General features: G+C 40.2%; 17 protein-coding genes, 2 long non-coding RNA genes, 1 other non-coding gene and 1 pseudogene across 39 annotated transcripts; 10 read left to right on the top strand and 11 right to left on the bottom strand.

Annotated features, from left to right (window-relative positions):
• The first annotated feature begins 747 nt into the window (after window positions 1–747).
• Window positions 748–32,326, top strand: LOC113164662 (neuronal membrane glycoprotein M6-b-like). 2 transcript variants are annotated; one of them, XM_026364056.1, is made up of 7 exons: window positions 748–809; window positions 25,094–25,280; window positions 26,144–26,303; window positions 26,796–26,964; window positions 28,983–29,056; window positions 29,144–29,209; window positions 30,146–32,326. In XM_026364056.1, the coding sequence occupies exons 1-7, from the start codon at window positions 806–808 to the stop codon at window positions 30,296–30,298; spliced, it is 813 nt and encodes a 270-aa protein (XP_026219841.1). In that variant the 5' UTR covers window positions 748–805; the 3' UTR covers window positions 30,299–32,326. The 2 variants fall into 2 exon arrangements, with proteins under 2 accessions (XP_026219841.1, XP_026219840.1); XM_026364055.1 differs by lacking the exon at window positions 748–809 and adding an exon at window positions 10,217–11,036.
• A 1,745-nt stretch (window positions 32,327–34,071) lies between these two features.
• Window positions 34,072–38,082, bottom strand: LOC113164695 (ras-related protein Rab-9A-like). 6 transcript variants are annotated; one of them, XM_026364097.1, is made up of 3 exons: window positions 37,928–38,082; window positions 36,232–36,266; window positions 34,072–35,677 (listed from the first exon to the last, which is right to left on the bottom strand). In XM_026364097.1, exon 3 carries the CDS (start codon window positions 35,627–35,629, stop codon window positions 35,027–35,029), a length of 603 nt encoding a protein of 200 aa, XP_026219882.1. In that variant the 5' UTR covers window positions 35,630–35,677; window positions 36,232–36,266; window positions 37,928–38,082; the 3' UTR covers window positions 34,072–35,026. The 6 variants fall into 6 exon arrangements, with proteins under 6 accessions (XP_026219882.1, XP_026219883.1, XP_026219885.1 ...); XM_026364098.1 differs by having other exon boundaries at window positions 36,128–36,266; XM_026364100.1 differs by having other exon boundaries at window positions 37,924–38,082.
• A 351-nt stretch (window positions 38,083–38,433) lies between these two features.
• trnag-ucc lies at window positions 38,434–38,505 on the bottom strand. The gene has a single exon. It is a non-coding gene; the product is annotated as a tRNA-Gly (tRNA).
• A 1,592-nt stretch (window positions 38,506–40,097) lies between these two features.
• LOC113164109 (transcription elongation factor A N-terminal and central domain-containing protein) lies at window positions 40,098–41,608 on the bottom strand. The gene is made up of 2 exons (XM_026363240.1): window positions 41,505–41,608; window positions 40,098–41,288 (listed from the first exon to the last, which is right to left on the bottom strand). Exon 2 carries the CDS (start codon window positions 41,284–41,286, stop codon window positions 40,276–40,278), a length of 1,011 nt encoding a protein of 336 aa, XP_026219025.1. The 5' UTR covers window positions 41,287–41,288; window positions 41,505–41,608; the 3' UTR covers window positions 40,098–40,275.
• A 30,929-nt stretch (window positions 41,609–72,537) lies between these two features.
• On the bottom strand, window positions 72,538–75,087 carry LOC113164733 (thymosin beta-12). The gene is made up of 3 exons (XM_026364173.1): window positions 74,948–75,087; window positions 73,642–73,754; window positions 72,538–73,459 (listed from the first exon to the last, which is right to left on the bottom strand). The coding sequence occupies exons 2-3, from the start codon at window positions 73,739–73,741 to the stop codon at window positions 73,425–73,427; spliced, it is 135 nt and encodes a 44-aa protein (XP_026219958.1). The 5' UTR covers window positions 73,742–73,754; window positions 74,948–75,087; the 3' UTR covers window positions 72,538–73,424.
• A 925-nt stretch (window positions 75,088–76,012) lies between these two features.
• LOC113164314 (ribose-phosphate pyrophosphokinase 2) lies at window positions 76,013–83,386 on the bottom strand. Its single transcript, XM_026363563.1, has 7 exons — window positions 83,079–83,386; window positions 80,236–80,419; window positions 78,572–78,670; window positions 78,114–78,238; window positions 77,596–77,769; window positions 77,333–77,492; window positions 76,013–77,072 (listed from the first exon to the last, which is right to left on the bottom strand). The coding sequence occupies exons 1-7, from the start codon at window positions 83,198–83,200 to the stop codon at window positions 76,980–76,982; spliced, it is 957 nt and encodes a 318-aa protein (XP_026219348.1). The 5' UTR covers window positions 83,201–83,386; the 3' UTR covers window positions 76,013–76,979.
• A 1,734-nt stretch (window positions 83,387–85,120) lies between these two features.
• Window positions 85,121–138,468, bottom strand: LOC113163766 (histone deacetylase 4-like). Of its 7 annotated transcripts, none has more exons than XM_026362708.1 (27): window positions 138,450–138,468; window positions 133,683–134,036; window positions 121,674–121,742; window positions 113,584–113,906; window positions 110,177–110,327; window positions 108,479–108,602; window positions 106,836–106,954; window positions 100,466–100,594; window positions 100,251–100,360; window positions 99,363–99,497; window positions 99,055–99,247; window positions 97,065–97,288; window positions 94,283–94,507; window positions 93,660–93,855; window positions 92,834–92,967; window positions 92,625–92,727; window positions 92,473–92,519; window positions 91,871–91,978; window positions 91,659–91,714; window positions 91,295–91,382; window positions 91,049–91,168; window positions 90,300–90,397; window positions 89,787–89,905; window positions 89,473–89,606; window positions 88,946–89,030; window positions 88,480–88,624; window positions 85,121–87,938 (listed from the first exon to the last, which is right to left on the bottom strand). In XM_026362708.1, exons 2-27 carry the CDS (start codon window positions 133,705–133,707, stop codon window positions 87,899–87,901), a joined length of 3,300 nt encoding a protein of 1,099 aa, XP_026218493.1. In that variant the 5' UTR covers window positions 133,708–134,036; window positions 138,450–138,468; the 3' UTR covers window positions 85,121–87,898. The 7 variants fall into 7 exon arrangements, with proteins under 7 accessions (XP_026218493.1, XP_026218491.1, XP_026218489.1 ...); XM_026362706.1 differs by lacking the exon at window positions 138,450–138,468 and adding an exon at window positions 136,618–137,210; XM_026362704.1 differs by lacking the exon at window positions 138,450–138,468 and adding an exon at window positions 136,614–137,210.
• A 2,447-nt stretch (window positions 138,469–140,915) lies between these two features.
• Window positions 140,916–145,247, bottom strand: LOC113163768. Its single transcript, XR_003298932.1, has 3 exons — window positions 145,187–145,247; window positions 144,258–144,352; window positions 140,916–141,582 (listed from the first exon to the last, which is right to left on the bottom strand). It is a non-coding gene; the product is annotated as an uncharacterized LOC113163768 (long non-coding RNA).
• A 41-nt stretch (window positions 145,248–145,288) lies between these two features.
• aamp (angio-associated, migratory cell protein) lies at window positions 145,289–150,170 on the top strand. Its single transcript, XM_026364461.1, has 11 exons — window positions 145,289–145,603; window positions 145,790–145,933; window positions 146,022–146,141; window positions 146,876–147,015; window positions 147,368–147,512; window positions 147,796–147,879; window positions 148,528–148,643; window positions 148,762–148,856; window positions 149,030–149,120; window positions 149,308–149,462; window positions 149,617–150,170. The coding sequence occupies exons 1-11, from the start codon at window positions 145,513–145,515 to the stop codon at window positions 149,690–149,692; spliced, it is 1,257 nt and encodes a 418-aa protein (XP_026220246.1). The 5' UTR covers window positions 145,289–145,512; the 3' UTR covers window positions 149,693–150,170.
• Window positions 150,171–156,219: 6,049 nt separating this feature from the next.
• On the top strand, window positions 156,220–159,379 carry LOC113164378 (G-protein coupled bile acid receptor 1). The gene is made up of 2 exons (XM_026363659.1): window positions 156,220–156,314; window positions 158,107–159,379. Exon 2 carries the CDS (start codon window positions 158,145–158,147, stop codon window positions 159,180–159,182), a length of 1,038 nt encoding a protein of 345 aa, XP_026219444.1. The 5' UTR covers window positions 156,220–156,314; window positions 158,107–158,144; the 3' UTR covers window positions 159,183–159,379.
• Window positions 159,380–161,149: 1,770 nt separating this feature from the next.
• Window positions 161,150–165,485, bottom strand: LOC113164570 (annotated as a pseudogene).
• Window positions 165,486–165,680: 195 nt separating this feature from the next.
• On the top strand, window positions 165,681–168,534 carry LOC113164571 (keratin, type I cytoskeletal 18-like). 2 transcript variants are annotated; one of them, XM_026363923.1, is made up of 8 exons: window positions 165,681–166,151; window positions 166,255–166,337; window positions 166,425–166,581; window positions 166,669–166,830; window positions 166,965–167,090; window positions 167,553–167,779; window positions 168,048–168,073; window positions 168,185–168,534. In XM_026363923.1, exons 1-8 carry the CDS (start codon window positions 165,774–165,776, stop codon window positions 168,235–168,237), a joined length of 1,212 nt encoding a protein of 403 aa, XP_026219708.1. In that variant the 5' UTR covers window positions 165,681–165,773; the 3' UTR covers window positions 168,238–168,534. The 2 variants fall into 2 exon arrangements, with proteins under 2 accessions (XP_026219708.1, XP_026219709.1); XM_026363924.1 differs by lacking the exon at window positions 168,048–168,073 and having other exon boundaries at window positions 168,185–168,272.
• A 589-nt stretch (window positions 168,535–169,123) lies between these two features.
• On the bottom strand, window positions 169,124–177,278 carry arpc2 (actin related protein 2/3 complex, subunit 2). The gene is made up of 10 exons (XM_026364217.1): window positions 177,061–177,278; window positions 175,520–175,554; window positions 174,644–174,756; window positions 173,152–173,197; window positions 172,702–172,888; window positions 172,512–172,605; window positions 171,431–171,557; window positions 171,211–171,311; window positions 170,447–170,547; window positions 169,124–169,611 (listed from the first exon to the last, which is right to left on the bottom strand). The coding sequence occupies exons 1-10, from the start codon at window positions 177,132–177,134 to the stop codon at window positions 169,590–169,592; spliced, it is 900 nt and encodes a 299-aa protein (XP_026220002.1). The 5' UTR covers window positions 177,135–177,278; the 3' UTR covers window positions 169,124–169,589.
• Window positions 177,279–178,300: 1,022 nt separating this feature from the next.
• On the top strand, window positions 178,301–191,073 carry LOC113164760 (C-X-C chemokine receptor type 1-like). Of its 3 annotated transcripts, XR_003299031.1 has the most exons (4): window positions 178,413–178,484; window positions 181,430–183,176; window positions 183,365–184,719; window positions 190,908–191,073. XR_003299031.1 is itself a non-coding variant. In XM_026364216.1 (3 exons), the coding sequence occupies exons 2-3, from the start codon at window positions 183,083–183,085 to the stop codon at window positions 184,435–184,437; spliced, it is 1,167 nt and encodes a 388-aa protein (XP_026220001.1). In that variant the 5' UTR covers window positions 178,301–178,357; window positions 181,430–183,082; the 3' UTR covers window positions 184,438–184,908. The 3 variants fall into 3 exon arrangements, 2 of the variants coding, with proteins under 2 accessions (XP_026220001.1, XP_026220000.1); XM_026364216.1 differs by lacking the exons at window positions 178,413–178,484; window positions 190,908–191,073 and adding an exon at window positions 178,301–178,357 and having other exon boundaries at window positions 183,365–184,908; XM_026364215.1 differs by lacking the exon at window positions 190,908–191,073 and having other exon boundaries at window positions 183,365–184,908.
• A 31-nt stretch (window positions 191,074–191,104) lies between these two features.
• LOC113164758 (C-X-C chemokine receptor type 1-like) lies at window positions 191,105–193,170 on the top strand. Its single transcript, XM_026364214.1, has 2 exons — window positions 191,105–191,436; window positions 191,813–193,170. Exons 1-2 carry the CDS (start codon window positions 191,187–191,189, stop codon window positions 192,883–192,885), a joined length of 1,323 nt encoding a protein of 440 aa, XP_026219999.1. The 5' UTR covers window positions 191,105–191,186; the 3' UTR covers window positions 192,886–193,170.
• A 2,832-nt stretch (window positions 193,171–196,002) lies between these two features.
• Window positions 196,003–198,126, top strand: LOC113162931 (C-X-C chemokine receptor type 1-like). Its single transcript, XM_026361194.1, has 2 exons — window positions 196,003–196,339; window positions 196,716–198,126. The coding sequence occupies exons 1-2, from the start codon at window positions 196,102–196,104 to the stop codon at window positions 197,786–197,788; spliced, it is 1,311 nt and encodes a 436-aa protein (XP_026216979.1). The 5' UTR covers window positions 196,003–196,101; the 3' UTR covers window positions 197,789–198,126.
• Window positions 198,127–199,426: 1,300 nt separating this feature from the next.
• Window positions 199,427–207,009, top strand: slc19a1 (solute carrier family 19 member 1). 2 transcript variants are annotated; one of them, XM_026363904.1, is made up of 6 exons: window positions 199,427–199,530; window positions 200,395–201,005; window positions 202,292–203,078; window positions 203,905–204,097; window positions 204,428–204,569; window positions 205,088–207,009. In XM_026363904.1, the coding sequence occupies exons 2-6, from the start codon at window positions 200,721–200,723 to the stop codon at window positions 205,286–205,288; spliced, it is 1,608 nt and encodes a 535-aa protein (XP_026219689.1). In that variant the 5' UTR covers window positions 199,427–199,530; window positions 200,395–200,720; the 3' UTR covers window positions 205,289–207,009. The 2 variants fall into 2 exon arrangements, with proteins under 2 accessions (XP_026219689.1, XP_026219690.1); XM_026363905.1 differs by lacking the exon at window positions 199,427–199,530 and adding an exon at window positions 199,563–199,776.
• A 446-nt stretch (window positions 207,010–207,455) lies between these two features.
• LOC113163990 lies at window positions 207,456–212,556 on the bottom strand. 3 transcript variants are annotated; one of them, XM_026363064.1, is made up of 12 exons: window positions 212,304–212,556; window positions 210,942–211,091; window positions 210,721–210,846; window positions 210,462–210,625; window positions 210,163–210,265; window positions 209,943–210,053; window positions 209,825–209,845; window positions 209,225–209,245; window positions 209,105–209,131; window positions 208,967–209,008; window positions 208,797–208,830; window positions 207,456–208,232 (listed from the first exon to the last, which is right to left on the bottom strand). In XM_026363064.1, exons 1-11 carry the CDS (start codon window positions 212,365–212,367, stop codon window positions 208,811–208,813), a joined length of 849 nt encoding a protein of 282 aa, XP_026218849.1. In that variant the 5' UTR covers window positions 212,368–212,556; the 3' UTR covers window positions 207,456–208,232; window positions 208,797–208,810. The 3 variants fall into 3 exon arrangements, with proteins under 3 accessions (XP_026218849.1, XP_026218848.1, XP_026218847.1); XM_026363063.1 differs by having other exon boundaries at window positions 207,456–208,309; XM_026363062.1 differs by having other exon boundaries at window positions 207,456–208,830.
• Window positions 212,557–213,423: 867 nt separating this feature from the next.
• Window positions 213,424–217,308, bottom strand: LOC113163988 (cytochrome P450 4F3). 2 transcript variants are annotated; one of them, XM_026363060.1, is made up of 13 exons: window positions 217,011–217,308; window positions 216,373–216,517; window positions 216,213–216,266; window positions 215,922–216,049; window positions 215,575–215,696; window positions 215,338–215,484; window positions 214,943–215,069; window positions 214,798–214,864; window positions 214,502–214,631; window positions 214,242–214,375; window positions 213,973–214,037; window positions 213,816–213,898; window positions 213,424–213,736 (listed from the first exon to the last, which is right to left on the bottom strand). In XM_026363060.1, exons 1-13 carry the CDS (start codon window positions 217,212–217,214, stop codon window positions 213,520–213,522), a joined length of 1,623 nt encoding a protein of 540 aa, XP_026218845.1. In that variant the 5' UTR covers window positions 217,215–217,308; the 3' UTR covers window positions 213,424–213,519. The 2 variants fall into 2 exon arrangements, with proteins under 2 accessions (XP_026218845.1, XP_026218846.1); XM_026363061.1 differs by lacking the exon at window positions 213,816–213,898 and having other exon boundaries at window positions 213,501–213,736.
• Window positions 217,309–219,023: 1,715 nt separating this feature from the next.
• On the top strand, window positions 219,024–221,618 carry LOC113164159 (insulin receptor substrate 2-B-like). Its single transcript, XM_026363319.1, has 4 exons — window positions 219,024–219,506; window positions 219,830–220,079; window positions 220,643–220,892; window positions 220,979–221,618. The coding sequence occupies exons 1-4, from the start codon at window positions 219,031–219,033 to the stop codon at window positions 221,542–221,544; spliced, it is 1,542 nt and encodes a 513-aa protein (XP_026219104.1). The 5' UTR covers window positions 219,024–219,030; the 3' UTR covers window positions 221,545–221,618.
• A 24,677-nt stretch (window positions 221,619–246,295) lies between these two features.
• Window positions 246,296–247,702, top strand: LOC113162871. The gene is made up of 3 exons (XR_003298849.1): window positions 246,296–246,395; window positions 246,519–246,592; window positions 247,601–247,702. It is a non-coding gene; the product is annotated as an uncharacterized LOC113162871 (long non-coding RNA).
• Window positions 247,703–262,668: the final 14,966 nt, after the last annotated feature.

Below are 262,668 nucleotides of genomic sequence, written 5' to 3' on the forward strand. Positions count from 1 at the left end.
TGTTTTGTCCAAGGACAGTTCGACACGTGGCCAGGAAGTCGGGGGGGGGGGGGAAACGAGACCACCAACGATGGGGTTCATAGACAACTGCCCTGCTCAGTCTAATGATTTATTAACCACCAGTCAGTCTGTAAAGTGTTTAGATTTAGCTCCACCTTCACCAGCTGTACAATTTATTCTTTGCCACATTTTTTAACTCTGACTCTTTGTCGACTTCCACATTCATGTTATTCAGAGCATCAAGTTCAAAAGTGTTTAATGGTGTACTTTGGCATTCTAAATACATTATATAGAATATACCTGGTATTTTAACTAAAGTAAATGTGAAGTAGTGCCTCTACTTTTGCTTGTACATTTATTTATTAGTATTTTCTAATATGAATGTCTGCTAATCAGTTTACAAGCTTAATGTATAGATCTGTTGTTATTATAGTAGTAATGTAAGTTTATTTTAAGGTGTCAAAGTGTGTTTAATAATTATGCTTAATAACGTTTATTATAGTCAACATACAACAGGCCTAACATGACACTAATTAGTAAGTTATCGAGTCATATAATTATTAAACAAACACAAACACAGCTTCTTTCTAAATGATAAATAAATAAATCCTAATCTTAATCTTTTGTAACGCACGAGCAGCCGAGAAAGACACGTGCAGCTGTTTGGATTAATGAAGCCGTGACGTCACCCCCGCCCGTCCCGAAACGGGACGTCCCCCCCCCCACCCCTTCAGACAACCTGTGGACCACATCTGGGACTCAGCTCTCCGTTCGTCTCAGGGTCGGTGTCCAGAGCAGCTGAATCATGGGTAGGTGACTTGTTCTGCTCGCTTCTCTTTCACCTGATCAGGTCTCTGGTCGTGTGCTGCAGGCTGCTTCTCTGTCGCTCTGCTCAACTCTCAGCTGCATTTCTGCTTTTCACTTAAAAACATGTCACTGCTGTGCACTAGCGTTTTTAAAGCCCTGCACCGCTTTAATTATGTTTTGTCCTGTTGTGAAACTGCGGAGTAAAGCAGCTTTAGTGGTCAAACACTGGGGGATATGTTGTGTTAAAATGGAAAAGGTGAGATTACCTGACTGTTACAACCAGGACTCTTCCTCTGCTCGTCAACTCCTCATGTGACAGTTGATGTTGATTGGATTAAGGCGGAATGATCCATTTCCTCACTGTGGATTATTGATGCAGGACCAGCTGGAAACACAGAAAACAACTGCTGCTGTGTAGAAATGGATGCATGTTGCAGGGAGCGCAGGGTTTGCACATTTTTATTGGTGTTGTTGGTTTTTTTTAAGCGTCCGTGACTTATCTCACTAAGATTCAGATCTATTTTGCACGACAGGCGTGAGCTGGGGAAATTAAAAGATAAAAAAACACGCTCAATATATTATGCATGCAAACATCAGCAGAAACAACCAGATTAGGAGACACTAACTTAAATGTTGGGTTCAGACCAGCCTGTGTTTGACATCTGCTCTGTTTAATAGGAGTTTTAAATGCAGGAAGAGATGTGATATCATACATTTAAAACAAACATTGTCTGTGTGAGGACCTGTCTCCTGTTTTAAGGTGGAATGAGCAGCGTGGCAGAGTTTTGTAGCTGATACCTGTATTTATTTAAAAACACAGATAAATCACCTACACCTACAAATACAGGCCTCTATCATCTTTTCTTATCAGATCACTTCTTCTTTCCAGCCCAACTAATTGACGTTTATTTGTTTACTTGAAATTGAGCCCTAATCTCACTAAGCACTGTACCAAACATGTTTCTTCCGTGGCTGAGACAATAGAAAACAGATTGTGGATGTGATCCCGCCGTTGGTTTCCAATTTGTTCGGGAAGCTGGAGCCAGACCAGAATGCCTTGGCCAAAGTTCAGCATTGTGCCTCTGGTTTTACTGGAGGCTGGACTGAAACCAGAAGCATTCAGTTTGATCTCATTAACCACTGATCCAAAGCTACCAACTTTTTCAAGCACTTCTGTCCCCATGGGTTACTCTCCTCTGTACCTCTCTGTTTCTTTGTCTTGGTCTCTCTCTCTCTCTCTCTTCCATTCACAACATCTGTTTCCAATAAGGCAGCAGGCCTGTTTATCGCCTTTAGGCCAGTGAGAAGTTGAGAACAGAGAGGATGTAACCGAGTGACATGATTTACTGCGACGGGGAGCTGGAGCCATTTCTCTGCAGGAAGCCATCGTAAACCAGCCTTCTTTCAGGGCCCCTGTTTTTGCCTGTTATTTCCCCAAACTGCTGCTTTCGTCTCATCATTGTCAGCATCATCGTCCCATCTTTCATCTGCATCTGCTCCGCTCATCATCTCCCCGCTCATTGTCTTTATCATTATTCTTTCCATTACCCCTCCTCCACCCACGCGTCCTCCTTCGTGAAATCTCTCTCTGTGCTCTCTTTTTGCTGCAGTTCGTCTCTGCTCGACTCTCTTTGTGGAAGCTCATATCCTCTCGCATCCTCTCCTGTGGATTTGCTATGTGCTGATATGCAGAAAGTAACAGCCATCAAGCAGACAGACTTCAAAGGCTGCAGATTGTTTAATTCTGAAGGAAAAAGTGATCGCTCATCTGGAAAAAAGGAGAAAGTGGAGCAATCCACTGACCTGATTAGAGTAAAGCTACGCCAACACTTAAACTCCAGCAGTATGTTAGAATGATGGTCTGGGGAAAGCTGAACACAAAGCAGAATGACTGTTGTTTGAAAAAAAGTTTATCAAATTTGTATTTTTAGACACAAGCAACTTAATTTTGCATCAATAGGGCATTTGAACATTTAATGCTCTGATAACTGAGAGCTTGTGTATTTAGTGTGTGTTCCTATATAGTACTGATCTACTATAAAATACATGCAGTAATTCTGATATTTCATGTCTCTATGGCTAAAATTACTCCTGAACGATGTGCAGGTCTGATCTCTCCACTAGCATTATGAGGTTTTTATTGTTGTTCTCAGTAAAGACATGAAAGATCAGAATGTTTTTGTGTTATTATTTTAGGCACATCATATCTGTTAATCCTCTTGACTTAGATGAAGATAAGATTTTATGACAAATTCATTAATCTAAATTTTTTAATTTTTTGCCAATGTTATTAGAAATTAAAATTCATATGTTAATGTAAATTAGTTACTTCAGTAGCTTTAAACTGTCAGTTTGGTACAGGAGACTTCAGTCAAGTTCTTGACACATATCAAGAGCAATTACAGTAGACAGGACACACCAGACAATAATTTAGAGCGGCACATCAAAGGGTATGAAGACTTTTAAAGAGGAGAGATTTGAGTTTTTCATTTTTAATACATTTCCAAACATTTCTTTGAAAATCTCATTTTCTCATTAATGACTTACGGCATCAGTCCACACACACCTGTTACTTATAGTGTGTGCACATCAATGTTTTTAAAAATCTTTCTGAGGCGGCTGTAGACCGAGAGTTTTGTGAGGGTATGGGAGCAGATGTGCAGGCGAAACGAGAGACGAGTAAAACTGAGTACACGTGTAGGACGAAGAGCGGGTTGATTGGCCTGGAATGGCAACGAAGTTTGGGCTGACAGACAAATAGCCGAAGCTAAAATGGCAGAAAATAATGAACTGATGTTGCTTATTCAAGTTCATCAGTTTTAAAACATGTCAATCATGAATCCTCACTTTTAAATTTTGTCATCGTTGCCTGGTTTGTTTTGCTTTTGTTTCTTTCATCTTCAACTTCTCCAGCATCTGATCTTCTCTCCAGATTGATTTGTGGTTTTATTGATCTGACACCTTGAGGTTCAGCCAGTTCCCTTTTGGCAATTTTGCCTTCAGCAGACTGTAACAAATAATCTTTTATTATGTGTGTTTCATACTGCTGTCTTATCTCTATATATCTTATTGATTTTATATGTTTTATGGTGCTTTTGTAATATTTTTAAGACGCTCCTTGCCCTGAGTAAAGGTTGCAGAAGAGACAAGACATTCTTCTTTTTGAATATTTCAAACGTGTGTTTTATACACCCACCTCTCAAACCTCCTTTTAGCTTTCATATTAGGCTACGCTTGTCATTTTTAACTCAACCCAGCGGCTACTCTGATGTGTTGAAATCGGTTGTCGTCAAGAGGGCCTGTTGCCATAGCGACGCAGCGATGCACAGAGCTCCGAGGCAGGGGCGTCATTTCAAATCTCAGCACATGCGAACCATCATATATCTGATCACACCAGCCCACACAGGCAATAAATAGACCAAACCTGAATATATATATTTACACATGACCCACAGACAGCAGGGGACTGCCAGTCTCTCTCACCGCCTCCTGCTGCACTCCCACCTCTGCAGTGATGATGATGATGATGAAGATGATGAGCCCACCCTGCTTTGCATTTTCTCCACACAGTGACTCATGCTGTGCTTGTGTACTGTAGATGGAAGCGGCTCTTATCCCACGTCGCTGCTGGCGTGTGCAGCGGTCCAGTACAGTAGGTCACAGGTGCAGCAACTCCTGAGTCATGTGACTCAGGAAGCTTTGGAGTGTCGGGGGGGTGGGAGGGGGGTGTATATGTGTGTGTGTGTTTTAGTGTTAGGTTAGGTAGAGTGTGCAGTTGTTGGAATGACTATGTCAACATAACATCATGTGGAGCAGACTGTGGACCAAATCTGGGCCAGAGGGATTAGCAGCTCATTGGATAAATTGCGGGTGGGGGGGATGGGTGTGTAGGCGTCTGTGTGTGTGTGTGTGTGTGTGTGTGGAGGTGTGTATAGGTTAAGCCATCTTGACAGAAGTCAGATATTGTAAATAAAGCAAGATCTGTTGAGATGTTCTCTCAGTTTGATTTGATTTCTGTTCCAGTAGAAGGTGGGGGGGTGATCAGTCAGGCGTGTGTTTGTTTGTGTGTGTGTGTGTGTGTGTGTGTGTGTGTGTGTGTGTGTGTGTGTGTGTGTGTGTGTGTGTGTGTGTGTGTGAGACAGAGAGAAAGATGAAGGCCAAAACCGACCTTGTGCTGCATTGTGCCTAATGTTCAAACCATTACACATTAAAGCAAAACTGTGCGATTGCTTTCACACAGAAGTGCAGGTGCAGTGCAGAGGATGATGATGAACCATTTGGGTTATTTTGCATGAATTTGCATTAAAGTTACCCACGTACCTGCTTTCTGTTTCTGTTGGAGGACGACAAAAACGAGACAAGGTGTAGAAAACCTCTCTGCTAGTTCACAAATCCCATTGTGTATTTGTTCAGAATATTCCTTTAAAACTCACAATGCAACTTAATTTTTAAAGATGCTGTTTGTCCTTGTGGGGACAGTGTGTGTGTGTGTGTTTGAGATGGATTAACCTTTGTGAGCATCCGACGGTTTCATTCAGGGATGAGAGGGAAGCGTCTCCTTGGTGACCAGCAACAGCTGAGAGCGGAGGGCGAAACTGGGTCATCATCACCACCACAGATTAAAGGCTCCGGACACACATGATGCACATACATGAATAAACACACAAATTCACACAAACGCACAAACACAGTGTCTCTGCAGAGAAATTAGAAAAACTTCTCAGGTGAGAGACAAGACAATCAAGGTGCAGGTCTCTGCCAAAGTTTCCCTTTTAGAAGAAGCCAGAAGCCCATTAAAATGTCAAGGATTAGACTGGAGCAACAGCGGGAGGCTCACAAAGCCGTCGCTGAGACACTCATATGTGTGAGTGCATGTTTACTCTTTCCTGGGATCAGTGATGAAACATTTTTGTTTGACAGTTCGTTACAGTAGTTCGACAGACAAGCAAGTTGAGAAAAGCTTGTTTGGCATGCTGTTTTGTTTTGTTTTTTAAGTTTTACCAGAACCAAAAGAGCAAAAGACAATGCACCTGATTAGACCATGTGTTTATCTTGTCTATCATGGGCAGAGTTTGTGTTTGGCTAATAGGGTTACTGCCCACAGTTTTCTTTTAAGATAAGGGATATGTCAATAACTACCTGCTTGATGCTGGAGCATCCACCATATCAGAAATTCTAGCATATCAGAGATTACTGCAAAAGATATATTTTATAGACACGTGAAAATATCACAATCTCAGCATTATCTACTAAAACCTAGGTACAACAAACAATTGAACCAGCAGAATGCCTAATACCTAACACCACCCCTTTTTAAAATTAAGAACCCATTGTTTTTAGGTGCAAATTTAGCCATAGCCACTGCTAAACCGAGTAGCAACATTAAAACGCACCATCGTGTAGTAGTGGTGCAACAGTACAGTTACTACTGAGTCTAATTGAAAATAGCAGGACTGAATCCATCTTTAGTCCCATGATTCTGGTAAAGAATCATCTCATTCTCAATGACCTACAAGCCTGAATGAGGCAGACACTAATATCTCACAGCAGTGATTTCCCAGAGCGTGGGACAACAGATATTGTACAATAAGTCAGGATGAGGTCAACCTCTGGGATCAGAGCTCAAAGCCTGATCATCAGTGTCAGTGGTTCACAAAAGAGAAGCATAATGGTTTTGAGCAGCGTGTCAGGAAGACAGTTAAAAGGTCAGTGTGTTGCCTGCAGTGAGGCTGAGCATCACACAGGAGGCAACGGAAGCTGGAGAAAGAGTCGTGTTGATGCATTTCACTACTTGGCTCATCCGGGCTGCTGCTGTAAATGTTAACACACTCATGTTAAGTAGGTGGAATGTTTATCGTGTTCAGCATTTGCTAATGAGCTCAAAGAACAGCTGAGGGTGATGGAAATGTCAATTTTCAGGTATTTGACCATAACTCAAAGTAATGAAAACAATGAAATTATGACTGATAATGGTGCTAGATGAAAACAGTTACACCTGTGGGGGACATGAATGTGTGCACCAGATGTAGAAAAACACAAATGTCAACTTAATAGTATCACTGTAGGAACAAACTCCATCCACCTGTCTGATGTAGCCGTGCTGCTAACATGGCTAAAAATAATGCTGCTCAACCAAGTAGCAACATTAAAATGCATCATTTAAGATCCTCTCTGCCGCAGCACCGGGGTTTTGATAAAACTCAGAAGACTTAAAGCATCATGTTTGTGAATGCTCCCATTCCTGGGGGGAAACTTACTGACTTATTTACGCCACACTATAACAGTACACAAGATGATTCTGCCCCTGATGTTTTCAGGCAGCAACACAGGAAGCTTGAAACACATTGGCTGCGTGTCAACAACGATTGCCTTCAGCAGAGCAGGTTGTAGGAGTAAAATCATTGCACGGATTGTTCAGTGATAAGATTTAATTCTCAGTCAGCCCTTCTTTATAACCATCTTATTAATTTAGTTTGGGCTCTTGGCAGATTCAAGCTGTTACAAGGCCATGTGAGAAGTTTTCTAGGAACTGATAGCATCACTGAAAGATCTGAATCAGTGCGGCCTCCAGGCGGTGTTATACATCTCCATGGCAACAACAGAGTCAGTATCACTCAGATCAGACTCTCATATTGAGGATGTGACCATCACAAGAGTCTCCGCTTGTTGTGAGGAATCTTTTAAACTGAAGTTAGAAATAACTTTAAAGCCAATTAGGATGATCTTAGCAGAAGTGTCCAGACACTGTTGCGGCCTCCTTTTCTTCTTCTTCTTCTTCTTCTTCTTCTCTTCCATTAACTCCACATCTGCTGACATGAAGGAGCTGCGACGGCCTCATTACTCTGCGACGGCCCACTCCGGCTCCACTTTCTCTTCTCTGTCTCAGTCTAATGAGAGAGGACAGGCATTCGTTGGGCTTTCCCTTTAATGGAGGCGAAGAGTTGTGGAGACAGATTAGAAAGTTTCTGCAGCGGAGCAGCAGCACGCTGCTCAGTGGGCTCCATCTGAAGCCCGGCAACGGGCTGAAATTGCTCAGGATGAGACATGATTCAGCAAAGTCAGCTGGTGCATGTGTCGACTGTGAACATAAGGCTTCAAATTGTGACAGTATTTTAAACATTTACACATTCGCACACGTAAACACACAATTTAAGCTTCACACAGGCTGTGTACATGGATTTATGCTCAGTGAACTGCCTCTGTCCTTTGTCTACTCTAAACCCTGCTTCATTATTACTCATTTCTGCAGAATATAGTCTACACAGGCGTAGTCATTATGTCTGAAGGGGATTATCTATGAATCCACAAACCTACCTCCCATCCCCAAACACACACACACACACTATACATCTCTTTCATATTGGGAGCTGTACAAAGCCGAATGATTTTGTCTCATACAAATCTCTCTGTCCATACATTTAATTTAAACGATGCACTTTGCTCTGTGGATCGCAATGTCACGTGCATGTTTACTGTCTGACCAGCAGGGTGACTTTTGAGATTTTAGTTGATTGATTTCTGTAAACTGTGATAAAAACATTAACGTTTTGACTTGATGAACATTTCCCAGAATCATCAGATAACTTTGAATATATTGATTAATTCCATCTATTCGTTTTAAGATCTACTTTCCTTTTAGTGAAAATGAGCAAATGCTTGCATGCTAACACACTGAGGAGGAGGTGATGTGCTGATACTGTAGATATGTTTAGGCTCGTAACAAGACTGTTTCTCAGCCTTGTGCTGTTGTAATTCTGCACAGTTTTTCTCAAAGTTCATTTGTTATCAAACAACCAGATGATCACTTTGATTTCTTTGCATAAGTGAAATTTTTGCCATAATCTGAGGAGCTCAAACAATAATGTTAATACAACTTGAAATTCTGACTTGAAGAGTTCTTTTGTTTCATTTCTCTTGGTAGGAACGATGAGATTTCCGACGTTCTGGAATGCAACGTTAGTTAGAGGTTTGGGCCAGAGTCCAAGCACTGCTGTGTTATGTGTGTGTGTGTGTGTGTGTACAGTAAGTGTGTGTGTGTGTTTGTGATAGGGTGATAGTGAAGAGTGCCAGGAAGCACTGTATCTCATCTTCGGGACAAGACCTTAATCTGTGCGACCCAGCAAGGGATTATGGGGGTTCGGGGGGAAATATGGGACTGACCTTTTGAGCCTGACAACCGACTGTTTACAGTCAGTGTCACTGTGTTTGTGTATATTTATGTGTATATTTTGTTGTTATTGAAAAGGAAAGCCTGTGCTGTAAAGATTAATGATGTCACGTACAGTACCTGATTTATGGTTCTTTGTCTGTGGGTCTACTTTTCGGGTCACATGTGTGTCACCAGAAATGCTTTACTAATGGCCTGCACAGACAGCCTCTAGACTCATCAATTTATCCAGTGGATCAGGTTTCCTCGTGGCTCGGCATCAGAGAGGCATTCAAATGTCAGAAAGTCAGTGTGATGGGTGACCCTCTTTGATTCAGCAGCATATGGTGCAGATGGGGTGGGTGTTAATTTCAGCCCTCGAGCTAAGTGGATTCACTAAATGTCATATATGTCATGTTGGCTGTTCTGGTGTCTGATGTTTTTGTTGGACGCAGGGAGGGGTGGTGCCATCACCTCTGTCTGCGATGGCGGGGTGGGGTGGGGTTCCTCGACTGTTATGTGGGCTGAGCTTTGTCTGAAACAAGGCCACGTGGGCCTGAATTAAACCTTATTTAAGAGGATTCAGGACAGATGGCGACCCATTGTTTGAGGATGTGTTTATTATTAGAAAATGGGGTAATGATGGAACCAGCCAAGCCCTCCCCACTTCTCTGATAAACACACCACACCCACTTTTCATCGTTTCTCTGGGATTTGGGGACTCATCATGCTTGATTTCTCATTGGATTGTGGGATCCTGCACTCTGCCAATCAGCTCGCTTGGAGGAAAACAAAGGGTCCCATCGTAAATAGAGTCAGCCACATGGCTGTTTATCAGTAAAGGAGATCTGATTGGTCGAATGGGAGCAAATCAAAGATCAAATCAAGTTAAGATAAACTGTTTTTCCACACGTATTTAAGTAGGAATAGGATTACTGTATAATAGCAACAAATAGAAAGATAACTAATATGCAGGACACATACTGTAAGCAGGAAAACAAGCATTCTCCTATGTGTGTGTGTGTGTGTGTGTTTTGCCCTCTTTATTCCAATGGGAATAATATCTTGGCAGCATCACAGTGTTGGACCCTGCTGTAACATGCTCACTGGCTTGTTAGCCAGCGTTAACATCAACATCATCATACACAGCCATATTGCTCTGTTTGTTTGGAGACTAATTGCTGATTGGCTCCTTAAATTATCTGAACGTGTTCTGGTGGGTGTTCTTGTTCATTCTTAGGTTGAAATTAGTGTGGACCAGTTTGATGTGAAACAAAACCAAAAGCTGCAGCAGCCCTTTCCCGGCCTCTCGCCCACACTCTCACTTCTCACTTTTCTCTTACACACTCACACTAGATCTTCTCTCTCTCTCTTTCTCTCCCTGACTCTGTCCAGATGGAGAGGGGGCGGTGAATGTGTGTGGATGTATGTGCATGTGTGTGTTTGTGCGTGAGTGTGTGTGTGTGTGCATTCATGCATGCATGGCTACCCATGAGTTTGCATATTTACATCTCCTGCACATTTTGTCCTAATGAAAAAAATCAGTGCTTTCACCTGCAAACCTGGGGAGGACATAGGAAACACTGGTGAAACAGTGTGTTTATTTAATGTGAATAAGTAAAGGACCATGTGAGGACAACTGTACATCATAGTTCATAAGCATACACCACTATCAGCACCATTTACTCCACATTAAGAGCGATTTTAGGAGCCAGAAGCGTTATCTGACATCATTAATCCGCAACAACTAATCCGCATGTGCGAAACAAATCCAATCTGACAGCGCTTTTGCATCTAGAAACTGGATTGTTAATATACATAGAGACAGTGCTAAGCTCTAACAGGGAGAAGGAGGGAGAGGGAGGGTGTGTACGAGGGAGGCAGAGAGAGAGAGAGAGAGAGAGAGAGAGAGAGAGAGCGACAGAGAGAGCATCAAGTCACCAGAAGAGGCTCCACCATCCACACACACTGTAAGGTACAAGTGCCACAAGGAGACTATATTCCTGTAAAATAATGGATGGGACAAAGCCGGCCATGGAGTCCAACGCGGAGGAGACTCAGGACGAGGGACAGGAGAGCAAAGGTACCCTCAATCTGCCGCTGACATTTGCGTGTTTTCGTATTTCCATTCGCGTCTGCGCCAGCCTCGGCGGTTTAACCTACTTGCAATGGCTTCTTGCTTGTGCGCGACACAATAGCGATGCGTTTTCTTTGGCCTCTCACTCATCTGGGCAGCAATAACGAGCTGTGTAGTGCAGATGGTAGCGATTATTCCCACAATCCTGTGCGCAATTTGACGATTTCTGGGTTATTTTGCGCTTTCACATGGATTTGGACACTGATGGGGGAGAATAGGAGGGTGGGCGGGATGGTGTGTTGTGGAAGGTGCACGGTGTGGGTTTATGGACTGTGTGTTAATGCCAATTTGCTGTTACACTGCTGCACCATCACGATCTTATTTCTGCCTAATGAGCGGCTGATAAACGGGCTGTGGAGTCGTGCGCTGCGCTGCGCTCCGTGCACGACTGCATTGTTTTCCGTCAGGTGTGGAGCCGCCGCTCTTGTTATTATCGCATATTCCCCCGAGGAGACTTGATGTCTGATCAGTCGACGGTGCTGCTGCACATGAAGTCAGTGCTTCGTGTGGCCGCAGTGATCAGGTTCATGAGCGGAGCAGGAGGCTGCAAAAGAGACGACAAGCGGCGCACTTGACGCAGAGGGATGTCTGTGACCATCGGTTACAACCTCACCAATCACACATGTCAGTGGATCCTCAGCAGGGCGCGTCCGCTTCATTCTGGCTTTATAAAAGATGATGTATTATATATATTATATAATAAGGCGACTGAATAACAAGCAGCATTTAAATCACACAGCATCATTTTGAATGTAAAGAATGTCCAGTAAAACCAAAGGTCACAAAATAAATAAAACATAGAAATAGTAGTGTTTTATGTGAAGAATAAAGATCCTTACATTTGGTCTAATTAATCCAAATCAAATCAAACTGTTGCTGTTTCTCTGCTCATATTCAATCTGTGGTGTGTAGGCGTGTCTTTGTGCGTTGGAGGTCTCGACGCCCATACAGAGGAGAGGTGACTGATTTGTTTTCCCTGTGGCTTGGTAGTAAAATCACATCCTTCAGTTTGGAGACAGCAGCGTTGTTGGTGAAGTGGCTTTCTTGAAAGCAGGCGGTTAATCATCTGCCTATCTCGTTGATCGATCTAATTAAATATAAACGCACAATATAGCCACAGCTCCGCTTTAATGTATTAATCATAATGACGTGACCTGTGTTTAACCACAGCTCTGCCTTGTGGATGCAAAACGAAAAACGAAAAAAATATAGAGATCAATCATGCTGATAATTAAAGGTCGTGCACTTTTTTATTTACTACTAGCTGCGTTAGTCAGGGGCAGAGCTGCAGCTGATCTGGCACGGTGCCTTTGTGGCCTGTTGGCTGTTAGAGTGCAGGATAGTTGATAAGTCACAGCTCACACTCCCCTCACAGCAGCATTTCACATTCATCTCACTGATATAAAATAAAGAATTTGTGATTAAAAAGGTATTTTGGCGTAATCAGAACAAAATATCCTGAAATGTTTGGAGAAAATATAAAAATATTTAGTGCAAATGCTACAAAATGACATAAACGTTTACTCTAAGTGTAGAAAACAGTTCCAGCATTGAAAGATGGTGCAATTTTACAATTTTGTAGGAAAATAATCACATTTTTAGCTTCATTGTTACACGATGTGGTGACAAATATTCAGCCAGTGAGTTCCACGTTTATGCTGTTGCATCAGTTTAAAGGGCTGTTTCAGTTTAAAGCTATGCATGTTATGTCATGTTACTTCAACATGTCAGCACCAACGCACTCTCTTTAATATGTTGACATCATTTGTAGTCCCTGCAGCACTTCTTGGACCCTGCCACAGTAATATTGCTGGGTCACAGTCTGTTTATGACGTAAAGTGCAGAAATATGGGGTGTCCCTCTACAGTGATGTTTTAAAAAGACATTACATCACCCTCTCCTGCGGCATGCTGCTGCACACAGGCCAGTGTGCAAAGAGAACCATTATCATGCAGCATGATAGAAATAGAAAGTTGAGCAGTCAACCCCCCGAATTCTTTAATCACCTTTTTTTTTTAAGTGATTGTCTGCAGCCTGCACCGTTGTGTTCCGGGTGTGATATTGCACAACCAAATCCAACAACACCAGCAACCTTAAATGGAGTGGGTTGGACGGTGGCCTGTTTGCCGGTGTAATTATTTGCGTGTGCCTTTGACATCTGGAATGTGACCATAAGCTTATAGCTTCCGTTAAGAAGCTGCAGATTTACAGAGGGGACAAGAAGGAGAGAGCTGTCATGTAAGGAGCTTGTGTTGGTGTGTGCCAGTGCTTCAACACGTTTCCAAGTACTCCATTAAAGTACATTTTGGAGGTACTTTAATATGTCCGTCCCTCTCGCTGATAGCTGATGTTAGAATCTTATGTTACTGTCCAAGTTCAGCTTTATCACACACATCCTGCACTACTGAGCTCGCAGTTTTCTGTAAAGAGTGTGCTGATTAGCTGTGACTACATTAGCTACCTTAATTATGGTAAACAGAGTCCGTGATCTTGATTGCACCGCTGTTGTGTCTCTCTGCATGACACTGAGCTGAGAGTAATTACAAACTGCAAAATGAATGCAGCAGAACACAGGCATGGTTTATAATCCGGAGGAACGGGTGTTTCTGATGCTGCTGCTGCTCCTGTTGCTGGTGATGGGAATGGATTGATCTTTTTACTTGATTGCTTCCTATAATCTCTAATCTGTATGTCTGTGGAGCTGCACTGTGCTCAGGACTCAGACAACGAGACATGAGCATCACTCTCTGAGGTACAATTAAATCTGATTTCATTAGCATGAGATAGTTTGATTAGAGAATGCAAGCCTCCCATGTGACATTATCAGTTCTACCTTTAATGTGGTTCTTTAAAGCAGCTTTGAATGCTTCAAAGTGGCCCTGAGTGCATTTCAACGTACTCTTACTGCCCTGTCTTTTGTTGTCAATGATTGGCTCGTTCACACACGCTTGCCTTCTGTGTGTGTGTGTGTCTGTGTGTGTGTGTGTGTGTGTGTGTGTGTGTGTGCCCGCTCTTACATAACGCAGCACTGGCTCCCAGTCCTTAGTTATGATGTTCAGATCAGAACTGTAAGAGATTACATCACCGTCTGAAGGGGTGCAGGTTTTGTTGAATTTACTGCATGGAAGGGCAGAGAGCTGGTGCAGCCTCCGAAGCACAAACAAAGTTTCCCCCCAGTAAAATCTATGATGTTTGACCTCAGGAGAAGATTTTAAAAGGAAAGAGATATTACAAATACGATGAAAGGAGGTGGAAGTGGAGGAACAGTTCAACATATCTAGCTTACCACAAGGATTAAACGTCAGGTCTTTGTATCCTTGTTATTTCACCAACCCATCTATTGAAATAATTAGTCGATTAATCCAGAATTCAACCTTTTAAGACTCTCAAACAAAGTTCTGTCACATAGAAATGATTCTGATAATGACTTTATTATCATTTATTTAGCAAAAACACTCTCAAACATCTCTGGATCCAACTTCCCAAATGTCCGTACAGGCTATTATTTGTCATCTTTGATAGTAAACTGAATCTCACTGTCAAACAAAACAAAGTGGACGGTGGAGATAATGAACAGGATGACTTTCTGATAATATCAAGGGATTGAACATAGAGTGAACATACAGACACACTTGTCTGCTGGTGGACAGCTGAGCACAGGTTGAGGCCTTGAATCTAAAGGCCAACCCCCGTTTGGTAATCATCAGCAGAGCGAGGCGTTGGCAGAGGAGCCGGACTTGTTGCCCTGCTGGTGCTGACATTTGGTTTATGTTTCAGATAAATATTGAACAGGTTCCCGTGCCTGCGTTCTTGACCTTACTGTAGTGCAAGCAGGACTTGCTACATAAAACAACTGGATTACTGCTGCAGTGGTGAAAGTGGTATTTAGTCAGACCTCCAGGATAGCAGTACAGTTTGAACTGAATTCCTCCTCTAGTGTTTGTTCAATCTATCTAAATATAAAACACACTAATAAACAGTTTAAACTTGTACTAATGGTGAAAACTGTACATTTAAATGCTTGTTTAAGTTTATTCTTCCTCATAATCTTCCTCATAATCCATTTATCAGACCAAAGCAAAGCACTGCAGCGACACACACAAGTGCTAAGAAGCCTGGACTCCACATTCTTGAAGGAATGAGCGTTACCAGAAAGCCACACGTGTGTTTGTAATAACCTCAGAACATAAAATGAGCCTACAAATATTTTTCCACGAAGCTTTGATAGTGGCAGATTTGCACAGTATCCAAATCATTTACTCTTTTTCTGCCGTGCTAATACAAATATATTAAATGTAGTTAAGTGTCAGACACCAAATTGTTTAGCTAATCATCATTCGTGGTTGATGACGCTTGTATGTCAGCCCTGGACCAAAACTGCTTTCGCTCTGTCGCACACACATGCAAGCACAAACTTGCTTTTATTGGAGTCAGTTGCCTACTTGTGTATTTAAACCTGATTCAGCTCAGGTGTGGTTTTGTTTTTTACACAAAATCATGCATTAGTGCACACACAGTCTGTCTTTCTGCAGACATAAAGAGTTAAGAGGAGTAATCATAATTATGTTGACGTGCAAGCTTTAATTGGACATGATCTTTTTATAATTTTTATCATATTTTCTAGTCCCAGATGAGCTAAATATCAGAGTACTAGTCTCATCTAAAACACGAAATTTCAGCAATCTTGTGTGTTTATCACGAGCAACATTGGGCGACATGGATCTAATAAACTTTATGATATCAACTTTGATGTCTGAACCAAAACAACACCATAATACAAGAATAAAACATCTTCAGCTTGTGTGATTCATGATGATTTGTGCTGCTATACACGGACGCTGTGCATTCAAAAGATGCAAATTACCAAAAACCTAAAGGAAGTTTTTGTTCAACTTTAGTGACACATGTGCGTATATGTTTAAACTTTCTTTACACTGATGATTCTGTCTTTGCTTGCCCGAAAACCTGTTTTGCAATTATAAAACTGCACCTGCAGATTGATTGATATGTTACTCTTTTCTCGGTCTCCTCTCTTCTTCTCACTGTCCTGCCCTGATTTTCCTGCTTATCAGTCTCACCCCCCAACACACACACACACACAAACACTGATGTACACACCCTTTGCTGATCCTTCTCTCTCCCCGGAGGTGTGTGAGGTTGTGGGAGCATGTGAAAGCCGTCACACAGGGAGAGGCTCATGTGTTCCTCATTTTAAGCCATTTGCCCAAAGCATGCTGTCAGCCTCCATCTGGATATGTGTGTGTGCCCGTGTGTGTGTGTAGGGCGTCAGTGTTTGTGTTAGTATCGGCCTGTGCGCTTACATTTGTTTACGTGTCAATGACCAAGAGTGGTTCAGGGGAATGTCTGTCAGTGCTTTGCTTGCACTGAAGAAAAGCTATTTTTGTGTGCACACGTGTGGGCGAGACCTCGCGGTTAGCGCTTTGTTCAAAATCAGCTGTCTCAGTCCCCACACTGTGGTCACATTTCTATTTAAATGTGAATTTTCTGCTTACATATTCACAAAAACAAACAATATTTAGTGTGAATGTGTCTTGTTTCTATTTATTGTCTGCATTGATGCAGCAGCATTGGAAAAAAAAACTTATAATAAAAATATAAAAGCAACTGGCTAGTGAGTATTTTTGCAATGTGGCAATTTGTGTGGTTATAAGGTGAAATTAAACTTCCAATAGCAAACAAGGAAGCTATAAAAACAAAAAATGTCAGAATGTCTTAGTTTAAGTAGAAGCAGAGATATAACAATTAGTTCAACAGCAGAAAGTTAAGTTTGGTATCAAATCTCTGCCACTAATTACAAAAAAATGACAAATGCTAAAACGTTGTGTAAAAAGTAATCTTAGTAATATTAGTAAAACAACAGTAATGGTATTTAAACTTTGCAAATAAACCATTTTAAGGTCTGCTAACATTATTAACATCTGCCTCCATTTAACCCCGTCCTCTGCATCCTCTTCTCTCAGTTTGTGAACATCAGCTGTCATGTCTAGTTTTGGAACGTTTGCTGATATTAGCCACAGTGTCTGTAGTTGCTAATATTTAGTAGTTTGCTATGTTAGCGACTTTAAACATCTGTTCACCTCAAGAATATAAATTTTCTTCAGTGGAAAGTTTCACGTTTTGTATAAAGTTGTGTAAAATTTGCTGCTTTTCTCTGTTTTAAATGCAGTTCTTTCCATATGAATAACTTTGGGTTTGGACCGGTGGAATGTCAGATATATTTGAAGATGCACCTTTGACTTTGGGAAATTGTTACTATATAGAATTGTTCACTATTATCTGATATTTTGATATTTTCTAAATGATGAATCGGTCCATAAAGATACAACTGGTTAGACGTATTTGGAAACAGTTGCACGAGCTTCCACAAAGGCTAATCTGAAAGCTTCACCTTGCAACACTGCATCTATGTTTGAACCCCAGTCTGCAGTGCGCATAAGAATAGCAGCAAGTGGCAGGTTGGCGCAGCATGCCTTGTTCCTGAATAATGCCAACCTCCTCTGGCCTTTCTCCATCACCCACCGATGCCCAATCTGCTCCTTTCATGCACAGCCCATAAAATGCCTGATGCCGATTAGCACTCGTCATCATTAAACACGGATGACATCGATAAATGACTGCGCTGGAATGATGTGCACCGTGTTCAGGTCGTGGTCTGCATATTGATGCTGTCAGCTTGTTCTTTAAAAATATTAGAACTAAACAAAAATAGAACAATAAAACAATTTCTTAATAAATAGTCTTATTGTTAATGTCATTATTTTGTGATAAATATTAACAATAAAGGGCTAAAAATCTCACACACACACGTTTAATGAGCCCCTGAGGCTTCAGGAAATTGAGTCTTCATAATCACATCAGGGGGAGGAGGGTGGAGCAGAGGCGTAGGGCCAGGGGAGGGCCACCAACTTCTCTGAGATCTCAGGCAAAGTGACATTAGCCAAGTTGGTTGCATAACTGCTGAGCCATTCAGCTCCACACTAAGACACTTCTGGCCAGAGGGGCCATTTTACATTTTGGTGGAACAAGACTCCAACTAACAGTGTTCGTTCCGCTCCAGTGAGCCGGCAGACGGTCGCTCTGGACAGGTGATCCTACTTCTAAATAGAAGATTAGAGACAAGAGAGAGCTGATGGTCAGCAGGAATCATCCACTTCTGTTGAGATCCACTTTACCCTGAAGCCAGTTTAAATAGAGTCCTTCGGTGTTGTGCTCTTAATCGTACTGTCGGTCATTCTACAGAATAGACCTAAGGAAACAAATACAGCTCTGTTGCATCATACTGAATCATAAGATTGCCCTCCTCAACTTTAACAGCATCATATTTACTGTACCATAGTGTTAACGTTGGATTAACCTTTTAAAAACTCTGCAGCTAGAACACATGAAAATGTGATAGTTGCACACAGTATAAGGTTGTGTAGGTGAAATCTTTTGTAGCTGAGTGTGATGTTTTGCTGGTTAATCCTGTATTTTCTCTTTTATGTAGTTCTAATTGTAATTAAAGGTTAGAGGTGTCAGGGATAAATAGAGTGGTTCAGATGCAGAACTCTGGTGCAGTTCGCACCATATGAACAGTTTGTTTTTCTCTTCATCTGATGCAGAGTGTGTTTATACAAAACCCTCCTCTCTCATGTATGTCCCATCTGTGTATATATGCATTTCTTGCTGATTTTATTATCCTCCACATGCATGGGTATGTTTGTTGTGTGTCTTGGGAGTTGAGTCCCTCACCCAGCTGTGAGAGCTTAGCCCAGATTGGCCACTGAAAGACAGAGAGATAGATGGAACCTACAGTACATCCATCCGATCAGTGGGATAAAACTATTGATAACACAGCAGAGAACAGGATTTCAAAGCCGCACAGTCCATCACACTCAATTACGAGGCCAGATGCTAACCTTTTGGCCCTCATAATGCTGCATAAACAGCCAAGTGATTCTCCCAAACAGAAGATTAGGGTCAGTATTGTGGGATAAAACAATTTAAAAAAGGGAATGGTGATGGCTGTTGGCATCATCCTCTTACCTGGCATAGAGCATATTGTGTCCTCTTGATCAACGCTGCAAACAAGCCGATTACTGGACATGTTGTTTTTTCAAAATGTGTTGTTTGTTAGAGGAAAATAATCACAGCACTGAAGGTGATTTTCAACAGCAATATCAACAAAGTGCATATTCTACCATGTTTTCTTTGCACATCATCATCACTAAGTTGATTGGTGGAAACATGGAAACAAAACATCCACGCTATTAAATGATGATTCAGAGGTCTTTTCTCAGAGCTTAACAATAAGCTGAATAATATGTAAACACTACCATGTATGTAATGTAGTTAATCTACATGCAGGATGGTGCCTGAATGCATCACGTACAGACACTGATGATACTGAAGCTGCAGCGTAGAACAAAACAAGCTATTTATTATTTAGACTTTACACAAAAGAATTAAATCGAAATAATGACAAAAAGCATATAAGCTACAATAAATCAGAGTTATTTAAAGACATTTTTAACTCTGTGATGATCTACCCTCTTGATTTTTAAAAGCATTTCATAAAAAGCTCGCAGGAGCACTTTACCCTTCGAGCTTTATCCTGTCTTTCCACCTCAAGTGGAAAGACAGACATTTCCCCAGCTGAAGGTTACCGGTTTGTGTGTGTGTGTATGTGTGTGTGTGTGTGTGTGTGTGTGTGTGTTGTGGCTGACGACTGCTGCCATCAAACAGATGGGGCTTCTTTTTCATCTCATTCACTCCTCTCCCTTCTTTTCCTCTTTCCCTTTCTCTTTCCCACACCTTCCCTCTGTTTCTGTCTTTCTCTCTTTTTCTGAGGTCCTCCTCATCTCTTGTGGGAATCTACCCATAATGCACTGTGAGGAAATTGCCCCATAATGAATACAACACTTTTAAATTGGAATACAGCCGCAGGCAGGGAGCAGACCGGCCGCTGAAATATTCACAGAGCTTTATTAACGCTGTTATTCCTGGCAGATGCTATGCGTACTAACAGTTGGCAATAATCATGCAGTGCCACTGGGTTGTACAGTTTATGGCAAATCATTAACTATCAGGACAGTCGATGTAATCTCTCTCCTCTGCTCTGAGTTCCTATTTAAATCAGCTTTATAGGTATGATAGGAGGGAATTCAGTGTTGCCAAAGAAATACTGCACATAAATTCAGACAGGCAGGTAAAAGCTGCTAAGAGAATACTCCAGCATCTAGTTCATATTTACCTGCAATGCAGTAATGGCCATAAAAAAGCTATAAATTCAAACCAAGTGACATTTGTAAGGGATTATTTCATGGCGAACACTCAACATTTCTTGCCCTGGGTGGCAGGAGATTGACAGGAAGTGGAGCGTAAATACAAAAGATGTCAGCAATCAGTGACAAGTTCTGTCTCCAACCACGTCTCTCGGTGCCAGGCCCCATTTAACCAATCAAAGTCTGAAAATGCTTTTCTTGTATAATAAGAAGATTTGGATGAATATGATGGAAAAAAAGGGACAAAAATAAATAAAAAAAGGTTTTGTATTGACTGTGCAGATTATGACACAAAAAAGCAGAAATACTGATGAATATAATTGCATCATTTTCAGCAGATATCTCCAATCAACTCTCTACTTTCTTGCCAATAAGTGATAAAGTTAGAAATCAGCTTGTGAATATAGTGGAGCTGTTTAACAGCCGGAGAATTCCCCTTAGAAATTGGTTGTATAAATAAAGAAATGTCTTTTTTTGCAACTCCAAGTGGTTAAAATATTGACTTAGCTACAGTAGAAACTAATATTATGTATGTGTAGCACATGTATAGACACTGTCAGTAGAAGTGTGTTAGAGTTTCAGATTTGAGAATCATTAAAAATATGTTATGGCACTCTTTAATAGGTTGTAATATGAATTCATGGTGATACAGCCGGAGGAACGTGTTAAAAAATAAAGCTCTTCTATGCACAGCCTCCTCTTTCCTGAATCTTTCTCTCTCAAAGAACCCAATATGTGTTTGACCCACATCCTACAGACCTGAGCTGAGGAATATGGATCGAGCTTCTCTGCATCTCCGTCGCTCCATTTTTTAATTAAAGCCTCCGTTGCTTCTGTATCCTATTTGTCATTCTTACTTCACATTTCCGGCTGCTGTCATCATGAAGCACCAATCTTTAGGTTTTGATAGAGTTTACATCACTCTACATCAATGTGAGGAGAGTAAAGCGGCTGCGAAGGACTACGCTGCTCAACTGGGTCGTGGGTAACATGTTTCTATGGCAACTGCTATTTGCCGGCCCTGGGGCCAAGAGCTGCTTTTTCGCTTACACTTTCTCTCGTTCTTTTCACTCGCTTCACCTTCATCTCTCGTTTTCCTCTTCTCTTTGTTCCTCTGCTCGCTTTCTATCGATTTCTTGCTCAGCTCTTCCTCTCCATTCACCTCTGCTTTTCTTTTTCGCTATCTCATCCTCCTCTTATACCTTCGTTCCTTCTCTCATCCCTTCTTTTTGTCTTTGTCTTGGGAAAACAGAGAAAGAGCATGCATGTATTACCATTCTTGTGCTCCACTGTGACCCACAGCTGCAAATTGAAATCCTTAAATTAAGCAGGGGAGCATTTTTTAATTCTGTCCTCCAGGCCGCAGCAGCTCTTTTGCAAGAAGAACATGCATTAACAGCAGGGGGTGTTAATCCTTAATTGCAGCTCTTGTCAGTCAAATGATTTGTTGTTCTGTTGCTGGACAAAACAAAAACAGTCCCAGATCTTTTGTTCCTTCATAGTGGTGTTCAGCTGCCTTCACAGACAGCTTGTGAAATGTTCCCACAAACTGATTCACCGTCTCTGGTCTCAGATTGTTGAGATGATGAACGATGAAGCATCGTAATGGGAGCGTAACGTATTGTCTCAGCGATTAACTCCAGCTGGCTCACTGTAAGTAAAGTGTGAGCATGCAGTCATTTCAAAGAGGGAGCACAGAAGACAAGCAGGGCAAAGGCAGAGGCGCAGGTAGCGAGATGCAGCGAAGTATAAAATGAGAGCGATGGGCCGGCCTCAGTGTGTCACCTAAATTCTACTCTAATGAATAGTCCATTGATTTCCATTAGGGCTGGCTGGACCAGACCACTCTGGCCTGTCTGTTTCCCATTAGCGCACTTTAAAACTGAGGCTGACAAACAGTTATAGCCACAGGCGGGCCGGATGAGGGCCCCGTGATAGCCACAACCAGACCGGATGAGGGCCTGGTGCTGTGTTTAAAAGGAACCTGTGAATTCATCCATGAAGCTGCACGGAGCCAAGGAGCACAAAGAGTTAACAGCAGAAATAATAGGAGCCCTAAATACCAGTCACGCAGTCTTCAAAGTTTAAAATAGAAATAAAATAGGCTCCTTTCCCACCTTTAAAAGTTTCAACGTTAAACTGATGAATGTCACCTGGAAAAACTTGATTTACATTTGAAAAAATAGGATTATCACCACTCAGTGGCAGGTTTTACTCTGTTCCCAAAATAAAAAACAAGAAGGCTAACATACTAAATTACCTTTATAGCAGGATGTAGTGTCAGTGCAGAGCAGATTTTAAACAGCCTCCCGGTCATTACTGTATCGACCAGTGGGTTCATAGCAGCCCCCCTGAGGCCTGGCCTGTTTCTCTGCTCAGGATTTTTGTGCCATCCAGCCTTATCAGCTCCACCTCTCCATCAGTCCGCTTCCTTCATTAACATTAATAGGATTTGGATCTATTATGCAACAAGCCCTGGCTGCGTTATGCAACGCAGAATCTTCATCAGTAGCAGCACTTGTGTGTCGAGGGGAGCAGTTGCATCTTAGATTTTGAGGCTTGAGTTGTCCACTCACTCAGATATGGAGTCCACATGTAGGTCCACAAGTGGGTTTTCAATATGTGGCAGTATGTCACACCACAGGGAGGCCAGAAACCAAGTGTGTCATGAGGTGTGCCACAGAACAAAATAAGATAATTAAATAATAAATCAAGTTCAATCAAAACATTTTTTATTATGATTAATTCCATCACCATCAAAATCACTAGGATACAATGCCTAGAAACGATGACAGCTGGTAAATATATCAATACATATTCAATTATTTATATAAATATATACATAAATCATTAAATTATATGTTGAAATATTGGTGAGAAACTATAAAGCCACACTGCTAGCATGATCAACAAGACAAAATCATATGAATTTGTAGCACTCACAACATGGAAACTGGTAAAAACCTCCTCAGCTGTTTAGTTTTCACTCCCACATGACCCAACAGTGTAAAACAGGCTCTAATCATTCAGGGTTTGCAGAATCCATTCAACCAAAAATCCATCAGTTGAATTTAAAACATGAGAATCACAGTTTTTAGGTTCAGTGCACTTTTCTTCAAGCACACATGCTATTGATAATCCGTTTCCCACAGGGGTTGAAATCAATCTGCACTTTAGAGCTCATTAATAACAATAACGTTCACACACTTGAGTGATCGATTCAGAAACATTTAGAAGTACAGGAGTCTGTATGTACTTTTCCAGAATATAATCTTGTGTGTAATTGTGTTTTTATCTATTTTTGCAGTGTTCCGCAAACCAAGGTTGGAAAAAGCTTTGTGTACTTCCTCTGTGTGTGTGTGTGTGTGTGTGTGTGTGTGTGTGTGTGGTTTAATTTCTTTATGTGGAAAGATCTCACCTCATGTCATCAGCTGTCAGAGCGTATTGATCCAGTTTGAAGTTGATAAACGATGTCAGAAGGTCTTTGTGCCTGCTTGCATTGATGTTAGAGTGACTCTCATGTTCTCTCAGATCAGCTGTCATATATCGTATATATCTTGAGACGGGCACTAAATGTGTGTTATTCTTTAAAGCCTGGTATCACTTTAGAAGAAGACGCTGTCAGAACAGATCACGTCTGCAGAGCTGCACATAAAGACATGTAATGCGGCTTTAAAGATACGAATGTTTAGATTCAACAAACTTCTCTACATAAAATAATGATGCTTCAGAGATGCCAATTGGAGCAGGTTGTCATGGAAACAGCAAAGTGGCACACACAAGACAGTTCGTTTTGTCTTTTCTCTTCCCGGAGTAACTTCCTGCTTTGCTGGAGGAGCTATTTTTAACAGGCGTTATATAAGATGCAACTCTTGTGCTCAATACAATGTGTTACATTCCCTCTTTTTCATTCCTCTTTATGCGCTTGACTGTGATGGGAGCAGGATGCACTGAACCTGCACATCCCATAGCCCATAGCTCACGCAGGAAGCTTCACACGCTGCCACGGTTAATGGAAAACAGATTTACTAATTCATCCTCATCACCGTGTACACTAGAAAGCACTTGAGAACTAGAGATAATTTTTGCTCATTCATCATTTGGAGAAATGAGAAAAGTGCTAAATGCATCAAAACCCAGATGAATCAAGCATATGATGAGACTTTTATCATTATTGTTTAAACGCAATTTATGTGATGCATAGAAAATAACTAGTCTTTTATTTTGCAACATGTCTTTAGGATAAAATCATGAGTTATTCATTCGAACATGGTTGAAAAGTTTCTTTAAAGGCCAGAGAGAGAGAGAGGGAGCATTTTTTGAGTAAGGTACAATCCGAGCATATACAGTAGCACATCCCGTATGTAATATTCATCACTCCCCACTGAGCTCAAAGTGAACACACACTAACTGTGAAAGATGCTATGATTAGCCACTCAACACGCCTGACAGGAAGAAGTGCTGTTCTTCTCCTGTAGACGCTCTCACAGCATGCATGCCTGATTCATCGGCGACAGTAGGAACATGAATCGCGCAGGTCTCTGCACATGAGAAATAACCAAGTGGCCGTGGACGAAAAGCAGTCCAGTATTGCACCAGGGCCGATCATGACGCAGCAGTCTGCTCTGTTCATTTTGCAGTCAGGCCTTTTACCAACTTAGCCTCAGGGAAGATCTTGTATCACTAAACTAATCTGCTTCTCTCTGTCACCCTTTACAGGATGCTTCGAGTGCTGCATCAAGTGTCTGGGCGGGGTGCCCTACGCCTCGCTCGTGGCCACCATCCTCTGCTTCTCAGGTGTGGCTCTGTTCTGCGGCTGTGGCCACGTGGCGCTGACCGGCACCCTAACTATGGTGGAGAACCACTTCTCCAGGGTCACCAGCGACCACGCCACCTTCGCCATGGTGTAAGTCCTGAGTGGGGATTCAATATTATTCAATATATTGTCTTTCCAGTGACCATTCTGGTAACAAGACAGTATAAAGACCCACACAGTCTGAAACTAGTCTATCAGTGGCAAACTTTTACAAATGATGAATCAGTGCTGAGTTCTGCGTTCATTTACTGCTATGCTTACTATTAACACACGAGTGTGACCAGAATATACTAACCCTACATGTATTGAAGCCACCCACATTATCCTCCATGATTCAGAACCAGCTAAAGCTAATAGATGCCTCTTAACACATTGGAGTGAGCATTTACAGAAGGAGCAGTGCTGCGAACTGCATGTAATGGAAACAGGTGTAAGGTTTTATCTTCCTAAGAGCTTCTAAAAAGGTAAAGTGTAGTCCATTTATTTCAAAATGCATCCTGCTGTCAGGGGGTAAATTGATGCCTACTGGGACGCTACGCTACGACAAGCGACCAGTATGATATCAGTAATAAGAAATACTAAAATAGTTATAAAGTTAGTAAACGGACTCAGTAATCAGTTACTAGAAGTCTTGTCTTGGTTAAAAAAAGAAAAAAACGACTATGTTAAACTATTATGTAAAGTTAGTTAATGTTAGCTGCCATATGCTACTCATACAGTAATGGTTTAAAGGTAAGCAACCATAAGCTAGCAGTCAGACGTACCTCAAAACTCAAAATTAACAGTCTCACACACACACACACACACACAAAAATCATTGTTCCTAATTGTCACAAACTAGTTACTCTGCGTTTTACAGACAATTTTTTAAAATAGTTGCATCTCATCGTCTTTTGTGGTTGTAAGTTGCCTGCATCATTTGTGACACTGTTTGTCTTTGTCCTTTTTTCCAGGATTCAGATCTTTCAGTACATCATCTACGGTATTGCCTCCTTCTTCTTTGTCTACGCCATCATCCTGCTGGCTGAGGGTTTTTACACCACTAGCGCCATCAAGAAGGAGCTGCAGAGCGACTTTAAGACCACCGTCTGTGGACGCTGCATCACCGCCTTTGTATGTCGGCACGCACGCAAGCAGCTGCTGCAAATCATCACACCCACAGACCCAGCTACATTCCAAATTAAAGCCTCTAAATCGGATTTAATTACTATGATGGTTATTTTGTGATGTTTTTGCTTAAAATAGTGTTAAGAAAAATGAGCACAAGCCTGGACAAGAGTCACCATAGAAGTGTTGGGGATAAAAAATCACACACACACCTCTGCACAGTTATAAACACACATGCACATAAGGAAAACAAATATGTCCACACACACACACTAAGAAACCCACTCGAGCCTTGAGGGTAACACTGGCACAGTATGGCCTTTCTAGCCTGATTACTCTAATTCCTGCAGATGTCCAGTAACATTAGCTTAAACGTGGGCTGCGAATGTGTTTGGGGGTCTTTAAGGAATAATATTAACCTAATTTTATAAACGCAACTCAGACTTTGGGGACAAAATATTAATCTCTCCTTTCTTTTCACTTGTCTGCTCTCCTCAGTTCATGTTCCTGACCTACATCCTCGCTCTGGTCTTCCTCGGCATCTTTGGCTTCACTGCGATCCCTGTTTTCCTCTTCTTCAACATGTGGAATACCTGCGCTGCCATGAAGTCGCCTGATGCCAATATCACCTCGCCTGAGTCCATCTGTGTGGACGTCAGGCAGTATGGTAAACAGCCACCCTTATTGTTAAAGATTAGAATACACATACCTATCATAATGTAGTGTCATACTGAGATAAATGACTACTTGTGAAACCATGAGGCAGTGATGCAGGTTGATCTTCCCTCAGTACCATCAAACTGCTGCTGTGAAGCAGCTTCTAAACAATTGACGTCACCACGTTCTTAGCTCATCAAGGCCACCCTGTTCTTTAGATTTTCGCTACAGCTCTGCTTCTGCACACCTGATCTAATTAAAGGTGACATGTTTTCATTACACTTTAATTAGATGAAGTGTGCAAGAGGAGCTTCAAATTCATGTCAGCTCATGGGACAGGTGTGCCATGATAACTTTTACTAAAGATAATGACTGAATTCTACTTTTTGAAGCTCTGTATCCTGCTTTTGTCATGTCAAATTTATGTCAGCTTACACCCAACTGCTGCTGTGTTTCTTTGCCTTCAAAGCTTGTCAGGCATCAACTTTAAGCCTGAAAGAGGTTTATAGGAAACATGTAGTTTATTCCAGTAAATGCAATGTGCAAAATAGCTCCCTAAGTGCTGCTTCTTTGTCATCTGCAATAACTTCACGACTTTACATTGAAATCAAATCAAACAAAAAGCCTGAACCAGCATTTAAATTAAAAACTAACAAAAACAAAAAGTTAGCAACAAAGAAAGAAAAGACAGATCACAACTCAGGAGGAGGCAGCAAGTGAAGAAGTGCTTCCTTTATATGGGTTTTCAATCAAGCTTCATTGGGTGCACCTGCAAGGAAACCTGTGGATTAGAAAGGCAGTGGCACTTTTTAAGTGAGGGGGGATCCAAGCAGGGGGTGTTAGTGCCTTAGAAGTGTTCAACAGAAAATGCCTGAGCATTGCAAATGTAATATACAAAAAAACAGTAGGGTACCTTGACAACTTTTGAAGACATGCAATATTTAAATTACCTGTAAAAAGCGGCTATTGGCCTCAAGTAAAAGTTTTTCTTTTCACAAACAGGAGCAAAAATACTGTAAAATGAAATAACATACTCCTTCCTGTTACAACGTATTGCAAATCCACAGTGCAATCTGATTTGCAGCTGAAGTAGACGGAGCAAGATCACCCGCTGTGTTACATGTCTTCAGTGTTTAAGAGAAATTCTTCTGATCAAGGCAAGTGGGCTCAAACATGCCAACTAGCCTCAGCTATAAAAACTTTTAACTTTGCACATAAAAGAACGTCCTGGTGCTTCTCAAACTGTTTTCCAGATGTAGCAGAGGTTTACCTGCAGGATAGCAATTTAGAGAAAAAACCCAGATGTAATAAGATCTTAGAAACCAGAGAATGATGCAGAAGGTTTTTAGAATCACCCCAAATATCACATATTATATACTGTCTCCAGTTTTAAATGTCATTTTCCACACATGACACATTCAAAAATATAATTAGATTATTAAAAGCTTGATTTTAGCTCTAAAAATCCAAATTCCAATAGCATTACAGCACAGCAACACTCCTGTGATTGCATATCTGTTCAATTCTAATGTACAGAATGTGACCCACATTTGAAGGACAGCTGGGCCGCTTACAAAGTCGGATGAGGATCACATAATGCTTCTCTGGCAGTCGTACTGTACAACGCAGTTTGAAATATTAATGCCAATCACTGGCAGCGCTCAAATTATTGTCAGCATTGTACATAAGCTACTGTATATAGAGGATGTTTTGATGACTTTTCTTATTTTTTGCAAGCAAATAAATAAGAATGTATAAAAAAATCTAAATAATACACACACAGAAAAGGAAGCTACAGTTTTCTGAAGCCTATACCACCCGTCCCTAACAGTGTTTTTCACAGTCAACATGTGATTGAAAATAATGACCCAAATTTTTCATGTAGGAGAGTATCAGAGGCTCGGCCAGCAGGAGCCCTGTTTCCTTTAATCTTTGTCTAATTCATAATGCCTTCCATCACTCAGGGGAGCAAAAAGCTTCTTGTCTCAGATGAGAAGGCTGTGACGTTTCATCTCTCTGATCCTGCAGGTATTATTCCTTGGAACGCCACGCCGGGAAAAGCTTGTGGAGCCACTCTGGGAGACATCTGTAACACCAGCGAGGTGAGAGGACCTGACCTGCTTTCTTTCTTTTTCTTTTTTTTTATCTTTCCTTTCCTTTATTTACTAACCTTTCTTTTCATCTGACAGTTCTACCTGTCCTACCACCTCTACATCGTGGCGTTAGCCGGCGCTGGAGCCACCGTTATCGCATTGGTAAGCATCTCATGACCCCACTGATAAATGTGATGCTCAAAATATGCACGTTGCCATGGCGTGCTTATCTGTTGCCACGGCAACCCCGCCTCTCACGTTTGTCAGTGTGTCATCCTATGGGTTGAAATCCTACTCTGCAGCTTCCCTCAGTGTGTGAGCGTACAGAGGGTCAGTGTTTTACTCTGTTGTGGAGGCGGACTTTTTTTTTTTTTTTTTGACATACTAACAAAGCAAACCGTTCTCCACATGTCATGTTGGGTTCTCTGTGCTGTGATCTTCTAGGAGGTAAAATGAGATAGAAAATAGTACTAAGAGCACTAAAGAGTGCCCAGATTGCAAGCATACTTCAAGGACCACTGGGTGATTTCACTGACAGGTGATCATTGGAATCACCAGGCTGTAATGTTCCTCATTCAGAACAGAAAGTAGAACGAGCTGCTCACAGCTGCAAAACATTTAGTCATTGTGGATCGGGGTGAAACAACTTTGAAAAGATCTCGGAAGAGTATTAAAATTTGTTGTTTTCTTAAGCATTTACAGGGCTGTTTCACCACCATCCACAATTAGCTCTAATTTTTTCCAGCTGTGAGCTGCTCTGCCATTTCCTTTGTGCATTGCATTGTGGGGAAAAAGTGTCCATCAACAGCACAAACAAAACAAATCAATCATTTTCAGTAGGCGTATTGTTTTTGGGTACACTTTATTTTGTCATTTCTCCAGTGTGAACACACCTCACACACAAAACCTCTTTAGGATCAGTGTGTAATAAGTCATTATGTTACAGCTGTAATTTTATTAGTACATCATAATTGTATGAAGCACTTTGATTTATTATGTACGAAGTGCAACAACATCCTAAATCTAATTAGTACATAATGGAAATGTGACACAGCACCAGTCCTTAAAGTAAGTAAAGAAACGTCTGTGTTTCTCCAGATCCACTACCTGATGATTTTGGCAGCTAACTGGGCCTATCTGAAGAGCGCCGTCTCCACGCACGAGTACCAGGACATCAAGACCAAGGACGACCAGGATCTGGAGGCTGAGGCGCGCTCTAAGGAGGGCCAGAACTCTTCCTCCTACTCATAAGGACGAGAGGTCCTCTTCCGCCACCACCCATCTCCAGTCCACACCTCAGCCCCCACCCTACCACACCCAGCACCCACCCCTCCCTCTGTTAAAACAAACCTCGGTCATGTTAGCCCCCACCTCCTGATTCTCCATCCTCTTCCCCTCCGTGATGTTTGTTAAGAGTTGTGGGCGCACGCTCACACCAGAGGGGCAGAGAATAGAGGTTCAGGAGACGCGGCAGGCCCAGACGGAGGCAGATGCTTCAGAATGAGAGAGCTCGCCCGTCGGGGTCGAGCTCAGGTACGGTACATCATTTCAGAAGCGTCTCCTACCCCGTGCTTATGGGCAGCGGCTCGTGAACGTGGCCCGGCTGTGATGGCCTCGCGCCCTGAGCCAGCACAGCCTCTCAATACACAGCTCCTAACAGCCTAAAAAAACATTGTTCACTGTCTGTTTCAGCCACAGGGAAGCCAGGCAGCGACCAACTTCCTCCGTTTTTTTGGTGTTTTATATGCATATATATATGAATATGAATATATTGTGCGAATGTGTACGAATGTTGTTGTTTTTTTAATACGCTCTGAAAAGTATGCCAGGTACTATTATGATCTTTCTTCTTTATGTTTTTGCGCTCATAGGTTTTTTCTCCTTTACTTTTCTCTCCATCTTTAACTTGTTTTTGCTAATGCTCAATATGTTGCACTATTTAAGAAAGAAAAAAATAAGGGAGAGTGAAAATCCCTTAAAACACAAAGTCCCCCCTCTCATAGAAAAACCTAAAAGACTCCACTCGTGTGGTATCTCAAGGAAAATTGTGAATTTACATGATCAGAGTTTATTCATCCACCAACGTATTAACTTTTAATTTAATACCAGAAGTGTAGCAAAAGTTTTTAAAGGAAACATTTTGGGAACTTCCTTCTTGCTGAGAGTTAGCTGAAAACATTTATACCACTTTTGTGCCGTTAGCAGGAAATGGCGCTAGCCTGGCTTTGTCTAAACCTAACTAACAGCCTGCCAGCACCTTTAAATCTCACTAATTAACACAAAGTGTAAAAATAATTTATGATATTTTGTCAGGCTGTATGCTACGCTAAGTATTTTTCCGCCAGCGCTGTGTACTCTGCTAACCAACCCCCCACATAAAATCACAGCTGTTATATTTTCTCCATTTCTACCTTTGAATTAAATAAACATGATGACATGATTTATTAATACTTTCTTTGAGATAGGGCCAGGCTTTATGTTTCCCTGTTTTCAGTGTTTAAGCTAAGCTAGCTTGATATTTTCTCCTTTCTGTCTTTTCGCTTGAATCTCAGCACAAAAACAAATAAAGTTCCCAAAATGCGAACTATTCCTTTAAAAACCTTGATGGCTACTGCTACACTCATCACCAGCGGCAGCAGAATTCAAAGACAAATCTGTTTGAGTCTTTTTACATAAAAAAAGACACACACCTCAGGTATCAAACCAAATCTGATTTTTTCCAGTTGTGTTCTTTTCCAGGGTCTCACCATCTTAACACTTACTTTTACTGGATTGGTACGCTGTCCTGTGTGAATTATACACTAAAAACCTGCTCTGTCATTTTCTAAAACTCCTCCTTTTGTGAATGAAGTTCACCTGTAAATAGCTGAATCACCCTAAAACATCTTGATTTACACCTCTCCCAGAACAGGGAGAACACAATCAGTGTTTTGCTCTGCTATTATTTTTTTTCCACAAATATTTGTAATTGTACCCTTTGAGATATGTGTTTAGCACTCAAATACTAGTTCTGCATTTGATATAATAATTGTAATGTAACATCTTAAATGATATGTCGTGAGAGGGATAAAGTGATATGACATGATGGATTGAGGTGCTTGTGACGTATACATTTTAAAATATGAAAAAAAAAATATGGAAATTGATTTTTAATGTTTAATCAGTTTTAGGCAGCTGAGTTCTTCTTGTGATTCAGTAATAATGATTTTATGGAACTTGTTTGTGCTTATTTTACGATGGACGGCCAAATGAGTGACTCATCAACACACGAGTTGAGGATTATTTCTTAATTTTTACTTTAATTTTTAACGTCATGCCTCTCATATGAGCCACAGAGACTGTTTTGGATGTTTACACTCTGAATAAAACAAGTCAGGAATTTTCATACATTCATTTTATAACCAGATATTGTTTAATAATCATGAACTATATTCTATATTGATCATCACTGGTTAGTTTACCCTCAAAAAACACTGAAGAAGACACATTTTTGATGAGATGAAGCATGTCAGTATCGTCCATGTGTGCAGCTGTCTATTCTGTATAAAAAAGGACTATATTGCCACGTGTGTTATGTTTGATAAATATACGTGCTTTGCCGCCAGGTTGATGTAAAGGCGAACTTCAATTTCCTATAAGACGATGCGTGTCAGGGTGTTGTTGTTTCCTCGTTATTTGCATGAAGGAGACATGACTGTGTCTTTGCAGTTTTTCAGGTGATGTGTAGTCAATTGTACTGACAACTATGGTAGGCGGTGTTTGCCCCCACCCCTTCACACCTCCACTTCCCTTCCCTCCCCTCGCCTCCCCTCTTTTTTTTCTAAAGAAGACTCCATTGTACTTTGATGGCATTGTAGTCCCTGTAGGTGTTTCATTATGGTTTTCTTTTTTAAGTTGGAAATAGTTCTATGACTCCTATATAGTGATGATTTTTGTAACCTTCTCTAGTAAAACCGATATTTTTTATTATCGTGACACTGTTGTCTCCTGCCTCTTTTGTGAGTTTGGGTCTCAGTCATTTAGAATATTTCCTTTGTTGTGTATGAATGCAAACAATTATTATTTTAGTATTGATTAATTGGTTATATTTTCAGACAGTTGCTTAATTTAGTCTATAACACGTAAGAAAATCTCAATTTCTCTTTAATGTATTATGAGTACCATTAAAGTTTTGATGTTGTACATGTATGAACTGCTTTATATATGTACAACGTATAAACTACTAGTACTTGTATAAATTACCAGTTCAAAAAGACAAAGATGGAATTTTATACTAAAAAGATTTAAACTGAGGCTTTAGATCCTGCCTCAATACATTTTTGCACATAACAAGGACTGTAGATTTTATCACTTCCACTGTGAGGACTTCAGGAAAGATCATTTCGTGGCCCGTATAAACCAGGAGGAAGAGTTACAGGAAATTAAACCTCATTCAGTGTTCACGTGGACACCTGAGTGTCGTTTTAAGACACACATGGAAAACATGAACTCTTTCTTCAACGGAAAAGCAGACGACCATTTCTCAAAAGTGAAAATAACATTAGTGTCTTTCTGGAGGCTTTCCATGAAAAATCAGGATGTGTGACTGGACTCCTGACGAGGTTTACATACTCACCACCACCCACAGTAGATGGACACAGGTGTTTTCACTCATGTTATGTCATTAGCCTGTATTCAGTTCATCTCCTTTATTCTAATGTCAAGTTCGTTGCTACTGTTGAAAAAGCAAAAAAACATTCTTAGTACTAAATAAAATCTCTACCACAACTTTATTCCAATAAAAGCTCTGTCCCACATCAAGGTGAGAATACCCTGTGTGTGTGTGTGTGTGTGCAAACCCTAAAATCAGTATTTTAATGCTGAAATGCTGGAACAAAATCTGTTACAACAAATTATTTACTGTCAAACCACAATCTGAGAGTTTCTCTCTCCAATCCCTGACACATGGCTGCTGCCTTGTGGACAGAGGTAGTACTGCACTTACTGACACAAAATTAAACTTAAAAAAAGAAAAAGACAAAGACTGATTTGTCTCCAGTTTCATTTTGGCCACTGTTTTATTTCAGTTGTAGAAAAAATGTTGGGAGTCATTTTATAGAAGCAGTTTGATTACAGTCATGTGAATGTTTAAATTCTGTTCTATCAGTTACGGTTTACGGTAAGACTTAAATTAACTTCTGTGGTCTTGTACTGAACATGGAGATTATTTTAGCAACATTAGCAGGTGAAAATCCTGACTTTCACTCACCATTAATTCATAATACTTTTTAATATTCAGTTTCTGCTGTAGCTTTGCTTTGCACTTCAAATCCTGCATCTGTAACCAGAGGCAGAAAATAATCTTGTGACTTCTCTTTTTGTGGTTTAAAACTTCTTACCGCTCTATCTGTGATGTCTAAACTCTTTGTTCACCCTTAGCGTGTCTTAAATACGGCTAAAGAAACAGATTCGTCTTTGTTTGTCGATGAAGGCTCATTCGAGTTTACACCAACTTTGAACCATAAAACTCAGCAGTTAAACCCCCCATTAAATTTCAGATGTCAAACAGTCATGGACTCATATAATGAGATTTGTCACTAACAACAAACAAATCTAGAAAATCTGGAAATGTAATTTTATTAAATGTTAATGATTTTCATAAATTAATTACTACATACTGGAACCAAGTTTAAATATTAACAAGTTTTGGTCCAAAATATATGATGGCTGGTTTAGAAATGCTGATCCGGGTCAACAGGCGGACTGAGGGCATCATACAGGTGCTGAACAAACACCAGTTCCTGTTTTTCCACAATCGCAAACCACTGTCCAAGCCGCTTTGCAGAAGCATCATGTGTTCCTGCTGGGTCAGTGAGTTCAGCAGCAGCTGGGGTCAGGCTGACTCTTCTTCTGTAAGTTCAGCAGCAGCTGGGGTCAGGCTGACTCTTCTTCTGTAAGTTCAGCAGCAGCTGGGGTCAGGCTGACTCTTCTTCTGTAAGTTCAGCAGCAGCTGGGGTCAGGCTCACTCTTCTTCTGTAAGTTCACGGTGTTGGTGTGGATGAGATGATCAGCTCTGTTGTCCAAAGCCATGATACGACGCACCGCCTCCTCAAAGGCCGATGCTACATTTGTAGCATCCCTGGCGCTCGTCTCAAAATATGGGTGTCCGCCGTTTTCGCGGCACCACTGCCGAGCATCCTCCCCTGACACCTGCCTCTCGGGCACATCCAGTTTGTTGCCCAGGACCACAAAGGGGAAGTTGTCAGGGTCCTTTACATCAGCATAGTAAGTGAACTCCTTTTTCCAGTTGGCCAAGTTGCTGAAGCTCTGCCCATCGTCCAGGCTGAAGGTGAGCAGGCAGCAGTCGGAGCCGCGGTAGAAAGGTGTGCGCAGGCTGCGGAAGCGTTCCTGACCTGCCGTGTCCCAGATCTGCAAGGTGACGTGGTGCCCGTCCACCTCCAGCTCCTTGTTGAGGAACTCCACGCCTATGGTGTGGAAGAGGTGTGAGTCGAACTTGTTGGTGACGTAGCGGTTCATGAGCGAGGACTTGCCGACCCCGCCGTCGCCCAGCAGGATCACTTTGAGGAGAGACGACTTGGACATCACGACTGCAGTGAGTCAGGACAGAAGCAAAGAAGAAGGTAGTTTCACCTGAGGAGGACACACATTTTAATTAGAAAGCAAAGCATCAGCGCAGCTACACCTAAAGTGTAAACTTCATTAGAAAACTATTAAAATAAATAAAACACTACTTCTTTAGACGTAGTTCCTTATTTTTCACAGCCACAATCATTAAAACTTAAACTTCCACACTATGATTATTCACGTATGAGCATTTTGGAAACAACAACTGAACCTAAGCAGAAGTAAAATCTGCTTTGCTTGCACAGTTTTGAATTAATATGGTTTATTATGAGACACTATGAAAACAGTGGCAGCCGACAGCACAGCACAAAAATAACTTGACCTTAGTAAACATGGTAAGAACAAGCTGCTGCTCAATCGACCCTCACTGAGTGTTTACATTATGCCTCACACTTTGAGGACAGTTAATCCTATCACACAGCCTCCTCACTACTCTAATGAGCTTCCTACACTCACTGTGTAACGTGTAAATGCTTAAAATGATCCCTGCAGCACATCACATGGACCATCAAGTCGCCCGTCAGTGATGCAGTTCAGCAAGAAGAATTCAGATCTCTCACCATTACATCAGCGCTCTGTTCGTTTTGTCGTTGATCTGCAGGAGAGAGAGAAAGTCTTTAACTTCACGGATCACAAGGAGGCTAAAGGAGTTCACCCACTCGCCGGCTCGTGAGGATTTGAGATCAAATTTAATCCCGTATCACACACACTCGCATACTTTGCAGACTAGCTTAGGCTAATGGCAATCACTCCACCCACAGCCCAGTACGGATCTCAGTGATGAAAGTGGGAACGTTAAGCAGAGCAGGACTAAAAGGGAGCGAGGAGACATTAACACGATCAGCTCAGGCACCACAGTAATGCAGATTGTGGGATAGATACAGCGAGACTGTAGCAACTCATCCACCATGGTGATGAGATTGTCACACCTTGTTTTGCAAAAGTCAAACTAACTTTAAACCACTGCACCAGACTTCAGTGTAGCTGCAGCCTGTTTGCTCCTTTGCTAATACAAAAGTCACTTTAATACTTTCTAAATAGACTAGAATAGAAAAAAACTGTCTCTAGTGATTTTTCCTGCAAACATTTCAAATATTTGCTGGTTCCAGCTTCTTAAAAGTGAGAACTTGAACCTCACATGAGATTAAACAGAGCATCTTTGGGCATATTTTACAATTTCTGACAGTGCTCAGTCAATTAGCACAAGATGTTCTGCAGTTTTGAAAACAATTTCCAATGTTTCGTGTCTTTCACAACAATTGATTGAGTAAAAACTAGGCAATCAGCACTACAGGAAATGTTGTTGCAATAAATAGCTTTAAGAGGTCACTCCAAATGTGCCTGCTCCACTAACCTGTGTGATATCAGTTCATACATTACTGTCAGTGCAGCAGCTGACGTTAGGCTGCTCGGCATAGTTTAAAGAATTAGTGAAAAGTGAAGCGAAGGGTTAAACTCAGCTGTGGATTGAAGGCCTATAGACTGAAGTCACATGAGCCGGCAGCAAGAAGCGTTTTCAGGCAAATTATGAAAAATGTAGTAAATAAGTTCTTTGTCCTGGGACCTTTAAACACAGACTGCAGCGCTGCTCCTGTCGTTTCCTCTTTGACATTTGCCAAAGAAACTAAATGAATGAAATACAGAAGCAGGAATGAATGGACATGGACACACACACACACACACACACACACACACACACACACACACACACACACACACACACACACACACACACACTGAGCAGTCATGTGCTTCACCCAGCAGAAGGCCACTATTTAAAGAGGAGGCTGCTCCTTGGATTGTTTCCAATAAAGAAATTCACATTTCCTCAACATGACTTGATTCAAACCTGCAAAATGTTTTTGTTTTTTAAATTAAAGGTCACATAGTAATAATTTCCCATCATGCCAGAGGAGCTGATACAGGTGACACACCTCAGCCGGGGTTGATCTTATCAGTCTTAACTAGATTTATTTATGACCTGTTGTTTCTACATATTTGTCCACTTTCAGTTTTTCTTTGCAGCTGAGGACGTGAGAGCTGGAGACACAGTGCATGAGAAGACACGAAAGTTACTCCTACCATGAGGGCATATTGTCCTCCCAGTTTCACTTAGCATGCATTAACTTTTAAGAAGAAATCCAGAAAAAGAGCAAACACTGTCACCAACATGCTGGATGTAAAACTCTGTGAAGGAGCAAAGCAGCAGAGGTGTGTCCGATAATGGGCGCACAGGCAGCCGCGTACTTTACCCACTGTGATAAAGGTGTTGAATCCCTCCAGCTGCACCTGTCCGTGTGGCGGTCAGTGCCTGGTGGACTCCCCCCGTTCATGGCGGCTCGGTGCTCCGGTGTCCCCGCTCATGTCTCCACTCGGAACCGCCAGCGTCGCTCATATGACCCGGAGACAGCGTCACGTCTCCTCCCATCATGCGCTTTCCTGGAGGCGGTCGGAGCGTCCACATTTTCCTCTGTGACGAGTCTGTTGAGGAGGAAAATAGTCCCACATGTGTCCAACTTTAAGACTCCAGAAATAGTTTTAATATGGAAAATATTATTCCCAGATTAGGGAAAAGGGTTAAAGCTGGTTCCCGAGTCAGAACCAGAGCCTGTCGGTAGCAAAGTATTTAAACTAAGAAGGATTTTATTAGCTTCTTTATTTATTATTATTTATTGTAACACCAGCAGAACAAAACAAAGATCTCGTGTTGGATGGACAAAATAATTCCCAGTGGACAAAATCAAATTCCAGACCTAAAAGGCTGCGTTGGCCGGGAATCGAACCCGGGTCAACTGCTTGGAAGGCAGCTATGCTCACCACTATACCACCAACGCATCTGTGGAGGTTCTCTGCATGTGGAAAGACTGTGCTGCAGATTTATTAACTAAATGTTTATCTAAATAAATCTTCAAATCCGGAGATATAAGTGTGTTAAAGCAATTTCTCTTTAAATGTGCACACAGATGGAAGTTACTCAGTAACTCAGACTGATGCCCAGAGAAAGTGGAGTACTTGTATTTGTGCAGTTATAGTACATTTTAGAGCAACACATGCAAAGATTGTCCAGATTTATACATCTCTGAAAGTTTTCATGCAGATTAAAGTGATTCAAAATTCTCCAGAACAGCCTTAACAAATGTTTTATTTAAAATAATTATCTTATTCTACTACCTTCTTATAAAATTAAACCCTCTGTCCCTGCACCAACTTTTGCAGACACATTAAATTAGAGGAAACCCAGGACAACAAAGCAACATGGTGACAACATTACAGAAGATGAACATACTGTATATGAAGATTATGATTTACAGGGATGTCGAGCAACTTCCAGGTGTCGTCAACCAGCCGGAGCTACTGAACACGACCTCCTCTCTACTGTGTTGTGTGTTGTGTCAGTTTGTATCTGCGTCCATGAGCAAAGGAGAGTAAAAATAAATAGCTACAGGCACTGGTTTGACGGCCACCGTCACTAAAAGGGTGAAATACTTCACCCAACAAAACCTCAGCTTCAGATATGAAGCGATAATATGAAGAGATAATATTTGCAGAACTCAGTGTTACTGTGATGTATACTGCAACAGCTATAGAGCCTTCCTAATTTAATTTCTAATATATTAATTTAATATTTATACTTTAAACAACACTGTAAAACCTGAAGTAAAATACAGTATAAAATACTCTCTATGTCCTGATGATTTGTAAGTGAGTCACTGACTTTATAGAGAAGGAAAACGGTAGGATCTCCACCCTCAAGCTGCAGAGTACTGACTCACATGCTCGACAGTTTCTAAGCTCACATGACTCATCCACTGCATGCATTTGCTCCAAATGAATGGGACAGTGTAAAACGCTTTGGCATGTTGTTGTTTAAGGAATTTATCCAGCATTCATTCCCAGAATGACTTGCGAGTGCAACAACATGCACTTTTACTAAGAAGAGTGTCCATAAGTGAGGGCGGAGGTCATGTATAAGTGGCTTTACCGTAGTTTTCTTGCCAGAAAATGTTCATGTAATAGAGAGAAGCGGCTAAATCAGCTCCTGTGAGGGAAGATAAACTGATGGGCAATTAGAGAGAGCAGAGGAGACAGGAAATGATTCAGCAGCAAGAAGATGATGAAAGCTACTTCTTGAAAAGCTGTGGTTTGAAATGCAACAGGCAGTGACTTGGCTTTTCTGCCTGTAGTTGAAAAGTATCCACCATTTCTAATTTCACAGTTTCCTGTTAGTGAAGAACGAATCCAAAAGTGTTGTTTAAACTACAAAGATGGGCTTCATCCTGCAAGGAAGAAGTGTCTTTAGCTTCTGCCTGGATTCTTCTGTAGTGTTTCTTTACCTATGCAGTAAATCACACAAACCATTAAGACTAAAATAAATGATCCATTAACCGATTAGTTAAACACCAGAAAACATACATTTCAGCACAGTTAATGATTTATTAAGTCAAATGGCAAAAGATCAACTGGTTTTATTTCATTCAAATCAAAACAAGTCATTTGTTGCAGGGTGGGATTTTGTGATGGCAGCTTTTAACTATTTTTGTCATTTTATAGACCAAACAGATTCCCTGATTCTTTACCAGCACACCTGGATTTTAGATATGGGTTTAGAGGCAGACCCAGCTGCTGTGGTACCACTGTTGGCCACACCCGCTGCAAGTCACAAAAGTCATTGCATCCTGGTCAGGGCCGCCCTGCCTCACCCATGCAGGCAAGAAAAGGGTGCCCCTGGACACCTGTGTGACCTTGCAGTCCGATCCTCCACATCTTTTGCAGCGAATCTTCTGCGTCTGCATCCCTTCTACGCCTTGAGGAAGCTGTCTCTCGCTCACCCCGCGGGACGAGTATTCCTCCCTCAGCTGCCGGAGCTCGGTGCAGGCCATTTCTTCTACTGACATCCGGGCGAAGGTCTCAGGCGACAGAGAGCCGCTCAGGAGGCCCTGACGTAGGTGAGCATTTTTAGGATTCTTCAAGTTGGCCACCTTGCTCCTCACACACGCTTTGTATTTGACTTGGTTGGATCTGTGGAGCTCGTGGATGTGTTGCTCGATGTCCCCAGCCAGCTCTGCAGCCTTGTCCTGATCAGGACTCTCAGAGCGGAGAGCACCAAGGAGGAGCTGAACACATTTGGTTCTTACACATGAGAAATCAGAAGATGCACAAGTGCTACCTGCAGCAGAAGTAAGACTGTGGAGGCCAACATCTGCCACTGAGGATGGTGCTTCCTGATCTTCTTTTTCAGCTTTCACATTCTCCATAATACTGTCCCTAGAGTGGGAATCCTCCTGCTTGGAAACTCCTACATCTCCAGTCTCGTGTTGCAGAGAAAGCTCAGGATCTTTGCTCTCCTCTGTGCATTTCACACCTTGTGTAGCTTTGCTGTACTGTCTCTTCCATTTGGACAACAAGCTCTTAACTGTCTTCTTCACGCTGTCATCAGAGCAGGTCTTCAGGAGCCTGTAGAGAACCTTGACAATGTCCGTTGTTTCCAGCTGTTCTGCTGTGATGTGGGATCTCTCAAGGTCACCGAGCAGGGTCAAGATGTTCCCATAGTGTCTGTCAGCACTGGATTTCTCTATCTGCAGGGCCCAGTGGACTATTTCTTTTGCATCCATCATTACTACAGAGAAAGGTTTATGGTAACATAGTAAATATTATAATTATAAGAGGACAGGATACTTAGCCTTTAAGTAAAAACTCTTAAAAACATGTCATTTAATGAATTATCTTTTGTCAGTCATAACAAATGGAAATGCGTTTTCCTGATTTCCCACTTAGCAGTTTACAAAGTTACATGTATTGAAATATATTTTTGCACATATTTGTGGTGATTTACCTCATGGTTTGCAGCGTCTTCAGAAAACAACAATTTCAAAAGACGCCTGCATGGGAGCAGCCATGTTGAAATAGTCTTCCAAAAACGGAAATTGCCTGAATCCACCTCTAGATGGTGTTGTCGTCTCAGAACCTGGTCCCAAACATGATCATGAAGGTTTAGAGTTAGTTGGAGCTAAATGTAAATACACATGTTTAATATGTAAGACACTTCTTGTTTTGTTTTTAAGTTATTTTAAACTAGATATGGATTTTTAAAAGCTGGTGGTTTATTAAAAAAAAAAAAAAGAAAAGCCAAATATAAGCCTGAGTGAAAGGAGCGTCATCCTGAATCCTATAATCGCTTTTGTAATACCTTATGGTGTGTTTAATCTGCTACTGAATCGCAACAATAAGGCCTTGCAGTTGCAAGGTGATTCTGTGATTTGTCTGCAAACGTACTGCAGGATTAGCTCTTTAGGTAAGGATTTAGGTGTGTGCATTTGGATTTTCACTTTATTCCCAATGTGACAACAGGTATTCAGTAACCACGCTAGTTTCTGTGTTTATTTTCAAAACTCTTTCCTACGCGCTAATCAAAGCAACAATCTGGATTAATATCTGCGTCAAAGCATAATAAGGGTTGGGGATGTGACCCTGATGTCCGGGGATTAAAGTAAGTCTAAAAAGACAGTTTCCAGTATGTTCATAGATTAATCATACAGATACATGCAGCCATGGGCACGCACACAAGAAGAAGAGTGGAAGGTATCTCTAACAAGATGAGGCAAATCTTTTTTTGTTGTGCAATTATATGTTTTGAAAGAAGAAGATGAATGAGTGTTAGGAGGATAATTCATGGTTGCAGATCTGAGACAAGAAATGCTTCCATGCATCAAAACCACCACAGTGGACACACTAGTTTGCACATAGTTGTTATTATGCCCTCAGAGGCAATTAGACAGTTTAATATAATTGCAATACATACTACTGAAGAGTGACGTGTGAATGAAAATAGAAACTTTGTGTGGCCCAAAGGTTTCTTATGGGAGTTTTTTGTATTATTTGAGTGGGAATGCTCCAAGGCTGAATCAAATCTGTCCATCCGTCTCTCAGCTCAGTATAGCTAAGTGCTAACTTATTCTGTAGAGGGTGGTGGGGTGGCTGGAGGAAATTGTAGCTGATGATAGACGAAAGGCAGGATACATTCTGGACAGGCAATCGTTCACATCACATTCACACCCACCGATTATTTAGAGTCGCAAACTAATCCCACCTGCATGTCTCTGGATTAGAGCAGCAGAAGGAAACCAACACAGACATGAGGAAAACATTCAAACTCCACACAGAGTGGAGGCCTCAGCTGGTGTGAAATCTAGGGGACTGAATAACAATTATTCACTTTGTTTGTACATTTGCAAAGTCACGCTACGCCACAATGTGGTAATTATATAGTAAACACAGTTTCAAAGTGTAAAACTTCTTTAAATTTGAATAAAACCACTGATGCATCCTGCAAACATTAAATTTGCACTTCCTCATTTACAGACATAAAACAATATGTATTTTGTGCACAAAAAAGATACCACAAGCTGTTTGATTTTGATGATGATACTTTGGTAGAGAGAGAAGAATGTATTTGAACTGAAATGTGACAAACATAAATAAAAGTCACTCAAAAATTTCTCTGCAACTAAATTCCAAATAATTAAAAACATCACAGAAAACAACATAAGTTTGTCATTTGTGTTTGTGTATTGTCTTACATGAACAGTAGCTAAAAAGATTTGCTAATTAATAAATTGATCTATTGATTTATTAGCTTGACAAAAATTATAAACAGTGTTGTCCCTTCTTTGATCCCTTAAATCCATATAATGAAGAATAAAATCCAAAAAACTGTTTAGATATGTTTTTCTAAATTACATAAAGTGAACTAGAAAGTAGGTTTTATACCAAGATTACCTTTTAATTCAGTGGAGGATATTTGAAAGCAGCACTATAATCCAAAGTATGCTTCTCTCAAATTATATATGTTATTATTCACGCACAAATACCTCCATGACATGTAAATCGATGAGTAGGGTGCCATTATGTAAGCGGTGGTGTGACATCATCCTCTTATATTAAAATTTAGCTTTCAAGATTCATGCAGCTGGGTCCAGTAGCGATTGAAGCCCTGAGGGAAAACTGATACAGTGTCTCTTCGTATAATAACTCCGGGCTCTCAACTCTTCAAACAGCAGCTTTTAAAACCTCAAATGGAAGTTAAAGCTTTCAGGAGGCTTTTAGCAGCGTTAATGTTTAACTTCTTTCTGAGCATAAGTGTGCTGGCTTAAGGAGTTTTCTGACAGCGTCTCCGGTCATGTGCAACCTTAAGATTTTCAGGACGAGTCACCAGAAGTTGTTTTGTTTCTTGTCAATAAGGTTGTTGAGAAGTGGATTTTTGTGGACAGAGCCTCTGACCTTTCAGTCACAGGAGGGCCCTCACCATTTGTGTGTGTGTGTGTGTGTGTGTGTGTGTGTGTGTTGAGGTGGGTGGGGTCCAGATGGGCATTTAGTGAACATATGTAAGACACCTAAAGAAAAAACTCCTCCTTCACCAGTCAACACTTCGCAGGCCTCTGCTTCTTGTTGCTCCAGGCACACATGACTGGAATTCCTGAAAACACTCATAAGGTTCCTGGGATCTTATCAAATAAATTCACTGCGGCCTGTCTGCATTTGCACGCTCCTTATCTGTGGGAATGGAATTTTACCAGCACCACACTAACGTGACACCCGTTCACCAAGAGGTGGCGCTCTCGGTACTGTGCTGATTCCAGTGGAGCACTATGAGGAAGTGGAGTCCTGCTGTATCACATCCTGCTTTTGTTGTCTCCGCCTCTTGTGCACACCACACCACACTCGACTGCTCTGAGCTTGAGAAATACTGAAGAGGAGGTAGTCTTTCTTGTTGAAGTGATCAGTTTCCTCATGTATAAACATTTATGATTCCACGGTAAGTACCTACACGTCCTCCCCCAGCCCTGAAAACTGCCCCTGACTCTCCAAAGACATGTACAGCATGTATGAGTACATATATGCTTGGTTTAGGGTTAACTCATGTGGACTGAAGCACTCACATTATGAAGGGTCAGTGCAGGTCATTCTTGCATTCTTGTAGTGCACTATTCAACTAGGGAGTGTCAACAAATTACTGGGAGGTTTGTGTAAATTTTATTTTGCTGTCAACTGACCAAAAAGGTTGTTTAAATTCCAGCATTGCATTGCAGGATTATGCAACATAAGGTACAACATACTTATAGTCAGTCGTTTTAGTGTGTACAGTGGGCCACAGGCGCGTGATTTGCCATATCTGTACCCAACAGTTTATTAATCCATTAAAAAAAGACATAGATGAAATAATCTTGGATTTTTTGGGGGGTGCTGATAGATTTTTTACATTTGGACACAGCCAGACTATTTACTTCCTCTTGTCTCCAGTTTGTATGCTAAGCTAAGCTAATCAGCTGCTGTTTGGCACTATGTACTTGTACTAGCATGTGCATGGTGTGAACAGTTTTATCATCTAAGAATTAGTGCATTTCCCAAAATGTCCAAAAGAGTAAATGCTTATAAATGCTTTTTACAGTGACTAACACCAATAAAATGTCATCGTATATTACTTTGGGTTCTTGTGGGGGGAGGTGTTGCAGTCACAGGGGGAGGGGAAAGTAAAAATCAACCTCTTTTTTGTGTGTGTGCTTATTGCTTTTGACAGGGTGTGTGGTTGGGGTGGGAGTCGAGCTTGCCTGACTGCTTCCTACACATCCAAGCCATCCGTCATGACCTTGAGTGTGATCTCAGATGACTGAAGTGGAAGTTTTTCTTCTCTCTGTGTGTCTTATCTGCCACAGGCTTTATTCTGGTTTGACTGACACTTTGAAAGGTTTCTGTGAATTTCTATTTAGGGACGTTGAAACCACACCAAGTGTCACAGTTTAACTTGTACTTATTAAAAGTCTTGCACCACCTCAGACAGGAAATGAGACTGGCCACAGATGCAACTACAGCAACTAGTGACTGTTTTGTGTTTTTCTGATACAACTGTTGTCAAAGACAGAATCAATGAGAAAGTACGACGTATTTGAGTTAGTTTGTGATTTGTTCCACCTTAGAGGGAAGAGGTAAATGCATGTTAAATGTTAAATGTTTGTTGCAGGTTTTTTATCATTATAAAAAAACTGAATTTCATAAGACTTCTGCTCATATGATGCAACACTTGGCAATACTTCAAAGAAATCCACACTCCTAATACCTAGCTCTGTTAAGCCGTTGTACCAAAAGTGGTGACCTGAAATATAAAAGAATATATTGATTTTAATATTCTGCTCACACACATGATGTTACTCTGGAGAACATGACATAACAACTGTCTGTGTTTTTTTTTTACCATATGTTCCCTCTGGTGCACAAACAATATCCCACTTTGATTCATCATCACATTTGTTTTCCCATGAGGCATCTCTCTCTCCCACACACACACACACACACACTAACTGGACACATGCTCGGCCTTGTGGGAAATCCACCACCAGTGGGCCCCGGGTTACAAATAACCACATCTTCCCATCTTTCTAGCAGTTGTCCAGCATCAACCCGGACTAATATTTGTAATGTGATCACAGTGAAGGGGGTAGAGGCTCGACGTGCAAACTGAGCACAGGTGTGAGGGGCTTTTTAGTTTAGTCCAGCTGAGTGTGTGTTAGTTAGTGTGTGTGTGTGTGTGTGTGTGAGCGTTTAAATTAAAGGGGTATCACATAACATGAGTCTCAGTTCCTCCAAGTGAGCTTTACTGAATTACTGAGAAAATGAAAAGAAAGCAAACACGGCACTCACCGTCACTGTTACTACTAGAATCAAATACCTTTCATAACATCTTGATTAAAATTACAGGTTACCGATGTTCTCTGTCACAGAAACAAGACTTTATAAACCGAAACACACATGAGCTTCAAACCACCCAACATAACTTTAAAGCAGCGTAATAGTACAGAGTAGAAAAGTTCTTATCTTTATCTTTTTAAACTAGCTTAACATTAAAGCCTGATGCCTAAAACTGTGTAGGTCAGACCTGTTGAGTCATACACTCCACAGGACGTCTGAAATGTCTCTGGTATTTGCCACAAATACGTCAACAGCATATCCTTTAAGTCCTGTAATGGGACAGAGGGGCTCCATGGACAGATCCTCAAATGGATTGAGATCTGGGGAAGTTGGAGGCCGAAGAGACGCCTTTGCCATGTTCCTCAAACCACTCCTGAACAGTGTTTGCACTGTTGCATCATCCGTTGGCATGAAGGGCTGCACTTGGTGCTAACAATGTTCAGGTGGGGGGGTACGGGTCAAAGCAACATCTACATGAATGCCAGGACCCAAGGTTTCCCAGCAGAACACTGCCCAGGTATGACCAGCTGTTGTTGAGTACTTTGAAGATAAGAGCTGAAAGAGCAGCGTCCTGTGTGTACGACTGTGTGACCGAAGGCTTTTGTTTGATTTTACCATCATGTATATTTACAGACACAAAGAAGAAACCAGATGTAATTATTTGCTCTGAAACTAAATACCTGTGATTACTGTGCTGCTACTCAACATGAGAAAGCCTCGCTAACCTCTCTATTCAGCATTTTTAAGAATGGTGTGAGAATTAAGACAGGAATCTACAAATGTCATCTACAAAGTAGATTTTTGGTTTTCCAAAATGGAACGGAAAGAAGCAACATTTTTGGCCTGAGATCTCCCCCGTCTCTCCCCCTGCTCTGGTAATTTCCGTTGGGTGATTGAGTCTGAATTCCAGATATCCCACAGTTAACATTTATGGGCCTGTGTGTGGACAGGACACATCTAAACCCTTCAACCTTTCATTTTTTCTCGTTCCCCTTCTTTTCCTGCTCTTCACCATCTTTTCCTCTTCGTCCTCCTCATCGTTGCTCCTCTGATCATGTTATCTTTAGGTCACTTTTCAGACGTGGGCATTTTTATGCACTTTATGATCCTTTTTCACTTATTCCTCTCGTTTGTTGTAATTTTTTCTCTATTCCTGTGTATCGTCTCTCTTATTTAGCTCATTTTTCAACTTTCTATAGTCACTTTAACAACATTTATGGCCTTTTGTCTTAGGAATATTAACGCTTCCTAGTGGGACTTTGGCTCAGGGTCCTCTCAGGCCTCTGACGCCCTCTGGCCTGTTTATTAATCCATCCATAACTGACAGGTGGTTAATCCATAGTAATAGCTACATCATCAATTAGTTCATAATAACAACACCCATGATTGTTTATTTTTAAACTGAGTTCTGGGATTCACCAACTGTTCCAGACTCAAAGCTTCAGAGACTTCAGTAAACAGACATTTAGGAGACAGGCGTGCGATCTATCAGTGTAGTAGCAATGGCAAATTCAAATTCAGAAAAACAACAACAACAAACAAATACATACCTCACGTGGCAGCTCGAGAGGCTGAAGGAGGAACATGAGGAATCCTGCAAGTACTGGGAAAATCAATGTCTTTCTAAAAGCAGAAAAATCGATTCTCTGGAGGATAAAATCCTTGATCTCCAGGAACAGTTGAAACCAAGCATCAAGAAGGACGAGGAACTAAAACAAAAACTAAAAGTTATCGAAAAGGAGCTACAAGCGAATGAAGAAGAGAAGTCCATCTTGGAGGAGAGAAATAACCTGAATGAGAAACGACATCGACGAATTCAGTTAGGACTCGAACAACAGTTAAGTGACGCTCATGAAAGTTACAAACAATCTCTGGCAGAACTGACACAGCAGAAAGATAACGCGATATCACGCATGCAAGTAGAATTTGATCGAAAGCTGGCCTTGCAGAAACAAAACGCAGAATTAGCACTGAAGGAAGAGGCAGAAAAACATGAGCGGGACTTGACAAAGTTGAAGGAACAGCTCAGTCAGGTGGAGGAAGAGAACAAAAAAGTGTTGGCCAAACTTCGGAACGAGTTAGCACATAAAGAAGAGATCATTGTAGAGGAACGAAAGAAACACGAGGCGGCTAGATTTGAAAATAGACTTGAGTACAAAGCCCTGGAGATGAAGTTAGAGAAGAAGGAACAGACAATTAAAGAACTGAAGAGTCGGCCGAACCTGGCTACAACTGTGACTAAATTAAAGGTCACTCTCGCAGCGAAAAGCACAGTCGTTGAGAACAAAAGCAAGGAGATTGCTGTTTTGAAAAAAGAAAAGAAAGACATACAAGATAACTGGTGTAGAGAAAAGGACTCAAATGCTATTCTGCTTCTGAAATTGAATGACTTGATCGACAACAACGCGCGTCTAGAGAACGAATTAGCAGAGGAAGTGGCCAGGGTGAAAGAGACCATAGAAAACATGAATAGCATCAAGAGATTCAACTCTGAACTGACAGAAACTGTCAGAAATCTCAGGTATAAAGTGAAGGCCAGTGAACCACACCTTAAGAAGAAGAGTGCTCAGATAAGACACCTGGAGACACAGCAGCTGAGGCTCAAGGAGGATCTACAGGCATGTATATCTGTTATTGACGAGCCTAAGAAACTCAGGAGCAGACTCATTGTTCTCAAAAAACGCTACTTGGAAAGTGACGGCAGAGTGCAGATGGATGAAGAAACCAAGGTGGCCTTTCAGCTTCGGGTTAAGTTCTTGAAAGACAAGATTGGTTGCTGCGATCGGATCCATCAAAATAAATGCTCTGAATTGAGAATGATGCACGTGCGTCTTGAGAAATCCTTTGAGCACTTGGACGACACCAGAAGATTTTTCATCAAATTGCTGAACGAAAAGATTCAAGAGGTGCACGAGCTGAAGAAAGAACTCAAAGAGACAAATATGCAGCTTAAAAAAGCAACAAAGCCCGCCCAGAAGAAGGTCAGCTCGTGGATTAACAAAAAAGTCCTCCAGGCGGCTCCAGCCGGCCTTGAGTTGGCAGAGGAGTCGCCCTCGCTTTACCCAGACACCTGGCAGCCACTTGGACACCCAGACGACAACATCACGTCATCCGTGCACTCCTGCACAGACACCACACCATCATCTTCACATGGCTGCACCACAATACAAGTGCAGCCATTTGTGGACAACGGGGGTGTGACACCGGTCGACATCTGAACAACAACCGTCGACATCTAAAACAGCGCCGAGCCGGTGAAGACCTCCGCTTTATCTGTTTATCTGTATCAAGAAGAGCATGTCTTCACCGAAAGGCAAATTAATAAAATGAATTGGAGCATATCTAGCGATTTTCGTTCATTTCTAATTATTGTGGTGAAATATTTTACACATTTAAATTCTAAATTGTTCATTTCACATGAATAAAACCCTGAAATGTTGATACATGAACAAGGTAGATTAAACACAGTTGAAGATGATACATGTTGTTTCTGCAGAAATCAAACTGTTCAAGCTTTGCGTTTGATTCATGTACAGATTCAAGCAAAGAACTGAAATCTTATTCCTGAGAATTTAATTTAAAACCTCATCAATATGTTGGTGACTGAAATGCACCACTGAAACTTTCCACTTTCAAAGGTGAAAATATAGCACCGAAAATGTAATTAATTGAAAAATAAAGGCAAAGATCTGTTGCTATAGAGACTTGGTGTAAAACAAAAATAGTGGTTGATAAAGGTGCAGTGAATTTTAACCACTTTGTGGACTGACAGCATGGAAGAAAATGGCTCCTAGTTACAAACAGGTGAAAGCTCATAGAGCTCCCAGACACATCATCATGTTGTGTCTCCATTAGGTCATTTTACATAAACGCCTCTTGTTTGATGTCGTTTTGTGTCTCTTAGGGTTATTCTGGTGTTTTTCTCTTGTTTTGGATCCATTTTTTGTCTTTTTCCGGTTGTAATGTGTCTCTTTAAGGTCATTTTTCAACTGTTTGCGATCAGTTTGGGACCTTTATCAGACTTTCAAACAAGAAATATTAAACAGTCACTCCTGGTTCTGTTCCTGGTAGGCCCAATTGGAAATCCATCCATGCCTGCAGCAGAGTTATTAAACACATTACTCAAATCTTCTATTTCCTCTCTTGGCGCATGTCCTTCACTTGAGGAAAGGCTGACATACGGTATGAAAACAAAAAACTGTGAAAGAAACTGTGGGGTGAGGTGTGTTTTCAGGTTGCAGTTGGGCTCAGGCCAGTGTGTGCACACGCGTACATTTGCTGTAGGTATGTGCTACAGCTCATGGGTATGTTCACACACTCCCACAAATTCCTGAACGATCATGTGGCGAAGACATCAGCCAGCAGAGCGGAGGAAACACTGCCTCCTGCTTCAGTTATCAATAAAAGTGCGCACACACACACACAAATACACACTGTTTTGTTTTATTTAGAGACGACAAAAAGTGTGAGCGGTTTAGGTGTCAAAAAGGGGTGTGATCCACCTACACTTCGTTGGTCCAAACTAAAATAGCAACACTGCATCTGCATTTGTGCACTCACTTCCATTGGCTTTGAGGAGAATATGTATACAGGTAACTTCTTAAGAATACGTTTGCTAATGATAGCAACCTTCTCAGCTGACATGATGTGCTCTTAAAGGTTAATTTAATGTATCGCTGCCTTGTAAATGTCATCAAAGTGGACTCAAAGGTAGCTTATTTTTCTTTTTTATGTTTAAGTCAGTTTGTGTTTATAGGCCTATAAGAGGACATTCCTTTTATAGCAAGGCAGCTTCAGCAGAACTTCAGCTCCGAAAGATCCACAGTCATTTGCTGTAATTTAATCTCAGAATTTCAGGGTTAGTATCTGTAATTTCCATGTGGTCTTATACCATTGAATAATTGCAATGCTTGGTATGAACACACACACCCTAAACAGAGTCATCCATTCTGGACATAACACACGTTTGACAACTGGCTGCTGCAGTTAACCTCAGAACTGCTGAACATGTATGTGGTGAGATGCACAAATGTGTCGCTCTGGCAGCTAAAACTCTCTTCAGAAGATGAAAGCTGCACTTACAATAAGGTTTGTGTGATGAAACACATATGAACACACTCTAAATGGGGACATCTGAAGACCAGAGCACAGGTCATGCTCTTTTCATCCCCCCTGGCTTTGAACTGAAGCTTTTTGTTACTGGCTTGATCTGATGTAGAAAACCACAACAGTGCATCTCACTTCCTCGCTCTCAGCCAACATTCAGTACTTGTTTGATTCCAAAGGAGGAACTTTAAAGTTAAAAAACCTTCACAACTTAGAGGAAGTAACACTAAACAGGAAGATGGGGAAGAGTCATTTAGTCTAGAATGGAGGCTTGATATCTTGATGCAGTTGAATAAAGTGGAAGCAGTTCCCAGCAGAGTTGAAAATGAGGTAAATGCAAAAACAAAAGGTTTGTTTAGAGAACGTATCTTAAACTTATGGCTACTAAAATCGATTTGCATTGAAAATAGATGTTCTGCACACATAAAGTGTCTGTGTGTGTCTTCTATTACCCAATTTCCTTCTAAAATTGATCATAAACATCTTTAAAAGGCAGTAATTGCAACAGCTGCTCAGAATCTGTAAATTACCATTTTAGGCCATTTGGTTTCTTTGTGTAAACATACCAAAAGCACCACGGAGACTGTTGGGTTAATTGCGTGTACTCTAACACTGACAGTGGGTGAAACGTAGCAGCTGTGGCCAGAGGTGGAAAAGGGGAAATGTTTCCTCCGCACGGTGCAAAGGTTCACAATCGCCCTGGCAGCCTGGACAGAGTTACATAAGAGCGAACATGTGAATAAAGAAAAGGCAGGAGAGTGAAAAAATGAGGGGAAAGATAGAAGAGAGAGGACAAAAAGGGGGAGGAGGGAGAGAAACCAGATGATGTCATGCATTTCATAGTAAGAGAAGGAGATCAAGTCAGTAGAGCAAACACACAAACATCACACTTCTCTTCTTCCTTCTCTCATTCTTTCAGTCAGAGCGAGATGCCGAGACGCTGGGCGACAGTCACAGCGCAGGCCTCCAATTTCAGCAGAGCTGGCAAACTGGCCTTATTTGGCATCCCGGGAAAAAATAAAGGAAGAAAGGAGGGAGGCAGCGAGGGCCAAAATTCCACATCAGGTTTTTATCAAACCAAGACTGATGTGGAGTCAGCAGCAGCCGCTCAAGCTGAGTTTGTCTACTAGGAAAGCTGAATAGCAATATGAGGTCAGCCATTTTGAGGCCTGAAGCCTTAAGTAAGCAGAGATAAGCAAATCTAAGTTTCTGCCCTCTAATGATTCTCTCTTCAATTCCAGCCCTGTTTAATTAAAAGTAAATACAATAGTGAGGATGGAGTGAAAACACTGATCTAAACTCGTCTGAGGAGCCTGTGTAGAGGTTTCTTTGTCTGTCACTGGCTCCGTGTGGCGACCTCGGAGCACAAACAGTTCATTTTGACACATAAAGACACATTCAGCGGCTCACATCTGACAAAACAACCAAAAGGAAACAGAACAGACACCTCCTTGTCTGCTCTGCTCTCGCTGGTTTCAGAAATAGCCGCCCCTGCTGTTATCAAGCCTGGGTCACACTTCCTGTCTTTCTGCTGAGCTTAAATTCACGAAAGGTATTCTGGGTACAGACGGGAGGTACCGTAGGTCTCCTCCCCTTCCTATCACCCCTCTCCTTACTCCCCCTTGCCCACCCACCTCTGTCAGCAGCAGGAAGTGCAGCACTCCCACTTCCTCCTCTGTGAGAGCAAATGCAGAAGTAGAGATGGTTCAGGCAGGAGAAAGGTCGCTCTCAGTTCTCTATCAGAGTCGCTTCATTGTCCCGGTCATCATTGTTAGCAGTAAAGGGCAATTCCACAAAGCAAAATAATCCACTATAGACTGTTAGTCTAACTTTCTTTTGTGAACAAGAGAGTCGAAAAAAAAAAAATCAGGGGTCATAATTTATGCATTAATTTTGTTCCCAGCAAAGCATCAACACAGCAAGATGCATCTGTAAGAGTTTCATAACAAAACATGCATAAAACATAAAACATCTGCAGTAGCATTTGTGTTTTCAGGCCAGAAGAATTATTTCTATCCATGAGGAGTACCACATCCACTGAGGCACTCTGCAGCAGCACTCCTATAGTAAACTACACAAACAAAATTCATGCTGGAACGATACATGTACGTGGAAACACGGAGTCATGCTGGTGTGAGGTAAATGTTAAACACTGCACCATAGTGCCACTTTGTACCACGAGGCAATTACAACAGCTACAGTTTGGTGTCGAGCAGGTTCTTGCTGTCTGCAGCAGCAGATATCTGCACTGCTCATACGTACACACTTTCCCTTTTTTTTAAAGTGAAAAAAAAAACGTCTCTTTGCATTTTCCTCCTAAAAACCACAAATTTTGAAGCTGCTGGATGACAAATTTTCTGGCCCGAGCTGCTGTCCTCGCCTTAATAAACACTCATCCCTCCCACATTCCTGAACAATGGCCACTCTCTGTAGCAAAAACAGTGGTTCTTCAGCTCTGGGCTGAATAATAGAGAGAAAAAAGTCCCACTTGATGTGGTAACATATTGTCCTTGTAATGGGCAGGTTATCAGGCTGGTTTCAGTGTACCAGAGGAAGGGACAGCCCACATTCTTTAGTGCTGAGCTCATAGTTGAAAACCATTGCGGCTGTGCTAGAAAGCAAAAACGTAGGAATGCAAATTTAAAACCAAGCTGAGAATGACTCAGTAAAGTGTCTCTAAAATGTATGAAATCTTAATGAGGGTTTCTTCTTCCTGCAATAGATATACATGCTTTGCAAGAAGAAATGCATCATTGTTTATTTGTCACCAACTTCCTCTTCCCTAAAAAATGCATTTTTGAGAAACATCTGTTATCAGAGCCTCAATATAGAGATAAGGACCCAGTCTGAGACATTCCTGTGCAAAAACCAGGAGCATGTTCATTCGTGTCCTAATAAGGCTGCACGCTGGCACCTGGCAGCAAGTGAAAAATGAGGCAAGAGCCACATATTTGAGCTTGTGTGTGTTCTGCACGGACGTCCCGAAAGGCAAAAGCTCATTTTTTGACGCCCACGCTACGAAAACAAGCGAACAGACCCCTGACCCCAGGTGGAGTCTCGAAACAGTGGCAGTTCAAACAGTGAAAAGACGCTGATGAGTCTGTGCTCGGTGCACCTGCTGAGCACAAACAGGCAGCTTGTTTTCACTCACAAAGATGCTGTCACACATATTTTCTAAGTCTCATGCATATTTATTTTCTTCCTTTTACTTTACCTGCCACAGTCAATTCATCACCCAGCCGTGTGCACACGCATACACATGCACACAGAACGGACAACAAAGGCTGTTAATGAGCAGGAATGCCCACAGATCAGTGAAACAGCACGACAGCTGTCGCAGCAGGGGGTCCTCTTATTGGTCGGCTGTTGTTCACAGCCAACGGTGGCCTGCAATCAGACAATGGCATGCCTGGCTTTTCCCGCCACGGGTGTGTTAATACTGTACAGAGAGAGACAGGGGAGAAAAAAAACAACGGGCAGAAAGGAGCTGAAGAGAGTAAGGAGGGAGGGAGGGTGATGGAGGGACAAGGGTGAGTCACTTCAGCTGCAAGATGGTGTCCTCTCGCCTTAAACTGGCTGTCCAGTGGCTGTTACAGAGACGTCTGGGGAGCTTTATCAACTGAAGGCCAGGCTTCCTGGTGTGGTGAACGTTAGACCAGTTTCCAAAAGTGAACTTGAAACAAGATGGACACCGCTGATCTCCTGAAGTATTTTTAAATAAGTTCTTGTAGTGGACATATCCATCTTCATTCTGACCAAACCAAGTCTTAAAGCACTTAATTTCTTTACAGAGTAGAAGTCAGCTATTTATCAGGAGCTTTTCATAAGCTAGGAGATAATGCAGTTAGCTGCAATGAAATAAAGAATGAAACTTCACTTGATTACTGCTGGAAAGAAGCTTAAAAATGCTTCTTTAACTCAGTTCACAACAGAAAAGGACTTGGTGAATTTCATAAGGGCTTTTAATTTCTCTAAATGATCAGCTGAAATGATTAGACGTGGGTAAAGTCTGGCGGAAATTTGAAAAGCAAAAGATGGACTGGAGGAAGGAGGAAGTCTGATTGAAAAGAATTAATTCGTAATGTAAGAAAAACTGCAATAATCCTTTAAATGTGGGAATAACTGCACACTTTAGAACACGAGTTCAGAGAGTTCAAACTCCTCCAACGTCCTCTCCTTCAAAGACTGACAGATCCCTCTGTGAAGAGTGTGAATGTCGCATTGTGAGTTGTGGACAGATGCAAACATTGTGCAAAGCAGCTCTCTCATTTCACACGTTGGAGAGGTGTAGCAGGGGTTTCACATGTTAAGATAAGATAAGATAAGATAAGGTAAAACCCTATATATTTTGTTCAACCACAGAGTCACCTTTAGAACAGGCTCAGATAAAGGCTTGAACTTGTTTTGCGGGTCCACACTACAACAAACAACTGTTTCTACACACAGACACAGAAGCTTCACTGTAAAATCTAATCACGATCACAAGGAAACATCAAGTAAATAATGCAAAAATCCAGATAAATGTGTTACAATAAGATCACAAAAGTATTATAATAAAACTCAATGTGAGTTTAAAATGTAGGTAATTGTCATTAAGAAGTAGGAAAATAAGCCACATCGAAACTGTTCCTCTGCCAATGGCAAGTGATCATATCCAAAGCTTTAGATCAGGGAGTGAAAGCATGTGTCAGATTCCCTGTGGTCAGAAGAAGCTATCAAACCATTTCACAGCTCTAATGCCCCCACATTTTAATAAACACAAGTGTTAACTTTCCACATTCAGCGTCATACTTCACATGCCCACTGCCTCACAGCATCAGAAAAACACAATCATCAATCATACCGGCCCAAACAGCCAGAGATGGATACGTCACACACAGGACACACGTGTAACAGAGACGGTGATTCCCACCGGCTGCAGGTCTAATGATGGTCCAAACACAAAACAGGGGTTATGGCAGGAACTGAAGGTGTGTGTGTGTTTGTGTGTGTGTGTGGCTAAAGCAACATCAAACAGTGAACCCCAGATCACTTGAAAGATAGTGTGTATGTGTGTGTGTGTGTGTCTGCATCCACATACAAACCTCTCCTCTACTATTTGTCTGCCTTCACTCTGCCACGAGATGGATGAAGGGATTACATAAGACGAGGTCTGATTGGTTGCTTCTAAGCATGACAACTGGACTAGTCTGCACAGATGCAACCTGGTGGATTATGGGTAATATCAGAAAGTTGCATTAAGGGCAGACAGTCTGTCTGAGGGACTGTTTTCTCTGTCTCTCTGCTTTCTATTGATATTAATACTCATATTAATACAGTGGCAGAGCAGTGAAAGGAAAACAAAGATAAAAACAATGAGAGTCATCTTTATTTGTGCAGCATTTTTCAAAATAAAAGCCCCACAGTAAAATAATAAACAGCACAGTGAATTAGTAATGGTCAGTTGAGAGCAGATTACATAAGATTGCATAAGAGCTTGGATGTTAAAATACATTTTTAAAACGCAAAGACAGTGTTTGCTTTTCTAAATTTTAAGTAGCAGTTCACTAAAGTTCACACTGACCTGCCGAGTCAATATTTTTCATTGTTAAAAAGAATATTTTTGAACAGTTTAGCAGGAAATGGGTGGTATGATGACATGAAATGCATTATAGCCTACAAAAACTGAAATAAGCCCTCGACCCCTCACACAAATTGTAATGTGCCACAACATTCAACATTTGAGAAGGCCCGTCGTGCTGTTAAGATTAAATTTAGCTTGAATAGTCAAAGTAAATGTTGCTAAATGAGCAGTAATTTTACCACTAGTTGTTGTAGATAGTTATGTGCATTTCTTCTACAGCGTCTGTTACTTGTTACATAAAGGAGATGGTACAGATGTGTACATGTACAGACCTGTCTGTGAGTCTTAAAAACCAGGAAGGAATGTTTTCAGATTTCTGAAATTTAAGTTGGACGTGAAGCTTGACCGCGAGCCACATCCGTGGTTCACATCAGGAATTTCTGACCTGTCAGAACCAGAAGACAGAGAACAATCAACTCTCTGAATTACTGGGTGATAGTGACAGGCCTGTGCATGCTGGTCCACTGTCTTGTTTTACAAAAACACACACACACACACACACACACACACACATGGCTGGTAAAACACAAGCTGAGAGCGAGCCCAAACACTCTCCCCCTGGGTCTGAAGCAAATCAGCGGATCAGCTAGTTTGAGCCGCAGCCATCGATTTCTCAAGCCATCTGTTCGCTTTTGGCCCCGACGTGTATTTCCATGACAACACAGTGTTGATAAATGGAGGAGAGTCTTATTTAAGTCTGCAATCTGTTCATGTGGTGAAGTTAATTCTCCTCTGCTTCCTTTGTATGTTTATTAAAATGAGTGTGGGTAGCTGCTGATAGGTCCTGACAGAGAGGAGCTGTAATCCTGGATCAACATTTTCACAGCAGAGGGGAACATAAACACATGAAGCTATAATTTTCATTTGATGAAAAATAACCTGTCACACATGAATTATTTTAGAAACTATGCTCAAGGTTTTTATCTGCTTTTAAAATATCATATAATATCATAACTCTCATGATTTCAAGCTTTACATTTTCCTCAGCTGTAATTCTGTTTAAATGCAAATCAGCTCACATCTAAAAATTTGAGGAAGTGTACACAGTAGTTCTGATAATTCACTGTAGACCCAGCAAACAAAACAGAACATCCCCATCGATGATCCAGTTCCCACGATAGCAGGCTACTCGTCTTTTGTCTCTGAGGAGATCCTCTTTCCAGTGAGCTTTTTTCAAACAGTTGAACCACAAGTTTTCAATTCCTACAGGGTTTGTCTACACCCACACATACATAGGTATATAGCTGCTGATTATTCAACAATGCTGCTAAATGAGTCGTAAATGTGTCACAATGAAGGTGAGGTGTTAAATAACAGTGCAGCACATACTTTACCAAACATAACAGGAACCTTAGTTTGGATTAAGATGAAACATTTAGCTTCGAGTAGCTGTTCAAACACTGCTGTTAGCTGTAAGATGCTCTGTTTCAAGATTGCAGACAATTAATTGCAGGGTGCAGTTTGTTTCAAGAGTCAACAAGGAGCTCTAATAGTGGGGTTTCAGGACTTTAATTTACTGTTAATTACAGGCTGCATTTTTAAAGCAATGTGGAGGGGATATAAAAAAAACTACTGCAGTCCTCCAGATGAATTAACTATAAGCTTCTACTACTGTATTTTATAAAGTACTGAAGTGCAAAAGATGATGCAAAGCAGAAATAGTCCATAAGGTGAGAGGTGGTCAACTCAGAAATCATACTTTAGGTTATCATAGAGTGTTAGAAACGATGTGTTCCTGTATGTACATACATGTAACCCTGGTTTCCTGAGGGAGAAAAGCACAAGACAACGCCAGAAAGCATGGTAAACATTTCTCATACATGAGCAAATCGACTGAAAGGAAACGCCAACTCGCTCCCGGTGGATCCTTCGGAGAACTACCTGCTGTAATTTCACATGTGCTCAATCGAACATTACTCTACGTTTGTACGAGCTGCAGCTCTTCTCACTGTGGAATAAAAGTCTCACCTAATGATGCATTCCATTACAGACAGATCTGATGAGAGACTGAGTTTCGATTTCAGGATCCATTATGTCTGCTCAGTGCATCAACGCAGTCTAAGCTGTAGTGCTTATTAGCTTTACTGTATTATTTGTGTACATACAGTATTATCCAGTTTAATGGTGCAGCTTTGTTTTTTATGTGCAAAATACCACAGAAGGCATAAAGCAGGCCTATAAATGTCATTATCCTGTCTGGAGCATCTTGGTTTTCCACCTTGGCGTACTGGAATACGGACAACTCAGGTGTGGCGTCATTCCCAGCTCTGACTTCTGACCTCCATGATACAGTAAAGGGAACACATTCAATCATGCTCTTGTGGTTGTTCTCTAAATATAAAGCAGCAGCCAGCTAAGTATAAAGAGTTCTGTCTAAAGAAACTACTGAACATGGTAATTAGGGTCCCTGAGTGCTACCTGTTTCTCCCTGCTTCTCATTTTCATGTTAGGCTAACTGTCACCGTTTTCTTCAGTGTAATTTTACTTCAGTAAAACTAAAGGAGTCTTTCGTCTTTGCGTCCATGTTGAAACATCCACTTGCTAGTTCAGCTTATATTTCAGTAAGTAAATGTCAGAAAAATGCTTAAACTGTAGGTGAGACATGTCATTTTCAGCTCTGACAAAAGCAGGGAGCAGAAAAGCTGGATGGTACGGCCCCCGAGGTCCCTCAAACCTCATCTGTGGGACTGTCTGTCTCACTGTCTATCATCAGTTACATAATCTCCAGCCTGAGGAAAACACACACACACACACGCTGCATGAGCCTGACAGGACCTGCACGTCTATCTGAACAGTCTGGCAACACTGTTGTCTGTCTGATCAGCATCTTGTCACAGTGGATTAGTGTGTATGTGAGTATTTGTGTGTTTTCTTTGACAGTGTGGTGGGTGCTGGGCCAGTTGGTGCCAATTAAGACACATGCCTATTCTTCATTAGGTTCAATTAGCAGTTAACATGCGCCCAGTACCCCTGGACAATACTCGACAAACCAAAACAAAAACACTGAGTCCATAATTAAAATTAGCATTGCACAACAAATTCTGCTTTGCAGTGAGAGTTTAATGCCAGATTGAGCTGCCAATGAGTCAATCTGCATGAAAACTCTGAACATTATTCTCTTAAGCTCACAGTTCAAATCTTCTTAACCACAAAAGCATGCTAAGCTCTCGCTGCTGTCAGGAACACATACCAGCATGTCCCTTCTATTGAAAGCAATGAGGAAAAAAAAGTAAGCGGCTGCTGTGTAAAGAGCTTCCAGACATGCAGCCTCACTGTAGCTAGAAGCACCAGTTGTCCTATTTATCGGCACCGAGCCCGGCCTCGCAATCCAGCTAAACCATTTTCACCCCTCTGGCGACCGATTACTCCTGCTGCCGAGCCCGGCCGAGGCCTGATGTGACATACATGTGCAAAAGAGAGAATCCATTTAGCACCACTGTTCACCACTGTGCAAATTGATTAGCCAGTAATGGCTGTGTATGCATCTCCATATCAGAGGCTGACAGACTGATAGAGACTGAATGTAGAGAAATCTGCGGTGTGAAGTGATTACTATCTAATCATCCTGTCAGCTTAGTGGAGTGTGATATTAATGGTCAAATATGCACAATAAAGCCTGTTTTACCTTCAGTTCGAGGCTGTGGAAAACTGTTTTTGTATTCGTCTCCACTTAGGGAACTGTTTATCCTTTAGGGAGGCATATGACTTTAAAGGAAGTCACTCGGGGGTGGGAGGAAAGCACTCTGGAGCCATTTTTCCATTTCATTTCCTATGTTACATTGATAGAACCACTTTGTTTGGTTTAAGTTTTATAAATGTAAGCACTTGTAATTAAACTACTTTTGCCTACATGCTGCACCTGTTCAGGTATTTTGCCTTCCCACACTGGCCTGCACAGGCAGATCAAGACACAGATGTTGTGTATATACAGGTACAGACACAGTATCTGAACCACGCAGGTGAACACACAGACAATCAGTTACACTTATTACTTGTTACTGGATCTAATTCTAAGCTCAAATCGTCCAACAGCCACACACTCCAATCTCAGCCAAATCCAGCAGCTATATCTGGGCTCAGATTTGGTCCTCCAGAGCCAGAATGTGACTGGAAATAGCGTGAGGGTAATAAAACAGTCCCGTGTTTTGGCAAAATGCAAGAGGGTGCATGTTGTTTCAAGTACCAGAGAGGCAATAAAAAAACAATCCAAGAAGTGCAGCTCAAGTAACGCAGCAGATTATCGGGTGCCAAAGCACTGCACAGCAATTTGACCTAACATGACAGAAACCTTTCAATGCAGGTAAGCAACAGGACAAACCTCCTCACATCTTAGCCGTACAGTAAGTTTTGTTTGACATGAAAAATAGATGACAGGACCTCCCACAGACACCACAGGCACTAGACGACACATATCAGTCCTCACATGAGGCAGAAAGCTCCTGGGGCCTTGAGTGCTCTTATGTTTGGGGAAGATTTGTTACGGAAAGCCGGAGCTCGTTTCTGGGAATAACCCCACTCTGACCTCGGTGAAGGAGAAGCTGGAGGAGGGAGGACAGAAGAGGAGGAGCATTCTTTGGAACAGCCCTCCTCCTCTCTCTGCACGTCATGTTTATCCTCTGCTGTGTTGTCTCTGAATTCTCATACGAGCCGAGGGAGAAATTCAGCTTTTTGATCAAATGAAAACAAAGGGGGGGGGGGGGGGGGATTGAGCTGGGATTCACTGAGTTGGCTCTCTGTGGTGAATATTTTGGCAAGTCTCATTTTACACATTCTCATCCTTTCAGCTTTTTTTAGGCCTCATATGTTAAAATAAAATACTTATCAAAGGCTTGTTTTAAATACTGGAGAAGCTGATTCTTTGATTTGTTTTTCCCACACATGATGGGGGCACTAGAGTCCAACACTGGCCCACATGGCTGAAATTCCCGTCCTTCCCACATCTGTCATTCCCGCCTACGTCCAACGAGGACTGAACTACATCGGAATGCTAATCCATTGTGTAAGAAATGGGATGAAACCTCAGTTTTCCTGATGCCAATCTAAACATTTACATTCTGATCAGAGCAATTACACAACATGAGGTCTGGATTTGGGTTTATCACTTCTTCTCAGATGTGGTTTACCACATCTTTTATTGCACACACACATACACACTGCCCATAGTCAAACATGACGCAGTAAAGAGCAGTTTTAGCATTTTAGTGCTTTGCTTGCTTATTTATTTGTTTGTTTCATTATGTGGGACCATATTTTGTGAGCTGAAGGGTCAAACATTGGAAAAAAAGTTTCAGCGAAACCCATCACACCTGGTTTCCACTTCATTGCAGATTCCTCCTCTTGGGAACATGTCTTTTCACAGGTACTAAACAATACAAATGCCGCGTTTTAGTGCAGAACCCAACACAATAAGCAAATGTTCACTGTTGTCAAGTTATTATTATCATTTCAAATGGAAACTTGTCTTAATTCCACCATGCTGGGACAATCCAGACAACAACGCTGGGCTAAAGCGTGCCCACTGAGGCTCTCCAATGAAGCGGTTACTGTGCATTCATTACACACGAGCAGTGACGCCATCATTGTTGTTGTGCCCGTCCTGGCCGTGTGCCTACGCTGGGGAGCAGGGAGTTTTATCAGGGGCCAAAACGGGGCACAGGGAACAATAAGGACGTGGGTGGCATTTGGAGCGCGGCCCACAGTGCCCATTGCCAGAGAGGGTCATGTGCCAGATCTGCAGACAAAGAAGGCGAGTTGGTGTTCAACTGGGCAGGAGTCCAGCCGAACTCGGATTGGGTCGGTGGAGGTGGGGGGCGAGGGAATGTAGGCACACGTCTGACGAAAGCTTTTATGTGAGGAGGGGGCCTAAACAGACAAAAAGACACAAGGACGGGCTGTTTATCCCTGCAAAGACGGAGGGGCACCCTGGCATCTGGGAGTCTATTCACTCAGCAACGGCCTAGATCTTTAAAATCAGCATGTTGAATTGCTGCAGCTTGTGGGCAGTGCTGTTTATTGATTTACAGAGGAAGCAACGCAACGTTAGCATGTGTGCTCCAAATATTGGCGTCTGTGTGCAGCCACACAGACCCTCATTAGTTCGCTCTCATTTCTCATTGGTTCCTTTTTCTCCCCATCGTGTGTAACCTCTTCACATTTTGTCCTTTTGGCTTGTTTTCATGGGAAATATCTCTCGTTGTAAACAAATGTACAGTCCGCAAACCTCTATAATTCATTAATCGAGACATCACAACAACATGGTTTCACCTTTGATACTCAGAAGGAGGAAACTTGGCAGTAAGGAGCACAACTGAGCCAAAAAGTCAAAGTAAAAAACAGGAAGCACAATCAGCTTGACTTCCTTGTGCAGCAACAACAGCAGAATTACTTCACCAGGTTTTTTTAATTTTTGCATGAGCTTTGAGAGCTGGTTCCTTTACTCAAATCTCTCATATTAACTCTAAATACAAGACTTTACAGTCATGCACAAAAAGCTGTTATGATCTGCACTTGTGTTGCAAACATTAGAACATCCCCACAACAACAATCTGCTGGTGCACATACACACAAACACAGTTCTAATCTCCTGGGATAAACAGCCTCAACAATAGTCACTGGCTGTTCTTTTACAATTGAGATTACTATGCACACTGTAAGTAAATCAGGTCTCGTTATCTTTATTGATTAGGTGCTGCTCACTCAGTGAGTCACAGTCTAGGAAGTCTTTTTTACAAACTTTGACCGTCTCTTTTATGATTTGGTAAATTAGTACCTGGGTAGTTGACCTAAAATACACACAATGCATATGTAACATGATGACTGCAGGTTAAGACGGAGTTGTAGACTCAGCCAACAGCAGGTTGCACATTTCCCCTGTTTCAAACTGTATTAATTTTCACTACAGCGCTCAGTGAGGGAGCAAAAGCATTAGGGTGGATACACATATTGTTTAGCAGCGAATATCAAGACGGGCTGCACATCACTACAGCGTCGCATCCACAGAGAACCTGTGCGTCTGTTGCCATGGACACAGCATAAAGACCACCAACGCATGATGGAGGCAGAAAACTTGCAGCCTATAGATGTGTTGATATTACTTCTCACTCATTTTACTGATTTCAGTTTTACATGACTTCACAGTTGTTACAGGGCAAGTGACACCAAATCAATATATTCACAACCATCATGAATCATGGTGTTCTTATGCAACTGGCTTCATTTTGTTTTAATAGGAATCCCATACAGATGCTACACACTATTTTCGGAGATGTGACATTTTAAAACAGAGGTGAAACTGTCCTTTTTAAATATCATCAAACTAATTCTGAAACTTTGATACTAAAAACAGTAAACACAGTACTTACTGACACAATGTGAGAGGAAGTAAAGTGCACTCACACTTCCCTCTTTTAGACAGAGCGAGCACACTGAAGACAGACACAGGCCTTGTTTATTTTAAAGCACAGCATGTAGGGGCATGCTGGGACATTCAGAAGGACGAGGAAGCAGAACTACAATTGGGGTTCATGCCTTCACATGAGAAGAAATCCACCAGAGGATCCTGAAGTCTACAAAGACATGAAAAGATGAATTTACTTTTAATGTTGTGGGTTTGGTCTCGGCTCACGATCTTTGGCAGCAAAGTCGGAGCCACTATCGGGATTCGGTGCAGATTTGGTTGCTGAAACATCGAAAAATGAATCTAATTCTCAGTTCAGCAACGCTTAGTGCCAACCACAGCAAGGTCAAAGATCAGGCTCACTGATCCAGGAGATTTGAGAGATTCGACAACTTCCTCAGTGACAAACAGGACATGGACACAAGCACAGCAGCTTAGTCGCAACATCAACATTTTCTCACAAAACTCAGCTCAGATCAAAGCTGCAACTTCCAGATTAATCCCTCAAAGTACGAAAACTACTTTTTAAAGCTTGAATGCTAAAGCATGTTGATGTATCAGTAATATCCGCATTCATTGCAGGGTGACTGTTAGTAACATCCCTCTTTGCTGCGATAACATGAGCCAAAATGAACTCAATGAAATTATTCACTTCCTTTAGACAAAACAACATGTGGCCCCAAATTCTTCGAATGCCAGAAGAGACTGGGAAATAAAACTTCTGTGTTTCCATCCTTGCAGTTGCATGGGTGACAGTAAAAGTGCAGCTGACCTCGAGACCAACAATGGGAATTGAAGCTCTGCTACAGTTTTACAGAAATCTGTAAAATGTAAATAAAAACTATTGAATTTAACATTAAGCTTTTTACTTGTTCTCTCATCTTGTTTCCTCTTCCCACTCTTTAAAGCTGTTAAGGACTTGTTTACTTTATTCTGATGAGGACAGAAATGTGTCTGTACTCAGCTGCTCCTGGCCTTATAATGTCTGTTATGTTTATAATAATGATATTATGCAGAAGCAGACTGTGCCTTAAGTCAAAGGATTTGGTTGTAAAAACAAGCAAATACTTAAATAAACGCCCAACTTGCAGACGTAGCCAAAAGTAAATGAGCCGTGAGATCAATGACATCATTAAATTTTTATGCACACAACCCCGGCGTCTTGTTCTCAGATGTAAAAACTACAATAAATCTCAGGATGAGGCACAATTTTCTGCTAACGAGAGGAAAAATCATCAAATTCCTGCTTTAAAATCTCCTGGAATTAATGAGAGAGTGTTGTTTGGGTCTGTGGGCGAGCATGCAGGTGTGTGTGTGTGTGTGTCAAAGTATGTATAGCTAGTTGTATAAAGCATAACCTGTGTCTTCACTTTAATCCTCAACACGGCAGTGTTTGTAATCCATCCAGCTCAGATATGTACATACCACAAACAACAATGTTAGAGGATGGATCTGGTGAAATTCTGGTGAAATTCTGCATTTTTGTTCAAAGCGTTATGATAAAACATCAAATACAATAATGTGTTAGTCTGATGCTGAAAATTGTACAATTTCCTCAATCTTTCTGCAGCACTAAGCTCATGTTTTTATTTTATTAAAAAAAGGTTGAGTAATTTCCTAAAAGAACTGGGTTCTTTAGCTCAAAGCACGTTATTGGGAATCATTTCCAATAATGAATCAGTAATTTAACAGACGAGATTGTGCTCATAAATATTCACTTTTATGGCTGTCGATAACAATATTACGACTAATGATTTTATGTGTTTGCACTCCAGCTTCCTTGTTGTCCCACCTCGCACTTTAAGTGTGCCGCTCTGCTGTTGTTGACACAGCCTCGAGCCTACCTTGACCCAGTGTGACTCACCGCCGTACCAGCAGGCGTTGTCGCCACTAGACTGACCTTGTCAACGGAAAATAAAAAAACAAACACTGTGTCAAACATCTGCAAGATACGAGGTTAAGTGGAATTCGGGTGTGGCGCCTGTTCAATCAAAGCTGTGAGTGTGTGTCTGTGTGTGAGAGAGACACTTATTGTATTCAAGTGATTATGTGCATCTGCAGCCACTTAACACGACTGAATAAAGTCGGTGGTGATTGTGTCTTGAGAGCATTTCAGACCTCAGTGAGGAGTTGCACAATGAAGCCTTTGAGCAACAATGTTTGAGCAACACTACAAGTCCCATGTCACATACTCAAAATGATGCAACACAGCGAGAAATATATGAGACATCTTTAGCAGCAAGTGTGCCATTAACCTCGGGGCCCCAAAACAAAGATAATGAGCTTTAAGACGGGTAAAGAGTGTGCTTCACTCGTATTTATGTTTGCAATAATAATCCTTCCTTTAGGTTATAAACAGACATTCACAGAGGTGCTGTTGGAAAACTACCACAGACACACACAGGCACAGACAGATTAAATTATCAGCGCAGCTCCACCCTGATAACACACACACTAAGGTTTGAACCTTCACTGAGAGACACGATTCATTCCTAGTTTAATCTGTAAGCAGCAGTACGAGGCAAAATGGCAAGAAACTTCTCTTAATTACAGCAGGTTAAGTGAAACTTTATCAAACGCGTTCAATCGCCCACAGCTCAAGACGGGAAAGTGTGAAAAGCTCCGGCACATTTCCAGAACTGAATCATCAATCAGAGTTAGTGCAACACAAACACTGCGGGTTGAAAAGGTGTCCTTGGGCATTTCACCTGCATAGGCAGACATGAGGCATCAAAAACATTACAGAGAGAAAGATAGTGATAAATCAGTTTGATGTAAAGGCACTGCAACCTGAGGCACATTATCTGGAAATTGGAAATTTATCTGTCCATACGTGAAGTTGGCAACAGGCAAAACAAAGTTACGCCCACATTAGTTACCCTCAGCTTCTTCCAACACAAAGGAGCAGCAGATCTCTTTAAAGCTCCTTTCAAATGGAGAAGTATGAAGGAAAACCTGGTTGCAGACAAAGATGGCAGACTGCCGGAAGGAGATGATATTAGTCAGAAGCTGTTGATGTTGAGAGAAGATGAATCTTAAGACAAAGATGGTTAGGGTTAGGGAAAGACACTGGTCAAGGTTATAAAAAAATAAGTCAAAAATAAAAAATAAAACAAAGAAAACTTACATCCAGCATCTGTGATCTTTGTCTGCAGGCAGGTCTCTTTCGAGCCATGTCCCAGTCTTAAATCTGCCGATATTGTGGTACTTAGTAGGTGGTCAGTGAACATGCGAAAACCTTTCCTCCCAAGTATGTCCAAACCAGACAATTCATCAACCCAGCACCCTGACTTCACGTGGTGGTTAGCAAGGTGTGAAAACAGCTCTCAACCCCACCCAAGTCCTTCTGTATTTTTTTCTGTGGACAATCAAGTGCATCACTTTGAAACTGTGTGTGTTTGAACAGCAAGAGGGAGATTATCATTACAGTGGATGGCCGTCAACAAAGAAGCCAGAGTCTCTGTTTGAAAGGTAGTTTCTGTCTGCTCCACACTGCTGCATGCTGATTAATAAAACCCAAACAAGGACGTGACAATGACTAAGCTTGTTATTAACAAGGGGCAGTGATTAAGCAGCTCTCTCCTGGGACTACCAGGGTAATTAACGCTCCTGATGAGCACTGAGTGAGAAATACGGAAACACAGGGCAGCACATGTGTTTGTAGCTCTGCTAAGTTTCTTTTTGGATTATAAAGACTGTGAATCTGTTTTAGCAATGTTTTCACTGATTATTATGAGAAACAGATTTTATACAAAACCTAATGATTAATTTTGATGTGGTCCAATAGTCTCAATAAAAGCAGTTCATGTTCAAACTATCCTGTTGATCTGCTTTGAGGGACAAAAACTTGTCTTTTTGAAAAAGATGAACTTTTTTCGATTTGCTTTTCTGCCTACATTTGCATCAGAAATACAACATCGCTCATGCACTTCTAAACAGAGCCGCAGAGAGTAACTCTCACAGGGTTTCTGTGGGCCTTTGTAAAGAGAAACCAAAAGTGCCAGGTGTCTGCAGCATCAACATCATCTTTTGCAAAGAGGGATGCAAAGAGTGGCCCAGATCTGTGCCTGCAGTGAGGGAGGAAGCGTCTCGTCTGCAGTGTAGCAGCCACAACCTCTCTGCTTGGGGGAAATGTCAAAGCTGTCGCTCCGTATAAGCCCTCGGGAGAGCAGCCACTGAGAGCTGCTCTGTGTTTACACTTCACTGATGCACCAAGGTGACTTGTGCATACATCAAAGTGAGACACACAAGCATCTGTTAATGTGATCATGTGTTCTCTACACACGCATCTACATGCATGTGATACTCTTTTGTTCACACGCTCTCTCAGTCACAAACCTCAGAGTGGCTATTTTCAGAAGTCTCAATGAGTCGATCTAGAACACTGTGATGTGCAGCGCTGAGCTCTGCTGTCTGTGCAGCTGCATCGATTCTGTGCAATACTTTGACTAATGCATTCACAAGCAATGGGGAACATCAACACCATTTGGACACCATTGATCGGGGCCCCACCTGGGCCCAGACTAATAGAGCATGTCTGGGATAATCAACCTCAAGCTATAGACAAGCAGCTCAGCTCTGCTGCTGAAAACCCCTTGTCTGTATTATACAGTAGGACAATGCCCGCTCTCTGTTCCCCTGACTTTTAACAAGCTGCTATGCTTTTACACATCCGTTGGATGGTGTAATTAGCGGTCATACAACTGTTAAACAGATTTTTAACAATCCACAGGATCTGATGTAATTATTTATGCAACATGAGAGCTAACACTGGCGTTTTAGATACAGAGGAGGGTGGTAGGAGGTTCGCCACTTCTGTGCCTCCTGTAGCCAACTATGCTCTTTCTTACAGCTAAAGCGTTAGCTTGTGTGTGTGTTTTGCTCCCTTTTATATATTGGCTGCTTTGTTCAGTAAAATTCTATAAAAAGTTAGTTCCTGTTTTCCTGCTCCGGACACAGAACAGCACAAACACACTGCACAGAGAGGACATGGTGAAACATTTAAGGCCTGATGTTGCATTAAAACATTTTAAACTGGGTGCTTAGTATGTAGCTATTGAACGTTATTCCAGTCAGCATTTTGCTTTAAATGTTTAATGTAACAAGTTGAAAGTGTAAAGTGAGGTAACACATGATATTTACATTTTTCTAAAAATGTCCTTTATGAGCCGAGAAAGTATAAAAAAATACATTTGAAATCCTGCGAAATGCTTCTCTCAAACAAAACAAAACTGAACATTGTCAGTCACATGAAGGAGGAATTATTGTAGGCCTTTTAGTCTTAGCAAACAAAATCACAAACCAAGAGTAGTTAAAAGCTTCACCAAAATCTTTCAAATCATTCCTTATTTAGTTAAAGGATTGCACACAGCTTTAGTTTTGCCCAGATGGCAATGTGGGAGTCCCCGGGCGCTTTGATAGCTGTATTAAATTACACTCTGAAGTCACATCCTATGAGGTAACACACACACACACACACACACACACACACACACACACACACAGACATACTCCACATGCTTGTCATTGCCATATGCTAATAAAAAAACACTAACGATGAGCATTTGTGTTCGATGACCTCTAACACAGCAGCAGAGAAGCAGCAAATGTTGCACAACTGCAGGCTGCAGCTTGTGTTCAATCTTCTCTATGTTGTTTTAATCATTGGCCTGCTGACAGCTGAGACAGCCGACGCTCAACAATAACACTACAGGGCAATTTAAAGTCAAATGGTGTGGACAGGAAATAAAAACACAAATGTTTTTCCTGCTCCGCCCCTCCTCTCTCTGTTTATATCTCTGAAAGCATAGTGGATAAAAACAGCGCATGAAAAATAATGCTCAGGTGTGAACGTGTGGTCAGCCGGCACACTTTGCATCACCAGCAGCGACAAATAGCTCCTGGGTGGGTTGTTGCCATGGAAATCCACAGCAGACAGTGTTTGTCTCTGCCAGCGAGAGACTCAGTCGGCCTTATGAAAAACCAACAGTACCTGCAGATAATATAACACCAAACGCCGAGTGATGCTGATATGTGGCTGTTCATGTCACGTCTTCTCCAACAATCGAGCCAGTGATTGTAAGTGAGAGTCTCCAGCCGTGCTCACAGCTGGGTTTAAACTACAGCAATGCACGAACATTAAAGAAAACATTTAGATAATGATGCTAGAGAGGAAGACATGAACATCCAAATGTCCAGATTTGGATGAACAGTTGTAAGCAAGTGAGCAACAGACACTGTGACCGCGTCTGTGGGAGTATGACTGTTCAGCTCAGTGTCTGGATCACACAAAGAACCAGTCTCTCTCTGTTCTCCTCTCATGGCTGTAGTCATATCATATCTTGAATGACCGATTTAGCAGTTGCCACATATCTAAAATTCAGTGTTTGTGGTCATAAACTATTCACAGCTACGCCAGTCCGTCAGTAAATGCTAAGAACAGGGGCACAATGCTCTTCTTGTAACCGCCTGCTAATGATGCTTCAACAATGGCACATGTGCATTCTGCATCTGCTCATCAGGCCAGTTTTAAAAGCACTGGCGACGCAAGTCTGCAGGAGACAAACGGTCACGTATATCTAAATGCAGACAACATACATCATCTCTCGAGAATTCAAAACCCGCCAACAGTGCCAATGACGAGCATTTGAGATATCTCTGTGAGCATAACAAGCATCTGACCGCCCAACCCCAGGAAGTGACTCAGCAGCAGCTGTTGCCATGGGTTACCAGGAAGGACCCACGTAGAATCCCAACAAGCTTGGCGCTGACACATCTGACCCCCCTTTTCCTCCTCCCCCCCATCTGCTGCTCCACCTTAAATCCTCCACCACTTTCTCGGGAAGCACTACTGCTGCTGCAGGCCTGTGTGGCACCACGCTGCTTACAGAGGTGAGGCAGGGGGAAGAAATGGGAGACGAGAGACGTTAATCCCATCTCAGCGAGGCAAGCCTGCCAGGTTATGGCCTAGTCTGCACTAGCCCACTGAACCTCACATCTACCCCTCCCTCCTCGGTGCAGATTAATGCCCTATTAGGAGCAACTGACTTAACACCAATCCACTTACACTAACGTGTAAGACTCGTGGACTATTACATGGCCTGAGATCAATCACACCATCAGCTGGAAGGAAATGACACTTGTAAAAATGTCCCTTCTTCACATGATACATTTAGCGAGTGTAGCATATATCCGCCAGAAAGCCACCAAATTAAAATACTGTCCACAAAGATGCACCAAGAATCTCAAGTCATGCTCCATGTGATGAAACTCCTCACTGGTCACTTTAGCATTCAAAGCACATCATCACTACATCAATGCTGACGAAGCCTGTCAGCTTTTTTCTCGGACATAGTGCAGAAAACTTTTCAGTTGATAGATCCAAACCATTACATATAGGTGCTCTCAGTGCATGCCGTTTACAGGAAATGTCAGCAATGCCATGCTAATGACATTAAGGCTTTGCAGGCCATGGCTAATTTAGGATGACGGCAGTTTGGTACGACGAGCTGAATAAATCTCCCACTGAGGCTCCGTACTCTGGGTCATGGCACGTGTCCCGTAAGCCACTGTTCACTAATGCAGCAAACTTGGTACCAGATACGTGACCATTGTTACTGATCCACTTTGCTCCTGTTTTCTTTTTGCTTTCTAAATTAAATTCCTTTAGATGTGAGGGTAGAGCGAAGAAACATGCTCCTGGAGGTTCAAACAGATCCTCAGTAGGAAGTCCAGCTCTAGTTTTTAATAATAACTAGCTTTAAGATTAGCTTTGCATTTCTCTTCCTTCTCGCCTTCCTTAGACGTACAGGAGCAGATCAACTTTAAGCTGCAACAGTATGATGTTTGGATTTGTTTCAAATGTAAAATGAGGCTAACTGCACATTTACAGTGTGAGGATAGAGATGTAGTGTGCAGCAGTGGTGGTTTAGTGAATACGTTCGGATAAATGTCTGAGGATACGTGTGGCAATGCCAGAGGAAGCACTTTGCAATACACTTATTTAGTAACAAATTCTTTTTTATTACAACATTTCACGGTTTTCCATTTCTGGTAATGGTTTGTGGCAGAGTAACATGACTGCTGGGACTTTACAAAACTCCAAAGAATCTTGATCTACAGTTAAAAGCAAACACATGGATTCAATTGCCGGTGTTATTTTGTTTTCCTTTTCCCCATTTAAGTCAATTCAAAGACAGATTGTAACTTAAAAGCCATCCCGAATCACTCGAACAAAAGGGCCAAAGTATGTTAAAATTGAACCGTAAATAAGGTTCATTTGAGCATCTCCCAGATCAAGATGGAATCTGTTACACTTTTTTTATAAAGTAAAGAAAAAACACTGTGACAGACGACAGTATCAATTTTTGGGGCATTTACATTTTGGCCAGCGTACAAACAAATTTGTGCATTTCTGAAAATTAGAAGACAAAAAAACAAAACAAACACAAGCCTGACGCCTCAGCTTTGGCGCAAAAGCAGCCACACAGGAAGTTGGGTGTTGGTGGTTTTGGTGAAACAATAATGAGCTTCCTGGGACGCATGCCACGCCCCGTCCCTCAGGCCTCTCTGTTGCACATCGATGCTGATAGATAAGGTGGTGCTGAAGAATAGATGTGCACCTTTAGGACCGTCTTCCGCAGTTCCCCGACTCCCCATCTGATAAATCTTCCTCATCTCCCTGACAGAAAGACGAGCGTGAAGGTGGTTCCCGTCGAGGGGACGGGCATGACTGCCCTGACGAAGGTTTCATCCGTCCACAGGCTGTGCAGCTTGGTTACTAATGTTTCATAATTTCGGTTACAAAGTTATACAGCTAAAAGAAGTGACTGAAAACAAGGCAATGCAAGAGGAGGGGGGTGTACAGTGCATGACGGGAGGGAAGGGCTTTAAGAAGTCGCTGCCGCCTTCTCCTGTTCAATGGCTGCACAGGGAAAGAGAGGAAAGCAGATATGAGGTTCACACAAAAACTGAAATCCCACTTCATTATTTCCTATGTACCTGATAACTAGCAGCACTGAAATGGTTAAGATGTGATGTAATGTCCAACGCATTACATCACATACATTACTGCACACAGGCAGGCTGCAGGAATTTGTCACTTACTCGCTTTGTCGGGCAGGGGATTCTTCTCATGCGTCTCTGTCTTCTTCAGCTTTGACTTGTCAAAGGAGGTCACCTCTGAAATGTCGGGCTTGTCACACATGGTTGCAGATAGTCTGGAAGAACATAGAGAAGCAGGCAGTTTAACAGGGAGCAGATAACTATCTCCAGTCTACGGATCAGTGCTTCACAGAAGTGTTAATGTGCAAACTACATGTGTTTGTCATCTGCCTACTAACAAGCAGCCAGGGAGCTGATTAAATAAAGGAAACATCCTCTGTTTATTCATGAGGTTGTTATAAAGTTGATGACGTTGATAAAAAAAAAGCCAAACCAGCCGAGCATGTGGCCTTCTCTGATTTTCTATCAGTCGTAGGGCGTTGCCTAAATCTCAGTGGCTAAAAATCATTTGTTCAGTTTAACTACATGCGCAACCGCACACTGCTTTTCTGCGTCCGCCTTCTTTTGTTCGCTTGCGGCTCTGCCCAGCGTGATTTGACTGCCATCCATCCCGTTATCCAACACACAGCCAGGGATGTGGCACATAGCGGAGAGGCTGCTCCAGACAATGAAGCCAGTCCAAGGCGTCCAAACTGGACATTTATATAACAAAAGGAGCTGCCACGCTGGGCAGACGGAGAAAAATGAAATAAATAGTAAAAAGAAAAGAGAAGACTGCATGTCTGTGTTCAAATATTATACAAAAGTTAGAATAGACGAGTAAAAATGTAATATTCTTAACGTTCTGCATTTATTTATGAGTGGCCACTCGGGGACTTTCCACATGGAAGCTGTGCAACATCCGCAAATTCACTTGTCACGTACTTGTCCCCTTGGGGCGCAATCTGAAGGAACCACCGCCCAGATTGGCATTTTGCTCATTCACGGTGGTCGTAAAATCCAAAACTCAACCTAACAATTTCAAAATCTACTCAGATACAGCCAGCACGCGTGCTCATGAGCAAATAATGCGCCGTGAAGGCGTCATTTTAAAAACAGAACCAGACGCATGCAGCTCGACCACAAACGGCAACAAAGAAAAAGGGCTGATTCTGTCATTTAGACAAAAATATAACCCATGCTTCTGCTGCTGTCACATCACAGCCTATTCTGAGCCTTTAGAACACAAAAACAACACGCATTCACCAAATAAACCACATTATCTTATCTTTTATCGTTGGTTTTGTAGTTGGCACATCTTATCCATGCGCACTCATCACATTTGTAACATTAACCTGATAGTCTATCTCTCTTTAACTGGTCACACTGACGCACAAAGAAGTGAAATCATTTGTTCAATGTGTCTTACCGGAGAGTTGGCTGATGGCTGGAAGGTCTCTGGTCAGTGTGTTGCAGCAGTTGTGGCGCGTCTTTGCGCAAGCATTAGATATAGCCAGAAATATGCTAATGACATCTGACATCATCACTTCTCATCCTCCGTATCCCCCCTGCTGGAGGGATACAAAAGCTCCATTCTAATAGTGAAACCAAATAATTAAAACCCTCAAAGATGTCTGATGTTGTCATCTTGTACGGAAAATAAATACAAATATCTGGTTTTATTTCGTCTTTGCTTTACTGTGATGGTGCCGCTTGTGCGCTCAGTCTCTTCTTTTATCAGTTTGCGTCACCATGGTCTAAATATACTTCAGTTCACTATTAATACAGACGTTTTACCTAAAATGTCCCAATAGTTGAAGTTGATTTGATCAAAAAATGACTGTACTGACTTAAAATGCACAGAATGTGTCCTTCCTCACTGTTCTGTCTGCAGCTGCTCGGGCTGCACATTAATGTAGACTGGGCTCCTCCTGGTGGCAGTTTCATGTTCCTCATGTCATGCATCACTCAGTTTACTTTTCCTTAGCTGCATGTTGTCATATTTTCATAGAGATTTCTTAAAGTACATCACACTTTTTAAACATTCACCATCAGATGTGCTGAGTTTTTAAGTAGTCAAAGAACAAATGTGGTGACGAAGTGAGCACAGAGAAATCTTCAAACTACATTTGATTTCACAATAACTTTAGCACATCTGCTTATGTACATTAAGAGTGTTAAGCCACATTCTGAGTATATTCATGAATGGGAACTGTCCCTTAAATGAGTAATAATAAAGTGTATATTATATATATAATATATTATAAGTTCTAATAAACTGAGGTTGTGAAGTTTACAAGTTGCTGGATATTTTGAGGGAGGATGGTATCAAGCAGCATTATGGGAAGTTTTGGGTGTTTTCCTCACCCTCTGCTGATTTAATTAAAATGTCAGTATCAGAATAAATCTCACTAGTATTTTACAAATGATGTTTACAAAATGCAATACCAAACAGCTGTATAGCCCCGTTAAATGCACACAGGACACCAGGAAGTCATTGTCAAAGCTTTATTGTCAAAGAAAAAGCTTGAAGAGTTACATGTTTCTAAAAAAGTTAAATCGTTCTTGTCCTCCAACTTTTCCATCTACTGGTAAATTGAAACCTACCTCATTCAAACAGAAAAGACCTATTCCAGGTGTGACAATTACATCAAAAGAAAAAAAAAAAAAAAAAACACTGAGCTGTGATAATTAGTCTTCATGACCTTGTGGAACCTAACCCCAACCCTTAGAACAATCAGAAGAACTGACTGATGTGCCAGCTTAATGGGAGAAAGGACACAGCATAAGATGTGACGGCACGCTGAATATGGCTCACTAGGAACTAAAAGTGAGTAAATATAATGTGTTCAGTCCTGGGATCCTAATCTTTTTGTGTCTGTGATCACGTCAACACAATCTGACTCGTGGTGCAGCTTTTAAACGACAATCTGAGGCCTGATGATAGCGTTAAGGGGTTTAACTGTAACTACATTATTTTAATTTGCTTACCAGCTGTTAAAGCAAACACTTTGCAGGGTGGGAGGGTCAGTTTCACATTTACCTACTTGATTTTATGTTTGAAGCCAAAATATTTCTAATCACACAAAACAGTGGAAGGCCTCATTTAAAGGGGGATGCAAATAAAACTCAGTGTTACATAATGGACCCTTTGGTTAAAGTGGAGACCGAACGTTGCAGGGTTCAAAGCTGAAACGGAAATAAGAGAAATAAAAAGTACTCATAAATACAAACTTGGTCTTCGGTGGAGGAGGTGATATTTCTCTGTCTCCTGGGTGAAAATGTCAAAGAAAACGTGTGGGTGTGACCTTTAAGCAGTCACTTATGGTCGGCCAAAAACCACAAGGCCTTTCTTTTCAGGCCTCTCTTGAAGATATGTGGCCAAAAGTGCCAGCCAAGTGGCCTGATGGAGGGGGTGGGGGGACAGAGAGAGGGCAGGGGGCTGCCCCTTCTCTTGGCTTTTACAAAGGTACGTGGCTGAAGAGGTAGGACACCGACTCGCCGTTGTGGGTTCTTCTTATCGCCTCTGCCAGGATCATGGAGATGTCGATGACCTGGAGGAAACGAGTGTGTTATTTCTGCACGTGGCATCTGTGGCAGATTTGCAATTTTAGGGCACATTAATAAAACCTGCACCAGATACACCTAAGATGAACTGCTGGCTAATTACAGTAAGTCATTTTGTCTTACTGAATATGTACCATACACCCATCACGACTCATCAATTTGAGAGACTAAAAGCGCACAATATGTTGATTAAAAACATTATATTTAAATCTCAAGTGTGCAGGAAGGTATAGTTAAAACTTTGTACCTGTATTTTTGGGCACGCCTTCATCTTCTCCTCCTGTGGGATGGTGTTGGTTACCACCACGGCCTCGAACGGGGCATTGTTGATGCGAGAGATGGCGGGACCGGAGAAAATGCCGTGTGTGAGGATGGCGTAGACTTTTATTGCCCCAGCATCAATTAGCCTGGAAGGTGAGGAGGAGACGCAGTTATTTCTACAGCAAGTGTCGTCTGAATGGATCAGTGGTGTTCAACATTAGAGTCAGACTGCACTTTAACGATACTGACTTGTCTGCGGCGTGACAGATGGTGCCGCAGGTGTCAGCCATGTCGTCCACCAGGATGGCTACGCGGTCTTTGACGTCTCCCACCAGAACCATGCGGTCCACTTCATTGGCCTTCTTCCTCTCTTTGTGGATGAGAGCAAAATCCACGTTCAGGCGGTCTGCGATGGACGTCACGCTGGACAGAGAACAGGAAGAACAGAGTGAGGGGCCGGGAGACGTTAGACGCTCATAATGAACCTTTAGCTGCTCGTCTGATTTTAGTAATTGTCAGGACATGACAGCGAATCAAGTTACTTCCAAATGGAGAGAAGGTCAAAAACTAAGCAGATTAATAGAAACGCCTGCACATCAGTAAGCGTCCGCTAATGCCTCTTAATGTGAACATGACTGTTGAGAGGCTCGCAATTGAATTAGATGCTTTAAATACGACTCACACGACACAATAATTGTCGACAGCACAACTGGAATTTCACCGTGTAGAAATTGATCGTATGCAGCTCAGATGTCACGGCGTCTTACCGTTTTGCTCCACCAGCATCTGGAGAAACAATGATGCAGTTTTTCCACTCAGGAATGTTTTCTCTTATCCACTGCAGAACAGCAGGCTCTGCGTACAGGTTGTCTACAGCAATGTCAAAAAAGCCCTTAAAAAAAAAAAAAAGGTAGACAAAGTTTGTGCATTATTTTAGGTTTAAACAAAAGTCAGCTCAGTAAATACAGGTAGGCAGCAAAACTGAAACTCAATTTAGTCAACTTAACAATATGAAAATGCTACTCCTTATTTTAAAAGCTAATCAGAACAAACACGAACGTAAAAACACGAACTGTGTCACAAAGTTTGTGTTTTATGTGGAACTATTCCTTTAAGCTAAAGAGAAGCCATTTAATAACCTACAACTTCAAAGGTCTTTACGGGTTTACAAAATCAGTACTGTAGGATGTAGGAGTGTAAGGGCCGTAACTCTTTGTGAACTGACCTGGATCTGTGAGGCGTGAAGGTCCATGGTGATGATGTGGTCGGCACCGGCCACGGACAACATGTTTGCCACCAGCTTGGCCGATATGGGCGCTCGACTCTGGGACAAGCATCAACACACAGTCGCTTGAAGTAAGTGAAGTGAATTAAGAAGAAAATAGTGAAACTTTCTTCAACGTTGGGAGTTTTTCACCCCTTCACTTAATGTTGGAGACTGTCAAAACCATTTTATGTGATTTTATTTCAGCTCTTCTACATTTTAAACACTTAATTCACTGAGGTCTGAGCTGAGCTTCTTCAAGAACATGCTGTCAGGACTTGTGACTCTCGGCTAAAGTTTACCTGTGACCTTTCCCATTATGCTCGGTCTTGCTAAAAAACTACGCGCTGCTGCTGCCTCGGGCTTGTTCGCTTAAGAAAAAGCAACAACGTGTAGCACGTCAGGCACTGGGCTTCGGGGCTTGTTGACAAAACATGCAGCTACGTGGAAATAACGGCTGAGCTGCGTTTGTGCGAGTGCTCAGAGAAAATGCAGAATGTGTAGACTGAAGACGCCTGTTACACCAGGATTCAGTTCACTCATATCGTCTTCTAATCACTGTAGCCTGAAGAAAACTTCTTAAGCAAAATGCTAATTTAATGTGAATGCGATTAATATGACAAAAGAACATTTTGAAAATCCACATTAAGATTCTGAACAACACTGTGACGAATGTCAACTAGGTCATTTCAATCACGGCCCCAAAACCTTCAGTGTTGTGAAATGTGAACTGGACTCAACATTGGCATCGTACTGAGGGGAGAATTCCTTCAATCAGCACGTTTGACAAAGAAAAATCTTTATCTGAAGTCAACAAGCGGATGAGGTCAGTGTTTGCAGAGCGTTTGACCCTCAAGTCACACGCATGAGAGTAAAATGAGAGATTATTGGATACGTGGAGCTTACTGTGCACACAGGTAGAGCGGGAGCAAGTAAGGAAGGACGAGCAGGATGATTGACTGGAAAATTATCTCTCCAAGAGCAAACTGCTTTAAAACCACAGTTTTCGTGTTGCTTCAGATAGACAAAATTTGCTGTTGCAGGCACTTTAGCAACTCAAGATAATAGTTTACAAGACAAGCAGACTGCATGAACCCGTTTCTCAGCCTGCTGGAGCAAGTGTCAACTGAGAATTTCTTTTTACAGCTCAAACTGCATTAACTTTACTGATGTGAGGTTTTCACATTAATACATAACAGAGGAACGAGTTAACGTGTCAGCCTGCAGAGCCAAAGGCAAAAAATAACATTCATTCATTCTAAGGTAAAACTGGAGCAACTTCATTTGTTACAGTTGTGATTTCTTGGAAGTTCACATCAGAACAAAAAGCAGTAAAACAAATATTAGCAAAGATTTGACCTTCTGTATTTAGCATTTATAAACATTAAATTATAAATAATGTATTAAAGTACAAAAGAGGACATGTTAAGTGTTAATGACCACACAGCTACTTCTCCTGTAACTTATACACCTTTTCCTCAAAAGACAAAAGACGTTCCATATTGCTAGTTATTCATTACCCACAGTGGAGGGAGGTGTCTGAAGCATGTTACAGCTGCTTTACAAAGATAATGTAGAAAACAACATGCCAGAGATTACAGTCAGCTGTATGTATGTGCGTCTACCTTGTCCTTCTTGTCCTGCCGGGCGTACGGGAAGCAGGGGATGACGGCGGTGACGCGGGATGACGAGGCGATCTTGCAGGCATTGATCATGATCAGCAGCTCCATGAGGTTGTCGTTAATTTCGCCGCAGCCGCTCTGCACGATGTACACGTCCTCGCCTCGGACGCTTTCCCCGATTTCCACACTGTTTAAAACACAAACAGGGAACGCAACATATTTTATTACAGAAACATTTTAAATGCAGGATTAGGCTCGCGGCTGTCGACAGTTTGAGTGAGATGAGCTTTAACACCCGTTTTCACCGAATCAGCCAAGACTGGGACAAATGTGTGCAGTTATGTACAGAAACGCGTTCACACAGCTGGAGATGCCGAAGCAAGAAGCGTGTGTGTGTGTGTGTGTGTGAGAGAAACACTCCTCTGTGGGAGATGACCAGGATCCCACGGTCTCACATACAGACATGTACAGTTGTAAAAGGTGGGAGTGACAATTCTCCAGGATAATGTGAGCTGTGTCAGCTGAAACTCTGTAAAAGTTGGGTGATGCTACAGGACAATACACGAAAACACAGAAGCCACAACAGAATGGCTTCATAAAAACAAGTCAGTGAGATGCTATGGAACGACTTGAAGAGAGCCACACACATGAGATGTCCACAGAATATGACAGAGCTAAAGCGGTTCTGCAAGAAGAATTGGCTAAGATCCCTCCTGACTCCCTCCAATGTGCAGTTCTGATCCCCAGCTACAGGAAGCGCTATGCACTATAAGGTTTTTATGGTTGTTGTTAATGAAGTCGTGAAAATGTTTTTGTGTTATTATTTTAGGCACATTATATTTGTTAATACTCTTGACTTAGATGAAGAACAGATCACATTTTATGACAAATTAATGCAGAAAACCATGAAATTACAAAAGGTTCATATACTTTTTCTTGCTACTGTATGGGACTTATGACTCATATATGACACTTTGAGTAGAAAAACAATAAAATGTGAAAACTATTATATTCAGACATTCGGGATGGATCACCACAACCACACAGTGAAATATTTCCTCCTACAGATGATAAAATTAAACAGTTGGTTGAAATGGCACCAGGAGAAATGACCTTTTCCACACTTAGGAAACCAAAGGGAAGCGGCCTTTCTGTCTTTTAAATCATCTTAAATTACTAAAGTAATTATGTTCTGACACCAAGAAAACCACTGTTAAACTCTTTGACACTTCTTCTTATGCAACACAAAAAGCATTCCTGACATTTCATTCTCAGTAATCCACTCCATTTGCCCTGGTCCTTGACCTCTGCAAGTCACCTGCCAAAACTTGTTTTGGAGCTGTGAGAAGAGCTACTATGAGTGCATCATTCTCATATCCGTGTTAGTTTTTGAGGATGAGAAAGTAATCTTTGTTTGGCACTTTGTGTCACCCAAACAGCTGCGTTCCCTAGAGAGAAACCTTGACACTGATAATCAGAGTTTTCCCTGGATTTTCTGAGCTGTGGGTGAAAACAACACCAGCAGAAAGGGTTTTAGAAATGGATAAAGCAGTCAATGAGACAGCTTTACAAATATCAAAGTGATGCAATAAGGCAAAGGAAAGATTACAAAACAACTTGTGCACTTTTGGTGGATGCTGCTTTTATCCAGAGTGCATCACAGTACCTTGAATGCATCAGCGAGTGACCCCCAGCAGGAATAAAATCCAACTTTGACGATACTGATGCTCACAGAGCCACAGGATCACAACACACATTAATGCAGAGCACAGTTTCCCTTTAGTGCAGTGATGAGATGGGCAGCATGAGGCCAGTGGGCCATCCTGCAGGGGGTTCACCACATGACCTCAGTTAACCCTGCAGGGCCAGAGGATGTTAAACTAATACTTCTCCACAAACAATTAGCAACTTTGGGAAAGATCACAAATGAAATGCATGTGATTTAACCACTGGAGACTGAAACAGGCAGTAATGACAGCTACCTATTCCTATTTACCAGCAGGCTGCTCCAAACTATCATTTCACCAGCTAACTATCTACATGAACGCATTATCGTCTGTAACTCCCCAGCTAACGTAAATTCATGTAAAATTCCTGATAATAACACTGAGATATTTTCAGCTAAAATGACTATATCAAAGAAAACACTGTTTACCCATGTGTATCGACGCTTGTAGCAATAATGTGATGGTATTATCAGGGAAAGCAGCTAGCTAATGTCAGTTATCGTTAGCTAGTCAACCGCACTAAGGTGTAACGTTAAATTCTGTGTACCTGTAATAATTAGTTCCCAGTTCTGGACAAGCTGCTGCTTAAACCTCTAAACGGGGCCATGAAACAAACAGCGACCCCTTCTCATGTATGTGTAAAAATCGTTATTCCACTTGGTTTATGCTTTGACAACCGATTTGAGGTTAGACTTTGCAAACCTGGTACAAAATTTGGCTCGGCAGTAAAACACCGCTGACACGGGAAACAGTCTTAAAGTTAGCATAGCTAGCATAATGCGCAACGGCTAAAATATAAAACGGTGCGTAATTCCTCCCGTTTCTGCGGCTCATTTCTTTACTAACTTGAATATACAAAGCGGACATATGCACAAAACTCCACAAGAATAATCATCCATCCCCGGGGCCTGGTGTATTTACATGCGGCTAGCTAGTCACGTGTGCCCCGCTCACCGCTACCCAATAAGTTGAGTACTGCTAGCTTGAAGCTAACATGCTCCCACATGGGACACCGAGGCTGGAGCAGCATGAGCGGACACCCGCTCCGCGTCTCATGCTACAGGTGTCAAATCATCGGAACACGTCGTGTGTGAAAGCAAAAAGTCCCACGGTACTTGCCATGTCTCCTGGTTGCTGAATTTCTTCGTTATCACCTTCCCCAGCTCCAGCCCCAGACGATCGGCCACTTTCTGGGACAGGTCGTGGTGCGAGCTCCCGCTAAAAAGCACGATGTTAGGCATGGCCGCCGCGCTCTGCTCCAGAAAAAAACACGAATTTTAAAAACAAGATGGAAGAGATGAGACGGGTCGCCCCACGGAAGGGTTGTGAAAACGGGGGAAATGAGCTCGCTAGTGCTGCAGCCTCGGCATTGCACTGGTGCTGCGCTGGGGACAATCGGCGGAGAGGAAATATCGGGTCAGTGTTTGGATGGTAAAAGGGAAGTGCCCTCCCCTCATTGGACAGGGTAGTAGTGCACTGACACATGTACACTCAGTCCTCTGCTGTTTTGTTTACCAAGCTCTCCAAGGCCTCATCTTCCATTAACGCACACTATTACTCTCTTACATCCCTCCTTACATGTCATTATGTTCCACTAGGCTGCTATTTTATCTGGTTTTACCCGATAATACTGTATTTTTAAAGTCCTATTGTGCATTTTAAGCAGCTGTAACCTTGCTTTGAATAGTTTCTTACTGTTGTGATGCCATAGAAATGTAAGCACTTTGGGTGTAGGCTTGTTAAATGTAATTATTTATTGAATATTCTTATTTATTAGTCATTTTATAACCAGTAGTCATCATGAGGGAATCAGAGATACTATATATGCATTTTTTCTTATTTCACTAGTTAATAATTTTCATATTGTCGTGATCTTTTATTCATGAAACTGCACACAATGCCCCCATTATCTTTTCTTTCCTTGTAAATATACTCTCATGCACTATTGATTTTTTTTTTTTTTTTTTTTTTTTTTTTGCTGTATTGTTATGATTCTGTTAATAAAATAAAGATTTGAGTCATTTTTAAAATCACATTTTGCTGATTTTTATGTCTTGGACCATCTGTCAGAGCTGCGTGGGTTTTTGGAAACAATAACAGGATCAAATCGTTTTCATTTTGAGGAGCAGATGCACACTTGTGATATTGAGTCTTGTAATTAAATTTACCACTAAGAGAAGAGTCAGCTGACTCGTCACGCCCCCTGTGTCTCAAACTCAAGACCTGCTGTCTTCACACTTTCTGCCATCACTGCTGTCATGTGCTGAGCTGCTAATTTGCTGTTTTTTAGATGCAGCACAGGAACGGGAAAAATCTAAGTGTTATGGAGACTGGAAATACTGTTTCTCAGCTGTTTGGCCTTTTGCAAACTAGATTACGATTAAGGAATTGCACTGCAACCAGCTGAACTGATTATTTACACTTTGATTGCGCTACAACGGACTTTGAATAATCATTTCACGGAGGTGATAAAAGCAGGAAAACTTTACACAAAAGAAAAGCTGTTAGGAATTAAGATCAGATACTACACATCTAATCTCTTGCTGAGTGATGCGAGTATCCGCGTTCAATATGAGTCTATGTGATGAATTGATTTTGTCCTGACTGTTCAGCTTTTGAACTGTCCATCAGCTACTTTCATGCAACAAAGAATAAAACAAAAGAGGAAAAAAAAACACAGTTACTTGTATTTTTCAGAAATATATTTTATAGATGATGTCAGAGATGAAATGTCCAAAGCGTAGGTCCCAAAGAAAGATAACATTTTTCATCAAGAGAGACAAACAACAAACAAAAAATAGCTTTTTTATCCATTTACATGTAAACCAAGAATTGCTCTTGAGCCACAGTGGTTATATATATAGAACTGGCCGAGGTGGGTGTGACAATCAAACAACGATGCCCCTTTTTCCCCAAACCCTTTCTCAACCGATATCCATCATTTCTCTACCTTTGTAGTGCCGGTTTAAAAATCTTTGAAAGATGAACATTCTTTGGGAGAGTCTTTTTAAGGTGAGAATGTAGCAGAGTTTTGGCAGAGCACGTTTCTCTTAAACACAGTCCATACATGTTGTAAGTGCTGAATCTTGTTAAAATCACTTATTGGAAACAATATTCAATAAGAACAATATCAAATGTTTCTCAGTTGAGTGATTTGGACAAAGTCTTTTGAATTGTTTGCACACCAGAGAGGAAGAAAACCGTCCTGCCTGGTGCTCTTGGGGAGGTTTTGTTTTTTAAGTCCTCCAGTGTTCTTCTTCTATTGTGCAAATACATTTCTGTTACATAGACAAGCAGGCATGCTGACTCACAAACCATGCAAAGAGTTAAAGTTGGCGCGAGCAGACAGCGAAAAAGAAAGAGCAGTATTAAAGTTTCTACAAAAAACCTCAAATTCATCTTAAAAAAAAATGTTAAGCCAAATAAAAAGAGTAACAAGGTGGAATGTTTGTTAGACATGAAAAAATATCAACTTAATCTCAAAGTTTAAAACTTTATAAAATGATATTAACTTAAAACAAACATGATAGTCGTCGTTAATCGGGTGATGGACAGAGCAGTCAACAGATGGGGGCTGGTGTGGGTGTAATATTATCTACTAGTTGTGTCAGATCAGTGGATTTGCCGCAGGAGAAGGGAAGAAGGAGACACTGATGTTGTGGGCAGTCAAACACGATAGTGCAACACATGCTCAGAAAGAGATTATTAAACTCATCAGTTGATGTTTTTCATCCAAAACTGGCTCAAACTCCACTTTCCTCACATCTGTGTCTCCGTCTTCTCTTTTCCAGCCAAGGAAAACTAGTTACGTAAAACAGCCTCTTAACCTTTTTTTTTTTTTGGAAGCATGATGTCATTACAGTTGAAAGGTTAAGTGCATATTACCCATGCACAGGAGGAAAATATGTCAATTAGGCAATAAAGTGATCAAATGTTAGGTGTTAAAAAGTCAATTGCAGTGCTGCGTAGCGATTCACTTGAGGGCGACTTGAAAACAGTGCAGTCGATGACGAGTTAAATACGCTGCGTCCTTTTTTTTATGTTCATGGAGTAATATCATACACCATACTGTTTTTCGCTCACAATATCATAGCTGTCATTAGTTAGAGTACATTTATAAATTTTCCATTTACAAATCTTCTATAAACAGTACGTTATAAATACAGAGTTGATGAAAATGCAGAAAGGCTTAGAGAGCCGTATAAAGAAAGAAAGAAAGAAAGAGTTGCTCCTCATTTCTGATAAATACAAAAAAGAAAGAAAGTCTTGAACAAGAAGTGACGATAGTACTAAGTATGTGAATGGCAGCCCTATAACTATCCAGAAAATGGATAAAAACACAAAACAAAATCTATGGATGAAAAAAGTTAGAAAAATAACTGTATACAATAAAAAATTAAAAGTGGACACGCTTACCAAACACATTTCTGATATTGTAAATTGACAACTTGATGTGGAAAATCATACATGTAGATACAAACAGGCAATACTCGATTACTGCCTCTCAAAATATATTCAATTCAATATACATGACTAATGTTTAGCTCACACTAGTAACCAAGGTAGTTGCCAACCGGCAAAGCATGGGAGGTCGGTCAGCACACATAAAGAACTGCTCACTGGATGTGTGAGCGAGTAAATTAGTAAACGGTGTGTACTGGGAGCCTTATCTGAAAGGACCAATACGAGAAGTGTTTGTCGACTTGCCAGCTAAGTGCAGTGAAAGTAGTACTGTAAATGCAAACTCATGCTTTGGCTTTTCTTGCTTGGCTTTCTCTTTTGGATAACATTCAAAAATCTTGCACAAATGCCTGGTCTCTGCTTAATCGCATGCTTTACGCTGTATGTGGTTTTCAAAGCGATGACTTCGGTTAAAGGGAGGCTACATAAAAGGCTAAACCTTGTTGACAGGTTTCTATCTAATTTCCTTGTTTGAAGGTCTCCATGTTTGCACCTTTTCTACTGAAGCTGGCAACTACCTTTACAAAGCCTTTTCTTTTTTACACAAAAATAGATCCATCCAAAAGTAAAGTAACTCTTCAAGAGAGGCTGTGAGAGACATAAAGGCTGTCATCATCACGATCCAAGTAAACATGCTGAAAGATTGTTTGCTTTATTTTTGTCGTTCTCGTCCCCGGAAGGACTCGAAACTCTCCGCTTCCTTCCCTCGTCGATTTCTCGGCGAGAAGAATCTTTTAACTTAAGGCAATCTTTTCCTGAACAATCCTGAAATCCGGCGGACCCTCACCAAGGCACTCCTCTCACTCGTCAACCTTCAACGACAGGCTGGTCCAGCGAGGTCACAGTCTCACCATCAAATCTTTGTAAAAGCCTAACTTCGGCCACAGTGAACGCATCTTGTAAAATATTATCTCAGTTGCTGCGACGCCCTTGTTTTGAAGGGAAAAATAGTTGAGAAAAGAGAAAAGAAAATCCCCAAGCTGTGTTTGACAGCTGAGGACGTCTGCTGTCCCTGGTGTCCATACGGTATGTGGTCAGAGGGCAGCTGTGTAAAGCACCGTTTTGTTTCTGCACAGAAGTGTTATCACACCTTTCTATGACGAGACCTGATCTCGCCCCAGCTCCAAATACACTCGTCCGCTTCCTTGGTCACTTGGTTAGCCGCTGTGGGCTAACGTAGGGGTGCGAAGACTGACAGAAAAAATAAGTGTCTCTGAGCGAGTGCCGTCAAAGCAACGCTGTTATGTTTAATTTTTTTTCCAATTCAGTCCTCTGTCTCCTGATTGGCTCCCTACTCTGAGGCTGAGCCCACCCCCTCTCCCTCGTTTTGGCCGAGGGGCCGCCAATCAAGATGACTGACGTGGTGAGTGGGGTTAGGGGGACTAAATGAAGGGGTCAGTCGAGACTCTTCGCAGCTCAAAGAGATGTTCTCCGGAGAGGTCAGTGGTAACAGCGTGACACCCTCATGTTTCCCTCCGTTACAGTGGTTCCTCCTCTTCCATCGGTTCCTCCTCTGGCCTGATGGGAAAATACAAAAAACACATGAAACCTGCTTCCATATCTCCTCCAAACCACCTGTAAACATCTTGCCCTGCAGCTGTGCTGTACGTGACGTTCATGGACTTGGACCTCGACGCACCCTGCTGCTGTTTGCAGAGCAGGTAGAGTACAGTAAGTCGACATTTTAACTTTAACAGAAACTTGTCTAAATGTAAATGTAGGTACAAACTACATAAGAATTCTTTGTAATCACTGACCACTTGATTTCATGTAGACTAAAATCACAGGCCAACGTTTACTTGTTAATTCATTATTATTCCACATTATGTGGAATCATGTTGTAATGTGTGTTGCTGTGCTGCATGTTTTGATAGGTACCTGATAATGTAGTAAAAACATAGAGTATGTAGTCTGTTTTTCTTTACCTAGAGTAAAGATAGAGCATTGAAAGTAGGTGAAGGTGATTCTATTAAGGATCACGGGCTTAGTCTATAAATATATAGATCCAAATCCCATGATTTTCATGAAATTCTTCCAGTGGTGTTTTTGGGTCTGTTACCTTTGATCCATGGTGGTGGTGTTGGCCACGGACAGAGAGGCCATGGCACTAACAGCTTCAGCCTCCTCTGAGTCTGCGCGTTTGGCCTCCAGCAGGGAAAGTCCAAGTCGCGGTGAGTAGCGATGCACCGAGCGCCAGTACTTACCTGAGAGGATGGAAAAAGGAAAGAAACAGGAAAATGAATCAAGCATGATAGGATGATGTGTCCCCTGTGCGTGGGTTCAATAATTTAATTGTTTCTCAATTCTATGAGAATGAAAGAAGTTAAAAAGTTAAAAAGCACAGTTAACTGTTTATACAAAGCCCAAAGCAAAAAGAAAGTTTTTTTCTCACATAAACATTCAGTAGATTTGCACTTTGCAGATCTGTTATTTCTACTCACTCGAAACGCCAGTGTGTGTATATGCTGGTTTACTGAAAATGTACTGAATATGTTTTAGTGTGGTTTTATTGAGGATCGACTCACTGTGAGTCTCCAAAACTTTCTCCAGAGAGCGGACAGCGTTGGGGTTGGGCCTCTGCTCGAGGACGGCCTTTGGCAGCGGCTCCAGCTGCACGGAACAAAAACACACGCAGAAAATGTAAACATAAGCTGAATTTTAATTCTTTCCACAAGGGGTCGACCTGGAAATAGCACAAAATGGAACATCGCTTCATGTTGTCTTTCTGGTTTGAGCTGTTTCTCAGACCACTTTACCATGAGAAAAAGAAGTCCAGCGTACTATGTAAAACCTCTATTAATTCCACATATAGTAAGATTAAATCTCACATCTGGAAGAAGGAGACCAGATTACAGCTGTCATCTTTGTTCTCATTATAATTTACATTTTTTACTTTTTTAATTTTAATTTTTTTTACACAAAATAATAACAAGATATATAAAGTAGAGTTTAGTGTGAACAACCTGCTCTGGGTTGTCTCATTCCTTTTGTTTCCACACTGACTCTTTGATTAGGATTCAGATCTTGTGCGTTGACAATGTGACCTCCTTACCTCCTGGCCTAGCAGGGCAGCCACGCAGGCCTCAGAAGCATCACAGATGGCAGTGAGGTCGTGTCCCCCCTCCAGAGCCAGGACCACCCGGCCTCCAGCGAGGGTCATCAGCTGCCTGGTCAGATAGCCAAAACCTGGAGAAGGGTTACAGAAAAGAGGTAGAAACACTGTATGTAAATGAACTGGTCATATGTAATACGATGATAATAATGTAATTTACTTTTATCCATCTCCAACTCGGGTGCCTGTATTTGATCTGTGTGGTCAACTGCTGGAGTGCGAGATAAACACACCTCAGATAATCTCATACTTACATTTGGACGTCAGAGTGTAGCCTCCTAGTGGTGGAGGGTGTCCCTCGACAGCGTCGAAGCCAGAGGAGACGAGCACGATGTCCGGGGCAAATTCGTTGGCTATGGGCATCACCACTGACCTGAGAGTGTGAGGGTGGAGTACAAAGATTATACAACACAACTGCTGACAGAAGATACGTACAGTTTTACTATAATATCACTTTCAGTTTTACAGCCTTATAAGCATTTCCCCTTAAGTGGGATTCATTGGCTGTGTCTACATTATAGCACATTTTTTATTATAGATATTTGCATATTCAGATATTAGGGTTTTTTTTATTTATTATTAGTGTATTAGACAAACTTTACCTCATGTTACAAAAGAAAAACACCCTTTCTTATTTTATTACAGTTGATGTTTGGCAATAAATGTCCTTCAGAAGTAGAATGACTGACTAACTGTACTTGTAGAAGTAGGACAAAGACAAACTGGTTTGTCAGTGTGTGATTGGTGTGTAGGAGTGTATCTGGTACCTGAAGGCAGCCAGGTACTCTGCATCTCCCATGGGGGGATCGAGTCCTCCAGTGAAGGCAACATTGACGTTGAACCCAACTCCAGGGCCGCTGCCCACCTGCAAAAAAGCATGTGATTATCTCATATGTTCAGGACGAACAAAATGACGATGTCTACTGGTCACTGTAGTGTGTATAGTTTTAAATACCAATGAAACGTATTATTTGGCATTGTGTCTGAATATTTTTTATCAAACCCGGCACCACTTTTTGTAAATGTGTGGTTTGTCATTTTTAAAGACAAACATGCATTTAATCTAGAATTTAGTAATAAAATAAAACATATAATTCATATATGTATGATTTCTAACACTGAAGGGAGAATTATTTACAGTATTTATCAAGCAAATGTAGCTTCTGCTTCTTGTATGAAAGAATTTTCACTTGATCTTTTGATTGTACAGCTTAAAAATTTGGATTTGGACAAGTTGTTTAAAGTCACCCTGGACTTTGGGAAACTCGGTGATTATTGAAAATAATCAGGGGGTAAATCCAAAGAAGTTACTGTCCTCAAATTGTCATCACTGTACATAACAATATTAGATTACACTAATATGTGTCATGTCATGTTTTAGTAGTTCAGTCGGTCACTGTTGTTGATTGCACAATTATTGTTTTTTTGACAACAATCTATTAAAATTAAGTCCTGTACTAAATATATTCCACAATGCATTTATAATGCTTTGTTAAGGGGTTAAAAACAAACCCACCTCATCAGGTGCTCCGCTTCCAGGGAAAAAGTTTCCGTCGTCATAGCGATGAATAGACAGGTAGAGGACATTGGGGTCGTCGTAAAAGGCTTGCTGGGTGCCGTTGCCATGGTGAACGTCCTGTAGGCAGGTAGGACACACATTCTATAATAACAAGGCTTTCCACACCGTGCGCTTTTTAAGAACATGCAGGAGAAACTTGTGTTCTGACTACGTCACATAAATGTGGTGATTGAAGAGACTGACCCAGTCCACGATGAGGATTTTGCTGACGTTGAGTCTCTGCTGCAGCAGTTTGGCAGCAATGGCAACTGAGTTAAAGTAGCAGAAACCCCTGAAGTGGCAGCAGATAGAGAGAGAGGTGCATGTTATGAAAGTCATCTGAGCCAAAGCTCTTTCCTGCTTAATTTTCATGTTTTCATTTTGCATTTTAAACAGGTTGTGAAGAGATAATGAAAAATAAATAAAGCAGAACAGCTGGCAGAACAAAGGCACCCAGTACTTTATGTTTACATAATTTCTACCCCAGACAAGTCTGATCCAACACTGGTATTTGTATATGCATAGACAGAGTGTCTCCATCTGAATATAGTGATGGCTCTGGCCTTACATGGGAGTGCTCTCCTCTGCATGGTGGCCAGGAGGGCGGACCACAGCAAAACCATTCTGGAAAAAAATGAAACAGACATTGATCACCACTCAGAGTTTCCTCTGCGTTCACTCAGAAGCGAAACCACTGTTAAAATACTGCAAGTGTAATGTTTAGAATTGCTGCTTCTGAATGGAAAACTATACAACACAAAATGATGTGATGGTGTTTACCTTCAGCTCTCCAGTCGCCACTTTGAAGACAAGCTCCACCACAGAGCCGACAGCCAGACGAGCTGCACTGGAGGAGTGGACCTCGTTCCAAATGGTGTCGCTGTCCACCTGAAAACACAAAACACACAAGTCTCACACCTGCACAAGAAAGTCAAGGAATTACAGTATGAATGTGGAAGAGAAGCATTAAACTGTGTGAGAATTTCTAAATTATTAAATGAGCAAAACAATCAACAAACCTTTTTACTATTACTAATATATTAATTTTATTTGCCTTCATTTTAATTTGATTTGTATTCTGTATTATAAATAAACTCATAACTACACTGCAACTGTAATTCTTTTCATTTTGGCCTTGTTTTTATTTAATTGGATTTTTACTAAACTAAATATATTTTCCTCTTTATTGTGCTTTCTATATGTTCTTCTTCCCTTTTTCTTTGGGCTGTTCCCTTGAGCAACATGTATTTGCCAGATGTTACACAGTAATTTTGACTTTCTGTATCTTTGTCAAACTTTGTCTTTTTTGCTTCAGATTTATCATTTTAGAAACGTATGTGTGAGTTTTATGTTGTACTTCTTTACCCTGCGACTGCACTTACCCCCACTCCTCCACACGGTAGCCGAACAAACATGGGAGTGATTGAACCTGGTGATTAGGAAATAAACATGACATTAGGGACAGTTAATGGCTGGATATTATGAATTGGGTAATGTTGATGCTGTGTGTATGTGTGTATTTGTGTGAGCTTACAATCAAGTTTCTGTCGGAGAGGGTTAGTTCCATACAGAAGGACGTGGGCTTCAGAGTGAACCGTCTGCAGCTCTTCCAGAGTGGCCTTCCTCCCACGGATACACTACACAAACGCACACAGATGGGGATATAACTTTCACATGCAGTTTACTACTTTGTTGACTGTTTATCAGGTTATCAGCATGGATTTATTTCCACCTTTAACGTACCTCACACTGCGCTCGCAGTCCAGTCTCCTGCAGCCGAGACCAGATGCTCTGGATCCGTCCAGCATGCTCCGGGTGGCTGTTAGTGTTTCCACACATACACTGGTGCTTCTGCATTAGAGAGTCGTAGACCAGGCCTAAAGAAACACACAAACACATTAAAATACCTCCACCGTGTTCCTGTATAAACATTACTATGAAATAATGACAGTTCCCAAGCTGATATTCAGATTCAGATTTTCTCTAATGTATCTATGCAAATTGAGTGGGAGTAAACTAGGCCAAGCCGTTATAAAAATATCTACAGCCATGGTGCATGCATGCACAAATAATACAATATATAGCATCCTCACAGTCACAAAACTTAAGTGTAGTGCAGGCAAGAGCTTCATATTTCTGCAGGAATGATTTTGTTGGAGCTCTATCATTTTCATTTTTGTTCAAACAGTCAGATGTCTGAGACGAACAAAGAGTGGGAGAGAAAAAGGATTTTGGCGAGATTTACTCATCTAGCTCGATTATTGCTGTGACCAGATGGAGGCTGGAATCATTACACTATTTTCTGGCCAATTCACCTGCTTTTTGGATGGAATTTTCTCTTATAGTCCCCAGTGTATTTAGAAGGAAGTGAAATTTGGAGTAAAAAACTTCTCAAATAAAGGCTCGAGGCAGATGAGAAGGAGGCTACTGTATTAAAAACTACTACTGGCAGCTTGGCAGAGATTTAAGATTTAAAAGAGATACATACATCAGTGCTCCACAGCAAACTTGACAGAAAGAATATTAGCAAAAATAGCTATGGGTAACCCTATGGGATGGTGATTCTTACCTGTGGTGAATCGAGGTTTGACGGGAGGATCAGGGGCTGGGACGCTGATTGGAAAAGAAGAAGCCGAAGCCGGAGACGACTGGGCCCTGGACAGCGGGCGATGTCCCGGGAAGGAGATTGACAAGCCAGCAGCCTCCATTGAGGCCTGATAGTTTCTCAGCTGATGAATTCGCTGTTGTTCCAACAACAGGGCCTGCTGCTCACACACAAAAAGAGGAATTAATACAATCTTTAATTGTTGTTTTGTGAAATACAGAAAATGGAAATGCATTAAATGGCATGTATTACTTTGCAAATGCAGCTTCTGGCCATGAGGTGGCAGCCAAAACAAGTGAAACAGCTTCAGTTTTCCCTCCACATTTAATCACAGGAGTGCCATGGGACATGAAGCAACATTTTCGCAGTTACAAATTACATTTCTGTGTCTGTTTTTTCAGTTTTCACCTCTCTGGGACTTCCCCAGGAACACCTACAATATATTAGTGCCAAGTAGAGTCTGAGAATCAATTCTCTGAAACTTCATATTGATTCTCTCAGCCTACGTTGTTTTGCAGCTGTAAACTAGGGCAGATGTCTTACTTTTAAAGTTTTTTTTGTGTTGTTTTCAACTCCCCCACCCCTACCTGTCTGAAGAGCAGCTCCTGTTCTGCCTGCCTCTCACGCTCCCTCTCCCTGTGCTGCTGCAGCGCCTCCTCTTGCAGCTCCTGCGGGTCAGGCGGCTCCTGCTTGATGGTGACCCCCGGCGGCAGAGCACCACCGTCCTGGTGCTCCCTCAGCTCCTCTTCTGTCTCCTCTGGGTGGCTCTGATGCTGACGACCCACAGGTGACTCGCTGGGCTTGGCTATCATCTGAGGGACACAAGTGAGGGAGGAGGGTGATGATGCTAGGATGGGAAATTTATTTCACAATTAAACAGCAGGATGTGACAAATCCCCTCCAACGTGTGAGGCTGCATTCAGACAAACGGGCACGCTCTCCTCTGAATCAAATTCCTGGCAAATCACTCCTTTCTCTGGAGCATTCTTCTTTTAACAAGCTTAATTTGGATTACTCAGTCAGATCGGTGTCTTGCTCATTTCAAACCTATCCGTTTTAATTGAATGTGAGTGGCCGCTCTGCCGACTGTACTTCGGGGCAAAATGTGTCTCTTCAAACAGAGACATTCCACACTCCCTGTTGTGCTGCTTTTCATCGGCTCATTCTGGGGCCTGCTGTTAACCGAGTAGTGATTCAGTTGTCTATTCATTCACTTTCACTGTTAGGACCCATTCAAAGAGCCATTCAAGCCAGTGGAGTACTCGCCTCCTTAGTGTGTGAGTGTTTATGATGTGAAGACTAAGAAAGAGAAGTGTTTGCTGGAAGTCTCAAGAGTAAGTTGCATCTACAGGTGTGTGTAGCAGAGAGTGTATATGTGTGTGCGTGTGTGTGTTTCCCAGAGCTGTAAGCCTCTGGGTCCTCTGGGTTCATGCCAGGGGACAGCATTGACGTCAGAGCATTCACCAGCTTTCATTCACCCCCCTCCTCGTCTGCTCTACTGTTCTTGTCTTTGCGTCCAAACAAACTTCTCTCTCTCCCCATTTTTCACCTCCTCCCTTGACCCCAGCACCCTCCTCTGCTCTACTTTCCCAGATACCTCAATTTAATCTGGTTCTAACTGATACTCTTCTTTTACTTAATGATTGTGAATGCATTAGATTAAAAATCTAGCAAAGAATTACATCTTACAAATTATTCTGTGTCTAAAACACAAATATTTTGGTTTAATATCATATATAGAGCTCGTTTCGACATTTTTTCTTTTTTAATAAATAGATTTAGGGATGTTTTATTTAGAGGGCTGAATACCAAACAAGTTAAATGCTACCAATACTTCTTTTGTGCTCTGGTCTTTTGCAAGAACTGTGTTTGTTTAATGTTTTAGACAAGTTCAGTTTGACATATGCTCTCAGATCAATGTTACAGCCTGGTAACATAAGAATAACCCCAACATATTTGTAGTAGAATATAAAACATAAAACCACAAGTTTCACACTTTTCACAGTTTTTGCATGAGTTAAGAAAACAAGATATACCATGTTGCTACTGAGATTTACAAGTGCTGATTAGTAGACTTGCTGTTACTTTTGGACAGAGCCAGTTTAGTAGCCAGTCTTTAACAGGCTACTCTCTATAGTTTCATATTTATGTACTGGCATGAGAGTGGTATCAATCATTTTGTTTAATAAAGCAAATAAAAACACTTCCCAAAGAAAACTCTGATGTGGAACTGGTACAGCCTGTTGAGTTTTGGGATCAGAACCCTTTTCAGAAAGGAAAAGTTAAATTGCACTTTGGAAAACTAAAGATTTTTGCTTAATTTACTAGGATATAAAACAGGTAAAAGTAGCTAAACTTAACAGATATAAGCTGAAACCAGACAATGTCTTTTGTTTTTGCTGAGTGCAAATCAAGCTGTTGTCCATGTTCTTATAATGGACTATTTATATTAAAACATTAATGATAAAGAAAATCACTCTGTCATTCTAAATAATTCTGCATATATTTGGAATTGATTGATGACAAGATTTCTGTCCATCCCCAAATACGCCAGAGGCTGTTACAGAGATGTTTGTGTGAAAAGCTGCAACTTGAGAGCGCTGAAACATATGGAGAGAGACCGAGAGAGAGAGCAGAGCGGAGGAGGCGGAGGAGGAGGAGAGGAAATCCCTTGTTTCATCCACCCACCTCTCCTCTGGTGAGTATTCTGCTCGAATAGGTAAAGAAGTGGCTGCTTGCTTCCTCCCTGACCATATAAGGCAGAGACTTCCGCTCTGTTGCCATGGCACCACACAGTTACCTCGCAGCCCATGGCAACTGTCTCACAGTCACACAGAGATGTAGATGCAAACATTCACTCTCTGCTATACATGTTAACCCATACCTGCCTTCGCCTACTCACAAACACAAATACTACAGAGAAGAGAAACAGAGAGAAAACACCAAAATAAAATCAAGGAATTTACACACACACACACACAAAATAATGTGTTACTGGCTGTTTTACTGACTGCCACCTACACAAACAACACAAACAACTACTCTTCAGCTCCTGCACAGCTCCACTGTGGCTTATGTCCTTAATTAATTATCTGTTTATTTGAATTTGATGTCAGATATGCGGCCTCTTCTATAACCTCCCTTATAACATGTTATATATCAATAATAACAACATAAAATGACAGCATAAAGCATAATTTGCGATTAAATAGAAACTCATCAGTTACTGTAATACTGTACAGCTTAGTTAAATGTACTATTTTTCTCTTTTTAATGTATTTCTTGGCAGTACAAAGGAGTTGAGTGTTTTTTTTCTAACAGTGTGGAAAAAGTGTTTTAAGTATGACAAATGAAAAGTGTCTTCAGTACCTTGTTGAGGTGGAGCTGCTGCTGCTGGAACTGCTGCTTGTGCTTCTCCAGAAACTGTTGGTGCTGCTGCTGGACCACCAGCTGCTGTAGTGCCAGGGCCTGAGCATGAGCCTGGGCGGCACTCCCCTGGGGCAGCGGGGCCGACTGGGTCCTCCCCAGGGGCCGGTGCTGCCGCTGCAGTTTGGCCATGGAAGCTGCAGACGACATGGATAGGCCACTCACACCTAGGACACAACAAGGAATGCTTTAGTTACAAGAGGAAGCGAAAAGTAGATACTACAACCAGCTTGGCTTGTCAAGAAAAGCAGGACAGTGGAGGCATTGATACAGTCTGACATGGGTCACGGTGTATGTTCAGTCAGGACACAAAGACATTCATTTCTCCAGCTGCATTGTCAGGCTCAACTTTGGACTTTATAATTGTAGCACTGGTTACGTGAAATAATGTGTTGTTCTTAAACTGAATCTTTGGATTTTTATAATACATAAACCTCAGTGTTCGTCTCTATACAAGTTATCTTTGATTTTATTAAGGATCTGCTCCCTACTGCACACAATGGCCATCTAACTTCCCTCCCAATGCAATACTACATCTTGCTAATTTGTTTTAACTACATGACACATAAAAAAAAGTGCATAGTTGCAGATGAACTTCAGAAATCTATAGTGAGTGTTTTAATGATGATGTGTCTTCCCACCACTCCAAGCACCTGAACCTTATGAAATATTTAGACTAGATGTCATAATGATTCATGGTTGCGGGACTTCATGGTCTATTTTGGTAGCTAGTTTAGGGGAAATATGACAGCATTTCCAAAACAGCCGCTACGTTTTTCCAGATTAAAAATCAAAAGCAGACACCGGTGTCAGCTCAGAGAGTTGTGTTGTCCAGTCAGGGGAGGTTGATGTTGTTCAGGTCTGCATGAAAGAGAGGACTATACAGTCCAGTTTAAAATAGATGAAAAAAGCATATATAAGATTCACGTTAAAGTCCAAAAATTTAAGACAACTATATGATGCACACACATTAACACATGGGAGTCTTAATTTCACTCGTATTGGTATTGGACCTAAGATTAGTTAGCAGATGTATCTGTGAACCAAATTAAAACTACCATCTGTGCTGCCATACTGTGGTTCTTCTATTGTGATGATACAAGCTGGGAAAAGTGAAGATCTTAGTCCTTTTACAGTGTATCATTGGGGTGAGAAGAGTAAGAAAACAGACTCAACTGAGTCTGGGAAATGATCTGAGAAGCTTGATTACTGTGCAAATCTGAGAGAAAATGACTACCAGAGTATTTTTAAATTGCTTCCAAAAAGCCTGCTGACGCATAGCAAACACATGGCATAGTGGAGCAACAAAGATTTTGTAGGAAATAGGAGCTGATATGAAATTGTAACCTTTGTGTTACTTGGATATAGAGGTTTTCTGATGGCTAAAAACATGATTCCCTTGTCTAAACTGAGAGGTAATTTATTGCATCTGGGCCTGTGTGTGGGCGTGCACATGTCCTTGTCTGTATGTTTTTGTGCGTAGACACACACATACATGCGTCTGTATGTGCGTCATTGCCCATTCACTGCTTTTGCCCTGCTGAAAATAGCAGCAATGTGGCAGTCAGTGAATGAGCTGATGGGAAAGGGCGAACAATGCAACCATGTCACACTGTGATAGCGTACGCTGATATATGAAAGGAGCTCATTAGTTTGAGCTAATGAATGGACGCCTGTCAGTGTGAGAAGAGGCACAGTGTACCAGTGGGACACATGTCTGGTGATGGTTTTCCTTTTGTGTGTGGCATCACAGAACGTATGGATCACGTATAATCATTTTATTTTTTGGTGACCATTGCAATTAGTGATTTGCTGTTTTTCCTCTCATTGCCATAATTTTCCCAAAACTAATACCACTAAGCCAGTTAGAAATGCTGCTTCTACTGCTAATAATCACTTCTAGCTTTTGTAAAACTTCTCTTATCATTCACACCTGTCACCAGGGGGCTCTGTGCCGGGCTCTGCTCCATGAGCACCATGTGTTGGAGTAGGGGACTGTGTGCACCATGTCCGCCTGTTCCCGCTCCCGCCTCAGCCAGGTAGGGGGTCAAATGACCACCAGAGATAAAAGGAGGGCTGAGGGAAAGGGCTGGCTGCAGACCTCCATCCTGCTGAGCTGAGGTCACCTAGACAAGATGAACAGCAGGGAAGGTGAAAGTTGATTTTGAATAGTCACAAATTAATAAACTACACATAAACTAATTCACATTTAAAACTGCTTGGCAGCAGTTTCTTCCTTACATTGGAAGCAGCAGTGGCTGTGGCAGTGGCGGGCAGCCCCAGGGTAATGTTGGGTAAGGATGGTGAAGTGTAGAGGGACAGCTGGTTAACGGAGCCTCGCTCAGCAGCGCTGCACAGCCTCTGGGCCAGAGACGCCTGGGATGTAGATTTAAATTATTTATCTGTGTTTGCATCATGAAAAGCGTCCAACACTTCAATTCAAGCAATTTACAGTTTGTCTTCAGATAGCGAAAGAGCTACATTTGGTGGCATAATATCGTTACCACCAGAAGCCTCCTCCACACTGTTTGAGTGCTCCTAATGACTGCCACAAATAGCATCCTGCCATCTCCTTCGTTGTCCTCCTCCTCTGCCAACCCATCATCTGGACATCTTCCCTCGGAGCCATTGTACATGCTATAGGCTGCTAACTTTAAAAGCTAATAACTAGCACCTGTGTAGCTAGGCACCCACACAAAAACAAAGCAAAGCTACTTTGACACGTTACATAAGTTGTTTGTACTTTACCTATACTTTCCTGCCTGCTAAGATTGGTATAATACAAAGTTTCTTTAGTGAGGCTCTTTATAACTCATGTTTTGTATCATGATACATAACATTTCATTGTTGTTATATGCTTAAAATAACAAATCTTCAGTGTTTCCAAAGTATTTTGTTTTCAACTGGGGTTAAAATAATTCACTTAAGCTGAAAAGTGCAATAGTTTGTGACTGTGCTGGATTCACAGATTATTTATATCTGTGAATATATTTAGGATCATTGTATAAGAGCTAGATGATACACAGTCAATAATAATACTTCAAATTGTCAGCAGCTTTATTCATCAGTCTAAATCTAGAGTGCACTGAAACGACAAGTTAGTTTCTATATTTGTGTGTGTTGCTGTACCTCTGTGTTGTTGGAGACCGACACAGTGATACCGTTCTCATTGGGGATGTTGTTGGAGCTGTTATTTGGGGAGCTTGGGCCTGAGCCGGGGGCACTGCTACACGCAGAGTCTGAAACACACACAGAAAAAACAAATCAAATACACACAAGAAAGCACAGAACCCTAAAATAAAACTGAGAGAAGCTGGAAAGCTGTATGTTTGTGTGTCTCTTACCTGCCATGTCGAGTGAGCGCTTCTTGGCAGTAGTGATTGGGCTGTCTCGACGACGCAGCAGCGGACTGCTCCTCCGCTCGCTCACCTTCTGTTTCAGCCTGGAGCGCAGCTTCAGGTTGGGCTCCGAGGCTGAAAGAAGGATGGAAACGGACGTGACTGATTGATTTATTCATAGTCTGACTGCTAATTTACTACTTAGTGAATTCAATAATTATCTTAACTTGCATGATAAAGCACAAATCACTTAGTGAAGAATAAAATTTAATCAGAAACCTAAAATTGTATCTACATGACTGAAAATTAATAAATTATTATTATTATTTATTTTGCCATAAACTTGAATTGTATCTCTACAAGAACACAAACATCAGCCAAACTAAAACAAACATCTCTGAGAATTTTGAGCATCTTCTTTCAGTTTTTCAGGCACTTTCTTAATGAAAACCTATACGAAGTTGTGCCATTGGATCTTGCAGCCTGACAAAGATTAAAAGTTGACATCTTTGGATAATTTGGGAATTTTCTCCCCTGGACACCACTATGACTTACAGCGTGTCATCACAAGTGTCAAACTACCACACAATCATCTATTTCCACTCTACTACCTCACACTAGGCGTTTTTTGTTACCTGCCAACTCCAGCTCAGACACCGATAACCATGTCAGTATCTGTGTTGTTGCACAGACAACTGGTGGTGGTACAGCTTTGGACAAATCAATCAAAAGGGTAGGAGAGTTACCTGAGCTACAATCTGACAGGCTCTTAGCTCAAACTGGGAGCTCTTCACATTGATCTGTCATGCAGCACTGTTATGAAAATTATGAGGAGACACTCGGTTACATGCTTTAATCTGATCCATTTTCCAAAGTCAGCAGGGCTAAAAAGCAATTAGCTCCAATTTGGGAGCAATGCCTAAAGGCCTTTTGGTCTTTTGTGTTCGCTGTCACAGACTTGTAAATGGAGACAGGGAGAAAGAAACATCATGTCACCTTGGCTCCAGCTATCAAGACTAATGCTCAGTTTACTTTGCCCTGCCAATCAGTGGCTTTGGATGATTTCCCCATTCATTATCCAATTTTTAATCATCAAAGAAAGTATAAATGCAAATGTAGTACACCACTAACCCTGATTAAGGAACAACCACATTAATCTTCTACTTCAGTGCTGTATATCTTTTTTATTTTAAAACCGAGGATAAAGGTGCAGATACTGAAAAGCTACATTCCCTGGAGCAAACTCCCTTGAGAATTCCTTTCAGAAATAATAAAATGAGTTTGTTCGCATTAAGAGTCAGGAAAAAATAGAGCTCAGTCAAGATGACAGCACAGTAATTAATTTTGAAGGAAGTTTATGAAGCCAATTTATTACTACTTTGGATTTCAAATGATCCCTGCACCTGATTTTGATTTTTAGGTTCTTAGAAATTCAAGTGAATGACATGTAATAGCAGTTCTGCCCAACAGAGCTAGAACACATTAGCATAAAGTTTAGTCAAACTTATTTAAGACCATAATCAGGATTGCTGTCTAATATTAACTGTGCCATAAAAATGGTTCACCAAACATACACGCTAAAATCTAACTAGCATAACTTACTGTACGTACCATTTATGTTTATATCTGATACAAAGTTTGCTTTTTAAGAATATTCAACCTAAATGAAATGGGATTTTACGTCTTTGCAGTAGCTCTTAGACAAGTTTAAATAACCAGCCTAAGTCTGAGTAGTGACAGTTGGGTGCTTTTGCACAGCAGAGATGATGAAGTTAATAATGTGACTGTTATAAAAAGAGAAAAATGATGGCCTTGGTTTGAAAATAAAATCGTAGAAACTCGTTAATTATAGATTTTACTATTATTATTAACTTTTATTCCATCATCATCTTTAAGAACAAAAGCTGAAGCAAAGATTATAAAACTGAGCCATAAGTTTTTATTGATCAACCCAATTTTCATCAAGAATCACAAGAGATTTTGAAATAATTTTGTGCTAAACCCAAACAAAAAGCTTAATCATGTATTTCCAGTCACAGTCAAAGCTGAATGTTAAAAGGTTAAAACCCCTATCTGATCTGATTTCATTTTCTAAAAATGATCAAACTATGAAAAGTCATTAGACGGCATCATATCATTTACAGTCTCCACGACTAATGACAGAACTATTTTTACCAGAAATCAATGGTGAGAGTGTCTGTTAGTGAAGAACACTGAACAAATGCTGTGCTAAAATAAAAAAACAAGAGACAGTAATTAGGCAGCTGAAGCAGTAATTAGGTTTTGGTTCCTGCTTCAGCAGAGTGAAAACAAATTTTAAAAGGCGAATGATTCAGTATGACAGCACCCCAAATAATCACGACAAAGGTATAGAGCAAGCCAAGTAGTATTGATGGAGAAAATATCAATACCCATGAACAGAGGTGTCGTCTGTTCTGTCAAAGAACTAAAGAGAAAACAACATAATGTGATGCTTTCAGAAAAGTAGCTGCTAAGATACAAGGTGATGTCTCAGAAAGAAAATTAGACATCAGTTACATGTAGAAAGGCTGTGTTATATACACTGCAAGTCCAATTAGTATATTCAGGTAGTCAGCTGACCTCATTCTTTGGCCACGTAACGTAGCTGAACCTAGACCTGACCAACTGCAGCAACCCCAGATCATAGCACTGCCCCCACAGGCTTGTACAGTAGGCCTAGGCATGATGGGTGCATCACTTCTGAAACCTTTTCCTCGACCACAGTATGTCTCTTCAGACATGGTTGTTTAAGAAATGAGAAGCTACTCACTGCAATAGTTAGGGTTAAATAACTTGTTACCAGCTGAAACATAATCATCCATGCAGTAATTATCCGATGGGAGGTTCTCACCTATTTGCTCAGTTAAATCCAGGTGATGACTTTTTTTTTTTTTGAACGGGCAGTGTATGTCTCTAATTTCCTCTGTTTCAGATTTACTTCTTTAATTTTCATTATAATAGTGCAGAGAAATTATATAGATTAAAAAAGTTGTAACATGTCCCAATCACTTCTATTTTAACTACCCACAAATGGCTTAAGGGAAGCGTAAGCTCATATAATCACACACTACAGAGTGCTTTGTCGCCCCGTTAAAATGAGCCTCAGAACATGTTGCTTTGTATTCATGGGAGAGCTGTACAGTCTGGTTATCAACCAAGGCATGTACTGTACAGTACCACTCTGCCTATGTGCCATTGTATCCATGTGAAGGACAAGCTGCCCCAGTTAAGCTACAAAAACATCAGTGAAAAGACTGGAACAGTATGCCTTGCGCTGCCTTTATGAACAAGCGCTAAGTTGAAGGGCCTCAAACTTTCCCGTCCACCTCATTCAGAGGCAATCATGTGTATGTGAGAACATACTCCAGACAAGGCCCCCTGTGTGTTCATGTGATGCACTCTAACCCCTAAATGATTTTGTGATTTTAAAGGCTTTGATTTGGCTGTCACTCAGGTTTTCAGGACATTACAGCTACAATCATTAAAAATGTTTTCAGCAACAGCCGTTCAATGTATTTATACTCTGCAATTACCTCTCTTTAATGTTGTAGTTAAGTTATTGCTAGTGGTGGAGTCCGACATTTCCACTATGGATTCAAATTGCTTACCTATTATTCTTAATTTCATCTCACCAATTTTAGCCTCGTTGGTTACTGTTTACTAACACAGAATCACAGCTGTATTACGTTACTACTAATGCCATCCAAATGCTCTCGACTGCTACTACTTCACATTAAAAGCATGTAATTATTTATTTTTTCTTGATTAAAACATCATGACTTTGTTGCATTATAAACAGATACCAGTTGCCCTTTTGGGGTATTTCTGATAAAATAGGTGTTGTCACACTGGTTAAATTGCGCTACGAGTGAGAGTATCAGCTGCACTAAATTGCTAAACTGTAACATGGGAGATGCACAAACAGTGCTGTTGTTTCCTTTGACCGTTGCTGGGAACCCTGGGTGCCAGTCTGCTGCTTTATGGCTAGGCGGTGATATAAAAGAGCCTCTAACCTCTCCTCAGCTGGCATTACCATAAGTAAACCCCACAAAACACGTCATTGCTGTGGGCAAATATCAGGGTGGCACAGGTTCTCCCCTCTCTCTACAAGTGAGCACAATCCTCAGCTTTATAGAAATCAAGGGACAATCTTTTTACTCCTTGCCAATTTCTCATCTTTTTTTTTTTTTTTTACTTCTCTCTATATGAAGAAGGTTTTTGGGAGTGTGGTATAATTGTGTCATTTCCTGGACTTAGTTCAAATCCTGCTTTCCAGCTCTTATTTTCTGTGTTCTCATCTATTACACTATTTCTCTCTAATGAAAGCGACATCTTTTACCTTACATGTTTTCCTTGAAAAGAAAAACGTCTGTTGAGGTATTTAAAATGGTCACTGAAACCACTGAAATCTCTCCCACTTTTCATTCTCTCTGCATCTCCCTGATCATCGCTCTTTTTTCTTCACACCTCATCAACCCTTCCTGCCTCCCTTTTCAACATTCTGTTTCGCCTCCTTTCTTCCTCTCTTCTTCTTCGTATACCGCTCTCACAGGGTGGAATGTAGCTGTGTAGGCCAGTGTCAACTGTGGTCTATCTGCTCGTATCCAGCCGCCTGAAGGCTCAGAGTCAACAGGCCTAGAGCGCTGGCTGTAGCTGCCTGCCGCTGCACTAAGTGAATAATTGCACTGTAAGACAACCGCTGCTTCATGGCTACACCACCGCACATACCACTCACACTTTACACAGACACAAAGCTACACACATACACACACCTGACAAAAACACACTGCAAACAGCTGGTTTTACTCTGTAAAGGGTTCTGTACTTTGAGCACTAAAGCTTGAAGACGTTAACTTGTAGGCCACAAGAAAACATTTTTTCCAGCAGTACATTTTGCAGAGTTTAATGACTTTTGACAAGGTCTGTCACCCACTAAAAAGAAAACATGCACTTGGATCTACTCTGTGTAGTGGTGCAGCTATGGCAATCATACATATTAACAATATAAAAAGTTTATTTAGTTCATAAATGAGGACACAGGTAATCAGTCCTTTGAACTAAAACTAGATAAAAAATGTACCTAAATTAATAAGACGTTGTGATTACACTGACAGCTAACAGAAAAGCTCAGTTGATTTTGTAGTAAGTAATATAAGTAATGAGTTACAGGAGGCTGAAAACTGTTTTGAAAATGTAAAACTATCCTAAATGGCCTTCTGTAGCAGTGTATACCCCGCTGAGCCAGAAACTGGTAGAAAGTGACGGCAGCATTTTGTTCTAGCTAAAAGGAGTAATTTAATTTGTTGGAAAGTATAGCAAAGAGGGAGTCTGGGCCCAAACACATGAATATAGGCTTGTGAAAGGAATTCATTTAAGGAAGATATGTTATGTCCCAGAAATGTTTAGCAAAATTTAATTTTAAATTAAAAACCACCCCAACAATTTTTGCCTATTTGCAAACAGGACTAAAACCTATCAGCATTTAACACTATTAAATTACTGCCTTAATGTCTGCAAGGTTAGCAAGTAAGTACACTGGAGAAAGTTCCGATGGGTTTATCAGCATTACAGAGAAAAGAAATAGTGCAGCTGTGAATTTCTTGACCGAGAGCTAGAGCGTAAATTGAAAACAATAAAAGGCTAAGAATGGAGCCCTGGGGAACCCCAAAAGTAATTGTTGCACTACAAGAGGAGATGGTCCCAACTGACTCCCAACTCAAATAAGATCTGTCAGAGCTACTTAGTTTTAATATGCAATTATCAAACAAATTAAAGGCAGCAGAAAGGCCGCCAGTGTTGAGCACTTGAACAACCTACAGTATCAGTAATAATAGCAAACAACTTGAAACCATAAATAATCTGACATGAGTAGATAATACCCTCTCCAAATCTAGACTAAACAAGGCTAATTCTGTAATTGTAACACAGTCAGCATCAAGTTCAAGTTTCTTAAAAAACTGCTACATGCCAAATTATTCAAAACAACCCCTAAGGTTATAGAACTTTTAAGATCTAATAAAACAGTCACTGCTAAAATGGTAAAAACCTCTCTCATTCTATTGAACTCTCACTCTATTGAACTCTTGAACCACCTACACTTATACGCTCTCTAGCTCTCTCATGCAGGATGCAGGGAGACCCTGACAGCCTAATGTGAATGTGATTAATGGTGCAGAGCTCTGATGCCATCTAAATTATGCTAGACGTGAGTGTGCATAGCAGCTACTGTAATGTTACAGTTCCCAAATGAGTGTGTGTGTGCAATCCTCTCTAAACGTGAGCCTGCATAGAAGCAAGTAGACAGACTCTGAACTGCCAAGTGTGTAAGCATGTGTATGTTTGGTGTGTGATGTACCAGTCTTTCGCAGTGGGAAATCATCCCGGGGGTTGTAGACGCCCAGAACAGGGTGGTTGTAGGTAGACACACCAGTCTGTGGAGGTGAGCTCTGGTCCAGAGAGCTGTGCTGGGTTTTGCTATAGAACAAACAAACACAATGTTAAAGATGGTGCCAATTTCAGTACAGCATGCGAATAAGGCCAAACACTGATAACTCTGTGGACATGTGACTGAATGATTAATCACAACAAAGTAACAAACTTTATGGCTGTCATAGATCTGTATGATTAAAGCATCACACAAATCCCTTGGCAAGGCTGCAGACATGTGCTGCCATCTGTTCACTGCCTACAGAATAAGGTAGTGTTTGTAGGAAAAGTTAAGCCGAGCTGGCTACAGCCCAAATGCATGTTCCTGACAAGCGGATGTACACACTCTTTGCTTCCAAAACTGAGGGGGCCGATGAGTCCAGTGAGGAGAGAAAATTTACATTAGGGAGAGAAAGCACAGAAAAAGAGAGGCAGGATATAGAAAGAGACACTTTTTTATCACCTCTAGCTGTTGAAAGTCAATGCTTGTGGGTGTTTCACTGGGTCACACATTGAGATTATGTAAGATTATTTATTTGGTTATGTATTTGTTACGGTTTTAGTGCTTTTATAGTGCAAAAATTAAATACATAACCTTGAAGAACATAATTTGGAAACACTCTCGTCTGCTGAACTAAAAACCTAAAATGATTTAGGGTACTTAATTAATTTATTATTTGTTTTTCAGGGCTTCAGGTTACATACAATTTTTTACAGGGTAATTCAAATTAAAAACATTACATTGCAAAATAAATCTACATGAAGGACATAATGGCTTTCTTATACTGAATTTTTGTAAGCTGACCTTCTAAAACCTTTAATTCTTTTACTTTGCACTTCAAATGCAACTACATTTTAACTTACTTTAACTTAACTAATTTTGAAACATATCTTAAGACTTAATCCAACACTGCAAATCATTCAAAAACTGCAAATGTAAGACCTATTATTGAATTAGTGACACATGCATATTTTTATCCAAATATGACTGACATTTTTATTAGCACAACAAATTCTTCGGTTTGCATGTTTTCATTCATGCAGAGTACACATGGTTACGTGAAGTGCAACTCTAAAAAAAGGAGGAAACAGCAACTGTACACACCTGCAAATGGCTCCAGAGATGCTACAATAAACATTCAAGGCCAAGCCTTCAGTGTAAGAGCCCCTATCATCAGGTTTCAATATCCTGCTCTCTCGTGTTTGTGTGTGAGCGTGCATGTGTATTCGCATCTTTGTTTTATAACCTTGCTCGATCCATCTCTCAGTCAGGCTCAAACAAAATGGCAGGTGAGGAAGAGGGGAAGCTCACTGACAGATTAAGACACAAACAATACATTATTCATCTGCTGTCAGAGAGGGAATTAGCATCCAAACTTATGAGGATCTCCAGTTAGCATCTATTGTCTTCTACTGCTTACAATCATTACAAAGAATCAGGCAGCCAAGCCATTGTGTTGTTTTCCAGATTGCAAATGAACAGGTGATTTAACTGGGTGAACATTTCAAATATGCCATGAAGTTGTGCTTTACTGTATGATGCATATCACCAGCTAACTAACTGTTTCTTACCGGTACCAGTAGGGAGCATCGTTGGGGAGGCCTCCTTGGTTGAGGCTCCGCTGGGCCAGCGCCTTCTTCTTGTTCAAGACAAACTCCTGGAGACGCATCTTCACCTCAGTACTGGCCACAGCACCTAATGGATGAAGTGAGAAGACAAATCTTACATTGAGATTGTCCTTAAGACCTATTACTATTAGCTATAAGAGCCATCAGTACATTACAGTAGTAATTACATTATTACAGTAGGAAATCATTTGGACCAACAGAAAAATGGACAATTTAAACCCCAAATCAGTCACATCTACTTATTATTATGACCTTGTAGAATATCAAAGCTGACATGGCAAAAATAAATCGTGGACAATTGGCATGTTCGGCATTTTGAAATTAGATAATATAAAGATAAGATCAACTTTATCAATCCAGGTAGGTGAGAACATTATAAACACATCACAAACAAATGAAGATTCACATTTTTCACTATATTTTGACATAAAGACCAAACAATTAATGTATCTATCAATTAATGTATAATATTGAAAATAATCATTGGGTGCAACCTTATTCCTGCCTCATAATCAGTCTATAAACTTCTAGTGTGATATTTCTTGACACAGACCCAGAGCTTCATGATCACAACCAGAGGAGTGGGATTTTGCAGGGTGCAGAAAAAAGAAATGAAAACGATGCAAAATGCTGCGAAAACTGAGGGCACTGAGGCAACAAACCGCACTCGTGCAGGTACATGTGAGAGCAAACATGCTGTGCAATCTCTCTCTCTCACACATACACTGAGCCTGCACGGACACAGCCCCGATGGGTAACCACTTTCCATATAGTGTGTAAACTGCTCTCAAGGACTCCTGTCCACTCACTTTCAATGAACTGTTGAGAGACATCCAGCATGCAGCGGTAATAACTCGGCTTAACCAAGGCCACCGGCTAATACAGTTCGTTTACCACAGTAAATACGCAGGTTCTCCAAGTAAAATGGAAATACGCAGACATGCAATACTGATCTTAACGGTCCTTTCAACCTTGGAATGTCTTGAATGAAGCGTTCTCACAAACAATTCTGCACTCCTGCCAAATGCTACCAAACTGCCTGACTGCCAAGATGGTAAACAAAAGTTTTTATCTGTCGACTGCAGTGATGGAGGTGTCCCAGAAACCCTCACTAATATGTTTAGACAGCCATCAGCATCATCAGTTTTAAACTGATGTTTAGCAATTACATTGTGATTTAAAAGCCACTAAAATACAGTATGAATGAAGCTGAATGCTACTATCGTGGAGCGGTTTCTTATTCCTTTCTGTGTTCTTGATATCTTCTTGTTGTAGCACTGGATTTATGAAACACAATTTTTCTGCAGTTCTCATGTTTTATCCTTAATGTTTGTTGCTGCTTTTACTTTAATGTGGCAATGTGTGACTACATGCTGCATGGAATGTGTGAAAAAAACCCTTCTACAGTCTAAATTAGGTGTCAGACTAAGTTGCATTTTGGAGATATTTTTTAAATTTCAGATAAAATTGTGGTTTTGTGTGATTTCTGCACTACATTACACTACCGTACTAATGTAATAATGTACAAATATGTGTGAAAACAACTCTGATCTGCTCCAAATCACAAATATCTATTAGACAAACCCATTTTTGGGGGGGGTTTGACTTGATTTGGCTGATCTCATCTTTGCTGAAACTTACTCTCTTGTCCTCTCTCCTTGTTCTTCAACAGCTGCAGTTTCTGCTCCCTCTGTTGTTTCTCCAGTTCCTGTTCCAGACGATGGTTCTCCATCTTCCTCTGGTGCTCCAGAAGCTCCTGCTGGTGCTTCAACGCCAGGAGCTCCTGCTGTTGCTGCAGGAAAACCATAAGAATCACGTCAGTGAAAACTCAACTAATAGAAGTCGTCAAACAAATAAACAAACAAACTATTTCACTCAGGATGAGGCTTTCACAAGACACGTAATTCAATTCATCCTTACTCCAGAAAAGCAGGAGAACAACAGCTGATAAATGTTTGTGATGTAAAATATGTGAACTCAGGGGTTTGTCCTGTCAGCAGAAGGTCAAAAATAAATTCCCCATAAAATTCAGAATGTGCTCACCAACACGTTTTTATCCCACTGAAGTGTCCTTGAATCAGACCTAGAGCTCAGTGTGAGTCACTGTGGAAAAGAGCATCAATTAAGTGCTACAACAACCTGCTACCACCTTCATCAAAGCCTTAATGCTTTTTGAGGACCTGAGGCACCAAATCAAGTCCCAATCGCTCTTTAATGTCTCTGTAATATACAATAAATAGGCAAGCTTTCTGTGATGGTACTAGCCAGCTACATAATGAGCTCTCTCTGACGTGCCAAGGAACCGACACTTTACCGCCGTCTACCCCTTATCATCACACACCCAATGGCAATATTTGATCAATTTACTGTAACTGCATGTAATCAACTCCTGATGGTGTCTTTAAACACTGTAAATAGAGGCTCAGTAGCTGGGATATGCACTTGTGGTTACTGTGAGGGCAAATCAAATGTTTCAGAAGAGGCTGTGAATAAATTAGTGGCTGACGGTGAGAGGAAGGTGAGGCGGTGGTCATGAGAAAAGCACATCGGCTCTCTGGATGGCCCGCTTCCAACCCGAAGCCTCAATCCTTTTTTGTCCTTCAGTCAAGATTGGGGTTGGGGGATTGAGTGGGTGGGAAGTAACGCAGACAGACACAAATACACAAAACTGTTGCTGCTCTGAAAGCTACTCACAAACGTTTCCCTTTGACTAACACTCTCAGGTGCTTCACAATCTCATTTTATCAGAGTTTGCTTGCGAGAAATATGTGTTTGCAGAATTTGAATGTGTGCATACAGTGTATTGCTTTTCCCTAATGTGGAAGCGAACTGGGCATGCGTGACTGTGTGTTTGCTGACATTTGAGAGGATATGTATGTTTTAATACCTGTACAGCTGTGTGTGTGTGTGTGTGTCTGTGTGTGTGTTGTATGTACACAGTGGCTGTGAATGGGCCTGATTGAGGCCGGGCCTCCCTGCTCAGGCTGTGCGTCACTGGCCTCCACCTGAGTGGTCCTGCAGCCCCACCACAGGCCAGACGGCTCCTTATACAGCATCACTCATCCCTCAACATCACAAAACAGCGAATCCGTAATACTACTGAGTTGCAGATTTTAAATGTAAAAGAATGAAAACATAGAAAGCAAGAGAGGAAAAAACAGAAGAAAGCCAGTAGGAAGGAAGAAAGTAAGAAGGAACATAAGGAAGATTAGAAAGCAGGAAGAGAGGAGGATGTTAAAGACAGAGAAGGAGACAACAAAGACTGATATGGAAGGAGAACAGAAGGTAGGCGGGAAGAAAGAGAAGAAGGATCACAAGAACAGGAAGGAATGGTAAAGAAGAAAGAGACAAGAAAATGACAGAAAACATGAAGACGACAGGAAGAAAGAAATAAAGAAAAGAGAGAAAGGGAAAGAAGGAAGATAGAAGGATATCAGGAAGAAGCAGCAAAGGAAGGAAGATAGAAAAACACAAAGAACGAGAGGAAGGAAGGAAGGGGCGAAGAGAAGCAAAAAAGTCCAGACAGGAAGGAAGAAGAGTCACAGAATACAGAAAGAAAGGAGAAAAGTGAAATCAACTTACAGACGAGAAACTAAAATCCTTACATTTAAACTAATGTAATCCTGCACAATCTAATCTCCTGCCCCCACAATCCATTTTTAGACATTTAGTTCTAAGTCCTGGAAAAAAGTAGTTCAGCTGTTCTTTCTGTATTACAATTCATATTACAGCAGTAAAAAAGAACAAACACTGGAATATTTTTATATGACATTTCAGCCCCACAGGAGCACTCCGGTGCTCTCAGAGGGCCTGGTGTATTAAAGCTTCAGAGTGTGGGCGTGCTGATCTAGATTCACTTTGTATTTCCAGGTCACTATGATACGAGCATATGATCCTACAGTAGCTTGATCTCTTGTATCTCATGCGCTGCTCGATATGTGAAGCAGCTCTAGCTCAAACTGCCTTTTTATTTGTTCTTTCAAAAGCAAAATCTGTCCACTGAAGGAGACAAACACATTTTTTGGCTTCTTCTGAATATACACTATGTATTATTGGATGCTGTTATTTAAAGTAAGGACTGGTGCATAAGGGTTTAGTTATGTAACTCACCACCAATGCTACTAAAGTCTGGCTTTCACACTTCTTCTGAATCTAAACACATCCTTATAGTGCTGTTATATATCGCAAAAGTAAATGAAACCAAATTGCCTCCTCGTTCTCCGCTCCCTCTTTACTTTTAATGCAAAGTAATTTAAACCTGACAAAGCCGCTCTCTGTTGGTGAGATTAGTCTGTTAATGAATCTTGTAGCAGACTAAATTAAAAGCTGTCTCTGCTTTGTTTAGTAAAGTTTTAAAAAGGGTCGATTTTGGACTGTTGTCTCTTGAACTTAGATAAAAACGTGCTGTTGTTCTTTTGCACAGATCTTTTATTTATATCTGATGAATCCCAGTTTTAAAAGATTGTTTCAAAAATCAGAATTCAGACCCTATATGTATGTTAAACAAACATTTGGTCGTGAGTCATTCTGCTTATCTAGAAGCCTTCCACAGATAAGAAACGTTATTCTGCATCTGGACGTTGAGGATGGCAGATTAAAAAATATTTGGGTAAAAAACAGCTGTGTGAATTAAAGCTGGATTAAGAGTCACAGTTCCATTTTTGTTTCTTGGTGCTGTACACAATATAATAATTTAGTTCAAGAGTTAAGAGATTTTCCATGAAGCACCTAAGAAATATTCCTAAAATATCCCTCTGGGGTTCATATGATCAGTAGAACTGCTGTTTTCATTTTAGTGTTTTAAATTTGTCTCAGAAAATTGAAAAATCAATTAAAACAACCTATTTAATTAGTATTGACTCATATTTCACCAGTATTATACAGTATTATACAGCAACTCATTTTTGTGGTAGATACAAGAAAATTGAAAATCTGAAACGATCTGAAAATTGGACCAATTCAAACTGAACTGAATATTTGACCAAATTGGACCATGCGTATATGCATACATGCATTTATAAAACCCTATAAAATTGTAAATGTCACACCTTAATGTGTTCCTGGAGCTGGGCCTCATGTTGACGGGACAGCTGCTCATGCTGCCGCTGGAACTCTGCGATGAGGATCTGCCTTTGGATCTGCTGCTTCTGCTTCAGGGTCAGCAGCTCTTGCTGTAGCTGCTGTTCGCGCACCGAGGCTCCCACCACGCCCCCACCGGCCTGGCCCGTTCCAAGGGAGCCGGGCGATTGCTGGCCGGGCGGCGAAAGCGAGGACACCGGCTGCTGCTGCTGCTGCTGGTGGTGGTCCACGCGTAGGTCCATGGGGATGGCGGCTGGAGGGAGACGCAAGGGCAGCGCCGAGTTGATGTCCACTGTAGAGACAGATTAAGACACAGAAACAACATGTGATCACACTTGGTGGATGGTTCTTTGTTTCCTTATCATCTTGTTAGTTCATAGACAATATGTATTGATTGTTAGTTGGACAAACGTCACAATGACCAAAACTGAGAACCTCATTAGTAACAGAGCTCTTGGAAACAGTCAAGGACAGACAACAGAAAACTAATCATGATACAGTAACGTGTTTTTTTGAAGAGATTTCACTACCTTCTTAGCTCCTGATGAAGCCATACATAGTACTGTATGTTCTTAGATGTTGGATTAATATCTTGTGCTCTGTGCTTAGCTACATTTAGATGTAAAAGTAAGAAAATGCAAATTGACACAGACAAATGAACTGCAATGTGTTTTTGTGCGTTACATTGAGCCTACAAGGCACTTCTGTGTTTGACTAGTCAGTACAAGTGCAAGGAGAGACACTGTGCCTCTGAATGGGATAAAATCAAAGCTCTTCAACATGTTACTTAATGTGTGTACCTGCACAGGGATACAAAAGTGTTATGAAAAGACACCTGTCATATCTGGCATCAATATCAATCTTTGTGATTTTAATGACTCACTCATTTTCACCAGCTCTTCTGCGTATATTTCAAAATGCCACAGGGTCTACATATAACCTCACTTATTTTGGCACAGGGTTTAAGGGTCAAAGCCTCTCTGTGAAAGAGGTGACAACAGAATATTCTAATGGGAATCAATAAAGGTTGATATTACACTAATAATCTGTATCAATAAAAACTGACATTGATGCCATTTATTCCTTCAGCTCGTCTGTGAAATCGTCTGACTGATTCTGCAGTTATGTATGAAACCCGCCAACATCTTACAAAGATTGCTTTGACCCAGCGAGGTGCAGGCCTTGAGCCGGGCCAGCCACCCACAAATCACTGCACAGGAAGACTTCCAATCTCGCGGCTTCCTCCCCATTAAATCTGAATAAAGAGGAGTCGATTGGCTGATTATTTACCTACATGTTTACTGAGAGCGTGGCGAGAGCCAGAGATGCTTGCCTGGAACTCTGCGTTAATACAGAGGCAAACACACCATCACTGACACTTAATACACTGAGTCACAAACAAACGCGCAGGTACATTTACACAGCCACTTATGAGAAAATACATCACAAGTATTACCCGGTGGCAAATTTAAACTTGGGATGCACGCGTCAGAAGAGTGAAAGTATCGTTTAGGAGGCTCCAGTGATCATAAATACAGTTTACTTGTCAAATAGCCACTCAGGTCTACTGTGCCAAAGTGACAAAAAATAGACTCATCTCCTTTGTAGAAGCATTTTTATTGGAAGACTGCTGATATCTTTTCATTTTGAAACCATTTTCTGAGATGAGGCCAAACATCCAGCATCTGTCACACCCCAACTCACACATACTCTCCTCAGATTTGATCTATGATACGTTGTTCTCTGAAACATGTCACAACTGAAAAATAAAGCCATAAAGCATTAACAGAAGATCCTTGAAACAGACTGCAGACATAAGGTTGGAAAGAGCCATTTTCTTCCTCTGAACATCACCCTCTGTGCACACTAATAGTTACTGTGCATCACTGGCAATTAAATCCACATGGTGTTTTTTAAATCTCCCCTTCCTCCAGTGTGTTTTTGTGCAGCAGGTGAAACACATCCCTGCAGCTGTTTTCATCCACGCCATAAGAGAACAGAGCAACAACATGCAACAGGTCCTTAAGGACTGCTGTCATGTGGGGAGTGACAACAATATGTCATATGCCGGCACAATCTTGTAATCTGTGAAAATGTGAAAATTAGCCTAATTTCATGTCAACCCACGGGACTTGAGGTTTGACATTTCTAAATGAGAAGATGCAATCTTTCATTCCTTTTTTCACTCATCTCCTTTCTTCTTCTCCCACTAATAATTTCCTTCCAAGAAAAGAAAAGATTTTTTTCTTTGCTGTTTTTGAATAGGCTTACCCATTATTTAATTAAATGCAGTGATGCCTTCAGTTTTTGGCTGTTCTTGGGCCTTTGCTCATTTTAGAAACGACAACAGTTACAGGTTGGCAGTTGATAAGATGAGCAAGTGAAAAAGGGGGGTTTGATAGGAAAGATTAACTCCTACAATCTTGAATCGTTCTGTAGAGAAGCAATAAGTTGAATCTGAATGGAAACAAAACATTTTATTTACAGCTTCACTTTGGTTTCTGACGTTGCTTTTCTAATTTCTTCAAAATAAATGTTTTTCTCCTGCAGCTGTGTCTTCATTTTACCTATTTCTGAATAAGTCACCTTGCAGTTTGAGTGCCCGAGTGTCTTTCATACTGTTAAAAAAAACCTTGGCTAAAGCCTGGAGGCAGCAGGAACTCTATATTAAGTCTTCAGGGTCACTTGAAAACTGACGTCAAAGATAAACATGCACTGTGACCGCTGACATATGGGTGGAAAAATGATCAATTCTCCTCTTTTTGCACATTTTTCTTACCTAATATTAGTTTTAGGAAGCATGAGAGCAACCCAATTATTTAATCTTACAGCTATTAGAACAGGAAAGAAAGATAGGACAGGAGCGAGGTAATTATGACTGAAAACTGCTCTAGTGGCTCCAATCTTGGCTAATGCAAATCCATAACTCATAGACACAAGCGCACTCGTGCACACACACTCTCCCTGTACAAAATGTTCTTCTACAGATATTGAGTCCCTGACACAACACAAACAGCCTCACACACTTGATGGTGACGCATACAGATGCACAAACACACTTCATATGGCATCTCTGTCACATCGGCAGCGCTAATTGCTCTCCACACAAAAGCGGGACATACAGAGAGAGACAGAGAGAGAGAGAGGTGATAATGTGTGTTGTCGTTACCCATCAGCGCTCTCCTCCTCCTCTCTTCTGCAGCCTCCTCTCTTCGTCCTCTCCTCCTTATCACTGCACCTCCTCCTCCTCCTCCTCCCTTCCTCTTTCAGTCTGTAGCAGTTAACAACAGTACGCTCCCTTTCCTGTTATACTGACTTCTCTTCTCGCTCTCCACCTCAGTCACTTTTGGGCACTTGGTTCATCCCCTCTCCTGTTTTAACCTGATGGGCGTCTCTCTCCTCTCGCTCTACTCCTTTCTCTCTCCTCCCCTCATCCCTCGTTTGCCCAGTGGTGACATCACAGGGCAGTCTCAGGCATGCAGCCTGTTTATTCTGCAGCCCTCTGCTTTTCCAGGAACCAACGTCACACACACACACACTCTCACTCACTTTTCTCCTTACTCTCTCTGCTCTTTTCCCCCGCTCAACCTGCTTTCTTTGCTTCTAGGGCCAAGGAAAACCCTCCACACCAGTTTGTAGTGCACTGAATATCACTACCTCCTTTTCCCACTCACTTTCAGGCGTCTCCACTACTTATAAAAACCATCTCTCCCCCTCTCCCTCAGTCTCTCCCGTGCTGTTTAATACTGTGCGCTCAAATTCCTGGCCTGGAATTTGCCTGCATTTCCCAAACAAATAAAACCACAAAATGGTTTCAGGTAAAGCTGAGTAAGGACTTTCCCCACATGGAGGCTCCCTAGATATTTAAAAACTGGATGTCTTAATAAAATTAGGGAGTAACATTTGGTGGTAGTAGTTTCTTTTTTAACACAATTATGTCTTGATTCACTGTGTCAACTGTACAGGTCTCTTACATTAACTATTATACATTTTAAGTTTAGTTTGATTATATGTGTTTGCATACATGTGCATGACTGGATGGACATGTTAAGACTTAAGGAGGTTTCTATGAACATTCTCAACAAGACACATGCATGTCTCCCTTTCTATGGGCAGGGCTATAAAGAACAGTTGTGGCCAATGAGAAGCCTGTCAGACTAATCTGGCTGTCACCTGACAAAGATAAACTCTGAAATCAGCCCATCTTTGTATACAAGCAGTGACGTCAAACATGTACCTCAGTTTACTGATGTGCACCAGATAGAAGACAATGCAGGGGCACATGCACAAAATCAAAACAAAGACAAACGTGCTGTCTCAGGGGGAGACCAGAGGAGCCTTCACGAGTCTTACACAACTGACAACTTTGCCTAGATCAACACAAAAGGACTTCAGTTCAATTCCAGTTTGTCAAAGCTTCCTTGAAGATCTCAAACGTGTTTCAGCTCAGATTTCAGAGACAAAAGGAAAAGGGAAACAGAGTGGAGACCCTACATTTGTACATCTGGTCTCTTTTTTCTTTTGAGCATTTAAAACATTTCTCAGTGTGGAGCATTTCTTAAGTGTGAGAGGGAATCCCGATGACATCTCTGCACAAAGCAGTCTCACCACCAGTGTGTATGTGTGACAATACTACAGGTTATTCCACTCTTGGGAAGCTTTTTTCTTCAGCTCCGTTTATGAACCTTTACTCCTTCACCACCTTCCCTTTCAGCAGGTTCCTCTCCTCACTACGCTCTATCCACCTTCTTCTTCTTCTATCCTCTGCGTCCTTCCACACTCAGTAGCACCCCCCACCCCCTCTCACCTTTCTTTCCTCCATCTCCCCACAACAAATCACAATTTGTTTACAACCCCCTGGGCGCACTCCACAACTCTTCTGGCTCGGATTGCAGATCTATTTATACCAGACAATGCAGAGGGCTGGCGTCTCTGATTTGATATTTCACCAAGTGTATATGCCACGGTCTGACTGCCTGAGCTTCACACTCGTTAGGTTTAATAGATGTCATACTGGGTCAAGCAGAGCTGTTTAGTGCGGTTTCAGTAAAAAATGAGGCTGAAATCTTTTTTTTAGTAAAGAAATTACAAACAAGACAAGATATTCTGCACGGGGTTCCATGAAGTGAATTTAGCAGCAGACCGAGATGAGAAGCAACAAGTAGCACATCTGTTGATTTTGGCAAATAGCTGTGGTTGGCTTGCTGATTGCTCTCTGAGGGTTGGTTGGGTGAACATCAGCCTGTGTTACTTTCCCTCACTGACTCTCTCAGCTGCTCTGAATCAGAGCTTCACTACCAAGCAAGCCCTGACTCTTGGAGATAATAACAGCTTATTCGTGGTTATAAGTTTGCAGCAAAAAACGATAGTGATCTAGCTTTGGAACGGCGCTGTGACCTCTTAAAAAACTAGACAAGACGTGTCGAGGTGTAGTAAGTCTGGTTCTGCCAAGTGCAAGTTCCGACTTGTCAAGGACTCAGTGACATCATACAACAGTCTGCAGAACTGCAGCTTAAGAAGAAAGACATGGTTAAATGTGGGACAGAGACATAACTCGAGAAAGAGACGGGTCGACGTGTGAAGACTGAGGAGCAGTACGTGCAAAAATCCAGATCAGCCTTTGGACAATGTAAAGAAAATTTAGATCCCATTACTGCATACTGTTCAGAGCTGCAGCTAATGAATGTATTATTTATCAATTAATGGTTTTTCAATTATTAAATTATTAAAATAATTGTACAAATGTCAGAAGATATTCCTACTTTTTAAAGGATTAAAATTCATTAACAGTTTCCTATACGTGTTGCAGATCTTGTGAATGTACTAAATCAACTATAACAGTTTTTTTTTTAATTACTATTACTTTATATTGTAATTCCTGTGGTTTATTATTTCACAATTTAAATGTCTTGTTGTTGAGCAGGGGTTTGGTTTAAAGCATGTCAACAGTCCCAGATTTAAAAAGTCTAAATCCTCACACTTAAGGCCAATTCATAGTAGCTCTCTGATCCTTCCCCGATTACAGGGACACACATTTTTATTTCTAACTTCAACTGGAGATACCTTCATGGATACATTCCACATGCTCAATACAAAACGTGATGCCATCTCTAGTTGGTAGCAACCGCAACAAAAGTGTGTTGTCTTTGATTGAGCAATGTGATGACGTGTGCAACAGCGTGTGTAACTGCTTCACAAGAATAGTGTTAAGACTGTTGAAATACATGTTACACCTTCAATGTATAAAACAAGGTGCTGAATCGAATAATGGATTTATTGTTAAAGCTATAAAATAACTTTAAATTATTTTAATTAATTAGTTACACTCATGAATCATAGCTCTAATAACTATAAACTTGATATTAGGTCAAATAAGTGGTTAAAAAAATAAAAACAGAAGTTTAAGGTGTCCAAAAAGCACTTTTAATTAAAACAAGCCGCACTATATTGTGTGAAACCAAAATCAGGCTTTTACTTTGAGTCACGTAGCTCAACCTGCAGGTGCAGCAACCACTGCTTTGCATTCCAAAAGAAAGCACTGCATGTAGTTTGCTTAAATGCCTCCACCAGAATCTGAATACATTAAGATTAGATGACACGGTGCAACAATTGCATTTTGCATTTTCTATGAAGAAACTATTTAAAGCTGCAGTGGAGGGATGTTAGAGAGTGCACTATGCTGTAAATGCTCTTAGACAGGTGCACTCTCCTCATCCTGTGAGCAGCAGATCCAAACGGTCAGGGTCACACACGCTACCAACGTGGAGGCCCCAGCAGCTCTGTATCCAAGACAACAGATTTCGAGAATATCTGATGAAGTGACTCCAGTGAATTTCAATATTTTATCAGCCTAGCCGGAGGCATGCACAAAATAACACCAGCAACAACATGAGAGAACATGTGAAGCCTGTGAAGGTTTGGGACAAGAGAAAGATGCTTTGGGTCAAAGTACACAAACAACTTACTGTAGTTGTTTATTTGTTCTCCTACAGCAACAGGCTGACTGAGCTTACGGTCACTCAAGTGTTAAACAGCACCTACCTGCCTACTGTTGCTGTGTCAAATCATGGACGGAAAACTGAAGAGCAGCATGAGGAGTGAATTCTGAATCACATATTTACTATTTTCATTATTTGTAAGGTAAAAATCCATATTGCTCTCGGTGGTGAGATAATGTTAACACAGAGAACAGAGTTGCCTCTTTGTGGAATTAGACCAAGCATTATGCATATATTACCTCACACTCTTTTCTCTTTAGATTACCTCATCTCCATCTGTGCCCCTTTCATTTCTGTATCCTTGCCTCCTTACATGTTGCTTCATCTCTGCACCTCTCTCCTCCTCACACATATGATTAGTATGGTCACTTTCTTTGGATGCAGGAGACAATATTCTCAGTACACTTACACAGTGATATTTTGTCTGTGTCTTAGCAGAGAACACATAATATGTGCACAGATGGGGATTCAGAGACAGAAACATATTTCTTAAATCTTTTCAATCCACAAAGGCAGTTTAAAAAGGTAGCTCTGATTTGTTGCTCTCCACTAACAAACTGTCTTTGGAACTTATTAACAGCAAACACATCACAAAAATGCACAATTGCTTTAGCTGTATATTTTTGGCAGGCAATTTCTCTTCAGGCATCTGACAACAGCTTCACATAACCTCACAAACAGAGCTTCTACATTCAGGCTGCTGGATTGCCATTCAGCAAAATGGCTCTATGAGATGACTGCATAAACATAAGACACAGTAGTAAACCAGCGCTCTGCTTTGGACTTAAAGAGCGCTAGATAAGATAAACCATATTTGTGAATTAAAACTGTCACAAAGCTGATGCATGAGACATAATAACAGATAAAGTGAGGTCATGTCAAATATGAGGAAATTGCAATTGGACTGAAACAATCACCACAACCGGACACATGCATGCAAAGTCACACAGGATGTGGTTAATAGTGAAATCACGTAGATTCACACGCACACACATACACACACATGAACACAGGATCTGGTTTACAAAAGCTTGTGCACACACAAACACACACAGTCCAACCTGTTGGGATGTGGTTGAGCGCTGATGTCTTCAGAACCTCCAACGGCTGCTCCTTTCCCAGGATCCCCTCTGTGGGAGAGAGAGAACACTCTGCTTCAAATATGGTCCGCAACATTGAGACAAGCTTCCAGCAACAAACCAGCTAATCAGTCAGTTAAGACCACAGTCTATGTGAGTGGGCTTCAGGTCATCTGCACAGCGGCGAGCACATGCCGCGGTGCTGCTAGCGCCACCTGAGCAACTGTCTGATCCATGACCAGTGAATGAGCGAGCTGTGAATTTGCAGAGATGCTTGGCTGCAGAGGAGCTCTAAAATAAGACTGAAATCTGAGGGATACCGAGGGAGCAGCCTTCACTCGCTCGTGTGTGAGTTCAGTGTGCGAGAGGAGGGATGTTGGGGCTCGACTGATACTGCCTGTGCTCAGCATAGCAAATGTGGCTGGCAGCCGCGGCAGAGAGGGATGAGGGGGGGATGGAGAGGAGGAGAGGGAGGGAGAGAGGTAAAAATAGCTCACCCTTTTGTGTATAACAGCACATGCAGAGCACGCACACACATGCAGACACAAAGACACAGTGGTGGTGCTGTCGCTCCTCTCCTGTGTGTGTGTATGCATGCGTGTCCATGGATGTGGGTGTGTGTGTGTGCAAGTGTGTAGGCTGTAATTATAGTGGCAACATGAAAAGGCTTTTGTAGCTGCTGAGCCCTGGGAAGACATAGCTATAAAAAGCAGAGCGACAGAGAGGGATGGTGGAGGAGGAGGAAGAGGAGGATGCATCGGGGGAGAGGGGGAAGACAGAGGGAGGCAAGGAGGATGAGGCAGAGGAAAGATGGAGGAAAAACAACCAAACGGTGTTAAAGGAGATGGGAGAGGAGAGGATGGAAATGACATGCATCGCAACTACACACACATCTGCTACATACACACATTCTATATATCCATATATATATACTGTATATACAGTATACATGTATATATGTAATTTTACTAATTATATGTACGTGATCCATATATATTCTGAGCACAGGGCTTAAAGATATCTGAGGTGCACAAACATGCAATTATTCCTTTAGATGGGAGATGAAAACTCATATAAAATCCCCTCTGAGGAATAAAAGAGAGGAAAACAGTCGAGCGTCTCACTGTGCATGATCTATTTCTGGAATTCTCCCTGGACCAGACTGGCATATACACACAGACATACACACACTTAATTAGCCATGAAGCTAGAGAATGTATCGTGTGTTGATTATGCGTGTTTTTTCGTCTCGCACCACCTTGCATGAATGGCTGCACCCCTGATGCACCAATCCCAATGAGGACTTGGGTGTGGACTCAGATATCACGTTTGGTCCTGTTTGAACAGATCTCAACACACATGGGTTTATTTGCCTAAATGCTTTCACCAGTGGCTTGATGATGATAAAAAAAAAAACAAACCAAACAAAAAAAAAACAACAACCTCAAAACAGGTGGCATTCAAATTCAGAATTTTAAGATACAAGGGATCAAATTTGCGGTTTTGTAAATATAAACAGTGTCGGACTTCATGTAAAAGGTGAGGAAATATTGCAAGAGCAAACAGGCGGTCACGCCACTCCACATGTCCCTGCCTCTTCAAAATAAACAGATTGGTATCTGTTGATGAGTCTATTCAAATGACACACACGCTGCTGGATTTTGCAATGGAAATTAGGTACATTTGTGTGTTGACACCTGTGGCTTGGAGTAATTCTACACCGTTTTTGCACAAATTGCTGGTAGCAGCTTTACATCTTTGACTTAAGTGGGGGGAATTAGAAGGACAGATGTCTTTGTCTGCGGTTTGTTACACAAAGCATATAAGCTTTCAGTCCAGCCCTAGCACATGATACCTGAGACGAACATGTTGGTGAACACAGGTGTGTTGGAGAGTGGGAGACCAGGACGGACAACAAGGGAGAGCTACGTAATGAAGCAACAAACCACACGCACCAGCACCACATGCTTGCAGAGAAGTGCCCTATACCTTGGTAACAGGGTCCATCAATCTTAAATGCAGCCTAGTTACTCAGCAGCCTCCTCTCCTCTCGTTCCTCCCCTCTCCCTCCCTCCCATCTTCTCTTTCTTTCTCTCTTTTTCTCCATCCTTCTATCCTCCTGGTCCCACTGGGCAAGCATCAGGAGACAGAAAACTATAAATAGACTCGGCTAGCCTCAGGCAAAGAGTCAGTCAGCTCAAGCTAATGCAGCTACTGCTCATAAAAAACACGCATGTTATGATCGCCGCTGTAACTGGGGAGGGATGCAGGCATAATAAGCTAGCAAAATGTTGGAGAGCTCTGATCTGCTGCATTGCTAAACACAGTTTTGTGACAGCATAGAGAGACGAGCAAGCTTGACCCTGGGCTACATACTGTATGTTGACAGAGGCCTTTGTTATCTAGGAGAATGAGAATGAGATGTCTGTCTGTGCCTCAGTGGTGTTTACAAAGAGAGACAGTGACAGAGAAAGAGAGGAAGGATGCTCCAGCCTCATTACATTCAGTGCACTTCCGTTCTAGCTGCTTCATCCAGGGTGACTCCATTGAGCAAGGTGAACCAGACAGGAACAATACGATTAATCAAACACGCCTCTCCTTGAAGAGCCTTTTCCTCTGGGTCGCAAATTTGCTTCCCGAGGGCACCAGCTGACGTCATGGCGACTGATAAAAGAGAATGGGTGACCCCTGTGTGAGCCACCACTAGTTTGCGTCCCATGAACAGTCGGAAACAACTATCTGACCCTCATTTCATGCTGGTAGAGTCGGAAAAACACAGCAGTAATGCAATTTGGCGTGGTGTCTAAGTGCTTCTTTGTGCTTCTCCGTGAATGCCGTCATTTTATATAAAATCACACATTAGTTGGGAGTTGGTAATTAGACTGTGAGTGTCTGTTGCACGTCCAAAACGCATTAAAGTCATGAGGTCAGCAGACCAATGAAGAGACCAAAAAACTAAAACTGTAGAAATGTAGGAGCTAGGAATGCAATCATTAAATCACAAAATTCAAGCACGTGGAGGTAAGTCAGGATCAAAGTTTTGGTTTTTCAGTGTCAGCTTGTGTTAAATGTGAATTTCAGATTTATTGTTTAATTATGACCATGACTGTATGAGAAGTGGTTGTAGTACATTTGTTAGCTCATTTATAAAACAGTACATTTACAAGTACAAGCTGCAGCTTGATTAAGAGAAAACTGTGAAAGCAAACTGGAGGTGGATAAAACCTGCAGAGACACTGACACTTTTTATTTGTTTGCAGACTTCAACAACCATGAAAACTCAACACCCACTACTGTGGTGACCTGTAATAATTCATTTTGCTCCTGATTAATTGACACTATTATATTTATACAAAACCAACTGTAAAACAGAAATTCACCATCAACAATGAGACTTCTGACTGGTCTAAATTTGCACTAAGCTCATTTATTTTAAAGAGGATTTCAAGATTTTGGCACTTGAAATGATAATAATTATGAATGTTGGTAGTAAAAATGCAACTTCTTTAGACTATGCTGCAACATCTTGAAAGCCTGTGAGCATCACCATCACAGCCAAGCTGTAAAGGGTGTTTCCCAGACTTTTATCCAATGCATTGTGTGTAGATGGGCTTAATGCCTCAAAGCAACAAAACCAACAATCTGTGAGATGGCAGCAGCTCTGTAGATAATATTTGTACAGAGTAACGGGTGAACCATTTTGGATTTTTCTTGATTAGTTCAGGGGAAGTCTTTAAGACGCAATGATTTGATAATAAATTTGATCTTCCAAAACAGTAGCACTTCCTTGATGCTCAGGCCACAGATCCATACCTCATGTCAAGCACTGTGGAGAAGTATGTCAAAAGGCACAAGGATAGGACTCTGAGGCAGCAGTGTAAACCGTAATTGCCGCTGACAGATCGTTGGCAGAACAAAGTGTATCCAGTTTCTCGGCTGGGACAAGACAAAAGACACAGGGACAAAAGATGTATCCAGTTCCTTTCATTAGCTCATGCTCCCTCTCTGTCCTAATATCAATTAAAAACACAGCTTTTCTAATGTAATAGGACATCCACCCTATATAGAGGCCATTAGGTGTTTGTTTGTGGAGGGGGATGGGTGCGGTTGGATGATGTGAATGCTGCACCCCATTTGCACAAGGACAAAGCGGAGATTGTGGATGTAAGGGTTCAGTTGTTGAACAAAACACCCCCCTGGGTTTGTTCTGGGATGGACTGTTAGTCATGTTCAGCCAAGTTGGTGGCACATGGGACAACAGAACTGACGAACTGTCTGGCTGGCAGGAAACTCATCTCTGTTCACCGGGTTCAGCAAAGGAGGGAGGGTGCAGCATTGTGGGAACACACCGCTAAAGTGCATTTTGCAATCTGCCACAATTTCGTAATTTGGTTTTGTATGATAGGAATAACAAGTCAGTACAAGTGGACAGCACACAAAGATGACAATAAGGTTCAAAATTACCCTTGATGAGGCTCATGCCCATATCACAATGACTGCTGCACAAAAGGCAGCAGTTGTGTCATGCATGCACACGTTCCATGATCCATTTTTAGCTGCACGATACATGGCAACAAATCGCTCAACTGTGAAGAGGAGCATCAACACGGGAGACCAAAAATAATGATTGTTTGTTTGCCATGCATGCACGTGCGCATATCTTGTGTGTGTGTTTCTATAAATAGACTCAGGGATAAGCCGGGCCCTCTTTATTGCAGCGAAAGCTTTTAACCCCTTCACCCCTAGATTTAAGCAGTGTGATGTGTGATTGCATGCATTTGGAGGAGAGGATGAAAACGGGTCACTGAATGGGTCTGGAATAGAAAGTAGGATGACATCTAAATCTAGAGAAATCTAAATTTAATACATGAACCATCTATACACTTTGGCCTGATATTCATATCTGTATAGGCAACCGCTGCAGAGAAGCTGTTATTTAACTTATTTTAAACTTTGTGAAGGATGCTTCCTTTTGCGTAGCCCTTCTCAGCACTTATAAATCTGACATATGCCCAGGGAAACCACATCCTTTCTGTGGCAGCTCTACTGGACCAGTTATGAATTAACTGTCTTGCTCAAGGGCACCTCACTTTTCTCACTTTCACTTACTTGGGGAAGGAAAAGTGCTTCTTGTTCACTTTTTCCATTTACCAGCTAGTGCGAGCCTGTGATCTTCCAGTCCCAAGTCTGTTCCGTAAATCCCTATGCCACTGCTGCCCCGTTAATAGTATTTGGCAGGTGTAATAAAAAGCAAATCCATAATACAGACTTAGAGCCATCCAGAGATCACTGTGTACTGTACTGCAGGGTGTTTATCAAAGACAGGGGTGAGACCGAAAGATGGTTCAGATGAACAAAAATGAGCCTTCAAAATATTCCAGATAGTAGAATAAGTAGATTAGTATCTGGTTAATAGTTATCTAGACTATGTAAGTTTATGGTAATGGTAATTTTGTATGTCCAAGTGCAAACAGACTTATCAGACAGAAAACATTTTTTTGTCTCTACCTTATATTATAAGGGAAAATCCAACACTATCAGTTGCAGGATGATAGTGCAGAAGCCTGAGTTTTTATTAGAACCAGCCTTAATAAACCAACAAGATTAGTTTCTGGTCAAAACAACAATTACCTTTAAAGTATGAGACCCAGGGAGAGAAATAGACATGGCCTACAGGATTTTTATTTTTAACACCTCCAATAGGAGGACATGAGGACAAGCTGGAACACAACAAGAGCAGATAGACGTCTTCTACAGTCTTCTACAGTCTTCTACAGTGTTTTACACCTGTGATACCTGTGGGACGAATGACTTAAAGGTGACATCAGTATATACTGTATATGCTTGTACTGTATAGTATATTAGAGTGTTACAGGGAAAAACCCTACACCTGGGTATTCACTAGTGTGTCACTACCTTGTCTGTGGTACTATTTTACGTCAGCAGCAGTCCCTCGCCATTGCTGCCAAAACTCCCTACTGACCACATAGTAAAAGTGCAATCACGGTTGCACAACAAACATGATCTGTCATGCTTAAGGCAACAACTAAACATCTTAGAAATACTTGCTGAATAGCAATTCCACTCTTATGTTATATATTTAGTGTTTAAGACATAAAAAAAAAAACTTCTTTTGAGTAGCTAAACCTAAACACAACTATAAGTACTGCACTAGCTTTGTCCTGCTAGGAACTATCAGTGAAGTAGCAGCGATCTAAACTCTGGCTTCAGTGAAATTCACATGATTTAATCTTGTTAATCTGCCTTTAAATCACACATGTAAATATAAATTATAGAATCAGTCCTTGTACGTGTGCAAAATTAATATAAATGGCCAAAATGCAGAATTGCATTAAAAAACTTTGTATGGCATTTAGCCATAGTAGCTACTGTAGATGCGCTTTTAGGTATTATTTGTACCACTTTTCACCTCAGGAAGAAATGAAAAGTCACAACCAGGAAATAAAATCTTAAAACCATGTGGCTGACCTAGATTTACTGTATAACCTGTTATAGGGAAACTGTTAACTGTAACAGTCAGTAGCTTGTTTAAAGCCAATTTGTCCACAGCATTTGAGTTTAGAACATAAAAAGGCACTGCATGCAATTACATTTACATTTAGTCATTTGGGAGACGCTTTTATCCAAAGCGACTTACAAGTGAAATACAAGGCAAGCAAAATATCTAAGCCAAAGAGAAAAGCCCTTAAAGTTAAGTGCTATAAGAAGAAGTGTCTCTGTTTCATGATGTGCAGAGAAAGTTATAAAAGAGTTTTGTTTTCAGCAGATTTTTGAAGATTGGGAGTGAGGCTGCGGAGCGTGCAGAGGTGAGTAGCTCACTCCACCATTGTGGAACCACTGAGCTGAAAATCTTAGCCGGGGATCTTTTGAGAGAGCGGAGCACAGGGGACATGAGGGATTGTAGACCTGGATAAAAGAGTTCAGGTAGACAGGTGCTGTTGGGTTGCCCACTTTGTAGGTAAGGGTCAGGGCTTTGATCGGGATGCGGGGAGCTACAGGAAGCTAGCGCAGAGATCTGAAGAGTGGCGTAATGTGTGTCCTTTTTGGCTGATTTCATTCAGATCAAATGAGACAATTAAAAAATAATCATTGAAACAGACATTTACAAGGAATTTCCTTTTAACACGTGTCCACGAATCCAATGTGTGACAACAACTTGACGAGTTTGTACAACACATAATCCATCTCCTGACCCAACTCATTACAGTTGATTTTACATTACTTTATTTTCCTCACTATCACTGTGTTCCAACGCAGTGTAAATATAGAAACTTTTGCGCTTGTAACCTAGATACCACTGAGCCTTCGAGGAAAGGAGCACTGTGTCAAGTTCACTGGTTCCAGCCATAAAAGACGCTCACGCCCACACAAACCCTGCAAAATAAAGCAGTAAAAAGCTAATCTGAACACAGTTTATATCCTGCTGTAGACAGACTTTCGATTGTGTTCATGGAACATGTTAATGGTTAATTTTTTGCATATTACAATGTAAAGTTCAAACTTCTCATTCACAAATAAGCACTTAGCAAACCTGGAACCTTCTGACCAACTACTTAGGCTCTGTGTGTGTGTGCTTGTGTATGGATGACTCATGTTCAGACCCAGTTCTTGCTTCAGTGGTAAACACTGCAGACTTTCCTGGAAAGCCGGTGTGTTTCTGACTAAGACAAAAACAAATTGTTGCCAGCTAGTGGCATCACATTCCCTCTTTAATAAGACACTGTAGCACCTTAGGAGGCTGAGGGCTCTGTTAAACCTATGTCTTCATTTTCACTCACAGTTCATCCTGCCTGCATCATTCTCACAATGAACGACCAGAGGTAAAGCAGGTTTCTGCTGGTTCATTATGTTGATAAAGGACAGACACAAGCACTGAATATGGAGCAATTCATACAAGAAAGACAAGGAAGTAACAACCCTGACAATAAACTTTAAACTTTAAATACAGCTAATACAGCTGTTCTGCGTCTATGCTATATATGGACTCAGTTCCCGTTTTCCTACTCTCTGCAATCTAAGCAGCATCCAAGACAAAGTCTTTTAATTTGTGACCATCAAGTGCTAAAGACTCGGTGACTCCACAGGGGTTTATAAACCTGCTTTTCCAGCCAGTCAGTCAGAACTGATGAAGCCTTCTGGGTGGAAGGTGAAACATCTTCAAAAACTTAAAAAAAGTCCGGTTGCCACTAAACTGCAATTTTGGAAGTATTTTTCTGCATAAAAATGAATTAAAAGAAGATGCAATATAAACATAAGCCTCCTTATGTGACTTGATGGTATACAACAGCAGCTTCCAGGCATGTCGGCATAGACATCTCTGGACTCTGATGGATATAACATGCTGTATGAAAGTATCTAATGTCCTTGTAACTCATTTAAACAGCTTTTTCCTTTAAATCTTGCCCTGTCTAAAACCTTGTTTTTGTCACAGTTTTTACTCTTTTTGCTGAGTCTGATCTAAACCCACATACACGTGTGGTTTGCTGCAGTCTCCCTCACGGTCTGGATGGGGGGAAACCCAGACTGCCACCAGGAACTGATAAGGGCCCTCAGCAAGTGACCACAACCACAAAGGGGCCCCTGAGAATTGAAACACCTCAAGTTAAGGTATTTCTCAATGAAGGATAATGCAGAGAAAAACAAGCCTTTCAAGGGTCAATGAATCAGAAACCACAAACAATCATTAACTAAAAAACTTAAATTATTTTGCTGTAAGTTAGTCATTTACGATTCCATCATAGGGGAGGTAAACATGGAGACATAAACAAATGTTTCTCAACCTTTAATCTGCTGTGTTTTCAGCTCTTAAAACAACTTAAAATATTTTAAATGTGTAAGTGACTGCTTAAAACCTTTTGCAAGCAGGTGGCGCTAGCCATATGTTGTGAAACTGCCTGTAAAATAAACAGAATTTACCGTACTCCAAATTTTAGATTAACTAATAACAACAAGAGCAGCCTCAGTGTGACATTTACGGAAACCGCCCAAACACGGTCAACATGTTAGCTCATTGCTAAGCACAAGTGTAAAACAAATGTTGCCAGCTAATATGCAGAAGCTCTCTGTACACAGCGCAATCACTCCTATGCAAACACTCCAGCCTATTTGCTGATATGCCTGCAAAAAGAATGATGTGAAGGTCTTATCAGCCTGACCTCCTTTTGTTCTGGCAAATTTAAATCCAACAAAGCGTTTTACATTTCACTTTTCAAGGAAAAATTTATGGTAAATTGTATTTAATCTAAAAATCCCAGTGCTGCTGTAATAAAGAAAAAGAGTAAGTCCTGGATCAAAATGCTAGTAAGCTCATTTACAGATTACAAAAATGGCACACAAGCAGGCAGGCACGCTCACGAACACCCGCCAGAGCTGTTGCATGAGGGTGAACACACTCACGCATTTAGGGCTTTACTTTGAGGGATGGTAGATGATTGGAAATAAGTGCAAAGCAAGCTCAGAGGAGAGTTGGCAGCTTTGGATCACACTGCAAAAACAAGAGTACAACAAAGCCGTGGATCTGAAAGTCCCATTGTTCACCCTGAGAACAAAGCCAATGTTATTTAATTATACCCGATATAAAACTAATTTAATTTAACAGTGGCAGCAGCAGACAAACCCTGATGCAACATGAAGGCACACAATCAATTTCTTTGCATCTATTTCTCAAAAGAACAATTATAAAAGAGAAATGGAACCATAACCTGCACAATCTCACTACTGTAAACATCTCTGCCATGAACATTAAGCTGAAAAAATAAGCCGCGTGTTAAGCCTGACAAGCACCACAAGGCCAGAGTGTAGCACATTTTTCACATTTTGTGTCTTAAAATGTCTCTTGGCTGCCTGTTTCTGTCTCTCCCTGTGCACCCAACATCCAACAAGTGTCTCTAAGCTGTCATTCAAACAAGAGAAGCAACACCTCAAATTGACGCCCACACCTGGCACCACTCTGAGGACTGAGATCGTCTCCAGTGAAGGCTTTTCAGAGGCAAACAAGACAGTGAGGAAGAGCAGTTGCATGGTAAGGATCATCACTCCTACTGTTTTGTTAGGGTGATAAGTGAGTTAACGTGGGTTAAGATGGGTGACAGATTCTGGGTAGTCCTGTTTGGCACTCTAGTGGGGAGGAAACTGTGGAGTTCATATGTGAAAGTAGAGGAGAGCGGGATGGGGAATTAAAAACAGTTAAATCTTATTACATTTTGACAGGAGCTGTTTAGTTTATCTGCTCTATCAGCTGCTGCTGTCCAAAAGAGTGAAGTTTCCTGCTTTGGCTGTGTTCAGAGCTGGGCATCGATTCAATATCACAGCTTGTCTTCTTCCAATAGAATCGTATTGTGATAAAATGATGACTGAGGGATCGTTTTAGAATATTTTTTTGCAAATAACAGCTAGGAAGTACGGATCTGTAAAGAGACAGTACTGAGTCTGCATGATTTAATTTCATTTTTACCCATTTTATACATATCATGGTACACATATAGATGTTAAGTTGCATAGGGAAATGTAGGTTCTGGTGTCATAGGAGTCCCCATACTAAGGATTAAAAGTCAGAATGACAGAATCTTTGCTGCATCAATTTTAAACATCTCTACTAGAGTGATTGTACTATACAAAAATCTATTTGCTGACATCAGTATAGACAGTATAACTCTGTTTAAAGACTTTTTAAAGCCTTTGTATCAGCCTTTTAAACAACTGTAAACACCGTATTAACATTTGCGTTTAACACTATACCTTTTAGACACAACTCAATTGAGACTTGAAACTTCTAAATCACAAAAAGACCCAGTGAGGGGACGGCTACGAGAAGAGTGTGAGGCGTGTGAGATGGTGACTGCCACACTAATCTCAGGTTGATCTAAAAACGTAATACACTTGGCCCAGCATGGGTACCAAGTAAGTGAGTAGACACCATGGCAAAATGTCATCTCTGAAGTGATGTTTGCAATGTTCACATCGCAGCAGAGTCACGTATTACCCGGCTGCTCTCACTGCATGTTCAGATGTGTCAGCGGTGGCGATGTTAGACGGCTGAGGCTGCAGCTTGTTCATATCCCTCAGGGCCTGGTGGTTACCTCGGCTGTGGTATTTATAGTGCACACATTCCCAGGTGTACAAAGTAAACACAGTTGACACTGTCAGGTATTACACCAACAGGGCAGGAAGCTAGCATTTTCATCCGACTGATGATATCCGAATTATTTATCAGTTCGCTAAAACACAAGCCAAAGCTTCTAAAATGAGCTTGATTAGGTGTCAAAGAGGAAACAGAGTCTCTTAATGAGCCTGTCATGGACTTTTATTCTCACCAACTGGAGCTCATTCATATTGAATCAAGTCAATTAACAGTCATAAGACGAGATTACAATGTTTTATTGCGTTTTAGTGAGCTGAGATCTGTCTGTGCTTCTAATCAAAACGCTCAAATATATCAATATGGCAGATGTAGCTGCAGAGAGATTCTCCTTAATGTGACTGTATTAGGGAATTAAATTCTCATTACTCCACACATGATAGTTTTACATTTATGAAAAAGTTGGATTTGTTTCAGCAGCAGTGATGGATCAGTGTTTCAAGAAGGAGCAATGACATTACAGCTGCTTCCTTACAACAAAGCAGATATTTTCCAACTGTATCTCAACTTACATACAACAATCTGTTAACTATCTTTTATATATCTGTGCACTTCAGTTACAAGCACGATTTTGAGTCCACACTCAACAAGGTCTTAAGTTTCCTGCATAAATGGAACCATGCCCAGATACAAAACATCTTGAAAGATATGACATGTTTAAACGAGTGTGTTTAATGCAGAATAATTTTTAAAAAAAATCCAAAGTATAAATGAAAAACTGCATAAAAGTCTTTTTAGTCACGTAATTGATCACAAATGTGTTACTGACACATGACAATGGCTGAAAACTGAACAAAATAAACAAAATCTAACAGGTAACAACATAATCCTACCTTGGTGGCTGTGTGATGTCATCATGAGAGGTTGGTCAGGTGGGTGTCCACACAGTACGACACCCGGCTCGCTGTGGGTTTTATGCACGTGTGTTTGTGCAAGTGCAGATGTGATTTACAGGGCGGCAATCGGGAGCCGGTTATTATGCCAAATCTGTGGCTGTCTGGGAGTGTGTGTGTGTGTTTGAATGTGTGTGTTTGTGTGTTCAGGCTGATCCAACACTCAGGACAGTCCCTCAAGAATCCCTCAAGGCTGGAAACAGGAAGCAGACATCCAGCAGCAGCAGCCAATCCCCATGAGGCTTGTGATTTGGCTACTCCAATCAGAGCGTCAGCTCAGCGACTAGCACCAACCTAGAACAGAGGATAAAAAACATCACATCACTACTTTTCGATAAATGTGACGTCTAATTTCTGCTGTAACAACATCAGTTTTTAATCACCATTGTATTTATAACTGGTTTCATTTGATGCAGGGATGTATACAGATTTTAAACGTGTGCAAACAAATGACAGCCTTATTGTCGGTTTGATTCACTGTTAGAGCTGAGGAGTCTGAATGAGTATTGAAAAAAGAAGAAGCTGGGTGGACACAATGCCATTGATGTTCCACACAAAGTGCTAATTTTTCAGCTATTTATTGCATTGATCACTCAGTGACACTAATAAGGCGGTGACCGTTCTTTGATTCCACTTTATTTAGACAGCTGGTGGCTTTGTTAACTATTATTTTTAAAAGAACTTTGACAGTGGTATGTTGTCAAATCAATTACATTTTACAAACAACGCAAACCTGCAACTCATTATTTTTTGATTAATCACTTAAAACAAATGAAAAGTCACAAATTACCAGCACATTAGAAAATGTTTTCATCCGTCCGTCAAAAACCCCAAAACATTCTGTTTACTATAATACAAAACAGACAGAACAATAACAACCTTTTTATTTGAAAGACTCAAAATGCAACTTAAGTAACCATGGTGAAGGGTCATTAACCAATTTCCGAACCTTAATTAAATCACTTTTGCTCACTGGAACTGTTGTCTGACAACAAACACAACAGAGCTGAAAATTTTAATGGAAACGTGTATTTGATGCTATGTTTAGAGGCAAAATAAGCAATCACAGACTTTAAACTAAACATGCCCAGTTGAGTACTACTGTGGCTATGCAGATTCAAGACCTGCATCGAACACTCAATGTGACCGCAAGTTGCTGCAAGCTGTAAACCAATCAGGCAAGAAATTGCTTGTTCCAGGCATTTTTACATAACAGTTAAGCCCTGACGCTTCTCTTTTATTTAGGTGAGGATAAATTATCCTTTTTTTGAAGGTAACTGATTGGTCTTTTGTTGTTCGAAATAATGAGCGTTCTTTTCTTTGTTGTTGGAGAGTAGGCTGAACTCCAGCAGGAGTGTCAGGTGTAATCACAGCTCGAGCCCAAAGCGTACAATTGACTTTACCACCACAAGTAGAAGGGGTAAAACTGCCCAAGGGCAAGGTGGGTGGAGGGTGGCGGCGGAGGTATGAGGGTAACGTACGTGTTTACGCCTTTGTGTGTGTGTTGACAAAGGTCTCAGAGATAGCAGGATGTGTGTGGGTGTGTATGTGTGTGTGTGTGTGTGTGCACTGAAGGGGGTGGGTCTCAAGACAAGAGGGCCAGACAGTGCAGCCGCGGGACAAATTGCCCCAAAAAAGTCGGTCACTGCACAGTACACGCACACTTGCGCTTTGTGTTGGAAAAGCAAGGCAAGGAGGGGCAAGAGGGGGGCAAATTTGTGTGTCACTGGGAGTAGCTAACTCTCCAGGGGGGCTCATGCAACACCATTCTCCCAGGGCATCTCATCTGTCTCGGGAGGGGTATGACTGTGTGTGTGTGTGCATGTGTGTGTGTGTCCTTGGCCATTATCCCTAAAAAGGGTTTGCTTGATACAGGCTGACAGATCTGGGGAGACAAGCCCTGCAGCCCAAAGTGGAAAAAATAAAACAAAAACACAAACTGGGAGAAAATGAGTTAAATCCAGAATTGTTGCAGAGAAATTAGAAGTGAGAAGTGGCACCAAATAGCTGCATTACTCCCCAAAGAAAGCTTCACATGAATGCATTCATCATGACATCTGCTCTGAAACAGCCTGTCACAAAAAGGTGGGTGCACTCAGTTGGCCTCACCCAGCACACTCCAGCCCAAACTCAAACTCCCCTAACACAATAAAAAGACCAGAAAAACGTGCCCTTTCTGATGCATCCTGCTAAATCTTCCCTGCTCCAAACCGTGTGGCCGCTTTGCAACACTTCAAAACAGCCGTAACATGCAGCTTTGATGTCGTTAGAGCAGCTCCAACAGCCCGTACGCCCCCATTCACAAAAAAAAAAAAAAAAAAAAAAGATTGACGCATGCAGAGAATTACCACCGCCCATCCCGAACCATTCACACACACACACACACACACCAAACACACATTTACGCAGGCCTGGATCTTCATCTTACACGTTTCTCACTAAAGGCACGAATAAGCTGCGCCGCAGACGTGTTGTTTGAGTGTCTATATCATTAAAGCCTGAGGCTCGGTCGTGCACTAAAAATAGCTCAGCAACAATCGGCATAATAAACACCGCCTGTCCATTCCCTCCTCACTGCCTCCACACTTCCCGCCCGTTACAGTGCAATAAATCGCATGGAAATGTTTACCTGAATGCTTTAAATACATGAAACCACTCCTGCTCCATGTAGACACGACTCAGCCTCATGAGCAGTCGCTACAAAATAACCGAGGAGCCGAAAGCGAAGCGGAGCAGAGTGGAAACTTCAGCCGGACATTGTTTTGATGAATCCAGCCTGTGCATCACATCCCTGCCTGGATATTCACATCAGAGCGGCGGAGCTCGGCTACACATTCATCCCGAGTGGACACAAACGCACCAACAGCTCACCTACACGGGCCAGGAGGAGGCCAGTCGTCCCAGCATGTGTCCCGCAGGGCTTTTATTTCCCTCCCATGTTGGACTCTTGGGTGGTTTTTATTTTTCTCCAGCGCAGGGGGGGGGACGAAAAAAAATTCATCTGCTGACAGATTCCGCCATACTGGATTTTTGTTACAGCCCCAGCGTCACATGGAGCGCCCCTGCATTTACCAGAGGCGGGGTTAGCTGCTGAAAATGTGACAAGTCTGCGCCGCGATATGTGTGACTGTGTGTTTATGTGCTGCTTTGGATGAAAGGTTGTGATTATGACTGTTATTAATGAGGAAAAGTCTCGGGGCGTGTCCTGTCCTGGAAGAAATATTACTGTAATACTCCAGCGTGCACTTCCTGAGTGTGTGATATGGTCTTTATGTGTTTAGAATAACTTCAGGGTGGTTTACATCTTGTCAAAGTGCTCTATAATATTCATACAGACCTATGGATGTCTGTGAGGCACAATAACAGTGTCATAGTGTCATTTAGAATATCCATCTTACATTATACATATTGATTTATTATGAATGTATACCAGCTTTTAGTTGATAACGTCCCTACACTACATTTACCCTAATAATTTATATATATTATAATAAATAAGAAGTTAGTACAGTTACCTAGTCACGTCTTACAACTTTCTTGGGTAACTCAGTGGTATCTTTCTAATACCCTTATCACAGTTTTATGATGTACTTATCCGCTGTAGTGTCATTCAAGTTGTGGTTCTTTACCTTGAAAGTGCTTTTGTTTCAATTAAAACATAAAAATTTAATACATATATCGTTAATCTTCTGTATTATACCTCCAGCAGTATATATATATATATTATTATTTTATTATTTTGGTCATAGTTCTGTATCTCTGCATAACATATTGCTGGTTGTTATTGTACTCGCTTATAAGGGGCACACAAACTTTAAAATCTGTATATCGTGGATTTATTCCAGTCAATGCTCCAATATTTCTTCATATTTAATGCTGTGTTATTTACATTATTTGTATTGTAATTACCAATAATATAAAGCATTTTGTTGCCTGATATCTGTATCATTCCTTTCAGGATTCAGCGCTTTCCACAACCAGTGGCAGCAAAATGAAACAAATGTTTTTATCCAATTTATGCTTATTACAACATGAAACGCTTTCCCAGCTGCCTACTTTCCATTACTTTCTATTTGATTTTGCATCCTAGCAGCCACCCACAGGCAAACAGCAACACCGCTGCCTGGTTTAGCTGACTTGATTACTGTAATATGCTAACCAGTTTCTGCATGGGCCATTTCTGCAGGCAGACAGTGTTTTTCACCCAGGTAGACTGCACAGGTCTTACTGGCTCTTCTTGTAACTCCAGGCTCCTTTGAAGGCTCAGTGAAGTTCACAGAGAAATTTTGGAAGGGCCAGTCTGTTCCGCGAACCGTGGCTGAAACAAGACTGGATATAATCACTGCCAAGATTTGTACCAGGATGTCATTCAGCAAGGGAAAGACAAGCAGCATTATAACATGCCTATTGCCACATAAAAATCCTGATCATTACATTTTTGTTGTATGTGAAAGGGAAAGTGAGTTGTAGCTGTTTATAGTAGGTCAGTTTGGAAGACGCTGCACATTTTAAGCTGTTTTAAGCCTGTTTTACCATTAAACCAGTGTTTGAACTAGTTATTCATCATTTGTATCATCTATTGTGACCATTTATCTATTGCTTATAGCTGTAAACCATTCAACTATTACTTTCTGCTGATATAGTGGAAATGTTTATTGTACATTTCCGAGTTGCTAGTTCTCTAAAGACTCTCCAAAGGAAACTCACAGTGATGAATCATCTGTGGTTTAATTCATGCACAGTGGAGGGAGGAACTCAACAGGAAGGTCATCTGCCCTGGATCGTCACGTCTGCCTCTTCTACTGTCGTGTAAACAGAATACGTCATGCTAAATTAGCCACTGTTTGACAACAGAGAAAGCTATTCACATACATACAGTACATTTTAGGTGTTCATTGTGTGTTAGAGTGCCTTAGGCCTTCCTCTCCATAATAAAACATTCAGCTGACTCCTCGACACAGACTGTGCAGCAACAGTAACCAACATCAGTTACAACATCAGTACGTGAGAAATTCGATCTGATATGTTCATTTACCACACTGACTAAACATTTATCTAACTCATGTTTACTTCAACGCTAAACTGAATATTTTTCATCCACTTACTCAATTTTTTGCTAACAATACCGTATTAAATGTTTACCTTTAGTTATTTACCTACATATATTTAGGTATTTTTACTTATTATCTTTTACTTTTAGGTAACAACATCATTTTGAACTGTGTTTATAAAAACTTCATGGTATTTTACATATTAGGAAAGAAAAAAACAAACAAAACAACAACAACAATATTTGAAATGTGTACTTTGGCCTTTTAGCATTATCTTGATATTATTTATATATTATTATACATTAGTTTTACTTAACAACAATATATGAAATATTTACTTATAGCTATCTAGTTTGGGCATTTCCCTATTACCTAATTTAAGTGCTTAGCCATCACTTTTAGCTAACAACACTGAACTGTGTACATTTTGCAATTAGAAGACAACACTATTAAAAATATGTACTTTTTGCTATGGAACAAATTTAACTGTCTATTCTGCTAATTTAAGCGATATTTTTACTTTTCTACGTGGAGGCATATAGTGTTAACATCTTTCCTCCTTCTGCAGGGAGGTTAGAGGTCAGGGCCCACCAGCAACTCCTCATCTTGCTCAAGGGCTTCAGTGAGGCAGTATCAACTACTTGCTGGAGCCCTGGCCTTCCCATCCCTTCACTATCTCCACTTTTACTGGTGTCATTGGAGTCTCTTTTATTATTTTTAGCTCAATCCCAGCCTTGTGCTCCCTTGCTACAACTTGCATTTATTAATCAAGGTCGCTCCTCTTTTGGAGTACATGGGAGGCCCGTTGGGACAGCCGTAGCCATAGCAACAGAGGATTATAATTTCTGAGGATGAACCAGGGAGCATCGGTTACGTAAGGCAGTCGCTCTTTGAGGCATCTCTGATGTTGCCGTGCTTGAGAAATCGCTTTTGTACACCTTCCTAACCCTGTATATGATGTGTGTGAATACAAACATTGATTAAGTACACTTACTACAAATTTGAGGTCTTTCTACTTTACTTGTGTATTTCTATTTTCTGCTACTTCATACTGCAACTTCATCACATTTCTAAGACAAATATTGTACTTTTACTCCACCACATTTACTTGACAACTTATTAAATTAAATAGTAGTATATTACACAGCTACACAGCAGTACAGTGTAGAAATTAGTACAGTACAGAATGTGAAATAATTATTTGTATGTGTCAATTTATGACTAGAAAATAAAAACACCATTTGTTGTTAATGGATCAATCTGACAAATGGCTACAAAACATGTTAATGTGAAGACTTACAGTACTGTTTGTTTAATATGATAATACTATGAATTTGACTTCTTATGGATTCATTGCAAACAAAACAAGTGCATCATATCCAAAAAACATGTGCGTCATTGTCTCACACATTTGTATAAAAGAACAATTTACACCGTGAGAGAGCACAAATTGCTCTTGGACATCTGCATCTGTATTGTTTGTCTACGAGCTTTTGCTGACGCAGACATGCATAAAAACACCGAAATTTGTGTATATGGTTGTGTGTGTGAGTGAGTGTGTCCAGAGCAGTGATGTCAAAGCAGGGATTAGATTGGCTTATATTGCCCAAAGCAGCACATTTGCAATTCAGTGAACATCACACTCAGGTTGCCAAATCGCTGATTATAGTTTAACTATTTTGCATCCAGTGGAGTAGCCATCAGCTCCTTCTGCTTTACTTTTATATCCAGTAGCTATAGCTATAAATCCTCTTATTTGGATCATGATGCCTTCAAAGGCATCTGCACCCAAGTACCTTACATGGTTCTGGCTAAAAACACTGATTCTGAGTAATGATGTTCCAAAAATACAGCATGTTTTTGGCCAGCAGCTGAAAGAGAAGCAGCAAGCAGTCTAAAAGTCAACAGGCGAGTGTATAAGGCCTGAGCAAACTACCGCTCTGCTACCACAGCGGACAAATCACACACAGGCTGTGGACCAGACCACTTGCAATACACACACAACTTGCTGTTAGTGGTTTGAGAAGGGAAGCCATCGTCTCACCCAGCACGGTCCCACATGAGTCAGACGCAACATGCAGACAAAGCAGGCAGACCTCAGTGTCATAAAGAAGGTTTTATTTGCCAGAAAGACAGAAAACACTTCAAAAAACTCTTGCAGTGCAACTGACAGCGTGTGATGGGCTGCGCAGTAACAGCCTGCAACTTAAATCGATGAGGTTAGGTGAATTAAGCTCTTTTCTTGTATGTTTAGTTTGCTTTTATTTAAAAATGAGATGTAAAATCTTTCCAGGATGGAATGAAACCGGTGCATTTAAGAGAGAAAAGAGAGCAAAAAGGAGCCATAAAGAGTTCTTGTTAAAAAGAAGCAGAGTCAAGGCTTCTTACAGTCGAGCCAGTTAGTCTAAAACTTTCCATCAAAGCCTTGCTGAGCTGCATGGAGTAATTACCTCTCACACAGCAACAGCTCCCAGGCCTTATTACTGATACTGTTTGTGCACATGTGTATGCGTTTGTCTAAAGGTGCATGTTCTGCGCGCACACACACACACACACACACACACACACACACACACAGATGAATATGCCTCAATGCCGTGGTCAGACAAAGTGTGTGTTTCCACGTGTGTGTGCCTATAAAAAAGCAGCACCCCAGGTCGTGCTTTTCCGACATAAACCAGCTTGCAGGCGTGATAAACCGAGAAATGTTGTTATGACGGGTCGCTCCTGGTCTCTGCTGTCCCGATGACGGCAGAGAGAAGCCCACCCAATGTGCCGTTCCTGACAGTCTGGGTAAAAATAGACAGATTCAGAAGACAAAACCAACAATCTCCAAAGCACTCAGAGCAAGCAGATCAAGTCTCTGTCTACGTTAAATTTCAGTGGTGGTAAATCAGATCATTACTTAGTTAACAATAAATAAAATGCAGATTTACTGCAAAAAATTACTTCATACACCATTGCCAGAATTTTTTAAACATTTTTTGTGCATTTAATTCAGCTAAAGTGCAGCAGTATAACCAATAATAGGTGTAAAAAAAAAGCTTAGATAGATTATATTATTATAGTATTTGACATTAAATGATTGTTATTGCAACAAGTTAAACTTTATTGTTGTAGCTCATTGAAGTCGTGTGTGTTTTAGCAGTAATTTAGTCTTAGTTCTGGTTCCCAAACTAGGAGTTGATTCTCATGTGAGGGTTCCAAAAAACCTGTGGCGGTTCAGGAGAGAAAAGAAGACACAAGACTAATAATCTACAGCCCACTGCAAACCTGCGATGGTATACTTAACCACATGAGCTAAATGCTAATGTCATCATGTTAACACGTTGTTAACACTGATGTTCATCATGTTACCATTTTCAGTTTGGTAGTTAACATTTGCTGATTAGCACTGCACAAAATACAGCTGAGGCTAATGAAAATGTCATTAGTTTAGATTAGCATGGCTATAAACACAGTTCTTCTACATCTAAATCAACATTTCAATTCACACCCACAAACCTGCTGATAATATCTGAAATAATTCAGACAATCTGTGAACTGTTCAAAAACTCATGTTTTTCTAATAAAAGAGGAAAACTAACTAACTGAAAGGATGAGAGTGGTGAAATAACTTCTTCTCTCCCGTGATTGATGTTTCATTGCATGTTGTGGGTGCTCTGGGGACTGAATCACAAGCTTTCCGGAGTCAAACCACCTCATGATCTCTGTTAAATATACGCATTTTATTTATGACCCACGCTGGCTGTTGGAGCTGCTAAGCCTGAAAGAATTTCCTAAGTCTGTGTTTTAATGGAGACTTTGAAATACTCATGTCGGTCAGACTGCTGTCTCAAAGGCTTTTTCTGGGAAAAACAGTGAGTAGTGAAAATCAGCTAATTTAATTATATATGAAAATATCGGATTCTAGATCAGTATTTGTATCATCCTTCAAAATAATCTGCTCTGAACTGTAATATAAATGTCCCGAAATGTGATGTACATGGCCAGTTTAGTGTGACAATATTAGAGGCTTTTAACTTATGTGAATGGGGGCCGAATGAAGTACTTTGCTGGCTCGATGGCCAGAAATAATGATGAGCTGCAAAAACAGAATGATGAAGTAAAGTGACTACAACCACCATCGTAGCTAAAACCATCTAACTTTTCAGCGTCAAATTTCAACAGCCTCTTCCAATGTTACTGAACATGGAGTTTATGAATCTCTCACTTACTTCAAATTTAAAATGTCTATAACATACACCCTGATGTTTCCAATATCTCACCACATCGTGCGCTGGTTGTATTTTTCCAGGAAAGGCTTGAAATGGAGGGCCCAGGCACCCAGTAAAACCTATTTGGGCATTTAGTCTGTGAGCTCTGCCAGCAGCATATAACATGAGGCATAAACCAAACCAGAAAACCTGAAGTAGACAAACTGTTAAGTGTTCATAAAATATCTCTGGCCAGGGAACTTTTGATGGGAGGATTAAGGAAAAGAGCAGACCTGCCTTTAAAATAGAGTACTACTTAGTTATAATGTTAGCCCTGTGGTTTACTGCACTAATCAAAATAAATGTGAGACAATGTGTGGACAGTCAGATCTGTACCTATTGTTCTGATCTCAGAATCAAAGGTCAAAGTCGAACACCCCCAGAGTACTACTCACATCTACATGTCGGGTGGTCAGAATACAGCCAATCTACAATGTCATTTGTTTTTACTACAATACTTCCTGGTTCCTAGGAACCTAGGAAGCCTAGGAAGCTATAATTTAATAAAGTAATATAAGAGTATAACACATAGATTAGATGACTAATTGTTACTGTTTAATATTTGATTATTTTTATTTTCATTTTTAAGACACAGGAACAACCAGGTATTTCACCTTTAATGTGACGTGTAACCGTTCGCTCATATTAAGTCTTTATTTATACAGTTAGAACATAAAATGTTAACATAATTTAGTTGTGAAGTATTTACAAAGATACCAACTAATTCAGTATAATTTAGGTTTTCTTCCCTTTGAAACTGTAATCTGACTTCTGATTTAAGTACTAGCAGTAGTTATTTTATTGCCACAGAGCAACATTACACTGTAAATTGTGGACTGTTTAATGAAGTGTTACTATTTTGTCATATTATCCCTATTATGAAAAGCAAGATAACCAGTTTCCTCTTAATGTTATTTTCTTCTTTGACAACTCACACATACTGTACAATAGTGAATTTCCTTCATGATGTAGAAGTTGTAGTATTTAAACAGATGTAAAGACATCAAAATTGCATAATTACAAAATTATTGTGCAAAATAAAAGTACTACAGAGACCTCATTCCCACAATGGAATAAATAATACACTGCAGCACCTTTGCTGTTGTAAGAAGACATGAGTAAATTACAGTTTTGTGACACTACACATGGCAGCGGTGAAGCGGAACGATGATGATTCATAAGTGTCTGAACTCTAATTTACTACTTACTGCAGAGAAAGCCTTCAAGTGTTAATCATGCGAGAAAGTAAAAGTGAATGATTTGAAACAGCTGTCATTGTGAGAGGGAGCACAGCATAAGGACACTGTAAAAGAAGAGAGTGATCACAATCAGACAGAAAAGAGTGTGTTGCAATCACACAATGAGGAACAATTCACTGTGATATATTAGGAACGAGTAAGTGGGCAAAGTGTTTTGCACCGGCAAGGACTTTTGCTTCCTGGAGAAAATACTAAAATAAAATAGAAAAACTGCACACTGCTTTTGTAACGGCTACTGATTATTACTACTATTATTGACTTACAGAATTACTGAGCTACCGAATTACAGAAGCAAATAGTCCAAACTCAACTCAACTTTATTTATAAAGCCCTTTAAAAACAGCCTTGGCTGACCAAAGTGTAAAAGAATAAAACAAAGCAAGCAGCAAATACAGCAAACAAGCGTACAATTGTTATTTGACACCATTTCTGTACAAATACTGTGATAACTAATTCATTTGTTTACTTCTTATACGTTATAGTAAGAATATAAGAAGACAAATGATTAAGAATTAACTAATTAACAAAGGCAGCATTGAATGACTTGTAGTTTAGTACTGTACTTATTGTAAATACTTGAGTAATTACATTTTATACTACTTTGAACTTAAAATATAAGTAGGTATTGTACTCTCAAGTGCACTTAATTTGCAATCAAATTATGATGTATAATTGTGTCTTAGGATTAAGCTACACAAAACTACCAACTGCAGCAGCATTAGTGAAGTTAGGACGTTTACTGCTACTCTTAGTGTTAAGTACACAGTTTCTGTACTTCTGTACTAATTCATTTAACCTTAATAACCATGTTTACAAAGAGAAGTAACACAGGCAGCATCTTTCTAAGTGCTCCAAACTGCTCACACAGTATTTTTTACCCTTTTTCACGTCCTGGTTTTGTGTAACTCCGACATCTTGTGGATACAAACGTAAACAAACCTGGGAACGTTTTTCTTACGTCATCATTACGCGCCCGTAACTCTACTCGCCGCAACATGTGAAGAAAACATGGGGAGCCAGTTATTTGGATCTTTAACTATCACTTATCTATGTTAACGAACACTAAATGCGACATTTGTGAGGGGAAGTGTAACCTTTGCTCACATTTCGACTCTGAGAGTGTGTTAGCCTAGAGTCAGGTTAGCTAGCTTCACTCGCTCGGTTACTTTTCGGTTGTTTTACTAGCTTTTAGCCGGCTAACATCATGGAAAACACGGAGGAAAATGCGATTGAGCTCCACGGAGATGAGGAAATTATTGAAGTCATCGACCTAAACGACACGGAGCCAGGTCCTGGTGGGTAGAAACATAGGTTATTATATTTATTATTAACACTCCTGGTACCGTTTACCTGTCACCTGTGTTTTTGGTTAAAATCACTTTAATTCTCACTGGAGTTCAGGGGCATAGCTGATTTATAGGAGCTGCTGAGCTCATCATCACTTAACATCCTCATTACCTTCCCTTATCTTCCACCCTCAGATGATTTGGCTGATGACTTAGAGGATGTTGATTTCGAGGACACTGGAAATGCAGAAGATGACAACGAAGGCTGGGAGACTGAGGACGAGATGGAAGCTGAAGCTGAGCAAGATGACAGTGATGTCACCTTCTCCAAACACACTGGTAAATTCCTGCTTCATATTTCTGCCATTCCTGTCAAACAACTTCAGTTTGTTACAGGTTTGACTTGTGTTCCCTCTCCTCTGTCCAGGCTCAGTGTTTTGTGTGAGTTTGGATCCTGCAACAAACAACTTGGCTGTAACAGGTGGAGAGGATGACAAGGCTTACGTGTGGAGGGTGAGCGATGGAGAAGTTCTGATGGAGTGCACAGGTGAGTGTAAGAAGCTCAAGACTGTGTTTACACATTATGCTTAAATTATTCATTTGAAACCCTGTAGTGCTTAAACTGAGGTCAGGTTATATGTTCAGGTGAAAAGTCAAGTTTCTTAAGATCTTAATGGACAAAGTTACCAAAACATGGTTAAAGCTTTTCTTTATTGTCCTTGTAAGACTGGCAAACAACAAAACTCAACATCACAGCAAATGTCTAGTCTGCGAGGGCTGCTTCTTGTCATTGTGATAAAATGCCCCCTACAAAAAGTTCAGTTTTGGTTTTGGTTGGACCAACCAGCAGTTCCCAAATAAAGAAATCATCAAATCCTGTGATTTTAAGCAGCTGAAATCACAGAATATTTTGGACTTTTCCCCCCACTAGTTTTGTTTAAAAAAATTAATAAAAAAATGAACCATCTATTAACTGAGTAAGAAATTCAGCTCTAAAACACAAAAATGTGTTACTGATATCACCTTTGTTATATAAAAAAGCATTTAAAGTTAGAGTGGTGTAGAAGTAACTGAATGTTGTCTTGATCCACGGGTGAAGTTTATTTTACACATTACCAAAACTTTATTAGAATGGGACCTTGTCTGTGCAGCAAGAACATAAAGAATATGAATGATAATGTATGATACTATTAGTCATAGCTTTTAGCTCTATGAGATGCATGACGCCACTGCTAAAAATTACCTGTGTGTAATAACCAAACCTTTGTGGAATCTCCACAGGTCACAAAGACTCTGTGACGTGTGCTGTGTTCAGCCACGATTCCTCCTTGGTGGCTTCGGGTGACATGAGCGGCATGATTAAAGTTTGGAAAGTGGAAACCAAAGAGGAGGTCTGGTCCTTTGAAGTCGGGGATCTGGAGGTGAGGGCCTGAGCATTGCATCTGCCTGAATGTGTGTTTGTGTGTTTAGCTTGTGCATCTGTAAGCACTTGTGTTTTATGGGGGCTAGAAGAATTTATGAGGAAATAAGAGGATGACCAATAAGCTGAAAATTTGTGGCGTTGGGGAGGAAGTGAGGGATCAGACATTCTTCCCGTGTTCAACCACAGCTGCTGAGTTGCACTTTAGCAAAGCACACAACCATAATAATTTTAACATCTGCTCACTGACCACTAGTTGAAATCTGCAGTGCAAATTAGAAAGAAATAATCTGTGTGCGAGTGTGTGTAAAGGATCTGTTAATTCGTGGTTGTCTGCCCTGCTTCCTCCTCAGTGGTTGGAGTGGCATCCCTGCGCTCCAGTGCTGCTTGCTGGAACAGATGACGGCAGTGTGTGGATGTGGAAGATCCCTGCAGGAGACTGTAAAACCTTGCAGAGTCCTGGATGCCAGGCCACCAGCGGCAAAGTCCTACCTGATGGTAAGAGATCAGAAAACAAGCTCTACAAAATCTCCTATTAGAAAACATGTACAGTATTTTGAAAGTACAATTAAAAGCAACGGTGATTTATCATTATATTTTATTTATTTGCAGTATCTGTCAGAAGTGGATTGTAATTCTGGCTCCAATTTCCATTTTCTTATTGTTAAACCTTTTTATTTTAGCTAATATTGCACAGTCATCAAAAGTGATTGCGTGATTCATGCAGTTTACTTTCAAGTCAAATGTGTGTTGTTGTTTTTTTCGTACTATTTTTCTCCAGGTAAACGGGCTGTGGTAGGTTATGAGGATGGCACAGTACGTGTGTGGGATCTGAAGCAGGGCAACGCCATTCACGTTATTAAAGGTGAATGTGAAAACATATTGTTTTATCCTCCTGTCACTTGAACTTTAAAACTAGAAAAATAACCTAAAAGAGAAAGTATTGATAGAGGAAATGAGGAGAATGAATAGATTTAAATTTTTAAAAGAACATGCTAGATGAAGTGATTCTTTGGAGAACAGCGACTTTACTGCTCCATGTTGTTGTGTAATGGAAGTTTCATCCTCCAGATTTGACAGCAACTGATTGGCTTCCCATTGATCTGCAATCAATATTACACAATGGAAATTAAAAATTTTGCAAGTTTATTTTTTAGAATCCAACATTAAACACTCTCTTATTTAGAAAAGTATTCAGACCCTCAATTCGACCCGTGGACCCCCTGGATAAGCGGAAGAAGATGAATGGAGATATGAGAAAAACATGAGAACAAATAATAAAAGCCAATAAGTGAAACTATACAAATATCACAGATTTACAGCTTATTCAAATAGCAAGAGATACAAAAATAAAATAAACTAATTATACTGTTAACAGACTCTGTTTTTGTGGAAAGGTTGAAAGGGTAACACAATATCAAACTTTCTCACATGTGGTAATTTTCTCAAATGACTGAGAAAATGTTTATTTTTAAGTAATGAGAACATTTAATCTAATCGTTTTCTTTGACAGGTCAGGACGGACACCAGGGGGCGCTGACCTGCCTGGCGTGCAACAAAGACGGGTCTCTGGTCCTCACAGGATCAGTGGATGGCAGTGCCAAGCTCATCAACACCACCACGGGCAAAGTGGGTGTCACAGCAATATAATGAACAACAGAGCAAAAGGAAACCTGCTGTTTCCTGCTAAGCCTGATGTGTTGGTATGTTTCTCATAACTATATTGTTGGTGTGTGTGTGTTTTAAGGTGGTTGGAGCATTGTCTGTGGAGGGAGGCAAAGCAAAAGGATCAAAGGACGAAGAAGAAACCAACTCCGTCGAATCTGTGGGATTCTGCAACATGTGAGTGGTGAAGCAAGATAAAGGAATAAAGGTGCTAGTTAGTGATTCTGAATCAACTGGATGTGAATTTGAATGTGAACACTGTTAATAGTGCTTTAAAATAAATAATAAAAATAAAGACTTTTGTCTTGAAACTTGTGAACAAGTGTTTTACCTCTCTCGTTCCTTCCCAGCCTGCCTCTTGTTGCTGTGGCCTACCTGGATGGAACTCTGGCCATATATGACCTCTCAACACAGGTCCTGAGGCACAGGTGCCAACATGAGGTGAGTAGAAACAGAAAGAAAAGACTGTACCCAACGTTTTATGGTATTTCTAGCTGCTTTTATCCTCTGCTTAGTCTGTTAGCTGCATTGCAAAACCAGATGTTTTCAGGAATATAAACCCAATGTGATTTTTATCGAATCAGTGTTCAGCTGCTGTCCCCTAAAACTTGCCTCTGTGCTTTTTCAGGCTGGCATTGTTCACCTGCATTGGGAGGAGTCTTCTTCTGTGGTGTCCACCTGCAGTTTAGATGGAGCGCTGCGTTTATGGGACGCTCGTTCTGGCAACATGGTGTCTGAATACCGCGGCCACACTGCAGAGATCCTCGACTTCACCATCAACAGGTATGACTTCTGAAAAACACACAAATCTGTACAGACCTCTTTAAATAATATGGTCATTATATGGACATATGGTGAAGTATTGTGATAGTTGATTGCTTCGCATCATTCATTGTTGATCTTTTCCCTTGACTGTCTTTTTCTGTGGCTCCTACAGGGAGGCAACTCTTGCTGTTACTGCGTCAGGAGACAACCAGGCAAAAGTCTTCTGCCTCCAAAGACCTGATCGGTAAAGAGAGCTTGAGGAAAAAAGAGCAGAGGAAGTATTTCAGGAGAAGCGGCAGAGACATTTGATTGACTCTGTAACACTGGAGAACATGTTTCCAATCTCCTCAGGATTTAAAAAAATCCCTTGTGTCTGTCTTATCATCATATTTGACCTGCTTTAGTAGGATTGTAGCATCCAGAAGGTTATTTTAGTTTTAATCAGTATCGCAATTGTGCTTCATCGGCAGCGCAACTAAACTGAAAGACGACAGAGCAAATCTTCTTGGTTACGCAGGAGTTTCAAGAGTGATTCTTTAGAACAAACTGTTCTTAATACTGTTAGAAAGAAATTCAAGTGTGATGAATTGTTGTGTCCTGCCCTTGACGTCACCCTTAATTTTATGTTCTGTGTGTTTTAGAGATAAAAGACAGTAAAATAGAATTTCCTTTAGTGTTTTTTCTTTTTGTTTGCTGAATGTCCAGATCAAATTCCCCAAAGTCAAATTGTTTCCCTTGAAAGGTTTTGTGTCTTCCTGCTTAGTCAGAAATGATCTTGCCAAATATTTTGATGTAAATACAAAATAATAATTAATGTACAGTATCAAGAAAGAATTTCACAGATTTCTGCATTAATTTGTCATAAAATATGATCTGATCTTCATCTACGTCAAGACAATAACAAATATAAAATTTGCTTTTGATCTTTCATGTCTTTATTGAGAATAACCATAAAAACCTCATAGTGCTAGTGGAAAAGTGTGTACCCTTGGAATAATAACTTCCACAAAGCTAATAGAAGTCAAGTGTTAGCATAAATTAAGAAAATTAGTTTGGAGATGTGGACTAGAGCTACTTTGACTGACAATAAACACTCAAACATTTTGAGTTTGTGTCACACAAGAAGAATATGCTTATGTGTGCCATTCCTCACCAAAAGGAGCTTTCTACAATCAAGAATTGTTGATTTACAAAAAGTGGGAAAAGGTTAAAAGGTGATGTTAAAGACTTTAGAAACTCACCAGTCTACATTTAGGCAAACAATCTACAAATTGAGACACGTTGGGACTGTAGCTACTCTACCAAGAAGTGGAAAGCCAGTCAAAATGACCCCAAGAGAAAAACACTCATTAATAAGGTAAAGAAATAGCCTACAGTGACAGCCAAAGATTTAAAGGCATCTTTGGAACTGGCTAGAATCTGTGTTCATGAGTCTACAGTGGGTAAAACATTGAACAATCAGGGTATCTATGGCAGGACACCACGAAGAGGCTGCTGTTTACTAAAAAATACATTGCTGCAGGCCTGAAGTTTGCCAAAGAGCACATTGACACTGACAAAACTAGGATTGAACTATTTGGAAATAACACATAGCACTACATCTGGCATAAAAATGTAATCTCAACTGTATGTTGAGTATGGTGGAGGAAGCATCATGATTTGGGCCTGCTTGCTGTATCAGGGCCTAGCCAGGTTGCAGTGATTGGGGGGAAAATTAAGTGTATGAAAAAAAATCTGGAGAATAATGTGAGAACGTCTGTACAACAGCTGAAACACTGTAGAAGTTGGGTGATACAACAAGACAATAAAAAAAAAACACAGAAGCAAGTCCACAATGAAATGGCTTCAAAAAAATAAAATCTGTCTTTTGTGAGTGGCCAAGTCAGAGCCCAGACTTTAACCCAATAGAGATGCTATGAAACGACTTGAAGGAGTGTGTTATCTGTGACCTGGAGCTGGTTCAACAAACTGGAAAATGTTTCTAAAGTCAGATGGTGTGTTTCCTTTTTCAGATCACATCACTGATAAGTTTTAACCCATGTTTGTGTTATCAGATGTGAGTAAAGGGATAGAATGAGTCAGTCTGTAAATGAGAAGACACTTAAGTAAGTAGATCTTCCCTAAAACCACAGTCTAGATATGGTTAAATGGTATAAACTGTGACTGTGAAGGAGGTCAGTGTTTTTGTTCATCGTAGCCCACGCTACTTTGATACAAAACTGTCTCTGCTAGTCACAGGGCAGACTGATCCAAATTAGGATTTGTTTAACCACCAAAGCCATCCATAGTGACCAGATATTTTTTATTTATAGAAATCATGTGTCTCCATGGTAACCTTTAACAATAAGATAATGTTTTCCTTGGTATTCATGAGTTTCAGTGACTTTCTGGGGCTTTTTTGCAGCGGTATGCAGCCCCAAAATTAACAAAGTGCAGTGAAAATATTAGATAAACAAATCAATAGATGATTAACTGGGTGCCAATACAGTTCTTAATCATTAAACATTTTCCTCAATTAGTCTGTGTAAGTTTCTACAAGCCTCTTATTTTTGGATTTGGACAGTTTATCCCAATATTCCAGATTCTCAAGCTCCAATAATTTGAATGGGAAACCTTGGTGGTCGGCAATGTCTAGGTCTCTCCACAGATGTTCTATGGGGTTCAAGTCTGAGCTTTGTTTGGGCCACTTAAGGAGAACCAGAGACGTGTGCTGACGGCAGTGTTGTCTCAGCTGTTTGTTTCCGGTCATTGTTTTGTTCAAAGATGAACTGCTGTGTGCACTCTGGTGCAGTTTCTCCTCAAGGACCTCTCTGTATTTAACTTGTATTTGATTTGTGTGTGTTGCGATGTCAGTGTGTCAAATTCTATTTTAGTAGAAAATTCCCCAGTAACTTCTGATGATTTTTAGAATTGCTTTTCTCCACCCTAATGAAACTAAAATCATGACGTAAAACACAATAAATGTCCAGATTTTTCTCAGAACACCTGCAATTAAGATTTCTTTGAAAGAAGTGGGTGTTATTGGTGTGTGCTATAACGCCATCTTGACGCTTTATTGTCCTTTTTTGCAGTCAGGAAATGCATTACCTCACCAGCCAATGGGTTTCTTGCTTTTATGCCTGAGCTTTAATACAGATTAAGCTGCCATTAGGATGTGAGTGTAACCTTGTATGGTCACACAGTGTGTAGAGTGGCTTCAGAAATGATTCACTTCAAACCACTACCAACACATGTATGTATGTGCAAGTTACAGAGTGAGAACCTGTTTAATGTAAAGTGACAACATTACTGAACTCTATTGTTTTGCTTCTGCTGGACAGTTCAGCAATGAGTCACAGCGATGTATACTTAACAGCCCAGTGTACAATTACTTGTGTTAATGGATAGGAGGTCCGGGGATGAGCCGTCAGAGCTTTAATTGGTTACCAACACCCTGACAAAGACCAGTCCTGCCTGTGATTAGCCTCCTCGTCCCTGTTCTTTGCTCTTAGCCTGTTCCTTTAAACTCTATTGTTCTCTTATTTTTCTGTCCCTGTCCTCTTTGCTGGCTGTCAGGGTGAGGAAAAACACTGTTATCCTGTGCACAAGTGCTTCTTCCTTGTGCCTCCATTCTCAGCTCTCGCAGTCGTTGTCAAGTTAATGTCTATAAGTGTACAAATGTACATGCAGATTAAGTTAAATATGATATTAATTTGTATAGTATGAAATAGAAAACTTCTTAGGGATAACTTTCCCCAATAACAATATCATGACCTGTTTTACTGTATGATTGCACATTCATAGTATTTCATATTTATGTAAATGAAGGGAATATATTCCGTCCTACTTTCCACACTGTAAATTCACCGACTGTGTTTCAGCAGTATTGATACAGCGGTGATGGTGCTCAACTACAGTAGAAAGTGGGAGAAAATGACACCTGTTAAGTGTGGCATTCGGTGGCAGCAGGATATTTTCCTCATCTGTCACAGCAACGTGTTTGGCCACAAAGGTCAGCTCATATAGAGACAAAGGCTAGGATTGGCCAGAAGGATTATCACCTTTAGACCTTGATGAGGTTAAAGCCTAATCCATTAAACTCCAGCTCATATTCTCTGCAGGCTGCTGTGTTGACAACAGATGCCAAACAAATCAGTTGAGCAGAGAATGACAGGTGTTGCTGCCAAGGTAAACATGTCTGGTGGAAGATGAGCCAAGTGACAAACACATTAACAATACATCAGTTCTATAAAAAACTAACTCAGGAAAATAAAATTTCTTACAACATTTGGAAAGATCAAGAGTAAACTAACCATTAAGAAGGGTTTCGGTGTTTCTAGGATTAAAAAATAAACTGGCAAAAAATGTGTTTTACTGACTGTAAAAATGTGGGGCTTTGTACTGAAATTAAACTATGGAGGGAAAAATTTAAAAGAATTACATTTTGAAGTTGAAATAAAACCTAATTATACCTTATAAATACTAAAAAGTCAAAGTGGAAACGAGCATAAAGATTCCAATAGGAGTTTAATTGTGAGCTTAATGAAGCTGAAGTGGCCGTTTCTGTGTAAGTGTTGAGTGGAAATACATTATTCGTTAAAATCAAAGTGCTCAAAGTAATTTACAGTAAGATACTGTTAAAAGGAGCTGAAGTGTCAGATGAAGTGAAATTGAAAGAAGAAATATGAAACACTCAGATGGCAGATTATTGGGTAAAATGCAGTCTAACAGCAGATAAAACCGACCTTTGTGTAGGTTTTAATGTTTAATGTTGGATTTCAGTTGTATATTTCTAGCAAGGTCATATTTTAGCTAGTTGTAGCTCATAAACTGTCATTTTAGTGCATTTATACATAATATTTTTACTTGTTAGTTCTTCCTATTGGACATTTTCAGTCTTCTGGAGCTAACATTAGCTGGGATAATACTAGCTCTGATCTTGTTTGCCACCTGAGGTCATTAGATATCTGAACGTATCTATTTATCAATCATATCTCATTCCTTATTTCCATTGTGTATTTTAAAAAATCAAGATAAGATCATTGATTTACTGTTGTGTAGGACCTCGTGTCCCACGAAAGCCAGGTTGTCTGTCTCCTTCTTTGTAAGTGCAGTTGTTGTGCTTTGGTTTCCAGCCTGTCTTCCCTGCGTAGTGTCTTTCCAGATGTTCCCAGGCTCAGGGAAGGAACACTTGTGTTTAAAACCATTATCTGACTGGAATTTATCCATCTTTGCCAGCAGCAGCAGCAGCTCTGCTCCAAACTATCAGTGAAGGAGTCTGTGTTTGGCTAATTGAACAGGTCAACATGCAGTGATGAGAAGTGTGTGACGGCTGTTATGAATTCAGATGTAATCACATTTGGTCCATATGTTCAGGTCAGTCTGAGCTGCCTGCTGCTCAGACTGATGCTTTAAAGAGTGTGACTGGAACACGAGTCATTGCTGAAATCACTTTAACTTCAAAGTGACTACGTACGTTTATTTTGTGCGTTGAAGTGTCTCGTTAACAGAGTTAATGTTAGCTGAATGCTAATCTGGAGTCACTGTTTGTTCTTATAGTTTGTATATGAATTATACTGTGAAGCTAACAGGGTCATACCTTGTTTGTGAGCTTTAAATAGTTAGTTGATGTATTTTGTTACAGAAAATCTGTTTTTTTTTAACAGTAATTTTTTTTATCACAGCTGTAGCGTTGATACTTAACTAACGATAGGTCAATCTGCTTCAATTATTTAAAATAATATAATTAAATATTTAATAAAATAAATAAAAAAAAATATTTCAATCTGCACTGACTCACTTCCTGTTTAAGTTGACGTGACTCTCCATAAATAAAATTAAATCTGTGTTTCAAAATGTGGTCAATTTAAACACAGAATGAAGAAAGCTATAGATTACTCATAAAGGAGATGCTAATGACATAATAACATATGTTTACCCAAAACTATGACTTTTGAAATCTGTTTGTTGTTTTTTAACCTGACACACATCTAATTGTTTTATATATTCCTACTTTATAAAAGATTTAAGATGTTATTGTACAAATATTACATCTATCAGCCTTCTTAATATATTGTTTTATGTTACTAAATTCACTGTGAAGCTTCTGTAGCTTTAAAAAAAAACTGCCCTTCATTTATTGATTTCTTACATGTATTTCTGTGTTTATTTCTGTTTGTTGGCTCGTAAATGTGCAACAAAGGAGAAGAAAAAAACCAAAAACAGTGAGCGCCCAAATAGTTTTCTTCACTTCCTATGTTCATCATTCAATTCTCTAGCTCAGCTTTTAGTCGAAGGTCATAAATATGTATGATGCAATAGTTTTGGTGCAGCATCTGGAGAACATCAACTGGGGTGTGAAGACAAACCACATGCCCATTGAAGTCAATTTGGAACGACGAGTCATTTTCAGACTGCAGTGAGCTGTTTTCCATCCTCTTCCATTCATGGATGTGCACTTGAGTCTTGAACAGGGGTAAAATAAATGAAGAGGCTGATGGATGGAAGAAGAAGGGAAAAAGACTTAGTAGGTCAAGGGTTAGTAGGCATCGCCTGCATGACCTGAGACTCCCCTCAGGAAGAAGACAGACACCGAAACCGCTCCCTCCTCCTCCTCGTTCAGAGTGCACTTCCCCTTTCAAGTACCGGAGAGGAACAGCGTTACACTTGGCTGCTCAGTCTGCATCTGTTGTTGTTTGTGGTGAGGTTTCGTAAAGACTGAGTGAAAGCATCTCAAAGGATAAAGAAGAAGTTCCTGCAGTTTGTAATGAAGTCTGCACTTTGTTAGTGCTTCTTCTTGTGATTATGACATGCAGGATACTGAGAAGAGAACTGTATATTTGAATTTCCTTTGTCAAAGGAGACATGACTGGATCTTTAATCCAAAAAAAGGTAAAAAGTTTACTAGTTTATTTGTTTCAAAAAGTTTAAAATCAGTTTACATTACCTGCATTACAGTGAAACACAGACATTTGTATGATATATAATTTTATTTTAATGACATTTATTTACAGAAAGGTTATTCTAGAAAAAGTTATGTTATTATTATGTTATTATTAACATTGTTGTGTCAGCTGCATCAGCAGATTTTGCAAACTACCCCTCACTGAGCTTATTTGTAGTTGTATTTTCTATATCACAGTGCAATATGTTTTGAATTCAATGTGTACTTTGTGTAAAGATTTATTCATGCACTATTGCAAGTAATGTTTTACAGAACTAGGGTAGCGATTTGTTATGAAGTAGTCTACACTGATATAAACAGGGAGACATTAAGCTTAATTAAGCATATAGACATTAACATACAATACATATAACTACATACGTGTAGTTGTGGTTTATTACAGTTGACTGTGAGAATCTGTGAATAGAAGCTGAAGTAACCTCAGCAGCCTCTATCAACACATGCTTGTATTGCTGCGCTTCGATGTCAGGGGATAAATTAGTGTCAGTAGTCAAGATACTGATGTGGAAACATCACGAGCAAAAACCAGCAGACAACTAATCATATTCGTCTGTACTATAATGCTCTCAGTGCAGTAAAGAAAAAATGTGATATACACGTACTACATATAGAGTAAGTGAATAGAAATGAAATCCATTCAACATTTGTGTTGAGGGTTTAACAGATAGAACAAGAAGGAAATGGTTAATTAGAATTAAGTAGAATAATTTACAACTTGGTTCTTGTTGAGAGAAAGTTGCAGAGTGATGAAGAATGTTGTTGTGTCCCAAAACAGTGTTGTTGTTTTTTGACTCACAGATCATAAAATACTAAGCTGGAGTGTTGGCTTTTCCAAATCTTTGAGTGTCCATAATATATCTAAACTAGCCATAAAAACTACCCGATAAACAGAATAAGTTCCTATCTCTACAGCTTGTTCCACCCGTTTGTTGACGTTTTCGTCCTTATCCCTCTTCTGAATCAATTCCTGGATGCACTCAGGTGACTTTGGTTACATTCTGGGCCCCTAACTCTGACTTCCTCCTCACTCCTCTACACACAATGAGGATAAACCATCTACAATATCTTCACTACACATGAGAGTTATCTGTCATATTTCACTGGGAGTTTCTGAAATGATTTGGTTTGTGTTGCTGAGATAACAGAGTGAGAAGACTGGAGCTGGTGCACGAGAACTGAAATCATCACATAACTTAAAAGTGTAAATTTAAAGTTAACCTACTTGAGCCAGAATCATAATTGTTGATGATGGAGGAATATATTTTTTATATATAAGACACATCTCCTAAATTGTCCAATTCCACATCTTTTTTGTGTGGCTAGATTTCATTTATTTTTCATTTGGCTTGAAACTAGACATTTCATTCTGTTCCAGGCTGAGCAGCATATCGTCAGACTTCACTATCATTGTCCTCTTCTCTTCCGGTTTGATTGGACTCCACAATTCATTTCTGATTATCCACTCTGCTCCACTGCCTTCCACTTAAATCACATTTTCCATCTCTGCTCAATTGTATTTCCTGCAGGTTTCTCCAACACTGCTTACGCTTGTAGCGCAAAGTTGAAGTTCATGCAGACACTTAACTCTAACTTGTCTTGTTATAATCCTAAACCTAACAGGTATACTTACATATTTCAGCCCTCTCCTAGCCACTGTCAGTACTCACATTTTGTAGTATCCACTACCACAACCGTAGTAATATTTCGCCTTCTCTACAGGGTAGCTGTACCTTGATCCGAGAGGAGCTGGACTGCAAATGAGAGTTCTGCACATCTTACCTAAGATGGACGCTCTTCTCACTGGAGAGCATCTCATCTACACCATCACCGTGCCGCTGTCGACCTCCATCATCTTGGGCAACCTCATCATCATTCTAGGCATCTCCTGGAACCGCCAGCTCCACAACACGCCCAACTACTTCTTCCTCAGCTTGCTGGTTGCTGACATGTGTACGGGCGTGGCTCTTCCCTTCATACCATTGATGGGCCTGAACCGAGAGTTAAGTTTTAGCTCCTGTTTGGTGGCTCACGTTTTCCCAAACTTCCTCTTCTTGGCGTTCCTCTTCAACCTGGTAATGGTCCACTATGAACGCTACATTTGCATCGTCGACCCCCTTCGTTACAATACCTTGTGGATGCATCGCAGTTTCCCTCTAGCGTTGCTCGTGGTGTGGGTGCCCCCACTTCTGTATGCATGCCTACCTGCTTTTGGGTGGAATAATTGGACAGGGCCTGATTGGAACAACTGTTGTGGGAACAGTCAAACGTTAGTGCCACTTTTAAACTGTTCAACAAATGGAACCACCTGCTGCTCGTACAGGCGAGTATTCCCCAATGCTTTTATCTACTTGGAAGTGTATGGACTCGTATTACCTGCTATTCTTACCATCGCTGGCATGACCGGCCGTGTTTTGTGGATCACCCGAGGTCAGCTGAAGGACATCTGCCGTCTCCATCGTTCGGTGGAGCGTGGAAGTCAGGCCTCATACCAAGAGCAGAGGCTGAACCTGCGATACACTCGATGTGTGGTGGCCGTGTCGCTGACCTTTCTCGCCTGCTGGGTTCCTTACCTGATTTACCAGCACGTCTGCATGGCAATTCTTATCAGTGACACCAAGTGGAGCTCCACCACTCATATTGTTCTGTCTTGCACTGGCATCGGAAGCATGGCTGTGGTGCCCCTAGTGCTTGGAGTGGCTAACAGGCAGTACACAGAACCTGCATACAAGCTTCTCTTAAAACTGAGAGACAGATGGAGTCGAAGGATGCATGAATCAGAGGATTTGACAGTGTGAAGACTTATGAAGATAAATCTGCAAAAATTTAGTTTGTAGTTGAACTGTATGCACGTTATATTGATTAAACCCACCAGGAGGATGTGCTTTGCATTGCAATCTGCATTGATTCTTCAACAATGCCCACTCTTAAAAAATGCCACATATTGTTTTACCACCCGTACACTGGGATTGTAAATAAGGAGAGGTTAAATAAAACTGCCACAGTATCAGTGTTGTACGTCATTTTAATGTAGCTTAAAGTCACTCTGTATATTTGAATATCTCTTTGTGTTGCCTGGTCCAGATCAGTTTAACCAGTCGTAGATTTTCTCCATCTGTCACCCCCACTCGCAGCAACGTGTACTCCTACTTCCCTTCCCTTGCTAGTGTTTATCTATATACTGGTATGCAAACTGGAGAGGGGAGAAGGATGCTCCCACAGTCTGTAATACATCTTCAAGACATGGAAAGATTATGAGTTCAGAGAAAAGTGCTTCTTCTAAATATTTGTATTCAAAGACTAAAAGTTCGTATAAAGATCTCTTTACTGGAAAAGTGACCCGATTTGATTAATTGAGAATTGATTTGTTTCCACAATCAGTGTACGGTATGTGGGTGGAAAAGAGACAACAAGTAAAGGTGACCTGAGGAAGCAGAGCAATATGTAATTAAATAAAGAGCAAACAAGGTCTCAACTGTTAGGGGACATTAGGAGAAATGGGATATCATCACTGGGTCACGGTACACAGGGTTCAACACCTGTACGAGTGTTGGCTGTGTTTCCTCGTTAAGTAACGCTCCAGTATGTTTTCCACATCGGAATATTATGTACTCATGTGTCAGGAAGATAGAGGGGAACCGGGAGAGGAGAACGAGGAGGGAAAAAAACGAAGACAGGATGAGACTGTCGGGCTCCTGCTTCTCTGCTAATGACTGAGCAAAAATACACGCTGTGTTTGTAGAATAGAAGTAGAGGAGATTCTGTGGAACATAGTGGAGACTGGACTTCATAGCTATGAGATCGTAAATTATAATTATTAGATAGTAAGTAATAATTATGACATCTGTATATCACAATTATGACTACCTCATAATTATGAGATATGTATCCCATTGTCAGCACTTACTGTGTTGTCACTGGTATGTGCACTTTTACCTGAGTACAAAGTATTTCACAGACAAATCTATGTCAGACATTGACAATAAGATTGATAGACATGGTGACACTATACGAGAGCATCACAGATGGGAATGGATAGTGTGTGTCTCAACAAGTTAGGTTTCACCAGCGGAGGGCGCCACATGGGTCCCAAGCTACAGTGAAGAAAGTAGAGTTCCAAGCAAGAAAGAACGTGGATTTACACCCAGTGGTGTATCATCTACAAAAACTCAGTGCTTAAGTAAAAATGCGGGTACCTGCCCTGAGAAAGTACCTTTTAATCTTTCTATTCAAGTAAAAGTACTGAAGTACACGCTTTCAATATCAAAAGTCAGAGTACCCCACTGAGAAAACAATGTGAATTTGATGCTGTTGATAACATAAATGTAGAAATCTAGTTCAAAAGTTCTCAAAATTATGACTAAAATTAGTTTTTACCTACAGACTGTGAAACATCAAGAGCAGTTTATAAAGGTGAAGCTGATTTTTACCACTTTATAGTGACAGGAGGTTAATAAATGATTATTATAAGAATCTAATCATACAAAATAACTAATAACAATTAAGAATGTGGGGAGTAAAAGTAAATGGCCCAGTAAAGTTTAAGTACCTCAAATTGCAGTAGTTGAGTAAATGTACTTGGTTACTTACCACCTCTGATTACACCATCTGTGCGCTTGATGCTAAGCTAAAATAGCTGGGTATTGTAGTAGCTACATATTTACTGTACAGATATGAGAGCAGTATCAATCAAGTGTATTTCTTTAAATGTCTACATATTTGTATGTATTTATGTGAGTCTGTGTCACAAGAAAAGGAGCAGGAATATTGTTCATGTTGCTTTATTTATTGAATTCTGTTGAAAATACTTTGTCACCCTGACAATGTGACGTTGACATCGCTGATATACAAACGTGCACATATTTGCAAGAAAAGGAGAACAATTCCAAAGTTCAAGAAATTTCAAGCTTTAAAACAACCACCTCCCGTTGCCACATGTTGTAAAGAAGCAGGACAAATAGCACCACCAAAACACAGAGGTTCATTATGTGTTTTGTCATGAAAAGAATATTCCAAGCACACAGTTGCTACCCAAAATCCACTCTTGCTTCCTCTTATTGTGACCTCTTGTGATTCTAGGAAAAAAGATATCTTAGTGTATTTCCTTTCTGCTGTGGATCGACAGGTCATACACAATCCTCAAAACATCTGCTTGATACCAAAGATATCCTATTTAACTTTAAAGGAGGTTGGAGAACAACTGCAAGAAAGCAGACAAAAAACTAAATACTGTACCAGAAACACCACAGCTCTCTGCAAACAAAGATAAGAAAACCTGCTTGACAAAAACTAAATGTCTCCAACTTCAATCACGGGTTCAAGGAAAATCGTTCAGCTGTCAGAAAGCTGCTGTTAGTTTGTTCATCTTTTTATAAAGCACACAAGCACAGAGATTAAACGTTATATTAAGAGTTAGTTTCACAGTGATTCAGTTGTTTAACTTAATTTAATTTAACTTAATTTGTGGGATTCACATTTACTGGATATAATCGAATGCTTCAGACACATGATTGATGGATAGTCACAGGTCCTCTTCAGTGTAATAGGACCTTTGGGACACGACTCTGCCTAATTCCACTTCCACCCGAATCAGCAGGCGTTTCTTGGAGTCGGGCTTCACTGCTGGACTAACGGTGTCTGCTGGGATAATGGCGGCTGGCTGGACACTGGTGGGCTCTGGGGCTTTTGGCTTCTCTGGCTTCGATGGCAGGTGCTGCTTCTCTGACAGGTGAACGTCTGCATGCAAGTAAGGACTTGGATTGGTTGGTTTGTTTTTAGTAATCTGAGCGAAAGAGAGTGTTGATTTTAGTGGGATGCAATGAATAGATCATTAGAATTCTGTCAATTGGTATGTATGATTCTTTTGAATTTAGATTTTTATTATAAATTAAAGTTGATTTATGGTTATAATAAACATGTTTTGCCTCCACTTTCTATCTTGCTTGTGTACGTCTACTGAAGTTAGTGATTTTCTACATTTATTGTTTCAGAAAAGAATGGTTCTCACCTGGGTGCCGCATGTAGTTATTGAATCTTCACAGCAATGGACGAGAGACAGTTGTTAGTACAAATGTTAATGCATCATGTTTAATTTTAATGAACAGCAACATTAATGAATACACTGCATCCAGAATTAATATGCTCACATACCTCTCCTCCTCGCCCTCCAGCAGCCTGCGGTAGGTGTTGATCTCCATGTCCATGGCCAACTTGAGGTTCATCAGCTCTTGGTGTTCACGGATCTGTCCAGCCAAGTCTTGCTTGGCCTGTCTCAGTGCATTCTCCAACTGGTTGATGTCGTTCCGAGCCCTCTCTATGTTGTTATCACCATCTTTCCTGGCGACACTGATGTCGTTCTTCAGAGACTCTTCCTGCAGGGAAACAGTGAGAAAACAAGAAAATTACTAGCCGGTCGGATGAACAGTATCTGTGGCTGAGCTCTGCCGGTGTGAATCTCAGTCGTCCCAACCTTTCTTCTGAGAGCGTCCAGGTCCCCGTTGAGCCTCTGCACAATGCGCACCGTGTCTGAGATGTCCCTCTTTACATCACGCAGATCCTGCTCGTGCTTCTCGACTTTGGTGACCATGTCGTCCATCTATCGGGGTGGAATGTGGGAAAAGAGCAACATGTGAATGAAACTGAGGCCAAACAAAGTGTAAACTATCTCTGTTTCACTTTCTCAATACAGATTTCATGTTGAAACTGCAGTTTAGGTTTAGCTTCAGAAACTTAAAACTGCTTCTAATGAAGAATCCGATGAGCTGAACTCACATTAGCTTATAGCTTATGTACAGAAATAGTTCCACTTTTTTTTGGCTGTTATCCTCCTCACCTTTCTCTGGTGCCAGAGCTCGGTTTCCTGCCTAGAGCGAGCAGCCATGTTGGCGTACTGATTCTTGACACTGTCAATAATGTCGTCCATGTCCAGAGACCGCTTGCTGTTGTCTTGTAGGACCACTTTCCTTGTTCTGGATCTGTGACTCCAGCTCCTTGATCTCCTGTAGGGAGCAGGAGACAGGAAGACAATATGGTGTTGAATGTTGCTTTGTCCATTTCATGGACAGGCATGAAATGGACAAAGGCATGAAAGGCATGTTTATACCTTCATAAACATGAATATGTGAACTGTATTTTTACATGTAAGTGTTGAGCACATCATTACTGTACCTCATCAAAGCCATCCCTAAGGAAGCGCAGCTTTTTTACCAGGTCCTCCAGCTCCACAGCCAACGCTACTGAATTCAAGTGGCCGTCATCTACTTCCTGTAACACACATTATACACACACAGGCCTTCAAAAGCTTTCAAATACAGCACAACAGTAGATTTATGTCTTTGAAACTCAGCTCCATGTATAAACTGCTAAATAAGCAGTTAAATTTTAACAAGCACCTTTTTGGCGAGGACAAAGTCTTTCTCCAGATCTTCTTTCTTCTTTATCTCGTCTTCATACCTAAAACACATTGAAAATATAAATTAATTACCTGGACATGTTCTGTGTTTGCCACTGAAATGGGATATATCTTCCATTCATGCAGCCAAAGGACAAAACTGATTGAGATTTGGTGTGAACTACAAAGTCAGCAACACTGTGATTGTCTAACCTCTTCTTTGTGTCCTCTTTCTCCTCGATGTTGTTGAGCAGGTCAGCCTTCAGCTTATCTTGGTCGCGGAGCGAGTCCTCGATCTGCTGCTCCAGCGCGTTCTTCTCCTGCTGCAGAAGTTCGTCGACTTTCCCCTTGTAGTTCTCGTGCTCCTTGAGGATCTTCAGCTTAGTGTTGAGCTTTTGCTTCTCATCCTCCAGGTGTTTCACCTGACAAAGGAAGAGACATAGTACAACTAATGCATTTACATTTACTTTTACATTTAGTCATTTAGCAGGCTTTTATCCAAAGCGACTTACAAGTGATGAACAAGGCAAGCAAACAAAATCTAAGTCAAGAAGAAGCAACATCAAAGGAAAGTGCTATCGAAAAAGGCCTGCTGTAATTAGATTAATTAGATTAGATTAATTAGTCATTTAAAAGCAGTTTGTGCTGTAAATGCAGAGATATGTCATATGTAGAGAGGTATTAGCTGCAGATAAATCCATTATCATAATTCAATTCTTTATATCAAATCCCATTACATCTGGTTTATTTCACCCAGTTTATTTAAAAAGCACCACTTCCTCTACATGCAGTCTTTCACTTTTCTCATTTTCCACAAGGTGGCATCCTGTGCAGCTCCAACAACCTTCCGGAAGCTCATTGAAAGAAAACACTTTCTGTGTCCTCAGGTCACAGATTTAATTACAACACAGCGTTTAACAAACCGTGTCTTTAACAAAGGACTGGAATTTAACTGTAAACTTGAATCGACCTTATTTGTTTGATGACAACTTTTAAATACCAATAATTATAAAATAAATGCATTAACGATTTGTGTTAAATTAAATAACCTGACACCAAAACAAATACATCAAAACTAAATTCATAATTATTAATAAAAACGTATTTATGTTATAGGCTAAAACACTTATACTTTATAGTCTGTGATTGTGTTGCGTCACTGTAAAACATGTCATTTCTTAGAGAGTGATGTGTTAATGATAAGTTGATTTTTTTTTATTATTAACGAACTGCAACATCATCATTTAAATAACAAATTTCTTTTTCTAACATGACGTGAATACAAACTGTATTATTTGTATCATGAACAGGGGATTATTCTTGTTTTAATCCTTAAGAAAAGAAAAAGAAATTATTTTCTTTTTAAAAAATATGTTAATGTATAAAGAAACAGTTCTTGTTATTTATATTATTACGAACTATTTAATGAACCTCTTGCAGATAAAACAAACCCACCTTGTCAATCAGCTGGACGAACTTGTCATTCAGTCCAATCATGTCGTCCTTCTCTCTGGATTTGCCCGTCGTGTCGACTTTGCTGGTCGGGAGGCTCTTGGCTGGTCCTGAACTACCCGGGGTCATGGACTGGCTGCTGAAACCTCCTGGTTTAGACATGTTGAAGCTTTTGGAAGTGACAACAAGTCGACAAGCCGGGCAGGTGAGCTGTGAAGGCACCTGCAAACCTGCAGATCACCTGCTTTTAAGGTGGATAAGGACCACCCAGGACCTCCCTAAAACTCCGCATGCGTCCAATCAAAAGAAGACAAGTGGAATATCAAAGCTTAAAAAGAAACAACTAACATGAAATTCCGGAATATCGACACTTTTTCCAGTTTGTCCAGGGTTGGTGTTGGGCACCAGGAGCCAATGGCATCGTTTGGGCGGATTCGTGCGTAAAGAGCGGGTATAAAGACCTCGCGCATCCTGGACATCCACCAGGTGATTCTCCAACCTGAAACACTGCCCGTCATAATCAGCACCATCCCACTCAGCTGGAACCATGCCTTCAAACACCGCCGCCAGCATGTATGGTGGAGCCGGGGGAAGGGGCTCCAGAGCATCCGTGACGACCCTGGACGGGCTGCGTAACGTGCTGCGCAACGAGACCGAAAGAGACTCCGCTCCCGCCCCAGCCGCCGCTCCAGTGACCCAGGCCGCTCCTCCCGCTCCTCCCGCTCCTGTCGCTCCCGCAGACGACAAGCAGACTCTGCGGGGTCTGAACAAGCGGCTGCAGGATTACCTGGGCAAGGTGAATGAGCTGCAGGCGGAGAACGACGATCTGGAGAAACAGATTGATGACATTTTAGCAAAGAGGGAAAAACCCGAGGGAAGAGACTGGGATGAGGTCCAGAAACCCCTGGATGAACTCAGAGAGAAGGTTGGTCATCAGATTTACTTGTTTTTGTTTATTTATTTATTTATTTTTTTGTTATTCCCACTGCATGACCTGCACATTTATACCTGCACTTATCCTATGTCAGATCAAAGATATTGCCATGGACAGTGCCAAGCTGCTGCTTGAGAATGACAACACCAAAATGGCCAATGACGACTTGAAGAACAAGTGAGTAAATAAAAAACTACAATAATAGCTCTGGTTGCACTGATGCATTTACTGTCAGTGGTGTTGGGTTCCTCCTCCTGTTTGCAGGCTCCAGGATGAGAAAAATGCACGTACGGCATTAGAAAGAGAACTGGAGGATCTGAATAAGGTCATGGAGGACACCAAGCTAACCCAGGAGAACATGAAGAAAGAGATTGAATTGGTGAAGGACGAGATTGATCGCCTTGAGAAGGAACACAAGGATGTGAGGCTGGAAACCAACTCATGAGCTTCATCGACACAATGGTACTGTGGGAAATCGGAGCTAAACCTTTAACTGTGACTCTTGCAGATGGTGGATGACCTGTGTGACAAGATCAAGGAGTCCAAGGTGGAGGTGGAGTTGGTATCCCAGAATTCCAACCTGTCTGAGATTATCAGCAAGATCCGAAAACAGTATGAAAAATTAGGCGAGAAGAACAGGAAGGAAGCAGAGGAATGGTACCAGAGCAAGGTACCTGCAGGGTGTCATCCAAGTTTTACATGACTCCTTTGTGATATAGTTTTCTTTCTTCTCTTTCATGCATTGCATCTGTATTATGTCTTCTGTTCATGTCACTGTTTTAATCTTGTTCTTTGCCTTTCTAGTTTGACAACATCAAGGAGGCAGACGCCCAAAACATTGAAGCCACGAATTATGGAAAGACGGAGCTCAAGGAAAAGCTCAAAGAGAAACAAACGTTGGAAATTATGATTACGAGCATGCACAGAACGGTAATTAAAAAAAAGCCTTTGAACTTGTAGTGTGAAAACAGTACAATGTGAAGTCATCGAGAAATGCTTATCACAGACAAACAGGAAGAGCCACAGACTTGACGAGTGAGCTCATTCGCAAAAGATAAGTTTTTACATGTCTCCTCTGGGAGGTTTATAGAACAAAATCGCTTTTAAAATAGTTTCTTTGTCATGTCAGGAGCGTATAACCACCCACATGAGTACAGCATACCTGTCCTTTTCACAAACATTCCTGACTGCCCTGTCATTATACCTCAAAGCTGCTAGTTTAGAGGCAAACTCTTGACCTGTCACTGTAGTGTCACCTGGATCTGATAATGCAAAGGGTCATGGCTATCCAGTGACAAACATGAAACGATTTAGATATTTGTAAAAAGAATGAGAAGCCTAAATGACGTCAATTAATTTATTATTATTATTATTATTATTCATTCCTATCAGATCCAAAACCTGGAGGTAAACCTAAAGAACACCAAACTGGAGTACGATCAACAACTGTTCCCCATCAACCAGACTATAATGAACCTGGAGGCTGAATTGAAAAGGGTGAGGTCACAGGTGGAGCACCAGGTGCACATCAACAATGAGCTGGTGAGTGTGAAGATGAAGCTGGAGGCCGAACTCAGAAAGTACGACGACCTGATGAAAAGCATCATGCCGGAAATCAGGTGAGGATGATCACATCTCTGAATAAAACCATGAATACATAAATAAAACTTCTTAATACACTAATTTACTTTGTTAACTAGAGTTACATGAAAAATATGAAAATACAGCACATCAGGCGTTTAACCTACATTAAAAAACAAGTTGTGGCTGCATTGGGGTTTAGTCTGACTGTTCCCTCTGTTTTCAATCTTGATGCTAAGCTAAGCTAATCAGCTCCCAACTATGGCGTCTTCTCACTAAACTACTAAAACTCTTCTTCCCTGACAGCTTGGCGCTCTCAGATGCAGTGAAAGGTAGTTTCCCAATCCATAAAACAGAACATCACAAAAAAACACAGTTGTTGTTGAGTGTGCTTCAATACTGTAAAATCATATTTGTGAGCTACTTTTTCTTTTTGTTTGTAGATGAGCAAAAGCCTGAACACCAGGGGTTCAAGCTGGAACACGTGATAGAATGAAGAGCCCCTGACAAGACCCCTCTGCTAAAACCTCTTCATTAGTCAAAGGGTTCACACTCCTCTTACTACTCTTCTGAGAATAAAGATGAAAAGTTCAATAATGAGGGTGAAGTGACCAAATCCTGGTGTGTCAAAGCTTTTATCTGCTGGTCTTTTCTGTCCTTCAGTCAAAATCACATTAATTGGTGTCATACTGTTGCTGCCAAGCCTGTAAACCTACTGTGAGATGGTTATGGTGCATTTGCCTCAGCTGTCAGTAAATAAATTAATTTGATTTGCAAATCAAATCAACCTGCAGTGTTTCATTGAGTCATTCTTCATAAACACATTAGGTGTGAACATATTTTTATACTTATTTAGTTATAAAATTTTATTTTATTTACATAATATCACAAAGCACAGTGTTGGTAAAATAAAATATGAGTGATATTATGATTAACACCATGTTGAATCTTGCCAACCACACTCAAAGTAATCACTAGATGTTTAAAACTTTTGTTTAAGAAACATTATCAAATTATTTCTATTAATCAATAAACTGCTAAATTAGATTCAACAGAAATTAATGGCTGATATTTACAATTTCTAATGAATGAGATGAACTTTTTGCAGTTTGCCCAACACCTTAAAAACAGCCGTTTGGGACATCTTTTAGTTTATGTAAATGTATATGAAGAGATGTGATGAACTCAAAGATCTTTAAATACACACAGGAACATGTAAACCTTCCAAAGTCAAAAAGAGTGAACAGGAGGAAGTGTAGATGTAATCTGCAAATACATAACAGGAAACCTATTTTAGGAAGCTTTGGAAATAAACTCTGTTTCTTGATCAATAAATGAATAAGAATAAAAATATTTTGTAATACATCACTACCAGAGAGATGTGATTTTTGTAAGAGTGATTTATTTTTTTCAAATGACAATGGTACAGATGACATGAAAGCACAGAGAGGGAAGGAGGGAGGATTGAAGTTATCCAGTATACGGATATTGCATGTTGAGGGTTGACGGGCAAGCAAGAGTACCAAATGGAGTAAAAGATATCGTATCAAAAATTTATTTTTTTTCATATATATATTTATATAGGACTAATAATTCTCTTTAACTATGCAAAGCAAGGAATGCCCTTTTTTCTGTTTATCATGACTTTGGCTTTCCCTAAGTACAGCCAACATTATTATTCATAAAAAAAAAAGAAAAGAAAAAGAACAAAGACTTGACATGTTTTTCGGGGGCTGGGCAGGGGCATTTAGAGGCATCCTGAAGTCCTGTCTTATGTGGCGTTGAGTCTCAGTGTGTTGCGTTTAGGCGTGTCCATGGGGGTTTAGATTTCTCTGACTGGGGCCGGCCTCAGCGGGAGAAGGTCTTTCCACTGAAAGGAAATAAAAAGACATCACACAGAACAGGTTTTTGTTATTCACGCAACAGGCACACCTCCCACAATGATATGCTGCAATGTGACAAGCTCGAAACCACTGTAATCAATCCGCACAATAACTAGTAAGCTATAGCAACCTGTCGGCTAAGCTATATAACACACAAAGCGTTAATTTAGCAGCATCACAGGTGCTTTTAGGTGAATTCTATCACCTGTGGACAGAACCTGGCTAGATCAGCACAGTTTTCCCCTGTTCCAGAGCGTACACTACGCTAACAGCCCGCTAGCTTCAGCTTTATATTTAGTACACAGCTACAGACACTGTGTAAATGCAGAACAGCATATGGGCATAACTCCAAAAACAACAAACGTTTCTTTTGAAGTGAAAACGAAAGCTTGGTATATATTTACTTGCATAGATTTGTGACACCTGTAATGCATTGAATAGTTAAGGTTAATTTAATCTGCTCTTCCAGTTCTGGGTTTCTGATCATTTCTTTCCTGACTGTACTTGTTTGTTTTGTAGCTCATTGCCAAACATGTTTGTGGGGACAGGTTTAACCCTTTTTTTAACCCTGGGATTTACTTTTTATTACAGTTACACATTAATATCAGAACAAAGACTCTGTGTTGAGATGATACATTACGCAATTTTTAAGAGCTACTAGGTGAAAAACTGCGCATTTGTGGCTTTTAGGAGGTTTAATGAAGGTGGAGAGCTGTAAAAAATCCTTTCTGACTCAAAAAAAAAAAACAATAGGGGCAAACATACAAAGATACAGAGCGACAGATAAGAAAAGGTGACTTTTAACAGGAGGCGGCCACTTACGAGATGGTCTTCATCTCTTTCTTCTCAGCATCAGGCCGGGCACGGTTCAGCACCTTGAGGAAGTCTGACGTCTTGGCCCTCATACGTGTGTGAATGTAGGCCTGTAGAAGAGACACAACCACAGTTTTAATGGTGTAAACCACTAAAACATAATATTATCTTTTATCTAATAAGATACTTTGTTTGTTTCCAGTGTCACTGTAGCATAACATAGACATCCTGTTCAACTCTGTTAACTCTGTGTCAGGTGCAGCCGAGACACAGACAAGAGTTATCACTTTATATTACTATGAATCGGTAAGACATATTTACACAAAGGCTCGCATATTTACACAAAGGCACACACACAACCCTTAAAACCTGTATGATGACTGAGAGCAGCAAAGCAGGATGACATCAGGTAGGGCCTTAGTCTGATCTCACCTAAGGCATTAAGTTAATATTCATTATATAGTCATTATTTAAAATGGGGTCATTTAAATACTGATAAAAATAAATTACAATGTTCATGGTGGTTTGTTCCTGTTCTGCAATTGCAGGGAAGAAGCTGTCTGAGAAGTTACTGAGTATAGACGGTTTTAGACATGTGACTAATGGGGAACTAGGCTTCAGAGGTTCATTAAAAAGTGTCTTTAACTATTGTATTAAGTAAAATCTTAATAATAAGCTTAATTTTGAAGCGTTAACAAGTCAACAAAAAAACAAACCTAAATCACAACCACACAACGCTTCAGAAAACTCCCATAACATTAGGCTGAACGCACCTTGGAGCACTTTATGTGGTAGTGCAGATAGTCCCTGAAGGTGTGGATGAGGTTGATGGTGTTGTCTCTGGCATTGGCATTGGTGTGACGAGGGAACAGGACTGAAAAGAGTCAAAACAGAGACAAAATATACTTAAAGAAAATATTATATTGGTAAATTACTTGTGTAACTAGTATAGGTGCATGAAAAGAGCACTGATCCATGTTTTAACATGCTGACCGAAGGTGATGTATCCGATGTTGTCCCCGACTGCGGCGTCTGTGTCCTTCAGCTCCAGAGGAGGCTCCCTGTGGCTGAACAGCACCTGAGGGGCCGTGTGGCTGGCTCGCCGCCCCTCTTTGAACTCCTAAACACAGACAATAAGTGTACAGTTACACCATCGGATGATTTTGTCTATACTCATTTTAATTAAAAAATCCTCAATATTAAGAGAATCAGGAAAAAAATAACAACATATATTTTGTAGGTGTCAGCTTAAACAAACAACTAGCTTAATAGCAACTGTTCAATTAAGCTATGCTAGGGAATGTTAGCTTCTGTAGTTAGCTTATTTAGTTAGCTACAGTCTGCTTTGACACATTTAAGCTTAGAAGGTCAGCTACGCTAACTAGCTAACAGAAATAAATTACAATTGGAAAAGCAGACTTCAAATACTTTTAGGTAAAAGTGACGCACTTTATTATATTAACTGTGTTCTAGCTACATGCTAAAGCTACATTTATAGATTTAGCAGGGGCATCTGGCACAACTGAAAAGAAAGTACCAGAAAAAACATATGATCTCATCCTGAGAAGGTTTAAACTTTACTTCAACACAACTACACTCATTGCTGGCTGTGTAGTCACACTAGATAAATAGCCTAAACGCTAATGTTGAGTTAGTGGTTTGTTTACAGGGAATACTGCCTATTTACTTGGCTGAATAGAAAGAAGTAGAGTTATCGTCGTCTAGCAGCCATTTTACCACCGTTTGGATAAAACTTCTTTCACCAAGTGATTTTATTACAGCTCAAACGCTAACACTACTGCTTTTTCCCCCTTACTCGCCTGCTCTGAATTAGTTCAGCAACGTGCTGAATATGTTGTGGGTTCACATTTTCCAGAATGAATTAAGTGTACTATTAAGCAAGTATGCACACACACAAAACACGTGTGTGTAGCATGAATGACAAAAACCTGTTCTGTGTGATGTCTCAACTGCCTTTAAGTGGAATTCTTGCGCTGAGGCCGGAGGATTAAAAAAATATTTGTCTATGTGAACTGTTTAAAAAATTAATTACTGAACATGTGACTTCACTCACCTGCATGAAGACTTTGCCGATGATGACGTCGTCGTCGTCTTTGAACACCGTGCTGAACACCACCGTCACTCTGTCTTTCTTGGCCTCCAAATACCTGAGGAGACGAGGAAACAACGCTTAGAAGTTGAGTTTAAACCACTTAAAATATGAACAATGTCAATGAAATGTCTTCAAACTCTCTCCCACATACATGGACTCATCGTCTCTGTAGTGGACCACGGCCCTCTTCTCGCCCTCTTTGCCCTCTTCCTGGAACTTGAAGTACTTTTCGAACACTGAGGCGAAGCAGTTCCTCTTGAGCATCCCTGCCTGGTGGACAACCTCGTCTTTGTTGGCTGGTAGTGCGTCCAGGTCGTAGAGGAGGGACACATTGTAGCCTGAGAAAACAATATAACACCTCTTAGTCAGTCGTCCCTGTTAATTTCACAGTTTAATAAAGGAACACTTCAGTTACCACAAATAAATGTTCAAGGCGTGAGAAACAAAGTTGACATTTAACACCACTACGTAGCACGTTTAAGGCTTTAAAACGTGTAAAATGTGATCTGATTTGACACTAGTTTGAAACTGTCTAATAGTCTCAAACTACAATATATATTGTTTATGTATATTATATATATAATTTCTAAAAGCAACTTACCAGGTTCTGGAGAGACCAGGAAATTCCCATAGACCCTCTTGAGCAGCTGAAAAAAAAAAACAAAAACCTTTATTTGTGTCACTTTTCTCTAGTTTTAAATGAACATGTCAAAGAATACAAACAAAACAGTGGAAAAGAAGAAACAATACTAACTTAAATGCAAGCTCTTGCATCAGAGAAAATCTAATTCAAGACAACAGAAGACTTTGCATGATGGCTTGGAACCTTTAAAGAGGCTCTGATGTCAGAACTTTGATCAAGAAATAAGAGAAAATGTCCCTTGTGTTAAAAACATAGATGATTTTGGGAATCTTCTAAGACTAATTAAGTGGTTTAAGAGAGTAGAAAGATGTAAAGCCCAATAAAAGCAGGGAAGGACACTTCTAAACAATGCTGCACAACACAGAGCTAACAGCAGGAAGGGGATGTGTGTCTTCAGGAGGTAAATGAAGGGGTTCACTCCACAATGGGTCGTCCTCCCTAATGAATACTTGTCATTTTGGAATGAATGGAATTAAAGTTAGCAGGAGTATAACATTCAAACTTAACTAGGCCAACAAGTGGTGTCTTATACTGCTCTGTCCTTCCTCATTTTAATCAAAGCTAAATATATCAAGTAAAGAAAAGAGAAGAATGTGTGAGAACAAATCGGCCCTTTGACTAATCAACTCCTCTGACTGCTTTTCAGTGAAAGAATAACTGAAAGCGACACTGCTGAACCATTCATTAATTCTTCTGCTCTTGAGTTTTAGCGAACAAGTGGAGAACATGCTGGACAGAAGCCAACATATTCATACACAGTAACTGCTGCTCGCAGTCAGCACTTCCTCGCCTGGTGTGAGTCACACAGCCTCACTTCCTGTTTCTAGCAGAAGCCTCAGCAGCTGCTTTCTTCCTTACATGGCAACAGAGCACTTGTGGTAGAGGTGTGTGCATGTAGACAGCAATCATGACCTCATTCCTCTTTTTTGGATGTTTTATGATATCAGATGGGCATTAATAACATACATATGACAAGTTTAATGCATTCCTGCATTGATAAATTAGTGACAGTGTTTTCATTGTTTTGCAGTGATTGGTATGCAGGTTCAAACAGCCCACCTGCAGCTCAGCAGAATAACTTGGCTGAGATCAAAAACACACAAGGAAACCTCTCGGAAATCTTTGGCACGCCCAGACTATTTGTACACTGGATGAAAAAAGAGCGTCAGAAAGGCACAACCGTATTATAAAAGCTCAAACTTAAAACACAGACCAAGACACTGTAGAAACCATAATTTGAAACATTTTGAGACCTTCTTATGACTTGCAGACAGCCTGGGGTAAATTTTAAACATCTGCAGGATGTGAAAATTGTTTTTTGAATTTGAAACAACTCTGAACTGACTAATGTTGAAGCCCCGCTTCTGTCTGGGCAGGTACAGAGACATATTTTCCAGTCCTCTTGTTTATGTTGCTCCCTTGTCTCTCTTTGTGCCTGTATGTGTTATACCTCGTCAGCTCCATGCTCCTGCAGCTCTTTGTAGAACTTCAGGGAGATGCTGACCATCACTTTGGTCTTGTCCCCATTGGGGTTGGAGATGTGGTACAAGACGCCATCGAAATCTGTACCAGAGTTGAACAGAATTAAAGCCTGCAGATAATTAATGACTACAAGTTCTTTTATGTCTGACAACTTGGCACACTAGGCAATTAGCTACTGACTTAAATTCATGCCAGATCACAAGAATATTTGAGTGAATTTCACATGTGAGATGCTAACTGTGTAATCAAATTGTAATTACTGGCAGGGGTGAACATGTGCAACAGGCTACTTGCACAACAGGGCATTAACTGTATGATGACAGCAGACAACAGAAGCAATCATTCTTTAGCTCACAATCTGTTTATTTCGTTATTGATCAAGCACAAAGACCATTTTCTCATGAGAGAATACGGAGTGGTTGCCCCAGACCACAAGAGTTGACGCCTCTCTCCACAGGTTCTCCAACAACACGTTTGGACACTGTCCTATATACTTTAGCCCACTGTATGAAAACACAGGATACCCCTGCAACAGCTGTGATGCAGGTATAATTTTCATTTTGTTGAACTACTCAGCTGTCAAAACATATGTTAACTACTAATTTTAAACAAATAACGAATAATCTTGGGTTATATGGTCACAATGTGCACATATGTGTTTTCAACTTACTGATCTAAAATAAACTGGGCACAAAACAACTATTAGTATAGTGTGTTGGCTTCTTAACTGAAGCCAACACACTATTGTTGAAATTTGTAAAGCAATAATTGCTGGTAAGCAACAGGTGGTAAGACTACATAAAGTATAAAGCCAACTGCTACATAGGTTGCCAAGCAATCTTACCTGCAAATGTCACATCAACGGCCTCTGGTTTGGTTCTGCAAACACAAAACAAAAATAAGATATGAATAAGGAACTTACATAAATAATGTCAAGCTCACCATTCACATACAGTTTTACAGCTTAGTCTCTGCAAAATGTCTTCATTTAAACAAGGTGTTGCTGCTGTCTTCTAGACACAAACCCTGCGGCTGTTCCATAGACAGAAATTCTAAAGTAAAACTAAAATGATAAGTCAATTAATCAGTTAACAACACTTAACAGCCACTATTTTAAACTTTAATAGATTTTTTTAATAACAGTGATAATAATAATAATAATAATAATAATAATAATATACAGGTATTATTATTTACTACATAAATAAATAAATTAATTAATTGAAAACAAAAAGGAGCATAGGCAACTTTATGCTCTATTAAACCGTGATATCATATTCCTTTGACAAACCAAACAATTACACAGTATATCAAAGTAATAATCAGCTAGTTAATAATCAGATATCATAAATCTTCAACTTTCTCGCTAAGCCCATGTTTGCTGATATTAACTTTAATGTGCAAAACATTAGTATTTTAATATGATATTTTTAATCATATGAATATGATTTGTTTTTTGTTTTTTTTTTACTTTAATGAACCGGACTAACAATAGTCTGGTTTAAACCAGCAAACCTCTATTTTTTAAATAAGAAAAGCAACAATAACACTTCTAAGGTGCAGGTCTGCAGCTACCTGTGCACAGACTTGACTCAGCTCGACTACAGGAATGCGGAAGCCGTAAAGAGGGGCCATAGTTAGCTGACAAGTAGCTTTTAACTTGGTATGAAGTGCCGTCGAAAGCAAATTAAGGGCCTTTGTTAGGTGTAAACACCAACCTTCAAATAATCCACTTCATGTTATTATGCTGTGGGTAATGACGGGCATGCAGGTTTTGCTATGCTGTTGAGTCTAAAGCTCATTAGAAATGTGTTTAATGGCCGGGGAAATCCTAGTGGAATAGTGTTGTTAACGTTAGATGAATATTAAGCGGAGTCATTAATAGATGTTTATGGTTTGATATCAGTTAATTTAAGTTGTTATCAGAAAAATCCACAATACGGCGCTGAGCTAGCTGCTGTATTGCTATGCTATTACGCAAACGTTTAAAATTATTTTTCTTATTTTTTTGCCAGACTGGCAATAAAAAGCGAAATAAGCATAACACATTTGATTCGTTATTATTTTTATTTTTTTGCAGATTGTGAAGAACCGTCAGCGGAGATAAATTCATTGGGTTACACTTTTTGTCACAACACTGACCGTGCAGACACACCCCAGCTTTAACCAGTCACGGTAAATCAGCACGGAGCTAAATCACCAGGGATTCTTTGCATTTTTATACTTAATCACACTACCTTACTGACATGTGCAATCCTATAAACGTTTATTAGTTGAATCCGAACCGCCACTGCATCATTAAAAGCAACATCACCTTTAGTAAAATGCTAAATGGGAAGCTAGCCTGTGTTAGCATGCTAGCCAGGTGTAACAATGATTTCTCACCCGTTAGATGCGCCGTCGAACTTCAACGTCAGCGTCTCTTCTATGATACGGTTATTGATTTCTAACAGGATCATCGCAGCGGACGCTGATGTCGAGGAAAAGGGGGAATGATAGGTGCTATTTGGTGGGATTAACCTCTTTGTGTCAAATTCTGCAAATTTTTTCCTCCCTTGACAGACCAGACCGCTTCCGTCGAGGCTACTTCCGCCTGTCACTTCCGCGTATTTTACTTTGAGGACCCCTCAAAATAGGGATGGCCGCGGTTTTGCCTGTAATAAATTCGTTATGTCAATGCTGCGTTGGTGGAATGTAGCCAAACACAAATATTTAACTTTACTAGTACTGAATTTAGTGTTTACATTTTAATAACTGTAGTCATCTGCTTCACTATAGTCATTGCACTTTTAACTCTAACTAATATTATATTAATATTATCTATTATCTGTCTTTTCAAAGTAATATTACAAAATGTACTATTCAACAAAAACATTAAGATAAGTTAAGACTTTATTAACAAGCTACTTAGTCGTTTATAAAGTAATTACCAGCTTATATTATCTTGTTTAATATACCCTTTAAAAATGAACCATGCATAATTGGTGTTTTTTTATTTTAGTTTTTTATTCACCACTACTACAGTAGCCTATTTATTGTTGCTACCTTTACTCAAGTGAAAGATTTGAGTTGACTACATCTTCCATGAATGGATTTTTGAGACTGACTGGGTGGAACTAAATAAATAAATACATAAATATTATGACTGAATCACATAGTCAAATTTTTTTGTTTGTTTAAAAGTTCCTCTCTCTGTTTCCTTGTGTTTCAATGTTAGGTTGCAGTGGAGGGAAAATGTAAAAAACTGGAAGTGTTGTACAAAACAGTCAGCAACCTTTGGCAAATATTTTATTTTATTTTTTTCTATTTTTTGCATAAATAGAGGACTGTGTATTTTATCCCCGATCACCACGTTTAAAGGGCTGTATTAACAGGATGGATGACTACAAGTATAAGCTGTTTCTGTGTTTATGGTAAGCAGTCTGATGTTTCATTCATGGCAAAAGAAAGAACTCTGGCACAAAGAGCCTTTTGTTGACCTAAAAAACTAGTATGTATAATATACTCCTATACTGTACTTACAGCTGCATCTGCATCTTTCCAGTGTTCACAATGTGTCTTTATATGTTTTCTATTTCATATGACCTGAACAAATGCTGCCCCCAGATATTTCCTTTCCTGGTCTTTTTTCAGTGATGCATTGTTGGAATCGTGGCGCTGCCCCCCTGCCTGACCGGTTTTAGTAAGTGAAATCATTTTCTTTTTTAAAATGTTATCTCAGATGTTTTTTAGCCATTCTCAGATACTGAACTGAAGGAGGTGACATGAAGTGAAGTCTCTTATCAATACGTGCTTCTTTCAGACTTCAGGTAAGACATGTGGTCAGTAAAATGGTCTATGATCTTTTCGATAAAAAAAAAATAGACTATGTTTAGTATTTTGACGGTTACAGAGGTATTATCCACTTTAGAAATGTTTAGATAAAATCTTAATTTGTTTATTTTCAGTTTTTCATAGATTTTTAGCATTTAATGCAAATTAAAAATATAAAAAATTAAAAAAATATTACTAAAAAGAAAATCTGAATTGATTTGAGGTAAAATAATAATAATAATAATACATTTATTTATAGATGATCATTTGTTGTGACTTGATGTTCTCCTGTTCTGTTCTGTGTCTAAATGCATGGTGTCAAAGTAATTGTCACTAATAGTTACTAACCATTTTCTCTTCAACGGTTTGGTGAAAGTTTATACCAGAAATAAAAAAAACAATAAGCAAAAAGGGCAAAGAACATGAATGAAGCGACACAACTGATGACAACACAGGACAAGAGACCCAATAATATCTGAAATGAATATCTATCTATATCTATAAGGACCAATGAGCTTAAGTTATTAACTTGTTATCACAAGAAAAAGGGTTTTGTTTCTCAAGTACATTAGATAAATACCTTGTGATCTTGAGATGAAGGCATTAAGAAATAAAAAATTGCATCCATGGCTGCTCCAGTTCCTGCAGACAGCGTCACTTTTTATAAACTTAATCATGTTGTAGATTTTACTTTAACTGAAGTATTCAGACACTTTACTGAAAACTTTTTTCTCTAACTCTGAAATTTCGCCAACAGGATGTTTAAATTCAATGTTTTGTTGTAGGACTTCTTTTGGTAGCGACCAGCCTTGAGTCGTCTTCTGCAGGTCTCTACATGCCCTGCACATCTGGATTTGGTCATTTTATCTGTAGTTCAGTTTTCCCGACTCTGCCACAGATAAGACCAGAAAACATATCCATTTAAACTTAAATATAAGTGTTTAAAAAGTGGAGCTGAGCACTTTCAGAAGCCTCTGTCAATGAATTGGTCTATTTAATTAAAGTTTGAAATCAGTCAGTTGGGTTTACACTTGACTGACATTTGTAACCTGAGAGCTTCTCAACTTGACTGAGGTTTGATCGGCTGCTGATTGTAGGCAGAAGGCCTCCAGTGTGTCCCGACAAGTGGTGTGAGATTCCATTCCTGATTCATTGAGGAAACACAGTTCCACAGAAAATCTGATCTGGCATGAAACACAGATTCCTTTGTGTGGCTGTTACATCTGAATGTTCTAAATTACTAACCATTGTGTTATTTTCTTTTTTGTCATTTGCTCCTTTCTCTTTCTCTCTTATTTTAAGGACAATAGCATCGGTGCTTTAACCAAATGATTGCCTCTCGAGTCCTGTCACATAGAAATCTTGTAGATTGCAGAGAATGCTCTGTTTTTAATTAGTGAAACAGCTGCGTGTGACTTGTTATATGTGCCCCTAATCAGGTTCTGCACAATTGTTAGAATTAGGGTAGGTCTGCATTGGTACATTTCCTGTACTACAGTTTCTGATGAGATGTGCAGCAGGCTGATTTAAAAGCCACAAATATTTATTACAACTAAACACTTGTGGCATTTTGCCCAGCAGCTGCCAGCCCTGAGATTTCTATTCACATCTCAGATCTTGTCAGATCTGTCACCAGTTGTGCAGGAAGAGAGGAGAAATGGAATTTACTTGCAACTAGCCCGTATAAAAAAAATGAACGACCTCACTTGCTAAATTCAATTTGTAGCCTTCTCACGCAGTGTTGTCACATTAGATGGAGCACGATTCAATCGTGCAGGAATTTTTAACACTATTTTATTATCTGTCTACCAGGTGTACAGTAGTTAAATGTTAGTTTGATGTGTAATTTATTCAACCCTCATAAAAACTAATTTGCTCTCTATCTTATTATAGAGATGCTTTTCTGATGTACAGTATTTAGTTTAGTTTACAACTTACAGTAAAAAGAGATTTATAACAGTTTGTAACTGCCCCAGGCTGCATCTCAGTTATATGCGTTATATTTATAATGAAGCCATTTGTTGTTTTAAGTACAGAAATGAACATAACAACAGAATAAATAATAACAAAATGCTGGAAGTCGTAAAAAATAAAAGAAAAATATTTTGAGTAAGATACTGAGCATTTTTTAGTTACATAAACATTTATTGTCATAGTGGCAGCAAAACACTGCTGTAAAATAGATTTTAAAGAAAAGCTAAATAGATCTTTACACAGCGTCAGGCCGAAAGCAAAGATTCCCACGCTCCCAAAATAAACACAATTTCAAGCATAGTTGTATTTTATATAACCTGATTACTTTTAGGCGTCATCTTCAGTCCCAGTGTAATTTTGATGGATTCATAGATTGTGTGATGTTCACAGCCTCTGACCTTCACAGATCACTATCTGTCACCTGGAGCGCTAATATTTCCTTTTCGCTGGAAGAGGATAAAAGCTGATGTCTGCCAAGCTTCAGACTTTTGTTCTAATGTTGTCATGAGAGAAATGCAAAGTGCTCATTTGCACATGTCGCTGAGGGCACATTCAGGTGTTTCCACAACAAACACGCAAGATGCCAACTGTTGATTTCGGTTTAGCTGGGTGCTTTCTTAGGAACTACTTATGACAATACACATCAAACAGATTTTTCCAGCATAGTTTGTATTGTGGTCATTTTAACATAGTGGTTTACAATAAGAACAGGCAGCATCAGAAAGTCTTCACACCCTTTTAATAGATTTTATTTTAAATGGCCCCTCAAGCTACATTCAACATGTGACAAAATGTTTTTACACTTTTTTACTAATTTATTTAAAATCAGAAACTGAAAGTAAGTACTGAAAGTATTCCCATCCTTTTTTAGTTAATTTTAGAAGCAAATACGACTGGCAGATACTTCTCGGTCAGTCTATGCTTTGCACATCTGGATTTGAGCAGTTTATCTCATTCTCCCTGACAGATCCTCTCAAACTCCAGCTCCAGCTCCATCTGCACAGATGTTCCAGGAGGTTCCAGTCGGGCTGACTGGGTCATTCAGGGATAATCACAGAGTTGTCCTAAAGTGACTCCAGCATTGTCTGTATCCTTCATGTCCCTGTCATGCTGAACTTGAAAAAAATACTACTAATTCTACTATTTACAAAAAGGGAAGAACAACATGTTCTGAAGCCACATGCTGTGTTTGTAGAAAATAAGTATGTATAAGTTAAGAACAAAATACATTAACATGCACAAATATTTCAATTTTTAGAAATGTGAAATTGAATCAAATGGCAAAAACTATAAAAGATATAAAGCTGTGTATGCAGCTTTGCAACTTAACTGTAGTATGACACTGGTCTCTGAGTGTCACCAAAAACTGGCTGTTCTTGTTGGGGGACTATGATGCTTCCTGATGGTGGCTGTAAAAGGATGAATCATTTAGTGGTGTGGAGCCATCACGTCTCCATTTACTTACAGAGGGTTATGACATGCTTCTACTGTATTTGATGTATTTGCTTTTTACCTGTCAAAACCTGAATGAAGTGATTTATGGAGGCAAAGCAGAGGTAAAGGAGGAGGCTTTAGTTTGTGGACACACATTAACTTCACTGCGACATTGAGAGGAGGAGGGACCGGAATGTGGATGTTGTTTTTCTCTACTTGTTCACTGATGTTTGACATGTTGTGTAACACAAAAAAAATCTGTCTGTTAAAAAAAACAAACAAACAAACAAAAAAAAAAAACGTACATCACTGCTGAGTTTGTAATGATAGATTATTAGATAATAAAAGATAAAATAAAAAACGACTTGTGCAAGTGAATAAGAACATGGGAAGAAAATAGGCAACTGACACGAGACTGTTGCAAAATTGAGATCATTACATTATTTCCAGAAAGTGTCTCGGTGAACATCGTGACCTGCTGATTTGTACACACCTTACCACTCACAACCAATTACACAACAACTTAATGCAACCGGTTCACGTCCCTATGTTGTAACGTCATGTGTAAATCTGAGTTGTCACTAGTTATTCAAAGGGATGTACGTTCTTCAGTGCACTATATTTCAATTAGAAGTTAATAGTATAGTCTAAATGGAAAAAAAAAGTATTTTGATAATGTTAATTTAGGTTTTTGGTGTAGGTTTGAAGCTCTGTTGTGTATGAACATTGAGTAATTGTGGTAAAATTCATGAGCGTGTGGGACAGTGTTTTCGTCTTAAAACCCCATATGAATAAATAAAAATGATCATTTTGATATTTACAGTGGCCTGAAAAGGTAAAGTGACAGTCACTGTGATCTTGTAGTAAAGTGGAAGAAGTGTTTATTCCTTTTTGTTTTTATTTACAATCACATCTACAATTGTTGTTATTAAATGTGATTTTATGTTTTTATTTCATTGATACTTGATCCATCCATTTATACGTATTTCTTTGCTTTGTTTAGCTCTGAGTGTAACTGTCATTTGATGATTTAGATGAATCAGACGTTTATGTATTGTTATTGCTGTTACATGTTATTATACTTTTGCTTTACATTTCACCATGTCTGCTTCAACAAAAAAAAAAAAAAAAAAAAAATTTGATAGCTGATCTTGAGGAAGGAAACAGGAAATGTGGTCAACTCACCATGAAAAAAGCCCACATTGTATCATTCTTCAGCACAAACTCATTTGGGTGTCAAGCTATCGCCGTCTTTGAAAGTCGCCGCAGCCCAACAGAAGGTGAGTGTCTGAGGGGAAACTATGAGGGACAGAACATTCAGTAAAAGTGATCACACTTTTATTTATTAAGTGTACGTTTTGAGAAGTTAATAGTTTGTAGTAATAAAAAGCTGAATTCAACAGCTCAGCAGATGACTCAGTGTTTTTGCTGTTATATTGTACTACATCAATCTGTTTTCCGCCCACAGTCATGTCCATCACCTACATCTTCACTGATGATTACTTTGAAAATGACACCAGCCACAATAATATCACAAACTACGTTCCGGATCAGGATTTCTATTCATGTCCAATAAAACCACTGGAACCTGCAGCAGCTTTGATCCTGTGTCTCATCAACGTTGCCATCTTTCTACTGGCAATACCAGGAAACCTGTTAGTGGGGTGTGTGATCAGCTCCAGCATAAATGCCCTGACTCCATCGGATATGTACTTGTTTCATCTGACGATAGCAGATGGTCTGATGGCCCTGACTATTCCATTCTCAGCTACAGCAATGATTCAAGGATGGATATTCGGAGACTTCATGTGCAAACTCATCAGCTTTGTCTTCGACGTAAACTTCTACACCAGCATCATCTTCCTAGTCTGTATTAGCGTCGATCGGTATCTTGTGATTGTGCACGCCAGAGAAACTTACAAGCATCGCAAGAGGATGTGCAGCTGGATCCTGTGTGCAGCAGTGTGGGGCCTCGGTTTGGCCCTCGCTGCGCCTTCATTTTTCCACCAAGTCTCCGAAATCAGCAACGACTCAGAGATATTGATCTGTTCTGAAACCTATGACAAGGGCAATGCCACTTTATGGAGACTTGCAATTCGGGGGGTTCACCACATATTTGGCTTTTTACTCCCCCTTGGTGTCATGATAACCTGCTACAGCATCACCATCGCAAGGCTGCTGCACACTCGTGGTTTCCACAAGCACCGGGCCATGAAGGTGATCATAGTCGTGGTGGTTGCGTTCCTGCTGTGCTGGACTCCATATCATTTAACCACAATAGTGGACACGCTCCTGAGGGGTCGTGTGATACCGTATGACTGTGCAGCGAGGAGCTCAGTGAGCACAGCTCTGACTGTAACCAACACCCTGGCTCTGCTCCACAGCTGCATCAACCCCTTCCTGTACGCATTTGTGGGACAGAGGTTCAGGAAAAAAATTATGCACTTGTCTCAGAGGAAACTAAGACAGGAGAGGATGTCACTGTCAAAGTTCAGCAGGTCGACCTCTCAGACCTCTGAGGGAAGTGGAGCAGTTTTCTGAAACCTATCCTCATACTTATCAGGCTTTTTACCAGAGATAAGGATGTTCTCCAAAATCCTGCTCTTAAAAATAAATACAAGTTGTGTATTGCTGTTGTTATTTTTGTTTAGTTCCAATTTTCTTTTAGCCAGAGAAGAAGTCATTTCTGTAGTCTAAAAACTTTGGTTACGCTAAAAGGTGTTTGTGGATATTTTCAGCACTGCAGTTCATGTCTTTGTGGATTGTGTGGTGCACTGCTGCCATCTACTTAACTCACTCAAACCTTGAATTTCCCCCTCTGAGGTCAGGTCTATGTTTATATTCTCATTACACTGCGCATGTGTTGTGCTACATGTGCTTTTTAGTTTTTTTAAACCAACAAATCTTAAACTGCATGTATTTTAAATATAACAACAATTATGCACTTGAGCTACATACTGTTATAGTTGAGGTATTTAAAAAAAACCTTACGAAATAAAGAGCTTTGAAGTTTGTACGTGTTTTTTTGCAAAACAACAATTAAAATTTAAAGACTAAAGAGCTTCTAAAATTCACATTTTATTTTAAATTTTAGTAAAATAAGTAAATAAATAAGTAATAAGTAGTAGTAGTAGTAGTTTGCCATCTGTTGGACAGTTGGTGTAACTATTAGTATTTCTAAGAAAAGAAATATGCAGATACTTTATGATGTAGCCTTTATTACTTTTCTTATGTATTTAATGGGTTTATACTAATTTGATGCAATGAGAATCATCCTAGTACATAGAATATTAGCCTATTAGATAGCTAATGCTACTATAATGCAAGTTGTCTCACTTCTTGTAATTTGGAAAACACAAAAAGCTACCATTGCTCTAATAACTGGACAACCTGACGACTACTTTATTTATACTGCTGCAATGCAGCATATTAAATGTTGTAGATGTTTTTTTTAAGGTCAAGAATTAATTGAAATATGTCGGTTATGAAGGTGAAATGCACGGTGTGTACAGGTTTCCCACTGTTTGCATTTTGTTATTTTCGTGTAATATAAAGGAGTTGTTATTTAGCAGTTATCATTTACGGCATTTATCAGTTATCATTTATCAGTTATCATTTATCAGTTATTTTCAGCACTGCAGTTCATGTCTTTGTGGATTGTGTGGTGCACTGCTGCCATCTACTTAGCTCACTCAAACCTTGAATTTCCCCCTCTGTGTCAGTTCTCCTCCCTGCCAGCAGTGGCCTCTTCTTTACCTCAGCCTGTCTCCGGTTCATCTTGGTTCCCCACTCCTCTGCCTGCATCGCTCAACACACCTGCCTGTCATCATCACTTCACCCCTGTTATAAGCACCCTCATAGCCATTTGCTGGTTGCTAGTGTGTCACTCATGTTCCTGGTTGTTCCCTGTTCCGTCCGTTTCCCCGACCTCTAGCTTCCCCACCGAGCGTTGTTTCATAGTACTTTAGGTTTGTGCGAGTTAGGTTTGTAAACTCTCTCTATTTTGTCTCCTCCTGCGTTTTTGTAGTGAGCGTTTTTGTTTTCTTACCTTTTGTTTTTCTGGTCGTTTTTCCTCTTAGAGAGTGAGCGCTTTTTGTTCTTCCCCCAGCGTGTCTGCTGTGTATCTGTATGTTATCTATTCCGTGATTGTTAATAAATTTAAGTTTGACACTGCCTCACCTGTGTGGCTTCTGCGCCTGGATTCCCACGTGTGTCCCGGGTTCTTACAGAACACACTAGCCACTATGGATCCAGCAGGACCAAAGCAGGCTTGGCAGTCTCAGGAGGCTCAATTGAGCCAGACACAGGAGCGCGTGGAGGAGAATAGCCGTAGATTGGATTTGTTGTGCGGTCGTCTCGAGCAGGCCCTCAGCGTATCGAGTTTCTCCGCCTCCCCCGAGTGTAGGATGGCACCACCGGAACGCTTTTCCGGAGACTCCGGTAAGTGTCGGCCCTTTGTTTCGGCACTGTCACTCTTCTTTGATCTACAGCCCCTATCATATCCCACGGAGCGCAGTAAGGTGGCGTACACCATTTCCCTACTCTCGGGGAAGGCACAAGCTTGGGGAACGGCGGAATGGGAAAGCAGGTCAGCATGCTGTCAGTCATTTGAGGCTTTCTCTAACGAACTAACTTTTGTGTTCAACCCGTTAGCACCCCGTAGGGTGGCAGCTTCGAGCCTGTTTAAACTGTCGCAGGGATCTCGTTCAGTCACGGACTACACTATTGAGTTTCGTACGCTCGCCGCCTCTACCAACTGGAGTGAGGAAACCTTATTTGATAAATATTACGAAGGTTTAGCGGGCCGCATTAAGGATGAGCTGGCGGCTCGCAACCTCCCCTCCTCCCTGCGCGGTCTGATTGGGCTGGCGGTGTCTATCGATCAGCGACTCCAGGAACGTCAGAGGGAGCGCGGCTCAGAAGGACGGCAGAGCCAGCTCCGTCAGGCTATGGACGCGTCCCCTACTCATCCCGCACTCCCTGTGCGCCCCCCACCCGAGTCATTTACGTTCCCTCCCGAGGAGCCCATGCAGGTGGGGCGGTCGCGGCTACCAGCATGTGAACGACAACGGCGCCTGATTGGAGGGTTGTGTCTCTATTGTGGGGAGGCCGGTCACAGAGCCCCTCAGTGCCCGTTAAAAGGCAAGGCTCGTCAGCTAGCAGGGGGACGCTGATGAGCCGTTCCACTCAACTTAGCTCCCCATGTCGACCCTCTATACCAGCCCTCATCACTGGACCACGGGCATCCAAGGAATGTCCTGCCTTTATTGACTCCGGCTCTGATGCCAATTTCATTGACGAGGCGGTAGTTCATCTGTTAGGGCTGGAAGTTGAGGACCTCTCCACCAGACTTCAGGTAAAGGCTCTTGATAACCGTATCACTCATCACATTCAGTCTGTTACGAAGCCTGTTAAGATAACGCTGTCTGGCAACCATCACGAACTGACTTCATTTTTTGTATATAATTGCCCAACCACTCCATTACTGTTGGGGTTCCCCTGGCTTTCCACCCACAATCCACACATCAATTGGTCCTCTTGTAAGATTATGGGCTGGAGCCCTTTTTGCCTGGCTAACTGCTTACGGGCTGCTGAGTCTCATCCTCATAGAGCGGTTAGTGCTTCTGTGGAACCCACTGACCTGACTGTAGTCCCTCCTGACTATCACGACCTTGCTGAGGTGTTCAGCAAGGCGCGTGCCACGTCATTGCCTCCCCACAGACCCTATGACTGTGCCATTGAACTGTTGCCTGGCACTATGCCCCCTCGAGGTCGTGTATTTTCACTTTCCCAGCCTGAGAAGGAGGCTATGCAGGAATACATAGACAGTTCCCTCAAGGCAGGGGTTATTCGTCCTTCCTCCTCTCCGGCGGGGGCCGGATTTTTCTTTGTTGGGAAGAAGGACGGGGGGCTTAGGCCATGCATTGACTACCGAGGGGTAAACAGCATTACCGTTAAGAATAAATATCCCCTTCCCCTTATGTCATCTGCTTTTGAGTTACTGCAGGGGGCCACTATCTTCACAAGACTTGATTTGCGGAATGCCTACCATCTCGTCCGCATTAGGGAAGGGGATGAGTGGAAGACTGCGTTCAATACCCCCAATGGACATTATGAGTACCTTGTCATGCCCTTCGGCCTTACTAATGCTCCTGCTGTCTTTCAGGCCCTCGTCAACGATGTCCTCCGGGATATGATTAACAAGTTTGTATTTGTGTATTTAGATGACATTCTCATCTATTCTAGCAGCCTGGAGGCACACAAACACCACGTGAGGACCGTGTTGCTACGCCTCCTGGAGAATCAGCTATTCGTCAAAGCTGAGAAATGTGAGTTTCACACTTCCCTGACCACTTTTCTAGGATTTGTCGTCGCTCCTGGGAAGATTGCTATGGACAAAAGGAAGGTTAAGGCAGTAACTGCATGGCCAGTCCCAGCTGACCGAAAGCAGTTGCAGCGGTTCTTGGGCTTTGCTAACTTTTATCGCCGTTTCATTAGGGGCTACAGCAAAGTGGCGGCTCCTTTGCATGCCCTCACCTCCGTCAACACGCCGTTCGTTTGGACGGCGGAAGCAGAAAAGGCCTTCGGTCACCTCAAGACCTTGTTTACCACTGCTCCTATCCTCACCCTCCCGGATACACAGCGGCAATTCATCATAGAGGTTGATGCCTCTGGTACGGGAGTGGGAGCGGTGTTGTCCCAACGCTCAGGGAAGGACAACAAAGTGCATCCCTGCGCCTTCTTCTCCCGCCGCCTCACAGACGCCGAGAAAAACTATGACATAGGCAACCGAGAGCTCCTTGCTCTTAAGTTGGCGTTCGAGGAATGGAGACACTGGCTTGAGGGGGCTGTGCAGCCGGTGCTCGTATGGACAGATCACAGGAACCTGGAGTATATCAATTCAGCTAGACGCCTCAATGCTCGTCAAGCGCGTTGGTCTCTCTTCTTCTCCAGGTTCAACTTTCTCCTGTCGTATCGCCCGGGCTCTCGAAACACCAAACCTGATGCTCTGTCGCGTCAGTTCGCCGACGAAACAGACAGTGACGCACGACAGGAAACCATTTTGTCGCCCTTGGTGCTGAGGGCGATGCGATGGGACCTGGAGAAGAAGGTAAGGGATTTTAAGCACGTTAACCCTGTTCCTGCTGGTTGCCCTCCGGGGTGTTTGTTTGTTCCTGTGTGTCTTCGTCAGCAGGTGCTGCGGTGGGGACACGATTCTCAACTGGCCTGCCACCCAGGGACCACCCGAACGATAGCCCTCATCATACAACGGTACTGGTGGCCGGCCATAAAAGTGGATGTACGTCGCTATGTGAGTGCCTGTCCAACGTGTGCTAAGAACAAGGTTCCCCATCATGCACCGGCTGGCTACCTACGTCCCCTCCCGGTTCCTGCTCGGCCATGGTCACACATCGCAATGGACTTTATCACGGGGCTGCCTTGCTCTAACGGTAAAACTGTAATTTGCACTATAGTGGACCGTTTTTCTAAGCTGGTGCATGCTATTCCTCTTTCTAAGTTACCATCGGCCAAAGAGACGGCGGATCTGCTGGTGCATCATGTCTTTCGTCTCCATGGGCTACCTGTGGACGTCTTGTCTGACCGGGGACCGCAATTCACAGCTGCTTTTTGGACGGAGTTTTGCAAGGCACTTGGTGCCTCTGTAAGTTTGTCGTCTGGGTTTCATCCCCAGACCAACGGACAGACTGAGAGACTCAATCAAGACATAGAAACTATGTTGCGTTGCATGTGTGGTCACAATCCCTCCACCTGGGCTCAACAACTGGCCTGGGTGGAATATGCACATAACTCTCTGCCGTCGTCTTCTGTAGGATGTTCGCCATTTGAAGCCGCTTATGGCTATCAACCACCACTGTTTCCGGCCCAAGAGACCCAGGCAGCAGTTCCCTCAGTGAGCGCCTACATCAAGCGCTGTCGCCGGACATGGGGTCGCGTGAGGCGCTTTCTTCTGAAGGGTCAGCAGAGGCTAGCCCAGTATGCCAACAAGAAGCGGACCCCAGCTCCACCGTATGCGGTGGGGGACAGGGTGTGGCTTTCAGCCAGGGACCTCCCATTAAAGGTGGACAACAAGAAGTTGGCGCCCCGGTATGTGGGTCCCTTTACCATAACTAGGATCATCAATCCAGTGGCTGTGAAGCTGCAGCTTCCCCGCAGTATGCGGGTCCATCCCGTTTTTCACGTTTCCTGTCTGAAGCCTGTCCGGGTCTCGCCGCTCCTGCCCTCCACCGACCTCCCGCCGCCCGCCCGTCTCGTTGGTGGCGCCCCTGCCTATACTGTCAACCGCATCCTCCGCTCCCGGCGTCGTGGGCGGGGCGTGCAGTACCTGGTGGACTGGGCTGGTTATGGTCCGGAGGAGCGCTGCTGGATTCCCTCCCGCTTTGTCCTGGACCCCTCCCTCCTTGCTGATTTCCACCGGGCTCATCCGGACCTGCCGTCGTAGGTCGCCGGGTGGCGCCCTGGAGGGGGGGGTCCTGTCAGTTCTCCTCCCTGCCAGCAGTGGCCTCTTCTTTACCTCAGCCTGTCTCCGGTTCATCTTGGTTCCCCACTCCTCTGCCTGCATCGCTCAACACACCTGCCTGTCATCATCACTTCACCCCTGTTATAAGCACCCTCATAGCCATTTGCTGGTTGCTAGTGTGTCACTCATGTTCCTGGTTGTTCCCTGTTCCGTCCGTTTCCCCGACCTCTAGCTTCCCCACCGAGCGTTGTTTCATAGTACTTTAGGTTTGAGCGAGTTAGGTTTGTAAACTCTCTCTATTTTGTCTCCTCCTACGTTTTTGTAGTGAGCGTTTTGTTTTCTTACCTTTTGTTTTTCTGGTCGTTTTTCCTCTTAGAGAGTGAGCGCTTTTTGTTCTTCCCCCAGCGTGTCTGCTGTGTATCTGTATTTTATCTATTCCGTGATTGTTAATAAATTTAAGTTTGACACTGCCTCACCTGTGTGGCTTCTGCGCCTGGATTCCCACGTGTGTCCCGGGTTCTTACACTCTGAGGTCAGGTCTATGTTTATATTCTCATTACACTGCGCATGTGTTGTGCTACATGTGCTTTTTAGTTTTTTTAAACCAACAAATCTTAAACTGCATGTATTTTAAATATAACAACAATTATGCACTTGAGCTACATACTGTTATAGTTGAGGTATTTAAAAAAAAACCTTACGAAATAAAGAGCTTTGAAGAGCTTTTATTTCATTGATACTTGATCCATCTATTTATACGTATTTCTTTGCTTTGTTTAGCTCTGAGTGTAACTGTCATTTGATGATTTAGATGAATCAGACGTTTATGTATTGTTATTGCTGTTACATGTTATTACACTTTTGCTTTACATTTCACCATGTCTGCTTCAACAAAAAAAAAAAAAAAAAAAAAAAAAATTTGATAGCTGATCTTGAGGAAGGAAACAGGAAATGTGGTCAACTCACCATGAAAAAAGCCCACATTGTATCATTCTTCAGCACAAACTCATTTGGGTGTCAAGCTATCGCCGTCTTTGAAAGTCGCCGCAGCCCAACAGAAGGTGAGTGTCTGAGGGGAAACTATGAGGGACAGAACATTCAGTAAAAGTGATCACACTTTTATTTATTAAGTGTACGTTTTGAGAAGTTAATAGTTTGTAGTAATAAAAAGCTGAATTCAACAGCTCAGCAGATGAATCAGTGTTTTTCTGTTATATTGTACTACATCAGGAGTGGCCAACCCTGGTCCTCAAGAGCCACAGCCCTGCATGTTTTCCAACTATCTCTGCCCTACCCTCTGCTGATTACATGGATCAGGTGTGTTCAGCCAATCAGAAGCAGGAAATGCAGAGATAGTTGGAAAACAAGCAGGACTGTGACTCTTGAGGACCAGGGTGGGCCACTCCTGTACTACATCAATCTGTTTTCCGCCCACAGTCATGTCCACCACCTACATCTTCACTGATGATTACTTTGAAAATGACACCAGCCACAATAATCTCACAAACTACATTCCGGATCAGGATATATTATCATGTGAAACAAAACCACTGGAACCTGCAGCAGCTTTGATCCTGTGTCTCATCAACGCTGCCATCTTTCTACTGGCAATACCAGGAAACCTGTTAGTGGGGTGTGTGATCAGCTCCAGCATAAATGCCCTGACTCCATCGGATATGTACTTGTTTCATCTGACGATAGCAGATGGTCTGATGGCCCTGACTATTCCATTCTCAGCTACAGCAATGATTCAAGGATGGATATTCGAAGACTTCATGTGCAAACTTATCAGCTTTGTCTTCGACGTAAACTTCTACACCAGCATCATCTTCCTAGTCTGTATTAGCGTCGATCGGTATCTTGTGATTGTGCACGCCAGAGAAACTTACAAGCATCGCAAGAGGATGTGCAGCTGGATCCTGTGTGCAGCAGTGTGGGGCCTCGGTTTGGCCCTCGCTGCGCCTTCATTTTTCCACCAAGTCTCCAAGATCAGCAACGACTCAGAGATATTGATCTGTTCTGAAACCTATGACAAGGACAATGCCGCTTTATGGAGACTTGCAATTCGGGGGGTTCACCACATATTTGGCTTTTTACTCCCTCTTGGTGTCATGATAACCTGCTACAGCATCACCATCGCAAGGCTGCTGCACACTCGTGGTTTCCACAAGCACCGGGCCATGAAGGTGATCATAGTCTTGGTGGTTGCGTTCCTGCTGTGCTGGACTCCATATCATTTAACCACAATAGTGGACACGCTCCTGAGGGGTCGTGTGATACCGTATGACTGTGCAGTGAGGAGCTCAGTGAGCACAGCTCTGACTGTAACCAACACCCTGGCTCTGCTCCACAGCTGCATCAACCCCTTCCTGTACGCATTTGTGGGACAGAGGTTCAGGAAAAAAATTATGCACTTGTCTCAGAGGAAACTAAGAAAGGAGAGGATGTCACTGTCAAAGTTCAGCAGGTCGACCTCTCAGACCTCTGAGGGAAGTGGAGCAGTTTTCTGAAACCTATTCTCATACTTATCAGGCTTTTTACCAGAGATAAGGATGTTCTCCAAAATCCTGCTCTTAAAAATAAATACAAGTTGTGTATTGCTGTTGTTATTTTTGTTTAGTTCCAATTTTCTTTTAGCCAGAGAAGAAGTCATTTCTGTAGTCTAAAAACTTTGGTTACGCTAAAAGGTGTTTGTGGATATTTTCAGCACTGCAGCTCATATCTTTGTGGATTGTGTGGTGCACTGCTGCCATCTACTTAACTCACTCAAACCTTGAATTTCCCCCTCTGAGGTCAGGTCTACGTTTATATTCTCATTACACTGTGCATGTGTTGTGCTACATGTGCTTTTTAGTTTTTTTAAACCAACAAATCTTAAACTGCATGTATTTTAAATATCACAACAATTATGCACTTGAGCTACATACTGTTATAGTTTAAGTATTTAAAAAAAACCTTACGAAATAAAGAGCTTTGAAGTTTGTACGTGTTTTTTTGCAAAACAACAATTACAATTTAAAGACTAAAGAGCTTCTAAAATTCACATTTTATTTTAATTTTTAGTAAAAAAAATCAATAAATAAGTAATAAGTAGTAGTAGTAGTAGTTTGCCATCTGTTGGACAGTTGGTGTAACTATTAGTATTTCTAAGAAAAGAAATATGCAGATACTTTATGATGTAGCCTATATTACTTTTCTTATGTATTTAATGGGTTTATACTAATTTGATGCAATGAGAATCATCCTAGTACATAGACTATTAGCCTATTAGATAACTAATGCTACTATAATGCAAGTTGTCTCACTTCTTGTAATTTGGAAAACACAAAAAACTACCATTGCTATAATAACTGGACAACCTGACGACTATTTTATCTATACTGCTGCAATGCAGCATATTAAATGTTGTAGATGTTTTTTTTAAGGTCAAGAATTAATTGAAATATGTCGGTTATGAAGGTGAAATGCACGGTGTGTACAGGTTTCCCACTGTTTGCATTTTGTTATTTTCGTGTAATATGAAGGAGTTGTTATTTATCAGTTATCATTTATCAGTTATCATTTATCAGTTATCAGTTATCATTTATTTTCAGCACTGCAGCTCATGTCTTTGTGGATTGTGTGGTGCACTGCTGCCATCTACTTAGCTCACTCAAACCTTGAATTTCCCCCTCTGAGGTCAGGTCTATGTTTATATTCTCATTACACTGCGCATGTGTTGTGCTACATGTGCTTTTTAGTTTTTTTAAACCAACAAATCTTAAACTGCATGTATTTTAAATATAACAACAATTATGCACTTGAGCTACATACTGTTATAGTTTAAGTATTTAAAAAAAAACCTTACGAAATAAAGAGCTTTGAAGTTTGTACGTGTTTTTTTGCAAAACAACAATTACAATTTAAAGACTAAAGAGCTTCTAAAATTCACATTTTATTTTAATTTTTAGTAAAATAAGTAAATAAATAAGTAATAAGTAGTAGTAGTAGTAGTTTGCCATCTGTTGGACAGTTGGTGTAACTATTAGTATTTCTAAGAAAAGAAATATGCAGATACTTTATGATGTAGCCTATATTACTTTTCTTATGTATTTAATGGGTTTATACTAATTTGATGCAATGAGAATCATCCTAGTACATAGACTATTAGCCTATTAGATAACTAATGCTACTATAATGCAAGTTCTCTCACTTCTTGTAATTTGGAAAACACAAAAAGCTACCATTGCTATAATAACTGGACAACCTGACGACTATTTTATCTATACTGCTGCAATGCAGCATATTAAATGTTGTAGATGTTTTTTTTAAGGTCAAGAATTAATTGAAATATGTCGGTTATGAAGGTGAAATGCACGGTGTGTACAGGTTTCCCACTGTTTGCATTTTGTTATTTTCGTGTAATATAAAGGAGTTGTTATTTATCAGTTATCATTTATCAGTTATCATTTATCAGTTATCATTTATCAGTTATTTTCAGCACTGCAGTTCATGTCTTTGTGGATTGTGTGGTGCACTGCCACCATCTACTTAACTCACTCAAACCTTGAATTTCCCCCTCTGAGGTCAGGTCTATGTTTATATTCTCATTACACTGTGCATGTGTTGTGCTACATGTGCTTTTTAGTTTTTTTAAACCAACAAATCTTAAACTGCATGTATTTTAAATATAACAACAATTATGCACTTGAGCTACATACTGTTATAGTTTAAGTATTTAAAAAAAAACCTTACGAAATAAAGAGCTTTGAAGTTTGTACGTGTTTTTTTGCAAAACAACAATTACAATTTAAAGACTAAAGAGCTTCTAAAATTCACATTTTATTTAAATTTTTAGTAAAATAAGTAAATAAATAAGTAATAAGTAGTAGTAGTAGTAGTTTGCCATCTGTTGGACAGTTGGTGTAACTATTAGTATTTCTAAGAAAAGAAATATGCAGATACTTTATGATGTAGCCTATATTACTTTTCTTATGTATTTAATGGGTTTATACTAATTTGATGCAATGAGAATCATCCTAGTACATAGAATATTAGCCTATTAGATAACTAATGCTACTATAATGCAAGTTGTCTCACTTCTTGTAATTTGGAAAACACAAAAAACTACCATTGCTATAATAACTGGACAACCTGACGACTACTTTATTTATACTGCTGCAATGCAGCATATTAAATGTTGTAGATGTTTTTTTTAAGGTCAAGAATTAATTGAAATATGTCGGTTATGAAGGTGAAATGCACGGTGTGTACAGGTTTCCCACTGTTTGCATTTTGTTATTTTCGTGTAATATAAAGGAGTTGTTATTTATCAGTTATCATTTACGGCATTTATCAGTTATCATTTATCAGTTATTTTCAGCACTGCAGTTCATGTCTTTGTGGATTGTGTGGTGCACTGCTGCCATCTACTTAGCTCACTCAAACCTTGAATTTCCCCCTCTGAGGTCAGGTCTATGTTTATATTCTCATTACACTGCGCATGTGTTGTGCTACATGTGCTTTTTAGTTTTTTTAAACCAACAAATCTTAAACTGCATGTATTTTAAATATAACAACAATTATGCACTTGAGCTACATACTGTTATAGTTGAGGTATTTAAAAAAAAACCTTACGAAATAAAGAGCTTTGAAGAGCTTTTATTTCATTGATACTTGATCCATCTATTTATACGTATTTCTTTGCTTTGTTTAGCTCTGAGTGTAACTGTCATTTGATGATTTAGATGAATCAGACGTTTATGTATTGTTATTGCTGTTACATGTTATTACACTTTTGCTTTACATTTCACCATGTCTGCTTCAACAAAAAAAAAAAACATTTGATAGCTGATCTTGAGGAAGGAAACAGGAAATGTGGTCAACTCACCATGAAAAAAGCCCACATTGTATCATTCTTCAGCACAAACTCATTTGGGTGTCAAGCTATCGCTGTCTTTGAAAGTCGCCGCAGCCCAACAGAAGGTGAGTGTCTGAGGGGAAACTATGAGGGACAGAACATTCAGTAAAAGTGATCACACTTTTATTTATTAAGTGTACGTTTTGAGAAGTTAATAGTTTGTAGTAATAAAAAGCTGAATTCAACAGCTCAGCGGATGAATCAGTGTTTTTCTGTTATATTGTACTACATCAGGAGTGGCCAACCCTGGTCCTCAAGAGCCTCAGCCCTGCATGTTTTCCAACTATCTCTGCCCTACCCTCTGCTGATTACATGGATCAGGTGTGTTCAGCCAATCAGAAGCAGGAAATGCAGAGATAGTTGGAAAACAAGCAGGACTGTGACTCTTGAGGACCAGGGTTGGCCACTCCTGTACTACATCAATCTGTTTTCCGCCCACAGTCATGTCCACCACCTACATCTTCACTGATGATTACTTTGAAAATGACACCAGCCACAATAATCTCACAAACTACATTCCGGATCAGGATATATTATCATGTGAAACAAAACCACTGGAACCTGCAGCAGCTTTGATCCTGTGTCTCATCAACGCTGCCATCTTTCTACTGGCAATACCAGGAAACCTGTTAGTGGGGTGTGTGATCAGCTCCAGCATAAATGCCCTGACTCCATCGGATATGTACTTGTTTCATCTGACGATAGCAGATGGTCTGATGGCCCTGACTATTCCATTCTCAGCTACAGCAATGATTCAAGGATGGATATTCGAAGACTTCATGTGCAAACTTATCAGCTTTGTCTTCGACGTAAACTTCTACACCAGCATCATCTTCCTAGTCTGTATTAGTGTCGATCGGTATCTTGTGATTGTGCACGCCAGAGAAACTTACAAGCATCGCAAGAGGATGTGCAGCTGGATCCTGTGTGCAGCAGTGTGGGGCCTCGGTTTGGCCCTCGCTGCGCCTTCATTTTTCCACCAAGTCTCCAAGATCAGCAACGACTCAGAGATATTGATCTGTTCTGAAACCTATGACAAGGACACTGCCGCTTTATGGAGACTTGCAATTCGGGGGGTTCACCACATATTTGGCTTTTTACTCCCTCTTGGTGTCATGATAACCTGCTACAGCATCACCATCGCAAGGCTGCTGCACACTCGTGGTTTCCACAAGCACCGGGCCATGAAGGTGATCATAGTCGTGGTGGTTGCGTTCCTGCTGTGCTGGACTCCATATCATTTAACCACAATAGTGGACACGCTCCTGAGAGGTCATGTGATACCGTTTGACTGTGCAGTGAGGAGCTCAGTGAGCACAGCTCTGACTGTAACCAACACCCTGGCTCTGCTCCACAGCTGCATCAACCCCTTCCTGTACGCATTTGTGGGACAGAGGTTCAGGAAAAAAATTATGCACTTGTCTCAGAGGAAACTAAGAAAGGAGAGGATGTCAATGTCAAAGTTCAGCAGGTCGACCTCTCAGACCTCTGAGGGAAGTGGAGCAGTTTTCTGAAACCTATCCTCATACTTATCAGGCTTTTTACCAGAGATAAGGATGCTCTCCAAAATCCTGCTCTTAAAAATAAATACAAGTTGTGTATTGCTGTTGTTATTTTTGTTTAGTTCCAATTTTCTTTTAGCCAGAGAAGAAGTAATTTCTGTAGTATAAAAACTTTGGTTACGCTAAAAGGTGTTTGTGGATATTTTCAGCACTGCAGCTCATGTCTTTGTGGATTGTGTGGTGCACTGCTGCCATCTACTTAACTCACTCAAACCTTGAATTTCCCCCTCTGAGGTCAGATCTATGTTTATATTCTCATTACACTGCGCATATGTTGTGCTACATGTGCTTTTTAGTTTTTTTAAACCAACAAATCTTAAACTGCATGTATTTTAAATATAACAATAAAATTTCTGCACTTGAGCTACATACTGTTATAGTTTAAGTATTTAAAAAAAAACTTATGAAATAAAGAGCTCTGAAGTTTGTACGTGTTTTTGTGTTTTACAGAAATGGTACATTTCAACATTGACACATTTTAAAATAAAAGCACTTTTTTTATTTCCTTTCCTCTGATTGACTGACATATTGCCCCAAACAATTTACTTTATTTTCACAGAATCATTTCAACCAATTAAATGATAACTGATAACTGATAAATGCCGTAAATGATAACTGATAAATGATAACTCATTTATATTACACAAAAATAACAAAATGCAAACAGTGGGAAACCTGTACACACCGTGCATTTCACCTTCATAACCGACATATTTCAATTCATCCTTGACTGCGAAAGAAACATCTACAACATTTAATATGCTGCATTGCAGCAGTATAAATAAAGTAGTCGTCGGGTTGTCCAGTTATTATAGCAATGGTAGTTTTTTCTGTTTTCCAAATTACAAGAAGGAGAGAACTTGCATTATAGTAGCATTAGTTATCTAATAGGCTAATATTCTATGTACTAGGATGATTCTCATTGCATCAAATTAGTATTAACCCATAAAATACATAACAAAAGTAATATAGGCTACATCATAAAGTATCTGCATATTTCTTTTCTTAGAAATACTAATAGTTACACCAACTGTCCAACAGATGGCAAACTACTACTACTACTACTACTACTATTACTTATTTATTTATTTATTTTACTAAAAATTAAAATAAATTGTGAATTGTAGAAGCTCTTTAGTCTTTAAATTGTGCCCTTTTGTTTTGCATGTTTTAAAGAAGTGCGAAATGTTAAATGTCAAGTTAAGTTTGTAAAACAGAATACGACCCAAGAACTACAGGTTACAGAACATTTCACAGAAACCAAACACTGCTGTCAGGACCTTTTATCTCATTAGGACCATTAATCGGCACAATATCGTTTGTGCAAGAAGTTAAAGAAATAAAAATTTAAAATATAAATGATCTGTGCTTGACAACAATGCGTATTTTATTTTGGAATCCGGAAGTAGTACCTTCTGTAGCGCAATTTGTGGTAATTATTAATTATTATGTGTCATATGTTTTGAGTAATTAAAGTAAAAACACAGCGTGTTATGACATCTGTCGCATACTTATAACAAAATATTGTTTTTAAATTACTGACTCAAACTATCTAAGCGTTTATAATGACTTTAAAGAGCCCGTTACCGTAAACCGTCCATCAGCTGCGCACATGAAATCCAGCGGCGGCTGATTTGAGTCCACGAGGTGAAACTGCAGCGACAGGAGGATTAAACGTCAGCTGCACTAACGAGGTTTGTAACGTTGTTGTTTTTGTAGCTACCTGCACATTACAGACACAAACCGGGCTTTGTCATCCCCTAATCCAGCGTCCTGACCTGGTCAGTCACATCCTGCCGTGTTGCGTTAGCAGTTTAACGTGTTTACGTTAGCCACCGTGCTAGTTAGCTAGCAGTCACTTGTTAGCAGTATTAGTCGTTTTTATAAAAACAACCCGAACAAAGCTCACAGCTGTGGCACATCAGCAGATAACGTCACTGGTAGTTAAACATTTATTCTCTGATTAATGTAACCATCAAACTTCTTTGTTCATTGACGTCTTGACGTGTTTACTTTGACCTGGTTTTCAGAAAATACAGTGAAGTTACTGTTTTTTTAACTTGTTTACAGCTTGATGCTGTTTTAAAAGGAGATTTCCACTATCAATCTGCAGATTATTATCACTGCTGAATCATTTGGTCTGAAATGTGTAAGAGATTATTGGAAAAAAAATGTTGTGGAAAATCCCACAGTTTAAGGAGATCTGGTCAACTGGATGTTATAGATACTCATTTTTCTCCTATGTAGGTCAAAGGAAATCAGTAAATCTTTACATGTAACAAGCTGGAACAAGTAAATATTTGGCATGTTTGTGTGAAACGGGCAAAACAAACACAGATTGATAATGACAATAAGAGTTAAATGCAGCAGAGTATCTGTAACACCAGTCATGCTTTATGAAACAATTAGTGACTTTTAAAGTTGTACTTCAAACAGTGATTTGTATCTGTAAACACAGTTATGTACACTTGTAGTTTAGGACTCTAATGCGAGCCAGCAGCAGTGTCTGCTCAGTGTCAAAACCGTGTGACTGACTGACAACATTGCTGTGTTTTCAGGTTAACAATGACACCAGACTCCGCTGCCGGATAGCTTGTGGTCAGACAATATCACAGTGGGATGAAGCAAAGGTCAACGTTTTTTCTTCCATGTAAACAACACGGCATGTAGCAGTTTAACTACCTTGTTCAGTTAAATCAAGATTCCTGTCGGCTCTGGACGGACCAAGGAACTGAGGTACAACCCAGGTAGTTGGATTTTTACATTTTGTTCTACAAGGAAGAAGTTGCCAGTTTTTCCACATCAAAGAAAGTCCTCACGTGGGGATTTGACTGCAAGAAAACTCACTCTGCGTCACAGCGCGGTCCACACAGCAGCAGTCGCGATGGTAGCAGGAAGTGGAGACTGTTCAGAAGGGGAGAAAGAGACAGACATGAAAGTACCTGCATCTGAAGACATCAAAGAACAAGGAGACGCAGGGATGGATGTTTCTGCTGCTGATGCCTTATCTCCCTCTGAAGGTCCACCAGAGGAAGCCAGGGAGCCCAGAAAGTGGAAATGGGCTGTGATATTCCTGTGTTTTTATGGATTTATGTCATCGATAAGGCCTGGGGAGCCCTTCATTACACCATATCTGCTGAGCTATGAGAAGAACTTCACCAGGGAACAGGTTAGTGAGGTCAATGTGTCTGTATGGGCATCATGCGCCACATGTGGAATACCTTATACAGGGACACAAGAGCAAGTAAATAAATTATAGTTGTGTTCGTCACAAGGTTCATATGTAGACGACGGGTTAAAGTCAGAGTCTTTTACAAGTTTTTGTCCATGCAGTTGAGCACACGTTGCACTGTAATGAGTGCTCTGTGGGGAGTGTGCTAATCCTTGTTACGGTGGTCGAAGTTCAAATTCCTCTAAACTGGGTCAGTTGAAAAGGTTTATAATCAAGAAAAGATTAAAAAGTTATCAGTAGATTTGGAGAATGGGATGGGATCAGTTGCCAGTGGTTTTCTGAGGTTGACCGTGACCTTTCACCCATGTTTCATTCAGAGAGGAGAAAATTCCTACAACATTAGTGAAACCTGAAAAACACCAGAATATCAGATTTGGAGCAGAGACATCTCTCAAGTGTTGAACGCACATTTCACCCTATTGTCTGATGTACTCCAGGAAATAAGCTGACCTTGAAGTTCTTTATCTGTTATCTTCTAATGATGTGATAATGTGTGTAGATCAGCACTGTTGTGGATCTGGTCTTGGTGATACTAAATTCAGGTAGTGTGTGTCTGCCCAGAGAGTTTTACATATTCCAGTTAAACCAGTTTCATCATCATGAAATCAAATGTGATAAAAGTCCAATTTATTTATTTATTTTAACTGAATAGACACAATGGGACTGAAGGGCAAACGTTTGACAGTATCACGTACAACTGGTTTGTGTAACTGTATCATGACAATGTGATCATATCTTATTGTAGATTAGTTCTGAAACCAACCAAAATGTAATTAAGCCCACACAGATGTACTCCAGGCTGATGCTGGAGTTAAAGTTCCCAGCTGAGATAGAGCTTTACAGACAAAAGGAGTAATTGAAGTTAAATTACTTCAGGAAATGCATCACAGTATATCAGCTCTGGTGGTTATTGTGATTATTTATTACTGTATGAGAAAGGCTGGGTTAATAAGTTAGAAATTTACAGAGAATTCATATTTGCTTATCACTCCAAGTTTTTCATGGTCCTCTTTATTGTCATCAACACAGAGGGTCAATAACCAGATTAATAGGTGGGTGGTGTCTTCACCTTCTTCACCTATTTAGTAGCTTTGAACTCTACACAAGTGTGAAACAAAAATATAAAGTAAATATAAAGAGTTGTAGTTTTGTATCCTGTCAGCAAAGTAGGAATGGAATCATGGAAAATTCATTTTATTTATTTTATTTACTGTTTCCTCCAGGTGACCAATGAGATCACTCCCGTGCTGACGTACTCCTACATGGCCGTGCTGGTGCCAGCCTTCCTGTTGACTGATCTTCTGCGCTACAAGCCGGTCCTGATCATCCAGGGCGTCAGTCAGGTGATCATCTGGATTATTCTGCTCCTGGGTAGCACCCTCATCCAGATGCAGTTCATGGAGTTCTTCTATGGCATCACCATGGCGTGTCGCGTGGCCTACTCCTCCTACATCTTCTCCCTGGTCAGCCCGGTCCTGTACCAGCGCGTGGCTGGATACTCGCGGTCCTCTGTTCTGTTGGGGGTGTTCACCAGCTCGGTGCTGGGTCAGCTCTGCATGTCTCTGGGCAACATCAGCTTCTACACCCTCAACGCGATTTCTTTGGGCTTTGTCAGCTTTGGTCTGCTGCTCTCGATGTGCCTGCCCTGGCCTAAACGCTCCTTGTTTTTCAACCGGACGCAGACTCAGGAGCAAAAACAAGTGGCAGCAACAGAAGCCACAGAGTCAGAACTGGACAAAATGAACCCCAAAGCCAGCGTGACGCCCGCCGCCACCCCCACCTGCTCTTCAAAACGCTGGAAGGATTCTGTCATTGTGGAGATGCTGCTGGAGGTGAGAAATGTGGTGAAGAGGCCCAACCTGAGGCTCTGGTCCCTGTGGTGGGTGTTCAACTCCACAGGGTACTACCTGGTGCTGTTCTACGTCCACATCCTGTGGAACAAAGTCTACCCGGCCACTGATAACAAGAAAGTGTACAACGGAGGAGTGGAGGCAGCTTCTACCTTACTGAGTGAGACATGTTTGGAGAATAGCTCTGGGTTTTTGAAGTCTTATCTCAGGATCATGCTCTGCACACTCAGTAGGGAGTCCAATTCAAAGTCCTCCATGCTTTTGTTCACATGCAACACCAGAACTAAATTTAGATACAAATAAAGGGGACAACTCCTCTTTCCGCAACAACAAACTAGAAGAATGCCTTCAGCTGAAGGCAGCGGGGGTGTTTGGCTTCGAGTTAATAGCCTGATAAATAAATAATTCTTAATTCAAAGGACTTTGAAGATAAAAGTTGTTTTCGTTGATAATGTGTTTAAAACAGCTGTAATTATATCTATTATGTTTGTGCTATTGTTATTGGTGCATTTTCACTTCAAAGGCAGAGCAAGTGAATTCAGCTTGTATTTAGCTGATACTTTACAGTTTTAATGACAAACACAGAAATATCAAAACTCGTGGGATCACCACTTTTGCAAAATGTTAATAACAAAAGCTGAATTTAAGAGGTTGTTTAAGTGATGTCCTACAGGTGTCATCAGATTTAGATATTATTAACTGTCTCTTAAATAGCTGTAAAGCACAAAGGTAGCAGTTTGTTTAAACAGCCTGAAAACCACAGCAAAGGTTAAGTTGCAAAGCAAAATGTGACGATAGCTGTGTGATAAAGATAAACAAGTAGTAGCATCGGTTACTTGTCGATTGCCTTCTTTGGCCAGAAATGCACTGTTACATCGAGACCACTGTGTTTCATGCTTGTTTTACTAGTTTGTGTGAATAGAGTTTCATAAATTCTGATCTTATATCATTTCACAGTCTTTTAACTCTTCTGTATCTTTTTCCAGGTGCTATAACATCCTTCATGGCTGGTTATGTGAAAATCCGATGGAACCTCTGGTCTGAACTGGTCATTGGTGTCATCACAGCTTTGCAGGCGGGTCTGCTGCTGCTCATGTACACCACAGACAACATTTGGGTGTGCTACATCTCCTACGTCCTCTTCAGAGGCTTCTACCAGTTCCTGGTGCCTATTGCCACGTGAGAACCAATTAATTTTTTTTACTGTTTAAATATGAAACTACAAAATGTGCTGATGCACCTGTGTCCTGATCTGAACTGAGACTGTTCTGCTGTGAGGCAATGTTGAATAAATTAAAATACTTGACATAATTTGGTGTTTTGTCAGTGTGCAGCCAATTTTAATCTGGCCACATTCCCACCTGACATTATGCATTAAAAGATGTCATGAAAAGTGGAATATCTTATGTAACTTATATTACAAACTGACTATAACCTATAACAAGCTCTTACTCACCTTTAAGAGTCTGAAGTACTCATCAGCCTGGTGATATCATCATGTTTCCGTAGCTTCCAGATCGCCTCGTCACTCACCAAGGAGCTGTGTGCGCTGGTGTTTGGCATCAACACTTTCCTGGGGACCATACTGAAGAGCATCATCAACCTGATATTTATTGACAAGAGGGGCCTGGCTTTGGATGTGCACTCTCAGGTAAAATAGATGCTTAGTGACTTGGAGGATTTTGTTAGTGTGTTAATTAAAATAGTAGCAACAAGTAGCTGTGTTTTCCTCTGGATGTATTTCATGCAAGATTAGGTACAGTTTCTGGGAAGGCACGTTACTGCTGTCTTACAGTTTATTACATTCCACATTACATTCGCCACAAGGAAAGTAGAGCGTGAGAGAGAAATTATATGTTTCAGTAATTATGAAGTGAAACCAGTATTAATGTGATTACTTCCTCCATCACTGCTTTCAGGATTCATGTTGGTGTGATTTAATCAGAAAACAAAACCACATGGAAAGAGGGGGGGAGTATTGGAGGCAGCTAATAATCAGGATGTTTGACTTTTAAACAGCATCAGGCTGATGACAACACAACAAGTGGTAGAAGCAGAAAAGTTTGTTGTCGCAGATTTCTCCTCCATTTTACAGCTACTGAGATGAGTCTGTATTTAATGGAATAACTGTCTAATTTGTGTAGATTAATCTCTTTTTTCCTGTTACAGTTCCAGGTGTACTTCATTTACTTCAGCATTCTCACTGTCGTCTACTTCGTCTGTGCTGCCGTGGTCATCATCCGTCATTACCGGAGTCGGTCCAGGGAGGGAGCAGGGAGCTGTGAGCAGCCGTTACCCACAGAGCTCAGCCCTGTGGCTGTAAGTTCAGAGGCAGAGCCCTTATCTAATGGCGCAAGTGTCAAAGCATAACATGAAGAAATGCATCCTCTTCAACTGTTCTATGTAGAGCTTATGATCTGTTCAGATTGAGCAGGATCAGTGGGTTTGAGCCCCTGATGTTGATGGAGCGGTTCCTTCAGTGCTGTTAGCTGCTGAGATGTAATCATACAAGTGCCTCGTCGGTCACAGAAAGCTGCTGCACTGCGGGAATTTCATATATGTTCATCACATGTGATTTGTTGCAACTGTGAGAATACAATTCAAGTTCTTTTTTTTAATGTAATGCAAAGCACTAAGTGGGCACTATGCTGTAGTATTTTTCATTTTACACACAGAGCGGGACCATTTACAGCCAAAACTGTTGCTGGTTTTAAACAGGAAACTGAACTGTCCTGTCAGAGTCTTTTGGCCTTCAAACACAAGTTTGTGATTATTTTGTGATCACTATCGATTACAGTGGTATTTTCAGATACTTTCATCACTAATACTTCTATTGTATGTAATGGTTTACAATGATTGTGTTAATGCTGGTTGAAACTAAACAAGCTTTTTAGATAATCACAGTTTTACTTCCCATTGTTAAAAAATCAGATTGAACCTGTATTGGTTCTTTATTTGAAGCTGTAAACTGCCAAAAGGATGCAGTATGTTGCGTTTGTGATTTCATTTTAAAATGATTTGTATTGTAGAACCAGCAGCATCAGAGTATTTGAATTATTACCTGACTGATTAGACTGAAACAAGCAGCTTAGGAGAAATCATATGAAAATAACGTTTAGAGACATTTTTACAGATTCGTTTTTACAATTCTTCTAAATATACAACAGAATTTGGTTGTTTAACATGGTGACATTTTATTTTTACCTACATTTCATCAGTATTTCTTGCTAATTCTTCTTGTGACTTCTGAGTTTGTCTGACCTTTGGTGAACCAGCCACCAATAAGAGCTCAAACAGCACGAGGTTGTCTCCATGTTGGGTCAAAGCACAGCTGCTTTTACATTCTTTAAAACTGCTGGAAGCACTTTGTCTCAGCCCTGTAGAAAACATAGGAATGCAGTGTTACAACAGGAACTAGAGTGCAAACGTTAAGTAAGTTTTACAAAATCATATTTGCTTAAAAAGCAACATCACGTGTTTCAAGTCTTCATTACAGTAGACACACAGGTTTTGAGTTGGATTACATTTAGAATGTATAGATATTTTTTATTTTGAATGACATAATTGCTGAGAAATGATGTAACTGTGACTGATTAATGCTGTAAAAAGGAAAACGGACTCTAATAAGATTGTATTTTTTATTCACAAATAAATGATGTTTGGTGAATAAAAAGCTCCACTGTTATATTTTTTGGATTAAACCACATTTTGAGAGCAGACGCTGAAAAACTTCCATGTGTTTATCAGCATTTCTGGTCGTCATGTGACCTCATATCACAGTGGTGGTCTCGGTTATCTGTAAATATCCCCTTGTTGATTCTTTATCTAGCATTTTATTATAAAAGGAATAACTTTCAGTAACTTCATGACTCCTTAAAGTCATGTCACAACTTGTTTTTTCAGCAACATGAATCGTGTTGCACGTGACTGTGAGAGACTTTCACTCCTTCATCCTCACTTTTCTCTCCAGCACGACCAGTTAGGTCAGCTGTTATTTGTTTTTCTGCACAGTAGGAGCTTTCGTTCCTCTCTCTCTCTTTGCTGTTTCTCCAGCAGAGCACAGTCATGATAAATCTAGTTCTTCTACCCTGGGGGTGTTTACAAGACCTTGTTTTTCCAGAAAAAACGGCTGTTAAATGTGTATCTAGACTTTAAAATTATTAAAATATGTACAAGGATAAAAGGAACCTGAGTTTTTATTATAGAGAATGTGCACAACAGTGTGCTTTGGACAATCTCTACCTGCCTGTCCCCACAAAAACATATAATCAGCAGGCACGTTTATATAAAGTAGTTCATTATTAATATGCACACATTAAAACTAGTCAGGAAAACCTTTGTTACAGCATTTACGACAGACTGCAGCTGAGTTTTTTTTTTTTTTTATCTCACCAACAGTCCAGGACTCAGCCTGTGATCAGTGACATGTTCACTTGCTGCCCTCAAGTGGTTCAATTATTCACAGTCAACAACAGAAATAGATTTTAAAAGCAGGTGAAGAGCTTGATGTGTAGATTTAAATAACACAAAATGTTCATTTAAGGGTTGATGTGCTGATTTTATTAAATACATCTCTTAAAAACACTTTACATTTACATGTCTACATTTTTCTATCCTCAAACCACCACAGGATATGAATATGTCAGTGCCTTTTGTCTAAAAATACAGGAACTCAGGAGTGTTTTAAACTTCAAAGACGCCACAACTTAACTGTGACTGACAATATAAATGTATTAGTGCTGATGAGTTAAAAAGCTAAAAAAAACAAAACAGCACAAATAATTATTTTTAGATGTAAAACTCAGTTTGTATACATTAAACAAACTAAAAGGAAGACATAAGGCTGTTTATAAGAAAGAAAAGGAGGAGCAAAAAAAAAAAACAAAACATACCATCAGATGGTCTAAAAAAATAAAACACATTTCTACATTTCTGTCCTTCACAATAAAACCTATTTACAGACTGAACCCACGAAGAAGACAAAGAGATACAGAGGTGATGTAAGTGTTAAGATTCAAAGATTAAAAAAAGAAAATTAAAAACAACAGATTGATTCGTTCAAAATGAAAATCTCCCATATTTGTAAACACACACACACACACACATACCTATTAGCTGTTGCTTAGTCAGCAGTAAAGTACTGCACAATGTCTCTACTGTCGTTTGAGTCCAGATTAGACAATGGAGACTCTCTTCCCTCCTGCTCAGTCCACTTCCTCCCAAAGACTGCATGAATCCACACCGAGCCCCTTCAGATCACCCTCGGCTGCTGATTTAAAGAGGTTCCTGTACCATTTGGTGTCAGGTATGTTGTCTGTCACAGGAAATCGCACCTTATTCACCTTCCGAGTATTGTTTCAAACCACGCTGCTTCAAAGATCTGATCAGCGCCTGAGCTTTTGTGACATAACTGGTTAGGGGCTGCATTTCTTTTGATTTTGTCAATTTCATTGTAATGACCCTAATTAGTGTATATTAAATGTTTCTAACAAAAGATTTAAAGCAGGTCTCAGCCCGATAAACTAGAACGTTCTGTTTAAAACGAGCAGCAAAAGAACGTCTCAAAAACGTCATTAAACCTGTTGATTTAAATGGGCTCACAGTGACACGTGGAGTAAAAACAGCCAAGAAAATATAAAAAAAATATTTTCTGAAACAGCTTCAAACTTCACTCACATTTGATTTGGAGTCGATCCTACTATTACTGGCTTTTAAATATGAGTAATAAACTGTAAATACAAGACGTGTGGTCCACACACAGTCTGTAGTGTAATGGCAACAGAAGTGACACCACACTGGATCCCCTCTGCACATGTGCACTCCTGGATTTCCCAAAACATTTCAGATCTGGTGTCACACCGGACAGGTCCCGACTCACCGTTGTTTGGTCGTTTACGTCAATGATGTTTCCTCTGCCAAGAAGAGCAACACATCAATGTAGAGCTATAAGCTTCAAAACAATAACATAGAATGACATGTCGCTACACGTGGACAGAAACTAAAGGCAATAAAGTGACAATCACGTGGTTTCAGTGAGTGTTATCTAACCTTCTGTTTGTTTCTTCTCCTGATGAGCAGCGGTGTTCTTAGCTTTAATGGAAAATAGATACGAAGATGTCAACTGACTTTATCAACATGAGACAAACTGGACAGAAATCAAGAAAATGAGCTGTGACCACGACTTACGTTTCCTCTCCTTCTTCCTCCAGAAGTCTAAAGTGGTGGACGAAAATTAACATTAATAGAAAATAAAACACAGAAGAAGAAAACTCTGGAATAATGGTGCATGACATTTTATTTACTGACCTGCTTCCCAAGGCATGGACTCTGAAAAACACAAATACAACAACATTATGTTAGAAAGCCAGGATTAATCAACATCAACAAAAAGCAGCTTTCACCAAAGTCGAGTCAATAAAATACTGAAAGGAAACAGGAAACTGTTTATTTGATCATTTAACAACCTGTTCACCTAGGCTGTGTGAATGTGAAGGTGCTCCAACCATTTTAGTTTTGATTTATGTTAAAATGTCCAAAACAGTTTTCAACGATTTGTTTGAAGCTAGAAAAAAGTGGTTTGATACATTAAGGAGACGTCTCAGGACAAAGGGAGTGGTTTTGGATTAGAAACGTATTCAATGTAAAATGTGCTCGACTAAAGTCAAAGGAAATGTTTGTTTAGCAGAAGAAAGGAAGGAAAAGGTAGATCATCGTGGAGCAGAAATCCCTGGTACAACTTCAGCTACTGTCGGAATGCACGGATGAGGAAAAGCAAACTTAGATCTGTGGTCTGTAAAAACCCATCAGGAAAATAAAGTACGTACAGCGCAGCTACATGTGCAGGTAACAACATAAATCTAAAACTAGACGAACTATAATAATAAACTGCTGAAAAACACGTCTTACCTTTCTGATAGAACCACATCCCTAAAAGACATAAACAGCACAGTTAAAAACTCAAAATACAAAACTAAAATGACAGAAATGAAGGAGAAACATCCGCTTGTTTTCTTTGATTTCTCACCTGTTTTACATCTGTGTACGGCAGCCAGCAGCAGCACAGACACCAGCAGACTGAAGAAAACTATGAGTCCTGCGATCGTTTTGGGATGAAATACGCCCTCTTTCGTTTTCGCTGTAGAATAAAGGCAGCAGCAGCTTTTCAGGGAAACACTCACACTTTAAGGCCTTTATTTATGTTGCACTTATTCTGTGTGTGTCGCTGTTTCATAGTGTTAACTCACGTTCGTTGGTGAATAAAGGGTTGGGGAAGGGCATGCTGCTCTCCTCACTGACTGGATTCTTCATCTCACAGCTGAACGTTTCTGTACCATTAGAACTGTCCTTCTAGGAGTTGAACAAAATATCAAAAATCACACTGACAATCTAATTTCTCTTCGTGATCTCTCAGTATTATAATGTGAGCATGTTGATGAACAACTCTAAGCCAAGAGAAATTAACAAACATACTGCATATACATGTATTATTCTCAGTAAATCAACAGTGGCTGTAAGAATCATTCAAATATTTGGTGTCTAATACCGTTATATGATGTGTCTTGTCCAATAAGTTAGCTATGATGCTGTCGTCTGACTTCCATGCGTATTTAACTTCTCCAGCATCTGTAGTGTTTCCATCACAGGTCAACGTGCAGCTGGTTTTCTCATCATTACAGGACAGATTCACAGAGGGGACCGGGACGGCAGCTGTCGTGATCGTTGGAAAAGAAGAGAGTAAAATTTTAATCTCAACACTTGAACTTGATAAAGTCGACAGAACTGTGTGTGATTTATCCACTTACAGATGACTATGAGACGAACTGGTTCATTCTTGATTTCTTTGGATTCTGCTGTGTACGTTCCGCTGTCAGAGGGAGTCAGTCCGGTGATCGTCATCTGTCCAGTTGTAGTGTTCAGGCTTCCACGCTCTTTAAACAACCACAGATAAGATTTGATTTCAATATTAAACATGTAAACACTGCACCATAAAACCAACAGACATCAGAGAACAAGGACCAGATACCTTTAAACTGACGAAAACTATCAACTTCCTTTCCATCCCACATCATGGCAAGGTTAACATCAACCTTCCATGTGAGGCTTTTGATGGGCTCAGACACAGATCCTGGTTCTAAAACAACCTCATCACCGATCTTCTTGTAGATTATGTTCTCTGTAAAGACAAAAAGAAGCCGCCTCAGGGACAGTGTTGGTAACTTGGTGACATTTGGTCTTGAAGCTTTGAAGTTTTGTATCATAGTGATGATTTCATATTCCTGTAGTAAATACAGAATTTCCTTTGGTAAAAGATTCAGGACAGTTTTAAGTTTTGGTTTTAATGATGTGGTTTAGACAGACTCACTTCAGCAGAATAAGGCAAAATCAGAAATGAACAGATTCATTAAAAGAAAAGACAAATTCAAAAGTTTAAAGTCTCGGCTTGAACCTGATGCAGTGATGGTTCGGTGTGTTGATGGACGATCGTTTTCCATTCAGCACTGAACTAACTTGTTAACACTGATTTCACAGTAGATGTTCCTCCTCGTTTATCCTGTTGATCTCTTTTCTACTCTACTCTAGTTATTTCATGTTTAGGAGTTTCATTATTTCAAGTCAGTATTTTCATGTTATGCCACGTTATACTTTTACATATACGATAGACGCGATTTTACAATTTCAATGTTAATATTAACATACTTATAAACTCCGGCTGCTCAGGGCCTTTGTTGGTGTGTGTATGTATATATATATATATATATATATATATATATATATATATATATATATATATATATATATATATATATATTTCTCTGAAATCTATATATACCTAACCTTAACATGGTTTAATTTAAGCAGCCAACTGTTTTTCTCAAAAGGAAAAAGCAAAGACTGGAGAAGGGCATGAAAATAAAGCAGAAGTTTATCTTCAACCACCTCTCTGTCTCATTAAATGCTGCGTCTGCACAGAACCATTAATATTCTGATACCTCACTATCTGATAATGCAGTACTGTATGAGTACAAGTACTTTTTGTTTTGAATACTGAAGTATATAGTGTTAATCAGTAGGATTTCAGTTGAATGCAGTACTTATACTTGTGTATCTCTGCAGTCCTGTACTGACTCATTTAAACTCAGTCTCTCTTCTTTTCTCTTCTACAGGATTACAGACCTGCTCTATTTCAGTCCTCTGCCTTCTTACAGTTCACTTTATTCTACTCAGACGGCTGAAACCTAACGCGCACACACACCCCGCATGTTGCTCCACTGGGTGCGGCCGTGGATGTGGAAAATCCCACTTGCTCCACACAACATATTTACACATTTGCACCCGCCCAGTCTGCACAGAGCCGCTCTCCACCGTGTAAACCCCGCAGACTCACCGCACAGCGCGGGGACAGCAGCCAGCAGGAGCCACCAGCAGCAGGCCGACATCCTCGGACACATCCTAACTCCTGGAGAGGAAATCCAAACTGCTTCTGTCTCCGACCGACACAAACATGTCAAGCTGCGTTAATTCAAAGCCAAACGCGTTAGCTTTAAATTAACGCTAATTATTAAATCCAGGACACAGGGTTAGTGAACTGGATTAAAAATAGGGTGCGTTAAGTGGCGAGGGCAGAGCGCAGAGCGCAGAGGAGAGGCCAGAAAGCAAAAGTAAAAGAGAGGAGCCAAACACCAGGCCCCACCTCCACCTCCAGGGAGGTCTTAATACCCTAAAAGAAATATGAACAAGTTCACCTGCCCTGTGGGAAACTCGCTAGTCATGAGTTTGACTGAAACCCAACCACTTAATGTTATTTAACCTTGACATTATTTAAAACTTTAACTTCCTTAATCCACTCAAACACAATCCAAAGCTGCATGTATCATGCCACCTGGTGTCCGTGTGTTGTTACTGCAGACAGAAAACAACAAAGAATCACTTTGTCATCAAAACAATTTAATTTAATGAGCATTTTAAATCAGGGAAAGCCCACTATTAATGTTTTTAAAGAGTGCCTGCTGCACAATCAAACATGAAACACACACAGCAGCATTAAAACAGTCAACAGTGTTTGAAGCACTTAATATTTAAAGAGCAAAATAATTTCTACATGTTTCCAGTGTTAGAAACAGTTTGAGTTCACCAGAGCATAAAACACATCATCTTTTATACAGTTAAGTTCCCCTTGGTGTAGGATTACAACTGGAGGAGGAAGTTGGTCTAAAATATCTTTATAAATAAAAATACAACAACTCAAACAACAGAGAGAGAGAGACACAGAGGAAAGACAAGTGAATGAAGAATACTCAGTACAATGATGAGTTCATAGTTTGAAATTCACAACAAATCCAACAGACACTGTGCTGAAGCATTAATGTCTAACAATATAATTAATTTGTGAAGGTTTAGGATTAGTCACACAGCTACTGTAGTAGTTTGTGAACTTGTCTCGTGCCCCTACAAGAAAAGTCAGATGTAGTAATTTAATTTATTAATTTAAATTATTAAAATAATAATAATAGTAATAATAATTATTATTATTAAGTGCTCTATAGAAAACAGAGGAATACAGAAAACTTGAATCTGGCAGTGACCCCCTACATGTTGGATCATTAATCCCGTGGTTCCTTCGGGTTCTGTGGGATCAGAGGCTCCAGCTGCAGCCACAGGCCTCCCACAGCTCGCAGGACGAGCTGGGGCAGACGCTGAACGCCACCGGGGCTGGTCCCGAGTTTAGGGTTCACTCCTGGGGTCAGACGAAACCTGAGCAGGGTCAACGCCACAACGACTCGCAGCTCTGCCAGAGCGAACTTCTGACCGATGCAGTTCCTGTGAACACACACAGGTTTATTAATCACGGAGCTCTCACATCTTTTGGGGCTTGTTGAGTGAAGACTCTGTGCTGTACCTGGGGCCTGAGGAAAAGGGAATGAAGGCATGAGGAGCCTGGCCCTCTTTGTTAGCCGGGTCGAAACGCATTGGATTAAACTCCTGACAGAGAGTAACACACAGGTTAAACAGGATCTATGTACTGGAAAATGGAAATAGTTTTTACCACTTCTTACATGTGGGTTTGTCCAGACGACAGGGTTGTGGTGCGTTCCATAGATACTGACCAAACAGATGGCACCTGGGGAAAGTTTACAGGAAGTGAGTTGGAGTTTGAGTTGAGTTCTTCTTCACGGCTTCACTCTCTGAAGGTCAACACTAACCAGCCATCACTCAGAGGAGGCGTTTCACTTCCTGGTAGAGGCTGACTTATATTAATCACTGTTAAATGCCACAAACACTAGTTTATACTGTGATTGTCTAAAGTCCCAGACAAGACTCTCACCTTTTGGTACTGTGCAACCTCCTGGCAGAGCCACGTCCTGGGTGTATTTCCTTGTTACAGCCTGCACAGGAGAGTGGAGTCTGAGGCTCTCTTTGACGCACATGGTGGTGAAGGGAAGGTTGGACAGATCCTCCCTTTAGACAAAGATCTGTGAATGTGTGTGTGTCCTCATTTCTGCCTTATTATACCAGACTTAACGCTTCACAATTTCAAACTGAGCAAGTTCACTGAGCATTTTTAATAACAAACTGTATTCTGACCACTCTAGTGTCGGTGCATCTCGTCCCTGCATCAGATCCACCACTTCCTGCCTGCACTTCTCCTGATAGTGGGGATGACGTGCTAAATTATACAGAGTCCAACAAATCGCACTGGCCGTTGTGTCGTGACCTGTGGGAACAGTGGGATGGTTTCGTTTATTGCGATTCTGTGGCTACAGAGTAGAGCTAAAGTTTGAGGTGAAAACTGTAAACTGCACTTTTAAAGATGATCAAAGTGCAGATTAAATAATATATATTTAATAAAAGGTAAATAAGGTTAATTTCATCTGTCTCGCCTGCGAACATGAAGGTGTTGGCCTCAGCTTGTATCTCCTCGTCTGTTAGGCTTTGTCCGTTCTCATCCTGAAACACATACACACATACAATTTAAAACAATATACAATAATACAAGTCAATAAATTCTTTCTTCTGCTTTCCTACCTCTGTCAGCAGGATGATGTCCACAAAATCTTTCCTCCTCGGTTTTGTGGTGAAATCCGACGGTGTTTCTGTCGACTTCTGCTGACTGATACGAGCACGGCGCTTCTGAACCACTTCCCTTGTAAACCTGCAAACAGCAAATGTTACACACACAGGAAAAGAAAATAACAACTATATATCAGATGTTATTAGAGAATATTGCAAGATACATTTTGGTACTACAATGTGGACGTGCATAATGTAAGATGGTGGATTCTGACTTAAGACACAACATCTTATTACATGTACAGTAATAGAGTAAAATACAAAGTACTGCATCAGAATATATTATATATTATAAGTAGTAAATACCGCAGTAACAGCTTGTTTTTTCTGACTTTTACACTGAACTATACCCGTGAACTATACTCAAGGCCTTTTTGAATCGTTTCCCCTGCTGTGTTTTCCAGTAAATCCAGTCCCAGTGGTGCAAAACCTTTTGGCGGCGATCTATTATCAGGTCACTGAGCTCGACTATGGCTGACACGTACTCGCTAGTCGACCTGTAGAGGAAACATTTTAATAAGCATAGAAGAACAGCACAGGTGGTGTTGAGCGTTATTTGTGTAAAATGATGAAGTGTGTGTTCTCACTCCTGACAGTTGCTGTTGTAGCTAAAGGCACATTTCAGTAAACTGTCCAGGGTCATCAGAGTGACTTGGTCAAACATCTCGAGATTGGAGCTGCCTTCTGCGACCAGGCGACGCCATTTGTCCTGAAATACAGACGTGCACAGTGAGAGCAAGAGATGCACTGGTCTGTTTTCAGAAAGAAAGTTTGATGGAGATGCATTTGTTATCGTGCACACATTTTACACTGCTACTAATTCATAAAATACATAATATAATATAAATACTAACATGAATCCTCTCTGCAGCTCTACTGTTTTGTAAATGGCAGCAGTTTTTGGACAGTATGTGTTGCTGAGTGTGAATCTTACATGCATGATGTTGGTTGAGGCGTTAAACACAGTAACGTAGTTCTTCAGGATATCAAAATGAAAAGCTGGACTCAGCAGCCGTCTCTTGCGAGACCACATCTCGCCATTACTTATCAACAGACTTTGTCCTGGAACATATGAGACACAGAGTGGGGAAGTTGAGAACCAGCACATAAAACTTCATCTGACCTTTGTTTAATTACTTATGCTGTCAATCAGTTTCATTTCCATAGATTTAAAAGTTACCTCTTACTCAAATCTTACATTAGCAGCATGATCTACTTAACTCACCAAGCCATGGACGCAGATGGTTGTAGATTAACTCATCTTTCACTGTGATACTGGCTGAGAAATGGAAGAAAGAAGAGGAAGGAAGAAATGGGAGGAGTAAACAACAATGAGCACTTTGTCTTTGAAGGTAGCTCTACTACACTTCTGGTGGTTAACCTACCAGGAGCCACTAGCAGAGGTCTGACAAAGTCAGGGTGGAAGACTCGGACCAGGTGATAGAAAGGACCGATGAACCAGCAGCAGGAGTGTTTGAACGTCTGCACCAGGTCATCCACCTGCTGAAGACCTTCTTCTGTGTTCTGCATCTGAGGCACAAATAAATATGCTTATCCTTTATCACCCCCCATGAGGGAGACCGGGGTCAAAACCCGGCTGTGGCCTACCTGCAGTAGGGGTTCTTAGGCGAGACCTCATTATGATTACCCTGCCTCTGCCTTGTACCTTGTATCTCAGTGTAAGTTAATTTGGATAAAAGCATACGCTAATTGTAAATGTGCATAGCTAATGTTCCCTTGATTTAAATAAGATAACAATGCTCTAGAGAACTGGGTAAATGCTCAAAGGTGAGTAAAGTCCGTTTTGATATGTTAAAGTCACACAGCACAAAGTGTGTCACACAGAGGATGTTGTGTAATAATATTTTGCAACATAATTAGAAATCTATCGTCAAATGTTCTTACTGTTCTTAGTATCAAATCTAAAGGTCATACTTCAGGCAGATGTTGACACATTACATACTGTGAAAACAGATGAATTAGGTTTGTGTATTTTTCCAGGCTTGCTGTAAATGTGTCCTACCTGACCCAGGTGACCGATCAGCCAAGAGTTTGCATGAGGCTTGCTGAAGCAGGAGAGCTTATGCGTGTACCAGACATGTCGCACCAGCAGCTTCACCGTCCAAGCTGCAACCACAGCAACCAGTCCAGTACCCAGCAGGTACAGGATCTGACAGAGCCCGGCCCAGCTGAGCACCTGAGAGAGGACACCCTGGAGGAGAGACATGCTGGGACAGAAAGACTATAAGTGGTATCCAGAGGCTTGATGCTCGTCCTGCTCTGACAGTGGCTGTGCATGACAGAAGCTGTTGATGTTGAAATGTGCTGAAACCAAACCGCTCCACCCCGTATTGCGATTAGAGGAACAACTGCTGCAACTATTAACTGCACCACTCCTTTTGTCTGCTAGATTAACTAAATGCTGTCTTGCACCTGACAGTGTTAATCCTTATCAGCTAATGGTCCCTGTTTTTAAACTCTTCATGTGTTCATACTAAACATATAAATGCATGACATGTAAAACACAGATATAACAAATAAAACCTCCTTAATTTAGCTGCAAATGACTCGGGACACGACTGTGGAGCAAAGACATGTCTCTACATATCTTCTATCTTGATTCAATATAAATGGTGGCACAATGGCCTTCAGCCAAAATCCATGTGTCAGAGAATGTCGCTCAGCTTGTTGAGCAGATGTTTCGATATTATATGCCTCCATAACAGTAACAGTAGTTTCTGTGGTGAAAGCATAAACTAAGATTTGTCATTTATCTGACAGACTTGTTGCTGAACCATCACAAAGGTCAAATCTGAATTTTGAATCACGTCTAGGTCATAAGTTACGAGTGTTAACTGATGTTTCTGTGAACTGACTCATTGTGTTGAGACTCCAGTGTCCTGCAGCTACACCTCAGATTGTAGAGTTCAGCTTCAGCTTGTGAATTAAGTTAATAAAGTTCAATGTTTCACCAAACTCTTTACAATAGAGTTCCCATCATTAACATATTTTAGTGAACGTTCATATTTCTTTCTAATCATTCTATTCAATCATTTTATCGGGCATTCATCACTCAAAACAATAATAATACAAGATCTAGACTGAGAGCTATTTTTGATGATGAAAAAAACCCAAAACAATAACAACAACCGATTTTTACGAGCAGTCCGTGAAGGCCACAGTGATTGGCCGTCGACACACCTGAGCAGACTCACCTGTGGCTGCAGACGATGAGGACGGAAAATGAAAATCACTGTTTAGTTTCTGCAGGCGAACTGAAATGAAACGCAGACGACACCGTTGGTGTTTTCAGGGTGATGTCCACAGGTACCTGTCCGTTTCAGGTGAGTTCAACTTTAAATTAGGCCGAAAAACGCGAGACACCGGCGCCATGTTAGCTGCGTTAATTAGCTTTGTATTGGTTAGCTAGGAGGTTTCCCCCTAGGTTGTTAAAATACTAAAAGATAATTGGGTTTAAACTAATGATTTTAATCATTTACTTTGTAATTATTGATCATTTTAATATAAGTGTAAGGTTTTAATTTAAGGGGATACCACTCTTCACTCTTCTTAGATAATGTCTGTACATTGTTGTTTTCTGTCAAAATAAAACTTTCAACTAAAAATGTTAGAAAAGGTTTGTCCACAAGATTAAATATTGACAAATAATTGTTAACTATTCAAACTTTAAATGCTATTGTCATTATGTTTATGTGATATTGTGGGTTATGTAGGAGAAATAAGTTTGGTTAAATACTATTTTTATGGTTAATATCCAATTGAATATTTTTGAGCACTTACATAATAAAAGCAGCAGTCTCTAAAATAAAATGTGATGGCACCTGATAGGTCCATCACTATAAGTGTCTTTTGACCGCATTTTAAACAAAGTACTGCAGATGTTTTAGTCTCCTAAACAAACCAGAAAGTTTTTGGTCAAACTTATCACTTGTCATCTCTACTGTCACCACAGGTTGTTAATTCTCCTTCATCTGTTTGCATGTTGCAGGTTTTCAGTTTTTGAAATGAATGAAATGAATGAAATGGCAGAAGCTCATGATGTATGTGACGGTCAGCAGAGATCTCCACCTGCTTCCAGCTCCCCTCTGTCGTCTTCCTGTTACAGCTCCTTCCAATCATCGCTGTCAGTTGGATCACCTCTACGGCCGCCCTGGATGACTGATCATCAGGAGCCGGATTCACAGGAACATCACGATGGGATGCAGTTGAATGAGCGTCCTTTATCTGGTTTCTATGAGGAACTGTTCTGTACCAGCCAGTCTTCTGCCCCCCTGGTCCCTCTGGCTGGTGCCCTCATGACCACTTCAGGGCCACAGAGCGATGTGGTGAAACAGGGTTACCTGGGAAAGTTGGAGCGGAATCAGAGAAGATATTATGTCCTGAGAGCAGGAAGTCACACCGGGCCGAGCCGACTCGAGTGGTACAAGACCCAGGAGAAGTTCACAGCAATGGAGAAGTCTCCTGGTAAAGCTGCGCTGTTCAGCCAGAGCAAACAAGGGTTCGTAAAAGTTACCTTTAATTAAATTACTTAAACATGTCAAATACTGATAAACTTTTACGTCAATTTGTTCTTTTTACATTTACATCTTTAATGTCTCTTACTTAATCTCTTCTTAAAAACGACTTGTTTCATGCATAAAGCGGCATTGCAAAACATTTTAAATGTCATAAATGGGAGAAAGCAAACACATGATTTATGAACAGAAAAATCATTTACTTTGAAAATAAATTCACATATTTGAAGCATCATTACATTTTTTTCTGAGATCTATCTCTAATGTAACATGACAATTTAAAGTTAAACTCTACTGTACCTCTCAGGGTGATTTACCTGAGGTGCTGTCTCGGTGTCAGCCGGATTGGCAGTTCCAGGAACGGCCACACTGTGGCGCTGTACACCAAGGATCAGTCCATGGTGCTGGTGATGGAGGACCAGCAGGAACAAGATGAGTGGTATCTGGCCATCAAGAAACTGATGGAAGAAGAACGGAAGAATGAAGAGCACAGAGAAGGGTTTGAAAAGGGGGATGATGGGTACTGTACTCTGCCCCCTGCTGCTTTCTTCAAAGAGGTTAGATCACATTTCTATTTTTAAACTCACTGTCCTGCAGGAGGTCTTATAATTTCTGTTGTGCAATTAGAAAAGGGGAAAAAAAATATTAAAGCAATGCTCTTTGACACATTTATACACAATTTCAAGTTTCTTATGACAACTAATTTAAAAATACAGTAACATCAAATTAATAAAGTAATATACTATAAAATGTTGAATATGTACTATGATGTAGTTGATAAAAAATGACAGATTGTAAGAACTAACATAAGGGCTTGGCTGCATAATTATGTGAAATAATATATTTAAATGACACAAAGTTTAACAACTACTAATACCACACAAACTAAAGTAAATAATTTCTTTTTCTGTTTGAGAAATCACAGAAAAATCAACAGTTATGTGCAGAAGTTATTGTCACATTTTTGATGTCAGGTGGGTGATGTACTCCTCCATCCTTAAACCGTCTTTATTGATCTTAATAATATGTAACGGCTCAATTTTCCGTAAAAGGACGTTTTCAAATACCAGCTGGTCACTGGAAAACGCAAAAATAAAATGCTGCTCGACCTTCGTCTAAGGTTTGGCTCGTGACTGTGAAGCCCAGAGGTCTGGGTCGTTCGAAATCCCTCGCAGGAGAGACTCGGCTCTGCCTCACAGCTTCCTCACTCATCTTGGTCCGAGTGAGCGCGTGCAATGATTTACCGTCGGTTACGATACCTTTGCTGAGCGTTCGGCGCTTCGGCCACTTGGATGGCTTGTTCTTCTTGGAGCTCGGCAGGTCGGCACCAAATGGTCCTGGAGAGATCTGGATGGAAGCCAGAGATGAAGGTAAACGGGGATAACTTATGTGTTGATATTAGTGCTGTCTTAGAGTAGTACTGTGCCCCCCTCATCTTTACATCTTTTCTAAATAGGAAATCCAGCATTTGCCCAAAACATTCATGAGCTGATTCGAGAGACGATACGAGCACTGCGAGCTCTTCCTGACTTCAGCCGGTCACCAACATCCAACAATCAGCCTCAAGCCCTTCTGGTCTCTAAACGCAGCAGACCTAAATTCAGAGATAAGCTGAATGTGAGACCACTTAGTTCTCTCCAGGCTCTGCCCCCTAGTATCCCTGACATCCATTCTAGTCCACGACAAGGTTACCTAGAACCCCAGAACCAAGACAAAACAGAGCCTGAATCTACTGCGAGCATCACCTCACGTCTCGGCCCTTTCTCATCCCAGCAAAGCTCCACACCTAAGAATGACAGCTACATGGAAATGAAGACTGAACACTGCAGTTTTCCAGTCTGGGGGCCGTGTAAAGAGGAGGAGAGGAGGGGGTACATGATGATGTCCCCTCAGGTCAGCCACACTTCATCTGTGCTGCCTCAGGACGATTACGTGCTCATGACGAGTCCACATAAGCTCGACCACTCAGCTTACTCTTCTCCCTCCTTTTCCCTTCAGACATCATTCAACAGGTTAGTTTAACAAATGGTCCAATGAACAGTAGCAGTGTCAAAATAAACCAGACCAGTCAGTTAATGAGAACTCTTCTGTTGTCTTGATAAATTCCACAGCATTACCTGAGTTATATTAAGCTACACTGAATAAAGTGAAGTAGTTTTTCACTTTAATGTGAAACAAACATTAGTGTTGACATGTTGCATTTGTTGCACAATGTTAATGACATAATACTGCAACAGGAAAGGAGTACACTTGCTGAATACAGTGTCAGAAGTAATCTCCTGCTAATACAGACTGAAAAACATTCAGCTAAATATGCTACAAATAAAACCTTTAAAATTTATCAATAAACTATGTAAGATGTCAGATTATTTTGCTACAGTAGGCCTACATGGTTTATTGGTTTTAATTTTTCTGTTATTTTTAGCTCCACCTCTGACAGTTACTCTCCTCTTCATCATCATCATCATCATCAGACTAATGAGCACCGTCTACCTCGCTGGCTTGTGACCTCAGTCCAACAGTGGAAAACAGAAAATGGCAAATCACAGAGGATCATGAGCTCCTCCACTCGACCACAGGATGATGCAGAACAAGAGCAGAAATCAGCTCAGCACAGACATGTGGCACAGACCAGGACCAGGTCTCCTGGGGGAAGTGTTGATATATGTGGGTCAGATCTGATGGCTCCATTTGACATGAGTGGACCAGTCTATTTGAGGCCGGTCCAGACTAATCCAAGCTCTGGTACAGCTCCGGTACAGACGAAGACGAAAAGACACCGGCTGTCATCCTGTCTGCCTTCCTGCCTCCAAGCTGACAGATCCTGAGTGACTGTAATGATTTACAGGACATTATTTAATCTATTGCAACAAGTGTATTTGTTACCAAATACTCAAGAAAAACTAATGAACGAATATATGAGTTACGTATTTATGATGCCTGCTGCTGATACTTGTTGCACTTAATCACTTGCATGTTCCACACTCAGTCTGATTGTGCACATGTAAGAAGATGCTGGGGTGGTAAAGTCTTATATTCCATGTTACAGTTGATGTTCAATAAAAATAAAATGTCTTTGTTGAAATATTAGTCTGTTATTTGTCTCGTTTCTAAAAAAAACAAACAAAAAACAAAGAAACAAAAAAACAAAAAAACCCAGAACATTTTTGTCGTTCTTTACACCTTTAAGATAAAACATTTCAAAACAGGAAAACATGTCAGCACATCACTAACACCTTGTGGTTTTCTTAGGAACCTGAATTCAGTTCTGCTCTTCGGCCACTTCATGAGAAAGAGTGAGAAGAACAGTTTACTGTGACTGTATTTAAGACGTTAAATAAATAAAAACAGAATTATATCTCTATTGTAACATTTGTCTGCTACACAGCCTACTGAAACCATTATATGAAGTTTGAAGTAATTTTCAAATCATCATCCTCAGACCAGTTAATGCAAATATAGTAAAAACAAAAGTGTAATATTAGTTTACCTGGTAAAGACATTAGGGTTTCAGCTGGGAAGGTTGTAACTCTAACTTTTAAGAAATTACATTTATATACAGCTTTAATTCTTGGATTTGTTTTTAATCTTCCACATACACTCCTCCTACAGTATTGGAACAGTGAGGCCAGTTCCTCTACTTTTGCTGCAGACTGAAAACATTTGGGTTTAACATTAAAATAAATATGAGACAAAACAACATTTCATCTTTTATTTACAGGTGTTTACATCTGGATCCAATACAAAATATAAAACATGGCACCTTTTGTTTGAATCCAACCATTTTACATGTGAGCAAAAGTATTGGAGAATGTGACTGAGAGCTGTAAAGAAGGACGGTAAAACAACTGTTAGTAAAATCGGCAACAACCTCCAGAGGGACAATCTAGTGTTCATAGAAGACTTCTTGAACAAAAGTAGAGAAGGTAATGTCATGGCTTGGGCTGCATGGCTTCTTCTGAGACAAGCTCAGTAATTTTCATTATTGTAACACATGGCAGCAGCAAAATGAACTTGTCTGCCAATTTAAAGATGCAACCAAACTGACTGTGAGATCGTTAATCATGCAGCAAGATAATGACTGCCTGAAACAGCATCACAATTGAAGGAGGCAAAATGTTGTGTATTGGATTCAGATGTAAACACCTGAAAGGTTGCTCTTTTGTCTCATATTCATCTTTTAATGTCAAACCCAAATGTTTTCAGTCGACAGCAGAAGTAAAGGAAATGGCCTCACTGTTCCAATACTTTAGGAAGACACTGTATATAGTATGAACTATTGTTTGGTGTAAAGTATTTGAAGATGCTGTTTAATGTCATACTGAAGTGACTGTACAATTATCCTAAAGCATTTTTATATACGGCCAAACAAAAACTACAATATTAAAGCAACATACATCTGTTACATACAGTGCAGTGTAGTGTCAGTCATTGTAGAGTGTGGATGGTAACTAATGCAAACGGACTAGTAGATAAAACATAACAACAAACATTTATTTAATTGTCATTACTTTGTAGAAACCTGCTTTCACTTTGACATTAATGAGTTGTTTTTCAGAAACTGTCAAAATCTCCAACTTATATTGACCGTGATTAATTTATAATGTCAATAAAAGGGTGAAGCATCTAAAGGGGTGAATACTTTTTATAGGCACTGTAGGTGTATCAGGGAGAGGGTGACCTCTTGACCTGTATGATGTTACTCTTATCTGTCAAAGCAGAAAATTACAGCTTAGTCTGTTGTTAAGATAAGAGATCAAACTTCTCTTTTTTGGTTCAGTACAAATCTGTCAAATATTTGACCTCAGTGCCTTTAAACCATAACTCTCTAAAAGAGGATGTTTTTTTTACAATCACAATTAAATGTGTTTCTTTCCTTACCGAATGTAACATGAACATTTTTTCAGAACAAAGCCTTTTATCTATCAACAACATGAACATCTTTCCTGTATGAAGCCAATAACACAACACATGTGACTGTAAAGGGGTTAAAGTTTGTTCCAAGAAAATTTAAGACAACATTGCAGATTTATATTTTATAATATTATCCAAGACAGCATTCCGTCAGTAATATCATGTTACATTCGGTGAGGAAAGAAACATATTTAATTGTAATTGCAAAAAAAACCATCCACTTTTAGAGGGTTATGGTTTAAAGGCACTGAGGTCAAATTATTCACAGATACAGTTCCCTTCTAAAAGGGTTGTAATGACAAAGCTTGTTCATTAGTTTTTGCTGTACACCAAAGACATTTGGGTCTAAGCTGAAAACATTAACAGAAGTTTAGAATATAAGCTTTTATTTGATCTTTTATGGTCAACAACAAAGAAGACACATACATTTTGAGTGATCAGGCTATTGTTCCAGATAGTTTGAAAGTCAATCCTACCTTAATGTTTGGCTCTCTGGTTTGACTCGCTGACCTCACTAAATTGTTGGTTTGTTCTTCTCTGGTTTCAAAGAAACAGCACAACAATAAATGCTTTTATTTATTGACTAAAGTCTACAAGCCACAATTCAATTCAGTTTTGTTTGTATAGCGCCAATTCACAACAGAAGTTATCTCAAGGCACTTTACAGTGTTTAAGGTTTAAGACCTTACAGAGAATAATTATACAAAAAAATTATACAGAAAAGTTAATGACATGCAATGGTGTACTGATCCTACTAACCTGCCAAATGTTTTTGCTGTTTGTTGTTGTTTCTTGTTGCCTGATTTTCTTTTTCTGTCTTCCCTTTCCACTCATCTCAACTGGTCGAGGGAAGATGGCCGCCCACCCTGAGCCTGGTTCTGCTGGAGGTTTCTTCCTCTAAATTGGGTTTTTCTCTTTACTGTCTCTTAGTGCTGCTCATATAATTCTGTATACAGTTATATTTTAAGGTCTTAAACCTTACACAAGTGCCTTGAGATGACTTCTGTTGTTATTTGGCGCTATACAAATAAAAATTTAATAAAATTTTATTGAATTTATTGAACAGCTTTAATTCCTTGTTCTTGTCCAAATGATGTTTTTACCTACAAAACATATGTAAATCCCATAAATGATTGTGTCATAAATTAGTGGTAAAATGTGTCAACTGTTGCAAATGTCAATGCGTCATAGCTTTTATCTGTTAAAGCAGACACCTGCAGCTGAGACACCCATCTTAGTCTTCTCTGTTCTAGTTCCTCTGAAAGAGGTAATCTTCTCAGTGGGGTTTGCTAAAAGAAGAAAGTGTGAGCCCCTTGTAATTTACTCCTTTTCCCTATAAATATGATATAAACTTGATAAAGGAACCAAACAAATGAGACAAAATGACCTCTTCATTCATTTACTAAAGAAAAATAGTTAAATCTTACATATTTGTTTAAGGTGTTTCAGTTAATAGGATGACAATCAGGTGTGAGTCTAGGAGCTCCTGGCTTTTTTAAAGAAGAAGAATCTGGGTCTTCACTATGAGAATGTAATCTTGATAATTAAACTCAAAAGAAAAATTGGTGATGCTCGGCAGGCTGGAGAAAGTTACAGAAGAATAGAAGTTACAGTTTGAACACTACCAGTTTATGGCACATCATTGTAGTAATGGAAACAGTGTGTGTAGTAGTGTAGGAGGCAAAGCCGTGGTAAAGTCTAGGAAACTAGAAGCTTTTATTGCAGTGGATTATACCTATTGGCCTCATTCACACTGTTTGGATGTATTTGTACGTGTCTTTTTTTGTTTTGAGTGCAGTCAGTCTGGCAAAAACATCTAGAGAGAGAGAGAGGAGGATAAGGCGAGGATGCAGGGGTGGCGAGCTAGCCAGGCTACAGAGGCAGCCACACATACCACCACTTTCCAGCCTACAGTATTTCTCTCGAATGCCAGCTCCCTCATGAATAAGATGGATGAGCTGAGGCTACAGACCGTGATGAACAACTGCGTCAGGGATGCATGCATTCTGCTCTTCAGAGCATGTACCCGGACGCCGTGCAGATTGTAGCTGGACTTAAAAGTAGCACTCCCCAAATTCCCCCAGCATGTTAAGTATACTACTAGAGAAAAGAATACGCCAGACGAGATCTACTCCAACATCAAACTGGGCTACAGGGCCAGACCACTACCACACCAGTGCCTGTCTGACCATCTGTTCTTGCATTTAATTCCCGCATATACCCCTCTCAAGAAAACGTCTCCCACCACCATAAAGACTGTTGCCACGTGGCCAGACGGTGCCTCCCAGCAGCTGCAGGACTGCTTTGACAGGACCACTGGGAAATCTTTGAATGTCAGGACCTGGAGATGTTCACAGACAGCGACTATGCTACATCAAGAACTGCATAGACACTGTCACAGTGGACAGACACAAATGGATCTACTCCAACCAGAAGCCTGGATGACCCGGGAGGTTCAATCCCACATCTCCAGCCTCAGTGACTACAGACCAGTGGCACTCACCCCGGTGGTAATAAAGTGTTTTGAAAAGCTTTAACCTGTTTTGCTGCCTGTGGATCAGAATGGGTTATCATCACTGATAGATCCATGAATTCTGAGTTATGTAAGAAGATTTTAAAGGAACATGTTGAGATTGCCATCTGTGAGCTGAAGCTCAACAGAAAGTGGATCATTGATCAAGACTATTAATCTAAACACTTGGTGTAACACACGTCGATCTGCAAAAGACTAGTTAAAGCATTATAAATGTCAAGTTTTGGAAGACCTAACCTTAATCTTAATCCCTGAGCTGAACTGTTCTGTCTGGACAAATGTTTAGTTCAAGTTATTTTTGCAGAACATACAGGTTAACGCATAAATATTTAAAATTGACAAATTGTCAATTTGGAGGACGCACTGACAGCCATGAAAAAAGTGTCTGGGAAACTGCTCCATTTTAGAACTCAACAATGATAATCTTCTTAAGCATAACAGCATTATTAGATAAAATTAGAATACTACTGGATTATTCACTTTTTATGGCAAATGCTACATTCAGATTAATTCGATTTTCTGGGACGACACATTTTTATTTTAACTCTAGAGTAAAGAAATATATTTTCTAAACATGTTTGCGAAATAAAACTGAAATGTATTTTATCTTGTCCCCATAAAATGGTGACTAGATAAATCAAGACCTGTTACTCTTATCTGTCAAACATAAAACTACAGCTTAGACTCATTTGTGAGATAAGAGAACAAACTTCTTGTTTTTGTTCACTAAACAGTGACTTGCATTTTTGCTGTTTGTCTTAAAGAGGAAGAGAAATGAAAAAGGTGATACTGTACCTTTTGAAAAACAAACATATATAGTGCATTTTATTTAGATGTATTTTAATAATACTACATGTGTAGATCACTGACATTATTAGAATATATTATTTGGCTTGAAATAATTTGATATTGTTTTTTTTATGATTAAATAACTGTAATCCTTGGCTCATAAATAAGTAATATTTTTAGTTAAATTATAAAAGATTAATTGTTCTATTTTTAAGTTTTTTTTTAGGTTGTAAGGTTTACATCTTACAACGGTTTATTTTAAAACTGTCTGTGTATAATAGCAATAGAAAATCACTAGTTATGCCTGAAAACACACAATTTCTAGCTCATCATACTGCATTTATCTAATTGAGCAGTTTTTATTTGCACTTCGTCCCCCTCCCCCTTCCCTCACACTGCCGCTAGGCATCGCTGAGGGTAAGTGGTGTGTAGAAACGCGGGAGGCGCTATTATGCTAATTTCTGTATAGCATAAGTTGTTTATTATTTTGTTTTGACTGTATAACTTTTGCTTTTAAAGTTAGCATGACATTGAGCCATTTTTGTTGAGTTTTGACCGCTAGTATAAGTTTTATAGCCGTTTTTGTTTTACTCTTTGGCGCCACTAGCTTAACAGCAGGCCGCCACGTGGTGGTCATAAAGTAGCTGTGTAGTGTTTTCATTGAATTCTCATTGAAAACTTTATTTTTGTACAATATAGGGCTCAGATGTGCAGGACAGGCCAGAAGAAAAATTGTTTTATTGACTTCTACAGGTATGTTTCTTTCTATTTAGTTTTCATGTCTGTTATTTGTATCCCGTCATCCAACTACATGCAATAGTTTAGTTTTTGAGTGTATTACTGCATTTGTAGCCTCCGTTTAGGTAGACAGTCACTGTAGGCATCCTGATGGTAGAGCGGAAGACAAATGTTTATTGTCTTACGGCAATTAAAGCGAGAGCGTGGTAGTGTCAGTTCTACACCCGTTGTATTATTCTTCAGTAAAATTACTGCAGTTTTCCATGTTTCATCAAAGACTCTCTATTAATTGACTTTGTCAAAGTTTAAGCTGTAGGAGGAGACATTTACCCTAGGAGAGCTGGACAGGGGCCGTAGAAGGTCCTCAACCCGTCAATAGGACGCGCACAGACCTCTGGGACCTCTGGGATGTGTTTTAGTCCATCCGACTATCTGGGAGCTCAGACAGTGTGAGTACAATTTCACTTTCAATAATCCGCTGTTGTAGCCTCAACACTGTAGTTACTTACAGTGTTTCTGTGATTTTTTCTGATGTCAGATTTCATTATATATTCTTGTCTTCTATTGCTCTCCATGCAACTGTGTTCTGCAAAGACTTTAATGGCCATAAAGAAACTATCAGTGGATGTGGATCATGGATAATCTTTGAGAAGGTTATGTGGACTTGTCACCTGAGGACCTGTGTGCAGACGAGCACAAAGTGGATGTGGATCATGGTTGGGAGCATTATGCTGCCTGTAACATTGTTCAGCATTAGTTTGGTGGTGGGTCAGTGATGGTCTGGGGAGGCATATTCATGGAGGGACATTTACAGGCTAGACAGCAGCACCCTGAGTGCTATTAGGAATTGTAATTGAAATCCTTGGACCCATTGTCAGTCATACACTGGTGCATTAGGTACTGGGTTCCTCCTGGTGCACAACAATGACTCATGTGACGAAAGTGTGCAGACAGTTCTTCGAGGATGAAGGAACTGATACCACTGACTTTTTTCTAACTTCATGCATTTGAGGATTTTTATTGTTTACATTTATTTTCATTAATAGTGAACTTTAAACTGTTTAATGTGCAAATAAAGAATTGGGAAGATGGGACTTTGACCTCTAGGTCATTGTGATGAACATCTGTCCCTTTTGGGAAGGAACAGCGTGGCTATGGTGGGATATAAGTGAAAACAAATACATTATTAACCATGGTTTTGAAATTAAACTTCAGTGTGTCTTGATACAGAATACACTGAATGAAGCTCTCTAGGTCTGGTTGTCTTACTGAATGCAATGTTTTTTATTGCTGCACAGGAAAGTCTGACAGTAACATCAAAAGTGGATGGTCAAGTCAAAAGCTAAAGAAATATTATTAACAATATACAGTTATAGTCTGTTGTTATGTCAGAGACTTTTGCTACCGTCTGCCTGAACTAGTTCTGACTGGCTAACACATACACACAAATACAGTTGCCAGAGGTCTAATATTTAGCCTTCAGCCTTGGCTGAGGTACAAAGGATGTTTCTGAGGTCATTGCTAAATTAGGCAATTAACATTAGTTTTATCTATTAATGCAGACAGCTGTGGCTCAGTCACCTATCTTAGACTTCTTCATTTAAGTTTACAGAACAGAGGCCATGTTCTCAGTGGCGTTTACTAAAGAGAAGAAATTAATTAACTAAGAAAAATGTCACAAATGCAAGTTTGTGTTTCTGAGAAATGTGTATGTTTTGCAGTTTATTTAGATGTAATACTTAGAGGTATACTGCACAGTGGTGATTGAAAGTTTGTAAAACTCTTGAAAATTCAGGTTTATCTGAATAAATATGACCTAAAACCTGATAAATGAACCAAACAAAAGTTTCAGAATGAAATGAAAAGCTGCAAATGCTCTGGGAATATCTGTTCATTTGAATCAGATAGAATCAAATTCAAATTTAAAATTCAAATTTTATTTGTCACAGACACATTCATACACAGTACGATATGCAGTGAAATGCTTATATATATATATATATATATATATATAAGATATAAGAAAATATAAGAAAACCTAGGTGTACATAGGTGTACAATATAGAAAAATATAGAATTTTGGAATTTTGTGTGGGAAGGAGTGGAGTATAAATAGAAATGTCCAGGGGGTGTGCAAGTATGCTGTAAAGTGTTCATACTTAAAGTGACTAATAGAATAAATAGTACAGTGAAAGGTGTGCAGTGACCACTAGGGTCAATGATTGTCCCGAATGTCCAGAGAGAGTGCAAGAAGCATGAGTGTGGGTGTGTAAAGTGGGTCAATACTATGTGGTGTGCTGGTTGAGAGACCATATCGCCTGCGGGATGAAGCTCCTCCTCAGTCTCTCTGTATTGGCCTTCAGGGAGCGGAATCGCTTTCCTGACCTCAACAGAGAGAACAGTCCATTGCTGGGGTGGCTGAGGTCCTTCACGATCTTCCTGGCCTTGGTCCAGCACCGCTTGCTGTAGATTGAGTGTAGGTCAGGGAGCTCGGTGTGGAGGTGTTTCAGTTAATAAGATGACAATTAGGTGAGTCTGGGAGCTCCTGCCTTTTTTAAAGAAGAAAAATCTGGGTCTTCACTATCAGAGTCTAATCTTAACCATACAGGTTTATACAAGTGTACCACGGCTCAGACCAGGGAGATTTCTGACCTTAAAATAAAAGTTATTGATGCTCAGCAGGGTAGTAAAGTCTACAGAAGCCTTTCTTTGGAGTTTAAACTTCACAAATCAATTGTCAGGCAGATCATTGTACTAATGGAAACATTGAACACCACTGTTACCCTCCTAGGAATCATTGACTAATAAAGATCAGACCAAGAGCACAGTGTGTAGTAGTCTAGGAGGCCACAAGGAACCCCAGGGTAACATCAAGAAAACTAAAGGCCTCTGTTGCAGTGGATAATAACAATGTTCATGAGTTTGTTATCAGGAAAACATTAAACAATACTACAGTAACTGGGTTACAGTTGGATTTATTAAGTAAGCTGATTTTTTAACTGTCATGTAAACTGGAAACCTGGTTACCGTAACCAGATTTATTAATAACTTAGTTTCAGTGGATATAAACTTGTTCCCTGATCACCAGAGAAACCTGGTTTTTCTCAGTTACCTGGTTTCCTGAGTGCATGGACTGTAATTGTACAGACTAGTGTGCATGGCAAAGAGGGAGACGCTAATCTCCAGAAAGAACATTGTGTAGTTTGGTCAAGGCCATGAGGATGAACCAAAGGACAAATGGAAGATCTGTTCTGTGAATAAAGGAGACCAAAGTAAGTTTTGGCTCTAATGTAAGTGTAAGTTAGACAAACTCTGCATTCCAGTAAAATAACTGGATCCCATCTGTGATATATGGTGGTGACAGTGTCATGTTTCGGGCCTGTTTTGCTGCCTCTGGACCAGAATGGTTTGTCATCACTGATGGAGCCATGAATTCTGAGGTATGTAAGAAGATTTAACAGGAAGATGTCAATAAATTAATCTATGAGCTGAAGCTCAACAGAAACTACCGAAGGGCAATGCAGCAGATCTAAACACTCAAGTCATTCTACCAACTAATAGTTAACGTAGAAGAAATGTAATGTTTAGAATGAACTCTACCATTCTAAACATTACATTTCTATTTTAAGAACTCACATCTATCAACCAAACATAAATATGTTAGACAATGGATGATTGATCCAGTTTTAGGACTATTAAAGGACTTTGGGACTGTTAAAAACTTTTCACATTTTAGATCATATGCAGAAATAGATAAGATCCTAAAGGCACCACCTTAGAAGAGTTAGAAAAGAGAAGATTTGTGTTATGATGTGAAATTATTGTTGACTGTGTAACTACTCTATATAATCTGATTATTTATTAATTACATTTTAGCTTTGTTGAAACTGTGCTTTACTTTTAATTGCTTAGTGAAAGATACCAGTAAAATTGCTTTGTGACACAGACACACCTACCAACACACAGACATACACCCATAATTTTAAGGATGGTTTTGATTGGATAGATTTTGTTTGAACCAGTGTTGTGATGAGACGCATGTACTTCTTGATTCTATAGTTTCCTGTGAAGAAAAGTATAAATAGCATATGAAAAAGAAAATAAAGTGTTCAGACTCCTGCTCTCCTGAACAACCTGCACAGACCTTACTGTGTTTACCACCTCTGTAGCTTAGGTTAGAAACAACTGAGAATATTCGCCACTCAATTTGCAAAGTGACACCACCTAAAGCTCTCAAACTAAGGTAAGACTTAATGTTGTTATTGTGGGTGTTTCAGCTTCAGTTACAGTTTTTTCTTATAATACTTGACTCTGACTTTTACTTAGTAAACAGTATTTTTACACGTAGTATTAGTACTTAATACTATTTAAGTAAAGCATGTGAATACTTATACTTACAATACTACCACCGCTGCATGTTGTAGATCTGTAATAATTTAAGGTCATTGTGAAATTTCTGTTCAAATCTAGCCATAGGGGTTGCAAGCCAGTGACTTCTGTGCCGGTCCCAAGCCCGGATAAATAGAGAGGGTTGCGTCAGGAAGGGCATCCGGCGTGAAAATTGCCAAAATAACCATGCGAATCATTCACAAGACTTTCATACCGGATCGGTCGAGGCCCGGGTTAACAACGACCGCCACAGATGCTGTTAACCTACAGGGTGTCGGTGGAAATTTGACTACTGTTGGTCGAAGAAAGAGGGGAGGCAGAAGGGTTCGTGGTCAGAGAGAGAAGGGAAAAGGCAGGAACATAGATTTGAGAATAGGGACACTTAACGTTGGTACGACGACAGGGAAAGGCAGAGAGCTGGCAGACATGATGGAGAGAAGAAAGGTAGATGTTCTGTGTGTGCAGGAGACAAGGTGGAAGGGCAGCAAGGCACGTAGTATCGGAGGAGGATACAAACTGTTCTACCATGGTGTTGATAGGAAGAGAAACGGGGTAGGAGTGATCTTGAAGGGGGAGTTTGTGAACAATGTTCTAGAGGTGAAAAGAGTCTCAGACAGGGTGATGAGCCTAAAGCTAGAAATTGAAGGGGTGATGATGAATGTAGTCAGTGGGTATGCGCCACAGGTTGGCGGGTATCACAGGTCTGAGTATCCCCAGAGGAGAGAGAGTTGTTGTTGGAGATGGAGCTGCCAGGCAGGAGGGCAAGAGGACAACCAAAGAGGAGATATATGGATGTCTTAACAGAGGACATGAGGTTGGCTAGTGTTAGGGTAGAAGATGCCCATGATAGAGTTAGGTGGAGAAGGATGATTCGCTGTGGCGACCCCTGATGGGAAAAGCCGAAAGAGAAGAAGAAGATGAAATTTTTGTTCAAACAGTACGTCTAGTGTAAATATTAATCTTCAGTTAAATTAAGGTGACAAGCCAACGTTGACTGTCCTCCTAACTGTTGTGACTCAGATCAGCAGCTCCTGCCTGGACCACAGAGGGTGAACCAAACAACCAACCAACCAACCAACCAACAAATACTCATCAGCAAAACATAAGGTAAGAGAATTTATTACTTAAAAACATCCTTAAAACATCCTTAAAAACATCCAGCACTTTGTGATGTGGTTTATTTACATGCATGTGAGCTTCAGTTTCCTGCACCCAGGAAAAAGTCATAAAGAAGTTGTTGTTCTCAATATTCGTCACAAGAGGGAGTATACCCTGTAGCGAGCACCTCTGTCAAGAGCTAACAGCATCCACACATAGTCTCAGAATCATCTATCACCGACTTACATTACAGTTCTTTCATTACTACCCAGGCGGTTTCACGGTTGTTCACTGAGACACAAATGAAAGCCAGGTAGAAAAAACATGGTGACCGTCAAGTACTAATGAATCAGTGACTCCACAGGGTTTATAAAACTGCTTTTCCAGCCAGTCACTCAGAACTGATCAAGCCTTGTGGATGGAGGGTGAAACATTCTCAAGAACTTAAAACAAGTCCAGTAGATACAAGAACAGCAACATTAGACAGAAGAAAAAGAAAATCATTTCTGACTTCTGCTGTTTTCATACGAAAGTCAAATAACTGACCTAGTAAAAATGTTTTGACAAGCACCTCCTTTTGTACGAAACCTACTCTAGGAAATACAGTTTAGGAGGAGGATCTTAATCTTGTAAAACACCTTCTCAGTTTGACAAACCTGGACCACAGAGGCCAAACTAACCAATTTATCCACCACTCATCATCTGAAGAATAAATAAAATAAGATACCTGAACACACATGAATTCTGAACCAAACATACGGTATAACCAAACATCCATGAACACTGTTACCTTCATGAAGGAAACACTGGGTGCAGAATGATTTGGTTTGTAATTCACTCCTACATGCTAGATGTTAAATGACATGTTAAGAATTTGGTGTTTAATACTTTACTGTGACTCATTGTCCACATCAGATACACTGTGTGCCTGTATATTTTGCATACTCTAACTGTATAGATCAGTACAGAGCTATCTCTAACTTATTGTTTTACACTATTTAATAAACTTTCTGTCAACAGGCTGCACATTTGAAAATACTGTAGAGAGTCTTTTTAATTTCCTAGTTTAAATTGCCTATGAGAAAAATGTTATATGTTATTTTCACCAGGGAACAATGAAGATCCTGTGTGTGTGTTTGCTGCTGGTGCTGCTCTCCGCCTCTGTGCTGTCTAAAAAAAAAGGAGGTGAACCGAGAGTGAAACAGGTTGAAGAAGAGCGTTATGAGAAGTTCAGAAGACAACACATAAGTAAGAAGATGACTGAGAATGACTGTGACCAAAGGATATCACAGAATAAAATCTATAAGAATGACAACAGTTGTAAGGAAACAAATACATTCATTCTGGATGATGCACAAAAGGTCAAAGACATTTGTAAAGGTAAAAAAGATGGCATGACAAAGAGTACTAAAACGTTTAGTATTGTTGTGTGTAAACTAAAAAATGAGGGAGCGCGTAAACCAAAGTGCCAGTATAGGGGGAAGCATCTCACCAACAGAGTTGTTGCAATCAAATGTGAAGGAGGTTTACCTGTACACTTTGAGCGTGACATATTGAACGCTGGTTAAACATCTGCATGATGAACTTCAGCTGTCTGTTAAATCAAACAGCATCAAATATAACCTTTAAATGATTTGTCTTATGCTTGCTAAAATATAAGTTTAAGTAATTAGTGATTGTGTGAGAATAATTTTTCTGTGAACATTCAACATTGGTACCAGAGAAGTTGTTCTGACATGTTAATGACCTTGTATTTCTCATATTCTTGTGTCTCTACCACATGGAGCTGTCTGTGGTACATTTATGTTTAGATAACATGTCTTTCATTAATCATCTTGTCTTCATTCGCTTACGTAGACAGTCATTGTCTATCCTGCAGTGGCAAACAATAAAATCTTTATGAGCAATTTGTTGAATTCATTGTGATGAAAGTTTCCTCAACATTTGTTTGATCAATTTCTCATTAATTTAATGTTTTCCCTTCTTTACATTGGTTTCTACTGTAGGTATTTGTTGCTGTAAACTTGATTAAATTTCATTAGATTAGGAAAAAGAAAATTATTTCTGATCTTTGCTGTTTTCACACAAAAGTCAAATTACTAACCTATTACAAATTTGTTTTTGATAAGCAGCTCTTCTTGTAGAAACCCTACTCCAGGAAATACAAATTAGAATTAGGATCGCCACAGTCAATAAACTACCCAATTTATGCACCACTCATCAGATGAGCAATAAATAAAGTAATATACCTGTGTATAAGCTGAGAGGTTCTTGGTGGTCTGACTTCTTCCAGCGGTTGAAAGGGGGTTAGTAAAAACAACAGGGTGAATTCTGAACAGTGTCACCTTCATGAAGGAAGGTTTATTACAGGAGTGGAGGATTTAGTCTTTACAGTCAGGTGCTTTAGTTTCTTTCTTTTTAAGACTTAAAAGCTGCTGCTTGTGGATGGAGTCAGACTGTTGGAAAGGTTTAATATGTACTCTCCAGGAAAGGCCACATGGTGGCGCTGCACACCAAGGATCAGAGCACAGAGAAGGGTTTGGTGAAGAGGATGATGGGTACTGTACTCTGCCCCCTGCTGCTTTCTTCAAAGAGGTTAGATCAGATTTTTGGTTTTTCTGGAACATGTATAAAAGTAATTTTCATTTTCACATTTGGTGACTTTTTATAATTTTTGTTGTGTAATTAGAAAAGGAAAAAAATACAGAAAGGGTTCTACAAATTTGAAGCACTGCTCTTTGACATCTTTATAAGCTATTCCAAGTTCCCCACTACAATTGATTTAGAAATGCAGGTGAATACTTTTCTTTTTCTGTTTGAAAACAAAATCAACAGTAATGTGCAGAATTGATTGTCTCATTTTTAAAGTCTGGTGACTCATTTACTCGTCCATCCTTCAACTTCCAAGACTCCTCATCACTGGAGTAAGAGTAGAAAAAAATCAGACTCTTATTAAGCACCAGCTTACATCAGAGTCAATTAATGAGAATATTTGTTTTTTGCTCTGATGATTAGCTTTAGGGTTCGAACTGCTTCTGTATTTGTTGTATGATGTAAATGGCACAATATTGCAACAGGAAGTGAGTACATTTATTAAATAGACAGTGTGAGAAGTAATCTCTTGCTAATACAGACTTAAAGAGATTTAGTTTGATATGCAACAAATATTCAATTCAGTTTTATTTGTATAGCGCCAATTCACAACAGAAGTTATCTCAAGGCACTTTACAGTATACGGTTTAAGACCTTACAGAGAAAAATTAAACAAAAAATGATACAGAAAATATTAAAGTATAATTTTAATACTAATGTTTGTTTAACTTTAGGGCTTTTTAAAATTAAATCACAATCTTTTCCTAACTACAAATAGTTTGAAACTACACTAATGATAATTTAAAGAACATATCAAAGGGCTTTTCAGAGGTTTATAAAAAAGTTCAACCCACTGTTCAGTCATTGTGTTTCAAGTGTCACAAGTCTGATTTGTCAGCAGAAAAGCTCTTTCCACTCACTCCAACCAGTCGAGGCAGATGGCCACCCACCCTGAGCCTGGTTCTGCTGGAGGTTTCTTCCCCTAAGGGAGTTTTTCCTCTCCACTGTCGACTAGTGGTGCTCGAGCGGGGCTGTTGGGTTTTCTATATAATTCTGTTTTGATATTAAACCTTAAACACTGTAAAGTGCCTTGAGATGACATCTGTTGTGATTTAGCACTGTACAAAGAAAACAGCTGGAATCTCACTTCACCATTTTTAAAATTTGTTCTCTTGATCCCTGAGTACAAGAACCTAAATAGTAAAACACAATTGTGTTTGCAGTGTGGATCTCTGTACAACAGTGCTAGTGAGAACAAGACCTGGTTTGACTGAAAAAATGGTTTACAACAAGGAGAGAAACTGTAAATGGGGACAAAGTGACAACTGTAAATACAGTGTCTGGTAGAAATTTGTACTTTATTTGTTTTAGCATTTATAATATGAATCATAATTTTCAATAGTTACAGTGTGGCTGAAACAGAACTCAGACATAAAGGAATGTATTTCTAACCATGTTTGCTAATAATAAAACTCATACGAAATGTAAGATATTAATATAAGAATCGGGATCTTTACTGTCACAGTCTAATCTTGACAATACAGTTTTGTAAAAGTCTATGAAGGAGACAAAGGAGATTTCTGACATTAAAAGAAAAGTTGTTGATTCTCAGCAGGTTGGAGAGAGTTAAAGACCACTTTATTTTAAGTTTCAACTCCAGCATTTAATTGTCAGAAAGATTGTGGTACTAATGAAAACCATTTGTCACCACTGGTACCCTCCCTAGGAATCATTGACCAACAAAGATCAGACGAAGACCAAAGTGTGTAATAGCCTAGGAGGCCACAAAAAACCCTAGAGTAACATATATTACCAATGTTTATGAGGTTGTTATGAAGAAAGCATTAAACAATACTACAGTAACTGGGTTACAGTTTTATTGAGTAAGCTGATTTTCTGTCATGTAAACTGGAAACCTGGTTACTGTTACCGGGTTTCCAGGTAACCTAGTTTCAGTGGATATACAGTAAACTTGTTCCCTAATTACCAGAGAAACCTGGTTTCTCAGTTACCTGGTTACCTGACTGCATGTGCTGTAGTTCCATTGAATGGTGTGCATGGCAGAGATACAAAGAGGGAGACGCTAATCTGCAGAAAGAACATTGCTGTTCATCTACAGTTTGATCACGGCCATGAGGAAAAAAACCAAAAGGCGACTGGAAGAATGTTCTGTTAACAAAGGAGACCAAAGTAAGATGTTTCTGGCTCTAATGTAAAGAGTTATCTATCGCAACGAGCAAACTCTGCATTGTAGCATAATAACTGTATCCCATCTGTGAAATATGGTGGTGACAGTATCATTATTTGCTGTGACTTAGCTGAGCAGCTCCTGCCTGGACCACAGTGGGTAAACCAACCAACCAACCAACCAATTAATTCTAATCAACAAACATGAGAAAAGCTAATTATTTACATGATTTCCATGTTGTGAAGTTAAGTCCTGTTTAAATTATACAACTCAGTAGATTTTCTTGGTGCTTTAGTTTTACATTACATACTAACAGTTTCTTCTTTTCACTTCAGGAGTTAGAAAGAATTATTGCTCACTGGCAGACAAACTTTTACATACAACTCTACATCTCAGTATGTGTGCATATATAAATACAGTACCATGCAAAAGTATTTGGAATGCAAGACTAAATCATGTGTTTTTGCTGTTATCTGAAATCATTTGGGTTTAAGATAAACAGATGGATATTAGACAAACGTTCTAAATTTTAGTATTTATTAGTAGTATTTATGTCTTAAAATGTTAAGTAACAGAACATAGTATCATGACCAATCTGTTTGAAGCTGATACAACAGTCCATTTGAGAAGTGTAGGGGTATCCATCCATACAGTAGGCCTCCATGTTGGTGTCTATGTTTCCCTCTGTCAGACCAAAAAAAGCATTTTTACTGCTTCCATTTTGAATCAAGAATCTCAAAAAATGTTTATACTGTATATAAATGTATTTAAATTACACGAGGACCAATAAACAATTTAATAAGACACACACAATTCTCCAACTGAAGCATTAACCCAGTCAGAACAAGGTGCAGTCCCACCTCAGTCATAGTTTTTAGCCCTACGCCTCTTAAAACAATAAGGTAATCTGCTGGTTAACATTTTGCCAATACTCCCACTTGTATGCAGAGGTATATATGTTTGTTACATACTCACTATCTTGAACTTTACTCTGCAGACTGCTCTGACACTCTGCATGACTGTTGACCTTTATTTGCAAAGAAATAAACTTACAAAAGACAGATCAGTCCTAGTCAGGTTCTAAATGAATTCATTATCTGGTTGCTAGAGAGAAAGGGAAATTACGTGTTAAGTGTTCATTTGAATATACAGACAGATGATATGGAGTCAGGACAATGGCTCAGCTGACCTGCGTATATTGAATATAGAGCAGTCTCTGACTTATCTATGTTCAGATACAAAGCTGTCCAGTACACATTCAAATGAAGGTGGTGTTTTATTCTCCAGCTTTTCAAATAATTTCTGAATTAGTTTATTGTTAAATTGTTGCTTACTGTCAAATTAAGGAAAAGATCTAAAAGGAGCACTTCCCCAATGGACAGGGAAGAAGACAACAGACGTAACAGCATCTTATCATCACCGTATGCTGTTGGATTGATAGAAAAGATCAGGAGGATCTTTAAGAAACACAGCATCCCTACATTTCAAACACTGCAACACTGAGACTGGTCCACTGCAAGGACAAAGCACCCAGACACAAGCAGAACAATGTAGTATGTGAAGTTCAATGCAGTGAAGAATCTGTCCTATGTACAGATTAGTACATAGGAGAAAACAAACAACAGCTTCACAAACACATGGCACTGGAGGACTCGGCAATCTGTCAGCATCTGAAAGACAAGGGCCACCATTTTGTGGGTATGGTGAGTTAAACCCCCTACATACCCCCTTTTACTTTATTTTAATGTAATACAAATATCACTACATTTACTGTCATGTTTGTTTATTATTACCTTGTGCTGTGGTTTATTTGCATGCCTATAAGCTCCAGTTTCCTGCACACAGGCAAAAGTCATCAAGAAGGTGTTGTTCTCAAAATTCACCACAAGAGGGAGGAGGTATACCCTGTAGCGAGCTCCTCTGTGAAGAGCAAACAGCATCCACACATAGTCTCAGAATCATCTATCACCGACTTACAATACAGTTCTTTTATCACTACCCACAAGGTAGTGTAGGAAACCTATTCCAGGTACTGCGTATTTATGTGCAGACACAAACAAATTAGAAAGAACAAGAGTTGTTTTAAGAGTCTCTGCCTAACTGACACCTGCTGTGGAGGTAAAAACAGCTGTATTTCATACTACTGTTGTCACTGACTCAGCTTAAATATACTGTTACTCAGAAACCTTTTTGCAAATAACCTTTTCCTAATCCACCTGTGAAGAGATGCTAGAAAATACAGTTTAGGAGCAGGATCTTCATCTTGTGAAACACTTTCTCAGTTTGATAAACCTGAACCACAGAGACTAAACTAACTAATTTATCCACCACTCATCAACTGAGCAATAAAAAAAGTAAAAGGCCTGAAAACTCCTGAATAATGAACAGTGTCACCTTCGTGAAAGAGGGTTTGCAGGAGAGGAAGCTTTAGTCTTCACAGTCAGGTGCTGAATGAGTTCATTATCTGGTTGCTACAGAGAAAGGGGGATTACAGGACAAGTGTTAATTTAAATATACAGACAGATGATATGGAGTCGGGACAATGTGTTTTCACCTCAGCTGACTTGCACATGTTGAATAAAGAATTGTCTGTGACTTACAGTATCTCTGTTCAGATACAAAGCTGTTCAGTTCCACACATTCAAATGAAGGTGGTGTTTTACCCTCCAACTTTCAAATAATTTCTGAATTAGGTTATTGTTTTATTGTAATATGGTTCGTCAGATGACTATAACACTGTCCCCTACAGACAAGTAAACCTCAATGGAGAAGACATAAACCACATAAAGAGACATTAGATGAATGCTGCACATTTGTTTTCATACTTACATTTTAAAGTGGTCACCTCACAGACAGCTGCTGATATGGTCCTGTGTGGTCCTCACAGACTATATCCTGCTGACTGTGAAAATAATGAATTTTAAGAACAACATGTTATAAATGTAGATATAGGTGAAGGACGATGTTCAGTCTGATTCCCAGATGTGATCATAAGACATGCCAACTAAGGTAACGTACCAACTTTCAGCTCAGATTAACTTACACATCAGATTAACAGTGTAGTAACTGAAACCGTTTTCTACGAAGCATATTAACAGATAAAAGGACCAATAAGATCAAATGAAAATCACAAATCAGACAAATTTGTCATTCATTAACATTAGCCTGGCAGTGGGAGACTTAAAAAAATCTAAGGATTTACTTTTTATCCATACTGGGTCACCGGGCCAGGAATGATATTTCGAGTCACAATTAAAAGAGGTAAATGTTCTTGACTCAGTGAGCCTCAATATCTATAAAATTCATCTGTGCATGTTGCACACAGACCTGACTGTGACATGCCTCTGTTCATGAACACATACTTTAACTTTGCCTATTATGAAACAATAATTTTTTACTGCTTCTCATTTCCTTTTTAAGAACAATATAACAGTCTTGTGACTCTAGATCTGTCTTCATATTCAGAGAGCTGTTTTTCTTAACAATGTCCTTCAACGTAAATCATACAAATCATCACAAATCATACATTTAAGCACAAACACAAGATGATTTTCTTCATGAAATCTGACAAAACCTTTAACTTTTCCATACACATGCACATTACCCCAAGTGTTGATAAAGATATTTTACTGATGCACTTAACTGAAACAAGACATATTAAACATGACCAGGACAAAATTATTAGCTCTCTAACAACATTGCAGTCATATATTAGCATGGAAGAGTACAGGTTGGTCTCTGTGCTGATCCTATATGATGTGAATTTGGGGCACAGCAGTGGATCAGTTGGTAGAGCAGGTGTCTATGAGCCCCAGTGGTTCAACTCTTGGTTCCTCCTGTCAGTTGTCCTAGCTCAGTCATATGAGGAACATGGGTTTGTTCTGTTATTGTCTATTTCATAACATCTGGTATGAAGCTGTCTCTCATTACACAACACATATCAAACTCAGTATCACTGAGATGCCATAGATCGACTTGTAGATTTAATGTGGCACAGATAGTTGTATCAGGGAGAGGTTGACCTCTTGACCTCTGCAGCGTTTGCCTAGTTGAAAAGTTGCCAAAGCTGAAATCTCACTCCACCATTTTAAAAGTTTAACAGCTGAAACTTACACTCATTCATCAGATAAGATATAAAACTTCTCTTTTTTTGTTCACTAAACAGTGACTTGTATTTTTGCTTTATGTGTTCGCTGTAAAGAGGAAGTTGAGAAAGATGAATACTGTATTTTCTGTAATGTACTTTAATATTTAGCATTTTATTCAAAGCTTTTACCATTATCTTTATTTATTTTCATTGTTTCATATGAAGAAATTTGAGAGTTCTCTGATGATAAGGAATTAATTACTCTATTTTAAAAGAGTCTTTTTTATATCATAAATGTAATCTTAGGCTTATTAGTTTTTGGTTTTGAAAAATTCATTATTTCCAAATGAAGCAGTTCGTTTTAAAACTGTTTGTGCATAATAACAATATAAAATCACAAGTTATGCCTGCAAACACACAGTACAGAATTTCTAGCTCATGATAAACTTGCAACAAGACTACAGGTATGCTGACACCTGACTCCAATTAACTTTTTTGAGGTCATTATTTTAAGGGTTCACATTTGCATTCACCAATAACAGCATGCCGTTTTTATGGTTGTTTTATGAATTTGTTTGTGTTTTTATTTTAGGCACAATATATTTATTAATACTCTTGACACAGATAAAGATCAGATGACATTTTATGACAACTTACAACATTCCTTATGGTACGCATGCTTTTTCTGTGCACTGTTTAAGGGTTTAAAAATCAGCACCTGAGTCTCAGTTTTAGGTCAAATGTGTTTTACAGCACATAATTTACAACAGATATGTATTTTACATTTAAAATTTGGAGTATTTTGGCAAAACACTGGACCCGGGACCTGGTACTGTTGAATACTATTTTTTTTATATTCAGTAGTATAAGGCAGTGTTTTTTGTTTTTTTTTACTTGCAACATGTTTTATCTGTTAAAACATATGCCTGCAGTTGAGACATCCTGCTTCGACTTCTCCCCTTTAGTTCTACTCAGGTGTTGCTACAGAGGAAATTGAGTAACTAAGAGGAGTGGAAGTCTGTGTTTCTGAGAAATAGTTAGATTTTTCTGTTAATATACTAGATAAAACTCTTTAGTGCAAATCCTCAAACTACTTACACAAATTATACAAATGCATTATATTTAGTTTCTATGAAGTGTAAGGCACTTCCAGAGCACAGAACTAACCACAGGAATGGCTGTGTGCGTTTCTGTCACTGTAGCTACACTGATCCAAAGAAATACTGGCAACACATCATACAGATGTTTTTTGAGTTTTATTATTTTCTTATTCTCTCTCTCTTTCTTTCTTCATCAGACACTGTGAAAACTACAACAAACATAAAATATACATATCTCTGAGTCATTTTTTAAGTATTTTAAGCTAGTGTCTGTTTGCACCTCTTGAACCATGTGCAGAAAAACTTGGTAATCATGAATTTACAACAGAAATGCAATGGAAAAATGACAGTGACATAATAAACATCTTAATGAAACATGTCTCTTAGACACTTACAGTCACAATCCCTGTCTGTCCTTGTTCCAGTTTCACTATTTTACTGTTCCTGCTCTCTCTTTCTATTTAATAATCCTTTGTTTATTTAAACAAAGTATATCTTTAACCGGAAATGGTTTATACTGTTCAAACATACTCAAAAGCTTTATGTTGTGAAAAAGTGACATTAGGGAATTTGCTATTTTGTAAAGATATTTATTATTACACATTTATTTTGTTATTTAGAAATGTCAGACTTTGTACATTATTGTATAATTTTGTCTTACATAATTATTAAAAAAAATAAATCGGACATTATGATGAAACACAGAGATTGAACAGGCAGTCCAGCTCCCCCAGTATGGCACATCAATACAGGCAATTTTCAAAAGGTTTGTTTTGTCTCTCAGCACAGTCTTAAGAGCACTGAGAAGATTCCAGGAGACAGATATTTACTCTAGGAGAGCTGGACAGGGGCAGTAGAAGGTCCTTAACCATCAACAGGACCGGTATCTGCTCCTTTTTTCAGGAAGGAACAAGATGATCATTACCAGAGCAAATTGACCTCCAGCAGGCCACTGGTGTGAATGTCTCTAACCAATCAATCAGAAACAGAGAATGAGAGTGGCCTGAGGGCCTAACATCCTCTAGATGTGAGAACGAAAGGGTAGAAAAGTTTTGTTTTTTTTTAAGTGCAAAGGAAGATGCGGAAGAGTTCTGTTTTCAGCAGTTTTTTAAAGATTGCAAGTGAGGTGGCTGAGCGTGCAGAGATAGGCAGCTGCCTATCTCTGCACGCTGAGCCACAATCGTGGGATCGCTGAACTGTTTTCCTTGGTGTCGACTGTGTGGTGCTGGTACCACCAGACGACGTTCTCTGGTTGAGCGTAGTGGACGGGAGGGGATGTAGACCTGAATGATTGAATTGAGATAAGATGGAGCTGTGGAGTTAACCAATCTGTAGACAAGAGACAGAGCTTTGAACTTGATCCTTGCAGCCACAGGAATCCAGTGCAAAGATCTAAAGAGCGGTGAGACATGAGACCTTTTTTGGTTGATTAAAAATGAGGCGTGCTGCTGGACGACCGGAGACCACATCCAAGTTGCTTGGATGTGGTCTGAAAATCTTTATTTTTGCCATGTTTGTCTATAATAACACTCTCTTTAGGATTTACTGGTCTACATTCAGTGTGTGCACATAATGATACCATACAACATAGTGACCACTCTTCACAATGAAACTAGCCAGAATGACTGATAATAAGACTGAAGACATGATGCCAGTCACAGGAAACTGAAGTGAAAGTTAGGTGTTAGGATGGTTCTGATAAGACGGTGATTTGCAAACCAAGGGCATACACACTACACCAGACAAGATTATATTATATGAGATAATTATTGTCTAGTTTTTTATGTATTGAGTTACTGAGTTAATAAATAACTACTTCTTTCTCATTTAATTGGGTTCACTTTATCGAGTTTTAAGAGCTCTGTGAAAATCCAATGACATTTAAGGTAATTTATGCTGAAACGTATAATGGTTCACAAACCTCCAAGTACCGCTTCATTTTGTATGTTGTAAAGAAGAAGTTAATGGAGAACTTTAGAAAACATGTGTTTTGGATTTTTTTTTAAGTAAACTGCAGTTTTATAGTTTTCTGGGTGAATTATGTATTAATCTGTTATATTTTAGGTTTGGTTTGTTTGTTATTACTTTTAATTGAATTGAGAAAGAAGCATTTATCTAAGTGGAAATCTGCTTTGTAACATATACACACACAACACACACGTAACTTGCATCTCACACCTCACACCTACTGACATATAGTCACGTACTCAAGCACACAAAATTTATATGATTTATTGGATAGTGATAGGTTTAGTTCGAACCAATCTCATGATGATACGTGTTCTTGATGCAACGATTTCCTGTACAGAAAAATATAAAGTGTGTGTGAAGAGACGCAGAGAGTTTAGATTTCCTGCTGTCCTGGACCTTCACAAACCTCGTTCTGCATCCCAGTACAAAAGAAACCATACTCGTCGAGTCTCCACTCAGTTTATCAAGTCTAAGGTAAGAATTACTCTGCAGTTTCAGTTCCTCTCCAGGAGTTCATAGGGAGAAGTAATTACGATTACACTGCTTCTTTTTACAATTTTAAACCACACTTAAGCCCCTTTTCCACTGCCCCTTCAGGTACTAAACCAGTGTGGTGCAGGTCTGTGCCAACCTTCTTTTAAGCCACCTCCAGACGTACTGTCACAAACAAGGTAAGTTTACCCCACTGTCTGTGTAAAAGAGTCGAGGTGGCGTGTGAAATATTGAGGATGTTTTATTATGAGACCAGCTACTGCAGTTGTTTCTCCTGTGAGACATGATTTCAACTCGAGTGCAGTTGTCATACATTGTGTTCATCATTCAGTACACTGGAGAAATAAAAAAAAACCTAACCCTTACCAAGCCCTTTGGGCTTGTCCAGTTGGGTGTAGGTGTGATGGAGGTGTTCAGTTACTTGCTGACACAGCCCAACAAGCTTAACCAGAACCCAGTCTTACTACTTTTAAAGTGCAGTGTAAATAAGCAAAGGTGACCCTCTTCTCACCAATATCACAGAGTTTCTGTCTTTGTAGAAGATTAAACTAAAAAGCCAGTGGGACCTGTCTTAAGGTACTGGACAGGGCCCAGTAGGCAGGATAATGGCTTTTAATTCCCATTTCCTCCCAAATTCTCAAAACTACAAATCATTCAGTTAATCACATAGTAGCAAACTAGTACTAAATGAAAATAATCACAAGTTGCAGTCCTGTTTAAAATTAGCTCCACACTGATCAGCCGTAATGGGAAAATCCTTTTTTATTAATGCATGAATTTATTGTTTAACAAACAAGGGGTTTATTATTTACTACTACTAATTAGGTTCGAGATTCAGAGAATTGCACATCTTTGCCTACTGATCCCTGAACTAGAGTGGATGAACCAACCAAACGAGTCACTCAAAAAAAAAAGCAAAACAAAACAAACAAACAAAAAAAGATAAGAGACCCTATTCAAACAAACAAACAACATTTATAGACTAAAGTAATAATACTAAATATGAAGACGGTGCTCTGTTCTTTTAAAATATACAAGAAGGAGAACACAGAAATATTGCTTAAAGCTGCGGTATGAACACAAATAGAAATATTGGTGCATAGAATATTTGACAAAAAAAAATTACATACATACAGCTTATTCTCTGTAACTCTAACTTCTCTTTCTTATTTTTTTTTTTTCACCAGTGAATCATGAGGATCGTCTTTGCCTGTTTTCTGCTGGTGCTGCTCTCTGCCCTGGAGTTCAGTGCAGCTCTGGACTTTTATGACAAGCATGTCGCCCCAAACATGGGAATTAATGACTGCAAAGATAAATTGCAGAGGGTAGGAGGGGATTTTAATACCTTCATTCTGACTCACAGGAAGACAGTAGAGAAACTGTGTAGAAATGTTAACGGCATGAGAAAACTTCGAGATGTAAATATTATTGATTGTAAAGTAAATAAAGTGGGTGAATTGTATGGTGCTGTAGTTACAATTAAATGTGAAAATGGAATACCTGTGCACTTGGAGAACGTAGTAAGAGGTATACCAAAATAGTGACGTTTTGGAAAAATTAAAACAAGTCTTATTTTGCATATAGTAAAGGGGCTTTACAGTTTTCTTATAAACTGATTTCAGGGAGCGTTTGACCTCTTGACCTCTGCAGTTTTTGCCTAGTTAAAAAGTTTCCAAAGCTGAACTCATGCTACCATTTTAAAAATGTTCTTGTTTCCTCAGTATTAGGAGACAATGTGTTTCATTTATGTGCTTTATTCGCTTACGTAGACAGTCATTGTCTATCCTGCAGTGGCAAACAATAAAATCTTTATGCGCAATTTGTTGAATTCGTTGTGATGAAAGTTTCCTCAACATGTTTTCCCCTCTTTACATTGGTTTCTACTTTAGATACTTGTTGCTGTTAACTTAATTTCCATTAGATTAGGGAAAAAAAAAGATTCCTCTGCTGTTTTCACACTGGAGTCAAATTACTAACCTGCTACAATTTAATTTTTTTGATAAGCAGCTCTTCTTGTAGAAACCCTACTCCAGGAAATACAAATTAGAAAAGAAAGGATCTTCACCTTCTCAGTTGGACAAACCTGGGCCACAGTCAATAAACTACCCAATTTATGCACCACTCATCAGATGAGCAATAAATAAAGTAATATACCTGTGTATAAGCTGAGAGGTTCTTGATCATCTGATTTCTTCCAGCTGTTGAAAAGAGCTTAGTAAAAACAACAGGGTGAATTCTGAACAGTGTCACCTTCATGAAGGAGGAATTATTGCAGGAGTGGAAGCTTTAGTCATTGCTGTCCATCTACAGTTTGATCAAGGCCATGAGGATAAACCAAAAGTGACAACTGGACAGGTGTTCTGAGAACAGATGAGGCCAAAGCAAGATGTCTTTATCTTTTGCAACAAGCAAACTCTGCATTCCAGTATAATAATTGGAAATCTGCGAAATATGGTGGTGACAGTGTCATGTTTCAGGCCTGCTTTGCTGCCTCTGGACCAGAATGGTTTGTCATCACTGATGGAGTCATGAATTCTGAGTTCTGTAAGAAGATTTTACGGGAAGATGTCAAGATATCCATCTGTTAACTGAAGCTCAACAGAAAGTGGATCAAAGGGTGAAGGCAACAGATCTGAACCCTCAAGTCATTCTACTAATTACTAGTTAAAATAGCAGAAATGTAATTGTAAAACCAACATCCCTGAGTTTAAACACAGGCTGACAAGCAGACATGAGCTCACATACTTTTACCCAACACAAATATTTAAGATGATGGAGCAATGAATTTACATTACATGCTAACATTTACTTCTTTTCACTTCAGAAGTTAGAAAAAAAGCTTTCAATGAACCCTTGTCCTGTTTAGTATCTCTTGCCTTTTTTCATACTGAAGTTGCTCTTTTCTACAACAGTTTGTGTGAGTGTATATATACAGTCCCATCCAAAACTGCTGTTTGTTTGTTGCCGTTTATGTTTCTGGTCTGACAGAGGGAACACAGACACATTTACTGCTTCCATTTTGCATCCAAATTTCTAACTGAGCTGATTAGTCTGATTATGATTTTAACAAGACACAAATGCATGTCTTTAACAGGTGAAGCACCAACAAAATGCTGTCCCAATTCATAGCTTTACCCCTACCCCTGAACACTCTTACAACATAGTAGCTGAAAGATTTCCTTTCCTGAATTCATTGATGATGTTATAACTACATGAGAACGTTTTATTACTTTGTTCTCTAAGTATCTTCAGAGTATCTACAGAAGTGACCTGTTCCACATTTGGAAAAGTATTAAGAGGCATTTGCTGAAGAACAATTATTATTTTACTTTGACTTCCTTGTACTCAACTTGAAACATGGCAGAGGAAAACTACGTGGAGACAGGACTTGGACCGTCTCAGGTAAAGGAGAACGACATACTCCACGGCGATCCCACCAGCTACCAGATCATGAACTTTAATGGAGAGAGCTGTTTTGGAAAAATTGCCAAGTGTCGCAATTTAGGAACGGGCAACATAGAGGCAGTAAAAATCCTGAAATTCTACCTCATTGAATGTGAAGTGGAAATGCTTGAAGCGATCAGGACCCTGGACCCAGACAAAACAAACATTGTGAGGTTCATGGAGAGTTTCCAGTTCCAAAACCTCTCCTGTTTGGTGTTTGAGATGCTGGACAGGAGCCTTTTGGACCTGATCAAGGAGAGAAACAGGACAGAGAGGCTTTTTTAAGCCTCCTAAATTGCTGTCTACATGTGAACTCTGAAGGGAGGATCACTCCCAGGGAAGCCATTGACACACAGCTTCATAACAATGGTTCACCTGGTAGAAGACAGGGAAACCAGTATCTATGCAGATGCTGCCTTTCAGTTGATGACACTGAAACCGTCATCAATGATGATGGTGGCAGAGGAGATCCAGAAGACCCCAGGGCCGATTCACCGAAACCACCTGCTGACAGTTGTCAAGATGAAAACGATGAGTGTGATGGTGAAAAGTTGGACCAGTCAGACATTGTGACTTCATTTGATGGTGACGATGGAGATGCTGAAACATCCACTAGTGCAGAATCCAGGGTTGAAGAATCCACTGTTCTAATGCCACACACCATTTACTTTAATGATGAGGACACTGATCCAGAATCCCCTCACTCTGGACATAGAGAACCATCCACAGACATGTCCAGCAAAGAAAACTCAGAAAGACCGTCAGCAGCAGCCGACCTTCAAGATGGAGTCAAAAACACTGCTCCTCCCAGTGAAGAAGAGTCCGGCATCGCTGCTAATTCCAGTGAAGACGACACAAACACTTGTTGTTGGTTGTTGGTTAGTGGCCAACAACATGTGTGACAACAGAGCTTCAGTGGACGTGGACCCAACTGATGAAGATGCACCCTCTATTTCTTCAAAAGATGGAGTTTCATCTGCCACCAGACCCACTGATGATGTCAACACTGATCCTGAAGAAGTAGAAATGGACACAGGCCCTGAAGGAGTCGACATCAACAGTGGCCCTGAAGGAGTCCGGAAGAAGACTTTATTCAGAGGAACCTGCAAATTCTTCAGCAGAGTGAGGAAAAGAGCTCTTTCCATGTTTATATGTGGAAAGACTGAGTCTGAAAACTAGAACAGACTTTTATTTGTAACTAATTTTAACCAAACACCCTGTGGGGATCTGGTTAAAATGAGTTAGAACTATTTCATTATTAACCATTTATTAGAAAGAACAAATGGTTAATAATGAACTACACCTGCCTCCTCTTAACCATGTGTCTGTTCATCCTGTGTACATGTGGTTAAGAGGAGGCAGGTAACGGGCAGCACAGTGGTAAAACTGTCAGAACTCCTGCCTCACAGTGAACAGGTCCAGGGTCCAAATATAACAGCTGGGCCTTTTCTGGGTCTAGTTTTCATTTTGCCACTGTGTTTGTGTGGGTTTACTTCCACAAAATATCAAAATAAATAAACATGATTCTTTATTTAATGTTTGTTTTCAGTAGTTTTCTTTATTAAGAATGATGACTTGTTTGGAATGAATTTTAAAGATGTTTAAGTTCACATTATGCAGACTTCCACAGATTATATTTGTGTCATGGTTCTGTCCTGCTCTCTGTGTTTTCCTGTTCTCTCCTTCCTTCACTCCTCTCTCCTGACTTGATCACCATGCCAATCTCTGTCTGTCTTTGAACCTTCCTGTTTTCTCTGTCCAGTTGTCAGTCCCAAGCTGTTCCCTTGAGATCTTTTGAGCTTGAGTTTCTCTCCAGCACCTTAACATTTTGAATTCTTGTCTGCAGCCCAGGCACCATCATGTTGGAGCGCTGCAAACATCCGGCATCTTTCCTTCACTAACTCCCCCTTTCCACCCAAAACTTCAGACAAGCATCAAGAGAGCAGCAGTGACACTGCAATGACTCTGTGTGGCCTGATGATGGAACCCAGGCAGAGATTTCTGTACTTCATTCTCCAGTTACATCAACCCTTGTTTTAATCTCTCTTGAATCAGAAAAGAAGGAGGATCCACCATTGACAGTCACAGACAGTGTAGTATACACATTCACCAGCAGAGGGAGTGCCATGCACATAAGTCATGGTACTTAAAGCTTTAAAGCTTCACCTCAAGAGGAGATGAGAACATTGTACTTTAAAGGTAAATATAGTTATTACCAACCCTGGTTTAACATCACCTGTGGAATGCAGTGGCTGCTTTGTCCAACTCTTAATAGCCAGGTGCTGTAGTTGATTTAGGCAGATTTAATCAGATCATTATAAATACATTAAAATCCATCAGTGATGGTGAATTATTCTGTACTAGTGTGCAATATGGTTGATTTGGAGTACAATCATTTTTAAATATTTCTTGATTACATTTCTGAAAGTTATGACTTGATTGATGAAAAGAAATGTTAATTTAACATTTGACAGATCAGGATCAGTTAATTTGAATATGATTAATCCAGAGTTTATGTGACCTGTCTCTGTTCAGGAGAAAGGGATAGTTGGAAAACAAACAGGACAGTTGGACAGATTAACCAAGAATAAATAATAAGACTTCTAACAAAGAAATTTAGACTGAGAAACGAATATTAAACATCAAAAAGGAAAAATTATGATAAATGGTCTTTATTCATGCAGCTGCTACAGTTCTAATCTGTGTATATGAAGACAATCCTCAGTTATCAAACCTCATCATTTCAGAACACTGTAATAAATTTTTTACTGGAGTAGTTTAAGTGTCTGAAACTGACATTACAATATCCTATTTGATAAGTATGTGAGGTCTTTCTCTCTTGAGGGCTTTAATGTTTTCTCTTATATTGACTTCAGTATATATTGTATTTATATACAGTGAGGGAAAAAATTATTTGAACCCCAGCTGATTTTGTAAGTTTGCCCACTAACAAAGAAATGATCAGTCTATAATTTCAATGGTAGGTGTATTTGAACAGTGAGACACAACAATGACAAAAGAAATCCAGAAAAATGCGTTTCAAAAAGAGTTATAAATTAATTTGCATTTCCACGAAGGAAAGAAGTATTTGATCCCTTCGAAAAACGTGCTTTAGTACTTGGTGGCAAAACCTTTGTTGGCAATCACAGAGGTCAGACGTTTCTTGTAGTTGGCCACAAGGTTTGCACACATCTCAGGGGGGATTTTGGCCCACTCCTCTTTGCAGATCCTCTCCAATGTTTGGCAACTCGAACCTTCAGCTCCCTCCACAGATTTTCTATGGGATTAAGGTCTGGAGACTGACTAGGCCACTCCATGACCTTAATATGCTTCTTCTTGAGCCAGTGATTTGTTGCCTTAGCCGTGTGTTTTGGATCATTGTCATGCTGGAGTACCCAACCACGACCCTTTTCAATGCCCTGACTGAGGGAAGGAGGTTCTCACCCAACATTTGACGGTACATGGCCCCATCCATCCTCCCTTTGATGCGGTGCAATTGTCCTGTCCCCTTGGCAGAAAAAGACCCCCAAAGCATAATGTTTCCACCTCCATATTTGACAGTGGGGATTGTGTTTTTGGAGTCATAGGCAGCCTTCCTCCTCCTCCAAACACGGCGAGTTGAGTTGATGCCAAAGAGCTCTATTTTGGTCTCATCTGACCACAACACTTTCACCCAGCCTTCCTCTGAATCAGTCAGATGTTCAGTGGCAAACTTCAAACGGGCCTGTAGATGGGCTTTCTTGAGCAGGGGGACCTTGCGGGCACAGCAGGATTTCAGTCCTTCACGGCGTAGTGTGTTACCAACTGTTTTTTTGGTGACTATGGTCCCAGCTGCCTTGAGATCATTGACAAGTTCCTCCCGAGTGGTTCTTGGCTGATTCCTCACCGTTCTCATTATCATTGAAACTCCACGAGGTGAGATCTTGCATGGAGCTCCAGACCAAGGGAGATTGGCAGTTAAATTATGTTTCTTCCATTTGCGAATAATTGCACCAACTGTTGTCACCTTCTCACCCAGCTGCTTGGCGATGGTCTTGTAGCCCATTCCAGCCTTGTGTAGGTCCACAATCTTGTCCCTGACATCCTTGGAAAGCTCTTTGGTCTTGGCCATGGTGAAGAGTTTGGAATCTGGATTGATTGATTGCTTCTGTGGACAGGTCTCTTTTATACAGGTAACGAGCTGAGAGGGCTGCCAATGTCAGCTCGTTACCTGTATAAGATCCACCTGGGAGCTAGAGATCTTGCTGACGGATAGGGGATCAAATACTTCTTTCCTTCGTGGAAATGCAAATTAATTTATAACTCTTTTTGAAACGCATTTTTCTGGATTTTTTTTTGTCATTGTTGTGTCTCACTGTTCAAATAAACCTACCATCGAAATTATAGCCTGATCATTTCTTTGTTAGTGGGCAAACTTACAAAATCAGCTGGGGTTCAAATAATTTTTTCCCTCACTGTATGTACGTTGGTGTTAACATGTTTCACTCTATGAAATTAGAAGAAAAACTTTTCAGACTTTAACACTGAACTCAATCAACTGAGTTAATAAAATAAACATTTAACAAGCAGCTCTTGTTTTCTCCAGTGAGACAAATGTAGTTGTAAAATAATCAAATGCCTCTGTGATGGGGAATTGTTGTGTATCTGATCGTCTGGTTCATTATCTAGTTGCTATAAAGAAGGGGAATTACAGGAAAACTCTTTTGAATGTATTCTATAGTTTCTGTATTTTAATACACAGATGAGCAGTGTGGAGTCACGAGAGGTGCATTAATGTGTTCTTGGTTCAGTTACCTTGCATATGTTGAATACAGAGCTGTCTGTGACTTATCTCTGTTCACATACAAAACCTATTAGCACTCAGCATTCAAATCACTGTAGTGTTTTATTGTCCACGCTATTGTGTGGGTCTAGTCAGGGATCTCTCTTCATATTATATGGTTGTTGGTGGATTCAGACTAAATTGTTGAGACGTGCATATTAGCTCAAACCAAAGTCTCCCATGTTGTTCTCAGGACAAAGGCAGTTTATTGTGTGTGTGTGTGTGTGTGTGTGTGTGTGTGTGTGTGTGTGTGTGTGTGTGTGTGTGTGTGTGTGTGTGTGTGTGTGTGTGTGTGTGTAGAACTGTTTTCTCTGAATCTTCGTTCCATGCTTGAAGATATGTGGGGTTAAATATTTTCTAAGCTATGACTAGAGAGCCACAACAATGAGAGCTCCATCAGTTTGCAGATATGAGTTGGCATGTTCTCAGTTTCGTTAACTTGTCTGACGGGTCTACAGGTAGTTTGCATCGTCTACTTACATATCTCATATACAGAACTGTTCATCTGATTTCTGTTTAGATACATATTTATTCAAACTGAACAAAGAAGTAGGTGTTCCCCATTCGTTTGAACAGTATATAATGACGTTCTGGTAAGAAGACTCCAGCTTCAGAGAACTTCCTTTACTGAAGACCATCTGGTTCCTCAGACAACCAACTCTTACTCCTCTTATCATTAGGGAAGGATCATATTTGTAGATTTGTAGTCAACACGAGCAAACATGAAGTCAGATGTACCGCATACACATTTGCTACACCTGGTATGTTTGTGAAAATTCAGTCATCTAGATCATGGAGTCCAGATGCTATGACTCGAATTACAGATACAGTGGCAAGAAAAACTTTGTGAACCTTTTGGAATTTCATGGTTTTCTGCATTAGTTTCTCATAAAATGTGCTCTGATCTTCATCTAAGTCACAGCAATAGAAAAACACAGTGTGCTGAAAATAATACTACACAAACATTATATGTTTTCATGTTTTTATTGAACATAACATGTAAACATTCACAGTGCAGGGTGGAAAAAGTATGTGAACCCCTAGGCTAATTACTTCTCCAAAAACTAATTGGAGCCAGGATTGAGCCAACCTTCAGTGTGATGATATTGGATGTGTTGCTGAAAGCTGCCCTGCCTTTTAAAAACACACACCAGTTTTGGGTTTACTGGTTTTAAGAAGCACTGCCTGATGTGATGCCTCACAAAAAAGCGCTCTCAGAAGACCTAAGATCAAGAATTGTTCACTTGCATGAAGCTGGAAATGTTTACAAATATCTCCATCAGCCTTGATGTTCATGTGTCCACAGTAAGAAAGACTGTCTACAAATGGAGAAAGTTCAGCACTGTTGCTACTCTCCCTAGGCGTGGTTGTCATGTAAAGATGACTGCAAGAGCACAGCGCAGAATGCTGAATGAGGTAAAGAAGAATCCTATAGTGTCAGCTAAAGACTTACAGAAATCTCTGGCACATGCTAACATTTTGTTGACACATCTACAATAAGGAAAACATCAAACAAGAATGGAGTACATGGGGGGACACCACGAAGGAAGTCATTGCTTCCAGAGTTTCTCAAGACATTTTGCAGGAAAATGTAAGACCGTCTGTCCCCAACTGAAGCTCCACAGAGGATAGGTGATGCAACAGGACAATGACACAAAGCATACAAGAAATTCAACAAAAGAATGACTTCAACAGAACAAAATACACCTTCTGGAGTGGCCCAGCCAGAGTCCTGATCTCAACCCGATTGAAATGCTGTGGCATGACCTTAGGAGAGCCATTCACACCAGACATCCCAAGAATATTGCTACACTGAAACAGTTTTGTGAAGAGGAGTGGTCCAAAATTACTCCAGATTGTTGTGCAGGTCTGATCTGTAACTACAGGAAACATTTGGTTGAGGTTATTGCTGCCACAAAAGGGTCAACCAGTTATTAAGGTCAAAGGTTCACATACAGCTCTCAGCAACACATCCATAAATGTGACCAAAAATCTAATGTTTGTGTAGCATTATTTTCGACAGACTGTCTTTTCTATTGTTGTGACTTAGATGAAGATCAGAGCACATTTTATGACCAATTCATGCAGAAAACCATGAAATTCCGAAAGGTTCAAATACTTTTTCTTGCCTCTGTACATCTGATACTGTTGATCTCTGCATTGCATGAGATTAATGATTTTGTATATGGTCCATGCTTCATTTCAGAAATGTGGGGTTAAATAATTTCTAACCTATGACTAGAGAGCTAAACAATGAGAGTGCCATCAGTTTGCAGATATGGGTTCCACCATGGGATGGCATGTTCTCAGTTTCGTTAACTTGTCCGACGGTTCTACAGGTAGTTTGCATCGTCTACTTGTTATCTCGTGTACAGAACTGTTCATCTGATTTCTGTTTAGATACATATTTATTCAAACTGAACAAAGAAGTAGGTGTTCCCTATTTGTTGGAACAGTATATAATGACGTTCTGGTAAGCAGACTGCAGCTTCACAGAACTTCCCTTACTGAAGACCATCTGGTGCATCAGACAACCAACTCCTTCCACGACCTCAGCCAGGGAACCAACCAAGCAATCGCTCATCAAGAAATAAGGTAAGAAACACAAATAATTTAATTAACTGTATTAACTTTATTCCCTGCTCTACAGGTCTCTGTCAGATTTTCAGTTAACTTAATGAATAAAACATTGTGCAAGCAGAGTATTAAATTTGCAGTTGTTCTGTTACTTGCTCACTGTCCTGACTTTGGAGTGAACAAAACGAAGTAACTGCAACATTTCATCCATATTTCGCTAAATCTGTTATGAGAACAATTTTGTGTTTCTCTCTTCCAAGTGAATCATGAAGATCCTCGTTGCCTGTTTTCTGCTGCTGCTCTTCTTTGCCTCTGTGGTTTCTCAGCCTGAGGTCAATATTGTTCCTGCGATGAATGCAGCTGATTGTACCAGAGAGATACACAACAGGTTCAATAATGCAATCGGACAATGTACGCAGGTACAATAACCTTCATTTTGGGCAATCCACTAAATCCACAACTACTCTGCGGAGGACAGAATGGGGAAAGAATAACAACAGCCCAAAGATTTCGATTAATTGACTGTACACATAATAGAAACACTGTGTTTCCTCATTGTACTTACACCGGTAACCTGTACCCTGAACCGATTCGCCTTCAACTGACTTGCCAAAACAATCAACCTGTGCGTTTTTTAGGTAGAGTTCGTTAAACATCTGCCATTAGCTTCAGTGTGTTGTTTAGCATATTAAACTAAAGTGTGTTGTTTATCCTAGTTTCCATCTTGTTGTGGTTTAGGATGTGCTTCTTCTGTGTGCTTACAAATGTTAAAGGACTGTGAGAAGAAAATGTTAGATTGAATGTATTGACAATCAGGAGTGACAAGCATTGTTTTCCTCACTCAGTTACCTTAAACACCCTTCTTGTACTCCACCTGTCTTCAGCTGTATTGTTTCAAACATACACCTGCTATATTGTGACACACTGATAAAATAAATGCATTTGAAAGAACTTTCTCAGGTAAATTTTCCTTTTTCTTTCTTATTTTTCATTGTTTAATGTATGTAATAACCTGGTTAATCAGATACAACCACACTGAGTCCTCTGAGTGATGAGCATCACAGTTTACACTGTTTCAAAGAGATGACAGAGAAGTTCAGTTTTGTTCATTTCATTAAATGATCAAAGTTCATTAGAGTTCATTAGATTTTATCAAACCATGAACAACCTGCGCTCAACACTGCGTTTAGTATTCACACTATAACCAAAATATGAATCAACCTGATAACACTGTTAAAACAGCATGGGTGGTAAAATAAGCTGCATTACAGGTTGATTTCTCTTTTAGCTGCTCATATTGTAGAAGTGAAGCGTCTTGTCTGTTCTTTTACAATACATGGGCACTGACAAGGTCTCTTCTACAACAAGGGTTGATAATGTGGATAACTGGTTTCTCAGATTTGAATATTATTGGTTCTGATGTTTTTTAAATGTTTTCAGGGGTAAGACTAGGTTTGAGGGTTAGGCATTTAGTTTTGATGGTTAGGGTAAGGGGCTCGTGAATGTATTATGTCAATGTGTGTTCTCTTAAAAAACAAAAAAACATCCTGCGTGAGGAATGGAACGCTCATGTGTTCAGATCTGACTTTCTCAGTCACTTTTCAAACTAAATATTTCAACTGAATACACAAAATATACTGTCATTACTTGTGTTACTATGTACTAGTGGTTAAAGCCTGACTAGTTTGGTTTTATACCCTAGAATTGACAGCTGATTATGATAAACTATGTTTAGTGGTTTTACATTATTTTGTTCATCAAATCTATAAAACCGCGTGACTGAAGAAGTGATAAATAATTAAAGAAAACAATTTTTACCAGTAGTGTCCACAGACGTGGAGCAGCAAGAGGTGTCAGGTCATTGTAGCCGGATACTTTACAGCCTGGCATCTGGGTATTACAGATAAACTCCTCCTCATCATTCAGCCAGGACATGTGCACTGCAGCTCCCAGTATCACCAGTCTGACCAGCAGCAGCACAGGAAGCACTGACTTACCTGCGTGAAGAGGAACCTCACTATAATTCACATTAATGCCTAAATACTGAAGCTACAGTAAATGTAGTGAAACATACCGATGAGAGTTGCCTGTGAATGCCATTTGCACAGGAGGCTGGAGAGGAATCCCAACTTACCTCATTGTTACTACTGTACTGCGAAAGACACAAGGACGAGTCATACCACATATAGTATCATGAGACAAACACTGGGATGTTAAGTAATCGTTACGAGAAATGACTGTATATAAAAAAAAAGGGGCGATTTGGGTTGGCTGGACCAACGCACCTCCTCCTGTTTACGTGAAGTCTGTGAACAAATGAGTTGAAATTACATTGTAACAGTTTACAGCATTTAAATAGAAAATAACCAGTAAAGCATTTTTACTCTGTTTTGCCTCAGTCCTCTGTTGTGATCTTAACTTTAAGCACTGACTTGTGCTTAAGTTAAGCTTAAGTTAAGCTGTTATGCAACTACATGACGATATCCTAATGTGGTTCTAGGAGGCACAAAATAAACTTAAAAAAGAAAGATCTGTCAAATCAGATGCTGAATGAGTTCATTTGAATTTACAGATAGATGATATGGAGTCAGGACAATGTGTTTTCACCTCAGCTGACCTGCACATGTTGAATTGCATTAGTGCATTGGTTTTCGTTGGTACTTTCTATTTCGGATTAGTTTGTTGGTTTGTGTGTTTCCTGCTTCAGAGGAGTGATTTGTTACTACTTTGTATTTTGGGATTGGGAGTTCGGGTTTTGTCGCTGTATGTTCCTGGTTTGTGTGGTCACTTGTTAGGTATTTGTTCCTTGCCGTGTTTCAGGTCTTAGTTGTCACTTTGTTTCGAGCCTTCACTTGTTTTCCCAAACCCACACAGCTTAGGCATAGGATCTTAATCTTGTAAAACACCTTCTCAGTTTAACAAAACTGGACCACAGAGGCTTAACTAACCAATTTATGCACCACTCATCAGCTGAGCAGTAAACAAAGTAAAATACCTGAACAATGAACACTGTCACCTTCATAAAGGAAATATTGGCTGCAGAGTGATGCGGTTTGGATTTCACTCCTATGATGCTAGAGGTTAAATAAAAACAAAGGTAGACATGTTAAGATTTTGGTGTGTAATACTTTACTGTGACTCATTGTCCACATCAGATACACTGTGTGCTCGCATGAACATTTGTTTTTCAAATGTGAAGGAGATTTACCTGTACACTTTGATCGTGACATAGCGAACTATAGTTAAACATCTACATGATGTTTACATCATCTACATCTGTCTGTTTAAATCAAACCACATCAAATATAACCTTTAAATGATTTGTCTTATTCTTCCAAAATATAAGTTTTGGAAATTAGTGATTGTGTGAGAATATTTTTTCTGTGACCATTCAACATTTGTACCAGACAGTCATTGTCTTTCCTGCAGCGGCAAATAATAAAATCCTCGAGCAATTTGTTGAATGAACATTTGTTAAATTTCTCCCTAAATTAATGTGTTCCTTTCTTTACACTGGTTTCTACTATAGGTATTTGTATTCCTGTAAACTTCATTAAATTGCCTTAGATTATGAAAACTATTTCTGACCTCTGCTCTTTTCACACCGTTGTATAAGCTGAGAGGTGTTTGGTGGTCTGACTTTTTCCAGTAAAACAGGTGGAATTCTGAACACCAAGACTTTCAGTAAGGAGACTTTAGTCTTTACAGATACTTAATAAGTTCATCATCTGGTTGCTACAGAGAAAGGGAAGTTAAAGGACAAATGTTAATTTGGATATACAGACTGATGATGAAGCCGCAAGAGTGAGATGTGTTCTTGGTTCATTGAACTTGCATATCCTCAATATAAAGCTGTCTGTGAACAGTTGAAGTACTGATAGAAACCCTATCAGTAAACTCAGAAATGCTGTACATCCTCACCTGCACTTTCTGCAGTGCTACAGATGCATACAGGACTGTAGTTCACATTAAAACTAATAATATCTTTTCTTTATTTGCTATTGATTTAATGTGTGTTAAAGTTTATTGTGGAAAAAGAACATTTGTACCCTTTTTTTTAAGTATTTAATAAAAAAATAAAGACAATAACAAATTATCTTAGATTAACTTTCACTATGTATTGTACATTGGTGTATTTATTTTTGACATATAAGAACTGTGTTCAAACTTGAACTTGACTTATAAATGTATTGGCATTGTAATGATACTGTATATTTATTAGTATATTAAGCAAGTTGCATTCAATTACAGCATATTTATTAATTAATATATGTGAATACACTGTGTAGATATACTTCAAGTTATATGTAGCTGCAGTTTCATAAAAAACTCTTGCATGTTATGTTTTAAAACATTGAATTAATAGCCTAATTTAAGACACACAACACACATTTATATACACTTAATTACAAATTTCATTTAAAATATTTACTTTGAATGTCATTTTTTTTGCCATAATAAAATGTCTATTTGTATTTTATTGTGATTAATTTACAACAGTTTCAGATGATGAGAGTCCTGCTTCGTGTCCATAGAGTGATAGTTTCAAGGATCAGGGTGCTCACAGTGTTGACCAGGATGAACCAGCAGCTGCTGCTTGTGGATGGAGTCAGACTGTTGTAAAGGTTTAATGTGTACTCTCCAGTAAAGGCCACACGGTGGCGCTACACGTCCAGGATCAGTCCTGATAAGACTGATGATGAAGCCACAAGAGACAGATGTGTTCTTTGATCATTGAACTTGCATATCTTCAATACGGAGCTGTCTGTGAACAGTTGTCTGTGAACACTCTGACAACATATTTGATACGTATTTGCAGGTTTCTCTGTTGTCTGTGACACAGGCGTGCTGTACATCTGCAGCTCACTTCAGCTTCAGTTAATAAGAACATTTGTCCTGTTGACAATTTACACTTTCCTTCTATGGTCACTTAGACATATTAATGAGGTCACAGTTAAAACTTTTAACACTGACATTTACTGCAACTTTTGTATCTGCCCTTGAATCTCTGATGGTTGGACTTAGGGTTTGAACTGTTTCTGCATTTGTTGCATGATGTAAATGACACAATAGTGCAACAGGAAAGGTTGAGTAAACATGCTAAATATACGGTGTCAGTAGTAATCCCCTGCTAATACAGACAAGATAGATATGCTACAAATAAAAACTTTAAAATTAATATTGTTTAAGATATTATTTTGGCCATGATGGTGCTACAGTACATGTTGTATTGTTTTTGTTTAAAAAAATAATAATATTGTATTTTTAAAAACAGGAAAAACATGTCTGCTCATCACTGACACCTTGGGGTTTTCACAGGAACCTGAATTCAGCTCTGCTTCTCTGTCAAAGAGTGAGAAGAACAGTTTACTGTGACTGTATTTAAGACATCGATATTAAAGTTAATTTTCA

This window comes from Anabas testudineus, chromosome 2 (assembly GCF_900324465.2).
Source record: "Anabas testudineus chromosome 2, fAnaTes1.2, whole genome shotgun sequence".
Taxonomy (NCBI): domain Eukaryota; kingdom Metazoa; phylum Chordata; class Actinopteri; order Anabantiformes; family Anabantidae; genus Anabas; species Anabas testudineus.

Bases quoted from the DNA above. Each gene is read 5' to 3' on its own strand.
- LOC113164760 (XM_026364216.1), top strand. From the start codon at position 183,083: ATGAAAAAAGCCCACATTGTATCATTCTTCAGCACAAACTCATTTGGG. The intron at 183,177-183,364 runs GTGAGTGTCTGA...TTCCGCCCACAG, and splicing joins TCGCCGCAGCCCAACAGAAG to TCATGTCCATCACCTACATC.
- LOC113164314 (XM_026363563.1), bottom strand. From the start codon at position 83,200: ATGCCTAACATCGTGCTTTTTAGCGGGAGCTCGCACCACGACCTGTCC. The intron at 77,770-78,113 runs GTAAGACGCCGT...TTCTCTGTCCAG, and splicing joins GATGCTGGTGGAGCAAAACG to CGTGACGTCCATCGCAGACC. The intron at 77,493-77,595 runs GTCAGTATCGTT...CTCACCTTCCAG, and splicing joins ATCTGTCACGCCGCAGACAA to GCTAATTGATGCTGGGGCAA.
- LOC113162931 (XM_026361194.1), top strand. From the start codon at position 196,102: ATGAATCAGACGTTTATGTATTGTTATTGCTGTTACATGTTATTACAC. The intron at 196,340-196,715 runs GTGAGTGTCTGA...TTCCGCCCACAG, and splicing joins TCGCCGCAGCCCAACAGAAG to TCATGTCCACCACCTACATC.
- LOC113163990 (XM_026363064.1), bottom strand. From the start codon at position 212,367: ATGTGTCCGAGGATGTCGGCCTGCTGCTGGTGGCTCCTGCTGGCTGCT. The intron at 210,266-210,461 runs GTATTAGACACC...TTCAACTCCTAG, and splicing joins ACAAGACACATCATATAACG to AAGGACAGTTCTAATGGTAC. The intron at 209,246-209,824 runs GTAAGACGTGTT...TGTGTTTTTCAG, and splicing joins GATGTGGTTCTATCAGAAAG to AGTCCATGCCTTGGGAAGCA.
- LOC113164571 (XM_026363923.1), top strand. From the start codon at position 165,774: ATGCCTTCAAACACCGCCGCCAGCATGTATGGTGGAGCCGGGGGAAGG. The intron at 166,582-166,668 runs GTGAGGCTGGAA...TGACTCTTGCAG, and splicing joins TTGAGAAGGAACACAAGGAT to ATGGTGGATGACCTGTGTGA. The intron at 167,780-168,047 runs GTGAGGATGATC...CTTCCCTGACAG, and splicing joins AGCATCATGCCGGAAATCAG to CTTGGCGCTCTCAGATGCAG.
- aamp (XM_026364461.1), top strand. From the start codon at position 145,513: ATGGAAAACACGGAGGAAAATGCGATTGAGCTCCACGGAGATGAGGAA. The intron at 146,142-146,875 runs GTGAGTGTAAGA...GAATCTCCACAG, and splicing joins AGTTCTGATGGAGTGCACAG to GTCACAAAGACTCTGTGACG. The intron at 147,880-148,527 runs GTGAATGTGAAA...TTTCTTTGACAG, and splicing joins CGCCATTCACGTTATTAAAG to GTCAGGACGGACACCAGGGG.
- LOC113164758 (XM_026364214.1), top strand. From the start codon at position 191,187: ATGAATCAGACGTTTATGTATTGTTATTGCTGTTACATGTTATTACAC. The intron at 191,437-191,812 runs GTGAGTGTCTGA...TTCCGCCCACAG, and splicing joins TCGCCGCAGCCCAACAGAAG to TCATGTCCACCACCTACATC.
- LOC113164662 (XM_026364055.1), top strand. From the start codon at position 10,967: ATGGATGGGACAAAGCCGGCCATGGAGTCCAACGCGGAGGAGACTCAG. The intron at 26,304-26,795 runs GTATGTCGGCAC...TGCTCTCCTCAG, and splicing joins GACGCTGCATCACCGCCTTT to TTCATGTTCCTGACCTACAT. The intron at 29,210-30,145 runs GTAAGCATCTCA...GTGTTTCTCCAG, and splicing joins GAGCCACCGTTATCGCATTG to ATCCACTACCTGATGATTTT.
- LOC113163988 (XM_026363060.1), bottom strand. From the start codon at position 217,214: ATGTCTCTCCTCCAGGGTGTCCTCTCTCAGGTGCTCAGCTGGGCCGGG. The intron at 216,050-216,212 runs GTGAGTTAAGTA...CATATGTTCCAG, and splicing joins CCATCTGCGTCCATGGCTTG to GACAAAGTCTGTTGATAAGT. The intron at 213,899-213,972 runs GTAAGAAGTGGT...ACTCTCTGTCAG, and splicing joins TCGTCTGGACAAACCCACAT to GAGTTTAATCCAATGCGTTT.
- arpc2 (XM_026364217.1), bottom strand. From the start codon at position 177,134: ATGATCCTGTTAGAAATCAATAACCGTATCATAGAAGAGACGCTGACG. The intron at 173,198-174,643 runs GTATAACACATA...TTTTTTTTTCAG, and splicing joins AGGAGCATGGAGCTGACGAG to CTGCTCAAGAGGGTCTATGG. The intron at 170,548-171,210 runs GTGCGTTCAGCC...TCTCTTCTACAG, and splicing joins ACCACATAAAGTGCTCCAAG to GCCTACATTCACACACGTAT.
- LOC113164695 (XM_026364097.1), bottom strand. From the start codon at position 35,629: ATGTCCAAGTCGTCTCTCCTCAAAGTGATCCTGCTGGGCGACGGCGGG.
- LOC113163766 (XM_026362703.1), bottom strand. From the start codon at position 121,788: ATGTTGCGGACCATATTTGAAGCAGAGTGTTCTCTCTCTCCCACAGAG. The intron at 106,955-108,478 runs GTAAGAAACAGT...TTTGTTCTATAG, and splicing joins GATGCTCCCTACTGGTACCG to CAAAACCCAGCACAGCTCTC. The intron at 91,383-91,658 runs GTAAGGCCAGAG...CTGCCACTTCAG, and splicing joins GCAGAGGAGAGCACTCCCAT to GGGTTTCTGCTACTTTAACT.
- LOC113164109 (XM_026363240.1), bottom strand. From the start codon at position 41,286: ATGATGGATGCAAAAGAAATAGTCCACTGGGCCCTGCAGATAGAGAAA.
- LOC113164159 (XM_026363319.1), top strand. From the start codon at position 219,031: ATGGCAGAAGCTCATGATGTATGTGACGGTCAGCAGAGATCTCCACCT. The intron at 219,507-219,829 runs GTTCGTAAAAGT...TGTACCTCTCAG, and splicing joins TTCAGCCAGAGCAAACAAGG to GGTGATTTACCTGAGGTGCT. The intron at 220,893-220,978 runs GTAAACGGGGAT...TTTTCTAAATAG, and splicing joins GATGGAAGCCAGAGATGAAG to GAAATCCAGCATTTGCCCAA.
- LOC113164378 (XM_026363659.1), top strand. From the start codon at position 158,145: ATGAGAGTTCTGCACATCTTACCTAAGATGGACGCTCTTCTCACTGGA.
- LOC113164733 (XM_026364173.1), bottom strand. From the start codon at position 73,741: ATGTGTGACAAGCCCGACATTTCAGAGGTGACCTCCTTTGACAAGTCA. The intron at 73,460-73,641 runs GTAAGTGACAAA...TTCCCTGTGCAG, and splicing joins TCCCCTGCCCGACAAAGCGA to CCATTGAACAGGAGAAGGCG.
- slc19a1 (XM_026363904.1), top strand. From the start codon at position 200,721: ATGGTAGCAGGAAGTGGAGACTGTTCAGAAGGGGAGAAAGAGACAGAC. The intron at 201,006-202,291 runs GTTAGTGAGGTC...TGTTTCCTCCAG, and splicing joins AGAACTTCACCAGGGAACAG to GTGACCAATGAGATCACTCC. The intron at 204,098-204,427 runs GTGAGAACCAAT...ATGTTTCCGTAG, and splicing joins TTCCTGGTGCCTATTGCCAC to CTTCCAGATCGCCTCGTCAC.